The sequence below is a fragment of the Talpa europaea genome, assembly GCF_964194135.1.
Source record: "Talpa europaea genome assembly, chromosome: 15".
Lineage (NCBI taxonomy): Eukaryota > Metazoa > Chordata > Mammalia > Eulipotyphla > Talpidae > Talpa > Talpa europaea.
This window is the reverse complement of record NC_140083.1, coordinates 18078761-18367118: the sequence shown is the minus strand read 5'-3', so window position 1 is coordinate 18367118 and position 288358 is coordinate 18078761. Positions and strand designations below refer to the sequence as shown.

The following is a 288358-nucleotide window of genomic DNA, read 5'->3' as shown; positions in this document are numbered from 1 at the left end:
CACGCTGGGTAGAGATAGCAATGACCAGGCGTGGTGGAGGGTGAGGTGGCAAGTGCTTCTATTCTGAGTTTATCCTGAAGTCAGACTCAAAAGGATTGGCCAGCAGGTGGAATGTAGGGCATATGAGAAAAAGCAGGCAAGCATGGGCTAGGGCTTTTGACTTGAGTAACTGAAGACTGGAATTGACATTTTTAGAGATCGGATAGAATACAGAGGAATGACTTGGGGGGGGGGGGGCGGTAGTGGTGGCAGTGGCTATTGAGGACCCAGCTGGGACTTATTAAATTGGAGATGCCTACTAGACATCTGAAGGGTAATACTGTGGCACAAGTCTGGTGTTCAGGAGGGCTATTAGGATTGGAGTTACACCCTCTATTTTTAGAGTAATTGGAACACACTGCACCACATGCAGTTTTGAGGAAATGATTGTCTCAAACATACTGGAACTGTATTAAGGAAAGTGAAAATAGGACATACTCCTACTCTGTCTTCCATCCTAAAAACAGCTGCTCTGGTCACCACACTCCTTTGTTTGGGTTTTTTTTTTTTAAAGATTTATTTATTTATTTTTAAATTTTCTTTTATTGTTTTAAAAGATTGATTTTTATACAAGAGCTGGGGTACAGTCAGAGGCACGGGAGGGTGAGAGGATTCACCATAGACAGAGCGGGGAACAGAACAGGCAGACTGATGAAATACACTGCTGAGGGGAGCAGTGGGCGAGACAGGAGAGGTCTGCCGTGCCATGTGGGTATCTCCCTGGCCAGCCAGGAATCGAACTTGCCCTGCAGAGACGGCAGACAGCTTACCAGCACTGTGCTCAACCTGCTGCACACCGGGGAGGCCCAGCCCATAATGTCTTTAAGTGGTTCCCATGTGTGTTTCTTGGAAATTAAAAGGCCAACAAAATGCTGGGAATTGCTAAGAAACACTTCAAAAAAGAAGTTGAAAAAAAAATCCTAGTTTGGTACAAAGCTTGGTGTCCCTATAGTTGACGATGTGCTGATTGCAATCTTTGTGGGCAGTGATGCTCTTGAGAAAGTGACTTTGAGCAGGGACCTGAATGGTATCAGCTGTCCAGGCACCCAATCTGGGAAGGGACATTTAAGGAAGAAGCAAGGGCAGGTGACTGGAGAGCACCTTAAGAAGGCCACAGGCAGATTCATTTTAGCTGGCAACAGAAATGGTCTTTGTAAAATTTTAAACTTTAAGCTACAGAAGAGTGGGCACACCTTTCCCCTGGGATTGTCTACCAAGGAAGGCGCAGTCAGGTGGAGCAGTTTAATAGCTGTAGTGGTTCCTTAAATGTTCCGGGCGCATACTACACACAAGCTTTTTACAGAATCTGATTTATTCACCCCAGTTCTTCACCCGACACTGCAATCTAGGCCCTTAATACACAGAAAAGGTGAGGTTCCAGGAATAGTAAATGACTTGTGCAAAATGATTCAGCTACTTTATAGAGGTTTTAAACTAGGGTTCAATTAGCTCTGCCCTCCACATTAAAGACTAAAAGACACAACAGGATTCCGTGCACACGACCTCACCACCTACATGCCCTTTGTTAGCTGGGAACCTCACCTACTTCCAGCTCACTAACCTTTATCATTTGCATAGTTATTTACTCAAAAGCAGGACAATTATTCTCTCCCCCCCCACCCCCCCCCACCGCTGGCCGGGAGCTGGTTTACTCTTCTCCACAGAGCCAGCAGGGGGGGATACCAGGCCAGGTTTGTGAGCGTCACCTCCCCAGCTTAGCCTCGCCCAAATTCCCCATAGCCACCTCTTCAACTAAAAGTGGCCATTGACCTTTCAAGATTGAGCAGTGATGCAATAAAATAGGATTTCAAAGAAAAATGGCTATCGAAAATTCGGATCCGGTCTTCCCGTGTTGTTTTTAAGAAGTAGGTCACATTTAAAGTGGGTAATATTTCCGGGGCGGGCTTGCAGGCAATGACAAGTTTCCACGGAGGCCAGGTGGCCTCCAAGTAGGGGGGAGGAGGTGAGGGCCCCCGGGTAGGGAAGAGCGCCGGCTTCTTCCCAAATTCCCCGGGCCCGGGTGCCAGCCCCATGGGAAATCGCGGCGGGAGCGTGCTGCGGGCACGGAGGCCGGCAGTGCAGCGTCTCCCCGGCGCGCAGGTAAGGGCGTCCCTGCACAGTGGGCGCAGGTGAGGCGGGCTGGCCGCCCGGCAGCCGGAAGGAGACTGGCGCGGGGAGCGGGAGGAGCCGGGCCGAGCTGGTGCAGCCCGCGGGCCTGCCAGGGGGAGGAGACTGAGGGCGGCTCCGCTGCTTAAGGAGGCGCCGTTCTGCGCGCCCCCCACCCCCGCCGGGCTGGCTGCCTCCAAGGACCCGGGCTGGGGGGGGTGGGGGCGCGCCTCCCCCCGCTGCTTCCAGCTCCCGGGCGGGGGGCTCAGGGGCTGGGATGGGGCCTCCCCACCCCCATGAGAGGCTTAGAGAGGGGTCGTGTACGAGCACCTCCAGTCCGTCCTGCAGCTCCCCAAATGTGCGGCCTGAACGGTCGCGTGAGAGGGCGCAGAGGGCACGGGAAAGACAAACCCCAGCGGCCGGCCGGGGATATCAGTTCTCGCCCGGCCCTGGCGCGGCGGGCACCGGCAGCTGCAAACCTCCGGCCGCCGACATGGCGGGGCCCGGAGCTTCTCCAGCCAGCGTCCGGGCGCGCGGGGCGCGCGGGGCTCCCGGGGCTCGGCGGCGCCCAGGTCTGCACCCGCGCGCTCGGAGCCCGCCTCCCCGCAGCCGGCGCCGCGCGCCGGAGCCTCTTTAAAGCGGGAGCGGGGGCCGCGGTCACGTGAGGCGGATTCCTGGAAAGTTCCTGGAAAGCGGCCTCCGCCGCAGCCGGGCGGGGCGCGCGAGCCGCGCGCAGGAGGAGGGAGGCGGGGAGCGAGGGAGGCGCGTCGGGCTGGGAAGTCGCGCGCAGCACACACGGCTCCGGGGACAGACGTTTAACTCTTGCCAAGTCTCGCCGCCGCCGCCGCGGCTCGGGGCTCTGGGCTTCCCGTGAAGCATGATCCTCCTCGCCCGCCGCCTCCGGCGCTGCGCGGGCCGCGGACACTGCACGCCGGGGCCCCGGGCGCGCAGCCTCGCCGTCCCCTGCGCCCGCAGCCCGGGTGCGGGAGGGACCCCGGCCGCGGCGGGCGGCAGGTACCGGTCCCGGAGCCCGCAGGCTCCGCCCCGAGGAGGGTCGCCTGGGGGGGCGCGGGGCGCGGCCGCGGGCGGCCTGGGCTTCCGCTGCTGGGAGCCGCGGGGGGGCGAGTCCGAGCCGGGGTTCTGCCCCGCGCCCGGGCGCTGCTGCTGCTGCTGCTGCTGCTGCTTTCCCTGATTCCCCCTCGGCGTCGGGAAGTCTCCGGAGTTTTCCCCCCTAAACTGCCACTCCAATTAATAAGCCTAATAACCTGATCGCCTGCTCCTCCCCACCCACCGCCTCCCGCCCTGGCTTTTTTCCTGTCTTCCTCTCCCCTTCCCACCTTCCCGGCCACAACGGGAGACGCAGCCCAGCCACAGCCTGGGTGGGGGCGTCTGAGCCTGCAGGGGCTGTCGGGGCCCGGAGGGGCGGGGAGGAGGGCTTCAGGCGCTGATCCCTGGGGCTTTTGTTTGCCTGCGGAGCCGAGAACTCCTGCGCCCCCGCCGCGGAGCGCAGAACTGGTAGCATCCCCTGGCATCTCGTTCCCAAATTAAAAGTGAGCTGGGGCAACTCGCGCAGACACCCCAGCTCCCCCGGGCCGCTCCCGCGCCCCTGCCCCATGTGGGCTCGGGAGGCAGCTTGGTGCGGAGGCGGCAGCAGCCGCCCAGGCCGAGGTAAGGGCTCGGCGTTCCTCGTCCTGCAGGTCCCATGGCGCTCGCCGCCGCCTGCTGGGACCCGGCCGCCGCCTGGAGCCCCGGCGCGGGCCGCGCGCTCCGGCTGATTCCTCGACAGCGCCCGCGGTCGCCACGGAGGCGGCAGCCTCGGGACTCCGGGAGAGGCCGGCGCCTCGGTGTGCCGGGCCCCCACCCCACCCCACCGCCCCAAAGGGGCTCGGCGAGCTGGGGGAGGGGAGCGAGGCGGCTGCAGGGCGGGGATGCGGCAGATGGCTCACCTCGGCGCGGGGAGCTGCGGGCTCCGTGGCCTCGCGAACCCCGCGGCGCTATAGAGCGGGGAGCCTCGTTGGTGTGGCTGGTTTCCTCCTAGGGCTCCCCAGGACTGTGGGGAATGTGAGGCTGGAGTGCTGGTTTGGGGGGGTCTCGCCTGTTCTTGTCTGTCCATTTTTTCCCTACTTGCTCTTCACTAGGGCCTGTTTACCACCGAACCCGCAGGTGACTCTGCTCGTCCAGGCTGCGCTTTAAGAGCGTAGCCCTGGGCGGGTGGACACCGAGTTCCCCACCCTCACCCTGCCCTTCCCTCTCCCCGCTCCCGTCCCCTCCAACTCTTGCGTCTTGGATCCACGCGCTCTGCGCGCTCTTTATTCTCCTTTCTCCAGAGTTGGGTCAGGGCAGCCACTGGATGCTGAGGGTTAAATGGAGCAAGAGCAGAGGCGCAGAGAAGTCCCCGGGATTTTCCACGTTTCTGTCTCTCCACCCACACCCCAGCTGCAGGGGTCCAGTTCCGACTGACCCACCCCGCCCCCACTTCTTGTTTTCAGGCAAACTGTGGGTGACCGCGCCTGCGGGGGACTTTGCCATCTGTCCACCGCGACCTGGGGAGGGAGAACCAGCAACTCTCTGTCCCTTCCCCCTCCGCTCCCGTTTCGGAGACCCTGCAGGGACTCGTTTTGGGGTTGCCACTGATTTCCAGGAAGGACGCGTGTCCCTCTCCGCCCCGACTCGGGCGGCCACCTGTCTCGGCCGCGGTGACCCTTCTCCCATGACCCTGCGGTGCCTCGAGCCCTCCGGGAATGGCGGGGAAGGGGCGCGGAGCCAGTGGGGGACCGCGGGGTCCGCGGAGGAGCCGGCCCCGGAGGCGGCGCGTCTGGCGAAGGCCCTGCAGGAGCTCAGTCAAACAGGTAGGGAGCGGGCTGGCTGCGGCGCGCGCCGGGTGGGGTCGCCTCCCGCAGGGACGCGGCTGGGGGCTACACTGGCGGGGAGTGTAGTAAGTAGAGCTGACGTGGGAAGCAGAAAAAACGCATGGAAATATGTTCCCTCATCTCCTGTCCCTGCCTCAGGGCTGGGGACCCCGGGGAAAGATGCCCGCGCGGCCCAGGATCGATCCTGGGGAATAAATACGAAAGGAAAGTAGTTCTCCAGGGACTCCGAGGCCCAAGGCGAGGACGGAGCTCGAGAAGTACTCCTTGGAATTTGCTTCTTGGGGAGCTTCTTGGGGACCTTGACTATTTTACGGGGCTGCTCAGGGGTGTGCGCTTGGACTCAAGCCCTAGCCGAGAAAGTACCTGGCGCCTCCCTTTTTGCGGGGTGCGAGAGCGGCGAGCGGGCGCTGCACTGCGTCCCCCGCAGTTTCGGGGGGGATCGGGCTGCAGCGCCCAGCAGTCGCTGCAGCCCGGGATCTGGACTGCCAAGTTCAGGGACAGACAGATTGCCACGCAGGCGGCTGCCGCGAAACCCGGAGGCGCGCGGACAGCCCAGTGCCCGCCGAGCTCGGCCTTCAGGGGCGGCGCGCCGGGCTCATCATGCTGGTTTCCAGCGCAGTCCTGCGCGCCGCGCGCCTCGCTGTTGTCGCTGGCCATCCGAAAGACGAAAAGATAAAAGAATTCCGGCAGACCGTGCAGACTTTCAAAATTTGGATTCTATAAGCTTCCGTTTGGGGCAAAGTCGAAGTTTGGGTAGCGGCAGGGCGAGCGAAAAGTTCCTTAACGTGCGGTTCGGGTCTTACCTCTGGGTTCGGGTCTTACCTCTGGGCCTCCACCCAGCTGGAGGGACAGACTCCGGGTATCCGAGCAATTTTGGGGGGGGGTGGAGGTAGGGGTGCATTGTTCAGATTTCTTAAATGCAGAATATCTCAAAGTCATTTTTATAAACGGGATGGGCCGGGGGAGATCGTGCAGGCAGATCAAGTGGAGAATGTTGGTTGTGATTGGATTTATATTAGATCAAAGTCCAAAGGAGTTTAGGGAAGATCTTAAACACAATGTACTGATTTATCCATTGGGGTTTCCCTCCTTTTTTCAGTGACTGATAAGGTATAAGGTTTCTGTAATCAAAGCAGCAAACAGAAGCTATTGTCCTAGAACTGTACTTTTTAAAACAGGCATATAGTAGTGCTTTCTGGGGCTTTGAACGAGGAGATGCAGCCTCTCACAGGCTGGGGAGAAGGAGCACCAACCATCCCAAAAGTTGCCTCTGTTTTTACGCTAATGCATGGAATTCCTGGAGTTGGGTTTTCCGCTTTCTTAAGGGCATGGACTTTATTCTTAACTTTTAATTTATTTTTAATTTACTTTAAATCTTCTATTTCATTTGAAACCTGCTAGAAGCATCAGGCTCTGTCAGCCAGTGTGTGATATGGTGACTTTTCCTTTGTTCCTTTAGGAGAAAATCTAAAGATAGTTTAAAGAACAGTTACAGAAAGTTACTTTAGAGAGAGAGGGCACGAAAACTGGCTGATGGTTTGTGTTGATAAAATAAAATGGACCCACAATTTTATGAAATTTCTGTCAACGGTATTGTGGTAGGCTCTGCTCAGATTTCACTCATACACTTCTTTTTAGAATTAGAAAAACTGTTGCCAAGTACTTACCCTATTTTTAAAAATTCTTTATAATAACTATTTTACCCTCTTTTCTTTTTCCCTTTGAATAAAAACCCCAGGTTGGTACTGGGGGAGTATGACTGTTAATGAAGCCAAAGAGAAATTAAAAGAGGCACCAGAAGGAACTTTCTTGATTAGAGATAGTTCGCATTCAGACTACCTACTAACAATATCTGTTAAAACATCAGCTGGACCAACTAATCTGCGAATCGAATACCAAGATGGGAAATTCAGATTGGACTCTATCATATGTGTCAAGTCCAAGCTGAAACAATTTGACAGTGTGGTTCATCTGATTGACTACTATGTTCAGATGTGCAAGGATAAGCGGACGGGCCCAGAAGCCCCCCGGAATGGCACTGTTCACCTTTATCTGACCAAACCGCTCTACACGGCCGCTCCACCTCTGCAGCACCTCTGTAGACTCGCCATTAACAAATGTACCGGTACCGTCTGGGGACTGCCTTTGCCAACAAGACTAAAAGATTACTTGGAAGAATATAAATTCCAGGTATAAGTGTTTCTCTTTTTCTAAACTTGCCTCATGTAGAGCATCTCCGAATGCAGCTATGTAAAAGAGAACCAAAACTTGAGTGACTGCTCTGGATAACCACGCGGAAAGATCAGAACAGCCGAAGCCAATCTAATTTAAATGTGTGACAAGGTAGCTAGGTATTTAAAGTTCTCCCTCATATTTTCACCTGAGTATTGCATCCCTTCCTAACCTTCCTAAGCTGACCAAGACCAGTTGATCCTTTTAAATAAAATGTCCCAAGTAAAGGCTGAAGGAACATTTGATCAGAATGCCTGGCCTTTCTGAGGTGGAAGGGCCAGCTCTGCTAGTAGAGAGAGAGAGAGAGAGAGCTCCACACAGGAGTGCAAAGAAGTGGAAGCCACCAAACTGACCCAGGCTCGACTTCAAGTTTACATGCCTGGTGATCAGAGTCTATTTTAGGACAGTTTCTATTTTGCATTCTGATGTACCTCGGAGTTTTGTTAAACAGATATGCTTGTGAGTATTTATCCTTCATTTTATGCAATTAACCAAATCAACCAAAAAAAAAAGTGACCATAAAATCCTGTATTTGTCTTTTTACTACATGATGAACTCTTGTGTGAATGAGTACTGTAGTAATCCATTTTAAGGGAGCCTTATTTCAGAAATATTTCAAACTGGTGCAAACAGAAAAGACTCTGTCTTTTCCTTTAAGGCTAAAGACAAGAATGTCATGCTATACAGGTGCAATTCAATCCCTGTTAACAAAACCATGTAGATATAGATATTTTATTCTGTGTCCCAACCTGTTGCCATTGACTTTGGAAATGGCTTTAGAAATTTCCAAGTTGCCCTTGACTTGTCTAACCATGGACATCAGCAGTTATCTCCCTTCTACCATGTAGAACACTTGGACTTAATTTTCTTCCAGCTATGGGGGGATACCTGCCTGTTTTCCAAAGTGTTTATTTACTGCTGTTACTATTTGATTAGAGTGTATTAAATAAAAAGAAAACCCTTTTACAAGTTGCACTTATTCCTTCAAATCATAGAGAACATACACATTCTTGGTAATTAAGGGTTGTCATAAGCTTGTCATGATAAATAAGCCAAATATTCAGTAAGGGGTAGGACATTTCTCGCCCTTCTCTAAAGTTATGGGCTGCATTTGCCCTCTCTGTTTCGGAAAGCGTGGTTTAGACACTACATGGACCCTAGTCTTTTACAGGTTGCATAGGCATAATACCAAATAAACATTTTAAGTTTGACAACCATTTATTTTTTGCCACACAGTCTCATGACTGTTACAAATGCATCTTTTCTTTTCTGGACTCCAGACATCATTCATTTTGCCACCTATTACAAAAAACCTTCCTGCATAGCTACATAAAACAGTTTTGTACCTGGAAGAAAACATAACTCTGTGTGTCCAAACAATGGAACAACAGAACCGAATGCAAAAGATTGCTAGGTGTGCCTTAAGAAGAATTCATTGGTAGCTTAAAACTTAAAGAAGAACTATACTTTTAGGAGATGGTTTATGATGGGGAGATAGCCTCTTTGTTAGGGTTGAGTTCAGATTTCATGCTTTATTTACTTTCGCCCCCACTGATAACAGTTATCAAGTGTGGAGTATTTCGCTTTCCTAGCAAAACTTGCCCAGGGACTTTGTGGAATATATTTTTTTAAAAATTTATTTATTTATGCATACAAAAACTGGGGTACAGGCCAGAGGTGTGGGGGGTGAGAGGATTCACCAGAGACAGAGTGGGGAACAGAACAGGCAGACTGACTGAAATACACTGCTGAGGGGAGCAGCAGACGAGACAGGCGAGGTCTGCTGTGCCATGTGGGTAGCTCCCTTGCCGGGGATCAAACTCATACTGCAGTGGCTGCGGATAGCTTTATAGGTTGTGTCTTAACCCCTTGCACCACCCGGGAGGCCCTGTTTGTGGAATTTTTTTTTTAAGGTCTTTTGCATTTCTAGTTCCATTGTTTCAAATGCTCTGCTACTTCTCAATTATTGGGAATTGGGTACACTAATGAGGCATGAGTGCCTGCGGGTTGTGACAAGTCTGCAGTTATTGCTAGTAAGTGACCAAATATGAGAAAGGTAGAGGACAGCAGAGACATCTCAGGTGTGCTGTAGGACTGTTGCCTTCTATTTATATTTCCCTATTCCCAGTAAGCCTCAGGAGACAGTCGCTCTCTCGCTCTCTCTTCCTCCCTACCTTCTCTCTTGGTTTGTTTGCTTTTTGTTTTTGCTTTGTTTTGTCTTTCAATGACTCATATCATTTATTTGCTGGGTTTGTTAGGTGCCAGATTCTTGCTCAGCACCTTACATGCGCTATCTCATTTAATCTCACGACAACCAAGTGAGCAAGGTGCAATAATTGCAAGCAGTGCACCTTCTGATATGTGAGTGAAGAGGCATTCCAGGAATATCTAGCCCTTTTTATTCCTGGAGAGGAGTTATGAGGAGCAAATTGCTGCTATTTCTACATTGATCCAGACAAACAAGTCAGAGCAGGCTATAAAAGGATCCCTTAGCCTTTTTACTGCTGCCTCAGCCAGAAAAGTATAGGTAGCTTAATTAGTGTTGTGTGCTGTGGGATTTGAGGGCGCTTGGCCCAATGGCCTTTACCCTGGTGGTGGGCAGGGGGAGTAGATGAGGAGAGGGTTAACTGTTTTATTTGGTGGCTGGTAAGTGATGCCAGTTAAGAACTATTTGTAGACCCAATGGATAGACAGTTGGAAAAAAATTAAGACGTATTCTTGTCTAAATAATCCTCAACAGAGCCAGGAAAAATATTGCGTGTTTTCTTCCTACTTAGGTCAGTTTGGGGTCCAGCGAGGGCTCACACCATTGTTACCTTGGAAGAGAGCAGTATACAGACCTTACCTCTCCCCACAGACTTAAAACATTTCCATCCTGAGCAGAGTTGAGGCAGCTTTTCATCCCATCCCAGTGCACCCTGTAGTTTGCTTTTTAGGGAGTTGGGGTATTTTTTCGGGCTTTGGATAGTGGAGAAAAGGCATTTCGGCTTAAGGGCTGAGAGTTCTTTTTTCAGTGTGTCAGTAAGAAAGTCTCGACTTCCTAGCAATTATATAATCCAAATAGGTAACAGAATGGGACAGTTGTCTGGGAGTGTTTATTTTCTTGGGAAGGATTTTCTCTGCTTTTAGAAAATTGTACCCTGGTAAGAGGGTAGGAGACAGAGACGTCATCTAATAATCATGGAATGGAATGTCCTGAGATCAGGCTGTGCCCTTCTCGGCTGTGGGTTTAGACACAGGGTCGGTGGGGGTGAGTGGGCCTGGCTGCCTCTAACAGCCACACTCAGGTCTCTCTTGTCTTGGACACGTCATTTCTATACTTTGGAGCAAAAAAAAAAAAAAAAACCTGTTATCATTCATTCCAGGTTTTTTATTTACCTCAAGGCCTGTATTCCCGTCTCCCAATCTGTAACTATCTAGAGTTTTGAGACTTGAAGCCACCTTTGAGTTCATATTTTAGTTCTGTTATTTTACTGATGATTTTCAGACTTTTTGGAGATTGGCAGGGGTGTGTGGACTGCATGTGCGACAGACACACAGAGTTAGCCCTCTGCAAATCAATGGCAGGGTTGGTATCTGAACACAGGTATTTGAACCTCTGGTTTCATATTCACAAAAGCTATACATCCTTCTACCCTTTTAGTGGCCAAACTCTTCTTTGCTACCCTATAAAACCTACAGTCCCCTTACCATCACACTTCTCTTCCTCAGAAATCAGACAGCAGGCATGAGGAAAAATACTACGTAGGATCACTTCAGTTTGGGGGACCCTCTTCACCCTACCCTGAAGAATTAGCTTCTGCTGCGCTTTGTGATACCTTGACCCACATTTAGAGTTTTCTGTTAACTTTAACTCTTCAGTGTTTCTAATCTGTTTGCTGTTCTAAAATCTGCCATCCATGCTGTTTTATGATCTCATTTCTGGGCCTGCCAACTATGACTCACCAGCAGCCATCCATGCTTGTCCTCACCGGTGGAACCCATTCTTTCTTTGCCCACTGGTGGGCATAACCGGACAGCTTGTTCCTGCCTTACTTTCTCCTTTTTGTATCACAATGTTGCCCTTTTAGCTCATCTGACACAGTCCTGCTGGCCATGTTACAGGCCAGTGAAAGGGTAATTATATTCTGCTTGAGTTGGATAAGTGAGCAATTTAAAATATTTTCAGATTAAATTTGTGTCTTTGTGTCTCTTCGATTTATTTCAGATTTTGAAACCAGTAGCCAGCCCCAAATGCCAAATGCCATACTTGGTTTATGTCCCTGTTTTAATTTCTCTCTCTCTTTTTTTAAGTATCCATGGCCCTTGCTCCACTCTTAAATTTCTCTTCATTTGAATAGAACGGAGACGCCCTCCAATTCCCTCCCTTCTGCTTGTCTATATGTAAGAAACATTCTGTGATCGTTTGGTTTCTTTTTCTTGTGTTTTGTTCTTCACATATTTTTGATTTTTCTCATTTTTTCCTTTCTGTGGCTTGAGTTCAGGTTACTTAACTTTATTACTAAAGTAAAGTAACAGCTGTGGCTGCAGCCACTTCTAAAAGTCCCGCGTCCCCAGTGTCTACAGAGTGAGGAAGCTGAGATCATGGGCAGAGCTGGCTGTTCCTTCCTCCCCCATCAGGAGCCTTGTCAACAAGAGAGGCTGGATCTGACACATGTCATCACAAAGAATGTGGTTCCTTCAATAAACATTTACCAAGCCGTAAAAATAAAACTGCTTTTATAGATGACTCTCGCTCTGAACTGTGTCCTTAACTTAAAGGAACTCTACCCTGCCCCCTGGGAGCAGGGACACATTTTGTGAAGTTTTATTGTGGGGTGCTGCCTCTGTCAGAAGCAGCGGGGAGAAGGGAAAGAGAGGAAGGCAGAGTCCCAGTAAGAGGGGAGGAAATAGTGCTGCTGCCTTCTTCTTCTCACTAGGCTGAAATGCCACCCCAGGCACAGGGAGGGAGACTTCAGCACAGAACTTTTAAAACGTGGTCATCTCTTGCCACCGTTTCCAATGACTTTAAGAGAAAAATTCTTGTTGCAAGCAGTGTTCCCTTCTGTTAGTTTGGAATGTGTTTTCCTGTTTAGATTTTGTTTCAGAGAGCTCGGTGATCTTTCACATTTAGAAAACTATTTGCTATGTTATTTCTACCTAGAAAAGTTATTTGATTTCCCATTATAACATCTGCTCTCCGGTCTTAATGAACTTGCCCTTCTTAGGTTTCGAATGACTAGTGTTTATAACAGCTCTTAGCTCTAACGGCTCAGGGTCACCCCCTCCCTTTCTTTTTCTTTTTCTTTTTTTTTTTTTTTTTTGCTTCTAGCTTCATTCATTTCATTATTTAATTTCCTTCCTCCTTCCTTTCTCACCTGTGCACCTTCCTCCCTCTTTCCTTGTTTTCTGCTAGCATTTATTGAGTGTCTACAGTATTAGTCACTCCTTTTCATTAGGAATCAAAAGGAGTAAAAAAAATGTCCTTGCACTAAGTCCCAGGGGTGGGATGGAGAGGAGAAGAACTAACATTTATTAAACAATTTACTGCGTTCTGTGCCTTGCATCGTCATTCCATTTAATCCTTGAAACAAACAGGTAAGGTCTGTATGTCCCAGTTTATTGAAAATGAAACTTGAGTCTTGGAGAGAGAAAATGTCCTGCCCAGGAAGTGGTGGAGTCATGGCTCCAAACCAGGTTTTTGAAGGTCTCTGAAGCCCTGTTTGCATCCCAGGAAAGCACATTACACAGGAACATGAACTCTAAGAGCTGCCTGTGTTTTGTAAAACTCAGTGACAGGGTGGGCAATCGTGGGCTATGGATTAGCGGCCATCAGATTGCCTCGAGGGCTTAGAGAAGACCTCAGAGGAAGGTTCCTGGTGTCTCAGTATTAAAGAGGAGGAAGAAATGTGTCTTTGGACCCCTCTGCCAGGAAGGTCTTTCTACAGAAAGGTTGAAGAGCAGGAAAGAAGTGTGTTGGGCAGCTCTAGCAGCCCTGTTGAAGAGCTTGCAATTTATTTGGAGGACAGTGGAGGAAACTTTTTAAATAGGAGAGTGACCAAAAGAGGTTTGTGTTTCATATCCCTTTGCAGGCCCTTTGGAGAGTAGAGTTAAGGGGACTGGTTGGGTATGCCTACAAGGTCCAAGAGAATGATAAGGGGACAAGGGCAAGGGAGAACATTGAGGGCTGTGCAGATGCTGACTTCCCTTTCTTATCTGCTCACATTTGTTGTGGAGTTTGGGAATTTGGATCCCACAGCTACCAGATATCCCTCTTTGAAGGTCTGCTTCCACACTGGGCAAGTTGGGGTAACTGGCAGATTCCATGCCCACCAAAGGAGGCTGAGGGGGTACAGATGGTAGAAACTTGAAGCAGGCATTGGAAAACTTGGGGTCCACTTCTTAGGTCTCAGTTATCTGAAATGAGAAGCTTGGCAACTTCATGCTGTTTATTTTTTATTTTTTGTAGAAAAATGAGGTGTAGGCCAGAGGTATGGGGGTGTGTGTGAAAGGATTCAGCAGAGACAGAGTGGGGAGCAGAACAGGTGGATTTACTAAAATACACTGCTGAGGGGTGCAGCGGGTGAGACAGGCGAGGTCTGCTGTGCCCTATGTGGGTTAGCTCCCTGGCCGGGGGTAGCAGTGATAGTGCTGCCACTTAACCCTTAGGCCACCAGGGAAGCCCAACTTCATGTAGTTTGATCCTTTCTGGTGAAGTAGCCCATATGCCCAGGGGTGAGAGTGAGCTCTCTAATTGGGGTGGGTCAGGCCAGAGGAAGGGTGAGCTCTACACCTCTGAAACCTCAGTTTTGACTTAAATTGGAGTGCAGATTTTGCCTCTGTGACATAATGTATCCTTTATTTTGAAAAACAAAAATAATAATTTCTTAATTCTGGGCTTTTTCACAGCTAGAGTCAGTTGACTTCATTTTTATTCTGGTAAGAATTTTATGGGTTTTTTTTGGCTATGGATCCTTGAGTCCTGCCCTGTAATCAAACAGTTTGGACTTGGGCTTTCAGATCTTGGTTCTGAGGGGAAAACTGGAATCTGCTGTGTGCTGCCATTATCACAATAATTCTTTGGATGAGTTTTTATTATCAAGGGGTTGGGGGGCTGTCTTTGCTCTGTTTCCTGGCTGGTATAATAGATGTACTCCTAGGAACTGTGAGCAAAAGCTATACTCTTGCAAGTCCTTTTTTTTCTATTTACATAGCTTATTGTCATTTTTGATGGTAATGATGGAACCTCAATGGATAGCAATGCCATTGAGCTTTAGTTTCCTTTTCTTTGTCAAATAGTTAATAACAAAAAAGAAAAAGAAAAAGAAAAAAAACAAAGAAAGGGAAAAAACCTCCCAAATCTGGAAAGAAGTGAGGAATTCTTGGATTCTTGATAAGATGAAATAATAAGATGAAAAGAATCTTGGGGGCCTCCCCTGGTGGTGCAGGCGGTTGAGCGCCGCGCTGTGAAGCTGTCCACAGCCTTTGCAGCGTCGGTTCCATCCTGGCCTGCTGGCGAGGGTCCCACATGGCGCGGCAGATCTCTCCTGTCTTGCCCGCTGCTCCCCTCAGTAGTGTATTTCGTCAGTCTGCCTGTTCTGTTCCCTGCTCTGTCTCTGTTGGATCCTCTCACCCTCCCACGCATCTGGCCTGTACCCCAGTTCTTGTATAAATAAATAAATAAATCTTAAAAAAAAGAAAAAGAAAAGAATCTTGGAACGTGAATGATCCTTCCCCAATCTAACCATCTCACATATTTGGATTTTCCTGGATTTGTCTTAAAATGGGGCACACATCTAATCTTGATCTCCCCAATGGGCAGGGATTGCAGATATGGGCTTGAGCACATCACTGGTTGGAAGATCCAGTATGAGGCTGCATTGAGTGGGCCATGGAACTTGTTATGTTCAAGGCATGACAGTCAGGTAGCTTTTTTGTAACGAAACAACTCTTGGGCACCCAGCGGGCTGGAAAAGTCAAGAACATTGGTAATGCCAGGTATTATACTGGACACCTTACAAATATCCCCTCATTTAGTCATATTTAGTGCTCCCCACAAACCTTTGAAATGAGTTCTGTTTTTATCTCCACTTTCTAGAAATGAGATTGACAGAGATTCAGTGACTTAAAAAGAATAATAGATTTGAACTCAGGCCATTCCATCTCCAAAATCCATGTTTTTGGTCACGTTTCTATCCTTTTTCTCAATAAGCTCACAAAAGCTTTTAAGCTCTGAGGTTTGCAGCCTGCAAGGAAGTAATGGATACCAGGTCCCGTGCTTTTTCATCACATGTAGTTAATAGTAGAGGGTTTTGAGCCTGCCTGCCCAAATTGTAGTTATGGTAGTGTTAGAACTTCGATTTCAGAAGAAATATAAGATTTCCGCAATACCATATTATGATACCAAATATAAGATTTCCCTGGATACCCAGCTTGGAAGGACCCCATTTGTCTGAATATACACCTGTCCTCCCTTATTACAATTTCCTTTTGGTCTCTATCCAGTGCAACCATAAGCCACCATCTCTTCCCTATAACCCCTTTCCTGGAGGCTATGCCACAAAGCAAACAACCCCAAGCTCTCGGTGACTTAAAACAGCAAAAGTTTTTATTTTATCTTAATGAGATTTCTCTACTCATTCATTTCTTTCTTTTTTTTTAACGATTTTTTTGTTTATTTATTTATACAAGCACTGGGTACAGTCAGAAGCGTGGGAGAGTGAGAGAATTCACCAGAGCCAGAGCGGGGTGCAGAACAGACAGACTGATGAAGTACACTGCTGAGGGGAGCAGCGGGCGGCAGGAGAGGTCTGCACGCCATGTAGGACCCTCGCCGGTGGCCGTGGATCGAACGGGCACTGCAGAGGCTGCGGGCAGCTTAGCAGCCCAGCGCTCAACTGCTGCGCCACCGGGGAGGCATACTCATTCATTTCTGACATGTGTCACCAGTCTTGTAGTTATTCCAGAACCCAGGCTGACAAAGCGGCCACCCCTCCCAATGCGGCTGGAATGCTAAGCTCTTATGAAAGAAGTGGCTGAATCTCTTGTTGGCATTTAAATGCCCTGTCCACTTCTACGTCCAAGTCCTTGTCCAGAACTCTGTTAAATGGTACCACCCAACTATGAAGGGATCAGGCAGTTTGGCCCTCCCATGCCCAAGAGGAGGGAGGAAAAACAACTATTTGATGAGCAGCAGTAGAAAAGACAGATACGAGGCCTCATAGCCCTTGCTTCCTTTTTTGTTTTCTTTCTAGTTTAGCTAATTGCATCTCAGGTAAACCTGTGTGTGTAGGACACATGCAGACTCTTTAATTCCATTGCTCCTTCTCCTTTGTCTTCCAAGTCTTTTTCCAGCACTGTAAAAGAATTCTTCTCTTTCTTTTATGTGAGCCATCTGTGGGCCTATGCAAAGGCTTAAGTCATGAGATGAAATTACGTATGTTAAAGGGCAAGCCCTATTAATCTCAAAAGCTTCTGAAATAACCAGAAGTTCCTTGTGATCTTTACAAATAGCTCTCTGGCCTTCCTCACCCTGCTAAAAGTCTTTCTTTGATGTCACTATTCAAGATAAATAATGGTTACATTCACTTCTGCTTAAGACTTTCTTTGACTATATTGCAATAATGTTGACTAGTATTGTTTTCTGCCAATTTGCAACTAAACATGGAACCATTCAGGCACATTATAATCAAATGGATTTTTTTGTGTGATAAATTGGACAGCTTATCAGCAATTTAAATTTGCTTCTGAGCAAAATTATATACTAAATTTCAGTTATAGGTTTGCAAGCCTTGTTCTAGGAGGCAACCCATTTCTAGGCTGGAGTATTTATAGAACCAGAATTCCAGAATAAATATGTTTTATCGGCCAATTATCCTCTACTAAATTCATGGGTTATTATCTAAAAAAATAGTAAATATAAAATGTGCTTAATTTAAAAATTTGAACATAAATATTTTCTTCATTCTCCACTTCACTTTTACTACATTAACACAGATTAGTGTTATCTCTGACTTCTCCCTCTTCATATTTATCACTTTATTTAGTCATTCATTCACTCAATTCTGCAACAAAAATTTTTTTTAAGATTTATTTTATTTATACAAGAGCTGGGGTAAAGGCCAGAGGTGTGGGAGGGTGAGAGAATTCACCAGAGACAGAGTGGGGAACAGAACAGGCAGACAGACTAAAGACGCCGCGGAGGGGAGCAGCGGGTGAGACAGGAGAGGTCTGCCACGCTGTGGAATCAAACTGGCGCTGCAGAGGCTGCGGACAGCTTCATGGCGCTGCGCTCAACCCGCTGTGCCACCGGGGAGGCCCTCTGCAACAAATATTTACTGAACATCTGGTGGGAAGGATGAGGCAAGGTCCTGGAGAAAGTTAAAAAATACGTTCTCGGCCTCACTGAGATTTTGAGTAGTGGGGAGACACATATGCTCGCAGTTACTGTACAATGAGATCATTGCTAAAATGAGGTCTGTGCAAAGAGCAGTGGAAAGTAGAGAAGAAACCCCTGGGTCTACCTAACTGGGTCTTCCTTCAGAGGAAGGCATCCGAGAGGAGATGGCTTTGATTTGGCACTTAGAAAATGAGTTGGCCTGACCAACGTGCTGGGTAAGGGAGTTTCAATGGAGAGGATATCATGGAGGTGTGAGGGAACAAAGTTCTACCATGTGAATAGAACGTCACATGCATGAGAGGCATGATTCTAGATCACGGCTTCTTAACTCAGTTCTTCTGGATCCATCAACTTGGACAGGTAAAAAAATACATTCTTACTGTCACTAATCTCTAACTGAAATTTAGCATTTCCTTCAAACATGAGTCTAAGTAACAGATCATAACAGTATTAGCAGAAGATGTAACCTTATCACCAATAGAAAACAGGTATTTTGATATCATATTACAGTTGTTACAGATACCTCAAAATACCCCTTTTTAAAAAAAGATTTATTTATTTATGCATACAAGAAGTAGGGTACAGGCCAGATGTGTGTGTGTGGGGGGGGGGGGTTGAGAGGACTCACCAGAGACAGAGTGGGGAACAGAACAGGCAGACTGACTGAAATACACTGCCTGAGGGGAACAGAGTGCGAGTTAGGAGAGGTCTGCCTTGCCATGAGGGCAGTTCCCTGGCCGGGAATCTAACTTGTGCTACAGTAGCTGTGGACAGCTTCATAGGTTGCATTTTTTTTTTAAGATTTATTTATTTATGCATACAAGAGCTGGGGTACAGGCCAGAAGTGTGGGGGTTGAGAGGATTCACCAGAGACAGAGTGGGGAACAGAACAGGCAGATTGACGGAAGTACACTGCAGGAGAGGAGCAGCAGGTGAATCAGGAGAGGTCTGCTGCGCCATGTGGGTAGCTCCCTGGCCGGGGATCGAATGTGCCTCAGTGGCTGCGGGTAGCTTCATAGGTTGTGTCTTAACTCCTTGCGCCACCAAGGAGGCCCATGGGTTGCATCTTAACCTCTTCCGCCACAGGGAGGCTCTCAAAATACCCTTTACCCTGTTCACTAAACCAAAATTACAGTAGTGATTACACCCACATTAATGAATTAATCATCATATAATGAGTGAATAAAGCAGTACACATATTAGAATAACAACTTAAAAATAAGTTGAGATGTGCGTTTGAATAGAATTCATTTTTTGCAATCAGTGAATTTAGTTTTATGATTTCTTTTTCTTTTTTTTAAAGATCTATTTATCTATTTATTTATTTATACAAGCACTGGGTACAGTCAGAAGCATGGGAGGGTGAGAGAATTCACCAGAGCCAGAGTGGGGAGCAGAGCAGGCAGAAAGACCGAAGTACACTGCTGAGGGGAGCAGCGGGCGGCAGGAGAGGTCTGCGGGCCATGTGGGACCCTCCTCTGGTGGCCGGGGAGAGCCGGGGATTGAACCGGTGCTGCAGAGGCTGCGGGTAGCTTCGCAACCCAGTGCTCAACCGCTGAGCCACCAGGGAGGCCCTATGATTTAAATACATTATTTATCCTGAGAAGGGGTCCATTGTCTTGGCTTCACTGCTAAGGGGTCAGGAAAGGTCAGAGTTCAAGCACCAGGAAAAGTTAATTGGTGGGGAAGGGTCATTGCAGCCTAAGGCAGTGGTGGGGAGGAGGGTGAATAGGGAGCATTTGTGGGATATTGTGGAGACAAGTGAACTTATTGATAGATCTAGGACAAAAAGCAAAAGGAGGGGTCCACACGTACCCTTCCCCCCATGTGTTATGGCGAACAGAATTCTTCTATTGCTTGTTACCTCTTTCTCTACCTTCCTATTGCTCTTGTTATTTAATGCAAACCCCGCCCCCCCCACCCCCTTACTCCTTTTTCTTCCCTTCCCTCTTCACCTCAGAGCCCTCAGGATATTTATTGATGTCCACTCTTTTTTAAAAGTGCTTTCCATTATGGAATGATCTGCCCTGTAAATGCCTATATTTGCTTTTATTGTTCTGACTTACTTTGCTGCACATAATTCTCTCAAATTTCCACCATTTTGTTGAAAATGGCTGCATTTCAGCCTTTCTTATGGCCTTATACTCTTCCGTGATGTGGAGATACCACATCTTCTTGAGCCATCTCTCCACTGAAGGAGCTGTAGGCTGCTTCTATGACCTAGCTATTGTAAGTAATGCTGCTGTGAATATTGTGGAACATATGGGATAGTTTTGTTGATGGTCTCTTATTCTTTGGATATATGTCCAAGACTGGAATTGCTGGGTTGTATGGTATTTCCATTTTTAATTTTTTAAAGATTTACTTATGCATACAAGAACTGGGGTACAGGCCAGAGGTATGGGGGATGAGAGGATTCACCAGAGACAGAGTGGGGAACAGAGCAGTCGCATTGACTGAAGTATACTGCTGAGGGGGGCAGCGGGCGAGTCAGGAGAGGTCTGCTCTGCCATGTGGGTAGCTTCCTGGCTGGGGATCAAACACGTGCTGCAGTGGCTGCGGATAACTTCAAAGGCTGTGTCTTCTTAACCCCTTGTGCCACCAGGGAGGCCCCTCCACTTTAATTTTTTTTTTAAGATAAAACCAGATTACACACCTTAATAATTTGCCAGTTCACATTCCCAGCGACAGTTTAACTCAAACTTTTATCAAAGTCAGCCATGTAGTGTGGTTTGAAAATTCAAGTGGTATGGAGGAAAGACATCTTGAGAAACAGCTCTCTGTTATTTCCCTCCTCTCCACCTGCCAGTCCGACATGTTTTGAACCCTTAGAGTGTTGTCCTCTTTAGCCAGATTACAAATTCTGTGCAGGAAGAACTGTATAGTCCCCACTGAGTTTTTCATGGTAGATATTGAATAAATGACTCATAGACCCCAAAGAAGGCACTTTCTCTTTCAAGGTTACTCTGTATATCAATCTACTGGACTCTACTCATAGAAGTTACACCACTGAGACGTTCCAGGAAATTGTTCTTTATTATCTAAACTCCCATGTTTTCTGCCATGTGCCTTTACAAAAAATAATGCAGAATGTGCAAATAAAAATTCCCCTTACTTGGGCTTCTTGTTGTCTTGTGAAAGTGATGGTGTGTTGAATAATCCCTTGCACTCTTAAGCTAGAAATTGAGAGGAGTGGATTTGAATTTTCTGATTATTATTGTTATTATCAGTGGTGGTTCTTGGTAGCAGTAGTTAACTTCATCATGGTTGCCCATGTTGTAAACTGCATGTGGAGTTGCAGCTGAGCATTTGGGTTGGCTGGCTAAAAGTCTTTGCCTTGCTTCTTGTGAGGTCCAGGAATGTATAGATTTATGATCTGATGTATTTTGATGGTTGCCAGAAAAAAATGATGTTTGGCCCTTTTTCGAGGAAAAACACATTTAAATGTTTTCAAATTGATTTATGGGAACTTAGTGTTATTAGAATTTTGTGGTAGAACTTTTTCTCAAGTGGCAGAAGAAATAAAGGAACCTCAGTTTTGAGGCCAGTTAAGAGTACCTTCCATTAGTACCAAAGCTGAGAAGGCTGACAGAGTGCTGCATTGTTGATAATGGATTTATTGCAGCAATAAGCAAGTATTGGACTTTTTAAGAGTTTCTGAAACAGTTAAATACAATTTTAGCTATGGACACTAAACTCCCAAATTTTAGAAGAAGTTATCTTTCCTCCTTGTTTTCTAATCACATTTCTCAGCTGGGTAACCCGATATTGCTCTGGGGTTAACCTTGAGATTTGATTGCTGTTTACAGTTCTTGCTGTTTTTTGGAAAGTGGGAGAGGGCAGAGTTTGGAAGAAAGGGACTATGGAAAAGTTCGTTTCCCAATGTACACATGAAAAATCACATCCCTTTTCTTCATTTGCATGATAAATATTTGAAGCGCATGCTTAGTGAAGAAATGACAGGTATTACCTGGTAATACAAGGAGTTAACTTCTCTTTAAACGTGCTGGTTTCTCTCTTAACACTAACTGGCTGAATAACAAGTTTTTTTCTTATTGGCATTGCATCAGGATACTCTTGGAGTAAAATAACTTTTAAAATATGCTTTATTGAAATATAATTTTAGGGGAAGAAAATTTAAACTACAGCCTTCAAACCCAACTTTTTCAAAAGACATTTAATGAGCAAGTTCATAAAGTGCCAGAAGAGATCACGCTTATGCTTCATAAAAGAGGTAAAAGCCAAGACTTCACTGGAGAGAGGGGAGAGGAGTTGACTTTGATTTCCATATACAAGATCAACTAGGGAACAGCCTGCAGATGTTTCTAGGAACTAGTTAAGGGAGAATGAAAAAGATGTCAGGAAAAGAAAGTGTGCATGTCTCTGTGGGAGAAGGAATCTCACTTATAAGTTTCTTCTTTCCACTTGAGAATTTTCAGATGGTGTTCCTGCAGGGACTGGCTCTCAGTGTCCACGGCACGGAGGCTGTCCTGGGTGGTGTGGAAAATTGGTTGTGCTGAGCCCTGCTTGAGGCCGAGGCCTCGCTGCTCTTCCCAGATGAGACCCGGGCGCCGCGCTGGCTTCCTGGACCTTCTTGTAATCTAGTGTCCGAAGAAACCCATTTAGAAACTGACGCCATGTCAACGTGTTTAATACTGGAAACAGATCAGATGAGTGTGAGACTGAGAGCAACAGCTGTGTCTGACGTTTTGCTGCGCATCTAATGAGTTAACATCTGTTCAGGTAACCTCGCTTGCCCTGATATAGAAGGGAAGGTAGCTGGGCAAAGTGGCTTCCGTGGATTGTCTCATCGGAGAGTATCTGTTCTGTTTTGTTTTCACTTTTTTTATTAACTGTTTTTTCAATTATTCTAAAAGTAATAGCATGATGATCCCTATGGTTAGAAATAGAATCAGTTCAGAAGAGTATGAAGTGAAAAATAAAATACCCAGTGCTCTCGGTTCCGCTATCAGAGATAACTATTGTTAAAAGTTTTTTGTTGTTATTATTCTTACAGAAAATTTTAATGCAAGATTAGCATTTATTTAACTCTCTTTAAAAATAAAAACATGCAAATAGTATACATTCTGCTTTGCAGTTTGGTTTTTGTAATTTATAGGGACCACTCTCTATATAACTTTGTATCTATTTATAGTAACAAAAAACTCAACCACTTTCTTTTCAACACTTGTACATTATTTTGTCATTATCAGTGCACCATCATTGATCAAATCAACCCCCTACCAATGGACATAAGTAGTTTCTAGTTTTCTGCTGCTACAAAAAAATGATACAGTAAAAGCTCTGTGCTAATGTTGCTGTATGCTTCTGGGGATTTATATGTTGAGTACTTCCCTAGCAGTGGAACGCTAAGGTCAGAAGACATGTGCATTAACATTTTAATGGACAATTCATATTCCAAAAAGGTTGCACCAATTAATATTTCAGGCTTAAATAAGTCACTGTCTTCTAAGTTGTCAATATAATTGAGAATATTTCTTAAAATATTGTGAACTTTTAAATAGCATATTTAGTATGGAGATCAAATATACTTGTTCACTTGTTATTTAAATGACCAGGAAGTTAAGTCTCCACTCCAGAAAGGTGTCTCTAGAGTATTAAGTGTTCTGACCCTGGCTTCTAGACCAGCAAGAGTCTAGGGCATGATCAGAGACATCCAGAGCTGTGGGGCCGAGGGGCGGCTTCATTCTGGGACTGTACATCCGATTAAAACAGATGTCTTTAGAAGCTATAGGATAGAGCAGAGAATATTTTTTTAAAAATGTGTATGAATAGCATCCTCAGTTTTGTTCAAAAGATGTTGATTAAGCACAATGGCAAACAGTTCCTGCTTTAACAATTCTTTTTATTCCTCGTCTGTCTTCTTATCCTTTCTCTCTTCTCTCTTTTTCTGTGTGTTTCTTTTCCTATCAGCCATACAGCCTTTGCACCCACTCATGATACTAGAGAGGGCCCAGTTCTAGGAAAGCAAGATTTCTTTCCTGCAATTGGAAGGTGGTTCCAGAAAGGGAAGTAACATTGCCTGTGGTTATTACCACAATGATGAGTGTCTATATCTAGATTCTGTCCCCGACAGGATGTTTGATCTGCTGTGACTGTTAGCACTCAGAGCCTTCTACTTATCCAAGAATTCTTCATCTCTGACTTTTAAATGTGTGTGTGTGTGTAGTTAAAACTTATTATAGATGAAACTAAAGACCCAGATATAAATCAAGCTTCAAAAACCGTGTGGTTCAGAGTGTGATGAAATTGCTTTATAAATGATCATAGTGGCACCCCACATACCTTTTAGACCATAGCCAAGTCTTTGAGAATTACAGGATGTGGACGTGTATTTTATCTCACAAATTGTCTGCTTGTCTGGAAAATGGTTCTTTCAAACCCAGCTCTCTCACCCTCAAAACTCGTCCTAAAGACACAGTCGCATCAGAATAGATGTCAGCATAAAAGAAAAAAAAAAATCTAAGCTTTCCATTTAACTGCTGAATCTCTGCAACTTTGTTTGCTACTACATTAACATACAGAGACTTATGCCTTAAAATAAAGGAAATAAGTCGACACAGCATAGAAAAAAATCTGGTTAATCAAAATTCTTCATTTCCCAGTAACACATTAATAGCCAGCAGGAAAAGAGAGGAGGTGAAATGTGTTGTTCTATGTTTTCCCTAAATAGAATATTCTTTACAAGTGGCAGGAAGCACCTGGGAGATTATTTGCTTTAGGGATTTGGAAATAAATTGTTTTTGAAATAAGAATGGAAAAAAAATCGGTTTCTAAGTTCAGGTGGTTTTAACATTCTCACACATATACATTTTAATCTGAATTCTGATGATATTGAATTCAAGTTAATAATGTATTTAAACTTAAAGAAAGATAAAGATAATATTGACAGGAAATTGAGATCGAAAATTTTCCTAACTCTGAATCTCCTTTGCTTCCTTTGACTAAAATTGACCTTGAATATTACAGTACTTTCATTTTTACATCTTCTTACATATTCTGTAAAAAAGCTTAAAAGTGAAACAAAGATATTTCTTAGCTATTATAATCTCTACTGCCTAACTCTACTAACTTCTTAAGTCCATAAATTTTGGAGATATTCTTTCCAAAATCTATCCTTTAACCATTAACTAATGGAATTGATAGATTTTTCTGTTTTTAGCTTTCCTAAGAATAATCTGATTCTTTTTACTACTCGTCTCTTATTTCTTTAGATGTAACTCTTTTTTCCTTTTGTAGTTAATGTGAAATTAATTTATTATGGAGAACACTTGTTCTGACAGCTGATGATATGAATACATTTTTAACCCACATTGCTAAAAAGAATGATATATAATATGGGAGTTAATAGGGAACACAACTCTCAAACACTGAAAGTTAAGGGGGGAAATTTATACTTGTAGGTTATTAATCTTTGTGTTGTAAATAAAAATGAAAAGAATGTCACCATTATGTAACCAGAACTTTAAGCAATTTTTTACTACATTCTATTAATATGTCAAATCGAATATTCCAGCCACAAACACAGGATAGCGATTCTTCTTGTCAGCAATACTTTAAAAGTAGGGATTTATTGAGAGTTCTTTTACTACCTCGACTTCATTACTTTTGCAAAATATGTGATGAGTATTAAAATTAGATTTACTAGTTTACTTAAAATCTTGTCAAAATGAAACAAGCACTTTTCGTCAGGAGAACTACTGATTTAAGAGCATTTGCGAGGGTGGGATACTGAAGCCATCCCACTCAATACTGAAAATAAAATATGCTCAAGGTTTTTTTCTTTTGATAACCACATATTTTACTAATTCCAAGCCAAAACTTAATTTTAAAGTTAAACTTAGTTCTAAAATAATTTATTTCACAAACTTAGCTAGTTTTTATGATTGACTTTTAAAAAGGAATTGTATTTTAGATTGTTCTTCCCTTTAGATACCTGATTTATGTATTTCCAAAGACATGTGACGGATTCTGTCACTGCAAATTCAGTTGAAAGACCAGTTCTTCCTACCATTCTTTGTTGTTCTGTTCTCAGAATTTCAAGCGGGTTTGTTGTCAACCCTAATGTACCTTTTGAGAATAAATTGAATCTCAAATTTCTTGCGTGTGTGTGTGTGTGCATGTGTGTGTGTGTGTACACGCGTGCATGCTTCTGGAGCTGGGATGATTTTCTTTGGCCACCTGAAAGTGGAGCCTGGTCCTTCCCTCTTAGATTAAATCTATTTTCAGTAGTTTTAAATTGAGTTGGTCCCTGATCAAAAGAAAAGACGTTCTCTCACTTCTTTTTCATTTTAAGCAACTGTAATATGTAGTCTTGCTATAATCTCTGGGAGCCTCAAGTCTCCAGTTATTTTCAGCTTTGTGTCTGGTTAATGGAATAATGTATATTCTTTGGGCATTGACTTTGAAATTACACCTTATTGTAGTTTACAGGGTTACATGAATAATGAGTCATTTTATTTTATATTCTTTTCTTCTCTTTTTCTGGGGAAGGTATGTTTTCCCCAGCTACTTTCTGATAGCAAATAGAGGGCACCAGCAATTGTAATTTTCTTGAGTTTGGCTCATTGCTGTCTTCTGTATCCTTGTCTTCTCCTACTTCCCCCCAACCCCCGCACCTCGACTTACCCACAGTTTAATACTTCTCAGTAAGAACATTTACACTTTACCCATCTCGGAAACCTGGTTATATGATTGAATAGTCTCATGCAAGGAGGGTTGTTGGGACCCGTAGTAGAGTATTTGGATTTATTTCACAGGTAATAGGCTATATTTCTCGACTTTTAATGACATGCATATGTGCAAGGTTTTATGGTGGGCACTTTAAATGTATTATTTGTTTTAAATACCGTGTGTGACATATACTCACATTCTTCTGTGGTCTTCATCACAATTTAAAATCATCACAATTGAAAACCACCGCCTCCCCTGGTGGTGCAGCGGTTGAGTGCTGGGTTTCGAAGCTGCCTGCAGCCTCTGCAGCTCTGGTTCAATCCCTGGCCACCAGCGAGGGTCCCACATGGCGCGTAGGCTGCACCCGCCACTCCCCTCAGCAGTATTTTTCATCAGTTTGCCTGTTCTGTTCCCTGCTTTGGCTCTGGTGAATTCTCTCATGCTCCCGTGCTTCTGACTGTACCCAGTGCTTGTATGAATAAATAAATAAATCTTAAAAAAAAATTATTTAGTTAGTATTTTCTTTTTTTTTTTTTTGCCCTTTAAATTTCCTTTCTGATGATTCCTTTTTCCTATCCTATGTCCATTTTCCTGTTGGGTTGTTTTTCTCTTAGTGATTTTCTCTTAGTGATCTTATTTATACTTTCTAGATAATAATCTTTTGTTGAGTTTTATGCACTGAAATATGCATTGAAAATACATAAAATACACGAACATTCATTAAAATATTTTCTTTCAATTTTTACCTTGTCTTTTCACTTTTTTTAAAAGATTTATTTATTTATACAAGAACCAGGTACAGGCCAGATGTGCGGTAGGATGAGAGGATTCACCAGAGACAGAGCGGGGAACAGAACAGGCAGACTGACAAAATACACTGCTGAGGGGAGCAGCAGGCGAGACAGGAGAGGTCTGCTGCGCCATGTGGGACCCTCGCCAGCTGGCTGGGATCTAACCCGTGCTGTAGAGGCTGCGAACAGCTTCACAGCGCTGGGCTCAACCGCCTGCGCTACCAGGGGAGGCCCCTGTCTTTTCACTTTTTAAAATGATGGTTTACATTTAAAATATCACCAAAGTCAGATTTACCTTTTTTTTTTTTTTATGTTTTGTGATTTCCAACGCTGAGGACATACAAATATTAAAGGTTTGCTTTCCACTTTAGTTATTGAATTGACCTGGTAGTTCATTTTGTGAATGAAGTGAAACATGGATTTAAATTTCTTTTTTTCAAAATTGGGCCTCCCTAGTGGCATAGGGGTTAAGACTCAGGACTGTCACACTATTATGGCTGTGGCCTGAGTTCAATTCCCGGCCAGGGAGCTAACACACATGGCGTAGCAGACCTCTCCTGTCTGGCCTGCTGCTCCCCTCAGCAATGTATTTCAGTCAGTCTGCTGGTTCTGTTCCCCACTCTGTCTTTGATGATTCCTCTCACTGCCCCCCCCCCCATACACACACCTCTGGCTTACACACCACTTCTTCTGTGCATAAACAAATACATAAATCTTTTTAAAAATAAATAATTTTGGGTCTCCCCTGGTGGCGCAGCAGTTGAGTGCTGTGCTGCAAAGCTGCCCGCAGCCTCTGCAGCACTGGTTCTATCCCTGTCCGCTGGCGACGGTCCCACATGGTGTGGCAGGCATCTGCCGTACCCACTGCTCCCCTCAGCAGTGTATTTCATCAGTCTGCCTGTTCTGTTCCCTTCTCTCACCCTCCCATGCTTCTGACTGTACCCAGTGCTTGTATAAATAAATCAATCTTTTTAAAAAAATAATAATTTTTCAAAATGGAAAACTGACTCACTGTGATTAATACTTTATCCTTTTCCTATGGTTTGTAACATCATTGCTGCCATATAGTAAGTTTTTCCATAAGTAAGGGTCTATTTATGGGCTATCTGTTCTGTTTTGCCATCCTGTTTGTCTGTCTCCACACCAGGGCCATTCTTTTGAAATTATTATAGCTTCATAATAAACCTTGCTATTTAGTGTGATGAATTGCCTTTGTTCTTTTTAAGTTCTTTATTCTTCCAAGTTATCTTGGGCATTTCCAGTCCTTTGCCCTGATACTAACTAAAGGAATCAACTTTTTGGATGCTTTGGGATAAGATACGGATTTTAATTATAATTGCATTGAATTTATAAATTAATTTGGCTAGAACTGCCATCTTTGAGTCGTTCCATCCCTTATATGAATATGGCATAACCTTTCATTTATTTAAATATTTTATGTGCCTCAAGCAAGCTTAACTCCATAATAATTTGATATTTCCTTTGTTAGAGTTATGCTTTCTAAATTTTTGTTGCTTTTGCTAATGGACGCTTGTTTTTTTAATAGTATAATTTCTGTTAGTTTCCTGGTGGTATATGGGATCACTGTTGATTTTAGAATATTCATTTGTATTCAGCAACCTTGCTTTTTAAATTATTTATTTATTTATTTTCTTACATCATTGTTCATTTTTGTACAATATTTGATTTCTCCTCTCAGATGTAGTTCCCATAGTTCTCCCACCACCATAGCACGCATGAAGCATTACCATAATCCCTTGTGCTCTTCCCCCCCTTGCTGTTTTGGCCCCTCTCACACCCCCTCCCCTGTATTCAGCAACCTTTCTAATTCTAATCATTTGTCTGAAGAGCTTTGGATTTTTTTTTTTTTATGTAGGCAGCCATAGTAAATGAAAATAATTATTTCATTAATTTTTCCAATTAACCAACATGTCGATCTCCTTAAGTCTCTTCCAAATTCTAAGATCTGTGATTCTAGTCAATGCTTCTACATCTTTGTATGGGTAAAAATGAAGCTTGGGTACTCATTCTTGATATACGACATAGTAGCTTCATACTTTTGTACAGCCCTCTTTCTCTATATCTGCTTCTATTTTCTTCTCTATTGAATTTACTAGGATTTTTTCAGCAAAGTTTTGATAACTATATATATATAAATCTTTAAGATTTATATAAAAATTTTTTAAGATTTTACGCATCTTTCATCATTTGCTCATGACCATGATACTACTGTAGACTCAGGCAGATGCTACACAAATTACAGGTTGCAAGATGCAGGTCAAGAAAGAGAAAGAGGGCCTCCCCCGTGGTGCAGCGGTTGAGCGCTGGGCTGCGAAGCTGCCTGCAGCCTCTGCAGTGCCATTTCGATCCCCGGCTGCTCCCAGGCCACCAGAGGAGGGTCCCACATGGTGCGCGGACCTCTCCTGCCGCCCGCTGCTCCCCCCAGCAGTGTACTTCAGTCCTTCTGCCTGCTCTGCTCCCCGCTCTGGCTCTGGTGAATTCTCTCACCCTCCCGCGCTTCTGACTGTACCCCCCAGTGCTTGTATAAATAAATAAAAAATCTTTAAAAAAAAAAAAAGAAAGAGAAAGAAAACCAGGTCAACCCTCAGTATTCTAGAATACACACACACATATATATGCATACTGTAGGGAAGAATAAATTTCCTTGTACCCTCCTGTGTTCTTGGCTGAGATAGTCCTTGAAATAATATCTAGATCAACAAGCGAAAAAACAAATTTATGGTCAGCCAACAGAGACCTATATGCCATCTGAGCCAGGGGGAATGGAGTAGGGATCTGGGACTTCAAGGGCAAGGAAGGACAATTCATAGAAAATGGGGAAGAACAAATGTTTGATAAACAGTGTTTGCCATGCCTGGCAGACACAGAGGAACACAAAGAGGACTTTAAACAAATAGGCCTTGCTAAGTGCTCCCCACTCTACCACATGTAGCTAATATTCTTTGTAATTAACACTGATGATAGTTCTCCTTCTTGTGTACAAGTGGCTAACTTCTTTTTTTCTGGCAGTCAGGGACTGGTAAAGAAAACCAACTTGACTTCTACTACTATTATTATTTTATTATTATTTTTTTAATAAAATAATCCTTATGCTGAAGAGACATACTTTGTCATATGGGGTGACAAATTTTGCTCCCCTGCAATATCATATGCTTGTGTGTGTGTGTGTGTGTGTGTGCGCGCGCATGTGTAATCATTGAGCATATTGGGATGAGAAGATTTTCTACATTTGGAAAAAATCAAACCTAGACAGTGTATCCAGTTTCCAGGTAAGCTTCAGAGTCATTTCTGGAGATGACTCCCTAATCTTTGATGGGTCCCTCAGAGGCTAGGCCACAGCGTGGGTCATACCAAAATTCCCCTTCACTGCTCAGCTCTGATCAAAGACCAGGGCTCTTTTCTGATTAAGGGCCCCACACCCTGTAATTCATGAAGACACCAACACTGGCACCATAGGGGGTGGATGGTGATGAGACAAGGAGCACAGAAAGGCAGGGGGCTGGTACACAGACAGCCGGGGTCCTCTGCCATCCTCTCAGTGTCTGAGGTGAAAGAGGCACGTCAAGAGGCTGCTCCTCTTGGACAGGCTTCCAGGCACCCGGCCTTTAGGAATTTGCTGGGGCTGCTTTTCTGGGTTGTCCAGACCTCCCTCAGTGAGGTCCAGTCAGGATGTGGTCTGAACAGGGAGGCAGTTACCGGGCCGTTTTGCTCTACCACTGAATCTACTTGGTAAGAGACCAAGGCATAGCTGTTCCCCGAAGCTCTGAGAGTAAACACTGCCTCCTATTTTTAGTAGCTCATTGCTTGCAAAAATAGCTTGAAATCCAGACCTTTGAGTCGCAGCAGCTTTCAGCTTAGCAGGTCATCTGTAGTAACAACCATCTCAACAACAACATAACAGTCAACATTAGCATTTCCTGGGCTTTCTGTGAGCAGGTGTCCCTCTAAGGGCACTATATGCCTTTTCTTATTTCATCCCTGCACAGGGGAGTCATTGTTACTTAAATTTTTAGATAGGAAAACCAAGACTCAGGAGGGTTAGGCCACCTGTCCCAGGTCACACAGGCCTTTAGAAGCACAACTTAGTTCAGATGACAAGTCATTCCAGCCTGACAACACACTCCAAGTTTTTGATCACTCATTCTTGTCTTTCCACATTCCTCAAGGATGTCTGTGCTGGGATGTTTACTACCTGGGATCTGGCTCAGGTTCCTCAAAGAACTTTAGTGGCTAAATTGGATTCAAGTTAAATAGTCAAGAGATTATGGTCCTTCTAGATGGGAGATATTAAGTATCATTTTTTTTGTATTGTTTTATTATTATTTTTTAAAGCCATTGGATTTATGTTACCTTGTTCTTCTCATCGTGTTCTCTCTTTACAGAGAAACCCAAGCTATTTTTCCAACACAATGTTATTTGGGGTAATTGCTTGACAATTTAAAGGGCATCCAGCAGTTGTGCAGAACATAGTCTTTAAATGGCCAATAAAACCATCAGGGCATGAGCAAGCTCCAGGGGTGGAACCAGAAATGTGGCTGCCTGTTCCTGTTGATTGCTTTAGCAGAAAAATCAAGTTCAGGATCTTGGATCTTGTGTTTACTGAGATGACTGGCATGCATCATCAGAGGAGCTGCACCTGGGAAACTTCTAACTTAAATCTATTGATCTCATGTAAATGACATATGGAAAACAACCAATGAAGGTGTGGTTGCCAAATTGAGGTCCAGGGAACACCCACATGGAGGCAGTATTCTTGTTACTAATTTGACAGCTCTCTGAGGGAAAACACCATGGTGCAAGCTGTTTCCTAGCAAGTGTATAAAATCTTCAGTAATTCTGTGCAAGGGAGAAAAGGGTGGTGCCCTCCTAGGATGCCTGTGCTGGAAATTCTAAGAGCGAAGATTCCTAAGGAAGGAAAAAAAAAAAAGAGTCTGGCTTGTAAGTAATAGAGACCTCCTTCAAACAGCTTCAGCAAACATACATGAATAATAATGCTGACATACATACACACATACATGAGATAACATAGTGGCATAAGGGATTTTCTTCTAAGAATACAAAGTTATTTCATGGAATACAATACAAGGTGGGAAGCTTTGGGAGAGACTAGAATGCCTTTGGTCCAGGGTTAAAAGCCCTCTTTGCCCTCTTCTCTGGGATCCAAATTCTGGGTTAGGGAATTTGTCTAACTCAGCCCCATTCTGGTAAGCAGCCCCAGTTGTCAGCTGTGGCTAACATAACGATTCTAGTGCAAGAAGGGCTGTGTGACTCTGGGTAAGTGGCCTTATCTTTCTGAGTCTTGGTTTTTCCATTTGGATAAGAATGGGAAATAAGAATAAGAATGACTGCCCCATGTGAGAATGAGACAAGGAAATGTATTCCTTCCTTTTACTCTACTGAACATAATTCTCAAAAATAGTTGAATTTTTTTCATGATAGTCCTCTAAAAGTGTGGGGGGTGGGAAATGGTGAGAAGTAGCTGCTGTCCTGGCATCGGACATATCTAATTGAAGTATGAGGGAATGCCTATTTTTAAAAAAATGATAGCCCAATAATCTGCACTCTTAGACCGAGAAGAAGTGATTCATTTTACTCTAATCTAATCTTTTTATGTTTGAAAGAGTTTTAGTGATCACTTATCAAAATTAACTACACTAAAATTAAGATTTGTCAGATGTTAGTTTATAGCTAAAATTATGTCTCTCAAATATACCTGAATTGAATGTTTTAAAAAAAAACCGTGGTGATTATTTCAGAAAGTTTGACTTACATTTGTGAAGTCACCTATTCATATGTGTGCTGGGTTAAGTGCAGAATTTTGCATATTGGATTTTTTTAAAATTATTTTATTTTTAAAATTTTTTTAAAGATTTATTTTAATTATACAAGAACAGGGGTACAGGCCAGATGCATGGGAGGGTGAGAGGATTCACCAGAGACAGAGCAGGGAACAGAACAGGCAGACCACAGAAATACACTGCTGAGGGTAGCGGTGGGCGAGACATGAGAGGTCTACTCACCATGTGGATTGCTCCGAGGCTGGCGGGGATCGAACCGGCACTGCAGAGGCTGTGGACAGTTTCACAGCACTGCGCTCAACTGCCTGTGCCACCAGATATTTTTTTAATTGATTGCTCCCACCTATTTAATAAAATGTTTGGATACAATCAGCCATACTCTCCTGATGTGCTCCTTTACAAGACTATTAAAAACAACACCACAATAATTATCTTTCTTGACACTTGTCATATTGAACATCATTTTGTTCACTGTTGTTTTGTTATATTATTGATGAGAAAAACAGAACCCACCAATGTTGAGAGAAATGAAGTTGTTTGAGGAACTGATTTCCTTACGTTTCACATAAAATTAGTTTCCAAAAATCTATCAACCATAACTTTAAGTGAGGACTTACTATACTCTATGGAGCTAAGTGTGACTTTATTCTTGTTCCTTTTTGCATTTCCATCTAGTTTGCTGAGAAGTTCAAGTATTAGGATGTAGACTGGGAGTCCTCAGCCTCCTTGGGACTGCCACACCTGATCAGTGTTTTCTTGACTTCATTACACTATTTAAAACAGTCATCCAGGAAGGTGCTGTTTTCCCTGTCTTTTAGCATTGAAATCAAACATCTAATTTTGGTCAGTGAATTCTGTGACATTTATTGAGCAATGGGTAGTACATTTGGTGTTGTCCAATCAGCACGAGGAACCTCAACCTGGAAATGTCATCTTTAATTTGGTTCAAATTATACCTGGCTTCTGGTTAGACTAGAAAGTACACCTCTAAAATCCTTTTAATATGAAAGAAGTGCTTTAATAAAATATATGTTTAACATCTTCTGCAGCCAATATTAATACTATTGGCTATCTCCTAAATATTAAATTAAAAGTGGCAGATTTTTTAGAAATGATTTTATTTTAAGGACAAAAAAAGTTGTATTGAAACCAGATGTCGCTTTTTTACATCATCCAACCACCAGCATCTTCCATGCAAGTTTGGCAGGGGAGTGACCCCTCTCTCCCATCCAGATCACAATTTCCAGGAGTTGGCACTTGTTGAAAACAAGATTTTGAAAGGGAAATCTGGTTCCTGAAAGTTCACGTCTGATATTATTCATACTCATGCTGGATCCAAAGGCTCCTCTGCAGGAGAAAGCATGCAGCTACACCTATTGTAGAAGCTGCATCTAGAAATACTGAAAGTTGAAGTCTTTGCCTGGTTCAGGACCAGGTCAGGATGACCTCACCTTTAGGTGAGGCACCCAGTCTGGCAAAATCCATGGGGAAGCCAAAAAGCCTAGCAATGAAGAGAAATCAAGTTTGAACGCAATATTTTAAAAATAAATGCAAATTCACGAAGAACAATTATCGAAATTTTAAATACAGACAGACTGTTGTTGTTTCAACAACAATGTGACACTGTTGCATGTTGGAAAAATTTCTAATCAGCCTGAGGTCCTCAAATCCCCCACCGGGCAGATTTTAGGAGGGTTGATGGTGTGTGTAAACAGATTGGCAATATGGAGCTTTACATATAGCAATGTCTTTTGACTGCAGAACTTTTATTCATTTCTCTTGCTTGGTTCAGAACACAGAAGGTTATTCTGATGAGCATACAGGACTGCAGTTTTCTTTTGGGCCCCAGTATGGTCCCACAGGGCCTGCTCTTCATGCTATGGCCATGGCTTCAGCAGCTCCAAACTCTTGGGAGTCTTAGTAGCAATGATTGCTTCTCAGAGACCATTTGGCTGAATATATGACTGCTGCTCACTGTCCAATCAGACCCTTCATGCACTCATTCTTATTTACACCGGATAGAGGCCTTTGCTTAGTTTGTCTGTCTAGAGATATAATATACCCTTTCACCTAGACTGGGAGACCTTCTGACCCCTACCCCCAACCCTGCCCTTCATAAATCAGGTCTCTCATCTTTTCTTCTCCCTTTTATTTTAATCCTAATTCCTGTTTATAATTGTGCATGCATGTGTTTCTTTCACATCTGTTGCCCCTGTGAGGCTGCAGGCTCCGTCACGACAGGGAACGTGTCTGCTGGCTCATCATTCCTCAGGACTCAGCATAGTAGCTGTGTATTGCAGGGCGTTCCTACAGACTTTTAAACATTTTAAACATACAAGTGCTGCATCCACATTAGCCAATGCTGAGTAAGGGTTGAGGCTACATGTTGTTGGTTATTAAGTGACATTTTTTTCCAAAATCAAGAATGTCTTCAAGTGTCCATGCATTAAATTTCTTTTTCTTTTCTGAGTTAAGTCTTGATTAAGCAATATTTCTCCTGCCTGACAACTACTGTGACATTTTAAGCAATATTTTGCAATATCTGGAAGGGTAGCTGAACAAAGACATTTTGACTTAGTGGAGGCATTGAGTTGCAAGTCAGGAGGCCTGAGTGTGAAGTTTAACTCTAACACAGCATGGGATCTTTGGCAGATAGGCTGGGTTTTCCTTGAACAGTCAAATGGGCCTCATTCTCATTTTCTTATAGGTCCTTGATTATGGGCAAGTCCCTGAAGTCCAAAGTCTCCCTGTTTTCTTTAGATCTGCTCTACCCACCAGCTAACCTGATTGTGAACCCTGAAAACAGAGGCCTCCTCATACCAGAACCCACCTCCTTGTATTGTGCCGTTCTGCATTCAGCAAAGTTTCCGTGTTCCAGTTCATTATCTTGTCTGAGTGCCTTTTTTTTGACCTTCTGGACAATGTCATGTGATCCTAAAGCTACCTATTTGAAGAGGCCAGTTGTTCAAATTGTTTCATAACTCAAGTCAAATTCTACAAAAAGGCACCAGACCAGGCAAAGAGTCCTTATTTTCTAGGGTTTTTTTGGGAGAGACTTACCAGATCCCTAGATTTTGCGTTTGACAGTCTGAGCTCTAGTCCCAGGATGACATTCACTAACAGGGCGGTGTCAGCTTGAAACAGAAAATGGAAAGAGACTAATATCAATACTCCACCTCCCAGAACTCTTTGGTTGCACATGACAGACACTCAGATTAACTTTAGTGGGTACAAATAACTTAACCGGCATATATGTGAGTTGATCAGGGAGGCTTATCTCGTTCTTTTGAATAACAAAAGAATAACAGACTCCTGTGTAGCCCCTCATAAAAAATGAAGAAATTAAAACCTAAAAAGAATATGTGACTTGCTCTAGGATATAGTAAAGCTAGTTAGTGGTCCAGCAAGGCCTAGACTTAACTTTAAGGCTTCTCAGCTACTTTTGTTATACAATGTGGTAATTAAGAAGACCTGACTTACTGTGTGACATTTGGTAAGTTTCCTAACTTCTCTGAGCCTCACAATACCTTTACAGGGCTGTTATTAGCTATTACTATGACTCCATCCTCAGGTACTTCTACCTGAGATGCTTGCCCTAGAAGCAGTTCCCTCCTGCAAGTCTATCTGGGGCACTGCAGTGCATAAACTGTTTGGTTTCACTGGGCGCTGGGATTGGAGTGGGAGTTGCCTTTCAAATCACCTTGGTCACTGAGTAATACATAAAGTCATCATCTATCTCCATGCTTCTCTATTTTGCTTATAACTTGTCTGTGCTCAGAGAATTGGCTAGTGAGTTGGTTAGCTAGCTCCCAACAACTCATTATACTTTTGACTCAGTACCCTGTTAGCCTGTCATTTCTGGCTTCACATGGCTTTAGGGAGGATTGTTATTTGATTTTAAGACATGCTCTAGAAGGGCCTTGGGAGTAACCCCTACCTCAAGGGGTTGTGCCAAAATTAGAGGATGTATCTAAAATGCTGACCATAGCTCCTGGCATGTGGGAGTGCTCAGCCATAACTTGTCCATTGTATATTCAGAGAATTTCTAACAGATTCCCTTCCCATCTCCTTCCAACACAGGGTTTTGCAAGTATGGTTTCCAACCCCACCTCCTAATCTAGGTTGTACTTAGGGTACCATGTGCTTCTCCTTTGTAGCACCAATCACAATGCCATTACATACTTTTTTCTGTGATTACTTTATGATTGTCTGTCCTCTATCAGATTACATGTGCTATAAGCTCTGATGAACTGATCAGATCAACCTTCTGTGTTGAAAGCTGTTATTACCCCAGCAGCTAGAAGAGGGGTCCTTAGCAATCAGCCCTGGCTTTGACTCAGCTGAGGAAAAGTGTACCGCCATGGCCATGCTCCCATCCGTAGTGATTGATCTACATGGGGGATGTAAAGGCCTGTCCTTCTCACTCACCTAAGGATAGCCCTGAAAGGTCACCCCAGCTTTAGAACCCCATATAGGACTGGCCCCAGCTTCCCTTGAGACTGTTTCATATTTTGACTTCATCTTCTGTTCAATTCTGCTTCTTTCCTTCCTCCCATGGGTATTAACCCTGAAAGCATTTCCTAAAACAATTTATACAACTTGTAGCACAGTCCCCTCAGTAAAAGGAGATATTGTATTGGGTTTTGGCAATTGTGTGGCTTCTCAGAGCCTGTCATAGTCCCTGGTACCAGTAGGAGCTCAGTGAATGTTTAAGGAATGAATGAATGGTGGTACTATCCCTGGTAATTTCTGTTTTATGCTCCTCCCTCTCTTTTTTCTTGAAAGGAAATGTAATTTTACACAAGAATTTTTTGGTTTGCTCTCCAGGTCTTCTTTTCTTCCTTCTCCTCCCCCTTTCCTTTTGTTTTGTCACCTTTCCCTTTCCAAAGTCTCTGCCTGGCAATGGCTTTTAGAAGCAGTGGAGGAGGAAGGAGAAAGCCCAGGGAAAGCAGCTGGGAGGTGGTGATGGGAAACAGCTAAATTAGTTTAGAGGCCCATTCAGTAATGCCGCTTTCCTTTCTCGCAGAAGCCTGTGTGGAGCTTTGTGGAAAAGGTCATGCCAAGGCACAGAGGACAGCAATATCTGAAGGCACTGCTAATTGCATGGCTGTCCGAAGTATTTTCTGATTTTGAATGAGAATAAAGGGCCTTTTAAAACAACAGAGCACTTATATAAATAGAAAAAAAGAGAAAGAACTCGCATTTTGAGTCCATGTGAAAAATGGCCTCTTGTTATTAACTTCTCATTCACGAGTGAAGCCTAGGCAGTCGAGGCTTTCTTTTCTGCAACCCAGTTTTTGTTGCTGTTGTTGTTTTGTTTTGTTTTGGACTCCTTTTGTGCCTCTTAGAAAAAATTCCTGGATTCAAGTCAGAAGACTGGGTGTGAGATCTAGCTATGCCACGTCAGTAGCTGAGCAGTATTGCCGAGCCTCGGCCCCTCATCTGGAAGATGGATATTTGCTAATCAGCTCACAGAGCTGAGTTATTGAGAAGCCCTGAGATGATGGATATGAATGAACTCTGAAAATTGCAACAGACTCTAAAGAGAAATTGTCATTGTCACTGTCATTGCCACTTAATCTTCAGTGAAGCAGAGCTTTTAAAATTACCAAAAATTTAAAAAATAGAATGCACTCTAAAGCCAAATATAAAAGTTTAAAAAAAAAAATCCTCATTTTGCATTGTGTTTGGCAAAGGTCCTTGTTATCCACATGATTAAAAATGGACAGTTCTTGTAGTGGACTAAGAATGTGAACCAGCTTTTTTATTATTTATTCATCAATTCATGTCAGACTTTGGAAGCCATTAGTTTTCTAGGCTGGGGTTTTTAGGTGGATGCTATCTTCACAGCTTAGTCAGTACTTTTTTTTTTTTTTCTTTTTTGTCTAAGACAGCCCTGGTGTTCAGATGCATCTCTGCTTTTCCTCCAGGTGCATGATGCTCTGAGGATTTATGCAAAGAGGAATAATCTCCTTGCGTGTGCAGAGATCCAAGATCTCCTTTGTGGAGACCAATTTCTGTAGGAAATAGGACTTTCTTCCTTCTGTAGAGGGTAGATCGATGTGGTTCTTGAGCAGCCAGCAAAGGTCTCAGGTCTGTCCCTTCAATTATATGGATTGGATTGCTAAATCCTTCTAGAAATCCAGGGACTGCAAAATTTTGAGTTGTTTTATGATCGGATGTGAGGATTTAGGAACAAGGTGTCATCAAATTTTAGAAGGGATTTATACATCACCTATAAGCATATTCAGAACAAGGATGGGTTTTTAAAAAGTCTTTGGCATTTTTCTGAGGCTTTATTCTTATTATTTTTTTTAAAGATTTATTTATTTATTTATAAAAGAACAGGGGTACGGGCCAGATGCACGGGAGGGTGAGAGGATTCACCAGAGCCAGAGCGGGGAACAGAACAGGCAGACTGATGAAGTACACTGCTGAGGGGAGCAGCAGGCGAGGCAGGAGAGGTCTGCCTCACTATGTGGGACCCTTGCTGGCCAGCTGGGATCGAACTGATGCTGCAGAGGCCACAGACAGCTCCACAGTGCAGAGCTCAACCGCCTGTGCCACCAGGGGAGGCCCTGAGGCTTTATTCTTGATGTGGATCTAGGTAAAGTATGAATACAGACACAACACAAAATATTACTTCAAAAGCGGTCAGATACTTGCATAGAAAGTGCCTCTTCCATGAAGTTGGCATGATTATAGACTTCTTGAAGATAGCAGCCCAGGCTTATGTCTTTCTAACCCCACATAATATTGATAGAGCCTTTGTAAATGTGACATTGTGTTACTCTCTTCCTAGGAAGCCTCCAGTGGCACACTAGTGTCTCTATGACAAAGCTGAGTCTTCTCAGTTGGGACCCAGGTCCCTGGTCGTGCCTCCTGCTTTTGCCCCATTTAAACTGCACATTGCAGGGACTCAGAAACAAATTGCAATGTCCTGAGCATCACCCAAGCATGTGCATTGTGAATGCGCCTTCTCTGCCTTTCTTCCTGGGATAGAGTCATCTCTTTCTCTTTCCATGCCCTGTTCAGAATTTCCTTTGGGATGACTCTTGCCTCACCTCCTCCTGCTCTAAACCCTTTTCCCCACTGCGTTCAGTGCGTCTCATCTGAGCCATCTTATCAACCTGCCACAGAGCTTGACATTCTGAATCGTTAATTAGAGGTTTACTTGTCTGCATCTACCTCAAGACTGTGTCTTAGAGAATCAGGTCTGTGCCTTCTTACCCTGCATTCTCAGAGCCTAGTATCACTAGTGCTCAAGATAACAGAAATAAGCAACATAATAATGGTTGATTGATTGAATTAAACACTGAGTGGCTGGTTCAGATTCCATCCTTCCATCTCCACTGGCACCAGCCTTTCTGGCTTACTTTTTTATGTGGTCACTGGCAGGGATCCTGCTGGGTGGATGGAGAAAGGTTGCTTCCATTGTGGAACTTACCCCTCCCAACAGGTTTATCAAATAGTGGTTTCAATACTGTTCCCTATTGTAATAGACTAAGGTATTATCCTCTGAGAGGTGAAACATGACATAGCATTCTCATGAAAACTAGATAGACTTATAGAATGTCATAGTAGAAGGGATCTTAGCAGTTAAAAAAGGGTCACTCCATCACTCCCATTTTGCAGGTGAGAAACCAGGCCCAGAGGTGTAAAGGTTTGTTGGGCTCTCATGATTTATTTATGGCAGAAGTGAACATCTCTTGCTTTTCCCTGCCTCAGTGCCTTTGAGGAACCAGCCCTTCCCTCAAACTCAGTCCTAGTGTTTTGGCTGATGCTGACTTCGTTCCCAAAGCCTGAATGAGCATGGGAACTGGATGAGCACGGGAACTCCACCAGTTAGAGCACTGGGGCATATGTTCCCAGGAAATCAGTCAAAATGAGTGAGACTTGATTTTATGAGTTGGAATAGAGAATATGTTCCATTGGGGTTGCAGAGAAAGATAGGCCTGTTGGCAGCCATCTTGACACCATGGACAGAGCCAAGAGATGGGGTGTGTCTGCTCTAATGACAATGTTAGCGATCCTGTGTCTGATGCCTGATCCCTATCGGAACTCATTAATTACTGGGTTATTCTTATTTGGTTTTTGCTTATGTTGAGTTCTGTCACTTTTAACTAATTATCCTAACCAATAAAATGTTAGATCTAGAGCCAGGCCTCTTAACTCCCAAATGCAGCACTCTTTCCACTAAGCCACAATGGCATTCCTCTGATAAGCCCAACACCACCCGTTGTCACATAATAGAAAACAAAATTGAGAGAGAATGGAGCCAAGAGGGCTATTTTTGATGGACAAGAATGTATGTACTTCCAGTGAAAGATTCTGGGGGGCCAGTGGGATGCATGAGGTCAGGGGTGGTCACAGGAGAGGTCAGAATTGGGTAAATGACAAGAAAGCACATCGAAAAAATTTTGCCTGCTTCCCTGTTTTCACCCTGTCTGGTCGAATGAATAAGGATGGCGGGGTTGGGGAAGGGGCTACAAGTGACTAGAAGCAGATTCAGCTGGACTTCTCTTCTGGATTGATGAGACTACCTTTTGGTCTGACCAAAAGGAAAAGCTGCTGGAGAGTAGACCGGAAAAACCAAGGCAAGTGTCCAGATGTCATCATTTTACCTTTAACGCCTCATGACTCATCTGTGGTATGGGAAAAAGCACTGCAGATCAGCCACAGCATAAAGCATACCTAGCGCTGGGGACGAACTGTGCTAGGCCATGTCCCTTGATGGGGATCCAGGCTAATAGATTGCTTCATGCTTTGGGGCTAATTTGGTTTGTAGTCTCTGAGATCAAATCTTGATACTCAGGAAGCATGAACTGAAACTGAGGGCCTATCCCTGGTGGGAATCCCATTCTGCCCACATGCAAGGACTGGATTTCTAGAGGTCAGCTTCATCCCACGTATGCAACACACTTCTCTGCATTCCTATAAAGTTCCAAAACAAACAAAACTAAAACATGGTGCTAGAAGTCAGGATGATGGGGGGCTGTTGGGGGGGGTGACTTGGAGAGCACACAAGAGGGGCTCCTAGAGTATTGGAATCTTGAATTGTGTTAGATGGAAATATCAGATGTGTTAGATGGAAATGTATGAGCTGAACACTTAGGAGAGATGTACTTTTCTATATGTGTGTTATATTTCAATAAAATCACGCAATGTTAGTGTTGTCATTGTTGGCAATCATTTGGCACCATGGATGTCTTAGAAACAGGGGAATGGGGATCAATGAAAAGTGATAAGACTCTTCTGTTATAAGGTGGGTATACTGGTGGTTCAGAGTATGTGCAAATTAATTTTAAAATATCATCAAAATGAAAATGCAAATTAAAACATGTGTGGTAGAGTGCTCACCATCCTCCAGGGGCCTGGGACATTGGTTAGAAAACACTGAAGTATTGTGATGCCTCAGGATCACAGCATCAGTTGATTTCATATCTATCTTTTCACCTTCATCACCACAGTCTAGTTCAAGGCAGCAGCAACACTATCCTGGATCGCCCACTCTTACCTGCTGTGTAATCCATAGTAGAAAACTTGGCTAAAAACATGACTCAAATATGAGGGGGTGGGGGGAAACAAATATTGTCAAAAAATTTATATAAATTTTTATATAAACCAGAGACACACTATGGCGGGGGTGGGGAGAGGAGGGATTGGGGTCAAAATAAGGGGGGGGGGGTGGAATTGTATGGGGAATATAAAAAAAAATCTTTAAAAAAAAACATGACTCAGCCACCCAAAGATCTTCAGACTAGACTTCCTAGTACCCTTCATCTTAAAGACCAGCTCCCTTTTCAAGGGGATGCTGCCCAGCATTGATTGGTTCTCTGTTTCTCTGACCATCTTCCCACAACCATCCCCCTAATTTCCAGTCCCAATGGCCTCTTCTCATTCCTCCAGTACCCGATGCTTGTCCTCACCTTAAAGCATTTAATACAGGGTCTCCAGATTTAGGGACTGCCGGTTCCCCACTCTCCCCAGCCTTCAGATCTTAGCTCAAAATTTCCTTATCTTATTACTTCGTTTTCTTCATAGCACCCACAGCTATTTTGTTTATGTAATTATTTGCCAGGAGGAAAGCTGCACAAGAAAGACTTATCTGCCTTCATTCATTGTCCCAGCCAGCGGTAGATGATGTATTCAAAATAGTGAAACTGAAGGGACTTTAACAGAAACCATGTGCAGAAATGTGGGCAGGGTTAAGGGATGTGGTGAGGCTCCCAGGGTGTAGCAGCCATGGAAACCATCTGTACTCCTAGGCCTTAAAGGACATAAAGAGGAACTGTGTCCCCTCCATGGGGAACCTGAGTGGTGGAGAAGGGGCTGCCCACCACCACCATGGCCAGGCAAAGAGGAAGTGGAGAGGGAGTGAACTGCCTGACTCCTCTCTCCTACCTTCAGGTTGCCTGCCAGTGTTTTCTGGCCAAACCCAACTGGAGGTCAGAGGGCAAGAAAGCCAAATTCAACTTCCTGGGGCATGGAACAGGACAAGGAAAAGTGTAGGGTGGAGATGGGTGGGGCCAAGTAGACAATGACCATCCAAGACATGGGTCCATGGTAGGTGCTCAACACATGCTGATTGAATGAATGAATGAATGGATGACTGGCTGAATGAATGAATGAGAGAAAGCTGAAGAAAAAGAGAAAGGGATATTAAAGGAATCAACAATTAGCAAGCTCCTAATATATGTTAGGCATTTATAGAAATGATCCTGTTTAATCCACCAGAATCCTTATGAGATTTATTATTGTCCTGAAATACAGTTGAAGAACCTGAAACCTCAGAGGTTAATATACATCACTCAGGAGGAATCATGGAGCTGAGATGCCAACTCGGGTGCAATTTTTTTTCCACTGTGTCACATTATATACCCTGCACATTTCCAATCCTGCACCAGCCCAGACTCCGCATCCCTCTCCCCTGGGAGGCTCTTTGGTCTTTTGGAAATCCCTGGAAATCTGAGGTTCAGTCCCCCTCCTGCTCTTCGCAGCCTGCTCTGGATTACTGCAACCAGAAATCACCTTTCTCTCCTTTGAATATTATAGCAACTGTTAGATATTATATGTATTTCAAGTGCCATCTAACTTCTTTGTAATGTCATCATTTCAGAGCTTCTTATCTCTGAAATATTGAAAGTTCTTACAACAGGCTTCTGTTTCTTCTCATCACTTTCTATCTTAGCACTTAGTAGGTAATCAGTAATTATTTGTAGGTTTGTCTATTTGCTTTTATTAAATGACTTATTTTCAGTGTTTTTGATGTTTAAGAAAAATTACTTCAACGATGTAATTTTTACGTACACTTCATAAATAACTTGTAGCCATTTCCTATTCAATGTTGGATCATCAGTGTTTTTCTATTATACTTCCTTTGTAAGTAATAATAGTCAATCCTATGAATGTGCCAAAATTTACTTTTCTATTGCTGTATATTGGGGTGTATGACTTTCTCTCCCACCCGCAGATGAATGTTGTTATGAACATTTTTGGAGTTGCATTTCCCTCGATGGAATAATTTCTATAAGAGTGTGTTTCAAGGAATGTTTAGATAAGGCTAATTAAACTACAGTTAATTACACCAATTAGCTGTGAGACTTGATTTCCTAATCCAACCTGGGATTGACTCTAAGGGAAGAATCCAAATAACAATGTTTCCTCACTTTGAGAAGTCAGTCCATCAAATATCCACCCATCCATCCATCTATCCATCCATCCATCCATGCACCCACGCCATCCACACTACCTACTGGAGAATCAGGCAGTCACCATGGCAGGTTGGTGGCTTTCTCTGAAGATGTAACATTTCACCGTTTTCAGTGGAGCCCTGTTGTTTGGCTTCAAGAAGCTGAGCACAGATGTTGTCACAGCTGTGCCACCTCACAGCCAAGAGCATCAAGGTTTCATTTGTTATGACTCTATCACCTGTCTGGATATCACAGCAGCTTTTGAGATATCACACTGAAATGACAACTTTCATTAGTATTTAAAATATCAAACTGGGCCACCCCGGTGGTGCAGCATGTTAAGCACTGTGCTGTGAAGCTGTCTGCAGCCTCTGCAGTGCAGGTTAGATTCCTGGCTGGCCAGGGAGAAACCTACATGGTGAGGCAGACCTCTCCTGCCTCGCCCACTGCTCCTTTCAGCAGTATCTTTGGTCCATCTGCCTGTTCTTCTCCCCACTCTGTCTCTGGTGAATTCTCTCACCCTCCTGCGCCTCTGACCTGTACCCTAGTTCTTGTATAAATAAATAAATCTTTAAAAAAAATAGAATATCAAACTGCCCTCCTTAGCATCAGTAAATTCCAGTTCTATCTGAAATTACCTCAAAGTACAGGAAGGGATGTGTGAAGGGAACTTAGGTTGACTGAGTGTCTATTATGGGCCAGAAACTTGTATAGTATGTTTTATAAGCATCATACATTGATTAAGAGTAGTGAAATCTGGAGCCAGATTACCTGACTCTGGATTCAAACCCTTACTCCATTTTGTCATGACTATGCAACAAAGCAAAGTACTTAACTTCTCTGTTCCTTGCTGTCTTTATTTGTGAAGGAGAAAAAGTAATTACATCTCCCTATAAGGTTTTGGAAGGCCTGGTTACATATGAGAATAGATTGGTATAGCAAGCAGAATAGTGCCTGACGTATAGTAGGTGCTATGTGAGTGCTTGCTGTTATTATTCCTGATTGTAAACTCACTTAATTTTGTTCTCATAATAACTTTATGAGGGAGAGCAGGTTGAAAATTGTGAACCTATGGATTGAACTTGACCTCTAGATGTGTTTTGTTTAGCCTACACATGTTTTTTAAAATTTGACTCAATATTTTGGAATGTGGAGTCTTATATAAAAATCTGGATTCCAGCCTCTTCTCAATAAAATCCTCATCTGGCACCAAGCAGCAGAAGCTGAGGGCTGCCAACTTTTTAAGATGAGGAATGTACTTGGTGGTGTGCGTGATACAGTGGGGATGATTTCATAATGGGCGAGGGAAAACTCAAGTAATAGTTGCTTCAAGTAAGGATTCGTGATCTCAGTTAAGAAGTCCAAGGCAGGGTAGTTCCAGGGGTAATACAGTGGCACAAACATGTTGTCAAAGACTGCCACTCCCTCATCGTAGATCTTTTCTCACACTTTTTCTTCTGACATCTTCAACCTGTCAGCTGTGATGTTCCCCCTGCATTTCTACCAGTGTCTCCAACCAAGCAAAATACTTAACTTCTCTGTTCCTTGCTGTCTTTATCTGTGAAGGAGAAAAAATAATTACATCTCCCTATAAGGTTTTGGAAGGTCTGGTTACATGTATGTCACATACAGACATACACACATACACACACACACACACATACACACACCCCTAGAAGAAGAAAGCATACCCACCCCAGTTCTCTTTTTCTTACAGAGGATAACCTTTCTCCAAACCCCTAGCTATCTTCCCCCTGAGTTTATAAGTGGCCAAGGCAGGCTTACATGCCAATACTGTCGGGGTAAAGGGGGTATGTCTTGAACATTCTACTACTATAAGTGGAAAGACAGGTTCTGCCTATGGGACAGAAGAGATGTGGTTAGTGGTGGCCACCAAGATTGCCAGGTACATCTTACCCAGTAATTATCATCAGTAATTGTAATCAAACACATATGCCCAGCCCCCTCTACTTGTTCAGCTACCTGAGGGCAACTGAATTGGTGATTCCTGAGGAAGACAGTGTTTTCCTCATTTTACAGATAAACTAAATCTCATAGGGAATAGATAACATCCAAAGTGATAGAACTAATAAAAGGCTAGGAGAAAACCTGCTATGTAGTAAGCGTTCAACAAGTGGCAACTACTAAACATTTGTCCTGAGGGAGGCTTGATGCGTGACTAGTTGAGGCCAATTTTTTAAAAATCAACTGGAGTTCTTTAAAATGGAATCTTACAGGGCCTCCCCGGTGGCGCAGCAGTTGAGCGCTGGGTTGCAAAGTTGCCCGCAGCCTCTGCAGCTCCGGTTCGATCCCCGGCTGCTCCCCGGCCACCAGAGGAGGGTCCCACATGGTGCGCAGACCTCTCCTGCCGCCCGCTGCTCCCCTCGGCAGTGTACTTCGGTCCTTCTGCCTGCTCTGCTCCCCGCTCTGGCTCTGGTGAATTCTCTCACCCTCCCGCGCTTCTGACTGTACCCAGTGCTTGTATAAATAAATAAATACATCTTTAAAAAAATAATAAAATGGAATCTTAGATATGGTCAGAGTGACACAATGACTGCTATTCAGAGTGTGAAATTCAATTGGGAGCTTTACTTCTGCTTGGAGAGTCAACAGCACCAAACAATGTTTATGGTGTCTCCAGGTGCACCTGTAAGATGCCATTTAGGGACATGGACATGTCCTTCTGGGTACCCAAACCACTCTGGAGGGTGATGTATTTATAATAAAATGGAATGGAGTATGGAAATGCAGCAGGCATTGAAGATTGTTGAGACTCCCTAATAGGGCCCGCTAAGGGGGCAGGGGAGCCGTAGTAAGAAGATATGTGGGTAAACTTTCTTATTCCATGCTAAAGACAGGTCCCCAAAACAAGACCCAGCAAGAGGTTTCTTGATGGAATGAATCTTGGGTTAGCAATTATCGTAACTGCTGCTTCTTACAGTTCTTTTCTATTTTATTTTGTGAACAACCTTTAGAACAGTTTGGAGCCCTTGCCTGCACTAGTGCCCCTGAGACAAACTTAAAATTCTCAGCAGCAAGTGAAGGTCCCACTTTTCTCCACCTCGGACATCTTTCCAATCCCTTCCCCGCTTGTGTTTGCTCTTACTGGGTATTTCCCATGCTGAGTCATCCACGGGCTAGCTGGCCAAGTAGTTTTAAACACTCTCAGTGACTCATGTATCCTTACCAGTTCTTTTGCTTATTTGTTGTTGTTGCTGATGCCTCCCCCTGCCACCACCACCCCCCCACCCCCAGACAATTGGATGCTAACAGTTTCTGTTTAGTCATCCTGAATCTCTGCTTTCCTGGTGCTTGTCTTCACTTATATTCTAGTTGTCTAGTTCATTCAACTGCGATAAAAGTTTGGTTATTTAATATTTAACCAAGTCCCAGATTTAGCCAACATGGTCCAATTCAGGACTCAAGCTACAAAGTTTAAGAATCCTTGATGAAAAAAATAATGCCATATCTTTACTATCTTGCTCATTGCTACCTTCAACTGTTTGGGCGTCAAAGCCCTGTGTCTGAAATAATTCAGTAATGAGACTAGCAGTGGTGCCTGCTAAATCATTGTTATTTTTTTTTAATATTTATTTATTTGTGCCTCCCTGGTGGTGCAGCAGTTGAGCGCTGGGCTGAGAAGCTGCCCGCAGCCTCTGCAGTGCCAGTTCGATCCCCAGCCGCTGGGCAAGGGTCCCACATGGCTCGACAGACCTCTCCTGCCGCCTGCTGCTCCCCTCAGCAGTGTACGTCATCAGTCTGCCTGTTCTGTTCCCCGCTCTGGCTCTGGTGAATTCTCTCACCCTCCCGCACTTCTGACTGTACCCAGTGCTTGTATAAATAAATAAAATAAATGAGAGAGAGAGAGAGAGAGAGAGAGAGAGAGAGAGAGAGAGAGAAATCCACCTGCTATTCTTAAAAAAAAAAAAGATTTATTTATATATTTATACAAGCACTGGGCATAGTCAGAAGCACGGGAGGGTGGGAGAATTCACCAGAGCCAGAGCGGGGAACAGAACAGGCAGAGTGACAAATACACTGCTGAGGGGAGCAGCAGGTGTGGCAGGAGAGGTCTGCACGCCATATGGGACCCTCGCTGGTGGCCGGGGATTGAAATGGCACTGCAGAGGCTGCGGGCAGCTTTGCAGCCCAGCGCTCAACCGCTGAGCCACCAGGGGAGGCCTTAATTCATTATTTTTAAAACACTCATAATGCACGGTGTTTCAATGACCAAGAGGAGAAAGCCTGAGGAAAGCGACTGTAGAAGTGAGGGGGAGTCCGGTTGGACGCCACAGTGGATGCATAGCCAGTTTTTTAGTCTGTTCTTCCAGATTCTTGGCTTGATATCATTGTTTAGGTCTTCCTAGGGAGTATTTAAAATAAAACAAGGCTCTTTTTGTTTTTCCCACAGCTGCCATTTTGTCTTAGCAGTGTACTGCTTGAAGGTTTCTTAAGATAATATTGATCTCTGCTGAATGCAGACACACCTTTGCAGAAACCAAACTAAGTTCTGACTCCTTAGCATGGCAAACCTCTCTAACCTATCTTGTTGACCTTCCTCCACCCCAACAGAAACCTCCCAACACACCTTATAATCCATGCATACCTAACCAACCATACAATTATCAAGCAGGCCTGATGCTTTACACACCAGAGCTTTTGAACATTCCGTTCCCTTTCTAGCATGGTCTTCTCTGCCTCTCTACCTAGAGAACTCCTATTTATCCTTCAACAGCCAACTGAAGCTCTTGCTTATCCCCTATAGCCTTCCCACCTATTTAAATAGCACCAGATTTTTGTCCCTAAGGGGGTAAAAGTTGGTGTGTCTCTGTGCACCTCTTGCCTACCTTCAGGACCCTTGCCTGAGCCCCTGTGGAATGCAGGGATGAACACTAGGTCTTGTGATACACAGCTTTACCTTTCACTCACCTCTATTATAGAACTCACTCTTCTGACCTTAATGTCACTTTCTCTTGTATTTTGAGCTGTCTCTAGGCCAACACTTACCTATACTCCGTCTTTTTTTTTTAAGATTTATTTATTTATGCACGTAAGAACTGGGGTACAGGCCAGAGGTATGGGGGGTGAGAGGACTCACCAGAGACAAAGTGGGGAACAGAACAGGCAGACTGACTGAAATGCACTGTTGAAGGGAGCAGCGGGTGAGTCAGGAGAGGTCTGCTGTGCCATGTGGGTATCTCCCTGGCCAGAGATTGAACTCGTGCTGCAGTGGCTGCGGATAGCTTCATAGGTTGTGTCTTAACCCCTTGCGCCACCAAGGAGACCCCTATACTCTGTCTTTATGGGTTTACCTATTTCTAGACATTTTATATAAGTGGAATCATACAAAATGTAGCTCTGCATTCCTTTGTGTCTTGCTTCTTTTACTTACAATGTTTTCAAAATTCATCCATGTTATATATCAGTACTTTGTTCCTTTTCATAGCCAAATAGTATTCAGTTACATGAATACAACACATTTTATCTCTCTGTCATCAGTTGATGGACATTTGGGTTGTTTCTACCTTTTCACTGGTGTGTATAATGCTCCTATGAATATCTATGTACACCTTCTTGTGTGTGCATATACACTGGCTTTTCTCTTGTGTATATACCTTGGAGCAGAATTGTCTGGTCACTCAATAACTCTGTGTTTAATCTTTTCATGAACTTCTAGACTTATTTCCCAAAGAAGCTGCACCATTTTGCATTCCCACCAGCCATACATAAGATTCCAAATTCTTTTACCCTCACCCACACTTCTGCCTTTTTGGTTACAAATGTCTTAGTGTGTTAGAAGTGGTAACTCACTGTAGTTAAGTAGAACATCTTTTCATGTGTTTATTGACCATTTAAATATTTAATTTGGAGAAACACCTGTGCAAATTCTTGGTCTATTTTTTGTTTGGTTTGTCTTTTTTTATTATTGAGTTATGTAAAATTTCTTTATACTTCTCATATATAATTCCTTTATCAGATATATGACTTACAAATATTTTCTCCCATTTTGTGGCTTCTCTTCCTACTTTTTGATAATGTCCTTTAAAGCACAAAAGTTTTTAATTTTATTGGATTCCAATTTATGGTTTCCTTGGGAAGGAACAGTAAAGCATTGTAAGTAGGTATAGAATTGGCTAATTTGAATAACTTCTGCAGGTTCTAGAGCACAGGTACAAGCTGCCTGATACCTGACCTGGGGTGATAAGTTTCAGGGAGTGGTGGCTCAGAGTATAAAAACCCAAAATTTGGGGTATATGTCTGGAATTATTAGTTTCCATATTAAAAAGTTGCCCTCACTGGTGACCAGTTTAATGGCCAGCCCCGGAAAGGGCTGCCTCTCCAGGATTTGCAAGGCTCCAGATGCCAAACCTTTAGAAATATAGAAAATAAAAAGGCATGATTAATACACAAATTCCATTTCTTTACTTCTTTAAAACTACTCAGATTTTTTGTTTCTTCTTGAGTTACTTTCAGTAGTTTGTATCTGTAGGAATTTGTCCATTTCATCTAAGTTATCTAATTTATTGACATCCAGTTGTTCATAGTATTTCCTTGTAGAACTTTTTATTTTTCTAAAGTTGGTAGTAGTAATGTCCCTCTTTTCCCTTTTTTTTTATAATTTCTTAAATTTAATAATTTAATAATTCTCTTTTATTGGTCAGTCAGTCCAGCTAATGTTAGTATTGTTGGTCTTTTCAAAGAACGAATTTCTGGTTTTATTAATTTTTTTCTATTCTCAGTTTCATTAATTTCAACTCTAATCTCAATTATTTTCCTCCATCTGCTTGATTTGGGTTTAGTTTGCTTTCCTATTTCCTGTTTCTTAAGAGGAAGATTGTATTACAACTTGAGAATTTTTTTTCCCCTTCTCAGTGTAGGTGTTTACATAAGCATTGTTTTAGCTGCATTCCATAAATGTTGGTGTGTTTGGCAATCATTTTCATTCACCTCAAAGTATTTTTTCATTTCTATTGTGATCCAGTATTCAGAAATGTGTTATTTCATCTCCATATACTTGTGAATTTTCCTGAAATTCTTTCTGTATTTGAATCTTGTTTTCCTAAAATTCTTTCATAAATTTGATCTTGCTTTTGTAATCCTGTCTGACAATCTCTTCCTTTTAATTAGATTTCCTTACTTATTATTCTTACTGAAATAGATGGGTTCCTGTCTGTTGATTTACTTCTTTTTTCTGTTCATGTTTTCTTCGTTCCTTGATTCTCCTTTACTGCTTCTTTTGCATGAAGTGATTATTTTCTAGTGAAATTTTGTATTGCTTTGATGATTGTTTTCATAGCACTTTTTGAGATTTTTTCTTTGTTACTAAGGTAGGTTTTACCATGTTTAAATATTACACACACACATGCATATATAAGTTTATGTCTTTTTAAAAGTTTAGAGAAGGAAGGAAAACACAGGAGAGGTTTAGAGAAGAAAGGAGAATGGAGGAGCATTATAGTTATATTAATTGCATAGATCTTTCTTTTTTTTATGTGGTTGGCTTTGCTTGAATTGTGTTAGTTTTGTTCTTCTTTTCAAAAAATGTGTTGTTGGTTTTTCAGTCTTCTCTATTTTATTTCTGTCCCTACCTTTATTATTTCTTTCCCTTATATTTCACCGGTTTATTCTATTTTCCCCCAATTTCACACACTAAGCGTTTTATTAATTTTTTTTATTTCTTGATTTCTAATAAGTGTCTTTAAAACTATGAACCAACTCTCCTCTTGGTATTACTTTGTGCTTCAGTTTCATGTAGCATTTCCACTGTTTTCAACTTTAAGTATTTGCTAATGTTCCTTATAATTTATGCTTAGAGTTTCATTAACCCAAAAGTTACTTTAGTAGAAATATATTTTAGTTTTCAGATACAAAGAATAATTTTTAATGCCATTTTGCTATTGATTTCTAATTTTATTAGATGATTGGCAAGATGTTAACTCTCTAGTTTATGAAGATTGCTGTTGTGATAAATTTTTGTATCTGTTTCCTTGGAAGGAATATGTATTCTTGCTTGTTCCATTTTAAAATTTTATTCATTATTTTTTTTTCAAATAATGTGTGTGTGTGTGTGTGTGTGTGTGTGTGTGATCTAACCAGTTCTGATGAGGATATATGAAATGTCAACTAATTGTTTCTCTCCATAGTTCTGCCAATTGTTGCTTTATTTAGTGGAGAGATATTCACAGTCATTTTTTTTTACATTTTAATTTTATTCCTGAAAAACTATTCTTTCCCACCACAAGATTTTAAACAATTCAGACTTAATTTTCTTCACTTGCAAAGAACCTTTTCAAGTAGCAAACAACTGTAATATTCAGTCCTTTAAAGACACAGATTTTTTTAACTTATTTAATGTATTTGCACATGTTAAAAGGTTTAATTGATGACTCAGTTCCTCAAGCACATGCTACTTTCTGCAAGGCTGGAGAATTTCTGAAGTGCTGAGAAATTTAAAGCATTAGCCATCTGGGGCTGACTTTTAAAACATCATTTCTTGGGCATTAATAAAAAATCACATTTTTGATTTTGGAGGAAGTACTGGTTTGCAATACTGTGTATGGTTAGAGATGTGTAGGATCATACACTTCAGGTATTCACAGTCATTTTGTTTCCTTGAACTTGGTCTCCCTTTCTAATGCATAATTTCTCTATCCCTTATGCTTTTTGGTCTTGAATTCCATTTTGAATGACATCACATATTTCTAAGTAAATTGCTTTCCTTTATTTTGTAGCACCTTTTTAAACTTATGTTTCTTCTTTCAAAAGTATTTTTTCAAAAGGGTCTTCATATGATAAACTCTCTGAATCTTTTTTCTTACATACTCACATAGCTAATACTTCAGCTGGTTATATATTTCAACATAATTCATCTAGGGGTTTCCCTCCCCAGTCTTGTTTGACATTCTATAAAGACTTCAAGGTGAAAAAATTTCCTTAATCTGATATATTTGATTATCCCTGCAAACATTTCCTCCCTTCTGTTTGTTCTTTTTTCTCCTTCTGGGACTTCTATTACATGCGTGTTGACATTTCTGGTCTACCTTCCTTATCACTTAACTTTTCCTATGAATTTTCCATTGCTTTATCGTTTCTGGGTATGATATGGCAGAATTCTTCAAACTTGATCTTGCAGCTTAGCAAATTGTTCTCCAGGTGTATTTACTGAGTTATTAATCTCATTTATTGAATTATTTTGTTTCAACTATTGTGTTGTTCATAGCCAAGTTTTCCACTTGGTTCTTTATTCTTATTTTGCATTATATCGGTATTATCTTACTTATTTGAAGATTTATATGCTTATTTAGCATTAGTTATTTATCCACTTCATTAAATCTCTTCCTCTACTTTTTGTTGTCTTTCTTTTGTGGTGATGTCCTTCTCTCTGATTTTCTGTTTCCCTGAGAATATCCTTGAGCTTCAGTACAAGGAAACATGTTCTGGGGAACTGTCAGCGCTTGGGTTATGGTGGGGTCAGGTCCTGGGAGGGAGGATGGAGGTTGCTCCCTTGCTCCCCCAGTCCCACAGGATGGACGTGAGCAATCCTAGATGTGTCATACTCCCCAGACAGCGCTGATCACCTGTCCCTTAGCTAACCTTCATTAATTTTGCCCTATACTTTAGCCATTTCTCTCCTGGGGGTGGACAGGAGAGCAGGAAGAGTACCTGGTGGCTGGCCAGTCCACCTGCACCTGTTGTTTGTTTTCTCCTTTTCACCCGACCAACTCCAGGGCCACTTGCCAGTGTGTCACCCAGCCAACCCTGGCATTACGGAGCTGGTGCTACTGATCTTCTGTTTCTTTAGAGACATCAGGCAGGCAAAATCCACCCAGGATATTTTGAGAGGCAGAAAGAAAACAACTCTCAAACAATCTCTGACCAGGAGACCAGATTGTTCTCTTACCCCTAATTTGCGGTATTTCCCAGGAGCTTCCCACGGTGTCTGTGGGTTCACAGTATCGCCCCTCTCCCCCCTTGTGATCTGGCCCTTGACTGCTCTGAGCTCATTCTCTATTATTCACCTGCTCCAGCTGGATCACTTTCCTCCAAGCTCCAGACATGCCCCTCCCACCCCCCAGTGTCTTTGTACTTTTGACTTTGGCTGCTCTGCAGGCAAGACTCTTCCTTGCCTCCTGGAATGCCCACTCAGTGAGACCTTCCTCGGAAAATATGTCCTATCATTTTGTTGAATTGCCCCCTCTGCCAACGCCTTTGGGATTTTGATTAGGATGTGGGAGGAGTTAAGGATTTGATTAGAGTTGCATTAAACACGAATTTGGACAGAATCATTCATTTTGCGGTAATTAGGACTGTCTCACTGAAGGAATGTGCTAAGCATGCTAGTTTCCCAGGGAGGCAGTAACAAAGCACCCAAAATAGGGTCACTTAAAATAGAAATGTATTCTCTCATGGTTCTGGAGGCTAGACATCTAAAATTAAGGTGTGGGCAGAGCTGTCCTCCCTTGAGAACTCTGGAAAAGAATTCTTCCTGATCTCTTTCTAGTTTTTGCAGGTTGCCTGTCATCCTCGGTGTTCCTTGAATTGTAGCTGAATCACTGCAATCTGTCTTTGTAATCATAGCTATCTTCCCCTCTGTGTGTCTGTGTGCAGACGTCCTTCTAATAAGGACACAAGTCATTGTATTAGGGCCCATCTAATCCAGTATAATTTCATTTTAGTAGAGACCCTATTTCCAAATAAGATTACAGTCACAGGATTCAGGCAGACATGAATTTTGGGGAGAAGGGAACAGTATTCAGTGTATTTCTTGTTATGCATTGTGGCTGTTGGGAAGGAATATATAGAGATATATATTTTTTAATTTGTTTTTTTAAACCACCATATTTTTGAACTGATAATTACTAAGAAAGGAATCTAGGGCCTCCCCTGGTGGCGCAGGCGGTTGAGCGCCACACTATGAAGCTGTCCGCAGACTCTGCAGTGCTGGTTGGATCCCGGTCGGCCGGCGAGGGTCCCACATGGCAAACAGACCTCTTCTGTCTCGCCCACTGCTCCCCTCAGCAGTGTATTTTGTCATTCTGCCTGTTCTGTTCCCCGCTCTGTCTCTGGTGAATCCTTTCACCCTCCCGCGCATCTGGCCTGTACCCCGGTTCTTGTATAAATAAAATAAAATAAATTAAATTAAATAAATCTTTAAAAAAAAAAAAAGAAGAAAGGAATCTATATGCAGAGTAGAAATGGAATGCTCCAGCAGATTTCTGCTGAGTTCTGTTAGTGAGCTTGAAATTCCCACCAGTAGAATCAGTAATAGGTTGTTAATAAAGTCAGGGCCATTATCTCTATCAGGCAGGGGAATTGTTCTTTTGTCCTCTTCCATTTAGTCCTCTTCCTTTTGTGCGCCTCCATTAGTAGATAACTATATATTATTTGAGCAGAAAAATTCTCTTCTAGCTTGGCACACAGGAGTGGCTTTCTGGGTTAACAAAAAAAAAAAAAAAAAAAGAAAGACAAGTAAATTAATTTTAATGTGAGCTAAAAAAAGAGTTAGTGCTAGTGAGTGCATACCCAGCAGATGGAGTTGACATCTCAGGTGATGAAGGGGGCAGCAGTGGGAAGAGAGAGCTGGGAGAAGGGGTGGTCTTTCGGTAAGTTCTGTAGCCATTCCTTCTGCTTCCAGGCAGACAGAGTGACTGGACATTGAGAGTAATGGTGAAAGCTCATGCTTGGTGTTGACGCTTAGCTATCACATCGACCTCTGGGGTAGACATCTTAGCCATATTGAACCTCAGTGCTTTCTTCTGGAAAGGGGGCCATAATACTTCAGAATGTTGTTAGGAGAATATGAGATAATATAGAGTTTCAAGCACTGTACTTAGTCCATAATAGGTTTATTAGATATTTGTTCCTTTCTCCAAACACTGTGGATCATCTCCCTTTCCATTAAAACCTGGGGCAAGAGAATGAATGCACTCATTTTCATGAATATCTTTACATTTCATTGACATACTTACATGGCACTTATGCTTCTTTAAGTTATTTCAAGTCAGGAACACAGTTTGCAATGAAATTATTGCATTGGGGTCTCTGAAATTCAAGGAAGATCAGTCTCCAAACATGCCTCCATCTTTCCCTCGTTGCTCTACACGTTAGCCTGCCTGACCCTCCTCCCACTGTCTCATTCTGTTCTGTGCCCTCGTCTCAGAGTGTAAGCAGGTCTCCGCCAGAGGTGGCTGATGTGTGTAGAATGTTTATAGCCTTGATTCCAAGGTTACATTATTTATTCCTTTTGTTCTTTCTCTCTTCTTTTGCACTTTTGCAAAACAGCTGCTATTGTTAGCTTCTCTCAATAGCCTTTGTAAGCATTGGATTCTGTTGTCACGTTTTTTTGCAGCTGACTCCTGGCTAGTATTTTGTAATCCATGATGAAAAAAAAAATCAACAACCCCTTTCATGTTGGTTATTTCCCTGTCTTGGGGGTAATTGTGAGTGATGGCCAGGGTTTGGCTGGGCTATGTACCCCCTTCCTCACATGTCAGTAAGAGGTGGCGAATTCAGACTCCTGAGATTAGTGGGCACCTACTATCTATGTAATTCTTCTCTGATTAGTGTGATGACTCTCCTCAAAGATGGTATTATTTATTCCATTTCTAAGCATTGATTTGTCCTTGAAATTGTGTGATATAGTTTTTTGATACAAGTAGATGTTTTCTTCCTTTTTTATTTCTTTGTGAATGAGTCTCAAAGAATTTTGGACTTTTGTCTGAATTTTCCAGACTTTTCAATGTCTTGAGCCAATAAAAAAAGAATGAAAAAGTTGAGGACTGATGTCATGTTGCCGACATTTTATTTTGCCAGGAGCATAGATATCAAACACCATTTTCTGTCATTATCATTTTATAAAAGGATATTTTGACATCAAAGCAAGCAAAGAAGTAATCCTTCTATCAAGGATACACCTTTAAGTGGAAGCTATTTAAAAATAAAAACATTGTCTTTTTCTCCTTTTTTTTTTTTTTTGCCTGGCACCAGTGAAAAGCTTCACATAGACATGTGGGAGCCACTGCATTAAGAGCTCTATCCACACCCTCTTACCAGTTTGCTCTGAGTACTTCCTGTTATCTTTGTTTTGTCAAGGTTGTTCCTTACTGGCACTCTCCCCTCTCACTCCAGCAGCTCTCAAAGGGTTCACTGCCACACTGGAGAGCCTTGATCATCAATTCTGTTCGGCTGGTTATCAAAGGAGTTGGTAGTAAAGAAAGCCCAGCAGAAGCAGCAGCTGTTAGCTCTGAGGAAACCACGCAGCTGTTCACTGTCGTTCCAGAGTTATCTCATCATTTATTGTGCACAAAGGTGGCTTCACAGCTCTCCTCCAGACCTGCTCTTCTCACCCAGGCTGAGAGAACCCAATCAGTGCCTTTCATCTTGGTGCCAGGACCCAAGGTCTTTGCCATTTGTGTTGTTTTTCTTCAGGGCTCTCGCTAAGTTTTTTGTGTGTCATTATCTGTGTGTTTCAATGTCAAACACAAACTGCAGGCTCCATGGAACATGAATTCCTAATCTTGTGGCTTTCACCAGTTTTTCTTTCTGAATTCCAAGCAGAGCCTGGAATCGGGAAGGAGATGCAATACCTGGCATGCCTGGACTTTCCCCTCCACACTCTCATTTCATTTCTATTTCCCTTTCTTCCCAAGAGCTTGTGCCTTCGTGCTGGTGCCTGCTTTTCCTCCACGGTGCACATAATCTGATAAAGCCTCTCACAGTCAGGGTCTAGGAGTGTAACTTCCTTCCTCCCAGAAGTTCTGATGCACAATGAAATGGAAAGGGCTCAGCTTTGGCATCTGAAAGATTTTATTCCAACCCTGTCTCTACATATTGTTCCACTCTTGGGCAATTAATGAGATTCTGTGTTTTCATAAACAAAAGGAGAATGATAACAAGGTGTACCCTATAGGCTTGATGTAAAATTTAAATGAGAGGATGGGTGGTCAAAATGCTTATTAATCTGAAAAGTTTTGCTTATTCGTTGGTCCTTTCTTTAGGTTGTAAATAGTACAAACCAACCTGAGCTAATTTGAATTAGGATATTGCATTTGACCAACTAAGTCTCATCTAGGGCAAGATTGAAGGACTGTTGAAAATCAAGATGTTCTCTTTCCCCATGATAGCAGATCCTTCTAGAGTCTGCCAATATCTGGTTCTTCTCTCCTTCATAGGAACAAAACAAATTTATATTTCCTCACCTTCCCTGCATGTAGGAGGAACTGTGTGATTGGGTTCTGGTCAATGGATTATGAAAGAAGTGATAGATTCCCCTTCTAATCTTGGTTATAAAATGTCCCGTGTGATTTTTCATGTTCTCTCTCCCTTCCTCTTGTCTACTGACTGAGATGATGTCTGCAGGGGATCTTGAAACCACAACATTGTGGAGACATGAGATCAGATGATGAAACTTGGGTCCCTGAGTCACCACTTGGAGAAAGCTTTCTAGAGAGTCACCCAACCAAAAACCTTAGCATTGAACTTTGTGTGGGCAAGAAATGAAGTTGTTAAACTGTGGAATTTGGGATTGTTTCTGATAGTAGTTAGTGTGCTCTAATATACCCTGTCTTGACTCTGCTTTTCCTTGTTGCCTTTATCCATCATTATCTCTCTTGCTGCACACCAACTCTCTTTGCCATATCACTCATCACGGTGGAAAATGGTCACCACCAGCAGCAACCAAATTGACTTCTTTTCCATTCAAGAGACTAGCTTGATTGCAACTGAAAATACTTGTTTCATAGTTTTAATTCCTTAAGAGAGAACTGGCTTAAGTTCAGCTGACAGGGTGCCAATTCCTGAACCAATTAACATACGATATTCATGAAGAAAAGGAGGAGGGGGTGATTTCCAGAAAAGCCATGCTTAGCACACAACTCAAAACATCTTTGCCACAATGCCTCATCCTTAATGTCAACATTTTAAATCAGGAACATGGACAGAGTGAGACATACTTTTCTTCTTACAGACCCCAAAAAAATGACTCTTTAAGGATGGCTTGGCTCTTAGTCATCAGGTAATGATTTACTCTTGGGGCTGGGTAGCTTTTCCCAATGGCCCTCAAACTGTTTAAGTTTGATGCAGCAATATTGTATATTTAGTGCTGTGAGCTGTGGGCTAGGAGTTGCATGCTGTGTCCTGTGGGCGGTACCAGGCATGGTGTGTACTCTCATATCTGCGGTAAATCAGGGGTGGGTTCATTATCTAGTGCTTGGTGTGTGATGCAGGATCATCCATAAAGCGACCTTGGGATGGTGCTTCAATAGCTAATAAGCAACAATAGGAGTCTAATTCTCCTCCAAGCACAGAGTGGATATCACACAACAAAAAAGTAGCCACAGAAAGGTCTGTTTTGCCACGTAAACAATCTTCCATATCATTGCCGAATTCTGCCATCTACAAGATAAAGTCAAGATGCTGAGTGCAGAGGCCTGGACCTTGGCAAGCAGCTCTCTCTGGCCTGATCTCCCAGAGGGGCTCTTGAGGTCTTCATCCACTAGCTTCTAACCAGATAAAACTGCACTTCCCTGAAAGCACCACACTCTCTACACCCTCTGTTCTCAGTGCATGCTTTCCCATCTGCCTGAAAGAGCCCCTTCCTCTAACCAGCACATGCCAGCTGATATCAGGCCCAGCCCAGCATGCCTTCCATAACTAGAGCAGTCACTCCTCTCATCGTGTTCTGCTATAACACCTCAATATGCATTGCTTTTTTTTTTTTTAAAAGAACATTTCCCCCTCTGATCACAAAGGTCAAAAAATGTTAATGCTACAAACTTTGGAAAGTACAAATAAGCACAAAAGAAAACAAAAAATTTCCCAAATGTACAGATAATTTCCCCCAATTTTTTAATTTTGTACTTGCATTTCTCACTTAAGAATGTCATGAAGAGGGCCTCCCTGGTGGTGCAGGCGGTTGAGCGCCGCACTGTGAAGCTGTCCACAGACTCTGCAGCACGGGTTCGATCTGGCCGACCAGCAGGCTAGAATCCCACTTGGTGAGGCAGACCACTCCTGTCTCGCCCGCTGTTCCCCTCAGCAGTGTATTTCGTCAGTCTGCCTGTTCTGCTCCCTGGCTCTGGCTCTGGTGAATTCTCTCACCCTCCTGTGCATCAGGGCTGTACCCCGGTTCTTGTATGAATAAATAAATCTTTAAAACAAAAATAAAGAATGCCATGAAGAACTTCCTACTCGTCTGCAATGTGACTCGTAGTGAATATGTAGTCATTTATCTATGTCCCACAATTTATTTCACCAAAATCTGTTGTTGGGTATTTATGATTCTTATTTTTCATTGTAGCAAACAATTCTTGGGTAAATGATTTTGGTTGTTAATCTTTGCATATTTCTCTGATTATTTCTGTAGGACAAAGACCTAGGGATAGAATTGTTGGGTCAAAGGGTGTGCAAGTAAGATTCAAAGGCAAGAAAGCAGAGAGAGTTACTGGCTCTGGTCCTTTTCTCAGGAAAAGGAAATTTTTTTTTTTTAAAGGTATCTGGGGCTAACGCAATATTTTTTATTTAAAGATTTATTTTATTTTTCTTTATAAAAGCACTGGGTACAGTCAGAAGCGCAGGAGGGTGAGAGGATTCACCAGAGCCAGAGGGGAGAGCAGAGCAGGCAGACTGACGAAGTACACTGCTGAGGGGAGCAGCGGGCGGCAGGAGAGGTCTGCGTGCAACCCAGAGCTCAACCGCTGTGCCACCGGGGAGGCCCAGGAAAAGGAAATCTTTTCCAGGATCCCTGTCCCCAACAGATTTTTCCTTTTGCCTCAAGGACAGAATTGCATCATGCACAAGTCTGGGTGATCCCCATAGGCCATCCAGATATACCCTATCACATCCAATACCCCCCCCCCCCCGCCCATTTTGGCTTTTTTGTTATTAAGAAAGATTTGAGAGTCACTGTTTTATAGGAACCAAGTTCTACCATACTGTCTTCAGGATATAAAAATGTTCAAAAGCCCTTACTAATTTGATCAATGACAAGTATTGAATAGTTCCTTTGATTACTGTTAGGCATGAACATTTTACCAAATAGTTACTCATTTTTCCCTATACCAGTCATTGTATTTCATTTGTGATTTGCTGAATCCTACTGTTTCACAAAATTTGTGTTTCACGCACATATGCACATCCTTTCAAAAGTGGCTGTGTTTATTTTTTGCATCCTACAAACCCCAGACAGTGTCTTCCATATATTTTGCCCCAAATAAAGTCTTGTCAGGTGCATGAATGAATGAAGGTTTCTGTGTGTGTCCACACATGGTGGGGTTTGTGTTTTGTAGTAATAAGTAAGAATAGGTGGCAGAGTGGCTGGCAGTATAGTTGTGACTCTGGAGACTAGAAAGTTATTGGAAACAGACTTAAGGCAGCATGGGAGAAGATTAAGATTCTTCGAGGAGAATTCAGACCTTCATGCCCAAAACTCGGCTTTGTTTTAGATTATTTTAGCATATTTTCCACTGGTTCACCTTTGAATGTTTTACCATGGCCACTATAATGCCATCCTTATTTAAGCTGAAGGAACTTTGACAGGTTATGGAGGAAAAAAAAAAATTATCGCCTGGGGAAAAAAAAGTAGCCCATATATTAATTAATGAACTGTTCACCTTAACAATGATCCTTGTGTTAATAAGTCTTATGTAATTATCACTGATTTTATGAGAGTGAATATGAAGTTAGGAGAAATTGTGAGGGTCTTCTAAGGCTAAAGTTATAGAAGTCTAGCAGCAATGGCAAGAGAGATCATCCTATTTATAAAGAACTAATATGGTGAGTCACTGATTTAAATCCTGAGATTTAGGGGGACTGAAGAGGTGGGATTTAGAGGAGGGACTCCTGAAGGCTTATTTTGATAATAGGGGACTTGGAACTTTGTCTTACAAACTCAGGAATTTGAAGTTCTGAATGAGGAAAGTGCCAATTTTTTATTCCATATTTATAAACACGGAAAATGTTTTTTCTCTAGGGACTGAAAAATTAAGAACTGCTTTCTGTGGAGCCTTAAATAAATGAGCCAGATTTCTTTTTATTTTCATGTAGTTAATGATGTCCATAAGCACAGTGATGAATCAGCACCATCTCCAAGATAATGAATAATTATGCACTCTTTGGCCCATCAATAATCAGCTACCTGGTTATGTTAACATAACCAACCTTCATGTAGAAGCAGTTATTTAGATTTGTAATTATTGATAATGCCATTAAATTGATTTTTACAATAATTTATCTAAATCTAACAAACATTATGGTTGAATTTCTTTTTTTGAATGTAAAGAATGAATGCATCAAATCACTCCTTGCTTTACTAGGGTTTTTTCAATAATTAAACATTGAAATGATTTTTGCGTAGAGGAGATGTGGACCATTCAAGGACTGTGTAATTGATTATGAAATCCTATAATTGGTTGCAAAATTCTATAATCCTTTATCATCTAGACATGAGAGCAATCAATGACAAGCTAATGAGAATTACAAAGTGAATTACAAAGTGCTAAAACTCATTTATTTTCCCCAGCTCTTAGTTGTGTGAAGAGATTATTGAAATATCCTGGTGAGTAAAATACCATAGGATTTTGCCATATTGTTCTCTCCCTGCCTCACCACACATGAGTCTCTAAGCATGGGTAGAAAACCCAGAACCCACTCTGTTTGCTCACCGTGTGATAATGATAATGTTCACAGGTGCAGTATTAAGTTTGGACTGAATTTTGTGTGCACTCAAAGGTTGAAACCCTAGCCCCCAATGTGTTGGTATTTGGAGAAGGGGTTTTTGGAGGTAATTAGGGTTAGATGAGGTCATGGGGGTAGGACCCTTGTGATGGGGTTAGTCCCTTATAAGAAGAGGACAAGACACCAGAACTCTCTGCCAAGACACTATGAGAAGGCAACCAGGAAGAAGACTTGGCTAGCGCCTTGGTCTTGGATTCCCCAGCCTTCAGAACTGTGAGAAACAAATGTCTGTTGTTTCAGACACCCAATCTATGGTATTTCACTATGGTATCCTGAACAGACTAAGACAGACTAAGATCTAGATTTCCAAAGATTTGATAAACAGATTGGATTTCTAAGGCGTATTGTCCCCTGACTATACCTTTCTTCATATTAATTTCTTTCTTCATTTTGATTAGCAACCACATTATACTTCAATCAGCTATTATGGGGCATGCAATTTGGGCTTTATGAAGTTATTGAATAAGTATTTATTAAGCATACCCTAACATAACCATTCTGTCCATAAGCTTTGAATAGGATATGAGTATGTAGAAGTGCCAGTTATTGCAACTGAGAATCTAACAGTTAACACATGAATTGTAAATAAATAGCTGACAAATTGGGAATTGAAGTAACCAGGGTGTGAGATCTTTGGAGGATTCCAAGAAGACCTTTAAGACAGCTAATATTGAAGTTTTACTAAATAATAAAAGCCCGTATGAAAATTAATATTAGCATTCCATTACAGATATAAACTATGGCACATATTAGACATGCACAAAACACAGAAAATGCTGTAACATGTATCTGTATATCTACTATGTAAATATAATATCAGTGGCCTTTGTTTTATTTTGAAATTTTTTAAAAGATTTATTTATTTATACAAGAACTGGGGTACAGGCCAGAGGCATGGGAGGGTGAGAGAATTCACAGAGACAGAGCCGGGGGCAGAACAGACAGACGGACCGAAAACACTGCTGAGGGGAGCAGCCGGTGAGACAGGAGAAGTCTGCCATACCATGTTGGTATATCCCTGGCCAGCCAGAAATCAAATCCGTGAGGCAGAGGCTGTGGATAGCTCCATAGCACTGTGCTTATGCCACTGCACCACCAGGGAGGCCTGGCCTTTGTTTTAGATATCTCTCATTTTAAAAAAACACTTTAGAAATAAAATGCGGCTGTTCAAGCAAAAACAGACAATTATAAATCAGAGACATCCTGCAGTGGAGGAGGAGGGAGAGGGATTAGAAGGAGAAAGGGAGGAGCACAGGGGACTGAGGTGATGGTGCATGGGTGCCTTGGTAAAGGAAATTTTGTGGGACTACACCTGAGGGGGTGGGGGGAAGCAAATATTGTTTAAAAATGAACAATGATATAAAATATAAAAAATTAAAATAAATAAAAATAAAATAAAATGCAGTTGTTAAAGCTTGAGTTATCCATCTTCTCCTTATCCAGGAGTAATAGTCTCCTATAATTAATGAGTATCATCATACTTCTTGGGGGATGCTTACTGCATGGGTAAGTATGTACATGTTATTATATATATTTTAAAATGTACATAGTAGCATTCTTCTAAAACTTTCCATCTTCAAGTAACATTTATCCACATGGAGATATGTTGCTCCCCTACTTTTTTTTGGAGGGGCTGTGAATCAGTAATGTAATAAACTTCCTTATACATAATCTCATGTGCACTGGAAAGTATCCCCTAGTGTAGATGCCTAGGAATGCAGCTTTTAAATGCCATTTTCAAGAAACTCTTAGGCCACATTTTAATCATTTTGAGAAAGTGTTGTTTCAACGTAGGAAATTGCTTCATCACTTGAACACAAAAATAAAACAACACAATCATTATTTATTGGGGCTTCCTATGTGATAGGCACTGTTAGATATAGTTTACATAAATTACTTCATTCACCATAGGTTGTTTCCCCTGTTCTCTTTCTCTTCTGTATTTTTAATTTCAGTTTTATTCTGATAATGAAAAACTTTGTCCCCAGTTAAAAAATTTTTTTTAATTATAACAAAGTTCAATTTATCAATTCTGGATAGTGCTTTTAAAATTATTATTGTTTGGTAAAAAGTACATAGCATTTAATTTACCATCTCAATCACTTTTAAGCATACAGCATAGCAGTGTTAGCTACATGCACTTTGTTAGACAGAGCACTAGAACTTTTTCATCTTGCAAAACTGAAACTCTACCCCATTAAACAATAGCTCCCATTTCCTTCTTGCTTCTAGTCCCTGGAAACTGCATTCTACTCTTTGTTTCTCTGCATTGACTGCTTTAGACACTTCCTATAAGTGGAACCACACAATACTTGTCCTTCTGTGGCTGTGACTGTCCTTCTGTGACATTTCACTTAGCATAATGTCCTCAAAATTCATCCATGTTGTAGTATATAACAGGATCTCCTTCATTTTAGAGACTGAATAATACTACACTGTAGGTAAATAGCACATGTTAATTCGTTCATCTGTCTCTGGATATTTGGGCTGCTTCCCACTATGGAAAGCTGTGTGGAGATTTCTTGACCTACTAAAGGTAGAGCTTCCATATGATCCAGCAATTACACTCCTAGGTATTTACCCAAAGGACACAGAAACATCAATTCCAAAGAGCACCTGCACCCCTATGTTTATAGCAGCACTATTTACAATAGCTAAGCTTTGGAAACAACCCAAATGCCCAAAAATAGATGACTGGATCAAGAAGATGTGGTCCATATACACAATGGAATATTACTCAGCAATCAAAAAAAAGATAAACACATGCAGTTTGCAGCAACATGGATGGAGCTGGAAGGGTTCATGCTCAGCAAAATAAGCCAGAGAGAAAAAGAAAAATACCGATGGTCTCACTCATAGCAGGAATCTAGAAAACCTAAATAAGGGACCAGGAAAAAGTATAACTATAAGAAAGAAAAAATCAAAATCAACAAACAACTATGAACCAGAGACACACTATGGGGGGGCAGGGAAAGGAGGGATAGGGGTCAAAATAAGGGGGGTGCAATTGTGTGGGGAATATAAAAAAAATTTGGGTTGCTTCCACCTGTTGGTTGTGAATAGCGCTGCAATGAATATGGAGACGCGCCTATCTCTTTGGGATCTTGTTCTCAATTCTTTTGGATATATACTCAGAAGTAATTGATGGATCATATGGTGATTCTATTTTTTTTTAAACATTTTTATTTATTTATGCATACGAGAGCTGGGGTACAGGCCAGAGGTGCAGAGGGTGAGCAGATTCACCAGAGACAGAGTGGGAACAGAATAGGCAGATTGACAGAAGTACACTGCTGATGGGAGAAGCGGGCGAGTCAGGATAGGTCTTCTGCGCTATGTGGCTGCTCCCTGGCTGGTGGGGGATCAAACTCGTGCTGAAGAGGCTGCGGACAGCTTCATAGGTTGTGTCTTAAACACTTGCGCCACCAGGGAGGCTCTATTTTTAATTTTTGGACAAACCTCTATACTATTTTTTATAACTTGAACCATTTTTTCATTCCTACTAGCATTGCACAATGGTTCCAAATGTCCCACAACCTTGCCAGCACTTGTTATTTTCTGGTTTTGGCATAGTTTCCCTTCTCATGGGTGGTGACATCTCATTGTGGTTTTGATTTGCATTTTTCTCAAGATTAGGGACCTTGAGCATCTCTTCACATACTTGGGGACCATTTGTTTATCCTCTTTTTAAAAAAGATTTATTTGTTTATTTTTTTATTTATGGGGTACAGGCCAGAGATGGGGGGGGAGGTGAGAGGATCCACCAGAGACAGAGTGGGGAACAGAACAGGCAGACTGACTGAAACACACTGCTGAGGGGAGCAGCAGGCGAATCAGGAGAGGTCTGCTGCGCCAAGTGGGTTGCTCCCTGGCCATCGGGGGATCAAATTGGTGCTGCAGAGGCTGCAGATTGCTTCATAGTGCAGTGTTTAACCCCTTGTGCCACCAAGGAGGCCCCATTTGTTTATCTTTTTCAGAGAAATGTTCGAGTCTCCAGGCATTTTTAATTTTTTTTTTTTAAGATTTATTTATTTTATTTATACAAGCACTGGGTATAGCCAGAAGTGCGGGAGGGTGAGAGAATTCACCAGAGCCAGAGCAGGGAACAGAACAGGCAGACAGTCGAAATACACTGCTGAGGGGAGCAGTGGGCGCGGCAGGAGAGGTCTGCACGCCATGTGGGACCCTCGCTGGTGACCGGGGATCAAACCGGCGCTGCAGAGGCTGTGGGCAGCTTCGCAGCCCAGCGCACAACCGCTGCGCCACCAGCGGAGGCCCTCCAGGCATTTTAAATTGGATTATCTGTTTATTTTGTTGTTGAGCTTTTAGGGTTTCTTTACATATTCTGGATATTAAACCCTGTTCAGATGGTTTGCAAGTATTTTTCCCCATTTCATAGGTTGCCTTTTCACTCTTATATGTATGTTGGTCTGATTGTCCACTATGTAAATGTCCAATATTTGTCTTTGGTATTCTGACTTATTTCACTGTACATACTGCCCTTGAACTCCCTCCATTTTACTGTAAATGGCAGCATTTTATCTTTCCTTAGGGCTGAATAATATTCCATAAGAGGATTTTTTTTACTATGGGGAAGTTCCTAGCTCTAATCTCTAACCCCTGTACTCCTCCAACACCATCATCCCTACCCCCATTCAAGGGTCAACTGAATAGAAAAAGACATAGAATGATTAAATAAGCATCAATTCAATTCCAAATCAATCCTTGTTGGATTTTGCGTTTTCTTTTCAAACTCTTTGCTTTTTTAAGTACAGAACTGAAACACTTTATTTTCAGTGAAGTGTCCTTTATTTTTCCCCAAATTCTATACTCATGTCATTAGAGTCTGATTTATTGTGAATTTCATGTATATCCCTCCACACCATCCAAAAAACAAATCAAAACAAACTTTTACATGATATATAGTGTTCAGAAGACAGATGTGTTTGTCTGTGTTCTTTACATCAGCTTGATAATGTAGTACTAGCCCTCTTATGTGCCATAGAACATTTTATGAGAATACCATGTTTTATTTACTCATTGTTCTGGTTCACACATAGTTGTGTGGACAGCTTATAAAATTTTCTGGAGAACCCTGACCCTGGCCTAGCAGGCAAGAGGAAATAGACTCTTGAAGTCAGAACAGACTTCATTCTGTAGCCTATAAAGGAGTTCTGCTACCTGAAGGTAAAATCAGTCTTTTAATACCCACTGATGACCAAGTTGTCAGATAAAGAAAATTTCACAATGGGTACCCAGCCTTGGCAATGTATTCATTAAAAAGGAAGAGATTAAATGTTGCATTGCCTTCGTCTAGAATCATCTTATCTCTGGGTCGGGACAACTTAGAACTACAAGTCCCTCTTATCAAGAATAATTACATTATTAATGTCAATAACTCACTGTTCCTAGCTACATACATGAAATTCAAACTTGTATTTATTAGAACAGTTTTTACAGAGTAAAATCTGTTGGACTGCTTTCCAGGTTCCATTCCTCACATTGATGATCTAAAAAAACTTTTTGTCTGACTAGCATTGAGACTTTATTTCCAGTTAGCAGTTGTTTCCACCTGTTCACTATTATAAACAACCTGCAACTTAAATGCCCAGTGTGAGTAAGAAAGTTGTTGGAGGGTGGAATGTGCTCAATTGCTCTCCAAAGGGGCTGTACCCATTACTCTCCCGCTGACTACCTGAGAGGGTTCTCATTTTCCTGCATCCTAGACAGTGCTGGATAATCTCAGAGTTTTCAGTCTTGTCCCTTCCATTTTATAGACTCTGAAAGCCTTAAGACTTGGGTAAAAAGAGTTCTAGAATCTAGAAATCCTCACTTCCAAACCAGGGCTCAGTAGTTGGTTTAAGTATTAACCAAGTATGCTGTTTAATCTCTACTTTTCATAGAATTTTCAGACATTTTAAAGTAATTGGCAAGGTTATGGACTTGGAATTCAGGTTTTGCCCAACAATTCCCCCCTCCTTTCAAGTCTGGTAGTGAGGGGATACAGCCAGTCTCATCTTTGATGGAAAAAAGCATCCTGGAAAACATAACTACTTATCTCGTGTTTTCCTAAGTGTGTATGGGACATGGGGGCAGGGTGTATGGACGAAATTATATACAGTTTTTGGAGAGTCTGGGGTACTTTAAGACAGGGCTGAAGAAAATACTTAAAAAATAGCTTAAGGGGTAGGGGGAAGCCAACATTGTTTAAAAATGAACAATGATGTAAAAATATGTTAAAAAATTTAAAAAATAGTTTAATCAAAGAGGTTCATCAGATAGGCCCAGAGTGCTATTAATGCAATCAAGGAGAAAGGTCATATGGACAGAGAGATATTGAACAATTCAAATCTGGAAGGTTGATGTGATTTTGTTTTTATGAAAACACAGGGAATGCTTTTTGAGATCAGCTTTCTTTCTTATTGCTAAGCAAATCATACATCACTCCACAGAACTCACTCATTGTTCAAAAATAATATAAAAAGAAATCCTCCTTCCTTTGTCCCAGAGGACTTCCTGTTGACTGAAAGGGCTGAGAGGATAGGTATTCACAGAGGTTGGCAGGCCGGAATTAAAGCTGAGGGCTTTTCTCTGTGGAATGTGGAGCCTGGAATTAGACCTTGCTTTTATGAATAAAATGCAGAGACCAGGAGGAAATGGGCAGTGTGATGGTGGGTCTATGTAGCCACACCCCATAGAGCTTTCCTTTATTTAGCACAGACCTGGGTTTGTTTACTTGCAAGTTCATTAACCTTTAAGGTAAAGTGTCCTCCTCTGAAAATGAGGATTATAACAATTCTGACTTCACAGGACTTGTTATGACAATGAAAAAAGATAATACATCTGAAGTGCCTGATGAATACCAGCTCTCATTATTAGCTTCTACCCTCTCTGAGTTCTTAATTTTTAGTGGAGTGCCTCATAATTTAATTGCATACTGTCTTGCATAGTTTGCTACTGTTTCTTCTGAGTTGATCATGCTTTTTTTTTTTATACATTATACCTTTATGGAAGAGACACTATCTTAATAATATGTAAATGGGGCCTCCCTGGTGGTGCAAGGGGTTAAGACGCAATTTATGAAGCTAACCACAGCCTCTGCAGCACGAGTTCGATTCCAGGCTGGCCAGGGAGGAACACACATGGTGCAGCAGACCTCTCCTGACTCGCCTGCTGCTTCCCTCAGCAGTGTACTTCAGTCCATCTGCCTGTTCTGTTCCCCACTCTGTTTCTGGTGAATCCTCTCACCCCCTGCACCTCTGGCTTGTACCCCAGCTCTTGTATGCATAAATAAATAAATCTTAAAAAAATATGTAAATGTTTACAGTGAACATCATGTATCCACAGGTATTCTTTTATATGACTTTTGAACACCTCCTTGCCCAGCCCACAGCTGAACAAAGAGGAGGTGCTGTAGGTATTAACTGATTGATGATGCCTCTGTCGGAAAGAAAAATCCCTGCAAAAGCTGCTACACTGATTGTGAACCATAGAGCTTCACTTTGGGGAATGCACAGTGCATTGTAAAACATACTAAAAGAAAACTCACTTTGAGAATTTTTAGTCTGCTGAATTAAATCCAAAATAATTTATTAATTCTTTTTCAGAGAGCCCCCTGGTAAAGTTAAAAAGTACCGGAGGCACACCGTCCCTTTTTGAAAACGAAAACACAATAGCATAATCGTGTGTGTAACCCATTGCTAAGCAACAGAACCAAGTCTGTACTGCACAGGAGTAAAATTTGTCTTTGTTCAGTATGATGAAGAATTATTAAATGGAAAATACTTAATAGACTCTTACCTGCAACAATAACATTCATTATTTTTCAAAGTGCTAATCAGCAGTTGATAACTAGTTTTCATGGATGTCTCTGACAGCAGTTCAGTTCTGTTCTCTGAATGAAATAGCTTAAAAAGGTCTTGGTTTTTATTTTTATGGAAGGCATGGATCTGACATCTGGATTTAAAATCACCAATCCCTCTGTTCTGTGTTTAATTGAGGATTATAAAATCCCATATCAAGTAATTTCAATACCAGGTACTCTTGATGGAAATGTGTTTACCAGTATAACTTAAAACAATGGTCTCCAGACAGCATCACCTGGGAACCTGCTAGAAATGCAAATTTTTAAGCCCATTGTAGGTCTGCAGAGTCAGAAACTAAACCTCCTGGTGATGCTGAGCCTCTTTATAGTTTGAGGACTTAGAGAAGCATGATTATGGCTTGAGACACATGAAAGTGGACAGTGAAGAGTTAACTTTGGTATGGCACTGTGGATTATTTTTAACCCTGATGAACTATTGTACCATTTTGAACTGGGGGAGAAAATTATAGCAGTAACTCAGAACGATATTGTAGAGAAAAAAGCCTCTTAAATGGAGGAGATTCTTCAAGGCAGCCTTTACTTACTTCCTGCTGAAATTGTAGCCCTTTACTCAATAATAGATGCCTTGCACTTGCTTCCATACAATGAAAGGCCCTACTTAACATGGTCGCTTGTCCAGCAGGTATTTATTGGGTAACTGCTAGCACTAGGCAGCATAGTGGGTGCAAATCTCCAGTTTTTCAAAAGTTCAAACGATGTTCCTTCACTTCTACAAACACCTAGATTAGTACCTGTTTTGCTATCCAAAAGAAACCCAAGGAGGGGTCTCCCTGGTGGCGCAGCGGGTTGAGTGCAACACTGGGAAGCTGTCTGCAGGCTCTGCAGTGCATGTTCAATCCCCACCGGCTTGTGAGAATCCCACATGGTGTGGCAGACCTCTCCTCTTGCTCCTGCTGCTCCCCTCAGCAGTGTGTTTCTGTCTGCTTGCTCTGCTCCCTGCTCTCTGGTGAATCCTCTCACACTCCCGCGCCTCTGGCCTGTACCCCAGCTCTTGTACAAAAATAAATAAATCTTTAAAAAAAGAAAAGAAAAGAAACCCAAGGAGGATGTTCAGTTTAATGATGAAAGGTAAAAAGTGAAAATAGCATTTTTTTTTTTGGTAGCAGCCCTTAGAGAGGCAATACAGAGCCTGAGCAGGAAGAGGGGCACAGCCTAGTTCCTTCCCTGGCAACTACTTGAAACTGCATTATACAGGCTTACAGTTATCCTATCATCCCTGCTTTTATTTTTTTAAAAGATTTATTTGTTCATAGAAGAACTGGGGTTTAGGCCAGAGGTGTGGGGAGGAGAGGATTCACCAGAGACAGAGTGGGAAGCAAAACAGGCGGATCTACTGAAATACATTGCTGAGGGGAGCAGCGGGTGAAACAGGAGAAATCTGCTGTGCCATTTGTGGGTCAGCTCCCTGGCCAGGGATCGAACTCAGGTCCTAGCAGTGATAGCGCTGAGACTTAATGCCTATGCTACCGGGGAGGCCCCATTTCTCCCATTAATTATATATCAATGTTCTTTTAGGTTTTGTGTGTTATTGGGTATGATTTGTTTTTTGGGGGGGATCTGGGAATGTTTATACTTTTTTTTTCTATATGAATTAATGGTGATTGTTTCTTCACTTTACTCCATTTCATCTTAGGCAAGATTTCATAGGAACATTCTAATTTCACATAGTGGGGATATCTTGTTAAAGCAAGGTTTTAAATAAATATATAGATTTTACACAGTCAATGGTAATAGACTTGTGCAGAATTGGATTAAATCAAAAGAACATCCATAGTTTCTGGCGTATAGTAAATGTTTGATAATTGTTAACTTCAAAAAAATTAAGGTTAAAGCTATTGAGGGAAATTGGATAATTTAAATTGGGTGTCAATAAATATGTTATTTTACATAAAGTCATGTTCTGCATTCTGCTCATGCTTCATGTTCAAATGTGCCTTAGGCTTATTCAATGGTTCCTTAACTTCTTATTTCAAAATATTTTATTGGGCCTCCCTGGTGGCACAAGGGGCTAAGCACAGTACTATGAAGCTATTCGCAGCCTCTGCAGCATAAATTTGATACCGGCCAGCCAGGGAGCAACCCACATGGCACAGCAGACCTCTCCTGACTTGCTCTCAGCTCCCCTCAACAGTGTACTTCAGTCAATCTGTCTGTTCTGTTCCCCACTCTGTCTCTGGTGAATCCTCTCACCCCCCATACCGCTGGCCTGTACCCCAGTTCTTGTATGCATAAATAAATAAATCTTTAAAAAATATATTATTGAGCATCTGTTGTGTATCAGATTGGTTTGCAGACATTGAAAGCCTAGCAGCAAACGTGACAGCAAAAGTCTCTGCTCTAATGCACACACATAACAAACATAAATAAATAATTAGCTCATGGTGATAAATGCTAAGGAGAATAATGAAACAAGATGATCTGATAGGCTCTGGTATATAATTTTTAAACAGCTATTCAGGGAAGGCCTCTCTATGGGAGTGACATTTAAGATGTCACCTGGTGAACAATATCAAACAGTGGCCTGGAGTCTGAGAAAGACGTTATAGTAATTAAGATGAAGGTAGTATTTACCCAAAGGACACAGAAATATTAATTCCAAAGAGCACCTGCACCCCTATGTTTATAGAAGCACTATTTACAATAGCTAAGCTTTGGAAACAACCCAAATGCCCCAAAATAGATGACTGGATCAAGAAGATGTGGTACATATACACCATGGAATATTACTCAGCAATCAAATATTACTCATCCATGTTGTTGCAGCAATATGGATGGAGCTAGAAGGGATCATGCTCAGCGAAATAAGCCAGAAAGAAAAAGAAAAATACCGGATGGTCTCACTCATAGCAGAAATCTAGAAAACCTAAATAAGGGACCAGCAAAAGAATAACTATAAGAAAGAGAAAATCAAAATTGACAAACAACTATGAACCAGAGACACACCATGAGGAGGGGAAGGAGGGATTGGGGTCAAAATAAGGGGGGTGCAATTGTATGGGGAATATAAAAATAAAATTTTTTTAAAAAGATGAAGGTGGTGATGATTAGATTAGAAGCTATTACACAATAGAAAGAGAATCAATAGGACTTATTGATGGACTGGATGGAAGGTGTAAAGGAAAGAAAGAGAGGGATAGAGCATGACTCTTGCAGCCTTTGGCTTGATTGGGTTGCAGTACCATTTACAGAAGTAGAGCAGGATGGGAGGAGTAAGGTGGGGAAAGAAGAATCAGGAGTCCAGATTTGGAAAGATTAAGTTTGAGTTGCCTATGGAACGCAAGTGGAGATGTCAAGTAGATAGTTGTATGCATGAGGGCAAAACTCAATATTTGGGGGAACTTTTTTGGCCTTTAGATAATATTTAAGAGTATGGGCTTGGTGAAAGTATTTAGGGAAAAGATTACTATTAGAAAAGAGAAAAGGTTCTAAGAGTATTTAAAAAATTTTAGCTACTTATCACTCATAACAAAACCTTATGATAATAACATATAACCCTTGTAGAATTAATGACATTAAAATGAATTGATAGGAAATTTTTACAAAGTACTATGCACACAAAACGTACTCAGCAAATACATTGATGTTTTCATTTTACACACAGAGCCTAATAGGATGCTTTGTGATAGGCACTAAAAAACATGGTTCAAATGAATGCACAAAAGATCAGATATTAACTTTGAAGCACTGGAACTCTTCTTTGGGGAGACTTTCATTTCATACAGAAAATAAACTAGCCATTAAAAGTGCTGATGGATATATAAGAACCATGCATTACACAGGAGACTAGCGTATTATAGTCAGACTTCTTTTTGGTCCCCATTTATGTATATACCAAAGAACATGAGAAAGTAAAAATTTCCTAGTCAAAAGTCCTAGGGTTAGTGTGTTTCTTTTCCTTGTGCTAATCTGATATTCTTGGACCTTAGAAGAAATCTTTGTGGGCCAAATGAATTTGATGATAAGTCACGGTCCATTAATCATTCTCTCTCTCTCCATCTATCTACTTCTGATCAAAGACAGGGCTTCCCTGGTGGAGAGTTTATTTCAGCTCATCTCCTATTTCCAGTTGACTAGTACTCTCAGCATTTGTATGCTCATTGTCTGGAGAGAAGAGATCTAAAGAATCCATCAGCACTTTTAATGGCTAGTTTCTTTTCTCCATTAAATCAAATAGTCTCCCTGAAGAACGGTTCTAATGCTTCAATATTAATATCCACTATTTGTTCAAAATTCTATACTTCCTGTAGAGCCAGCAGACAGATTGGATGCATGCCCACTTAGTAGTACAAATGGGAAGGAAGGGAAGAACTTCTGGGCTAATGGTTATATTTGCTTTATTAAGATACAGCTGAACCTTTGGGTGGATTGTTGTCAGAAAGAACAACCTGGCATCAATTACACAGAAGCAAAAATCATTATATTAAGTAGTCATTGTCTAATTTTTAAATGGACTCTATTAAATAAGCCCAGATAAAAGCTTGGTTCATTCAGCTACTTGGTACATTATGGATAAATCATCCAGGCAGACCCAAGATAATGTAGTTTTGCTTGCAAAGAATTGCTAGTAAGAGCTATGTGAAGGTTTTTTTTTTTTTTTTTTTTTTTTTTTTTTTGTGGTTAATGTTACCTATTGGTAAAGTATTAACTCAGGGGTTTTATTGTGGGGAAGGGTCAAAATAATTCCTTTATGTTTTAGGGTGTCAAATTATGTAGTTTCAGTCAAATACTTGGCCATATGCTCAAACGGTTTCAAACTTCTTTGTTACTCATTGAGAAACATCTTGGCCTATTTCCCCCTGCTAGCAGGGCAGCTTGCTTTTATGCCATTTCATTTGAACAAGAATGGAGGGTTAGCCATTACATTTTTCATCATACAATGTTAAGTCAATCCTCTTTATGTCTCCGCTCTAAAGTGTTTGGATTTCTCTCCAATCAATGATACAAGATGTTCGCCTCATAGATAGTCAGCAAAGATTTTAGCTATTAAATTTTGCCATTCAGAATATAGTACTTGTTTTGGTTGTTAGCTAGCACATGAAAGAATCTAAATGGTATCCATTTCCTACTTACTTTCAGGCATTGCAATTAGTTATATCAACAGTCAGTAGCTAGATTGTATTAACTTTGCTTTATATTGGTTAATACCAGAAATGTACATTTAAAAACCTTCTCATATCTTATGCAAAGTAACAGGAAAGTCAGTTTATTAATTGATAACCATATAATAAATTCCTGCTTGAAATTAGTGTCAGAGAAATACTAGTCTCTTTGGATGACTCAGTGTGTTTTCTTTCTTGGAGAGAGAACTGTAAATCCAAATGGTTTTCTCTTTTTATCATGAATACTAGGAAACTAAGAATTTATTTGAGCAAGTTCTAATAGCTTAGATATCTTAAGATTTAAAAGTTTAAATTGGTTTCTTATCCATTTTCTAAGTATGTATAATACCATTTTATAGCTACAGTAGTCTTTAAAAGAAAAATAGTAGAAGTCACTGCCTCAAAGAGGCTTTACAAATCAGACCTGATTGATACAATGACAGGAGTAGTTGCCTATATTTCCTTTGACAAATTCTATTTTTATCTTTTTTGGTAGGGAGGAGGTATAAGGAAGGAGTTACATGTTTTTGCTTGTCAAAAAAATAGTTAAGTTGAAATGGAGAATAAAAATTTAGGTTCAGAAGTCCTCAGATCTTCTGACAATAGGCAAGTCTTTCACCATCTTCTGTTTCTACTTCTTTCCTCTGATCCACCCAACCCCATCTCTAGTCATTTCTTCGTAGTCTTCTCCAATCTGTGATAGTTTCTCCATCTTTTCTTGTTTTTCATGACCTTGACACTTTTGAAAAGTATTTGTCAGATACTTTATAGAATGTCTCTCAAATTGGTTTGACATGTTTCCTTATGAAAAGACTAAGGTCAAAATGAAGGCCAAGGGTTGTGAATTTTGGGGACTAGTGCCACAGAAGTGATACATCCTTCTTGTCACATCATATTGGCACAGAGTGTCAACAAGACTTATTACTGGTGTTGTTAACCTTGACCACTTGGGGAAGCTAGTGTCTGCCAGGTTTCTCAGCTACACAATTTTTTTTCTTTCTGTGCTCTATTGGATAGAAAATAGTGACTTTTTAAATCTACAAATAAAAGTTTTGAATACTCTGTGTATGTAATTGTATGTATTTGTTTGCACATAATTGTGTTTGATTAAGCTAATGAACATATCCATCATCTCATGAACTTATTGTGTGCATATAGGGTAAGAACATTAAAGATCTATGTATGGTCTGTACAAATTTCATGTATTCAATGCATAGAGGGGGAGCAAGGAAAAATATTCGTCCTTCCTGAAAATGGATTTATTACCACTGGGTAGCAGGTGTTTAATCCTTTGTGGGAGCACAAATGCAGCCTACAGAGAGGAGTTGGGTGGAGTGGAAGAGTAATAGATCAATTCTGATCTATGTTTGGTTTGCCTACTGGCAAAAGTGAAGCTGAACTTTTTGATGTGCTTCTCAGGAATGTCACTGCATTCTAGCGCAGGCTCGTAGTCCTTCCACAGGGTGATTGATGATAGAGAGTCAGCCAGCTCACTTAGGAGACCACATGGGATGCTTTTCTATATTTGCCACAAGAGGAATTTGATGGACCAGAGCTTCACCTTGTGGATTTAAGTTTGATTCTTACCATAAGGAGAAGACTCTCCTTAGGCTCACTTTAAGGACTCAATACCCCTCAGTTCCTGTACTAACTGTTCTCACACTGTCTCTTGATCTCTTTTCTTTTTTCTTTTGTGAACTTTCAGCCATCTCACTGCTGGTTCCTCATGTCCTCCTAGATGTTATTATTTATGCTCTCCTAGTAGCTCCAGGAGATTCCAAGTCTTTCCAAACAGGAACTGTAAAGAAGTGTTTTCAACTGGATAGTCTTATGTGTTTTTTATGCTGTTTTTTTCAACTTTTCCATATGTTTGAAAATTACCAAAATTTACTATTCAAAAAAATACACTTGTTGTTCTTTATCCTACAGTCAGAAACTTCAGCTATTGGCGATATTGCAAGGTCTACACTTGATCTGGATGAAAACAGAAAATATTGCAAACACTTTCTATACACAAAAAGGAAAATTTGCCCAGAAAAAAACTGTAGTTCAGGAGCAAAAGAGGAAGAGGGAGAGAGTAAAGGAGTTTCTGGAACTCAGGAATATCAAGATGGGAGGCAACACCAGATGATTTGCCAGTAATATATTAACTGCTCTTAAAATAAAGGACTCTTCACTATACAGGGCTATGTGGATTTACTGAAAAGAGCATGAAATCAGATCAGAAACCTGATTAAAATTCAGGTTTTGTTATACACTAAGCATGAGATTTTGGCTAAGACACTTGACCACTCTGATCTGTAGTCTCTTCATGTGTGAAATGCCAATCATCACCTTGTTATTTATGTAAAAATGCTGTCACTTGTAGTATAGCAAAATTGTGTACTGATAGGAAAATGCTCTAAATTGGTTACAATTATTAGAAGGTTTTGAGCAGTGGGGTTTAGAATAGCTTTCCATTGATTTGCAGAGTTATTTTCAACTTTCACTAGAGGCATTGGTTTTGAAACCTCTACAGGAGGTTTGAGGAAAATTTCCCTCTTACTGTCAATCAAGTTTTTAAAAGGCGTACTGTACATATTATCCAGTTGATTTAAAAAATAATCAATGAATATATTCATTATCTTTATTATCTTTTTCACGAAGGATTTTGTTGGAGGACATTCAATTTTACATTCTTGTATCTCTATATTTGGATAATGCATTTGTCTTGCCTTCCACGTTAAAAATGTGGTGAACTCATCAAATTGGCCCTTAGTATCAGACCCTCCCTATTTTTAGCATGTCTTTTTATTTCAGAAACTGGAAAGCTCCAAATTACATGCCCAAACACCTTTGCTGTTAATGTTCTGCATGTGAATTAGGTGTTAGCCACCCTTTAGAGTAAGATTTGCAGGTGTTGTTTTGGTGCTGCTGGCAAATACAGCTGTGGAAACTTTGTTTGTTTGTTTTTGTTTTTGTAGCAGTGTTCCAGTTTCCAATCCCTTGCTTTGTCAATGTTGTGAAGAGATTGGGACAGTGAAGTGGTGGTTTTGCAACTCCATCTGCCTAGTTGTGGCCACAAATGAGTTTGGCAATGTTATTTAGGGAGTCATCCTTGGATTCCCAACCCTTCTCCAGTTTATCCAAAGATGGAGAATGTCCCTAATTCCCCAGGCCAAATCCTTTTTTATCTAGAGTAGCTAGGTGATTGCAGCAATGGAAGCTTGATTGTTTTGTACACACCTTGTGGGCAGAAACCTTGTGATATAAAGAAAAGAACTTGTATGTTAGTAGAGGAAACAGACAATGAACAAATGATTATAAGATGGTGATTTAAAAAAAATGAAGCTGGAAAAGGGTCTGAGGAGTGCTGGAAGTGAATGTAGCTGTATTGCAATTTTATATACAGTGGCTATGGAAGGTGTGGCAGTGTAATAGGGTGAGGATAGAGGCGTGGGGTGGAGGGTGGAGGGTGATGGGGGTGTGTGTGTGTTGAAGAATTCACCAAAGACAGAGCGGAGAATATGAAAGGTGGATTTATTGAAGCACCTTCCAAGAGAGAGCAGGGGGTGAGAATGAAGAGATCTGCGCCATGGAAAGAAGGATTTGGGGCTCCCTTTTTATAGCCTGTTTTCCAGGGCTTTTCATGACTGGGGGGAGTGGGTCTCAGCCAGTTATCTGCTGGGACATCAGGTTTTGGTGGGACTTCCACACAGGGGGTGTCTTGCCTGATTCTATTTGCCCTGTTTTTCCATAATCCTGAGACTTCTCCATAGCCCCCTATTGGTCATGTGGACCCTTGGCCAGGTTCCCATGGCAACTCTATCAGTTTCTCTGTCTTATCTGTTTTGTGTCTCCCTGTACTGTTTAGCCGAGCAAAGTGCAGACTTAAGTTTTAACTCTATTAAATGATACCCCTGATACAGAAGTGAAGGACTTGTTTCTTTTTCTGTCCCAACAGATAAGCTCTCCCATTTCCTTTATTTACCCTCCAGACTTAACAAATTTTGTTTTCTTTCTTTCTCACACACTCTATCTCTCTATTTATTTATGCACACAAGAACTGGGGTACAACTGAGATGTTTGGGGGGGATGGTGAGAGGACTCACCAGAGACAGAGTGGGGAACAGAACAGGCAGATTGACCAAAGTACACTGCTGAGGGGAGCAGTGGGCAAGTTAGGAGAGGTCTGCTGCACCATGTGGGTAGCTCCCTGCCCGGGGATTGAACTTGTGCTGCAGAGGCTGTGGACAGCTTCATAGGTTGTGTTGTAACCCCTTGCGCCACCAGGGAGGGCCAACAAATTTTGTTTTCTTACATTTGGAGGGAAAAGAGCATCACTGGGAAGATAACATCTGAATTGCTGACCACTAGCTTACACTAAAGCAAGCTGGAGTCAACCAAAAACCTCCAGACACCCTTGTTACAAGGATGGACATGCTGACCCTTACCCACTCCCCCTTTTTACTCCCTTATAACACTGGGTAAATACCCCTGCCCTCTGCCGAAAAAAGCAGGACGGTGGTCTTTCAAACATGAATCTGCTGCCCTCTTAATTTTCGACAAATTAAACTATTTTCATTCTCCTCAAACTGTTTCCTTTTATTGGCTAAGAGAAACCAAGAGCTGCATTTGGTATCACCCTGACAGAAGGTCTTGCTGATAAGGCGACTTTGAGATCTGACTATTACGTCAATTGTGTGCAAGGCCCTGCCAGAGTTACTGTGTTAAAATGCAATTATCCAATTACTCCTTTACTAAGATAACTCCTTAAAGGCACGCTACCGTTTCCCAGCTCTGGGCAGTTATATTGTTTGCCCACAGCAAACATGGCGGAAGAAGCTTCAACACAACACATGGCCCCCAATAAAGATGGCTACAGCACTTCCTGTGCTTGCCCTCAACAAAGATGGCGACAACACTTCCTGTTCGGGGGTTTCGCCTTCAACAAAGATGGTGCTTATAGTACAGGTTTCCTAACAGCTGGAGTCTGGTTACATTTTTTTTTTTTTTTTTTTTTTTTTTTTAAAGATACGTGGGCAGACGTAAGTAAAAGGAAACTAGAAACTCTGTATCCATCTTTCTTTGAAGGCCCCGCGCCGTCCTGTCTGCAGCCTAGGCTTTGCGCGGCGCCCCCTGGCTCCCTAACTTGCTGTGGCGTTCGGGACTGGGCGGAGGTGGCGGTGGGGTGCTTGGTCCGCTCTCCCCTCAGGGCGCTCAGATTATTCCCACTACTCCTTTTTGGGCCGGTCAGGTTGCCTTATAGTCGCTTGTAATTTTTCCCTGAAAATTTTTTCCCGTTCCTGAAACGGCCGGGCTTCAGACGGCGAGGCGGGGAATAAAAAGTGCCAGGGGGGCTTTGTGCACACCCTCCTCACCTCCCAACTCTGTGAGCTTCCCAAACGGCCACAAGGAGGGATCGGGGTTGCCCGCCCGTGTTTATACTTTCTGTGGGTGTCTGGAAACCCCACCAGTCGTCCCTGCCATCCCTCCTCACCATTTATTTACCTTCATAGCCCACCACACAGCCGCTCTTCACATCCCTGGTGTACTTCTCTTGGAAATGTGCCTTCAAATCTGGTGTGGCTACTGACCAGGTCTGGTGCGGGGACATATTTTCTTTCACAGGAAACAAAACAAAACAAAACAAAAAAACCCCTAAACCCAGCAAATGTCCTGTGTCTTCCTGGCCACGACAGTGCTGTGGTTGAGATTCGGAATTCCTAAAGGGAAGGCATAGAGACGGTGACCATTTGCAAAGTTTATTGTAGACTGTGCTCCAACACTTAGGTTTTCCTGGAAGGTGTTGGTGTATACATCTTTTCTTTTAGAAAAAAAGTGCCTTTAATGTATGGTACCTGGTGGTTTCTGGCGCCCACCCCCACTCCTGACCAGGTTCTGCAAATGCTCCCAGTCAAAAGGGCACCTGCATGGCAGTGTTGGTGCTGGCATCTCTGATGAAGGCAAAGTTAACCTAACGCCATTATTTCTTCTCAAGTGCGGTAAAAGGAGAAGCAGTTCTGTAATCCTCCAATAAAAATTGCAGGGTCTCTGAAACTACTTTTTTCATACCTCTTTACCCCACAAAGAATTGAGTGCAAAACACAAGAAGAAGTGATTCATGTTCAATATTGTTTGTTATGTTCAGAAACATTCGAAGTTAATTGGCTTGCTTGCCAGCCATGTGTTAAACACCCTGGCCTGACAATCTGCTGAGGTTCAAAGATGTGCCTGACCTCAAGCAACTTACGTTGCAGGGATACTGTCTTTAGGGGCTCATTAGTCCTCCTGTAATAGAAACTCTCATTTTGTGTCTTCCCAGGGGGAAATGGAGGCTAGAGACAAACAAGTGCTTCGCTCCCTTCGCCTGGAGCTAGGTGCAGAGGTCCTGGTGGAGGGACTGGTTCTTCAGTATCTTTATCAGGAAGGGATCTTGACAGAAAACCATGTTCAAGAAATTAAAGCTCAAGCCACAGGCCTCCGGAAAACAATGCTGCTACTGGATATCCTACCTTCCAGGGGCCCTAAAGCATTTGACACATTCCTAGACTCCCTGCAGGAATTTCCCTGGGTCAGGGAGAAGCTGGAGAAAGCAAGGGAAGAAACTGTGACTGAGCTGCCTGCAGGTAGGCCTCAAAATGATCCTTTCAAATTGGCTCTAAAATTGTTGGAACTTTACTCTTTGGATTTGAAATTGGAGTTTTAAGCTGGGAGGGAATTGGAGGTGCCTGAAGGGAGTTTGAAGTGAAGGTATAATGGTGTTGGAGGGACGATTTGAGGAGGTAAAAGCAGGAAGTGCAGCAAAGAAGGAAGCATGGACCACTTATGATTGAGAGGTGAGGAGGAGCATAGAGAATACATTTAGAAAAGTTTCCAGGGAAAGCTGGCAAGTCACTTGGGAGCCAGGTCATATCTCTGCCCTTGGCATCAGGATGTATTTGGAAAGTGGATATGGGAAAGCAGGCATTGGGCCTACTGGCAAGTGATTCCTGCAGTGCCAGAGCTGCTGGCTGGGAAGGTCAGATTCATGAAGGAGGAGACCGCCTCTAGGAAGGCAGGCCTTGCACTGTTCCCCGGGGCTGTCCTACATGGCCAAGGAAATTATTTGGGGGGCTCATTTAATTTGTTCTTAAAAGTGATTCATTTAAAGTCTTCTTTTTAGTTTGGTTTTGTTCAGAGTGTTTACTTTTGTAAGGGCCTTAGTTTGGGAGAGGGTCTTTCTTTGATTTTAAGGAGAGTTGGAGGCTATGGAAAGATAAACATTCCTAGTGCTATTAGCCTGGCTTGCAGCAGGAAGAAGTGTGATACGAAGCACTTGTTCCCTCTTAACACCTCTCAGGGCTTTTAATTTTTACAAAGATAAAGGAGCAGAGAATTGAACTGGCAAAAAAAAAAAAAAAAAAAAAAAGGAAAAGTTGATTTGCAAAGTTTTTAACATTAGGAAATCAACATGCAAAATTTTTAACAGGAAATCAACATGACCTGAGGTTTTACAAAAGCAGTGATAGAACTACTCTAAGTCATGATTCCCAGGTTTTGTTGTTGTATGATTTATATATATATATATAAAAGATTTATTTACTTATGCTTACAAGAACTGGAATACAGGCCAGAGGTGTGTGTTTTGGGGGTGGAGGGGTTGAGAGGATTCATCAGAGACAGAGCGGGGAACAGAATAGGCACACTGACGGAAATACACTTTTGAGGGGAGCAGCAGGTGAGACAGGAGAGGTCTGCCACGCCATGTGGGTAACTCCTTGGCCAGGGATCGAACTCATGCTGCAGTGGCTGCAGATCGTTTCATAGGTTGCGTCTTAACCCCTTGCACCACCAGGGAGACCCCTGTAGTTGATTTATAAATGCCAGTATTTGCTAGTATTTATACTGATTAAAAAAACCCAAGTACCAGTAATGAAAGACCACTTTTGTTATTTTTGCCCCAATGAAAATCAGGAACCTTAGGACCTGATTTTTCCTAAACCACATCTGTTAAGTGGTTTAGGTCAATTCTTCCATGACCATTCTTCCATTAATTAATGCTATGTGTCTGACTATGTGATCATGATGAGAATCAGCTAACTTAGGGAGACTTGGTGAATTCCCAGGGGGAAAAAAGCAAAGCTATTTTTATTTCTTAGCATGGCCAAATTACAGGTAAATGTAGGCTTTAGACTTTTTGAAATACTGAAAACAGCTGGTATTTGAGACCATAGGGATTCTCAGGTTGGCTTGTCCTTACAAAATTAAATATCCCAGGTGTATGAGCAAAGCCAAACTAAAGTATTTAACACATTTCCACCGTTATTGAAAGCAAAACAGATAATATAGAATTGGGAAGATGTTGAAAGAAATATTAAGGTGTCCAGTGTCTTTTCCTGGTATTTGACTTAGAGGTTCCTCTTGGCAACACATAGTTGAATATAAAACAGGCCAACTGAAAGTCTGTTATTACTGAAATATTTAATTTCATTGTGGGTAATGTAAATCATACTGCTGTACGTTGTTCATAGAGGTGTGACCTCCTTTTTCATTTCTTCAGATTCAGAGAACAAGAAAAAATAAAGTGGTGAAAGTTACAGAAAAGTTGAGGGGAAAAAAAACATTTTTTAAATCGGCAGTTTAGTTAAGGTCACTCTATGACATTCAGTCCCCAGTGAACCCATCTATGATGATGGGCCCAGTATCATATGTGCGAGAGTATAGCTGTGTAATCAGCGATCTAGGTTTGTGTAATCACAGCAAAATTGCCTGATGACGTGTTTCTCAGAATATTTCCCATTCATGAGAGACACATGGATGTTGAGTGGGGGAAAAAAGGCCTATCTGTGTTGAACTTAGAAAAACAGCATTTTCCCCAAGATTTGCTGATTCTGTGGAAGTGGTCAAATGGAAAGATAGGTTGGCTGCTAAAAAATTAAGCTTTCTTAATTGTTTTACATTTTGAGGAGTAACATTGCTGCTGAAAAGAATATTCTATAGAAGGAATTTGACTTACATGTGTCCGTAATACTTTCCACTGTGTCAATTACATAAACTGGCTTTAAAATAGTTTTTGTAGATAATTGGACATGTTAAGATTACAAAATTGAAATTAGGTATAGAGAGTCGTGGTTTAGTACATACCTGCCTGCCCATCACTCAGTTAAAAAATAGTACCATTGTTCTTGAGGACCCCTGGATGCTCCTCCCCAATCCTAGTTTTTTTCAGTACCACTCACTGATAAATTTTGAATTTGGAGTTTATTATTCTCTTTTTCTCCTTGTAGTTTTCAGTCTCATAAAAATCACTTTTAAAATCCACATGTTTTAGAAAGTCCACTCGACTTTCAATTTTGTTAAGATTTATATGTGTGTGTGTATATGTGTGTGAGTGTGTGTGTGGGAGGTGGGGGAGAGGAATACAGGAAATAATATATTTTAAAGGAGTTGTTAATAGTCTTCTCTTGAGGCTGTAAAATTATATGAATTAATTTATTTGAGATCAGTATTTTAATTCTAAAACTAAACTGGGACTTAATTAATTGAAACCTAATTTCTTTTACCAAAATCCTGGAGAGAATATCAGAGTTGAAATGCCTTCCATTTAATGTTCCTGTAAAAAACACGATTGGATGCCAGGACCCCAGTGCTTCTCCAGTGTTGTAATAGAGTAATTTTAATAAGCTTTAAAACAGTCCATTTAAATTTTTATAAAGGCCTTTTGAATTTTGATATACTGAACATAGGAAAATGTGGTGCTTTATTTATGTATGTATATACATTAGCCTCTTCTGACGTTTAACTCATTTTGGTTATCATTATTTATTAATTTGTGTAGATTTGGTGGTCTCCTCTTAGGAGGCCTTGAGAATAAATAGAGAGGCATGGCCTTCTTTTTAGCCAAGAAGTCAGTCCTTCCTCCAAGAATGAATTGATTTTATTTTATTAAAAAGTTTTCTTGTTTTGATCTTCTCAGAAATTCTTGATTTTTTTCCTTTATTTTTGTTTTAAATTTTTGTGCTTTACTTGTAAATTCTGAGCTGCCTCAAAGGTTTTATTTAGTGAGTGATTGATCCTATTTTGTTGCTCTTTATATCCTGGGTGTAATTTTTTAGAGGTTTTTTTAGAGAAGTTATATCTTGACTTTCTTTACTGTTCCCTCAGAATCTGCTTGGATGACTGGTCTCCCTCTCTCTTTTTGAAAAAGCCCAAAGTGATAATGAACAATTGGTTTTGTGTTTTTCTCACCCATGTAGGACTCTTATGTTTTAAGACGAATAACTGGCAATAAAATGACTTAATCCAGCTCTGCACCATGGGAGGACTCTTCACAGTGTGTGCCTTACTGGCCAAGGTCACATAGTAGATTTTAATCACCTGGAAGTCTTCTCTGGGCTTCTGTCAGGTCATTTAAAAGATGAGAGTAGTGCTGAATCTGGGGGAAGAGACATGTGCCTGCCTGCCTGGCTTCCCGCTACTTGTGGGTCCTGCCTGCACTGACATACTCATTCCAATGCCTTAGCTAATCTGCATTAAGAAAGGTCTCACTCATAGCAGGAATCTAGAAAACTTAAATAAGGGACCAGGAAAAATAATAACTATAAGCAAGAAAATATCAAAATCAACAAATAACTATGAAGAAGAGACACTCTATGGGGGGTGGGGGGCGGGGAAAGGAGGGCTTAGGGTAAAAATAAGGGGGTTGTAATTGTATGGGGAATATAAAAATAAAATTTAAATTAACAAAAAAAAAAAAAGGAGGCTTGGGCCTCCCCTGGTGGTGCAGAGGCTGAGCGCTGGGCTGAGAGGCTGCCCGCAGCCTCTGCAGCGCCAGTTCGTTCTCTGGCCACTGGTGAGGGTCCCACCAAAAAAAAAAAAAAAGGAGGCTTATTGGCAACCCCATTCTCATCAGACAGTGGGACTTAGCATAAGTCAAGATGGGAACAACTCTTGGGGCTGCAGGACACCCTATTCCATCTTCCATGTTGGCTCTCCCTATAGGTCCAGTCTTTAAATCTTAAAAAAAAAAAAAAAAAGATTTTAGATGATATGTGGATGTGGGATTGAATCATGTGATATGAAACCTATTTCCTTTTCTTTTCTGTTTGAATCCTGATACTATCCAAATGAAAGCCTCTATTTGGTACCGTTATTTCTGTAACATCTATCCTGATGCTTGCCAAATCTTTTCATAGTGGGAAGAAACATTCCTCATGTTTAAAGAATTCTGTGGACATTAGTATTTTGCTAGAATTTAGTGATATTGCTTTTTTTTCCTCCTATCGTTTTAATGGTTTCCTTCCACTTATGGAGTGTAGCAAACTTCCTGTTTATGAAGGTCTTTTAAAAATGCAGTAAAATTGACTCAGTAAAAATGAGTCAACATAAAGAAAAATACTAGGAAAATAATAATGGTATGAAAATATGGCAAAAAGCTTTTATACTCAGGAAGAAGCTTTTTATATATTTTCTCATTTAAATAGAACTGTAGGAGTTTGGGGCAGGAGCCATTTCCTGGGTGACAGAGCCGAGAAGGCAGGTTCCAGCTGTAATTTAGACAGAAGATAGTGCCACGTTCAGGGTACTTTTCTGTTTTTCTCATTCCGTTTGTCCACAATGGCTGCGGACTGGTTACATTTATTAGCAGGATCGCCAGAATGACCTAGTTTTAAGTTTTCTAAATTATAAACACATTGATTTGCTGTTGTACCAAAGTCAGCATGATGGAGACTTATCCTGATCCTGTGTTTCCAGAATTTTAGATGGGAGGGTCTCATGGGTCATCTGATTTTTCTCTGAAAACAAAACAAAACAAAACAAAACAAAACAAAACAAAACAACCAAGATTTAGGGAAATTAAGCCGGCTAGTCCATGATTGCACAGCTGGTTGATGGGACTGGAATCCAGGCCTCCCGACTCTTGATTTAGAACTATTTCTGCTGTGCAGTCTTCTTGAAATGGCGTTATACTATGCTTCAGTGTTACTAATGGAAATAGATTTTTAAAAAGTTGTGCTAATGCTTTTTTTTTTCAAGGGCTGTGGAGGTATGCTGGGATGAGATTTTACTAAAATTTTTTATTTTAATTAATGGTAATTTTAATCATTTAAGAGCAAATTTTGATAGTTGAGTACTGTATCTTGTCAGAAGATTTTCTCCCCCTGCTTCTGCAAGACTGACATAAAGGAAGAGCAGAAGACTTTTATCAAGTATTTATGGGACTGATGAAATAATGCATCTGTTGGCAGCTAATTGCAGCTCTTTCTAGGAATGGCAAACCATGTGACATGGCTCTCCCCATAGGGGTGCCTCCATTTCACTGGAAAAAGTGGATTTAAAGTTTCTGCTCATAGAAATTGTCACTGTAACTTTTTTGCTCCCTTCTGTGGCTATTTGGGCCACTTGGCTATATCAGTCACACTTTGACCATCACAGTTGAGTTAGCTCAGATCCTGACTATAAAAAAATAAAACTACAGATACCCAGGCTTCATCCCAGGCCAATTCACAATTCATGCCAAAATCTGTGGAGGTGGTTTCTGGGCAGTGCTATTAAAGACACACGCAGTGTGTGAGGCATGTGCACACATGTAAGCATGGGCACTTGGCACTAGCACCTCACTAGTTATTTTCAAGTAGAACCATGGTTGAGAACCTTGAGATCTGACTGGCTGATTAGACGCATGACTCCTTTCTCACTTTTTGCTCCCTAAGTATGGGCCTTCTAAAGCTGTGTTCTTGCTTACCAGGTTGTTCTTGGTGCTGGGTGAGGGGAGACGGAAGAGTGTCAGCAATGGAGATGTAGAAGGATGTGTAGATTTGTTTTAAATTTGTAATTCACAAATGGTTTCAATTCTTTGAATTTCTTGAACATTGTTACTTATAAACATTCCAGAATCTCAGATCCCGTATAGGTGTGATACTGCTCTCAGCATTAAAGTCCATTAAGGGCCTCCCCAGTGGCGCAGTGGTTGAGCGCTGGGTTGCAAAGCTGCCTGCAGCCTCTGCAGCGCTGGTTCGATCCCCGGCTGCTCCCGGGCCACCAGAGGAGGGTCCCACATGGCGCGCAGACCTCTCCTGCCACCCGCTGCTCCCCTCAGCAGTGTACTTCGGTCCTTCTGCCTGCTCTGCTCCCCGCTCTGGCTCTGATGAATTCTCTCACCCTCCCGTGCTTCTGACTGTACCCAGTGCTTGTATAAATAAATAAATAAATAAATAAATAAATAAATAAATAAATAAATAAATGTTTAAAAAAAAAAGAAAGAAAAATCTTTAAAAAAAAATAAAGTCCATTAAAAGTCTTTAGGGATTTACAGACTAGATGTATATAGAACAGAATGGACTGGTGGGTTCTGAATTAGCTGATAGATTTGAATGTGTGGAGGAATTATCTTCATTGCCTGCCCACGTTGAGATGAATGAGAGACTGGAAGTGGTTTAGCCTATCTAACTGTGGGTTAGTCAGGACAGTTTGTCTATCTGCCCATAATTTTCGTTTGTAATTAAAATTAAATTTAGTCTTTTCTGTGTCTCACAAAGAACTTCAAATAACACCACTAAAATAATAGTCATAATATTTGTTGGGGGTTACCATATGCCAGGCACTGTTCTAGGTCCTTTACACTTATTAATTCATTTAATCCTGACAATAACTTGATGAGACAGGTTGATATTATTGTCCTTGTTGTGCAGACGAGAAAATGAAGTACAGAATCGTTGATTCACTTGCTTAAGATAGTAGAGCCAAATTTGAAGTCTAGGCACTTTGGCTTCAAAGCCTGTAAAAACTTTCTCAAAATGTGCTTTTTTCTCTTCTCTAATTCTGATAACCTCTGGCTGCCCCAAGCCCATCAAGGGGTTTTTCTGTCATTCCCTTTCCTGCCTATTATCAGAAGACTGATTTCCAGTTGGTTTCTTTCTGTCCCTCATCTCTCATTTTATCCTTTTTTTTTCCCCCCTAAAGGACGGGAAGGTTCTAGTGTAAGGCCATATGAGGTCAAGGAACAGAGGACCTTGATTGCTCCCGTCCAAACTTGCTACCTTGAGAGTAAAAAAGATTAAATATTCTTGGCTGTGATCAGGAGATGATTGGCGCGTTGGCTCCCTTGATATTGGAACCAGGTCCCAATTTGGCAGCTCTTAAATCAAGCCAGCTCAAGCCATCAGCTTCAATAACCAGCTTTTCTGGGAACATGGTTTCAGAGTTTAACCAAATGCTTAGCAAGGTAGCTTTTTTCTTTTTATGGGTATAGTTCAAACTTGTAGGCTGCTGTTGTAGCTAGCTGCAGGAATGTTTGCCTTTACTTAATTTTAATAGGCGGCTGTGTTTATACTTGTTCCTCAGTTTAAGCTGTAAGGAGTGTATGTATATGATTCTTTGGGGGACATTTTCCTGGGGAGGGGATAAAGAGGGAGGAGCAAAGAGTATAATGTACCTTTCCAAATTTTAATTAGGAAGGAAATGTAACTTCTAGAAGAAGTTTGGGCAGATTTTTGTCCTAGGCTTTGTTTTTATTAAACTTACAAGAGAAATCTTAACTTCTTGCAAGAAGTGCCAAGTTGACAATTCCTGGAAATGTTCATGTTCTATTTATGCTCAGCACCATAGCAGAGAGGGTGGTGACGCTGTTACCAAAATAATATTGCTGAGATGTAGTAAGTGGTAAACGAAGGCTTGTGGTTTTATAGCCTAAATATAAGACATTTCAAGCATCTCTCAGTTCTACCATTTGTCCACAAGGTATACAGGTGCTGATTGGTAATGGTGAAGTTCCTATGGAGAATTACAGAGTGGATTGAACACATCTGCTGGGACTCGTCCTGTTATTAGAACTAAAGAAGGTTAGGTAGAGCCAGATGGGACTTTAGAGACCCCCACTTTTCAGAGACTCCTCTACTTCCATCCAGAAATTAAGGATTGGATGGAAGTTTAACAGCATGTATGTGGGCACTTTGGTTCAAGCATTAGACTTCATGCCAACATAAGGAAAAATAGGGAATTTGCTAATATATACTGGCAGTTCACAGCTTTGAAGAGATTGTTAAATTTTCAGGACCCATTAAGGATAGGAATGAGGCAAACTGGGCATCTCTAGCCTTTGATAACTATCTTCAGTTGAATTTCTACATTTTACCTTCTCTCAAGGTTCAGTCTAAATTGGCCCAGTTTGACTCATCAACCCTTCCCTTAGGATATCAGTGTCACCTGAAGTGGGAAGCAATAGTTCCAAAATGAAGAGGTGAGAAGCTGGTAAAAATAAGACATGTCTGTGATGCTCTATCACTCCCAGTCTTTTTGTATGGAATAGGCTTCACTTCTATAGGCCTGGAAAGAAATGATAGCCCCTTAAGAAAGGAGCATATTTTGTGTCTTCTTAAACCAGCCAGGCACAAGTTGAAGGCCAGAGGTCCTAGGAAAAGAGAGCAGTTTTTGTAGCAAAATAGGTCTTCTCAAACTATTTCAAAGTCAGAAGATATTATGGTGGTGTGGGAAGGCAGAAAATGGATGGAAAATGTTGAAGTAGGGACCTCTCTGGTAGACTAGGGGTTAAGTCTCAGCACTGTCACCACCAAGGCCTGAGTTGATCCTCACCTGGGAGCTAACTCACATGGCACAGCAGACCTCTCCTGCTGCTCCCCTCAGCGGTGTATTCAGTAGATTGGCCACACCTCTGGCCTGCATCCCAGTTCTTGTATGCATAAATAAATAAAAAAAATTAAAAAAAAAAATGTTGAAGCAGAGAGGAGGTAAGAAAGAGAATTTGAATTGGGTTCTAACCTAAGGGCTTTATATATATATCGTCATAGATTTTGGGGGTAGGTACTATTTTTTATTTGCATTTTATGGATGAGGAGATATAGGTGGTAGATGGATTGCCCAAGGTCGCATAACTCAGTTAGTAGCAGAGCTGAGATTTGAACACTGACAGTCTAATTTTCCAGTCCATGCTATTAATTATTAGACTCTCCTGTCTCTAAGTCAACATTTCTTATCTATCATTGCTGGCTACTCTGCTAAGGCTCTGAGGTTATTGTTGTCATTGTTTATTGGTTGTTGTTGTTTGTTTATTTCTGCAGCTAGAGTGTAGTCTCTAGGTCAGAGGCTGGTTTTTTAAATCTCTGTATCTGCAGAACCTATCTTGCATTGTGTTATAGACACATTGGTCCTCACATGTTTATTGAATGAAAGAAGAAATGGCCACAAAGATGAAGGTAAAGACAAAGTCATACTTTTAGAGTTTAAATTGTAATTGGGGAAAGGTAGGGGCAATGAAATAGAATATAATATGGAATTCTGCTTATCTTTCGTTGTATAACAAGCTACCCCAAAATTTAGTGGCTTAAAATAACTGTCATTTATTTTACCCTTAAGTGTGCAATTTGGGCAAAGCTTGAGAGAGCTCATTTCTGCGTCGCCTGGTATCACTTAGGAAGGCTTCACTGAGGCTGGATGTAGGGTCCATTTTGAGATAGGTCACTAACATCTCTGGTAAGTTGGTGCTGCTTGTTGGCTGTTCTCTATAGAGGCCTCTCTGCAGGTGACTGGGGTTTCTTCATAGTATGGTGTTTGAGTTTCAAGAGGCAATTTCTTAAGGATTGGACCAGGATACTCTGTAGTGGTAATTTTTGTTGTATTCTTTTGCTTAAGCTGTCCCAAAGTCCAGATTCAGAGAGAGGCAATAGAGACCTCACATTTCCTTGGGGGTATATCAAATCATTTTGGGACCTCACAGCACTTACCAGATGTAGTATATTAAAAAACATGTATGTATACACATATAGATAATTGTATGTATACTTAGATTTGTTACAATAAGTGGGAAGTTAGCTGCCACACATGAAAGTGACTTCATAACCAGTGTTTATTAGTTTGATAAAAAGGACATTTTAAAAAAGTGAGCATAGCTCTATCTTTTGTCTGACTATGAAAGCACACCATATTTATTGCTTTTTAACAAAGGATCTAGAAAGGTATTGAGAAAATGGAAGTCATCCATATTCTTATTATCCCACGACAATAGTGGTTAAGGATAAATGAATAATAAAATGTAGTATATGGGTTTTTACCACAGGAATTCTGCTTAAGCGCTTTCTTTTTTGAACTCCAAAGTCCAGGAAGTTATTATTGACACTAACACTTAAATCCAGAATTTCTTATGTGATGCCAAATAAAGAAGAAACTTCAGATTATGTGTATGAATATATATATATATATATATATATATATATATATATATGCCTGTTTCTTTTTCCTTCAGAGAGTAAAACTTCCTGAGGTAACTTGAAGTAGTCTTTTCAAGTTATTACCCTTGACTAGTTGCTATTTCAATTAGCAGAGGGTGGTGGTGGGGAGCATTGGACTTAAATGACCTTCTCCAAATGACTCTTAAGGAACTATGAGGAGTATTTTTTGCTCTGCAGTTTAAAGTATTTTTTCTGTTTATCTTTCCATGAATATTCTATTTCAAAGAGTTTCACTGGATTGTTATGTAACCTGATTTTTTTCAATGTCTCCTGTTTTAAAGCTTTTAAATATTGTGATTCTAAATCATTTCTCTTCATTGTTTTCCCCAGACTGTTAGACTACAGGTGATTAAGCCTTTATCTGTCCATTTTCAAATATATTTATATCCTTCCAATAGTAGATTTGCAAATATGTGAGTGTTCTTGATAGTGAATTTGATTTTATTCCCCTTATCCTTGGAAAGACATTTTGAATGACGTTTCCCCCCACTAAATCAGAGCGTGTTTCAAAGGAGCTGTTAAAATCTCTGGCAAAATAATCATATCCCACCCACCCTCCACCCCTTATTACCAAGGTAAACACCATAAACCATAAACCTCCCAAGCAGGAGGGGCTGTATAAATCAGTGGAAAAATGAGAGGCTCCAAACCTTTGCTTCTTGCATCATTTCAGCATGTTTATTGAATGTCTGCTGTGTGCTGGAGATTGTTGAACAGGTACGGATAAGGTAGAGAACAGGTAAGGTGTGACCCTGCCCTCAAGGTCCTCCCATTAAATGAGATGACACATGTAAAGAGCTTCCAACAGAGCTTGACATGTATGAACCATTCAGTGAATGTTAGATGCTGTTGCTGTTTTTATTGTAAGACGTAGCTGATGAGTTATGACTCAGAGAGATAAGGGAAAGTGACAGCAATGGTTCTGCTTGGTCGTGGAAAGGTGGAACTGGGGAGGGCTCTAATAATCGTGTGTTTGCTGTCATTGAGTGCTGTGCTAAGAAACAGTTCACTGGGAAGACAAAATGGGAAGGGTGTTGTAGGCAGAAGTAACAGAAAGTGCAAAGGCCTGGAGGCGATGGTTATATATTATGTGTGCCTGCTGCTTGATTGGCTGGCATGGAGGGGTGAAGGCCAGGGGCTGGGATGGGATTGGGTGGGATGGGAATTGGTTGTACAGGCCCAGGACTGATCAACAGGGTCTTTGAGTGCCATGGAAAAGTCCAACAGGTGATGTAGCCCAACTGCTACATTTTGAGAAAGGGCTTGATGGGAATAGACTTGCCTATGGAAGGCTCAGTCTAGTGGTATCTGTATGAGAGACTGGCATTACCTTTATCAAAAGTTTGAGCTAGATACTAATATTGTTTGTTCAGATGAGGAATCTGAGTCGTTATGCATTTCCTTCTGTGAAAATGCTCTGTAGGCCTCTAGAGAAATGAACCTAGGCTCAGGATAAAGTCCTGCCTCTACCTTTATCTATGGTGTGACCTCAGGTGGGTGATGTGGGGCTTTTTCCTTTAAATTTTAATCTCCTCTTGTGTAAAACAGAACTGCCTCTTATGCCTCTCCGAGAGTAGCTTTTAAGATAAACTGAATCTATGTGAACAAAATTTTTAAAACATGAAATACTGCATAAGTGTAGGAAGTATTTTATACGTAGTCAATAAATGCTATGTTTCCCCCTTGCCTCATCTCTTAACTTTCCTCTAGGTTCATGCCCAGAGGTTTGGAAGGTCAAAATGAGAGCCTCCCCTATACCCCCACCCCAAGCTTCTGCCATTTTTGTTGCTGTGCCTCATGTTGTCTAACACTCCCCCTCTCTTCAGTCCCAGAAGACGACTCAGGCAGCTTCTATTTCCTTGGATCTTTGTGAATATCCTGCTTCGCTTTATAACTTGTGGTCATTTGACTTCTGCCCTTTGCAGCTGTTTTTTTAGACCCTTGGTGAAGTCATCACTTGCAATCTTGCCAGCATCTGCCATTGGCCACTCTCTCTTTCACTCTGGATGTTGCCTTCTTCCCTGGTCATATTTTTACTCCATTGCTCCATCTGCTGTTTTTCAGCTTCTTACATCGCTTGCCTTTTAAATGCTTATCTTCTCATGAGTTATGCTAAATCCTTCTTGTCCTCTCATTGGCACATTCTCCTTGCTGGTTCCATCTACACTCCTCGCTGAATGACCATCTCAGTGCTAACTGCTTCTAGTCTCTATCTCCAACCCAAGTAGATCGCTCCACTCTGGTCCTCTGTCCCTTTACTCAGCATGACCAAAATAGAAACCCTCGTCTCTAACATCAGACCTCCTCCAATTCAATGATATATTTGTTTTTTTCCAGGTCAAATTGTAGATTCTTATATATTCTTCTACCTATATATTCAGAAGAAACTTCTTTTTTTTAAGTCTTCAACCTAGATATCACCTCTTTCTTGAAGCTTTGTGTGATTTCTTTATGGCTGACTGAGAAAGACTTCTGTGTTCCCAAAGCACCAAGGACAGATTTCTTTATGGTGCATCCATACTAAATTAGAATTTTGTCCTCAAGTACACTATGAGTTCACTGAGGGTAAGAACTTAGTTGTTGATCCTTATGTATTCAGAACCTTATGTATGCAGCACATTGCCAGATAAAATTGCTTGAATGAATGAATCTGTGGTAGCTTTATTTGCTCCCCTCACCTTCCTCTTAATCTCCAAAAACTTTCACTATTTGTAGGAGTTAGCTAGAGTTGCCATAATAAAGTACAACAGACCAGGAGGCTTAAACAACAAAGATATATTTTTTCATAGTTCTGGAGGTTGGAAGTCTCCATGATCAAGAAGGTGTTAACAGATTAGGTTTCTTCTAAGGCTCCTTGGCTTATGGATGTCCCCCCTCCTGCTGCTTTTTCTTATGGTTGTCCCTTTTGGGGTGCATATTCCTGGTGCCTTTTCATGGGTTTTAATCTCCTCTTTGAGGGGCTAGGGCTACCTTAAAGCCTTGTTTTAATTTAATTACTTCTTTAAAGGCCATTTGTCCAAATAAGTCACTTTCCAAGGAACTGGGATTAGGGCTTTGACAAGGGAATTTTGGGTAGGCGCAATTCAGCCTCTAATGCTACTATCACTATTCTTTAAACTTCATCTTGATTTTCAGCTTTTTCTGGCTAGCCAGCAGTTAATAATAACTCTTAGTTCTTGGCTCTCCATGAAAGTGATTCTTTGACATTTCTTTGTGATTACTATTTAGTGTTTGCTGAATGCCAGCTTCTAGCTATTTATTTTTAACCAACTTTAAAAGAGTTTGTTCTGGTTCCTGTGCAAAGCAATTTCTAACCTGTCTGTCTGTTTTGTTATTAATTCAGTTTATCAACATTTTTGGTAGCTGTTGTAATAGACTCCCACATGGAAAGGTGTTCCTTACCTTCCTCATTGTTGAAGATTTCAGTCATGGAGGTACATGTTAGGTGTAGGAGCAGATATAACAGTCAGAACATGTGAAGCTCAGCTCTGTGCACGGTCAAGTCATTTTAAAGTTGAGGGAACTTCTAAGACTGAAGATTTGAGACTTTTCAGGTTGGCCCCTTTGAATTGATATTCCTAGGAACACAGCATAAAACAAAGCAAAATGAAAACCACTCCTTCCAACACACGTCTAACTCGAGAACTGTCAATGCCCGCTAACAAAATAATTTTGTGCACATAGTAGCTTTGATTCTTAAATTCTGCCTCTTCTATTAATCTGCATTTTTATGATTGCAGCTTTCTTACAGTTTAATCTACACTTCATCCCCTGGGCTTGTCTTTAGCTGATCTCCCTTCTGGCCCTGCATTTCCCGCAAATGCCCTTAAGGCTTGACCTCCAACTTCTCTTTTTAATACTCTCTCCAGCTTTCACCTTTTTGCTTGGGTTTCTCTTCTTTCTTCACTCCTTCCTCCCCAGACTTTTTCTTTTAGAAATAAGCTGAACAGTTTCTAAGCTAATTTTGATTTTCTGTTGCCTTTGGTGTACAGCAGGGGTTGGTAGACTAGATAGCATGGGACCAAAACCTTGGGTCAAACTGGGTCTACTGCCTGTTTTTGTGTTGTCCGTGAAGTAAGAATGGTATTTACATTTTTAGTGGGTTGAAACAAAAATAAAACAAAAGGAGAATAATATTTCATGATGTGAAAATTACATGAAATTCAAATTCAGTGTATATAAATAAAGTTTTTTGGGATCCCAGCCATATTAATTTGTTCACATGTCTCTGACTGCTCTCACAACCCTGGCAGAATCTAGTAGCTGCAATAAAGACCTTATGAGCCACAGAACCTAAAAAATATTTGCTATCTGGGCCTTTACAGAGAATGTCTGCCCCCTTTTCACAAAAAGAGTAAAAGAGAGAAAGGACAGAAAATAACTTTCAGGGCAGGCATCAGCTGTTTATCTTTCTTTTCTCAGTACTTAACAGAGTGCTGGATTAAAGCTAAAATTGTTTTGAGAGTCAAAACTGGAGAGGCCTTTCCTTAGGGCAGACTTTTCCTATGAAAGTATGTCATTATCTTTGCCATTTCTTTTGAATTAAACTTTGCCAGAAGAGATTTACCATACCAGGGCCATTGAACCTTTTCTTTCGTTTCTAAAATTGTACATATGAGAAAAAGAATTAAGTAAACCAAACAGATAAAAATCCTTTGTACTGTGCACATTCACACGAGGATTTAATTTCAGCTTATCCTGTATACTTACTCATGGTTTAGTCTCAAGATTTTTAAGTATTGGGGCGATGAGATGTTAGCATTTGAGTACTAACCGCAAAAAAAGTTAAGCAAGGTTTGCTGTCATGAAGCATTTGTCTTTGGTTTCCCATCCATTAGGTATTTTGTGTGCTCTTTACAACCCCACATCTTGTCTTTGTTTTCATTCCTTTGAAGAAAATTTTTTATCATTGAGACTCAAACCTCCTGACAAGAAGTGCCAAGCAAAGGTAAGGATTGCTTCCCATTCCCCCAGATAGCCATTGTGCTGTTTATGTCTATTATTCAGAATTGCGGCTGTATTAGGTTTCTCAATCCCCCAAGGCACTTGTTAACAGTACATTCCAAGTGCTCACAGAGTGCTGTGGGCTCTAAAAAGCATCCAAAGGATTAGATCGGAAATGGAAGTTAGAAGCCCTTGTTCATCAAGGAGCTTGTAGTTTATATGGCAAGAAAGGACTGACATGCATGTGCATTTCTAAACATTTAACAGCAGCCTACAAAGAAATACCACTGAATGGTGTTCCACCGGAGCACTCAACATGAAGGAATAATAGTGGAGATAAAGCTTGGGAGCCCTTTTAGATTGACTGTGGGTTTTCAGGAATGTAGTTATTATTTACTTGGGAAGAAGTTGGTTTAGTCAGAGTAGACTCTGAGTCCTTTCTCCTAGACATCTTCTAGGGAACAGTAAATCCATCATGTTACAAGTGGAATGAGTTTCCCCCACTAAATCAAGCTTCTCCTCTTGCTTTCTGTGTTCTTATCGATGTTGTATTGTTTTTTGAGTTATGCACTTTTGCAAAGTAGGTACTGCTATGGGAAGGACAGCAAGTAAATTATTTGGCTTAAATGAAGAATGATGAAAGAGAGAGAGAGAGAGAGAGAGAGAGCGCTATACCTGTAAAAGAGCAGGGATGAGTTGATGAGTTGATAGAAGCTCTTAATGTCTAGGTATGGAATTTGGGCTTGATAGGGGAGGAAGAGACATCAGTCCAACTACCATCTTCTAGGTGGGTACTGAGTTCATTAACTGTCTCAGGTCTGCTGGGTTTCCCAAGATCCTAGTTGACATTTAATTTCCATCTTTTTTTTTAATTTTTTTTTTTTTTAAGATTTACTTATTTATACAAGCACTGGGGTACAGGCCAGAGGTGCAAGAGGGTGAGAGGATTCACCAGAGACAGAGCAGGGAGCAGAACAGGCAGATGGACCAAAAGCACTGCTGAGGGGAGCAGCGGGCGAGACAAGAGAGGTCTGCCACATCATGTGGGTATCTCCCTGGCTGGCTGTGACTCGAACCCACGCTGTAGAGGCTGCGGACAGCTTCACAGCACTGAGCTCAACCCGCTGCGCCACCGGGGAGGCCCTGCTTTTGAATTTTAATGCACACTGATTTTGAAATTATTTTGAGCCTGACAAAACTGGAAATTATTTAATCTGGAAACTTAACTTTGAAATTTAAAAGCCTTCTGGATTTGGAAGTAAAAGATCAGGTTATAATTCCAGCTCTCCAACTGGAGAAGAAAATGAGGGAGCTGACCCAAACAGAAATCTCTATTATCCTTTGTTCCAGCCCCAAACCTGGGAATCATTCTTGCTTTCATTGTTTGCCACAGCTTCCCTCCTTCCCAACATCTGTACCATTAGCACATCATCTAAAACCATCCCCAGATCCATCTATTGCCCTTGCCAGGTTAACTGTAAGAACAGTACTCCCTCCACAACCCACACCTCCTCCCTCTACCACCCACTTTCCACACAGTAGCCAAACCATGGTTTCAAAATACAATGCGGGTGTAGGAGGATGTACAGTGAGCAGGCTACTTTCCCAGAGCAGCTCACTTGCAGGCTCTGAACTGTTTGAATCCCCTCGTCAGGGTAAAATGGCCTGCCCATTTCTAGAAGCTTGTGTTTCCATAATGGGACTTCTTTGTACAAATGAAAGGATGTTCTTCGGGAGAGAACTATCCGCAACTGTTTTCTATTCTGGTAACATCTCACTGAGTGTAATTTCAGAAATTCCTATTTCATGCAATTATTGCTTAGCAATTGGATCTTTTATCCTTATGATAGAATTGTATATCTCATTTCCATTTTAAGCCCCACCCATGTTTTTTAAAGTAGTATAATAAATTGTCTTCTTGCCTGCAGGATGACTGAGTGAAAATACGTATAATTTGCCTAATAGCATAATTCTGTGGCCTGCAGTTTCTAAATGGGTGCTCTAGCTTTTGCACTGGATAAATTTCAAGTGACTTTTGTTGGCCTGCAATTTTATTAGTAAGAGTGATTCAGGATACTCCTTCAAAGTCCCCTAGTCTGGCTTCCTCATGTACTATGAGTCAAATCTCTGGGCAGAGCAGTTACTGGACATAGGACAAAGGTTGCGTTGTATGTAATGGTCATTTTTATAATTAACTGGCAGAGACACCCTTCTGTGAATTGTGATGTTATGTGATGATTCTTTTTTTAAATGAAAAAATCTATTTCTGAATAACAAACCACTTCAAAGCTTGGCAGATTAAAACAACTTTTATTTTTGGCTAAGGAACTCAGGAAGCACTCCGCTGAGTATTTTGTCTCTGATCCACGTCCTATCAGTCGAGGCAGTCAGGGCTGGAAGATCCTTTTCTAAGATGGCTTCCTCACTTGCATGTCTGGTACCTGGGCTGGAACAGTTTATTCTGGCTCTTGGCAGGGTGCTCAGCAGGACGCTCAGACTGTTGGTCTGAGCACTGACACATGTTCTCTCCATGTGCTTGGGTGCCTCACAGCACGGCAGCAAGGTTTCCAGAAGGAGCATACCTGAAAGATCTACGTAAAACTTTAACATTCAGAGCTTCATATGACAGATCTTGTCAGCCCCAGAACAGCAATACTCAAGTAAGTTGTTAAGACCAACCCAGATTCTAGGCAAGGGGCATTGTCCTCCATCTTTCATCAGAGAGGAAGCAAAGAATTTGAGGTCATCTGTACTGGCTGGGGATAGGATCACCAGTGTAGCATTTATCTCATAGCAATTGATGCCTCTCTTGAGGTTCCAGTGGCTTAAAATACAATTACTAGTAAGTAGTTCCTTGTAAGAGGATGCCTTTTCAACTGCTACATTTTTCATTTAAACAAAAACTCTGATGTACTTCATCCCAGTCATTTGATAGATGGAAATCCTAAAAGTAGCATTTATATGACATCAAAATCTATACATATAATCTCAAAATATCTCCAATCTCAAAATAGCTCCAAAGCTATCAGTCGTCTGAGTCATTGTGCGAACTAGTTTGTTGAAAGAGTTTGAAAGAATTATAGATCTTACAGCTGGAAAGGACTCTTAAGGGATTATGTCATCATCTCCTTCTAAGAGGATTTACTAAACACCTTAGGTGCCAGACCCTTGGAATGTAGAGGAGAATATGGCAGAATTCTTGCCCTTGAGATGTAGTTACGAAAATAGGATGGATGTATAAGGTGAGTAGAAATCCATGCATATAGAGTGAGAGGCAAATAAAAGTACAGGTGATGTGTGCACAAGAATAGGTGATCTTAGCAGAGGCTGTTGGGCCCGTGGCTTGCTTCCTCATTTTAGTCCTATCTCTTGTCCAGTGTGCTCTCCTCAAGCCTTCTCTGGCCACCTGCCCTATCTACTTTCTACCTCTCATCACTGTTTATCATCACAAAGGCAAGACCATTGTCTGCCTTGCTCATTACTGTATGCTCAGTACATAGAATAGTGCCAGGCAAATAACCAGTGTTAAATTAAAAAATAGTTTAATGAGGGCCTCCCCGGTGGCGCAGTGGTTGAGCGCTGGGTTGCGAAGCTCCTCGCAGCCTCTGCGGCGACAGTTCGATCCCCGGCTGCTCCCCGGCCACCAGAGGAGGGTCCCACATGGCGTGCAGACCTCTCCTGCCACCCGCTGCTCCCCTCAGCAGTGTACTTCGGTCCTTCTGCCTGCTCTGCTCCCAGCTCTGGCTCTGGTGAATTCTCTCACCCTCCCGCGCTTCTGACTGTACCCAGTGCATGTGTAAACAAAACGAAACAAACAAATAAATAAACAAAATAAATAAATAAATAAATGCCTCTTTGAATAAAAAGATTTAAAAAAATAGTTTAATGAATAGATGAGTAAGTGAATGTAGAATCTTGAAACAGGAAGGATTTAGCGGAGGGAAGATATTGCTGGCTGGCTGTAGAGTAAAAGAGAAGCACATGTGTACATGACATAATCATACATCATCTGTTTCAACACCTGACTTATGTTACGACACTGGGTCCTTCAAACCACCCTTTTTGTAGCTTCGTGCGATAAGCACTGTAATAGCTTGTGCAAGGAATGATTTATTTGGACTAGAAAGACTGAGTCATGCATGCTTTCAGTTGGAGAACTTGCCACTCCTGAGATATACTCTGTACTATACCACATCTTTGTCTTTGCTCCTCTTTTATATTTCTATCCAGAATATCCTTTTTGTCTTGACTGAAATTCCACATGAGTGACCTCTTTCTTCTATGACAACCACATTAGCATATTCTGCTTCTACTGGAAGTACATGTGTGCATGTATTTTTTTCACCTGATTATTAGCTTTTAGAGAGCAGAGCACAGGTATAATTCATCTTTTATTTAGATATATAGTATAAAAGATATTCTTAATAAAATATGTTAAATTTAAGTGACAGTGAAAATCAGAATACTTCAGCTTCTCATGTAAAATGAAAACAAATGCCTAGAAATCAGAACAGGCAATGCTAAAGTCCCGAGGATGCAAAACACTAATGAAGTATTTTCATCAATGGGTTTTTCTGGTTGGTTTGATCTCTTTAGCTTCCTTAGACTGCATTTATAATTTACAAAGGGACTATAGAATTATCCATTTTTATTTCTGTTACCTGTTGCTGCATATTATACTGCCCCAAAACTCAGTGGCTTAAAACAAAAACAATTTATTACTTCTTACAATTTTGTGGGTTGGCTAGACTCAGCTGAGTGGTTCTGCTCCATGTGGTATTGACTAGTGTGGCTAACATAGCAGATGCTTTCCATTTCAGACCTCCGCTGGGACTGGAATGTCCAAGAAAGCTTCACTCACATGTCTCATGTTGGCCACAGTAGAGTGGAGCACCTTCGCTCTCCATTGTAAGACTTCATTTCCGCCAGCGTCTAGAGCAGTTTCTTTATGAAATAGTGGCTGGATTACAAGTGTGTGAATGTGGAAGCTGCCACTTCTCAAGAGGCCTAGATCTGGAACAGGCTTAGCATGATTTCTACCATACTATACTGTTGGTCAAAGGGAGTCACCACGTGAGCCCAAACTCAAAAGGAGGGGAAATAAGTTCCACCTCTTGCAGGGATGGCTGGCGGACACATATAGGGTTGGTGGGAATTAGTGATGTTTGTAAGCAGTCCACCTTGGCATACCTTGATTTTCATTAGTATTACCTTTTCAAGGAGAGGTAAAACATAATTAGTAGAGTCCCAGGCCTTTGAGTATTGTTTGAATGTTTTGGTTTTGAGTTGTGAATTATAAGTAGAGAGAAGCACTATGAACATTATGAGTTTAGGGCAGTGCTAAAGATGATCACAAACTGTGTTGTCATTGTTTTCTGCTTAACTTGCCATTTATACCATGTTGTGCATGTTCCCCTGGTTTGACTGGAGGTTGGAGTAAGTCTAGAGTGGACCTAGACTTTTCTCTGGATTTCAGTGTAACCTAGAACAAATGAGTCCATCAGCAGGACAGGTAAGCTCAGGCCAAGAAAGCAAGAGGAAACAAGTCCATTGACTGCAGAGGGAAGCTAGAACATTCAGGTTTTATTAGGCTCCCCTCTTTATCCTAGCTGGCTTACTCTGATTCCATTCTTACCTCCTACAATTCTTTTCCCATATAGCACCCATTGGGATCTCTAGAAAATCAGATCATGTCTATCCCCAACTAAAAATACCCCAATAAGTTTCCATTGCACAAGTAATAATATACAAACCATTTATCATAAATTGGCTCCTATTCACACCTCTTCAATTTCACTTCCTATCAGTATTTTATATATTCCTGTTCCTGTAGCTCCTGAGGTTCATCCTTCTAGGTTCATCCTGTCTGCAGGTCTTTCCCTCTCTCTGGGGCACTCTGCCCTCAAATCTTTATGTGACTGTTTCTTCATTCAAGATCCAGCCCAGATTACTTCAGAGAGACTTTTTTGTGCCCTCCCAGATGACAGGAGTGTACCAGGCACTCTCGTTATTTCTCTGTTCTGTTCATTCTAGCACACCTCCCAATTTTCTCACATATAAAATGGTAATGATAATGACAGTGCATATATCATAAAGTTATTATGAGGATTAAATTAGTTGATATTTATAGTGGAATCTGGCATATGATATGCTCTCAAGTATTAGGTGTATTATTAATTACTTTTTACTACCTGAAATTGCCTGCAAATTTATTTCATTGTTTTTCATCGATCTCTAGAGTGTCAGCTCTTTGCAAGCAGAAACTGCCTTTACCTGTCTTGTTCATGTCTTACTGCATTCCTGTTGTGATGGCACATATTGTAGATCCTCATCAAGTATTTATAAAATAAATATATGAAAGGCAGGAATGGTTATACTAAATAGGCCCTAAAAGCCTTAGTAACATGAAATTAAAGCTTTTGAAAGTTGACTGGATTGTATGAAATTGTTTAGTTGCTCAAAATGAGTGTAAGATTTTTAATCCAGAAGAATTCTCTTCCAGGACACTGAAAGAATTTGGGGATAATTTATTGGTTATTTTTATGAAGTGTTGAAGAGTGGTAAAATGTTGGAATTAAAAGATAGGTAAATACAATTCTGATTTTCAGTGCTGAGGAATATGGGCTAAAAGCTATAAACTGGGATGGAACTTTATACTACATGTGGTAGAATTCTAGAATGGATTATTAAAAGGATGATTTGTGAATTCTTGTTTAGTGGAAAAGTAGGATGCTTTTCTAGAGAAAAGAGGTCTGGAAAATGTGTTTGTTTGTTTTTTTTTCCCCCAAGTCACCACTTAGTTTGATGGCAGAATCAAGATGAAAATAAAGACTTCCCAAGACATATCACCCAAAGCAGTGATAGTGAAGGCAAAGATAAACAGCTGGGACTACATCAAATTAAAGAGCTTCTGTACAGCAAAAGACAGTAACCAAAACAAAGAGACACCAATTGGGAGAAAAATTTTGCACACAACACTAATGATAAAGGACTGATCACAAAAATCTACAAAGAACTGATGAGACTCATCAAAAACAAAATAAATAACCCAGTCAAAAAATGGGCAGAATGGATGGCGCTGGAAGGGATCATTCTCAGTGAAATAAGCCAAAAAGAAAAAGAAAAATACCGATGGTCTCACTCATAGCAGGAATCTAGAAAACTTAAATAAGGGACCAGGAAAATGAATAACCTTAAGAAAGTGAAAATCAAAATCAACAAAAAACTATGAACCAGAGACACTTTTTGAGGGGTGGGGGGCGGGAGGGGAGGGATTGGGGTCAGAATGGGGGGGTTGCAATTGTATGGGGAATATAAAAATAAAATTTATTATTAAAAAAAAATAAATAAAAATAAAAGCTTTCCAAGGGGGGGGGGGATGGGTAGAAGAGCTAAAAAGAAACTTCTCTGAAGAGGAAATGCAAATGGCCAACAGGCATATGAAAAAATGTTCAACATCACTTGTAATCAGGGAAATGCAAATCAAAACTACCATGAGATACCATCTAACACCAGTGAGAATGGCACATATTAAAAAAACTAGCAACAACAAATGTTGGCGAGGATGTGGAGAAAAAGGAACTCTTCTGCACTGTTGGTGGGAGTGCAAACTGGTCCAACCACCGTGGAGAGCTGTGTGGAGATTCTTCATCCTGCCAAAGATGGAGCTTCCATATGATCCAGCAATTCCACTCCTAGGTATTTACCCAAAGGACACAGAAACATTAATTCCAAAGGGCACCTGCACCCCTATGTTTATAGCAGCACTATTTAAAATAGCTAATCTATGGAAACAACCCAAATGCCCAAAAATAAATGACTGGATCAAGAAGATGTAGAATATACACAATGGAATATTACTCAGCAATCAAAAAAGATAAACTCATGCAATTTTCAGCAACATGGATGGAGCTGGGAGGGATTGTACTCAGCGAAATAAGCCAGAAAGAAAAAGAAAAATACCAGATGGTCTCACTCATGGCAGGAATTTAGAAAACCTAAATGAGGGACCAGAAAAAAGACTAATTATAATAAAGTAAAAATCAAAATCAACAAACAGCTATAAACCAGAGACACACTGTGGGGAGGAGGAGGGAGTAGGATCAAAACAAGGTTGGGGGGGTGGCAATTATATGGGGATTATAACCAAGATGAAAATGCATACATTGCGTAAAAATGAAAATGATGTAAAAAATATATAAAATTAAAAAAATAAACAAAAAGAAAAGAAAGACTTCCTGACTCTGACCCATCAGTGTTTTAAAATTAGGATCTTAAAACTCCTTACATTTCATGTGAAATGGAAGCTTTTGCTTCTTTTTTTTTTTTTTTTTTTTTGCACTATGTTTTCACTTTGAGGATAAGTTAAAAAAACAAAAAGACTACATTTGAAGAGTTTTTTCATTGGGGGACATTGACCCCTGGAAGTTCTAGAACATATTCTCAGAAGTCCAGGGGATTTAATTCCTCTCCTAGTCCCTTTCAACTAAGTCTAGGCAGTACTCTATGTTGAGAAAGTTGGCACTATGCTATTTTGCCGATTTTTCTGATTAACCAAACACTACCTGTGTCCATCTACCAAAAACTATATGTTCTCCCATTAGATAGATCTGTGCCATCCCACATGGTAACCTCTACCTGTTCCATTGAGCAGTGAAAGTGTAATGACTCCAGGCTGATATGTTCTGAAGTGGAACATGCATACCTGAATTCATAGACTTAGTACAGAAAATAATATGAAATATCTCATTATTTCATTTTGAGTATTGTTTGAAGCAATAGTATTTTTTTTAACATACTGAGTTACATAAAATATTAAAATTAATTTCACCTAGGTTTTGCTTTAATTTAAAATTACACCTGTGGTTTGCAATATTGGATGATAGTGCATGAGAACCTGTTACCTCTCTCAAGAGAAATGTGGAAGGAATTGGTGATTTTCAGTGTACAGATGAAGGGATATAACAGCTGCTTTCAACCCTTTTGATGGTTCTCATTCATAGAAGAGATTCTCTTTATTCTCTATTTCTCAGAAAGTAGAAAGAATAAATATGGATAGAAATGTCAGATTAATAAAAGAAAGACCTTTCTAAAATATTTGTCCAAAATGAGGTAGTGATTTCTGCATCAGTTCATATAATTCAACCAGAAGCTAGATAGCTGCTTAGTGGGGTCATTTAGAGAGAATTCAGGTGATTAAAATGAATTCCCCATGTAATCCTTAGATTCTGATTCTGAAATGAAATAAACCAAAGGGTTGATTTTATAGAAATATGATACACATGGATTCTGTGGACAGGGGAAGAAAACAAACTTTACTTCACATTTTTTGTTCTTTTCCTTTAAACTTTCATGTGAATATTTTTTAGTTGTGCTTTGCACTCTTGGTTACAGAAAGATGTTTTGTTCTCTAAACCTAGTGAATCTGGTTGTTGGTTAGGAATGTGCTTGGCAACGAGTTAAAAAAAAATCAAAACAGAAAGGCAAAAAACCAAATTGACGATGGCAAAATGAACAGAGAATTATTTTAGTCATATAACTCGAAGTCCAGAGGTCGGTTGCTTCTGGCTTTGGCTTGGAAGCATCCAGCTCAGTGATTGCTATTTTTTTTTTAGCTTTTTTTTTTTTTTTTTTTGGTAGCAAGATGACTGCAGCCATCATCAGTGCCTCGGTAGACTGAGAGATCAGTGGAAGGGTAGCTCCTGATGTGTCCATTTTATCAGGAAAAGCAATAACCTTCCAGAAGTCTCCAGCATATCTCCTATTCATTTCATTGGCTGAAACTGTCACATGACCACTACTTTCTGCAAAGTGCTCTGCTAGCCTCTGTAGAATGGAGATAGTACAGAAGACAGGGATTAAGAGGGGAGTGGCTTTAACCCAAAGAACAGAGTCAGCCACAGGTAGTCTCAGGTGTAATTGAGGGCACTAATCAAGTCAAATTCAAGTGCTTTGGAATCCACACAGTACATCATCCCATCCCCTCTTTATTTAAAAAAGTTATCTCAATAGGTGGTTTAATTGCCACTGATGATTGTTACCTGGTTTGTGTTTTATTAAGCGACTTCTTTTTAAAGATGAAAAAACTGAGGACCAAAGAAATTCATGATTTTGATTCTTACATAAATTAATGGTAGGGTAGGAATAAGAGTTTTTACTTCGTCCCCTCCAGCTTTTCTAACTTTCTAACTTCTAACTTCGTTAGCAAGGATAGCATAATTCCCCAAATGATAAGTCACATAGGTAATAGTTGTCACTGTCATGTATCTTTTTTTAACATAGACTTAGGTATTTAGTTTTACTATAAACAAATTTTGAGTAGACAAATGTAATGTAACATGTATCTTTTAAGGATCAAATACTGTTTTTATGTTCTTGTCCCCATTAACTTGTATCTCCCTATCACTGTTCTCTCCACTTTTTTTTTTTACCAGTGACCCATTATGGGTATTAGTGGAACAATTTATGTCCAAGAATAAAGCAATTTTAAACCACCATGATTACCGGCAGCATTCAGCTGAGTTTCTGATTGTCACCAGCTGCTGCAATACTCCTTAGATATGTAGTTGCATGTTCTCAAATAGTTGTTTTGAAGAAAAATATTATTGTTTAAAAAATAGAAGTTGGATCAGATCCAGATGCCACTATTGCTTTTAAAGACTCATTGTACCCCACCCCACTGCATCCTGCTTGACACTTTAAGCCCCTGTCAACTACTCTGGGAAATGATGGTGGCGGCAGTGGTGTGATAGTATTTGAAGGAGCATGAAAGTGAAAGTTTGAAAGTACATAAGAAATTTAAATTTTGCTGGAAAATTGACTTTCGGAGTATTGTATGCAAAATGAGATTGGTATATTTGTAAAGGAAAGAATTTGATATACTTAATAGTAAGGGTCTATTGTGGGTTGAGAAGCTGGGGCATTTATTTCAACCATTACTTGTGCGGGGAATATGAACAGGAAGTTAGCTGGGTGTGGAGCGCCTCCTCTGTCCTGCCCATTGTTGGGCGTTATATATACTTATCTCTCTTAATCCACAAGAACCTCTCTGTATGAGGTAGGTATTTTCCCATGTTACAGAGAAGGAAGCGCATGGCGATGGACTTTTGTAAGTTCTCAAAGTTAATACCTCATGGGGCTGTTACTCTCAGGACTGACTCCAAGACCCATGATTCTTCTGTTGAGTTAACCTGAATGTTTTCAAAGTCTTCAGCTCTAATTGTTCTTGGAGTTGATGTTCTTTGAACTGGCAACAGGTAAATAGTTTAGCTATTTAATGGCTCTTTCAACTTTGTATGGTTTATTTATTTAAGGCAACAAATCTATTTTTACATTTTACTACGTTTTTAATTTTTTTCTTAGGTCTTGCTTTTTGTACTAGAGAACAAAACTAACAAAATTGTACTTTTTTTTTTTTTTTTGGGAAGGGCACATCTTTTATCAGACCTCAATCTTATTTAGATAAATAAACACATGCCATGACAGTTGAAGCATGAAGAACTACAAGTTATCGTTTTTTCCATGTTCTTTTTTTCTGTGAATATTAGTAGGTAGAAGTTAGACAGTATGAAAGAACAAGTACGAACTTTGTGAATTATGGCTTTTAAGATTAGACTGATAAACACGACAGTGTACTATAGCACACTAACAGGAGGGATTAGAGCTGTTGCTGAAGACATGGTAAGATCTGTTGTAACTGAAAGAATAACTTTTGGCATTTGGCCATCTCAGTTTCATGATAACATGAAGAAGCAGGAACCTTGGAATTGCTCTTCTTTATTTTCCATTTCTGGATAATTACCAACTATACTCAGATTTTGAAAGGTCCTTTATTGTGTGATTGCATCTTTCAGCAACAACTCTTATTATCCTATTATGCAATTTGTCTCATTTATGAAGCTCAGGTGGGAAAACTTTCAGCCTTGGCAATTGAAAAGATCACTATGATTGAGCATTTTGTGGTGCTTTCATTTGTTTTGCTGTTGAGTACACAGAGTTCAAGACAGGTGAATTCTTTCCAGATGTGTTTGAATAACTGGACAGATCCCTGGGATCTCTTTAGGAATAACACAAATGACTACATTCTCACCCCCTTCCTCCATGCATGGCTCATTCTGTGGTCAATTGGCAAAGGGCCCTGTAGTTGTGGGATGATTCCACAGTTAATACTGAGGCAAGATTAAGGGTAAATAGTTCAATCCAAGCAGCCAATCTCTGAACGTTGCTAGGTTTGCTTATTTGGGTACCAGAACCTGTCACTGTAGGGAGACACACAGCATTTTTGGATTCATTTGCTTCGTTACCATTTTAAGCTTGAAATGGAACCATTTTCTCCTGGAACATAATGTTTTTTTTTTTTGTAGAAATGAGTGATAGTACTTTATGGGCTTTAAGGATTCTCCAGCTAGGCCCATTAGTAACTGAAGTTGTAATGGCTCAACTTGACACTGATAGCCTTTTCCTGAGGTTATTGATAAGAGGCGGGTATGGGAAGTGTGCCCATACTACCCAGTGCCCAGCTTAGTGACAGGTGGTCAAAGGTAGCAGAGCCTACAGGAAGAGCCAGCACATGGAAGGGATTTACAGGCACATTCTATTATGGAGGGCAGGGCACACTTGGCTCTGTATTAATGGTATTCATTAGGGTTGGAGGAATTAATGCAGTTTGTAGATTTGTCTACCCCTCAGCAGGCATATTCCAGGGAGAAATTGGGACCTACTCAGGGTCCAGGGGTCAGCTCTTCAGGTGAATTTTTTCCTGATAATAGTCTCTTCTGCTGTTGGACAATTTTGTGTTGTTCTCCTGATTTCTGTCCTAACATAGAACTTACATTTTTATTGTGCTTATCCATTTCCTTGATATTGTCCCCTCTAGACTGTGAACCTTGAGGACATGAATAGTGTCCCCTCTAGACTGTGAACCTTGAGAACTTGAATATAGTATGGTATATAGAATGTGGGGAATAAATGTTTGTTAATAACTGAAATGAGTATCAGCTCATTTCTTCCCCAAGACACGCCATCTTTTCTAAGGCAAAAATGATACTGGGAATTATACCTGTTATCCACAATTGGTAATCCAAGCGAATGAAACATTACTAATATAGATATGAATAGAGTTGAAAAATAAAGGTGATTATAGTACCCAGGAATAAACTTAATGAGAATTGGGCAGGATCTATATGAAGAATACTTCCAAACTGTGGCACATAAAAGAACCCTTGACTAAATAGAGAAACATATCATGTTCATTGGTAGAAAGAGTCAATAGAGTATATCAATATTACTTTTGTCCACATTAATCTAAAATTTAATGCAACTCCCACAAAATTGCCATGGGATTATTATTCTATGGCATTTGATCTAATAATTTTAAAGTTCAGAAAAATATTGTTTGTGACTAGTTAAGAATGAAAAATGAGAGATTTTATCTCATCAAATATCAAAACATTATAAAATATAGTTAATAAAAATAAAATAGCATACAAACTCAGAAAATGGACAGCAGTATAATGTGGATATCAAAACTTGACAAAGACATAATAAGAGAAAATTAGGACTTTATGAACAGAGATGCAAAAATCCTTAACAAAACATTAACAAGTTGAAGCTAGCAGAAAAAAGAGAAATTACTACTATATCATTATCAAATGGGCTTTATTCAAGAAATAGAATATTGGGTTAGCATCCAAAAGTCCATGTAATTTATCATATTAACAGAATAAAAGAGAAAAGAGGATGGCATAGCTACATAGCCAGTCTAAAAGCAGGCTGGAGATGCGTACTCGATACTCAGTCTAAGTTCCTCAATATATGACTTTTTTCTTTTCTTAAATTTTTTTTAAATGAAGTAACATTGCATTATAACATTACATATGTTTAAGGTGTGCATCATTGAAAATCAATGTGTATATACTACAGTAAGTTCACGCTTCAAGTCCAAGTCTATCCTTCACCATACAATTGTCCTCTTTGTCCCACTTTACCCACCCCCTTCCCCCTTGTCTTCTGGTAACCACTAATTGTTCTTAGGATACAAAAGTTTTTTTATTTAGTTTATCTGTTTTCTCTGTATAGTACATATAAGTGAAATCCTGTGGCTTGCTTTTTTCCATTTTGCTTATTTCCACTAAGCATAATACTCTAGATTCATTCAGGTTGTTGCAAGTAGCAGGATTTCAAATTTTTTTTATAACTGAGTACTATCATTGTACATATGTACCATATCTATCCATTTGTCAGTTGATGGGCACTAAGTTGTTTCCCATTCTTGGCTGTTGCACATAATGCTGTTAAACATTGGGGTGCATGTATCTCTTCAAATTAGTGTTTTTGTATTTTTCAGGTTAATACCCAGAAATGGGATAACTGCACATTTCCTTATTGGAAATGTTTGGGACCAACCCTGTTCCAGAATTCAGGGTTTTTAAACATTTCACATCCAAATTCATGTTTACTTCCATGGTAAAACAGATTAATAGAATAATAATTAATAGAATAAATAAAGACCAGAAATAGCCTCACACTAACTGCTACTTTATAGCAAAATTAACGAGGATTAAAGATTTTACTGTTAAAAAGTTAAAGAATCTAGTAAAGTAACAAAATAGAATTTATACTCAGCCTTTATTTATAGTCTTGTGATCATGAAGATCTTTGTAGGTATGACATCAAAGACAGAAACTAAAGAACTCTAAAAAAAGAAGAAAAGAGGGATTAGATGTAACTATGGATAACATTAGATTTAATTTCTGGATAACAAATGTAAAATTGAAAACTGTTGCCAACATGGGAAAAGAGTTGGCAACATATATAGTGGCTAAAAAGTTGGTGTCCATAATTTTTTTTCAAAGATGTATTATTTTTATTTTATTATTTATGCATACAAGAACTGGGGTACAGGCCAGAGTACGGGGAGTGAGAGGCTTCACCAGAGATAGAGTGGGGAGCAGAACAAGTGGATCCACTGAAATACACCGCTGAGGGGAGCAGCAGGTGAGACATGAGAGGTCTGCTGCGCCATAAGTGGGTTAGCTCCCTGGCTGGGGATCGAACTCTTGCTGCAGTGGCTGGTGATAGTTTGATAGCAATGAGACTTTAACCCCTGTTTCACCAGGGAGGCCCCTGTATTCATAATTTATAATGAAATCTTACAGATTAGTAAACAAAAGAATTCTCCAGTACAAAAATGGATCAGGATTGTAAAAAGACAGTTTGCTAGAAAACTAATACATATGGTTGAGTTGACATTATTGCTACTTTGATGATGTCTATGACTACTCCAACCAGCAGGCTACCATTTACTGAGTGTTTCTTCTGTGCCAGGCACTGGCTTTACATGTAATGCTTAAGAAAATAGTTAGGTGCCATTATTTATACTTTGAAATGAGGAGAATTGAATTTAGGGCGATGAGGCAGCTAGATCACACAATGAGCAGAGCTTTTGCAACCCATGACTGGTTCCAAAACTCTTGATCTTCCATAGACATCAACTTATTGCCTCTATAGATCAACATACTTATAAAAGAAAATGCAAATGAATGTAACCCAAAATTACCATTTGTTTTGTTTATCAGATTGGCAACAATTTAAAAAGAATATTCATTGCCAGGGAAGGTCAGGGTGTGGACAAGCCCACACTCTTCTATATTGCTGGTGGGAGTGTCAATTGGCATGATTTTTTTGGAAAGCAATTTGGCAATATGCATTAAAAGCCACCTCCTTTAACATAGTATTTCTACTTCTAGGAATTTGTCTGAAAGGACTTATTTGCCAAGTATTCAAATACAAGGATATAAAACTGAGTATTGTTTATAAATAAATGGACAAAGTTGAAGGAAATTCACATGTCCATCAATGAAAGAAGATTGGTTAAATCAGTCATGGGAGAATTGAAGATAAAGAGCTGTGTCTGTTAATTTTTGAGTTTTGGCCCTGATTTACCATTGGATAGAAAAATAAAGCGAGTTGAAAAGCAGTATATGTGTCGCAACTCTGTATTTGAAAAACTAAGTGTTAATATACATGTATATGTCAAGAATATACTCTGGAATACAGTGTTCACAGTAGTATAATTATAGTTTGTTTTGTATATTTTTTGCAGTATTTATTTACATATTTTTGCTGTACATATATATTCTGATTCTAAAAAAGTATTTGAAAATATATTTTACGGCCCTCTCCTGGTGGCATAGGAGGTTGAGCGCCACGCAGTGAAGCTGTCTGCAGCCTCCACAGCACCGGTTTGGTCCTGGCCAGCCAGTGCGGGTCCCACATGGCGAGCAGACCTCTCCTGTCATGCCCCCTGCTCCCCTCAGCAGTGTATTTCTTCAGTCTGGCTGTTCTGCTCCCGCTCTGTCTCTGGTAAATCCCCTCACCCTCCCGCAAATCTGGCCTGTACCCCAGTTCTTATATAAATAAATAAATAAATCTTTAAAACAAAAAGAAAATATATTTTATGATTTTTTCCATACTGCTGGAACATCCCAACTTGAAGAGTAAGCATATAAATTGGGGTTTTTATCTAGGTCTGTGTATTCCCTTTGCTTTTGTTAGGGAATATACAGATACCTCATATACTTATGGTTTGCTCTTTGAGAATTGACATAGGCATGAGTTCACAAATGCACATAATTTTCCATGTGTTTTTCCAACAATTGCCAGATTTCTATTTCATTGATTGTTTAAAGTAATAGTTTGCCAGCTATTTGGTTTACAGAACCAGTCAGTATGAAATTGACATGAGTAAACTTCTCAATGAATATAAGGAAGTCCTGTTCATGTTTGCCCAGTCAGTAAGTAGATCAGCAATATCAGGTTTCCATATTGGGCTGATACCTTCTTAATAACAGTGGAATTTCTTAAAGTAGTCTTTACAAATGTAAGCTGAGGAGTCCTACTCAAGGAATTCCTTGGTTTAGAAAAGTCTTATTTCTGATAGGGAGACGGTCACTTTTAAATATTTCAAAAGTTGATAAAACCTAGAATTCATTATGAAATTGTGAAAACTAGTGTTTTATATGGCATGAGCAATTTGCACAGTGACTCTGAATATCATCCTAACCTCTTAATATTGCTTAATGATGAGAACTGTGAACAAAGTAACTTGGTACATTTTGGTGGTGTTTTTGAAGATTTGGATGTAGGAATATGCATTTCATTCGATTGAACTGATAATATTAGAAATAGACTCTTAAAATTGCTTGTCTGATGAAAAAGGAAAACACTCGCAGTGAAAATTCGGGTTGTAGATTTTCCTGAAGGCCATTTGGGCAACAGAGCAAGGCAACAGTTTCAAAGAAAATGGTTAATTTTCAAAGAAAATGGCTTTTAGAGGCAGTCTTAATGCAGTAGTTTTGAATTATCTTAAAAACGGTTTATTGACTATGTTCTTCTGCTTTGACATTCTCTTTCCAAGATGTACAAGTTATATAGTGGAATGCTTATGTAGCAGTTAAGAGGGTGCTTTTGGAGTCAAGTAAACGTGGGTTGAAGTGCAGACTCTATGATATAATAATTTTTTTTAACCTTTGATAAGTTATTCTGTCTTTTTAAGCTTCAGTTTCTTCCTCTCATCTTATTATCAGTGCTATAAAAGAAGTCATATAAAATTTACAATATTATTACATTTCTGGAACAGAAAGATTAAGAATCTGAAGTTCCATTGGTAGAGAGGATGTAAACATAGGGCCTGGCTTGGGGGAGCTGGGCAGGGACCAGTTTCTCAGGAAGAAGTGTGAAGGACTCTGGTTTCATTCTTCACAGTCATCCCCTCTCACTGTCTAGACTGAAGAAGTAGATGTCACAGACTTCTGAGTTTGGGCTGACTGGCCTGCTGGCCCATGCCCTAGACTAGCTGCTGGAGGTGCCGAGGACAGGCTGAGGGAAGTCCCGATTGACTAAGTCTGATTTTGTGCTGTTGTGCTATTGAGTTCCCCTGTGGGGACAGGCTTCCCAAATGGGCTTCGTCCACACACTGTGTATCTTGCTTCATATTCACACAGTATCATGCTTGCTATGGTCCACTCGTATGCTGGGTCTCCTCCCACCTTTTCTGTCCCCCCCGCCCAGCCTTTTCTTCCTTCTGTCCATTTTCAAGAGGCTAGAGATAGCACAAAACAGACAAAATTCCTGCTCTCAAAGAGCTTACATTTTAGATATCCCAAGAATTTTGAAATGTAGTCTCTCATTTGCTTTTTATAAGTATTTGAATATTGAATATTTTAGTACTTTCATTTGCGAGATTAGGAAATGGAGATTTTTTTTAGATTAAATGACCTACCTAGGGTAATAGTGCTATGCTATTATTTTTTATTAGCACCCTTTCTTCTGTGACATTCTACCTTCTATTTTAAATGTTTTCCATCATTGAAACACTTTGTTTTGTTCTTAGAGATCAATCACAGATAGCCAAGGGAATTTAAAAGAACATTAAATGAGTTCAGTTGACCTGGTTTAACCTTTCAGTGTACTCTCAATTGATCTTAGGATAAGTTTTGAAATTTTAAAGATGGCCTGTATACCCTGCATCATCTGGCTGTGCCACCTTTCCAGTTCCATCCTGGGATACTCTGATTCTTAGAGTCTGTCTTCTAGACACCTTGGCTTTCTTTCCTCACCTCAGAAGCATTGTGTGTGTTTTCACATTCAGGTCTTTCCAGCTGCTGTTCACTCTGCTTGGAATGCTCCTCTTGGCTCCCCTTCCTGCTCCTCCTACCCCATCTTCATCAAACTAATCCCCCTCAACTGAAAGATGTCATTTTGATGCCACTTCTCAGGGGAGACCTTCCTTGTCCCCCAGCCACAGTCAGGCTGTGGGGCTGTACATGGTTTCTCACAGCACCCTGTGTTTTTCCTTACTAGTCTACCTGTTATCATCTGTGGGTGTGTTTACGATCTGTCTCTCTCCCTGGAAGAGTTAAAAGATAAGCTTCATGAAGGCAGGAGCCCTCATTATATCATTCCCACTGTTTCTGCCGGTAGCACTGGGCCTTCTATAAGGTGCTCCAAAAATATGTGAATGATAGGAGCAGCATGAACAAATTCAAATGCTTATGATTTGTTCAGTTTCATTTCCCTCCAGAATGTGATGCTAGCAATGAAGGCAGTTTATGAAATGGTATAGATTTCTCATTGTTTTCCTACTTTGAATAAGGAGCGAAATCTTCAGATTTGGAAAGTTAGTAAAATGGTAGCAGAAGTGACATAGGGGGAACAAAACCCAACACAGCGCCTGGAGAAAAAGAGAATAAACCAAGTTAGTTGTTTGATGTCTCTTTCCCTTTAAACTCTGAGCAATTTGAAGTCAAATACAAGAATTTGTTTGTGTTTATACCCTTAAAGAGAATTTAGTGCCTGACTAGTAGTAGCTGTTGTATAAATGTTGGATATGAATGAATGGATGAATAAATGATACAACTTCTACTTTTGAAGCTAGTTTCTTGTGTTTTTAATCGTGATATCAGAAATAGGAATAGTATCAAGTCTCAACCCTATCACCCTTGTGGCCTGAGTTTGATCCCCAGCCAGGATGCTGACCCACATGGCACAGTAGACCTCTCCTGTCTCGCCTGCTGCTCCCCTCAGCAGTGTGTTTCAGTGGATCCATCTGTTTTGCTCCCCATGCTGTCTCTGGTGAATCCTCTCACACCCCACACCTCTGTCCTTCACCCCAGTTCTTTTACGCACGCAAAAAAGAAATGAGAATAGTATGATTTATGGAAAGAACTGGATTTGGGGCCAGAGAGATAGGAGTAAAGCTGTATTTAAAAGGAGAATAATTATACCTTGCAAATGGGCTTTTGTGGGGGGTGGTATGTGGATGGTGTATCTATCATGTCGGCCCATGTAATGGCCCTCAAGAGATTACAGCTCCCTCTTCCAGCCTTTCTCCTTTTTGTCTAATTCCAGAAAGACGTTTGAGGACTATGGTACATAAATTGTTAAAACAGAGAAAGAGAACCTCAAAGCAGAATCATGGCAACAGAGCTATGAGGTGAATCAATAGATACACTTATATTTATCAAAGCAAGCATGACACTGAAAGAGAGCCGCAGTCCATTGTGTAGGAACTGGGGAATCCTCTTTGGATTAGTCTTGCCTATTGTCAGCCTATTAGCAGAAAAGAGCGACCAAACAGATGTCTTAAGTCCTTAAGTTCAAAACTTTCCATTTGGGCCACTATCATTTATATCTTTCCCATCTCTTACTTAATAATATCACTTAATTCCAGCACTTCCTCAAATTATGTCTTCTACTAGCTTTATTCTGTTCTCCACAGCAAATTCTCTTTTCTCCTTCCAACAGTGACAATTCAAACACTTATGATGTGTTGGTGGATGGTGTGTTAAATTTTGGTAGAGCCACTGATTTTCTTGAGATCCATACTGATACTGATTTCTCTTAGGATGTAATTGACTGGATAGGCCAATATCTTTCTAGTCCCCTGGCTGTCACCCCCAATCTATGATTCAGAGGACAGAAAAGTAGGACCAGTTTTTCTTTTTCCTCTGAGGGTAGAGCAAGAGAAAATGGTTAGACTATAAAGCTGGAATTCATTTACAGCCACATCGGTTTAGTTCCCTTTTATTTCATCTAGTTTTTGGTGAAAAATATGTAACGTATTAGAGATACAGAAAAAAAAAAAGTCCTTAAGGAATGTTGAGTCACGAGGGAAGATGAACATGTGAACAGGCAGTGTCATCTGATAGGGCCAGTATGTGGACATGACAAGGGCCAAAGGTGGCAATGATGCCTTGGGTCTGGGACAGCTAGATGGCCACCTAGTAGAGAATAAATTGAAGTTTGCTGCATAGATAGGGTCAGAGATCATGTTCTAAATGGAGGAAACAGCAAATGTAGAGACAGGGAGATGTGCACTAGTAGCTTGGTGTGTGCAGGGACTTCTAAGTAATTAGATATGGCTAGATTGTTAAGTGTGAAGTCTGGCATTGCCAGGTTCGGTTATGGAATCCCTTTCTTTGGAGTCTTAAAAATAAAAATAAAGCATTCACATCTGCCTAAGATTGTTTGGGTAGTATTTTTTTTTAATATTTAGTTTTTTTTTTTTAATTTATGCATACAAGAACTGAGGTGTAGTCCAGGGGTACGGGGTGAGAGGATTCACCAGAGACAGAGTGGGGAGCAAAACAGGCTGATTTGCACGTTAAGACTTTAATCCCTGTGCTATCACAGAGGCCCTGTTTGGGTAGTATTTTTGCCAAAGGGAAAGGCATATACTATATGTGTCAGAGAAAAGCCAATGACTTATAGAAACGTTGAAATCGTATTAGTTAATTTAAAAGAAAGGACTCAAACTTGGCATTTTGCTATATTAGCTTCTCTGGTATGTATAATTTTTAAGTTACCTAACTAAGGCAGTTTGCTTCCTCTGTGAAACAGATGCATTCATAAAAAGCAGTATAAATACAGTGTCATCATCAGAAGGGTGGTTTTCTTTTAGGGCAGAGGTATTTCCTAGGGGATCAATGAAGAAATCAAGAAAAATGGCAGGTAGCCCCTCTTTGTCCACCCCTGGCTGGCTAGGAGTGGAATGGAACCCGGGATATTGTATGCCTTTAAATCGTCCATGTGGCCTGTTTCATGGACTTCCCACGCCAAGGAACTGGGTAGTCGGTTTATAGTTCTAAGAACTGGAGCAGGACTGCTGTGCTTGCAGTTGTATGCTTTTTATGGAACAGGGAATGTTGTTTAGGGAATTTAGGCAGCTGGAACCTGCCACATTAGCAGTTTGGACTAAGAAAGAATTTTAGAGTGAGAAAATAAAGCACATTATGTTATTTCATTTGGGTATTTAGGAGGCCGAAAAGGGAGTGACTGAGAGTATTATGAAGGCCGACAGGCGAGTTTCATAAACAGCTTCCTCTCTATTCATTTTTACTGTAAGAGCTGGATTTAAATAGGGTGATCACATGGCCCATTTTGAAAAGGGCAGTCATGTTCTGCTGTTTCTTAGTTGTTTTGTCAGTTGGAGCAAAACAACAGCGCTGCTCATTTTTGCAGGGTTAGAGGAAAAAGGAAGGGCTGGCAGAAGAATGGGGTGGGAAGCTGGAGAGAGGAGAGGCCAAAAGTGTCAGACTGTGGAGACAAGGACCTGAAGGGGAGGCCCTCTTGGCCTCAGGGATAGAGCCAGGAACTCTGCCTTTTTGAAGCCTTTTGACAATCTCATCCTAATTTAGCCTTTTGTGGAATCTTCCATGAGATGCCATTGCCAACTTCAGTCTTCTAGAGAACAGAGCCTGACGGTCTGTTATGAAGTCTACCCGGAAGAGCTGGCAGAGCCTGTGCCTGCTGGAGACCCTTGAAGTGAAAACCTCTCTTCCTTTAAGAAAACTCTCTGTTCACACCTGCCTCGCCCGCCCCCACTCCCTACCATCCGGACCCCCACTACTAGCAGGAGAGAGTAAACCCACAAAGCCAAACTTCAGCAAAAACTAAAATGACATCATTGTAACCTTTGGTTTTTGTTTTTTGTGCATGAAGAATCACCCTCTCATTTTATTTTCATAAAAAGGGGAAATCTTTCTTTCAGAAAAATCACAGAAGATAACAGGGACCAGATTCACACAAAATAAAAATCATTAGTAATTCATGGAGTCTGACTTTAAAAAAAAAATAAAAGGGAAGAAAAAAGAATGCTTCCTTTCTTTGGCCTTAAAATGTGTCCTAAGGGGGAATCATTTAGGTTTCTGGTGGTTTCTTTCTTCCTCATACTAATTTCCCTTAGTGAAGTGTAATATTGGAAGGATATAGAGGGGTTGGGAATAGATAAGCTTATGTTATCGTGTTTCCATTCTCATAATACAATACACAGATATCTGAGTTTAGAGACAGTTAAACTGAGCTCTTCTGTTTGACCTTGGTATGGTCAGGACTTAGCAGAAAGTGTGGTGTGACAGATGGGCAGCTGTGGTGACAAAGACCACGCTGGCAGTACCTTCTTCACAGCTCTCTCCTCCTCCTGGATGTGGAGATTTTGAGCAGTGATTAATTTAACACCTTCTTTTTAAAAATATTATATACCCTGCTTATTTTCAATTATAGATTTGAGGTTGGTACCCACTAACTTTAGCAGGACATGCAAATTGAAAGTATAAAACATGTATTATGTAAAATCTAATATAATGTGTTATTTAGGTTTTATTAAAATTTCCTGCTTTTAGGGTTTACAGAGACTAAATTTGCTTGACTTACTGAGATTTTCAGATGATCTAATTTTCTTGGCATTGGAGAATTTCTTGCCGGGCGGGGGGGTGGGGGTGGGGTGGGGGAGCTAGTAAGATTAAATATCATGTCACATATATCTTTCTAAGAAAATATAATCAGAAGTATCAAGGCTGTTTTCTACAGTTAGTGGTTTCTGTTATCTTGGTTCTCAGATCTATGACCATGTCATTTAAAGGATTCCAAAAGATAAATAAATACAAAACTCTAAAACTCTTAGTTTTCAATTGGGGAAGCCGAAAGATCCTGGAAAGTTGTCTTCTGTTTTTAAAATAGTCATTCTCATCTTAAAAACAGAAAAAAAGCCCAGAAAGTTAATTTTCATTTATTAAGGAAAAAAAAAATCCGAGATTATACTTGAATTAATGCAAAGGCCAGTATTTTATAGATAAACATTAATAATCATTGTGAAGACTAATAATTATAATTCTGCTTTTGATTACTATAAACTTGCCTTTGATTTTCTTCCTCACTACCAGTCACCGTCTTTAATTTTAAGAGGGCATCCTTTGAAACATTTAAATCATTTATTTTGCAGCATGTAACTTTAGAAGCAGTTTACTGATTTTTATAACAAAGATACAAATGTTTTTATTTTCGGATACAACTCATAAACTAAAACTTTGCTGGGGGAGTCTGGCTAAGGATGCAAAAATATATAGAAGGAAAGTATACTTAACTAATACTGTGCACATTCTTTTCCAGTTGTATTGAGAAATGATTGACATATAAGACTGCACATTTTTACAACAGAGTGAGTGACATTTGAAGTCAGAGTTTTAACTAATGGTAGCCTCATCTGGTTAGTAATGACTTTTAAAATAAAGAAAGAAAAATCTGCTTTACAGACCCAGCACTATACTAGATAGATATAACTTTGATGAGCTGAAATTAGATAGTATAGCAGTATAAATAGAATAACTAAAAAAAATCAACATCTAAATATTTCTCCTTTTCTTTAGCATGTCACTTATGTGTGAAAAAATCTCAGAAATGAGATACCCATTAGCTATGTGAATGGAATCCTGAGGATTATGAACTACCCACATTTTTTTATAGCGTGAAAATTAGTTCTTTTCAAAAAGTAATTTTGGAGGGGGATATTTAAATTTGTTAATCTTTCCTAATGCTGTGGTTTGCCAAAGGTTTTAATTTTAATAAAAAAAAAATTCTTAAGCTATCTGAGTCGATTCATTTTTTGTTTGTAGTCAGTCCTTTTTGCTATTTACTGTGATTAATATTAGAAAAGATAAATCAGAATATATTTCTGTGAAGGCCATATTCTTATCAATACCTATCTAGAAACTTGAAGGCACTCACACTTGATCATTCATAATCATTTTGAAATTTTCTGGTCATTTTATTTTTAAAGTCCGTGTTGACTAATAATATTGTGTGTAGCTATTTATCTTGTTATAGGAGTTTAGTTATTTTGTCTAACTTTAGTTTTTTCCTTGGTAGTTAGAAATAAGTTTGTGATATCAAGAGAAGTATATACTCTTGATAATTTTATTGCATAAATGCTTAATACCTTTTAAAAGCTGTTTGACTTTCGGTTTTAATACAGCTCTGTAGTTTGGTGAGTCCTGCAAAGATTCCAGTTTTCTCCGTGGCCTGCCAGCCAAACAATTTTTGCAGCATTTTCCTTTGCTTTCTTATAAACATTAAAAGTTTCGCTTGCTTTTCTGTAAGTCCAAACATTAAGTCAGAAAGCAGCAAAATTGATATGAAATGGCATCTTATTTTTCATACATCATGAAGGAATGACAAATTCTGTGTATCCCTTGTGAATTGTTAAAACAGAAATACTTAGGGCTGATGTTCTCACGGAGCTGTGTATTTGTCTTATTCCAGATGAAATGATTTTGTCTGACTGTACTGCTTTAAAGTGAGTTTGGTTGCTTTCATGCTTAGACAAATATATTTCAACTTTTATTCAGTGTATGTTGTAATTAATATACTTCCCTCCATCTTGTACTCTCAAGTTTGGGATAAGCGTACAATCTTTTTAGGACTCCAGGTTTATTAGAAAGCATGACACGTGTGAAATAGTGACTCAGAACACCACCTTAAAGGTTATCAAGAACAAAAGTTAAAATATCAAGGAAGGTGCTACTACTGTAAAAACTTTGTTTTCTCTCTAAAACCCTGATATCTCATAGGAAGAGATCTTGTTCTCAGCTACTAATAATTTTTTTTTTCATTTTTTTTTCTTTTCTCCTTAAGACCTATTCATTTATACGAGAACTAGGGTACAGGTCAGAGGTGTGGGAGGGTGAGAGGATCCACCAGAGACAGAGCGGAGAACAGAACAGTCAGACTGACCGAAACACACTGCTGAGGGGAGCAGTGGGTGAGACAGGAGAGGTCTGCCATGCTATGTGGGTTTCACCCTGGCTGTCCAGGAATCGAACCCGTGCTGCAGAGACTGCGGACAGCCCCACAGTGCGGCGCTCAACCTGCTGCACCACCGGGGAGGCTTACTAAAAAATTTTAAACGTGAAAATAAAGATGACGCGAGATGTAATACTTCTATACTTCAGGCCCATTGTTTTCAAAGTGTGTGATCATTAATCTTGGTTTGCATTTACAACATATACTCAGATTAATTTGCAGATAGGGTAAATGGAGGTTAGTAGAGGGGTTTAGAATGAGATCTGTAAGATTTACTCATAAGCCTTTCTGCTTTGGTTTTTGACTCTTTGGGAATGCTTTAGATAGTTTTACTCTTTAAGTTCTTATAGCTACGGTCAGAGTAAATAGGCTTAGAAATAAGAAATATTATTTTCTTCTTTAGGAAATAAGGAATATGGACCGTGCTGCTTCGAGGCTATTTCCAGAGACATGAATCTCTATTGTGAACTCTTCTTATTCATTCAACACTCCACCTTTCTACTTTCCCAGCCTTGCTTTTTGTTATCTGATTTGCAAGTCAATGTTATGGAAAGTGCTCTATTGTAATGCAAACACCTCAGCTTCAGGTCCTGGCTGATATCAACAACCCAAAGGCGCTTTCTTACCACCTCTGAAAGAAAAATTCCTTTATAAGATGGCAAACTTTGCCTTCTTGTTAGTTCAAAATGAAATTCTGGAGCAGCATCTGGCTGTGCAGGGTAATCCAATCTATTTTAATGCAAAGATTTTCCAAGAAGGCAGGAAACAGTCAAGGGGAAGGCTTTCTGGCATCTGCTGTTTCGTTTCCAGATCCCTTGTGTTAATTTAATGTTTCTAGGGAACTGGTCTCTTTCTTTTTTCTCAGAATCCCTTCTCTAGGAACTGGTGAGTGAGGTGGCGCTGTGTGAACAGCAGATAAGCTGAGAGCTTGGCTGGGGCACTCAGCGCTCTGCGCAGGCTTGTCTGGGAGACAGCAAGTCAACCAGCCACTCCAGGGGCACCCTGGGTGTGATCTGTGGGTGACCGGGCAGTTTCCCTTTGTTCCCTGCATATTATGCAAAGGCAATGCCTGAGTGACAGAGGTATACTTGAAAGACATGTTTATTTGCATTTGTCCAATTTGGCCTTAGTGAAAGGTAAATATGACATGATTGGCTTATCCACACTCCACCAAAAACACGGAAAGTCAGCCAATCTCAAGGAAACAAACCAAACCAAACCAAACCAAACACGAACCTGAGTGAAATGTGAATCTTGCATAAACACTTGAATTTGTGTTTGGGAAAGAAAATACCAGGAAAATCACCCTTTACACTAGCCCAATGCCCATCTCCGGTAAATTAGTAATCACAGGTTGCCTGGAAATTTCTTGTCATTGTGTGATGAGCAGGTTCCACTGATTTTGTTTTAAAGGGGCAAGCTGTCCTTACTGGTAGAGCCAGGTGTTTGTGTGGCTAGGGAACACCAGTATGTTCTGCTCAGGGACCTTTCTTCTCAGGGCAGGCTAGCCAGGTCTCGCTCCCTCTCCCCTTCACCTCAGAACCATGCAGGTACATCCAAACTGCACTTTTGAAAAGAAATTCTGCAGAATTAAAAAAAGAAAAACAACAAAAAATACCCGCTCTTTAAAATAATTTTTGTTTTGTATATTTGTGTCTGTTATTTCTGTTTATAAACTTGGAATGCTAACAATTTATGTTGCTGTGAGAATTGCTCCTCGCACCTAATGTTAAAGTTTAACGAGGTCACACGACCTGTAGAATAATAGTAATTTAACTAGTATTTTTATGATGTCAAGTTCTTGCATTACTAAGTTCATGGAATCACAGAATTTTGAAGTTAGAATAGAGGTCATTTAGGTCATCTTTTTCTATAGAATTATAAGAATCTCTTTTATAACTTTTCTGATTTTTGAGGAGGTTTATTCCATTGTGGGAGAACTCTGTTAGAATTTGATTTCTTCTGCTAAGTTGAATTCTCTGTATTTGGTTCTTGTTCTTCCTTAAATAGTAAAAGCTCCACATTATTCTTTTTTTTTTAAAGATTTATTTTATTTTATTTATACAAGCACTGGGTACAGTCAGAAGTGCGGGAGGGTGAGAGGATTCACCAGAGCCAGAGCAGGGAGCAGAACAGGCAGACTGACGAAGTACACTGCTGAGGGGAGCAGCGGGCGGCAGGAGAGGTCTGCGCACCAGGTGGGACCCTCGCCTGGTGGCCGGGGATCAAACCAGCGCTGCAGAGGCTGCAGGCAGTTTCGCAACTCAGTGCTCAACCGCTGTGCCACCGGAGAGGCTGCCTACATTATTCTTGTTCATTTATCTTGGTGACTTAGTATATATTTAAAGTCTATAAGAAATTAAATTCATAGCAATGATAACTACATTTTGGGCTCCAAATTCTTGCTTTATGCTTAATGAATCTTCTTTTGAACTGCTAAGAAACGATGGTAAAATTTCCCATTTCACAGTAGTGCTGGAGCAGTAAGATGTTATATTAGCAATAGTTTTTATTTAAAAAATCTCATTGGTGATTTCACACATATCCTAAAACTAAGTGTGGTAGTTTTTAAAGTTTCTGTGTAATGTTTTGTGCTTTAGCTAAAGTTGCTAAATAAAGATTAACAAGTTTAAACAGATTCTGAAGTGCTCATCTTATGGTTCATTTTTGCTTTACTTCTGTATTAGTTTCTATTGCTGCTGTAACAAATTACCACAAACTTAGTGACTTATAAGAACAGCCATTTATCATCTCACCATTTCTGTGGGTTTGGAAACCCACAGTTTGGAAACACTGTAGTCTTTTATTTATTTATTTAGTTTTATTTATTTGTTTATTTATTTATACATACATACATACATACATACATACATACATACAAGCACTGGGTACAGTCAGAAGCATGGGAGGGTGAGAGAATTCATCAGAGCCAGAGCGGGGAGCAGAACAGGCAGAAGGACCGAAGTACACTGCTGAGGGGAGCAGCGGGCGGCAGGAGAGGTCTGCGCGCCATGTGGGACCCTCCTCTGGTGGCCGGGGAGCAGCGGGATCAAACCGGTGCTGCAGAGGCTGCGGGCAGCTTCGCAACCCAGCGCTCAACCGCTGCGCCACCGGGGAGGCCAACACTGTAGTCTTTATGATTCTGTCTTCAGGCCCTCACAAGGCTGATATGAAGTTATCAATAGGCCTAAACTTTTACGTGGAAGGCTTGAGGGAGAACTCACTTCCGGGCTCATTGGCAGAAATTTAGTTCCATGTGATTGTGATTGTAGGACTAAGGTACCATTTCCTGGCTAGCTATAGCCAGGGGTCTTCTTCAGCTTGCAGAGGCTGCCCCCCTTCTATACCAGCAGTGGCGTGTGGAATTCTGTGCTTTCAATATCCCTGCCTTCCCCTTCTGTTTATGAGTTTGATTCCCCAGCCAAGGGGCTGACCCACATGGCGCAGCAGACTTCTCCTGTCTCACCTGCTGCTCCCCTCAGCAGATCCACCTGCTGTGCTCTCCACTCTGTCTCTGGTGAATCCTCTAACTCCTTCCCTCCCTCCTTTCCCTGGCCTAGACCCCAGTTCTTGTGTACATAAATAAAGCACATCTTTAATAAAATTGCTTATAAATATTTTTTAGTTTTAATTGAAAAAATAAACATTCACCTGTCTTTTTTTTTAAACAATAAACATTCACCTGTAACTCTTTTTTAACTCTAACTTACATGTTGCAACATCTTTTCCAATTTTCTTTTTGCTTTGTTTTTGTCATCATAGTAGAATAGCATCAGAAGTCAATATGTATCATTATATATAATAATGCATTTTTTAAAGAATGGTTTTCTTCTGAAATCTGATTTCAATCTTGTGGAGTTACAATATATTCAAATAGAATTCTATTAGAATTTTATTAGAATCCAGTTGTGGATAAGACCTAGCTGTCACTCAAAATGTCCCTGAATGTGCAGCTTCCTAGTTGTAGGGCACTTGTGAACTCCCTTATTCATCCTTTGTGTAACTGCATGATTCTTACAGCTTGGGGCAGTGGAAGGGCAGGTTTGTATTATGTATCCTAATTTATTATTTATGAGTTTTGATTACCATTTGTTGTTACTTAAATCCTAATTTTTTCCTTCAGAAATTTTGACCAAACAGCTCATCAGAAGTATGGATTGTGCATGGGAAAAAACTATATAGACACTAAAGCTAGGCTATAAATTTAGCTCTAGTTTTCCTCGCAAACACAATAGGAGAAAAATAAACATCTATAGGATTTATCACATTCATAAAATGATTGATTGTAAGAAAATTGGGATTTTCCTTTGAACTCATCTGTGATGAAAGGGACATTTTATGTTTTCTTTCTGCTAGAGAAAAAGTTAGCTTTGAATTATAGTAAAAGTCATAAAAACATAATTTTGACAGAAATATAAGTTAACATGATGACAGAATGGAAACAGCAGGATTTCTAATATACCACTCTTTTCCTTGGTCCATGTACTAATATTCCAACAAGCTTCTCAGTGCACAGAGAAGTCCAGGAAAATTGACCTTTCTGGAAGCCGAAGACGTCCCTGAAGAGTCTGTGGGCCTATGGAGTGAAAACCAGATCTTTTAAATTTTTTTTCAGAATGAAAGCCTTTTATTATAATTTTTCCATTTTATGATTTTTATTTTTAACCTATGAATTAGTGATGTTCTAAAAGTTTGTTTTTAAGTTGATTGTTTGAAATTAAGGGTACATTTTACCAAAGAAATGATGTTGTCTGTGACCTAATTCAGACTTGAAATGAAACCAAGTTTCAAACAGGTAAATCTGAACAAATACAGGTCTACAATTATGTGTTCAAAACCTTTGGGCAAGATTTTTTTTTTTTTTAAAGAAGGATAATTTTGTGTATATACGAGTTAGTGCATAGCATCTGAGTGTGGGCTGGGGCAGGCTCCTATAATCAAACACATTAGTACTTCCACAGTGAAACTGATGAATATTCACTGAGTCGGATAAATAAAAACTATAAATAGCTTCATGTCAGTTCAGGTCAAGTTTTGTCGCCAAATGAATTCAGGCTAAGTGAGTTCAGGTCAGGTCAGGCTTTGCTGCCAAATGAGTTTTAAAAATACTTCTGGTTTTCAGAGCTTTTTGGATCAGATTAATGGATTTCTATTTTGTCATACACACACACACACACTCATATATATATATATATATATATATATATATATATATATATATATGTTTTGACATGAAAAAGCCAAGGGCATTATAAGCCCTAACTATAATGCAATAGTATTTTATGTAAAAATGTGTTGAATTGGGCCTCCCCGGTGGTGCAGCAGGTTGAGTGCCGCACTGTGAAGCTGTCCGCAGCCTCTGCAGTACAAGTTCGATTCCCGGCTGGCCAGGAAGATACCCACATGGCATGGCAGACCTCTCCTGTCTCGCCCGCTGCTACCCTCATTAGTGTCTTTGGTCTGTCTGCCTGTTCTGCTCCCCACTCTGTCTCTGGTGAATCCTCTCACCTTCGCACGCCTCTGGCCTGAACCCCAGTTCTTGTATAAATAAAAATAAATGTTAAAAAAAAAATGTGTTGAATTCCATTTAAGGAAGCCAGTAGGCCCTCACTCTTCTGTGGCCCTGCAGCTTCAGAGCTGAAATGCCTCCCATGTCACTGGGAGTGGCTCTTGTCAGCAGCTACTGGTTCAGCTACCTGTTCAGGTACCAGGAAGAAGGATGAGTCGGTAGCTGAAAAGCAGGGATGGGACTTTTTTCTTTTCTCCCATCAGTCATTTCTCTATTATCCCATTCCCCTTTTAACTTTTCCTTTTAACGTCAGGGCAGTGGTATCAGGGTGATATTCCCCTCCCCTTTCCTCTCACCCTTTCCTCAAAATTGCCTGCCAATATAACAGATGGTGCGAGCAACAACACAGCTTTCAAAGATAGTTAAACCCAGGCCTAGATCTTGCCTCTGCTCTGTTTATATGTCATCCTAAGATGGATTGCTCAACTTGTAAAATGGGAAAAAAATCTGATTTGCTTCCGAAGGTGGTTGAGAAGACTTTAGGTTCTGAACACTATGTGGCATTATGTGAAAGTGCCTCACTGGGAATAGGTGTACAATAAATGGTAATATTTTTCAGCATTGTTGTCACCTCTCATACCTTCCAGTAAATCTTTCCTTCGCCCTGAACACTGGCCGAGGAGCAGGAAACCAGATTGGAGTAAAGACACAGTGTACCTGTAAGGGGGGCAGAGGAGGGGCTTCTCAGGTGACAAGAATGGCAGCTGTGATGTAGAAATGGTCTTTAAAGGCTTGCAGGCTCCAAAAGTGTGGCCCTCACTAAGGTATCCAATCCCCCTTTGGGCCTGATCTTGACTTTGTACACCCAAGGATTTGTAATTTTCTGGAAGAAAGAACAATCTTTAGGTTCTTCTTAGAGCTAGCCTGGAAACCAGATCTCTTTGGGACACACCTGAAGCTGTTTGCAGCCATCTGGGCTAATACTGCCTCATGAGCCAGCATCTTACAGGAGTAGCAATAAGACTTCCAAGAAGCCACTCAAAAGTTGCACACCTGTTCAAGGGCTTTGACATTGGCCCTGTTTGGTGGTACCTTAGTTTTTCACGTTAACTACACACATTCTTTTTATGATATTGGGTGCTTAATATATAGCAGGCACTGTAGGGGTATGGTGCTCAGTGACATAGACATATTTCCTGCTCTCATGGGATGACAGATACTCTGAGGTACTATGTTAGAAAATAGTAGAGTCCAGGTGCTTGGGTTGGTGAGGTCTCCTTGTGTTTGCATGATTGGGGGAGAACTATCCAAGGAGGTGACAATGAAGCCAAGACCTGAGGGAGGAGTTGGAGCATACTAGTTAGAGGGGTCTGCAAGTCCAAAGAGCTTAAGATGGGAGGAACTTTGTGTCTGTCAGAACTCACATTGTTGGAGCTTCTTGAACAAAAGGGAGAGGATCTGGGTGGAGCGCAAGGCAGGCGGGGGCCAGACCTTGCTGAGCCTTCTAAGCCCTGGACTGGAGAATAGATTTTATTCAAAGAACAAGAAACCCCTGAAGGTTTTTAAGCAGGGAAGGAAGATGGCTTGCATAAGAGTCCTCTGCCTGCTGAGTATCATGCAATATTAAAACCTGGCAGGGTGCTAGTCTCTGGTGGTAATAGTCCCTTGTTTCCCTTGTTTTTAACTCTAATGTAAATAATTCGAAGCCACTCATCCTCCTATTTTTAAAATCTTCTTGTTAAATCCTATTAACAGTCTTCATTCATTTAGCTTTATGGTAAAAGAATGCATGAGCAGTCACCTCTATAATATTGAGCAATTGTATTATCTAGTTTTTGCTTCCTACTATGGAGTTTGTCTGTTTATCTTCCAACACTCATTCTTTGCTGCCAGCATTGTATGCTTTCTCTTTTAATTCATTCTCTTCTCCCTTGGTTTTGCAGTTGTGACAGATTTTTTTTTGTGTGTGTGTGTTCATCCTTTTATTTCATGATCTTTGTACATTCTCTTTTGGCTCTGCTACACTATATAACTTGGTTCAGTATAAAAAACCCAACACAGTTCCTTGCACTTAGTGGGTACTCAGTGAAATTATGTTCCATGAATAAATAAACCTTTAGGAGCAGAAGCTGCTGGACTTTTGTGGTGAACATGAAGATAAATATATAATGTGCTGAAGCAGTCAGCTGTCTAAGCAGGGCCACCTTAAAGCCAGTGCTTAATACAGTACCCTACTAAAGGGGCGTGAGTGCAGCGTGGAAAGGAGCTTTGGGAGAATACACTTGTCACCTGAACCGCAGATCCAGCCTTTGTTCTGGCTTTTTAATTTAGGTGGATTTTTAGGGAGAGAGAAGTATAGTTTTTATCATTACAGAAGATGCAATCAGAATTTTATTCATGTTAAGAAAAATGATCTGAAATTTGGCAATAAGATAACAAAATGAAGGTATAGTCTTTTGAAATAATAATATAGCATTGTCTGACAAGCCTTAAAAGTCATCTGATTCTCTAGAAAATGCACCTTTTTTATTTACTGTTTGCTGTAATTTAGTAGTCAGGTATTGCTGAAGTTAGAAGTGAATTTATAGAAAATCTTTAGGATGCAAATAATTTCTGGTAGATAAAAAACGTAACCCAAAAGGTTATGTTTTATTGTCCTATGTAATATCACTAGTTTTTTTTTTTTTTTTTTATAGAGGCATGTTTTATTTATTTATTTATTTTGTTTGTTTATTTTGTTTATACATGCACTGGGTACAGTCAGAAGTGCGGTAGGGTGAGAGAATTCACCAGAGCCAGAGCGGGGAGCAGAGCAGGCAGAAGGACCGAAGTACACTGCTGAGGGGAGCAGCGGGCGGCAGGAGAGGTCTGCGAGCCATATGGGACCCTCCTCCGGTGGCTGGGGAGCAGCCGGGGATCGAACCGGCGCCGCAGTGGCTGAGGGCAGCTTCGCAACCCAGCGCTCAACCGCTGCGCCACCGGGGAGGCCCAATATCACTAGTTTTGATGTAATTTAGCAATCTTATTCCAGTATTCTTTTTTCTTTTTTTAAAAGATTTTATTTATACAAGAACTGGGGTACAGGCCAGATGTGCAGGAAGGTGAGAGGATTCACCAGAGACAGAGTGGGGAACAGAACAGGCAGACTGGCTGAAATACACTGCTAAGGGGAGCAGCGGGCGAAACAGGAGATGTGTGCCACGACATATGGGTTTCTCCCTGGCCGGCCAGGATCAAACCCGCACTGCAGAGGCTGCGGACAGCTTCACAGTGCGGCGCTCAACTGCCTGCACCACCAGGGAGGCCCCAGTATTCTTTTTTTAAACTTACTTATCAATTTCTTTGCCATTTTGCTATTTTCCTCATTAATGAGTTACATAAGTACTTGACATTTACTTACTGTATATTTGTTTATGAATTATATTTCTAACCTTTTGAGATTTTGACATCCATACTCAGTAAGGCAATAAGATAAAAAATATGAATGTGAATGTACATGTCACTGTTCAAATGACCTACTTTAATTCTACCATTAATTTCTGAATGGAAACATCATAGATATCACAATAAGGGGAATGACAGTATGTGCAGTCTTACAGGAAACCTATACTTTAAGAGGTTTTCTGAGGACATCTGTTCCTGTTCAAATTCAGTATAAACAGTCTTAATGAATTATAGGCCAATCTCAGGGACAGCTTTCATTGAACTTGTATGGGAATGGGCCTGTATTTACTCTTTCTTGTATGATGGCAAAAATAGTAAGTTGCTTTTTTTTTTTTGCTTAAAAAAAAATGAACATAATTATAGGAAAAAGTAGATTCTGAAATGTGTGACCACTAGACCAATAACATAAGAAGTCAGTAAGTGCAGCTTACAAAAATCTCACTAATTGCATTTGAAAGTTCAGCACAAATGATGTTTATTTCCTCAAAATACTTTACTTACTTCTCACCAGCTGATGCTGTGTTTATAACCACTTGGTCTCATCTGAAAGATCAGTTTAAAAACACTACTAACTAAAAGCTACATTAGTATAGGTTTACCTTAAAAACTGTTAAGGAAAGGAAGGTTAATACTGTATTTGAACAGATGACACATTAAAGAGAAATGAAGGCTGAAAAACATTCATTTAAAACCTTTTGCTAAATTGTTAACTTTTGGATGACTGCTCAAGGAATCCTAGTTCTGATGTCAATCATGGCTTTAGTATATAATTCTTGACATACTTAATTCAAAATCCTTATCTTTGATCCTCTTAGGACACCTAAGAATTTGAATACATTCTTTTCAGAGTTTTATTCTTTAACAAGGTTTTTTTTTCATACTGTAGTACTCTGGTTTGCTAGGGGTGGTTTCTGTTTTATGCAACTGTTTTCTTAACACTGTACTTATTGTTCCTTTTTACTGTCACAAATATCCCTATTTGTATGAGAAATTATATGGTCATCCTACTGTACCCTAGTTGGATGTGGTTAAGGCTCATTAACACAAATCTTGACTGCCTTCTTTGGCATCTGTATGGCCCTCTTTTTTTCTTTGCTGAGAGAGAGAGAGAGAGAGAGAGAGAGAGAGGAGAGAGGAGAAAACAGAGGTTTTTTACAAAAACCAGAATCATTTCTTTTTCATACATTATAATAACCCGTTTGGGTTTTTACATGGGTTACTGAGTGTTCTCATAACATGGAGGTTAGACTCCTCTAGAGCAAACAACCCTATAGAGCAAGGTGGAAATCACAAATGTCTTTTGTGACTCAGTCATGGGATTAGGTTCCATATTCAGTAATACCCTTACTGGTTGCACAGGTCACCCTGGTGGGTGGGAGGGCTAACAAGGGTATGCAAGAACCCTTGCGTCATTTTGCAAAGTGGCTATCACCGAAGAACTAATGTAATTTAAAGCAAACACCTTTTTTAAGGCTTACCATTTTAAAACCCAAAACTGAGATTCTTTTGCCCAGAACTTTTAAAAAGAATATTCATGTCTAGTTGCTTTTCCATGATAAGAAAATATCTTTGTGTTTGCACAAAAACTACAGTTACTGTTAATTGCAGACTGAACTCAGATTTCTGTCCAAAATGTGTGGCAAAAAAGCAGCAGCTTCTGAATATGTGACACGACACATGTAAACTGAGTGCATATTGGCTTCTGACTCTGACGAACATAGTGAGGAGATGGAAAATAGGAAATATCAGGGCCTTATGAGGGTTGAAATAGAGGGCAGGCAAGCCACTCCCAGTGGTGTACTTGAGGAACCCTCAAAAGCATCTTTACTTGCTAAGTGTAAGCCATGACCATTGTGCTGGGTCCTCATTCCCATTGAACTCTGGGGAGATGGTAAAGCAGGGCCTTTTGGAGGTTTCCAGGCAGTAAACTGCCAAAGGACAGCTTAAACATGGGCTGGTGATCATCCAGCTAACTCATAATATGGAGCCCTTTGGATCCACTTAAAAGGTTAGTAGTAGCTGTAGTTTTTATGCAAATACAAAAATAGTCTATCTTTCTATTTAGTCCTGGTATGGATGTTAATATCAAAGGCAGGTGTTACTTATTAAAGGAATAATTAATAATGTTCATGCTTTTTCAGGTTGTGGTAGTGATATTTTTGAAGAATTTTGATATCTTGTTTTGCCAATGACTGAGAACACAACCCTAGTTAAATTTTCAGGAGAAATGGATGAGTCAAATTTTTTTTTTTATGATTTAATTTGATTTATGAATGCAAGAGCTGGGGTATAAGCCAGAGATGCAGGGCAGGGAGTGGGATGGTGGTGAGAGAATTCATCAGAGGCAGACTGGGGAGCATAACAGGTACATTTACTGAAATACACTGCTGAGGGGAGCAGCGGGCGATACAGGAGAGGTCTGCTGCACCATGTGGGTTAGCTCCCTGGCCAGGGATCAGACTCCAGCCACAGTGACTGCCATACTGCTGACACTTAACCCTCTGCCCCACCAGGGAGGCTCCTTGATGTGTGTTTAGTCTTTGAGAGCCCTGTGGTTTTGCAGATGTGAGACACTTAGATACAGACTTTCGTTTATCTTGATCAAAGGATATTTCTAGTCAATTAGAACAAAGGGTGTTTCTCACTGTAAAATGCATACAGCTCCTGAATATTGCCTTATCCCTCACAATGGAGTGGTGGGCTTTGAGCCACACGTCAGAGGAGTAGGGCATCGCTGGCAGGCTTGTGTTCCCTTCTGATGTGCAGATTCCCTCATTTGTGTCTAAGCGTTGTTCTGTACCCTATGCAACGATGAAACTTCTTGGTGATGGTCCCCTCAGTCAGACCTAGTCTCCAGGTCAAGATGCCGGTTATCTAACAGTAACACAAAGCCTAGGGCTCCCAATTTAACACACAGGCTTATAAAGAAGACAGGAATTTTCAGCACAGAATGCCTGATCTTGGTGTTCTGCTTCCTTGAGCTTTAATTCATTGTAACCCTCGTCAGACAGTTCAGGAGCCCAAATGTGTTAGGTTCATGGCCAGTGCTTTACCATCGTCATACTGTTTCTTGAGTGGCATTTATCAACCTTTTAGTTTGCTCTGCAGGGCCTCTTTTTCTGCTCTTAACAACCCATTTTCTGATGATGATCTTTTGATACATAGTGAATAATCTTGTTTTTGAAAAAGACAGACCAGCATGTGATTATGTTAAGAATCAAGGTACAGATTGATGCTAGTGGAAAATTTGCTGCTTTTTAGGTAGATATGGGTCATGTTCTAAGCCCAGTTAAATCTATCACTAGAATAAAAGAAGCAGTGAAGTTAAAGAAATCACACATAATAAGATTATATTGTATATTGAGCATAATTTAAAATTGTGAGTCTTTCTCACCCCCAGCATTCTTGATTCCCATTACCTTGTGCTTTTTAAAACACTAATCACTGTCTAAAACACTATTTGTGTTCTTGAAGTTATATAAGGTCAAATATTTTTCTTTTGTTTGCTGATAGATTTCAAGTGCCTATTTCAGTACACATAATAAGTGCTCAATAAATACTTGTTAATGAATTTTGGGAATGAATCTCCACATGTCCCCTGCTATTAAGAGTAATCAAACCATTATCCAATTAGTATTACTGTTTCGGGGAAAGCATCCTCACTGAAAGGAGTATAACTACTATTACAAGGCATATGCGCTTTTCCCTGGCCCTGAGGAATTGGGCCAGACCACATGGAAACCATGTGGGCCCCTCTGGATTAAAACCTGTCTTACACACACCAGTCTTGCTCCTCGAGGACTCCCATGGTGAGAGAAGGCAGATGAGAGCCTGTATCCCAAAGGACTAGAGCAGACCTTGTGTAAGTTTCTTATTCCAGGACTTTCCTTGTTCACTGCTGTATCTTCAGCATCTGAAACATAGCCTGTCATGCAATATAAGTTCAATAAATATGTTTATTTTATTATTGTTTTTTTAATTGTATAGTTTTTAATGGAGGTGACATTGGCTTCCTACACTGTATATGATTCAGAGGTGTAGGATCATAGCTCTTCAGATACGTATTTTTACACCACAACCACCACTAAGGCACCCATAAATATGGTTTGAATGAAGAAGGGCAAAGTTCTTCCAAGCAGTGGTCAGCCTCTGTGTTCAGGAGTAGGAAAAGAAGGAGCAATCCGAAGAGGAAATGGGTCCAGTAGGAAAAAGCTGATGAAAACATGCCTTGTGGGCCCAAAACTGTAAGCTGCTTGTCAGTTATCCAGGGAACTTCCCGGTAAAGAGGACACAGAGCCTCCCAGCCTTCAGCCTCACTCTGCCGCCCACCTCCTGGCACATCTGCAGGTGGGAAGCCTTGAGCACCCTCTTGAGGCTGAATATGCCACGACAGATGATTCAATTTAAAAAGCAGATTTATTTCTCTGCCAGTCAATGTATTTTCTGACTTTATTATTGTCAAGGAGGAATGAATTTTTCATCTAAGGGGTGAAAGAACTGTCACCTTTTAAGCAACAACACTTAAAAATTTCCAACCTTTTTGTTGGAACATTGACTAAAACATATTGTATACTTCCATGTCTTCCTAACAAAGTGGTTGGAATCTCATCTAATGCTTTCCTGTTATTTCAGAATTATTTTGAAGACATGCCATGCCCAGTAATACACATAGGGTCTATCCAAGGTGGAATTTTTCCATTACACTGATCACCATGTACTGTTGCATTTTTTTGAACTCTCATACCTGTTTTTCATAGTTTTGCTGTCTCCTCTATGGTAGGCTATTAGTGTTCACTTTCTGTTGCTGCCACATGCCTACCCTAAGAACACCCACCAATTCTCTCTAGGTAGATGTAGGAAATTAGACTAAGTTTAGTAGATTTGTCTAAAAGACGAAGGCACTGTAATGTATGGACTCGGGAATATCTATGAGTCCCCTTCCCATTTCTCCCATCGCTGGTTCTTCTCAGCAGAGCTCTTTTTGGCCTCATCAGACATGTAGCTTCTGGATAAATGAGGTGCTCTTGACTCTTAAAATTTATCTATTCCAAGTTTTGAAAGAGTAGGATATCCCTACTAAAGATGTAGTAATTCGGGGAGCCACTTTCTTTGTCCCTTTTCATGAGAGCTTATGAAGGATAAAGCAATAGATGCTGTTCATTTAGTCTCTCTGTTTCTGTCGGGAGAAGGATAAGACAGAGAAGAAAGATAAGGGGGAACTGTGCAGGGAAATGTCATGTTCTGGTAGGTAGGTTTGAAAGACTGGCTTTGGAGTGGAAAAATAGACTGGAGAGAAGCCAGTCAAGAGGCCGTGGCAGTTATCCAAGTGAGGAGTGACAGTGATTTGCATGAGTGTGGAAGTGGTGCCATGTAAAGGGTGGTCAGACTCAAGTGCATATTCGAGGTGCAGTCCCTGAGGCCGGGTGTTGGGCCGCCGTAGATAATATGGTGCATCGCTTTTATTATTAGAGTTTAGTAATGCTTGTTCACACCCTAAGCATAGTTTTGCTAAGGAATTTAAATGTATCAGTTCATCCGCACTGCTTTTATTACATGGTTGGATTTGTTTCTAAAGTTACATTACCAAATATAGGATGAAAGTCATTCTCTACCGTGTGGACAGGCAACCCACATATTTGAGATTAGAATCTGAAGATTTATCAAAATGTGTTTAGCGATGAAGAGGAGATATTTTCCCCCCTTGCTATTCTTGTTGTATAATTTATCAACCAATGATAATTGGGGATTCTTTAGAAACTCTACCCTTATTAAGGAAATAAATAACAGTTCTCCAAATCAATAACTAAATCATTCTCACAGCAAAAAAGAAATATAATTTACAATTTGAACTTATTTCTTGCAGTTAAATTTTTTTCTGGCTCTTTATATTTCAGACAGCTTTGAATAAAATAAGATCATCTCAGTTTTTCAGTTTTTGGTGCAAGAAGAAAATTTTATATTTATTTGGCATTCTTCAAATTATTTTGCTTTTAGTATGATTTACATAAAAATTTTATCCTTAGTTTTAGATTTAATAGATTTTCATCTGATGCCACTTTGTGTCAATTTATGTTTGAAGACTTCATTAAGATCCTAGGAGTATACAGTTTAACCTTATTATATTATTTTCCTGTAAGAAAGAATAATATGGAATCTTGAAGCTAGGACTATTCACAGCTAAATCTTATGCAATCAAATAAGTTCTCATAATCATTTTGCAGCCATTATTTGTTATGCTTTTGTGGTACCTTGTTTCTTCTGAACTATTCTTAACAGGTTTCCAGGAATTCAAGGGCTAAGAAGCATTTTACTAAGAATGTGAAATACCAAAGCATTTAATTTTGTGGGAGTATAGTGTTTATTGCTTTTTAAGTTTTGAGGAAAAGCAAAATGGAGAAGCATATTGTTACACAACAACATGCTATGTTATAAATATGTTTACTTTTATTGCACATGATGTAACCAGAATGGAAAAAACCCACAGAGCTAATCATTGTTGATAAAATCTTGCCTCAGAGGTGGAAGGGGGGCGCGTGCTGCATGGGGAACGAGTATGGCACAAGAAGAGGAAAGATCTGTTACCAATTATAGTAAAATTATTATACTTGAAAAGAGTTACACAGATGAATAAAAATCTTTCACCTCTCTTTCCTGAAAGCTTACAAATTTTTCCATCTTTCTTTGCTTTCATCTTGATGGGATTGGGGGATCCTCTTGGGTCCTTTGGATGAAAAACTAACTATTATTTTGCTCTCTGCAGCACTTCATCTTTCATTTTAATCACCAGAGAATACTATTTGGCTATTTTGAAATCATCTCTGTTTTCAACTTAGCTGCACTTTGCCCACTGAGATCCTTGCCCCATTTCATTGTTTCTTTTCCTTTGCCCCACTGCTCCCTTTCTACCCCCATCTTTTTTCCTGTAGTCAAGGAAGGATCTTGTTAACCATAACTGTTCTCTTTTAGGAACTGAAAAAAAAGCTCTTTGGTTCAGTACTTCTACAGACACCCTGCCTCAGCCCTATCCCAGAAAAACAAGCAACAGGAAATACAAGAAAACACATTGCTCAATTCAACAGATAGACATAAAGTGGCCAAAGGAAAAAGCGAGAACAACAAAGACTGTTCATTTGATTTCCAGGAATGGAAAGTATTGGTAGTCTGCTGTTTTCAACATAAACTTTGATCTGTAGCTGACCACTGACCACCTTTCCAGTTATTCCATCAGATGAAGAATCGTGGCAGCTCCCCTTGTTGGGTTTTCGAGGTCAGTCTGCTAAATGTAGATTAATGGGCTAACTCAGCCTCTAGAGAAATGGAGGATAGCAGTCACTTGTCAGTCTGAGCCCAAGGTAAAAACCACACGAGGGTATGGCATGGATGTTCACTTGAAATGGAAAGAAGCAGGGAAAACAAAGAAATGTTGGCCAAAGCGATTGCAGTAATCTGTGTTATTGATCAGTTATAAAGGAAGTTTTTTTAATATTCATGGTCCCTATAGAGTCACTCCTTTCTCCCTGCCTTCCTTCTTTTTTTCTAAATTTTTTAAAATAAATTTTATCTTTATATTCCCCATACAATTGCAACCCCCTTATTCTGACCCCAATCCCTCCCCTCCCTGCCCCCCACTCCCATAGAGTGTCTATGGTTCATAGTTTTTTGTTGATTTTGATTTTCACTTTCTTATAGTTATTCATTTTCCTGGTCCCTTATTTAAGTTTTCTAGATTCCTGCTATGAGTGAGACCATCCGGTATTTTTCTTTTTCTTTCTGGCTTATTTCGCTGGGCATGATCCCTTCCAGCGCCATCCATGTTGCTGCAAATTGCATGTGTTTATCTTTTTTGAATGCTGAGTAATATTCCATGGTGTATATGTACCACATCTTCTTGATCCAGTCATCTACTTTTGGGCATTTGGGTTGTTTCCAAAGCTTAGCTATTGTAAACAGTGCTGCTATAAACATAGGGGTGCAGGTGCTCTTTGGAATTGATGTTTCTGTGTCCTTTGGGTAAATAAATACCTAGGAGTGGAATTGCTGGATCCTATGGAAGCTCTATGTTTAGTAGGTTCAGAAATCTCCACACAGCTCTCCATAGTGGTTGGAGCAGTTTGCACTCCCACCAACAGTGCAGCAGAGTTCCTTTTCTCCACACCCTCGCCAACATTTGTTGTTGCTAGTTTTTTTAATATGTGCCATTCTCACTGGTGTCAGATGGTGTCTCATGGTAGTTTTGATTTGCATTTCCCTGATTACAAGTGATGTTGAACATTTTTTCATATGCCTGTTGGCCATTTACATTTCCTCTTCAGAGAAGTTTCTTTTTAGCTCTTTGCCCAATTTTTGACAGGATTATTTTCTTTGTTGTTGTTGAGTCTCATCAGCTCTTTGCAGATTTTTGTGATCAGTCCTTTATCATCAGTGTTGTGTGCAAAAATTTTCTCCCAGTCGGTGGGGTTTCTCTTTGTTTTTGTTATTGTCTCTTTTGCTGTGCAGAAGCTCTTTAATTTGATGTAGTCCCAGCTGTTTATTTTTGCCTTCACTATCACTGCTTTGGGTGATGTGTCTGTAAAGATGTCTTTGATGTGCATATCACGTAGTGTTTCGCCTATATTTCCTTCTATGTATTTTATGTTTTCAGTTCTTATGTCTAGTTCTTTAATCCATTTTGAGTTGATTTTTGTGTATGGTGTGAGGTAGTGGTCAAGCTTCATTCTTTTGCATGTAGTGACCCAGTTTTCCCAGCACTATTTATTGAACAAATTTTCTTTGCTCCAATGCATATTCTTTGCTCCTTTGTCAAAGATTAGTTGACCATAAATCTGTGGGTTTATTTCTGGATTTTCTATTCGATTCCATTGGTCTTTGTGTCTGTTCTTGTTCCAATACCATGCAGTTTTGATGATTATGGCTTTGTAGTATAGTTTGAAGTCTGGGAGTGTGATGCCTCCATTCCCTTCTTTTTTTTTCAGGAGAGCTTTGGCTATTTGGGGTTTTTGGTGATTCCATATGAATTTCATCAATAATTGTTCTATTTCTTTGAAGAATGATATTGAAATTTTTATTGGAATAGCATTGAATCTGTATATTGCTTTTGGTAGGATGGCCATTTTAATAATGTTTATTTTTCCAATCCATGAGCAGGGGATGTCTTTCCATTTCTTTGTGTCTTCTTCTATTTCTTTTAACAGTGTTTTATAGTTTTCTTTGTATAGGTCCTTTACCTCTTTTGTTAGATTTATTCCCAAGTATTTGATTTTTTTTGTTTTGATAATAAAAGGGATGGTTTTTTTGATTTCTTCTTCTTCAGATTTATTGTTTGTGTATAGGAAGGCTACTGACTTGCTTGTTGATTTTGTATCCTGCCACTTTACTGAGCTGATTGATGAGTTGAATTAGTTTTTCTGTGGAGTTTTTGGGGTTCTCTATGTATATTATCATATCATCTGCAAATAGTGATAGTTTGACTTCTTCTTTGCCTATTTGGATTCCTTGTATGTCTTTCTCTTGTCTTATTGCTCTGGCTAGGACTTCCAGTATTATAATAAAAAGCAGTGGTGAGAGTGGACATCCTTGTCTTGTTCCAGATCTTAATGGAAATGCTTTCAGCTTTTCACCATTGAGAATGATACTGGCTGTTGGTTTGTCATATATGGCCTTTATGATGTTTAGGTATGTTTCTTGTATCCCAAGAATTTCAAGGGCTTTTATCATGAATGGGTGTTGCACTTTTTTGAAAGCTTTCTCAGCATCTATTGATATTATCATATGGTTTTTATATTTCTTGTTGTTGATGTGTTGGATAACGTTGATTGATTTTCGGATGTTGAACCATCCTTGTGTCCCTGGAATGAATCCTACTTGGTCGTGGTGAATTACCTTATGGATACACTGTTGGATTCTGATAGCTAAAATTTTATTGAGGATTTTTGCATCAGTGTTCATTAGGGAGATTGGCCTATAGTTTTCTTTTTTTGTGTTGTCCTTGTTCGGTTTTGGTATTAGTGTAATGTTGGCTTCATAGAACGTGTTTGGTATTGTCCCTTCCTTCTCAATTTTTTGGAAGAGTTTGTGAAGGATAGGTACTAATTCGTCTCTGAATGTTTGGTAGAACTCATTTGTAAATCCATCAGGTCCTGGGCTTTTGTTTTTGGGGAGGTTTTTGATTATCATTTCAATTTCACTGCTTGTAATTTGTCTGTTTAGGTGTTCTATTTCTTCTTTATCTAGTTTTGGGTGATTGTAGAGTTGTAGGAATTTGTCCATCTCCTCTAGATTGTTGAACTTGTTTCCATATAACTGTTCATAGTAGTTACTGATTATTCTTTTGATTTCTGCTGTGTCCGCTGTGATTTCTCCTCTTTCATTTGTGATCCTGTTTATTTGTGCTTTCTCCCTTTTTTCCCTTGTGAGCCTGGCTAGCGGTTTGTCTATTTTATTGATTTTTTTCAAAGAACCAGCTCTTGGTTTCATTGATTTTTTGGATTTTTTTTTTAGTTTCAATTTCATTTATTTCTGCTTTGGTTTTTATTATTTCTTTTCTTCTACTGGTTTTGGGGTTTTTTGTTGTTGTTTTTCTAGATCTTTGAGCTTAGAGATTAGGTTGTTTCTTTGAGTTCTTTCTTGTTTCTTGATGTGAGCCTCTATTGCTATATATTTTACTCTTATTACTGCTTTTGCTGCATCCCATACATTTAGGAAATTAGTGTCCTCTGTGTCATTCAATTCAAAGAATTTTTTAATTTCTTCTTTGATCTCCTCATTAGTCCAGTGGTCTTCCAGTAGTGTGGTTTTCAATCTCCATGAGGTAGGAGAGTTCCTTGCCTTCTTTTTATGGTTTATTTCTAGTTTGATGCCTTCATGGTCAGAAAAGATGGTTGGTATGATTTCGATCTTGGTGTATCTGTTGATGTTTGTCTTGTGTCCCAGTATGTGATTGATCCTGGAGAGATCTGTGTGCGCTTGAGAAAAATGTGTACTCCTTTTTTTTTTGGGTTTAGTGCTCTATAGATGTCTGTTAAGCCCAAGCACTCTAGATCCTTATTTAGAGCTTTAGTGACTTTACTCATTTTTTTGTCTCGGTGATCTATCCATTGTTGATAGTGGTGTGTTGAAATCTCCTGCTACATATTTGTTTTCTTTGATGTCTGTTTTCAGAGATGACAATAGTTGTCTGATATATTTTGGTGCTCCTTCGTTTGGTGAATATATGTTAATGAGTGTTATTTCGTCTTGAAGTGTTGTCCCCTTGATCATAATGTAGTGACCGTTGGGGTCTCTTTTTATCTTTTTGAGTTTGAAATCTGTTTTATCTGATATAAGTATAGCTGTTCCTGCTTTCTTTTTTAGTCCATTTGCTTGTAGGATTGTTTTCCATCCTTTAACTTTGAGTCTATTTTTATCTTTTGTAGCTAAATTTATTTCCTGGAGACAACAAAAGGTTGGGTTTTGTTTCTTAATCCAGCCTGTGACTCTGTGTCTTTTTATTGAAGAGTTTAGTCCATTTGCATTTAGAGTTAATATTGATATGTTAGCATCTGTATTTGCCATTGTGTTTGTCTTTCCTTTGATTTTATTTATTTATTCTTTTAATAACTTTTTTTTTTTTTGCCTTCTTTTGTTGTTATTCGTCCCTCTGAGGTTCTGGCTTTAGGACTCTTTGTAGTATTTTTTGTAGTGGGGGTTTAGTCGTAATGAAATTCCAGAGTTTCTGTTTGTCTGGGAAGGTCCTTATTCTTTCTTCATAGAGGAAGGAGATCTTTGCAGGATAGAGTATTCTTGGTTGGCATCTGTTTTCTTGGAGTCTGTTGACTGTGTCCCTCCACCCTCTCCTTGCCCGTAGTGTTTCTTCGGAGAAGTCTGATGTCAGCCTGATTGGTTTTCCTTTGAATGTTATCTGTTTCTTCCCTCTTGTCAGCTTCATTATTTTTTCCTTGTCCTGGATTCTTGGGAGCTTTACTATTTTGTGTCTTGCTGTATTTTTCCTTTCGTTGTGGAAGTTTGGTGTTCTCCTTGCTTCTTGTATATCAATTTTCAGCTCCTTCTTCACGTTTGGGAAGTTCTCTTCATTTATATCCTTGAATATTTTCTCTGTTCCTACATCTTTCTCCTCTCCTTCTGGTATTCCTATAACTCTTATATTTCCTTTCCTCATGGAGTCAGATAGTTCCCAAAGTCTTTCTTCTGCCTTTTTCCTTCATACTTCTCTTTCCTTTTCTGTTTTGGTTCCTTCTGTTTCTGTGTCTTCAAGAGTGCTTATTCTTTCTTCCATTTCATCTATTTTGCTTTCATTGATTTTCCCAGAGCTCTTTGGTGCCTCCATTAATTCTTTGATCTCCTGCATTTCTTTTACTTCCCTCTTTAGGGACTCAATTTCATTCTTCTGATCGTTGATTATTTTTCCCTTATCATTGTTTTCCTTTATGACTTCTGTCAGTTTTTTAATCATGGCAATTTTAAATTCTCTTTCTGGAAGGCTCAGAAGTTCTTCCAAGTTACTGTTGTTGCAATCTGGGGGGTGTGCTTGTGGTGTGCTTTTTTCCTGAGGAGTTGCTAGGTTGCGTGTGGTTCTTCTACTCCCTACTGTCTGTTTTCTAATTTGCTGTATGCATTGGGACACTGTGATGCAGGACTGGCCGGCATCTTGGGTGAACTTCTCCGCTCCCCTCTGGCTCCTCCGGGAGCCATCTGTCGGTTTCAAGCAATCTTTACTGAAGAAAGTTCCCTGTTCTAAAATGCCGAGGCAGGGACACACTCCCCTGCACACCTGGTATGCCCCGGCGGTGGGTTCTTGCTCCCCCTCTGGGCTGGGCCTACAGGCCAGAAGGGGCCTGGCGTGGGCGAACTTCCCAGCTCACCTCTGGCTCCTCCAGGGGCCTTCTGCTGGTTTCAGGCAGTCTTTACTGAAGATATGTCCCTGTTCTAAAATCTGCCTTCCTTCTTTATTTCTTTCTTATGATTTCCTTCCTCCATCCTCTCTCCTTTGTTTTCTCTTTCCCATCCTTGTTTCCTCTCTCCTGATCTTCCTGACTCTTGTTCTCTTTGAGATTATTATGTTGCGGTGGTGAAAACAAAGATCATTAAGAATAAATCTGAAAAAAAAAAAAAAGAATAAATCTGACTTAGTTAACAAATCCACATACAAATAACTACAATTCAAAGTACTCTATAGAGAAGCAGAATGCAAATTCCATGGGGTTCTGAGAAAAATGACATTATCTACTTGTGGAGGCTAAGAATTAGACGTGACTTTTTGTATTCATTTGTTCATTCATTCTCATTGGCCTCCACGTGCCAGGAGCTAAGAAGACAGGGGAACACTGGTGACAGTGGAGGTATGGTCACCACCTCCCAGGAGCTTAGAGGCTAATAGAGAAACAAGAAACAAGCAACAAGCATACAAGTAGAAAATAATTGCAGGTCATGAAAAGGGCTATGAAGGAGGCAAACTGTTCCTTTTTTCAGTGGCAGAGTAAGCAGGCTACCTTCCCTGTATAGTCTGGCAAGGTTCCTTGAGGGGGGCTGATTCAGGGGGCATCTGAAGAATGAGAGGAAACCAGTCTTGGGGAGAATCAAGAGGAGAATGTCCTGGTTAGAAGGCACAGTGAGTGAAAGGCCTGGTGGGGAGGAGTGGGCCTCTCTGCCGCCCTGGCAGGGCTGGGGGTGGGGGGTTGGGGGTATAGGGAGAACTGGTGTGAACAAGGTAGGAGTGTCCAATTCAAGATCCAAGAGAGAGGTGAACCTGGAATGTGAGGAGTTGGTATTGTATTCTAGGAGCAGTGGGGACTCACTGAAAGGGAGTGCTTGCTGGGATTTTATTTTCTCAAGTACAATCTATGTGATGTATGGAGAATACATCTCAGGGGGCCAGAAGGGAAGCTGGGGACATGACAGAATCTTATAGTACAGGGGAAGATGGAGCGTCAGGAAGTTAGGGATTAGGAAGTATGTTATAAATATGTGGCATGTGGGCTTTTAGGACTGATTGGAATTTTGACAGATACTTGGAGAGAAGGGAATTTCTAGAGCAAGAAACAGGACTATCATGGTAGGGTGGGTGAGAGGCATGAGGCAAGTTTGGAAAGGAGCAAACTCGCTCGTTGTATCTGGAGGGGAGAGTGTGTGTAGGGAGGAGGATATATCTTTCTGATTGATAATATAAGATCTTGAAAGCTAGGCCACATTTTTAAGAGTTTGGTTAATATATGTAGAAGTTAATATTTATTTTAGTTAAGTGTGTTTTCTTTGCTTTGAGAGAACTTAGTTCTTAGGGTTTTTTGTTTTTGTTTTTGGGGTTTTTTTTTTTTTGTAGAAAAGCAGACTATAATGGGTTGTTTAAGAAAGCAAAAAGTATGAGGTATTAGGCTCTTTCTGGTTTCTGGTGTTTGATATTTGCTATCCACAATATGCCAGACCAGAGCCTGGATCTGTAACGGTGGCTTCTTGGTAGGAACTTTCATTGAAAGGGTCATGTCTTCGTTGGTTCTTTTATTCATTTACTCCTTCGACAGGCATCCATGTAGCAGGTACTGTTTATCCTGGAGCTTGTGAGGGGGCTCCCTGCTCTCCACGTGCCCCTGCTGTTTTCAGCCATTTTCTTCAAGTGACAATTTAGGGACAGTATGCTCAGTGATAGGCAGCTCTCCCCAAGGTCAGAAAGGTGTCCCTGGTGAAGCAGCATTTAAGCTAAAACCTAAGCTTTGTTTAAGGGGAAGATTGGTCAGGCAGATGTACCTGCAATTTGAGGACTGTAAGGCAGGCAGGAGCCTGGGCCTGTAGGAAAGGGAGAGAAGGCTGTTGTGGTGAATGAGGCGAGAGGTTGTGGGAGAATAAACTGGACAGGTCAGCAGTGTACTTACTCTTGGCTGCACACTGCAGCCCTCTGGCCAGCCCAGGCCACTCCCCAGAGCAATTAAATCAGACTCTCTGTGGTGGGACCTGGACCTCACATGCTTATAGAAGCTCTAATGTAAGTTTGGATGTATGCCAGTGGCACTGGGAAGCTCTTGGAGGGGAGTGCTCTATCAGATCGTCATTCTTAAAAAGATGACTTTGGAGCTGTGTATAGCATAAAAGCTAAGCAGGAGAGAGATAAGGGGTGTCATCAGAAAAACCAGTCCGAAGTTCTTGTGGAAGTCTGGGCCAAAAATGCTGGGTGCTTCAACTAAGGTCACAGTGGTTACTTGTAGGAAGTGGAGAAGAGAAATTGAGGATGATTCCTAAAAGTTGAGTGGGCTAAATGACCTTTAATTGAGCGAGGGACAACAGAAGGAAAGGCACTTTTGGAGCAGGGCTAGGAGAAGGGGACTCACTGACCTGGATTGTCATCCACTTCCCATTGTCCTCTGGCAAACTCAAGCCACTCCTATAAGACACGGCCCATATGACACCCTTGACTTCCTGTAAATCTTTGCCTCTGTTAGCGTGCTCTTAGGTTGTAGTGTCTAGCATGGAGTTCTTATTTTTAGCAAAATTCACTGTGTGACCAAATCGGTCTTATAAACACTAGTTTCGTTTTGTGATAAACAAGAATGGAGGAAGAATTCTCAGTAACTTTTTCAATTTTAATTTAATGCTTAACATGCTTTGGGCCCTCCTGAATTTTTTCCTGCTTTTCAGAAAAACATTAACCTCACTTTACACTTTAGTATAAAGGAGGGGCCGATGAATACTCTGAAATCAGAAAATCGAAGCGTCCTTTTTCCTCCCTTTTTCTGTGCCTTTGTTTCTTCCCAGCATTGAAGAAAGCCCTACCCTCCTCAAGAAAAACCAAAAAAAAAAAAAAAAAAGATCCAACTCAGCAGAAAATAGAAACACAATAAGTTTAAAATAAATTTGAAAGGTTAATAACTTGAAATATTTTTTTAAGCTCAAGAAAGAATTCATTGTCTTTAGTGTGACAGTCTGCCTTCTCCAGATTCTATCATGATCTAGTCTGAACAAAAATAACCTGCAGATGTTGTGATCAGTTGCAGCCACTACTTTCTAGATTATGTCAGGCAAGTGATTAATCAGTTGCCTCTATTTCTGGGGTAGGGCTGCAAGCAATAAAGGATCAGAAGGCTTGTTCCTTGCCTTTAAGGGACAAGATGTCTGATTTTCTTGAACCATTACATTCGCCACTCCTGTTATATTGGTAGATAAATTATGGAGATGAGAGCAGTGGACATTCAGAGAAAGGGGAGCTCAGATAGGAAGAGCCAGGAGCTCAGTAAGGGTGTTGGGCTCTTCTTGGCTCTCAATTATTTGGTGAGTCAAGGTGGACGTTGAGCTGGACATAAATGATATAATAGCACCCATCACTATTGGAATAAGCATCTTTATTTAATGTTATGTGTTACTATTTAAATTTTTACTTATTTTGAACTGCTGACATATGCCAAGATAAAAATGCTGACCATCTCCTTTCTACCCCTGATTGCTCTCCTTAGCTTCCTCTTCAGAGGCAGCTCTGTGATTCATTTCTTATAGTGCCTTCCAGATACAACAATATGTTCCCACATATAGAGCTTTTATTATTTTAATTGATTAAATAATTCACTTTTAAAATGGATCTCTTTCCAAGTGCTAAAATAGCAAAGAGTATATAAGTTGAAAAAAATAAACAAACCCAGCACTCTAACAAATTGCTTCCTGTTGGGAGAACACAATTGTGCTGGTCTAGTTTTTTGGTAATAAGCAACACACGAGTAAGATTTACTTTCCCTGAGAGGTTTGCATCCATACCTTTTAGAATATCAATAGCTACAGAGCAGGCAACCATGACCCCTCATCTGCCTAGAAAATAATAATATTATCTAGAATGATGTGCTGGAACCTCAGGATTATTTCCTGTATTTCCGTAACAACTCTAGAAGGTCTACTTCTTCCTCCTTTTATAGATGAGAAAGCAGAGACTTAAACTAAGTACACTTGTCTTAGGCCACCCGGCACATGGAAAGTGCAATCCAACTTTGAGCTGATTTCTAAACTTGACCTCTTTCTATGCTATCACACTGCCTCTCTGGATTGGAAGGGCTTGGCACTCTAATTTTGGAATCACTGCTGCCATGTTTTCTTCTGTGGCTTTAAGTTCTAAGACATTGATGTGAACTTGTGGTGACTCAAGAGAAAAAATGAGCAGAAGCTTTCTTCTCTGAAAAAAAAATCTGCTGACAGGAAAAGAACAAATTCACAGCTCAGTTACAGGGGCCTGTAAGTCAAAGTCGTGTGTTTTTTTTAAATATGGATAAATTGCCTCTCTCATTTTGAGTTTTTGAACCTGGAATGATGAGCATCTCATGAATAACAAATAATGTACTTCTAATCCTAATTAGCATTTTTCTAGTTTAGCAATTTCAAGTTTAGAAAATCTTTTATTTTTGTCCAGCATCTCCTCTGAATAAATTATTGCCCACTTTTAAGGCAAAAAAAAAAAAATTAGGAAGACATCATCTTCGCCTTGCTTTTGCACAGGGAGAATTTTTATTAGTACGCCTATATGTAACTCTGCTCCCACAATGCTCAGACCCATGCTCCCCACCAGCATCTCAGTGAGGACACATGTGTCACTGTGATGTCAGGGTGAGGAATTACAGTCTGAGGCTGGGGAGAGAGCTCCCATTTAGCAGATACGCAAAAAGCCGTGTAACATATATATCTGGTCAATGACTTGTAGTGTGAATCCTTTCACTGACTGGTCACAAGACCTTGGGAATGGAACGGAATGTCTACCTCAAAGCTTTAAACTAATTGAATATAAAACAGTTAGGACAGTGTTTAGTCTGAAGCAAATACACTCTTGGCTGTTTTTTATTATTTTTCTTAGCCCCACCCCATTGTCGAGTTCCCCCTTCCTACCTTCTTGGTGTCACTGGAATATGGAGTCACTGTGGCATCCATCTGGGAAGCTGACTCTAAGCCATTAAGGTATTCACCAATGTCAGCTGTCATTTACTTGTCACCTTCTTGTTAAGCCATAGAAATAAACCACATTTCTTTAGATTGTTCTGTGATTCCTATAGCACAGAGGGAGAGAGAAAGTATGACCAGTTCAGGGAATTTTAAGTGCAGTATGCTCAGTAGGCAGAGTGTGAAGGACCAGTCAAGTTGAGAGATAATCACTGGAGCCATTTGCATGACTCAGATATTGAAAGGTCTTATAAATCACAGTGTGGAGTCAAGACTCTTTCCCTGGGAGTTATTTTAATCAGGACATCAGGCAGGATCAGGGTTCTGGCTTAAGGAAGATCACTCTGGCTACTCTATGAACAGTGGATTAGAAGTGACAGGTCTGGAGCAGGGAGATTATTTGGAAGCTCTGATGGTAATTCCAGCAAATGGCAATCATGGCAGGGAGAGCAGGGAAGTGAGAGAATTCTAGAAATCTTTAGGGAAGGAAGGGAATGGGGCTCGATGTGGAGGAAGAGGGAGTCACTGGCTTTTTGTTTTTCTTTTGATGAAGACTTTAACAAATAATGATAGCAATAATGATGATGCCTTATATTTGTTTTTGTTTTCTTTTTTTTTTTTTTGGAGGTGGGGACCCTCGCCAGTGGCCAGGGAACGAACTGGCGCTGCAGAGGCTGCGGGCAGCCTCGCAGCCCAGCGCTCAACGGCTGCGCCACCAGGGGAGGCCTGATGCCTTGTATTTGTATAGCACTGTCTAGTTTACACTGTTCTTTAAAGTGCATAGTTCATTTGACCCCCTGTGATGTAGGCAGGGTAAATATTACTATTTCCATTTTGTAGATGAGGAAACTGAGATCCAAGAAGTTTATCTCAGGTCATCTGATTCCTAAAGCAGTGTTTTTTTCCAGTAAACACCAATCATTATTCCCTGTGCCTTGAATGTGTCCACCGCACAGCAGTGTGGCAGAGACGGGAAGCCTCTTTTTTTCCAGGGTGAGGGAGTGAGCATCATCTATGTGTGTTCTACTGAGAGGTTTGCAATAGAAAAAGCAGAACTCCAATCCATATGCAACTGGAAACATTAAAATGCATTTGTTCTTTCTTCTCTTACCTAGTGATGCAGGTTTAAGAAAAAAAAAACGGGAAAAATTCTTTACATTGAGAATGTTTTGTTTATCAACTTCTTTTCTGTAAATTTATAAAATCTTAGCAGAATACCATGGTCCAAATTGAGGAACTTCAGACAGGAATCCTTGGAGGCATGGTTTGCGAACCATGAATAGAGCATTTTGAAAGTAATTGAAAAGGGTATTCCTTGAAAAGGTAGTTTATTATCATGGTCCTAGAAGGTATTGTGGTTAGTAAAATGAGTCAGTTGGAAAAAGACAAACGCAATTTCACTCATGTGGTTCATCAACAAAACAAGTAAACTTAAAAACAATTTTTTAGACTGTATGGCCATATTTGTGGTTTTTAGAGGGGGGAGAGCAAGAGGGTGGGTAAATTAGGGGAAGGGACCAATTGTATGATGAAGGACTGGGCTTTCATTGGCAAACTTAATGTCATATATACAGGTGTTGATTTGTAATGATGCATGCCTGAATCTTACATATTACCGTAATGCAGTGTTACTTCAGTGACTTTTAAAATGTAGTTCATTGCTGTTTGAGGAACATTTATAGAGATTTTTAAATTATTCTCATTATATGAGAAACCTTATTTTTGAGACAGAGCTGGCAAAACTCAAAACGTCTGCCTCTTTCGCTTGTCATCTTTCATCTTTTGACAGTTTCAACAGCCAAGTTTCTCAGTCTTTAGTTATTTTTGAGATCTTTTTACCCTAAGTCCTCCTTGGTAAATGTTAAGGCTCTAGGGCCAAGCTTAGTAGATAGACTGAGCCATGTTGTGCCTCCTCCTTTGCCGTGGGTTTTTTTTTTTTTTTTTTTTTTTTTTTTTTGTTACACATGATTTAGCCAAAAATGTGCAGGCTTTTAATGAAGGGAATGTAATAAGAGAATACTCAATATAATTAAAGATACTGCTTTTTCTGATTAAAATGAAAGCTAAAAGGCCCCCCGTTGTCACCTCTAACAATATACATTTTTTTTTTTTTTGAGCTGCCCACTGGGCCGTATGGTCAGATTTGAACTGTCAGCTGCCTCTGGCCATTCTGTGGCTTTTTTCTGTCTACCGTACTGTCGGTTCTTTATTGAGCTGGCAAAGTTCCTAATGGTTCTTTCTAGTTCTCATTCTACCTTTGGTCAAGGTTAATATGAACTTCAAGGTGTAGCTGGTCCCAGTGAAGGTGGGCATGTCTCACTGTTTTTTAAGTATCCGTTCTTTTCTAGCAGGGGAGATATTTTAAGTGTTAAGTCTTTGGTGGGGGCATAGAGAGTCAAACCTTATAGAGTATATGCCTCATGATTGGAGAGAGTGAACTTGTGGGCTTGTTTTATTCACACCCTCTCTTCTTAGCACCCAGAACAGTGTCTGGGACAGAGTAGAGGGAGCTTTGTTGAGTAAAGGAATGACACGTTGTGACAGTTTAGAGTATATTTGTGGTATATTGGCTTCTTGGGCTCTGGGCTTCTGTTGCCACTGATGGTGGTTTTTGTGAGCTGATTAGCCGCCATTCTGGTAAAAGCCATTTTGACCTGTCACGAGGGCATTGCATTGAAAGGGTGTTGATGTTGGAAATCTGTATTTTGGTGCTTTTCATTAAAATGAACTCTTCACAAAAGAAGCAATATGAATTTAAATTGCAAAGATAGCTTATTTCTTTTTAAAACTCTTGAAACCAGGTAATTTAATTATGTTTCTGCCATTACCTTTTATCTTCCTCTGCAAAGGAATTCTTTCTCAATTTGACACCTCATATTGGAAGCTAGTCTTCTTATCCTCAGAATTAATTAACATGCAAATACTTGTCTAGAGACAAGGGAACACTGCTTTTTCGATTAGCATTTAAATGTCATTCTTAATGATGTCAGATTGACTTTCTTAAGGGAAAATTAGAATTATATAGTTATCTTCTGGTTATTTCTTAGAGTGTGTTATTGGTGTTTCTGAATATCCGGTGTTAGTGGGAGCTTTAATCTTTTAATGTTCACAGGCTAATTGTGTAATATCTGAAACCATACTTGATTGCAGCAAGGCCTGGTTCTCACCTCCTTGCCTGTGGTTTCTACATAGGCCTACTTGCCATACCTTGCACTGCTTCTCAGTAACAAGTTTATTTTCTCAGGAACAACACTTGCAGGAACTGTTAACAAGTAAAGGTGTCCAGGGCAAAGGAGGGAGGTGTAGATCAGCTTTCATAGTGACCATGTAGTAAAGAATAAAAGATGAACTGTGGAGTTAGAGATTCATAGGTTCAAGTCTTGCTCATGTCGCTTTGAAACTGTGTCACCTTAGGCAAATTACTTCCTTTCTCTGAAATGTAATTTCCTCACTATAAAAATATAGAGTAATACCGATACTGAAGTTGGGGGGATGGTTAAAGGTGCATAAGGTACTTTATAGTCAGAAAAGATTATCCACTATAACAAAGAACCCCCAAATCTCAATCATTTAACTTTGGTTATTTCCTATTTGAGGAGTGGGGGGTTCTGCACCTTGCAAATACACAGAGGTTCAGACTTCTTTTATCCCATGGCTTTGCCATTCCACAAGGCCTTGAAACTCTTTAGCAGATCATTTTTATGGCGGCAGGTGAGGGATAGTGGTGAGCATGTGGATTATATAGGAGATTTTACAGGCCAGACTGGAGCTGGTACAAATCATTTCCACTTGTATTCTACCCACCAGAACTTAATTGCATAGACTTAGCTGCTTTCAAGTAAACCTGGGAACTGTGTGTCTCTGGAGGAAAACAAAACGGGCTTGTCTGATGAAAACATAGTCCTTTACTCTTAGCAGCTAGTAATATTAATCAGCTAGGGATATTTATTGAGTAAATAAAAGAAAGAAAAGATTCTCTGTTCATTTTCTTTTCCATAGACTCCTAGGATATTAGAACTGATAGGTGGACAGTCTTAGAAATAATCAAGTTCTCTCCCCCCAGCCCCCCACCGCACACACACCTTTTTTTTTTTTTTTTAAACAGATAAGAGCTTGAAGCCCTGGGGAATTTAGTGGACCGTAGGAGATCTTCCAGCTACTAGTGGAAGGATCAGAACCTGAACTTGCTTCTCCCAAATGCTGCTATTTATTGTATATTTAATTATTTGAAACATTATTCTTAGCTCTCTGCCATAAATTTGCCCTCGTCTTTTGGCATGTGAAGCTGAGTTCTTTTAAAATAAGTTATTCTGGTTATTTTTGGTAGACTTCAGTTTATTCTGGTAGGAGAAATTTGGTATTTTGAGTTAGTGGGGTAGATACCCTCCAGGGCTAGAGGCTCTGCAACCTCTCAGTATTTTGTCCTGAGAGTGAGAATCTGCTGTCATCTACTGATGTTTAATCAAGCAACCTTCCTTCAATTATGCAATGAGATGTGGCTGTAACAGTGATTGAGACAGACGCAATCACAGCATAGGAAGTGTGCCAAATACTTAAACAATATTTACTACATAAAATGAGGGTACAGTGGAAGTAATAAAATGGATGTGGCCAGCTACTGGGATACAAAGGAAGAGGGAATAAGAAAAGCTTCATGGAAGAAGTGGGTATTTGAACTGAATCTTAAGGAATAGGGCAGGCATACTGGGAATTTGACAGGAAACATAAGCACTTGCATGTGTAATTAGTGCAGGTAATTTGGGTTCCCTGTGGCTGTGCCCTGAGAAAAATCAGGGGTGGGAGAGAATTCCAGATAGACAAACCCAAATAGATTAAAATCATGGTCAAGTATCCTGTGTTAAGTTAGCATTTAACACTCATATCATTCATCTATTATTTTGTTGTTTGTACAAGTAAATAATTACATACAATAACCTTTTGGATATGGGTCAGTCACAAGCAGCAGATATCTTATTGTGAGCCAGCAAATTCTTGACACTCTCCTTGTAGGCCCAATGCACGTTGTGTAAACTTTGTAGATTTTATGGTATGTGAATTATGTCAAAACTTGAAAAAAATGAGTGGTGACCAAATGCATGGAAAAGATGAGGCTGTGGCCATTATCATGGACTGGAGTATAGATGGGAAGAGAATGTTATAGTGGCGTCCGGGGATTTGGATGGGCAAGCATTTCCCTGCATGATGCCGAGCTGTGTTTAGGTGGCTGATAATACAGTGGTGCATCGTGGGTTTTTCCTTCCTAGCAGAATGGAGGTGAAAGGATGTTAATGCCATGACCAAGTCAGGGTGAGAATTGGTGGTTTCTACACTGAGTTACTGAGTCATATCCTTGTTCAGTCCTTCAAGTGCACGGAAGACTCTGTTCTCCTGGAAGGCGGTAGTAGTTTCCTTTGCTGACCTAGAAATGCCTGCTGTGCTCCAGCATTTGTAAAAGGAAGGTCAGAGAGTGGAAGCTGAGCTCAGCTGCTGAGTCAAGGAGAAATGGAGGAAGGGGTCACAAAGAACAATGAGGGCCTCCTTTATGAATAAGAGCAAGTAGTTTTTCAAATTCAGCAATTAAGTTTTTCTACATAGTGGAAGTGACTGTTCTTTTGGAATGCGTTTGCTAGTAAATATCATGATAAGAATGTTTAAAAGGAAATTATGATTTTAAGTGGCCTCCTAGCTGTTCTCATTGATAAAATTTCACTCCAGGGAAAGAGGGTTAATCTTCAGTAACACTGAAAGTTAAGGAAATCACACCTATGTTCAGAAGCAGAGATTTTCTTGTGATTATGACTTTGAGAGCTTGTTTTTTTTACCTCTCATTCTCCATCGCTGTGTCTCCATAGCATAAGTTAGATCAAATGGTAACATCCAAAACCTTCTTAATTACTTTCAGGTCTGAGGTTTTTTTCAGTTTCAGAAAGGGTCTGAGGGAGATTCTATGGCTCCATTTGGAAGATTGCTCATTTTTAGGCGGCTACCACTGGTTTGTCAACAGTTTACTTTAGAAGCCCAGCACGGCACACGTGTGACCAGTACGGACCTAATAACACATTATTTTTTTTCAGGCGGAAGTCTTTTTCTTTGTTGTATTTGATTCATTACCTGAATATGTTTTACTCTCCACAAACTTCATTTAAGGATGTACTGTGGATGTAAAACTATTAATCTTTGTGCTTGATTAGGATGTAAACAAGGAATCTCACTCAGTTTTAAACCTTTACAAGATGTAATTTTCCCCCTGATTGTATTTCGACTTGCTAGAGAACCTTTAGCACTGCAAGAAAATGTGTTGGATGATTCAGAGTGTGAGGGACAGGAAGAGAGGGATGCTGACACATGCGCACCAGTTAAATAACAACTGGTGGATATTTTTACATTTATTGCTATTCTTAGTGTGAGCCATGTAGTTAACAAGTGAGTAGACTCAGTTATACTTACCAGACTTAGACGTTTTACTTTCAATATGTCAATATCTACAATGAGGTTAAGATGTCGGGGTTCACGGGGTGAGGTCCTTGGGTCCCCTCTGAGGAAGTTTTTGGCAGAGTTTCCCATTCAGCGGCACACAGCAAGTTTACTAAGAAAAAGATGTTTCCATAGACACAAAAAGAGAAAGGAAAAAAAGAGACACTGGCATAGACAGGAGCAGGTAACCTTCAGACAAAATCTGTACTTTTGCCAGAGTGTTCTTTGGAGGGGTTTATTTCTTTGTGGAATTTTATCTCTTGTGAAATCTATCACTTCTAAGCTCCAGTTGAGTTAATCTGTAAGGACTGGTGTTTCTTTGCAATGACCAATAATTCTCCACATACCTACCTCCAGTCTGTGTCTACAGATCTTCCATAGCAGGTTTAACTGGCTAATCATTTCTACCAGCACCTCTGATTTCTGGCCTTGTGAAGCTTACATGCTAAATTTTCCACTTGAAGCTTCCATCACCTAGGCCTTTGAGAAAACCCTGAGAGCATTATTTTGTAATTCCAAAAGAAAGTTGAGTGTGATAGTGACTTTAGGAAAATATAATTTAGAGAAAGGATGGGTATTTTTCAGCATCCATACACTTAAAAGAGAAGACAGTACATAAAGAGAGGAAGGGAGAAAGAGAAAGAAAACAAGAGGAAAATTCTGAGAACAAAATCACTGTTTTTTTGGATAAGGAATGAAAAGGGAGGGACCATATTAAGAACAAGGATATTTTGATGAACTTGGGTGTTAAGAGAACATGTACACAAGAATGAAAGAAGCAGCACATGCTCAAGGAAAAATTCAGGAGAGTGACACAAAACCGGTAAGAAAATATCTGCAAAGCTCAAGTTCAGGCTGAGCTGATGCGGGAAGCATACCACAGACAAGAGAAAAGGACTCTTTAAAGCTATGTTCAAAACAAGATGAACAAGTAAAGGCCAACCTCATTGCTTGGGGCAGAAGGAATAATGTTAACATGATGAAAAGCAGACCTACTCAAACATCTCTGTCTCTAGCGAAGAGAGGGATCTTCAAACTGGAATGTGTAACATAAACACCGTTAAGAATAAATTGAAGTACCCAAGTTTTGGTGATAATAAAAGTTACAATTGCAATTGTAGTTTCTAATGGGGACTGAATTCTAAAAAAAAGAGAATTTAATTATGTTTTTGTCCTAATACTTATGGCACTTGTTCATGCTATATATTATTGTTGTCAACTTTATTTTACTGATGAGGAAACTGGGACTCAGAAAGATTTACTAACAGACCTAAAGTTACTCATCCAGTAAGTGATGGGCTAGGAGTCAGATCCAAGTTTAACTAGCTGCAAAGGCTAATTTTTGGGGTTTTGGTGTGTGGTTTTTTTTTTTTTTTTCTTCGTATATTTGACATGTAGCGTTATATTAGTTTTAAGTGTACAATGTAATGGTTCACAATTTGTTTCTATTGGGAAATAGTCACAATAAGTCTAGCTAAAGATCTGTCACCATAGATTATCACAAAACATTTTTTTTTCTTGTGGTGAGAACTTTCAGTTATTTTCTTAACAATTTTCATATATGTAATACAGAATTATTAGCTAATAGCTACCTTGCTGTCCAGTACACCCCCATGACTTGTTTATTTTATTACTGAAGAGTTATACCTTTTGAATACTTTCACCAACTTCTCCATCTCACACTTTGGGAACCATTAATCTAAGTCTCTGTATCTGTGAGTCTAGGTTTTTGTAAATACACTGCTGAGGGGAGCAGCAGGCGAGACAGGAGAGGTCTGCTCTGCCAAGTGGGTCAGCTCTCTGGGGGAGTGGGATGGGGTGCTGCAGTGACTGCAGATAGCTTCATAGTGCTGAGACTTAACCCCTTGATCCACCAGGGAGGCCCATATTTTTTTATTTTGTTGCTGATTTCCTTTGTTGTACAGAAGCTTTTTAGTTTGATGTAGTCCCATTTATTTTTACTTAAAAGTTTGTTCTTTTGACTGGACACCCTGACTCCCATGACTATCAGAACTGAGTCGTTTTACACAGGATTGTGCCTTTCAGCTTAAACTATGCTGTAAAATACATAAACAAATAAAAACTCACTAGATATTATTCACCAGCCACATTGTGGCATTGCAGGAGAAGCAGGAAGATAGACTAACAAGAATGATAAAGACAAAAAACCTGACAAAGGCTGTCTTAATTTTTTTTTTTTTAAGAATTCATCTTGGACTCTAAAGCAAAGAGCTTGATATTGTTTCTTGGCACAGTAGAGATTGTGTTATGCAAATGAACAGTTGTAAAGGAAAGTGAGGGTAGCCATCTAAGTCCGCAAAGCATTCCAAATTAGGCTCTCCCGCCTCTTCTTTCCTAGTTATTTCACCATGACCTTATCATTGCACAGATGATCCCATACCACTTATACACAACTTGAATTAATCTAGGCTCGGTTGGGTAGATTCATATTTGGTTGAACTACCTTAAGCAGACTGACTTTAAACAGACGGGCTTTATTGAGATTAAAATACTGTGCTATGGCATCTCCCTGTCATGTAAACGCTCTATCCAAAACAGAAATGAAGGTTTTTTAGCCTGAGTTGTTTTTGGTAAACCCTCGTGGTTCCTGGCTTTTATTACCTTCTAAATAATCTATGTCAGCATTCCTCAGGGTGCTTTCTGAAGAACTTCTAAAGAAGCTGGAAAAACTAATAGGTGTCATCTTATGAGAACATAATTTAAGAAATGTTCATCTGTTAGTAATTTTTTCTTAAACTGCCAGGAATAAACAGCAAGTCCATTGCCGCCTCCCAGAACAGCAGCATGGGACGAGGGTAAGATTACTCAAGGTCCAAGTGGGTTGGAGCAGGGAGAAGCCTAGAGGGGCACGCTGGGAAGTAGTGTGCAGCCCCGATCCAAAGGCCGTCTCTTATTTATTTGAATCCAGTGCAAAGGTGGGATAAGTACTAGGGAGGAGGGAGTATCCATGTAAACTGTGGTAGAGTGACCAGGGTCTGTTGCTGGGGGGCTCCATTGTTCTGCTACTCAGTCTCTATTCTAGTTTTACCTAACTTTCTGCTAATCTCTTCAAGTAGGGTATTTTAGCTGATGTTGCTAATCTGGTCATAATATCTACCTGTTGTTTTCAGCAGATACTAGTTTCCCAGTATGTTGCTCATACCAGGATTTGCTGAGAGGCCTCCTGTCTGTCTGTATGCCCAGCTGACCAGCAAGAACTCTGGGTACCAAGACAACTTCCCCAGAGAACAAGGATCCCACAGTCCATTGATCTGTGATTTAGGGAACCATATTTCTTCACCCTCTTCAAAATCTGCACTGGATTTTTTTGCCTTCTCTTTGGGTCCTCAGAGTTTTCCACATCTTTTCATCTCTGTCTGTTCCTCAGCATTCTGGAATATAATTCACATTGGCTTGGCAATGTGAACTCCTTTAAAGGGGTCAGGCATATTCTTACTTGTTTTGGCCTTTAATTTCTATTTATACTTTACCCCTGAAGTTTGAAGAGGAATTAGGCATGGATATGTGCAGTGTCTGATAGTTTCAGGAATGGGTAGTTATTTGAACTTAAATATAGGAAAGAGATTTCACATCAAAGTATTAAATGCTTCCTAATAATTTGGAAGGTTCTAGCAGAGATTGTTTTATATCTGTTAGATATGAAAAAGGGGAGAACCATATTTTGGATGAGATGTAGAGAAGATGAGCGTCTGACTCTAGAATTCTAGGATTACAGATATGTCTGCTTCATACCTAGTCACAAATAGGATGGATCTTGGGTACTGTCAAAATCTTGGAAATAAAAGGTATTTTGTTATGGCACTGTTATTAGCCAGGAAGAGCATGTGCAATCTCAAGTCCTGAAGAGAAGTTACTGCCATGGTTATTTGAAGGGGATGGGTAGTTGGGCAATGGATCTATTTTGGGGACCCTTCAGTTTATTTTTTTTTAATTTTAATTTTTTAAAGATTTATTTATTTATTTATACAAGCACTGGGTACAGTCAGAAGTGTGGGAGGGTGAGAGGATTCACCAGAGCCAGAGTGGAGAGCAGAGCAGGCAGACTGACTAAAGTACACTGCTGAGGGGAGCAGCGGGCGAGACAGGAGAGGTCTGCTGCGCCATGTGGGTTGCTCTGAGGCTGGCCGGGATCGAACTGGCACTGCAGAGGCTGTGGGCAGCTTCACAACCCAGCGCTCAACTGCTGCGCCACCTGGGAGGCCCACCCTTCAGTTTAATACAGTGACATAATTACCTGTCTCCACTGCCTGCTCTCCCAATAGCACTATGCTAAGTGTTTTTTTTTTTTTTTTTAACAACCTGGCTCTATTGAGGTAAAAACTTCACAAAAGTTTGTAATAAAGTCAATCTTGCCCTATAGGTAGGTTGGAAGCAATGCTGTGTGTTTTTTTGTTTTGTTTTGTTGTCCAGGACAAAGAACTGCAGTCAGTACTCACCTTTTTGAAACAAGTAGTGGTTCTTTGACAATATCTCATTTCTCCAGAGAAAAGAATAAATTATACAGAGTAATAGGAATTAACAGGATTTTATTTTATTGTTGAAACCAAACATTGCTGAGAGATATAGCTGGTATTCAGGACTAGACTTTGGGTGGATTCCATAGCAACATTAACATTTGAAAATGATAGGAGGGTATAGTTTTATGATGTTTGGTGCATACCTATTGCTAACAACACCAAATGATCAAAGACCTCATAAAATATGAATGTTGTTATTCAATAAATTGCATAAGTGTTGATGTTGGAGCAGTCGTCATTTGGCCTTGCTTTTGAGAGTTGTGAGATATTGATTATGATGACGTATAGAGTTATGAAATCTTGCACAAAAAAAATCTACACTTTTTTTTTAAAAGATTTATTTATTTATTTATACAAGCACTGGGTACAGACAGAAGGGAGGGAGGGTGACAGAATTCACCAGAGCCAGAGCGGGGAACAGAGCAGGCAGACAGATGAAGTACACTGCTGAGAAGAGCAGCGGGCGGCAGGAGAGAGGTCTGCGCACCATGTGGGACCCTCTCCGGGTGGCCGGGGATCAAACCAGTGCTGCAGAGGCTGCGGGCAGCTTCTCAGCCCAGTGCTCAACTGCTGCGCCACCAGGGGAGGCCCAGGATTTTGTCACTTTTGCTTCCCTGTTCCAAAGTACTTCACTGCAGTGATCATACTGTTTTGTAAAATGTATCCATAAGACTCTTTCCTTGTAGATTGTAAGCTCATTGAGGGCAAGTATGGACTGTGCTGTGGTCATCATGGTACTGTACTTAGATCCCAACTGCTGCATGTTGTGACTGTAACAAGTGTTTCTTGAATGAACAAAGGAAATGGACAGGAAGACTGTTTTTGCCATGTATTGGCAGCCCTTCTGCAATAGGACTGAGCAGTACATGCATTGGTGAGGGTGGCATGCAGGGACTTAAGATATTGCTGCAGTCTTGTCTCCCTTTCCTGCCATTTTTGTCCTCCCCTCCTGCCAGTCTCCCCATCCTAGAGAAATAGGAAGTAATGTGTTTCCCTCTTTCCTTTTTAAAATTTTCTTCTTTATTTTTTTAAAATCACAATATTTTTATAGTATCTAGCACATATTAAGCACTGATCTAGTGTTTTCATGTATGCTTTTGTATTTAATCATATATAGTGCTCTCACTTTTTAGCAAATCTTATCTTATATCTTACTGCTGTGGGAACCAAGACACGGAGCGCTGCCTTGCACGTGGTCACAAGGAAATAAACCAAAAGTGCCAAGCTTCAACCCAAATGTCCCTGGTCCCAAGTCTTGTGTTCCTTCCATTCCCCGAGGCAGCCTCCCTGGATTATGTCTTGTGTTTACTCTTCTTTCTTTGTCTGTGTTCCCCATCTTCCCTGGCCTGCTGCTCTCTCACCCAAAACACAGACTGGGGTGGATCTCTGGCTCACCCCTTTTCAGGGGATACTGACATTGTGCTCCTACAGTGTTCCCAGGGTTCAGCCCTGTTCAGTCCTCTGGTCCACATCTGGCCATTTCCCACTCTGCTTATTATATCTTAGTCTTTGTGTCTCCTCTTTCCTCCCAGAACAGGTTTGAAGAAGAATTCATCCTTCTGCTTGGCCAGCTGTGCCATTCTCCTCCTACACAGTCTCTGTAACTCTCTCCTTTCTTCCAGAGAGGCAGCGTGGAATGGCCGGTGGTTGAGGTCATGAACTTTGGAGGCAGAACACCAGGGTTTAAGCCCTGACTTGTGCTGCTTCCTAACTGTGTTTGTCTCTGTGTCTTGGTTTCCTCCTCTGAAAAATGAAGAAGAAACTTTGACCTACATCATAGGATGGTTGATTTAATGTACATAAAAGTCCTTTAAGTAAAAAGCCCAGAGTAAAACACTCAATAACTCTTTTTTTAAAAAGATTTATTTATTTATACAAGAACCGGGGTGCAGGCCAGAGGCACAGGAGGGTGAGAGGATTCACCAGAGACAGAGTGGGGAGAAGAACAGGCAGACTGACGAAATACACTGCTGAGGGGAGCAGCAGGCAAGACAGGAGAGGTCTGCCGTGCCATGTGGGTATCTCCGCCGCTGGCAGGGATCAAACCAGCACTGCAGATGCTGAGGACAGCTTCGCAGCACTGCGCTCAATCTCCTGTGCCACCAGGGAGCCCCACTCTTAAGTATTTTTATTATTTTTTAAAAGATCTATTTACTTATGCATACAAGAAATGGGGCACAGGCCAGAGGTGTGGGAGGTTAGAGGACTTGCCAGAGACAAGAGTGGGGAACAGAACAGGCAGACTGACTGAAGTACACTGCTGAGGGGAGCAGCAGACGAGACAAGAGAGATCTGCTGCGCCATGTGGGTTGCTCCCTGGCTGGCCGGGGATCAAACTCGTGCTGCAGAGGCTGCCTATTCCTTCATAGTGTGGTGCTTAACCCCTTGCACCACCAGGGAGGCCCTCTTAAGTATTATTCTGAATAAAGGCCAAGCGCGTCACTCATAGTTTAAGATTCTTCATTGAATTGTTTGGGTTTTCCCCATCTTTTGATTCACATTCATTTCTCCTTCCCCCTTCGCCTCCTGCCTTCTTATCTTCTTCCTGTTCCTCCAGCCTGTCAATAAAGCCACTGTCCACCCCCAGGACTGAATGTCATCTTCCACCTCCATTCTACTTGGGACTGGGTTGATCCTCCCTGCCCGTGTCTATCAGCTGGCTTCTTTCACAGACCTTTAAGAGTCTTCAAAAATCACTTTTTCTTTGTGAAATCTTCTTACTAAGAGGGGAAAAATGTAATTTCTCTGCATGTACCTTTTCTGAGCATACAGCTTAACCTCATCAAAACACAGTAGTATGTGGAATGAATTATTTCACTGTTTATTTTGTACCTGAATGTATGTTTAGAAGATCACCATTTATAGAGAAAAGGGTACTCTTTTCTCTTGTCACCTGTTCTGAGTCCATGGTCCTTAGAGAATATGTACACTGACTTTACAGTACCCTATCCCAGTGCTACTATACTGTCTGTGAGTAATTAATTCTTGTTTCAGAGAAGAGGTATTTAAATTCAACTATCCACCTAAACCCTAGTTCCTAACATGCATCCTGAAAAATGGTTATTTAGTGCTTTATTCATATCTAATAGTTGAAAGATCATCTAAAGCATTATCATCTTGCATCAGGAGTATTTAATTTCTCTAAATTCTCAATAAATGTTGACTAAGAGATATTTTCACCAGGGTAGATATGGAAGACGTCCATGCTTCTTTCCACCCACCCAGAATCCCTCCTCCCCTTCTGAAAGCTTTCATATTTACCCTGCACATTATTTGACAATATCTTGTACTTCCAGCCCTGTATTGGAGAAACAACTTTCACAACCAGATGGTAGGAACTGTTCTGGATCCTTAAGAAAAGACTGCCGCTGAATAGTACATACTCTTTTACTTTGGAAAGATGACACAAATTATAGTGGTTTTGCCTATCATTTAAAAAATAAACACACTGAATCTGTCTGGATTTATTGACTTTACTGAACCAAACTAAAAGTACACCATGTATCAAATTATGGCAGAACAAATTCTTCTTTAGGACATTTATAGTGGGTTGAGCTTTTCTTTGTGTGTCTCATTCCAGGCAATGAGTTCTGAAGCATCAAACATTTTCCACCTTAACTAAAAGTTAATCAGAGACAGACTTTTAGTGGCCTTGATATTTTTCCTCTCTGTTGAGCAAATTCTTATCATGACTGCCTTATGGTATCCTAGACAGAGGTAGGATTCCTGAAGAGCAGTATGTGTGTGTTCTATAAATAATTTCTTTTGACTACCTTTCACCAAAACACTGTAGTATATGAAATGAAATCCTATGAATTTACTATTCACGCTGCAGCTGAATGTGTGCTTAGATTGACATCTTTTGGAAAAAAGATATACTTTTTTGTTGATGCTGTTCTGGAGCCACAATTCACATTCTTTTAAATGACCCTTCAACAATGAATCAGTGAAGGGAATTCAGGCACTTGGGGGAAAAGGATAAAAACCCTTAATTTTGTCTTTGATACAGAATGTGGGGAGTAGGATATTTGTTAATAGAGAAAGTGGAGCTGTTGCTTGAACAGATACCCTTTCTGTTGCTAGATGTCAACATTTTATTTTTAACTTTAGTTTTCAAACTGCTTACTTACAAATAATTGAATTTGAACTTTGTAGCAATCCTGTGAGGTTCGTATAGTAGGTTCTTAATACTCCCAACATATAAAGAATCATTCCTAAGTCAACCAGGGCTGATCATTTTAGCTTGGATCTTGTATCTGAATCCAGATGTCTAAGTATAGTACTTTCCCCTCTAGATCAGGGAATTTCACACTTGACTATTCAAAAACCCTGGAATTGGGCTTAGAAATTCACGTTTTTGGTGGATACCTCAGGAAATGGGTTGTAATACAGGTGTGTGTTAGACTACACTTTAAAAAAAATGCCACTGTCCCATATTGTACTTTGGGTTTAACTTCTTTTGAATTAAGTGTAATGTACTGAAAATTACCGTTTTTAAGATGGCATGCTTAAGAGAGGACTGAAAAGTTCATTTAAATGTTGTGCCAAAACCCAAAATGTTACAGAGACAAGTTTATTTATTACAACACTGCTTGCAATAACTGAAATCTGGAAATCTCCCCAATACCCATCAACAACAGAATGGTTGAGTAACCAAATGGTACATTCATAGTGAGGAATAATATGAAAAAGGAAAATTTTAAGAAAATTATAAGAATGAGCAAAATTTCTATATATTGCCATGAAGTGATCTGCAAAGTCTGTTGTTAACAATGAAAGTGGAAGAAAGTGTTTATATGGTATGCTACTTGTACATAAGAAAGGAAAAAACAAATATATTTATGTATAAACACACACACACACACAGAGACTGTACTTCAGGGTAAGTTCTACAGAAATTACAGCTAATAAATGCAGAAGGATGCTAGAAATAGAAAACCATTATTTTGCAATATCTAATGAAATTATGGAACTAGGCAGCAATCTTTCATGGATATAATATTCATTAGGTGAAATTGGAACTTTTTAACAGAGAATCAGCCTGACAGTACTTGAACATCTTGAACAACACTTGATCAATCTCAATATCACTAAAAATGGGCCAGCTGAACATTCTAGTCCTTCTGATGTGAGCTAATTGAAAAAAAAAAAAAAAAAGCACCCTGTTTGTGAAATAATCTTGCTTCTATCTCTCCCTGCAACTTTAACTAGAATCTCAGCAAGTTTCTGTAACCAGGTGCCAGTTTACAGAAAATATAGGAGACAGATGAACATTTTAAATATTACCACAAGGGTACAAATCAGCCAAATCCCAAATGTGGGAATTTCTATAAAACAAATGACTCATTTCTCCAACAAAGAAATGTTATAAGTTAGAGAAGACATAGGAGATCTCTATGCCAAATAGAGTGTAGGAATTTTGTTTGAACAAACTATAAAAATATCTTTATTTTTAAACAATTGGAGTAAATGAAATATACTCCTTACTATAAGATTTTAAAAGTATTGATTTTTTGTTGATTCTGATAGTGGTGTTCTGATTTTTTTTTTAAAGTTCTCACCTATTAGAAGATTTGCTATTGAAAGGATGACTGATATTTTCATTAAAAAGATATCTCATTAAAGGGGGGAAAAGGTGTGTGTAGCACCTAATAATTGTTAAAGCTTGGTTCTTGGGGGTTCTTTATACTTTTTTCCACTGTGTTATATGCAGAAATTTACATAGTAAAAAGGATCAAGTTGTGCTATTTTGGAACCAGAACCCTACGTAAAAAATGGTCTGGATTATAGCCACTATTTGTGTAACTCAGGAAGAGTCGCTGCTACTCGCTCCTTTTTTTTTTTTTTTTTAGTTTTAAAAAATATTTATTTTACATTGTATCTTAAAGCCAGAATGTTGGAATTTTATTAAACCAGTGATCATTTAATAAGGATTGCCATGAACTTAGTATGATTTTTATTTTATTTATTTTTTAATTAATAATAAATTTTATTTTTATATTCCCCATACAATTTCAACCCCCCCATTCTGACCCCAGTCCCTCCCCAACTGCCCCCCACCCCCCAAAAAGTGTCTCTGGTTCATAGTTTTTTGTTGATTTTGATTTTCACTTTCTTACAGTTATTCATTTTCCTGGTCCCTTATTTAAGTTTTCTAGATTCCTGCTGTGAGTGAGACCATCCGGTATTTTTCTTTTTCTTTCTGGCTTATTTCGCTGAGCATGATCCCTTCCAGCGCCATCCATGTTGCTGCAATTTGCATGTGTTTATCTTTTTTGAATGCTGAGTAATATTCCATGGTATATATGTACCACATCTTCTTGATCCAGTCATCTATTTTTGGGCATCAGGGCTGTTTCCAAAGCTTAGCTATTGTAAATAGTGCTGCTGTAAACATAGGGGTGCAGGTGCTCTTTGGAATTGATGTTTCTGTGTCCTTTGGGTAAATACTTAGGAGTGGAATTGCTGGATCCTATGGAAGTTCTATGTTTAGTAGGTTCAGAAATCTCCACACAGCTCTCCATAGTGGTTGGACCAGTTTGCACTCCCACCAACAGTGCAGAAGAGTTCCTTTTTCTCCACACCCTTGCCAACATTTGTTGTTACTAGTTATTTTAATATGTGCCATTCTCACTGGTGTGAGATGGTATCTCATGGTAGTTTTGATTTGCATTTCCCTGATTACAAGTGATGTTGAACATTTTTTCATATGCCTGTTGGCCATTTGCATTTCCTCTTCAGAGAAGTTTCTTTTTAGCTCTTCTGCCCATTTTTTAACTGGTTTATTTTCTTTGTTGTTGTTGAGTCTCATCAGCTCTTTGCAGATTTTTGTGATCAGTCCTTTATCATTAGTGTTGGGTGCAAAAATGTTCTCCCAGTTGGTGGGGTTTCTCTTTGTTTTTGTTATTGTCTCTTTTGCTGTGCAGAAGCTCTTTAATTTGATGTAGTCCCAGCTGTTTATCTTTGCCTTCACTATCACTGCTTTGGGTGATGTGTCTGTAAAGATGTCTTTGATGTGCAAATCACGTAGTGTTTCGCCTATATTTCCTTCTATGTATTTTATGGTTTCAGGTCTTATGTCTAGTTCTTTAATCCATTTTGAGTTGATTTTTGTGTATGGTGTGAGGTAGTGGTCAAGCTTCATTCTTTTGCATGTAGAAAATCCAGAAATAAACCCACAGATTTATGATCAACTAATCTTTGACAAAGGAGCAAAGACTATGCATTGGAACAAAGAAAGTTTGTTCAATAAATGGTGCTGGGAAAACTGGGTCGCTACATCCTTTTTTTTTTTTAAAGCCTCTCTCCCTTCATTTTTACATTCCTTCTATTCCTTCCAGAATTACTCACTGAGCCACATCTTCATTAGGCACTTTTCTAGTGCCACCAGCCTTACAAGATAAAGAGACTATTGTGATGAGGAAATTGTACATATACAGATGAAGAATTTGAAGTTTAGCCTCATAAAGTTTCTTGCCCACCACCTAATTTGCCTGTCACCAAAATTTGAGCTTTTATGCATTATTTTATATTGTTTCCCAGGAGAGAAATCGTTTGATTTTTATATTTAAAATGTTTTATTTTTAATTTTCTGTATGGGTACATTTTTAAACAATGAGCAAATAAGGATAAATCAAACAGTAGCACCTATGTATTCCATGTGTGTGAAAGATACACTATATCTTTTTATGATCATAAAGACTTAATAAAGGCGAGATGGTAATTAAAGTGAACTGTGTAGCAACTTTCTTCATAGTCATAAAAAAGTAAAACCATATATTTAACTTTAAACCACATAAGATTTATTTATGCTTGGTCTTCATTGGTAAAGATGAAAAGATTTGACTACAAATGAAGGACTAAGAAAAACGACTGATTTTATTTCTTACATGTTTGTAAAATACTTCTATGACTATCACACACACACACAAATCCTCTATCAAACTATCAAAGCAAACAAATAAAATCCTGAACTTCCCCAAGCCACTATTTGCTTAACTTTCTTGCAAAATTATTTTGGCATTTGCGAAACCTGGGTGTGCCCATGGGCATGTGCAGCCATATCGCTGTCATCTGTCATGTGTGATGTTTTAGATGGAAGAAACAGCAGGCATCCATCAGGGACGCTAGCGAGTCACATTGCTGAGTTCCTGCCGCAGGGTGTGCGTGAGTCATCCACTCTGCTTTACAAGATTTAGTGTGACCTTCCAGAACACCTGAAGTGCAGTACTTCATGGCTAGTCCCACAGAATGATTTATGCCCTAGAAATGTGTGACCAGAGTCTTAGAAAATTATACTAATGGATCTGACGTTGTTTCCTTCAAGATTCAAGGCACTAAACATAGCTAAGCTGAATGTCAAGCTTTTACTCATACCCAGGGTATGTCAGAGAGGGCATCACAAGTGGATGAATAGTAAAAATTCATAACTGTTAATATTTATTGAGACTTACTATATTCCAGAAGTTGTGCTAAGTCCTTTCAATACCTAATTATGTTCAATGCTCTCAACTTTCTCTTTTTATAGCTGAGGTGACTGAACCACAGAGAGGTTAAATGACTTGCTCAAGGTCACACTGTATAAGAGGCAGGCTTGGCCTCTAAACTGAGGCAATGTGAGTCCAGAGCCTTTGCTCTTCTAACCACTGTCCAGTCTCAAGTGCTGCCAGAGTGAACACCAGTAATCCCCACTGCTGTGCTTGTCCTTCTGCAGACTTTCAACGTGCTTGAAAAACCTTTGTTATATACTAGGCCTCCATTTTACACATGTCCAGAGCAAACAGAATGAGATGAAGAGATTGATAAAACCCATATGGCAAATCTCTAGTATTTGATATTAGATACCCAGAGTTGATACTAGAACACAGAGTCCCAGAATGATTAACGGTCTGCTGGGAAAGCCAATTGGCATGGCTACCTTGCAAGACAGTTAAAGGACAAAAGTATGGATATTCATTCAAGGTTATCAGCAAGAAATTAGGTTAGAAAAGAAATGAAAATAGATGGCAAGGAATAATAGTTTTGATACAAACTTTATACCTGCTTACTAAAGGGGGTGCCTGCTCTAGCAATTTATTAGAAAAGGAGGGAATTTGCTTGCTTTAAATCCTAAGCCTCCCTCCCTCAGTCACAATTTATTATTAATGTGGTGTAATTCCCTTAAAAGAATGATATTTTCACAAATGCTATTTCTGCTTTGGCACATATGGAAACATTGAATTGAGTACAACATGGTGTTTTGCTTATTTTTTTAATAGACACTACATTTGATAATGCATACGCTACAAGCACCTCTAAAAATAGTTTGCAGTTGGCCAGCTGTTTAATGTCTTTTCCTGATCAGGGGAGGAAGTTTTAAAATTTAAATTTGATAAACTTAATACCTTTAGGATAAGGAGGAGAAATTTGCTAGCTTATATGATTTCAATATTCTTTAGCATTTAGTTATTAATTGAGAATGACTCAAAACTATTTTCCCTGACTAATATCACAAGGAGAAATAAAAATTATGTCCCCTCCAGAGGGTAGTAGGTTTGAGTCCCATTGGAATTCATGACCTATGAGTCACCCTCTGGTATCTTCCTCATGCTCTCCCCACCCCTGAGCTGTGGGTAGAAGTCAAGGATTCTTCATTGGGATTTCATTTGTAGGTTCTTTTATCCCTCAGTATTCAACCACAATTGCTGCCTGCAATTTCTGGCAGAACAGAAAAGGGAGACCGAGGAGTAGATCTATAAAAGCGGAGTGATCTGTTCAGAGGAGACCTTTGGTGAATGAAAGAAAATAGATTTGAAATCTTGGCAATGGTAGCAGAGAGTGTTATAAATGAATGCAAACTCATGATAATTTCAAATCAAAATCTGGAGAACAGTGATGCTCATCGTAACAGGTCATTAACTCAGACATGTGTTTGACTACTGCCAAGAAGCTGGGCAGGAGAGCAGACAAGAGTATTTTGAGAACTAGTCCTATAGCTTGTGACCATGAACAAATCACTTAACTCTTTACCCTTTGATTCTGTATAAAGGGCTTGTACTTGATCTCAGTGATTGTTTTACTTCATCAAAATGGTATGTTTCTGTGTTCCCATGGGATATCCAGATGGGACAGATGGAATACTTGCTTTGATTTTTGCCTTAAAGAACGTATTGGGAAAGGCAGCAGGGAATAATTGGGGCCACAGGCTCAAATGCATTATCTGCCTGGTCTGTGTAAGCAAATGAATGAAGTGAGTTTGATATAAGGGATATATAAAACTGTATTTTATGTGAGACTCCATATTTTTAAACTTTGACAAATCATCTTGGTTTTGTGAAATGACTAATAAGCTATGTGTGTGGTGAGTAGGCCCTTTGCTTTAGACTGCTGGTGTACACTTCACATTTTAGAGGTATGTAGCTAGGTTTTAGATTCTGACAAACCTGAGTTTGAACCTTAACTTTGCCCTCTAATAAATGTGTGAGCTGGTACATCTGTATTTAGCTGCTCAAAGTCTCAAGCTTCTTTATCTATAGAAATGAGAATGATAATACTCTTTTCATTGGATTTCATGGTACTTAAGACATATTTGTCACATTTTAAATATTAGTTCCACCACCTTTGCTATGATGGTAGATCTATATTCTTTTTCATTTTTACCTTGATCAGTTGCTCAAAATTTTAAAAAGAATGGCAGATGCCTGTGCATTTTGAGATTCTGAAATTTCTTCAACTTACATTTCAGTTCTTTAAAAATAAAGATTTCATCTTTATGAGACACCATTTGGAGATACATTTTCTATTTGCCAGTGGATATAGGTGGCAGTGGGTTAGAACTGTGGGTTACTCTCTTAAGGTAGAGCCTTAAAGCAACAACACCATCTTTGACAATGAAAAAACATGAGACTGTGTTTCCTCCTTAGAAAAAAATGGATAAAGGTCCTACTGTGGCTAGTGGTAATTTTGTTGTTTGATTATCCTCAAGGAAAATTGTTTTGCAAAGCGTTTGCCACATAACGTGCTACTACATATAACTCTGTGCCAGGGGAATAATATAAAGGTGACTAAGACATACTAGAATTGCTACCTACAAGACTGTCTCTGCTCTTTAGAGAAGTATTTACAGCTTTTGCAGAATAGCATAGGAATTCACCTTACAGGCTGTACACATCTATCTTCCAGTAATGTTCCCATTGTTGAAATCTCTCTTTGGGTTTGCCTTTATAGAGTCTTTGGCCTGTTTTGCTGAAGATTTTTAATACTTGGTGATATTCATTCTTAGATGGTGGTTTTGATATTTAGGAATGGCTAAGAACCATTCTCCACCATGTCTGCCACTTAAATAATGGTATATAAATAATGTGATATAAACTGATTATATAAACACTTAAATAATGTGATATAAACTGATTATAGAGATAGAGACAGTTCCAAAGCAATAATGTTAAGTACAGATTTTAGTAGAAAACATAAAGCTTTAAAAATCAAAAGATCAGTAGTTGCACACCATGAGGGAATGGGACACAGTGGGAAGGAAGGATGACAAAAGAATAGGGGAATGATGCTACTATATGACTTTGATTATGATGAATGTTTCGTGTGTGTGTGTGTGTGTGTGTGTGTATATAAAACTTTCCACCAACGTGCATATTAAAATAAGTGCAGTTTATTGTATAGCAAGAATACCTCAAAAAAGTTTTTAAATGTTGTATAGTTTCATTATTCTGGAAGGTGGGAAATTTTGGAAGAAATGGTTGTTGTAGGTAGAATATTCTAGAAACATAAAACTAACAAACGTCTAAGTTATTCTGTAGTTTTTCTTCTCCTTCCACAAGTTCTGTTTTAGGCACTCTAACTGGAGAACTTATAATATGTACAAGTAGCTTGAACTCTAAATGCTCTTTGAAAGTTGTAAGCTAGGTGGTAGATGTGGTTTGAGAAAATTGTGTGCATATGCTGCTTCCGTAAGTTGAACACAAGCCTCTTCCACCCGTTATGGGATCTTGTCACTTAATGATATTTTTCGGGAACTCCTAAATAGAGTGCATTCTGGCCCAAGGCCCCAAAATTGTGGATGTTGTCAGCTTTATTACTCAAGGCTACAAATTATAACCCATTTTAAAAATATGTGGAACCCAGCAGCAGAAGAGCTTTGCTTTTGTGGATGAAAGCAGTTTGTGTTATCCTTCCTGATAACTGTAACAAATGCTACTACTTTCTTCTTTTTGGCCCCCAAGAAACTAAGAGAAGACTTGAATCTTGACTGTAAAAATCATAGTTTACATACTGGTTTATATTTTCCTTGGTGTTGAACGTCTACTTCATACTTTTCTGGCTTCAAGTCTATATTTTTTGGTTAAGTTTTATATGTTCTTAATGGAAATCCCCTAAAATCCTTTTTGTAATGAATCAGAGAATGAAATCTGTGGTTTAATACACTGACTTTTCTCTGGACAAGGAAAATTTGTGCTAGAAAAAGCAAAGTTTATGGTAAATTTGAAAAACCAATATAGTTACTCAGGGTAAATACAACCAGCCCTCAAGTATATCCCTAAGAATCGACTCTGTAGAGTCAATTTTAGCTAGTTGTGAATTTTTTAATGAATAATGATCGTATTTTATACCCCCTCCAAATAAAAAAATCACTTCATAAGCAGTGAATTTTTACTATCAGCGTCTCCAGAGATATGTTGATACAGGTATATTCCCTTCTCTGTCTCTCTGTGGTGGCTCAGATTGCTTGAAACTTTTCATTAACTTTGTTACTCACCCTCAATTTCCAGTAATTAGAAATTTTCACAAGAACTTTCTTTCTTTCAAAAATAGAAATTCTTGTAAGACTTTTTAAGATGTTAGTAGCCATATAGAAATAATTATAAAATTTTTAAAAAGCTTATTCTCTCCACACATAGCCTGGAGTAGAAACTCCTAGAGAAATACTTAATTTTGGAAGAACAAAGTACTTGAGGGGAGAATTGGCCTGATAACTAAAGGATTAGAACAAAATTAAGGATACTTTGGACTTAGAAAGCATGGAGTTAGAAAGTAGGAGAGGTTTACAGAAAGGTGGTGAGAGGATGCTGAAGATCCTGCTCCACCTAATTTTTTTTTTTCAGTTTTTCCAATAGCTTTTAACCATAGCAACATGTCTAAGGTTATACTCTGAATACAAAGTAAAAATAAATGAACCAAAATTAATTATATGTAGCTAGATGTTCTTGGCACATCCCTCCCGCTCAGAGCCATGTTAGGGTGGGCTCCCATCCCACAGCTGTGCAGTGCTTTCCTCACAGCTTACTCATATAACACTCTGAGGGGAGAATTGCTCTTGGTCTGTGGGCACTGACTTCTTCCCCTCAAGAGGGGCCAGTCAACAGCTGACTGATATGTCAGAGGTAAAAAGTCCAGCTTTCTCAAGGTGAGCCAACTCTGGGCTGTGATTCAGGCTCTCGGCCCCATGTGCATCAGGTCAAGGCAAAGCTGCACATGAGGTTTCCTTGCTCGGCCCATCTCCCTTCTCTTTGCTGCTCCCCTTACTCTTTCACAGGTTTCTGTGCCCTTAATCCAATGCACCTAAATCCCCCTTTCAGGCTGTGCTTCTGTGGAGCCCAACCTAAGACAACACTCCAGTTTTTCCATCATTTTAGCAGTGACATTGAAATGCTGTGCTCAGGTAAGCCATGAAATTTACAAGTGCAGAAGATGCTACTTGCAAGGAGCCAAAAGTGATTATTCTTCATGGTGACTGGCAGACATTCCTAGGTATTCATCCTTTATCCACTCCGCTTTATGTTTACGAATAGGACGACAGTTTTATTCAGGCTGGAAATATGCCCATTTGAAAATGTTCACTCCCCCAGGCTCTTTAAAGGTGGGGCCATGTGACTCACTACTGTCCAGTGAGATATGTGTTCATGTTTCTTGGGTAGGACGCCTGGAAAGTTATTTTTGTAATTAAGAATGAAACCCAGCAGGCAGGTTTTTTTCTTGACTTTTACTGTGCCTTTGTTTTCCTGCCTGGAACTTGTGAAACTATACAAACCTGGGGAATGTCATGTTTCTTCGGTCCTCACTTAGGAACTTACAACTGCAAGACGTGATCCAAACTGAGTGTAACAACAGGATTTATTCACAAGGGGGGAATTGGGAACTGTGTCTCTAAAGCCACAGATGGCCATCTGTCCTACCCCAGATAGTGTCCACATCGTCCAGTAGTCTGACCAAAGATGCTCTTGAGTGATGGTGTTGTCCCTCTGATGAGAGCCGGGGGCTGGTAGCGCCTTGATAAGCAGTGCACCAGGACCCAGCTCACAGTGGCAGCTAGAGGTAATCACCCACAGCATTGCTGAGGCAGCACTGGAGGCAACAGCACCTGGAGACAATTCTAGAGGGAGCATGGGCACAGGCCAGCGGTAGCAGTCAGTCGTTGATGTTCCGGATCAGGCATCAGCAGACAGCTCTTAGAGGCACCAGGCACAGGCCAACGACAATGGTCAGGATGTGGGGCCGATTATCCCAGAGGCAGGAGCAGCAAAGGTGCCAGGGGATCAAAAGAGAAGGTTTTCCCAGGCAAGTGTCCGACAAGAGTCAAATGTCTGAAGCAAGGTCTTTCCAGGTGAGAGTCCTAGGCAACAGTGTTTTGAATCCATCTGCTGCTCTGCCTTTTTATGGCTTTCAGGGTCTGTGTGTTTCAAACCTGATTGGCATGTTTTCAAAACCCAAACCTCCACTGGTGCGTGAAACCCAACCTGTGCTGAGGTCAGCGGCCAGGCACGCTCAGCTGGGTCCCTGAACCAGGAGCTGGGGAGCTCCTCTTACACAGGACAGAATCCCCTGGGGGCATAGCAGCCATCTTCTAAGTGCATCAGAGATACACTCAGGAAACCTAGGGCCCTGGTGGCATCTTGGGGCTACCTTTTCAGGCCTGGCTGTCCCTTTCTCTGCTCCCACACCTATTTTATAATGTTCTCTAGATCTGGTTCAGGATTCATGAAAGCCCGCATGTCTTCTTAATCCTTTCTGCACCAAATCGTTTCAGAATTCTACAATTAAGGCTTGTGCTTTTAGTAAACAGTTATATCTACACTTAAATAGATTTCAAGTTATACTTTATTGACTTTGAAAATGTCCTCCCTTGCATGGTGGTGGTTGTGATGTGTGTATCACAGGTGTGTAGGTCACCCACATAAACAGTGTTGCAAACCCATGTTACCTCAATAAAAAAACTTAAAAATCATCTAAAACCATTTTAATAAGTGGAGTAATATTTTCTATGGAAAAATATAGAACTTACTATGTGCCAGGTACTGTGCTAGATATAGAAATTCACTCATTTAAATATATGAGACAAGTATATATAATTATCCACATTTTATTTTTTTTTATTTTTTTTAAATAGAGGCATGTTTTATTTATTTATTTATTTGTTTGTTTGTTTTGTTTATACATGCACTGGGTACAGTCAGAAGCACGGGAGGGTGAGAGAATTCACCAGAGCCAGAGCAGGGAGCAGAGCAGGCAGAAGGACTGAAGTACACTGCTGAGGGGAGCAGCGGGCGGCAGGAGAGGTCTGCGCGCCATGTGGGACCCTCCTCAGGTGGCCGGGGAGCAGCCGGGGATCGAACCAGCGCCGCAGAGGCCGCCGGCAGCTTCGCAACCCAGCGCTCAACCGCTGTGCCACCGGGGAGGCCCTAATTATCCACATTTTATAGCTGAAAAACTGAGGAACAGAAAAGTTAAGTAACTTAACTTCCAAGGCCACACAGCTGCTATACAGCAAATCTTTGATTTGAGCCTAGAGTCAGGAGACCCAGCTTATGCTCTTAACAGCTCTATTGCCTCAACAGGATTAACGTTTTCACATCTAAAATAAATCTATATAGCTCCCCTAAATCTACAGAAGAAGTTAACAATATGTAGAATATTCTAGGTTTTAAGTTTTGCTATCTCAAATCCTTGGGTTTGAGGACACAGGATCACGGATAACCAAGGATGAAGAAGTGGCAAATTAACATTAATGTATAAATATGCATCACCATATACAGAGGGCCTAGCCAAACAACCCACCATAAACTAAATTGTAGCAAAAAGCAAGAGTAGGAGAGTTGCAAGCCGTAAAGTACTCAAGACATACACTGGTGATGAGGCGTCCCTTCCCCAATTTATAGAAATTTCAACCATTGTGAAATTGTGTTTTGCAATAGTGCCAGGCATTGTGTAGCAGTCAGGCTTCTTAGCATAATTTTGAATGAGAGTCATCTGGGAACTCTAGGAATGTACTAATTTTAGTAATCCTAAATAACTTAATAAGCCATGCTATTTATTCATGCACAAAAACCAAACCAAAAAAAAAAAAAAAAAGCAAACAAAATACCAGGAACTTCCTCCATCCATTTGCATCAATGGAAGGATGGTTTTTTCCACCAGTTTGCTGCTCACCTGGAAGCTGGTCAGGACCATTCAGTGGGCTGTGGCCATAGTTTGAGGAGCCACATATTCAAGGAAAAATAAAATTTATACTTTTTTTTTTATGTCAGTCTGTTAAAGCAGCAAATGCATTGTTTAACAAAATTTTCTGTTTTCCTTTTTCATAGTAAACAATATTTCTCATTTAAAAATAAAAAAAACCAAAATCAATCTTTTCTTGAAATAATATGTGGGGTTTGCTTCAAAGTAACCCTGCGGATGGGGAGTTGGGAATGAGCGGGGGGACAGGTGGACAAAGTGTAATGAGGAGTTGATAATTCAAAGTTGTGGGATGTGGGGTTTGATACTATTATTCTCTCCATTTTTCTGTATCTTTGATGATGAAGAGTTAACAACAAAAAGCCTTCCTTGACTCCTTCCCACTTCATTTCTCTTGTTCTTCTTCATGGCAGAGCTTCTAGAAAGAACTCTGTATATCTCATTTCTGCGTCTTCATCCTCCATTATCTGTTCAACCTACTTCATTTGACTTTCACCTCCCACCAGTTCCCTCCTAATCTCTCTGGTTCATGCTTATCCCCTGCGCTCTACTTGAGATGACAGGAAGAGTGATCTTTTTAAACAAACATTCCACTCCCCTACTTAAAATCCTCCACTGACTGCCCATTACACTTAGAAGAAAATCCAAATTCCTTTATCATGTGACTCCTGCCTCTGTCCCTTATCCCTTACCACTCTCCATGTCTCACTATTGTAATGACCTCCTTCCCTTTTCTGTTCTTCAAATATGCCCTAGTGTCATTGGTATACCTAGAGCAATTTCTGGAACATATAGGAGATTCATGCTCCTTGAAGGAATGAATGAGCCGATGACCTTTGTTCCTGACTCGGGGTGAAAGAACTTTTCTCCTAAGGGCTAACCTATGCATCTTCCCTCAAACTTCTCCCATCCTCCATCTCCTGCTCATTTGGCCTCTATGATTATATACTATGTAAAAACTGGTTCAATATCCTAACTAGGTCAAAGAAATACTGTACTATGGGTTCTTTATAATTTCAGCTTCTCTCTGGAATACTGTCCGGATAGGTCTTGTCCAGTTTCATAGTTTCTCAGAAGGCCAGTGATATTTTAGGTCCACTTGCATCTCTTCTTCTCCAGCAGCATGTGAATGTCACATAAGTCCTCTTGCAGAGCTAGGTAGGATCTTTCCCCCTTGGGGCTACAATGAACAGAGATCTACCAGCTCCACTGGCTCTATGATCAAAGACAGTTGTTTCTTCTTTCATTTCTCTGCTTATTTTCAGTTGTCAATTTGCTGCTTTCCTTCCCTTCTATTTTTCTTTTCCTATAGCAAACAACTCACGCATTTCTGTATTAATGAGGTCAATTGTTTGAAAGATCCTTTCTCAGGCTTATTTATATAACTAAAAACTATCCTCAAATCCTAATTTTATTGTAATAATTGAGCAGCCTTTTGTAAAATAGCTAGGGTAGGGCCACAGATCTCAGTTTGACTGTTAGACTGAGACAAGCTAGCACTGACTTAGGATTTGAATATATTCTAGCCTTCTTTGAGAAGGGCCTAGGGAAATTCCTGACCAAAATGAAATCCTTTGTCATCTTCCAAAGTTAGGTCATTATTTCAAGAATCTTCAAGATTGGAGATTAGTTGGATTCATCAAGTTTTATCTACTAATCTAATGGTGAGATAATAGTTCTCTATGTCTATTTGGTAGAGTGGTTGGGAGAACAATTTTTTTTTTTTTTTTCCTCTGGGGCTTTTGGACTCTTTCTCAGAAAGGAAAATGTTACCAAAAACTAGGCCAATGGGACTTTTTTTCTGCCACAGCAAACAGTTTTGTAATTGATATTCTTTTGCACACTATAAATAGAAGTCTCTTTTTTCAGTATCATTCGCTATGAACTGTTGTCTAAAAATCTTCTCATATATAAATAGTAGGAACTGGGTAAATGGAAATGCTATTATCTGAATATCTGGCATCAAAAATAATTCATGAATAATCTTGGGGAAAGCACCTGATAAATGTCTAAGGAAGAATGTGAGGTCCCAAAGGCCTGAATGTTGGCTGAGCTACTATATGTGAATCAAGGTAAAACATTCCCTGGTTGTTAGGAGAGCTAGGGGGTCAAGTTCAAGAACAAAAGAGAGAGGAGGGTCGAGGAGAGACAAGGCATCAACTAAGTGCAGAAGACTATGAGGAGAACCATGATGCCAGTGTTCCTTGTGGTCCCTCGACTTTTCTGTGAAATCTGTTCAAATTGGATATTCCTGGCACAGGTGAACTTGGAAATGCAGACTTCATGTCACAGGCAGTGCAGTGTAGTGTGGAGACAACATTCACGCCATCAGGAGCCTAAGAAGTAAATGAGGCCCTGGAAACTTAATCTCATTAAAATGTTGGGAAGGGCTTCGTATTTCTAGAGGCTTTAGAGTTTGTGGAAAGTCAAGCCAATTTCTCCCTACATCATGAAGGACAGTGAGAGTCCCAGATAACATCTGGGCTACATCTAGGTAGTACCTGGCATCATTTTATCCAAAGACTTTTAACACCACTGCAATAGTAAATATACAATTAACTCACCAGCTAATTGTATTTTATGGCTGCATGGCGTGTTTATGTCTGTGATTCCACTGAAATTTCTTTGTTGTGCAATGATCACTGTAACCACACATAACCATGTACCAAGAGCAACATTAAAAATCTCTTTAGCACCTGGGAAAACTTGCCCAAGCCAGCTACCAGCCCACCCAGCTCTTATAACCTCGCTCTCTAGCCAAAGGAGCCCTGTTCTCTCACAGTCCGATGGGAGAAAAAGGGCCTCCTGGAACAGAACTCTGAGAGACCAGGTGAGAGAGGACAGAGAGAGAGGATAGGAGGGAAAGAGAGTTTCCTTATCTTAAAATGAGGGGCTTGAACTATATTGTTTCTTCTCAAATTGGGGTCAAAGGACCCAGGAATCCAAAAGTTCTATAAGAACTAGGTGTTTTTTAACTAAAAAATTAATAGAACCTCACCTGCTGTCATTTTCTGATGGACTCCTGCCTCTTGATTTCAATTTCCAAAGCTGTATTTGGGATTGTGACAGTGACAGTCACCTAAAGCAGCCACGAGCAGATTTTTAAAAATAACTTTTATATTATGACCCAGCACACACATTTATGTGAATGCAGGCATAACAAAACAATGCCTAAAGTTTCATTTACCTTTTTGACATAGAAAATATCTGTTGGTCCTCTCTCTGGTCCTCAGTTAGAAAGAGCATAATATTTAACAATGAATGTGTCCATCTGCTATCTCTTTGGCTGTAGAAATTTCCTGTTGACATTTTATAGCACAAATCTTTAGTTTTTTTTAATTTCTATATATATGTATATATTTTACATCATTATTCATTTTTTTGTACAGTTTACTTTAGGTTTCTTAGATGACATTTAATTTACTTATTTTTATTTTTCAAAGATTAGTAAAAGAGAAATTTATTGCAGAAGCTTCAGAGCCAAACTGAGGGTCTGGACCCAGAGACCAATATCAGATTTCTCTGAGTTACTGATCCCTGCCCTTGGATTTTTTTTTTTTTTTTTTGCCTTTGCTTATATAGGTAATTTACAGGCACAGAAAAAATACATAATTATTTTCCTTTCTTTTTTTTTTTTTTAATATTCCACTTGCTTTTAGTTTGAGAATAGGCCATTCAGGGACAGGAGATCAATTATAATAAATCTTTAGTTTCTTATGGTACTTAATAAATTATGTCTTTGACTTGAGATCATGAGAACAAAATAAATACATGAAATAACATTTTGTTCTGATTACCAAGAAAAATACCCAGGTGGTTTTATTGTTTAAGTCTGTTGTTTAAGTCTGAATTGAAATTACACGCCAATAAAAGGCCAAATCTCTTTGCTCTGCTGTAGGAACAGAGCTTTAGCAGCGGGTCAATAACCAGTCGCCTCAAAACTACCTGTGCTGCTGGTGTTATATTTACTATTCTGTGAGCAGAGGTAGTGCATGGATCTCACCTTTGGATATACCAGCGAACAGCAATTCATTAATAGAAAATGTAGTAATAAACGCATGATTCTTCTTTCATTAAGCTTAAACTTTTTATTTTATTTATTTTGAAATACACTATTTAAGTGAGTGGATTGTTTATCTTATACAATTTCACACATTCTGGGTTTGGGCAGTTTTTTTCCTGTGCTATTGTTTCATGTTTTTCTGTCCCTGTATTTCCTGTATGCTAGTAGTTGGAACTAGAGAACTGATTATATTCAGGTTAAATATTTCAGGCAAAAATACTTCATAGGTGGTGCCTGTACTCTCAAGTCTGTCACAACAGGTGGTGTATAATGCTTGGCAGTCCTGTCTGTTGCACAGAGGAGGCCCACCTCCCAACCCATTCACCAGCCCAGTACTATTTGTGAGCAAGAAAAGAAGTATCTTTGGTATTTAAGTGTACCTTTGCAAATACAGTTTGTTTCCTAAAGCCATTCTACATCTATGTTTTGGCACTGAGCATGTAAAGTCATCCAAAAAAATTCTAAGTGCCTTGTCTTTCCAATAAGCTGTTAGCAAGTCTTAACTCAGGAGATCTGTCTCTCCTGGCATTCTGAGAAGCAGAAGTCTCAAATTACTTCCAGCTGAAATGGAAAATAAACAAAACAAAACAGAATCTCATATGTGGTAGGCAGAATAATGGCCTGTCCAAAGTTGTACATGTCTTAATCTCCAGGACCTAAGAGTATGTTACCTAAAATGGCAAAAGGGACTTTGCAGGCATGATTAAGAGTACTGGTTTTGAGATGAGGGGATTATCCTGCATTAGCTAGATGGAACCAGTCTAATCACATGAAACAAGTGGAAAAGGGAAGCTGAAGTGTGGATCAGAAGAATGTGACATGAGGATTTTACCCACTGTTGCTGTCTGAGATGGACACAGGGTCAATAGCCTAGGAATGCACGAAGTCTCTCAAATCTGGGAAAGGCAAGGAAATGGCATCCCTCACAGAACTTCTGAAAAGGAACATGGCCCTTACTGATGCCTTGATTTTAGTTCTTGAGACCCATGTGGACATCTAACCTATATAACTGAAAGGTAATAAACTTACAAGATAGATATAAATGTTGTAAGTCATTAAGTTTGCAGTCACTTGCTATGGTAGCAATAGAAAACTAATATTTCATCCCCCAGAAAGCACTTACATTTTATATATCTGTACAGTCGGCACATTTAAAGGTCTTTAATGCTTTGAGCCTATCTCTGGAGATTTGGGTGCTTAACTGATGCATTTTGACAAGAGTGATGCCAATAATGTCCCTCAATAACAGAAATGACATCATTATCGAAATGATGTCAGACATTCAAGAGGAAATGCAAACATTTAGTTAGTCGTATGTTTGATTCCAAATATCTGGATTTGGCATTGTGTACCTAGTCATAGACTAGCTACATCTGAGGGGAACTTTTGAATTTTGTCTGGTAAACATTTATCTGGTACCATATCTGGTAAACATTTGCGTATCTAGATTACATGAGATCTGGTAAGAACTAAAGAAGTCCCCAGTGTCTCAGAAGAACAATGAATTGTGGCCCTGTGTGTCTGCTGGAGTCACGATGCTTTCATGAGGACGAGCTGCTAAATGCTGTGGTCAGGCCCTTGGGCAAGCAACACAATTGTGATTTTGTTCCCTTCTTAAATCACTGCTCTTCCTCTACTGTTGAAATGTGATTAGCTGCTTCATCTCTCAATTAGGGTGTCACCCTTCTAATTCACACCAAGCAAAACTGTTGGAAAATAAACCTCATGGCCAAACAGAGGGGCGTAGGGAAAGGGAGGAGGAGAAGAAGAAACCCATAACAAGGAATGCAAAACCAGACGAAAGACATAGATTCAGATCCATCTCCTCTTAGTTTGGCTGTGGATTCAGTGTTTAACCTTGTATTAATCTCTCTAATCCTTAACTTCCTAGAACTCTGAAAGGGAATGAATAATACCTGCCTCACAAAGTGCTGAGAACTAGTAATTGATAGTTAAGGACTATGAGTAAGCCGTGTACAATAGCTACTGCTCTCAAGATTTCTCATAAAACATTCAAGTTGCTTTTTTTAAAAAAAGAGTTCAATAAGTCACTTCTGAACTGAGTACCATTTATCTTTGCATGCTAAATGTGCTTAATGCTTCGTGATTTCCTTGCTGAAGCTGTAATGCAATTCTGAAGATCAAGTCATGTCATAACCATTTGAAGTTTCTTTCTTACCATACATGGAATCCTGTAATACAGATATTAGCCTTACACTGAAATCAAACTGGTATTCAAAATTCTAAGTTATTTTTTTCTTGACATTTGTGTTGTATAAAGTAACAAGAAATGGGAAGTCATTATAGAAATTACTTTGAAAGATTGTATACATTCTAAATCATTTACCTTATTCAAACATTTTTGCTTATTCAATTCAGATTTTTGAGCCTAAAGATGAGTTTTATTGTTTGCATAACCCAGATTTGGAAATAAGTGACTCTAAAGTTTGGTAATTCAGTTGTACAGTTGATGTGTGGGTCCTGGGTCAGCCTCTTTATGATTCTTCTGAGTTTCATCTCATGGTCACAGAATGGCTGCCAGAGCACTTAAGCATCATATCCTCACACCACTGAATTAAAACAGGAAGAAGCCTGCTTCTCCTATGCTTCTTTTTTATTTTAATTATGGCACAACATCATTCTGAGAAGGCCCTAATAAGTTCCTGGTGACACCCCTCCCCTGATACATATTGTCAAACATCAACAGGTGTTTATCTTTGTTTTTATTTCATTTCCCTGCTGTTGGGGTTGAGTCTTTGAGGACATCTCTATTATATGTTCATATCACCTGTTTTCTTCTATGTATTTTATGGTTTCAGGACATGTCCAAGTCTTTAATCCATTGTGAATTTATTTTTGTGTATGGAGTTAGAGAATGATACATCTTCATTCTTTCACATGTGGCTGTCCAGTTTTCCCAGCGCCATCTGTTGATGAGATTTTTCTTACTCCACTGTATGATTGTGGTTTCTTTGTCATAATTGGGTGTCACTATATGCATGGATTTATTTCTGGGCTCTTGATTCAATTCTGTTTCAATGATCTATGTGTCTACTTTTATTCTTGTACTTTAGTGTTTTCATTCCTGCTGTTTTATAATATTAAGTTTGAAAAAGAGCAACATGATGTCTCCATTTTTCTTCTTTTTCTCAAAATTACTTTAGCTATTCAGTGATGTTTATAGCAGCTTCTTTCATAATTGTTAAAAATTGGAAATAATCAAGTTGCCGTATGGTAATTGAATGGATAAACAAACTGTGGTGCAGCCATGTGATGGAATTGATGGAATGTTATTCAGCAATAAAAAGAAAAAAACTAGGGCCTCCCCGGTGGCGCAGCGGTTGAGCGCTGGGTTGCAAAGCTGCCTGCAGCCTCTGCAGCATCGGTTTGATCCCCGGCTGCTCCCCGGCCACTCCCCGGCCACCGGAGGAGGGTCCCACGTGGCGCGTGGACCTCTCCTGCCGCCCGCTGCTCCCCTCAGCAGTGTACTTCGGTCCTTCTGCCTGCTCTGCTCCCCGCTCTGGCTCTGGTGAATTCTCTCACCCTCCCGCGCTTCTGACTGTACCCAGTGCTTGTATAAATAAAAATAAATAAATCTTAAAAAAAAAAAAACTATTGAGTCTTAGGAAGATGTGGAGGAACCTTAAATGTGTATTGCTAAGTGAAAAAAGCCAGTCTGAAAAGAATACAGACTGTATAGCATTCCAACTCTATGACATTGAAATAGGCAAAATTATGGAAACAGTAAAAGATTAGTGGTTGCCAGGGGTTTGGAGTGAGGAATTGAGGGATGAATAGATGAAGCACAGGATATTTTTGGGGCAGTGAAACTATTCTATATGGACCCTGTAGGGGTGGACACATGACATTATGCTTTTATCAAAACCTATAGAATGTATAATACGGAATGAACCTTAATATTAACTGTGAACTTTAATGAACAAGCAAACAAATATGTAATATTTTCTGAAAAGATCAAAGGATGTTGTATGGAAACCTACCTCACCTGCTAACTAGCACATGCTAGGCCTAAAATATAACAACAGATCTTTAAAATTTTTACTCCATAGTTCCAGTAATGTCATTCAGGTTTTATTTGGTTTCGATGCACTAATATTAAGAATGATATCTAAAAATCTAGCTGGTTACCAAATGAGAATTATTTTTGATAACCATGAATTGATTCAAAGACGTAATATTTTCTCACCTGCTACCTATCCTATGCAGAGTTAATAGTAGTTTGTTGCCACATCCAAGGAAAACAAACTCTGGCTCAACCATGAAACACTGAGTTTTACTTCAGTCCCTGATTTACGTTGGGTCTGGACTTGGTTAGTTGTAATGTAACTACAATATACAGAGTCTTGAACTGATTTTTTGCTGTATTCTGTATTGTTATGTAAAATGCTAACTTTTATCAAAAATTGCCCCAATGCAGTATCCTTATTTGTCCTGCATGAAGTTTCTCCTCTTTTGTATAAGATTTTTTTTTTTGGGGGGGGTATGGTTCAGATTAGTGTGGGAAGAACAGGCAGGAAATGTAAAATTAAGTAACATGTTAAATCATAAGAAAATTACATCACAAAACATTAATATGGTGCACAGAAAACTTTGTCAACATCTGATGGAATAGAGGATCATGCAATTAAGTAAGATCTAGCACCTTTTCTATAACTGGATCCAATTCCAGTGTGTCAGAGTTCCTTCACTTTTTCATTAGATGCTAAGAATCCAGTCATGCAAAGTGACTAATCTGCTTATTTCTAAAGTGGTCAAATCCCACACAACTTGAAGGCAAGAGTTGTTGAGAACATGTAATAAATAGTGTTTGGGCTTTTACAAATCATTGAAAATTAAATGCTACATTTATGTCCTTATCATCCACCTTCTTGCTTGGTAGCTTTTCTTTGCTCATTTCAGAAACATGGAATTACAAACAATCAGAAGAAGTTGGGATAGAAACTTCCCTTCTCTTTTCTTTGTCCTTCACATATTTTTGCTTACATACCTTCTCTCATTTTCTTTACCATTTACGCGTTTCATTTACTGTTTACTTTACATTATCTTTACCAGTTGGAGAAATCTTAACTACCAGTTTAACTTGTTTCTTTTGCGCCATCTCTGTAACTATTTTAGGCTGTGGTCTCTACTTCATTTACTGGAGCCTGCATGATTGATTAGCCCTTGGGGATGCCCTTGGCTTTGAGCTAATCAACAAAGGGTACTTGCTGGCATGGCATAGATGTGCCCTAGGTTCTGGGACACTGGGAACCTGACCTGAGCAAGGATTTGTTTCTGAGTGGTAGAAAGGTTAGGGCAAACTTAGATCCATCCAGGAAAGGGGGAAATGTATGTTTGAAAAAAAAGATATTTCTGAGGAATCTGAGAGCAGAGTAGAGTCCAGGATGAGCCAGAAAGAACCACCATTTCCCCCAGCTGCTGAGGGTGTCATAGAAAAGAGGTTGACTTAGAGCCAGAGAGTATTCCCTGCAGAACAAATGCTCAAAATGAAGGGTGTAGCAGCTAAAGGAAAAGCAAAGGACAGTGCTGGAGCTGGTGGCCATGAGATCTCGCTCAGCTGCCTGCCAATTCTCTGCTGGGGCAATGCCAATCACAAAGTACAAACCATACTTTGGTGCTGGCTGTAGATGTATTGTTTACCCATAACTACTGTCATTCAAACAGGATCCAGTTTTCTGGCATGAGCAGATTGTTCCCGCTGAGTACACATACTCTGCTCTGAGCAAGGCAGGAGGGTGTTCTGAGGAACTGGATGGATTCCCCATTCTGAGATAAGCAGTTTGGAAATGGGGAGAGATGGAGCGGAGCTGACTTCACCTTCAGTTTACACACGTTTTGAATGAAATTATTAGAGTGTACCCCCTTGCCCCTCCCCCAAGTAAAGCAGGTTCAAGTGGGATTGCCCAGTAGGAATCTAGCCTGATAGTAATTTAATTTCTTTGAGAGTTCTAAATATTTAATCTGCTCCATCATGAATCCTAGAATCATATGCAAGCAGTAATGACAGAGGCTCTGGAAGTAAACAATGCAGTTGGAGTCAGAAGTGTTGCAACTAGAACAACTTCTGCTGTGACGTCCTAGAGACTTCTGAGTATGCCAGGGGCAGCAAGCCTAAAACATGAAGCTGGCAGCCAGCAGGCCTCTGTTCTCCAACTTAGCCTACCACTAACTCTGAGCCTCCAGCCCTCTTTTGTCAAGTAAGGACACAGACAAAGCATCTCAGAAGACAAATCATTTTTATGACTTAAAATGTGACGGGGGACACATGGGAAGTGAGCCATATGAATTGTGAAACCTAAGTTCATGGTTCTATTTATTCCATGATAGCAAATGCACATAACTTTTCATTCGACATAGAAAATCAGGCAGCTCGCCTGCCCCCCTGTGACCATGCAGGTACCTCTCTTTTCCTTTCTCCCTTTTCTAATTAACTTGTCCTTTTAAAATGTAAAAAACAAAAACAGACTAGAAAATCAAAACTTACATTACTATATCTATTGTGCTCCCTGTATTTTATTCAAATTATGCCAGTAATTAAAAGATTTGGCTTAGCAAGGGCTTTCTAAGGGGCTTGGAATCATCCCCTTGGGTACTTTTAGCAATCTGTAGACATGTTTTTCAGATGTCACCATGATTGGGATGAGGTGCTAATGATTTAGATGGGTAGGGACAGAGCTGCAAAGTAAAACTCTGGACCCTCCTGCAAAGCCAAGAATGCTCTCATAACCTTCCTGGCTTTCTTGTGTCCTGCCAGATAGTCAAAGAACTCAACTTTGTGCTATATAATAAACATACAACATTTTTCACATGTTTGAAAATACACACTGAATTTTCCAGGAATGCATATAAATAGCAGATTGTACTTTGATTTGTTCCGAACCATACTGAGAGTTACTCATTGTTTCTGAAAACCAATGGCAAACAGGGATGATGCTTGAGTCACTAAAACAACTCATGGCACAGTCTGTGTTGTCGCTGTCACATGCATGCTCACCCAGGGAGTGTGAGGCTGTGACTCCATGGCCCTTTAGAGCCGTTGTGCGGAGTATTTATCTATTGAAAAGCATCTGCTTTATAGAAGTCATATTCTTTTCATTTGTTCTTTGTATACTCTGCACATTATGTTAGTTTTAAAAATATTACTATAGAAAGGTTAAATTATTTTATATCTATTCTTATATTAGTAAATATAATAGTATGCAATGTTAAAAGATACTGTGTATCTGGATTGGAAACCACCGGCCTTTACCTCCCTTTTGACTTAGAATTCTGTAAGCTTGTAAGGTTATTTAGTCTAATTCCTCATTTTTATTTCTGAGTAAACTGAAACAATGCATTTTTTCATGTATTGCATTCAACAGCTACTTACCGACTGTCTCCTAGGAGTGTGAGTACATAACTGGGTGTAATGGACAAAGATAGGATCCCTTACTCAAGGAATGTTCAAGCTGGACCCATTTGAGTTCTGTAGATCTAGTTATCTACTTGACATTTCCACTTGAGTATCTCCAGGCATCTCACATTTAATATCTTCAAAACTCATCTCTGGATCCTGCTTCTATTAGTATCTGCTTCTCTTTCAGCCTTCTTCATCTCACTACCAGCGATGGCAATCCAGCCATCTGGTCACTCTAGATAGGACTTGAGTCATCCTTGATGCCTCCGTCTACCTTGTCTTATATTGAATCAATGCCAACAGATACCCATTCTACCTCTTCAATATTTCTCCATAGCCACTCCCTACATTCCTGTTCAAGGAATCATCATCTCTCCCCTGTAGTAACTTTCTAACTAACCATCCTATTTTACCAGAAAGCCTACAGGACATCTTGGTGTAAAAAAATAAAATATGGCACCCCTATGAGAAAGTGCAACCCTGGCCCAGGGTCTCCATGAACAGACTGGAGCCAGATTTTACCCCTCCCTTGCCCAGTTGACTGGCACCCTTGTGCTTTAGTACTCGTTCAACCATGTACAGTGGCTCTTCTTTCTAGTTCATTCTTCCAGTAGCTGTGGGAGTGATTTTATTAAAATGGAAGTTGGGTTATGCCACTCTTCTTTCTAATAGCATCCCAGTGCTGGTTTTTCATGTCTTCCTTGAGCTCTGAATCAAATCTGGGTTCCATCTACATTATTAATATTAATATCCATCATATCAATATGTTAATTCTATTAATAACCATGAATCGGGTAGGAAATTTTGCTATAAAACTAGCTCTGGGGTAGGTGATAGAATATTAGTCTTTAGAGAGTTGAGAGACACTCCACCAGGTGCAGAGACCACAGTCTGAACACTGGGGCGGTAGCCAGCCTGCAGACACATTTTGTTTGGCTCACACAGCATTTAATTTTTTTTAATTAGTTGTCACTATTTAAAATAGAGATTCCTCTTCAAATATAGATTCTTGGCTCGTTTTCAAAGATTAGAAGATGTGGAGGTATTGGACCATCCTCCTCCATGGCGACAGTTGGCTGGTGCTGAGCAGCAGCTGCTCCTCTTAGCTGGAACATGCACATTCCAGTTCTCCCTACCCTTGTTGATCCCTGCCAGGCCAGGGAGATGTTTACAGAATTCTTTTATTTTACAGGTTAGGAAGTTGAGGCTAGAAAGGTGGCATGACAGTTTCTAGGACTTGTACTGGATCTGCACCCATCTCCCCATTCCTGCTGTCTCTACTGACACACAGCGGCCCCGCAGTGAAGACGGGAAGGAAGCACACTCTGAAACTTGGTTAATTATTCTTCCTGCTACCATTGCTAGCCAATGTGTTTATTAGTTGTTTTACTGATAGCTATGGCCACGTGAAAATGAGAACATACAGTCTTGAAGGCTGAGATGATGTTCCATGAATATCACCTATTGTGCATGAGACTCTTGCCCAAATAAGAAAAGTGGAGAAATGGGGTAATTGAAAATGACAGGGAAAATAGAATCTGGACAGCTGTTGAAAAAGGGGCAGCCTCTTCCTTAAGGTGTCTCAGCTAGGTGGAGTTGCCACATCTTCAGAAATGTGGAAATGGAGATGCAGACAGCAGTGAGTCAGTCACCAGAAATGGACTGGAGAGCAAATCTTTGGGCTCACTCGGTGCCCCATACCACCCTGTCATGGTCTGAGAATTTCTGTAGACAGATCGATCAGTACTAAGAGGGAAATTTGCAGTTTGCCTTGGCAAACAACGACTTTGAGCAATCAAGAGGAACTGAAATGAAACACAGACCTTGAGTCAGATGGAAAGTCTTCATGTGTTCCTCAGAGGAGGTCATATCGTGCCATAAGGACATTAGTCTTGACAACTACCAGGTCCTTGTGGGGCCTGCACCCTCTTTGTACCACAGCCTTGAAGCTGACAGGCCAGACTGCTCCAAGTCATGAGTGACTCTCGGCCTCATCCTCACCACCGCTCTGGCTCCTTTCTCCTAAGCTATAGAAAGGCGAGTTGTTTATTTTTTAAACTTTTTTTTTTAAGATTTGTTTTATTTATACAAGAGCTGGGGTACAGGCCAGATGTGCGGGAGGGTGAGAGGATTCACCAGAGACAGAGCAGGGAACAGAACAGGCAGACTGACTGAAATACACTGCTGAGGGGAGCAGCGGGCGAGACAGGAGAGGTCTTCTGCGCCATGTGGGTTGCTCCACAGCGGGTATGGAACCGGCACTGCAGAGGCTGCAGACAGCTGCACAGTGCTGCGCTCAACCACCTGTGCCACCAGGGAGGCCCAAGGTAGGCTGTTTATAAGGAGAAAATAGGAGTGACAGGACAGCTTCCCAAAGGCAAGTCTTGGAAGGGAGGTAGGATTTTCATGCTTTCACCCTTTCGGCTTTGTCCCTGTTGTATTATTCTTTTTTGTTTGTTTCCCCTTGGAGTCTAAAAATGCATAATGATATCTATTACTACGCCGTCTAGCTCTATTCAAGTGTAGCTACAAACTTCTGCATACATGAACACTCTCATCATTAAGTCAGTGTAAACAGTATATTGTATCATTAAGAGAAATTCTTTGCACATAGATGTAGAAATCAAATTCTCTCTTTCAAATCTCTAGTCATTGCTCAAGAATGGCAATCAGTTTATGATTTCATAGGTTGTCATCTCCTAATGCCGACAGACTAATGAACATGATGATTTATGTAAACGAAATGTCCTCACTTAAGAATAGGTTCACATTGTTGATTTCATTTCTAGAATCCCTGGGGCCTTTTTCTATTTTCCCCTTAAAGAATACATCAAAAAGTGAGTAACAGATTGATAACTAGCACTATCCCGTATGCTCCCTACCCTTATGAGGTACAACAGGAATTTAGCACAAAGGCTGCAAACCTTCCAGAATTTCTGAAAACAGCTGTGCACATTCCAGAACAAAGCAATTCAAATCCTATTAGTTTATCTCACACTGGGTGCCACTAGTTGTAAAACTCATATCTTATCTAAACCCCTGCCCCCTCAACTAAATATATGTATATATAACACCATATATATAATATCTATCTATCTATCTATCTATCTATCTATCTATCTATCTATCTATCTATCTATCTCAGCAGCTTCAAAAGTCAAATTTCTCACTTGAAATTTCCCTGCATTCTCTTTCTTGTGTACTATCACTTACAATAAAGCTTCAGTTCTATCTCACTTATACTGACTCCCACTCAAATTCTTTCCTGCGAAGAAGTCAAGAACCTCAGGGCCCCTCAGCAGCCCTGGGTCACTTAGACCAAAGTAATTTTTTTAAATTTAGACTGAAATTACTTCCACAAATGATGTGTTTTCATTAACTGGTTGGGTCAACAAGAAAAAGGGCTTCTTTTTCTGTTGGTTTTAAGAATTCTCTGCCACCAAGTTCTTACTTGTTCATTATAATACTTCTTCCATTTACTTAATTCAATTGAAGTGTGGATCCACTGCTATTCTTATCTTTATCTGACTTCATCTTTTTAAAAATGAGGTCTTTTTCTTCGCCTGAGCCTCATGAAGTAGAGATAATAATTGTGTTGAGAGTGCAGGGAGAGTTTAGAACTGGATGCGGGATGGAGTGGGGATTTGTCAGGAGAAGGGTGGTTGGAGAGGACTGGTCCAAAGAGATGTTGCTGCCACGGGTTCCCGTCCTAAAAACCCAGCTGCACGAATCTGGGAAACTATCAAATAGCAGGGTCCACAGTTGAAGTGACTTGGGACCAACTGCTGTCCCTCTGCAGTGAAAAATGTGGAGTCATGGAGAACACAGTGATCCAACTGACAAAATAATGAAATAGATGGCATTTCCCCAGTGAATGGAAATTTGCTTTTCACCGTGTTCCAAAAACACTGGCTCCAGTTTGGTGTATGTTGGGTTATTTGTAATAGCTGCGCCGATGGTTCCTGGAAATTCTTCTGTGAGTCCCGCTTTGGTGCAGGCTCTCTGGCCTGCTCTCACCTCCAGGTCACTGTCATGACCCACCCCAGGTCTCATTTTCAGCGTCTCAGCATACTTTCCTGTGCTTCCAGTAATTGATTGTGCAAAACATAAAACCAAAAGCAGATGGAACATATGTAGATAAGCTGTTTTGTTTTTCATCCCTATAATTTCGTAGGTTTGATAGTGCTTCAAATTTCTAACCATAAAAGCTGCTGCTTTGCTCTTTGGGTAAAAGAATATTACATGAGGTTTTCTGTTGTTGTTTTGTCTGGGTTTTTTTTTTTTTTTTCTTCTTCCCCTCCTTTTTTAAAAATAAGTGTTTTGCTGTTGGAGAAGCAAATTAAAAAAACAAACAAACACTTTTTGTGTATTTCACAGATTCCAGAAGACTTAGGAAACTATTACATTGATAATGAAGAATATTTTAGAATGACATCTTAAAGTGAAGCTCAACCCTGGCCTTCTGTTGAGTGGTTTTCCTGAAGGCGCGTACTCTGGGTAGTCATAGCATTCACTGAATAAAATTTTAGATGCTGGTTGTAGCGTTTGCTTCTCCTCCACAAGACATGACTGGCCAGCAGGAGCTAGAAGCTGCCACTGGACAGTGGAGCATGTCTGTGAGAGGTGGGAGCACATTTCAGGAGGTGCCCTTAGGAACCTCTGTCTTTTGTCAATTAAATGCTCATATTATCTTTTCAGTCAAATAGGTGTTACAGCCTGGACTTGCAAGGGGTTTGTTTACGATCAATCATGAGATAAGTTTTATTATTTGTATTTATTAAAGTGTACCTAACCCCAAAACTGATCAGAGCTGTTTCCCTCCAAGAGCCTCAGAACATAAAATGAGTAAATTCTTCGCTGCCAAAATCGTTCTGTTTCCAAGTTGACTCCGGGCTCGACCTTTAGTGGGTGTCTGTCTCTGGGGATCATAGTGCTTGAGAGCTATGTTTGAATCAGCGTGAAATACTCCCCAGTGTCATATTTCTCTCTCAAGGGATTTGTAGACATTCATCTAACCGGACAGAGACAGCAGAGCATAAAGACGCTCATGAGAAGAGCACAGACTCTAGAACCAGGCAGATCTGGGCTTGAAACTGCGCTCTATCAGTGATTAGGTACAAGTCCATTCAGCTTTTCTTAATTTTTTTTTATTGTTTAACTTTCATTGTGCAGCTTTTTTTCAACATCTGTGTATGCCACTTCTTGACCACCACTCATGGTCTAGTTCCCACCCATCACCACTCAATAGGTGCCCTTTATATCCACTCATCTTACCCACCCTGTGTCTTTCCTCCCCTCCCCTGGCAACCACCTTCTGTTGTCAGATTCCAAGAGTTTGTGTTTTGTTTGTTCATTCGCTTTGTTTCTTTATCTTGTATATATAAATGATCTCATACAGTATTTGTCTTTCTCTGACTATTTCACTTAGCATAATCCCCTCAAGGTCCATCCATGTTGCAAATGGCAAGATATCAATTGATGCAGCCATAAGGAAAACGGTATGGTGATTTCTCAGAAAATTAAGAATAGAAATACTATATGACTCCAGCTATGCCATTAGTGGGTGTTTATCTAAAGAATATGAAAAGAAATTCAAAAAGATACATGCAGCATTATATTTATTGCTATATTATTCACAATATATTTATTGCTGCATTATTCACAATAACAAGATATGGAAATAATCTAAGTGTCCATCAGCAGGTGAATGTGTGAAGAAGATACGGTGTAGACACACAATGGAATACTGCTCAGCTCTGTATACCTCCTAATACAAATATGTATGGCTTTACAATGTCCTGGCCAGTGATGTCCCACACCCATGATGGTCCCCATAGGCTCTGCCATGTAGTGCGGGTATGTAGGTAGCTCTGCTGTCAAGCTTTGTGTGAGTACATTCTAGGGCATTTGCACAGTAACAATCACCTAGCAACATCTTTCCCAGAATGTATCTCCATGTTAACCAATGCATGGGTATATTATTGTCCTTTGTATAAACGAGTGTGATGCTAATACCTACTGCACAGTGATGATTTTAAGAGTCAATACATTTGTTCTTTCCTGGCGCTTGTTTTAAAACAATACGAGGAAGGAACACACTTATATGAGCACACTTTGCAACCAAACAAAACTATGCTTGAAACTATAGGCTTGGAGCAGGGCATTTGTCTTATTAGTCCTGTGGGGAAAGGAAACAACTTACTTTGCATCTCTTCTCTTTTTTCTACCCCGTAGCTAGGAGAAGAATCTAGTGCCTGACTAAGATGAGGATAACAGTAGACCAAGAGAACCTCTCTGTAGCCTTTTCTCAGCCCTCTGGTAAAGAAAGAGACACCACACCAAGAAGGGGAAAACAGGAAGTCCCTACCAATCTTACCCCTCACTGCCCTGGGCCCTCCCACCGAGGAGGGCAGGCATACCAGCAATACAGCACTCACTAGACCCTCCTCACGTCAACCTGATGGGATAGTTTTTTCCATTAAAAGTACAGTTCCTTTTAAGTGGACCAAAAATGAAATGAAGACATCCTCAGAATCTGACAGGTACTTCTGGGGCTCTGCACATTTATTTTCTGCTCTACCTACAAAGTGTATAAGTGGAAGGGCAAAACTGTCTTCAGGAACATCTGAAAGCCAGGAACTTATTAACAGGCTTGACACCTGCCTCTGTGAGAAATTTCAGAGGCCAGAGATATTCTCTGTAACTCGAGGTCCATCTGTTGCACAGATTTTTAATTCAGATACTCTTCCTTCTCAAGCCAAGGCTGAGAGAGCAGCCAATTTTGTGGAAAGATCACTTTAATAAGAAACGAATAAAACTATCAATGTTAAATAAAATAGACCACTGTAAAACTTGGGTTAGATCCCATAGGGAAGAGTATGTGAGATTAACTGCATTATATAACAAGACTGCCTTTAATAGCTGGCATGGCTCTTTTTGTTGTTGCAAGGGAGAAGCCTCCAAGGCTGGGGTCAGAGCACATGATATTATTTTAAAGTACTGCAGCCTCTGGAATTTTTCCTTGGAGAAATGTCCAGAATCAGAGTTTTACTTTGATTTATGGTTGCTTTAGATCTTTAACACCATATATTTTCAAAGCTTACAGCCTCTGCTTCCAGCAGCCCAGGGGTGAGTTTCTCGTACTTTGAAAGATCATTTTCAAATGGGAAGTTTCAAAATTATGCAAAAAGGAAGTTTTACAGAACAGGGTATTCAAGTGATTTTAAAGGAGCAGAAAGGATAAGGCTATAAAGGCAAGTTATGAGCCTTTTTCTCAGCATCACAAACGTGTGATGACTTGACGGAGAGGGGATGGCTGGGGAGAAAAGTGGGCAGTTTTCAAAGGGGCACTGCATGCACTCAGCAGATATCGCTGGGCCAGACCCTCATCGGTCAGACCTTAAAGATTCACCATCAGGGACAGTTGACAAACAAGCATTAGGTTGAGCCATGTGAAGCTGCCATCTTTTAGGTCTAAAATTGTAGTGCACTGGCAGTTTCATATGGCTCACTTTAATAATTACATGAAAACTACACAGTAAGGAAGGTTGCAGTAGGACCAGCATGCAGGGCTTATGCATGCTAACACTATGACACTAGGCTTATGCTAACACTATGACACTAGGACAAATCTTGAATAAGGGACAAGAAGAGGACAGCACAACCAAATATTGTATTTTTATCTGTTTAAAATGATTTATTCAGGTATAGCCATGCAATAAACGGCACATATTCTTTATATACAATTTTTAATGAAAAAGAACTTTAATACAATTAGTGTATGATAGAGAAGAAGAGAAAGACTATAGTTAAAATAGTTTCTAATTACACACCCAGAGTTACCCATCCTCTCGCAGGTAAATGCCTAGTCAAACAGGGTTGAACCAAAGCAGGGCCACTGAAGAGCAAAATTTTGCTACAAGTCTAAGGCATCTTTTGGTGGGCACCCATTGGAAAGGGGCAGAAGGGGCCAGGCAAGTCCAGGGCTCTTACAGGGGTCTCTTTCTAGTGTCTCCGTCCATGTTTCCCAAGTCTCTGGTGCAAGTCCAAAGCCAAGAAGCAAGTGCAGCTTCTTCACATGTCTCTCTGCTCCATGTGCCTCCTCCAGGTCTTCTTCATATATAATTTGATAAGTTTTGACACATGTATATACCCATGAAACCATTACTGCAGTCAAAATAATGAGCATATCTCTTGCACCCAAAAGTCTCACATCCTTTTCTCATTCCTTCTTCCCACTGTTCCATGCTCAGACAGTGACCTGCTCTCTATCATTGTCTATTAGTTTCTTTTCTAGAATTTCATGTAAATGGAATTACATTTTTTGTAAATGGTCTGGCTTCTTTATGCATAATTTTTAGATTCATTCATGTTGAAGTATGTATCAGTATTTCATTCTAATTACAGAACAATGAAGTACTCTTCATTGTACAAACAGACCGTTCACCTGTTGATGGACACTGGTTTTGTTGGCTATTACAAATAAAGCTGCTACACATATTCACATGCAAGTCTTTGTATGGACATGAGTTTTGTTTTCTTTCTAATACACCTAGGAGAGGAATGACTGGATTGTGTGGTTGGGTATGTGTCATTTTTAAGAGACCACCAAACTGTTTTCTATAGTGGTTGTCCCATTTTATGTTCCTCCCACCAGTATGAGAGAGTTTCAATACCTTATGTCCTTGCCAGTCTCCTTAACATGTACCATTCCATTAGGCGTATGGTGGAATCTCATTGTGATTTTAACGAACATTTCTCTAATGACATGTTGGGGGTGTTTTCATACGTTCATTTGCCATCATATATCCTCTTAGCCGAAGTGTCTGTTCAAATCTTTGCCCATTTCAAAATCGGGTTGTTGGTTTTCTTCTTAGGCTTTGAGAATTCTTGTTATATGCTGTAGGGAGTCCCTTATAAGATGTATAATTTGCAAATATTTTCTTCCTATCTGTCGTTTATCTTTTCATTCTCTTAACAGTGTCTTTCAAAGAGCAGAAGTTTTACATTTTGGTGACATCCAATTTGTCAGTTTGCTCTTTTAGGAATTATGTTTTTTGCTGTTATTTCTTTTTTTTTTTTTTTTTTTTTTTTTTTTTTTATAGAGGCATGCTTTATTTGTTTGCTGGTTTGTTTGCTGGTTTGTTTGTTTGTTTTGTTTATACATGCACTGGGTACAGTCAGAAGTGCGGGAGGGTGAGAGAATTCACCAGAGCCAGAGCGGGGAGCAGAGCAGGCAGAAGGACCGAAGTACACTGCTGAGGGGAGCAGCGGGCGGCAGGAGAGGTCTGCGCGCCATGTGGGACCCTCCTCTGGTGGCCGGGGAGCAGCCGGGGATCGAACCGGCGCCGCAAAGGCCGCGCGCAGTTTCGCAACCCAGCGCTCAACCACTGCGCCACCGGGGAGGCCCTTTTGCTGTTATTTCTTAAGAATCATTGCCTAAACTAAAGTTGCAAGCGTTTTTTTGGTAACTTCTTTTTTGTTTTCTCCTAGAAGTTATATAGCTTTAGATCTTTTATTTGAGTCTGTGATTCATTGAGCTAATTTTTATAAATGGTGTGAGGTGTGGATTGAAGTTCTATCTTTTTTGTGGGTGTGATATACATAGCCAGTTATTTCAGCATCATTTGTTAGAATGACCAGCCTTTCTCTACTGACTTGTCTGTGTGTCAGTGGAGACACACTGTACATAGAGGTGGACTATTTCTGGGCTATCGTCTCTTCCATTCTTATGTTTGCACCTCTTTTCACTAACATCACAGTTTTCATTTTTTTTGGCTTTAGACCAAGTCTTGAAGTCAGGTAGTGTAATTTCTCCAACTTTGTTCTTTTCCAAAATTACTTTGGCTATTCTAGTTCCTTCAGCTCTCCCCATAAGTTTTTGAATCAGCTTGTCAACTTAAAATGTGGTGGGATTTTGATTGAGAGTGATTGGATTGAGAGTGTCTGGGCTTTCATGGATATGTGTCTATGGGAGGAAGGTATTCAAACATCACTTTTATATTTTAAAAACTGGAATTTTGAGATCAATGCAGCATTTAAAAAATTTTCCACAGGCTTGCTTCCAACTTTATTGAAAACCCACCTGTGCAAAATGGCATTATTCAGTGCCAGTGGGTACAACGAAAAATAAAATTTTCTAATTTTGCTCTTTATTTCCTATGATTCCACTCTTTTTTTCTCTGTCTCCTCTGAAACAGAAAGAGAATAAAGACTTTATCTCAGGCACCTTTTACCCCTGAGAAGAGATCATAGATACTTGGGAGCATCTGTGCTTTCTTGAGTGAGAAGGATCTTTTTTTGCTCCCTTCCCCCAGATGGTTGGAGGCTCTTTCATCATGCATTAGACTACCTCCCTGTACTCATTTCCTCCTTTTGCTTGCTGTATGGCTCACACAAATCAGGCCTGAGTGATCTTGAACGTTGGAAAGTAGCCTGCCCTCTGGGTTGTCACATGCAGTGTGAGCACGTAGATATCTGGATATAGGGAGGAGGGGGAGCCAGCACGAGGATGACTCTGGGAACAGACAAGCAGACCCACAAATCTGGAGTTTTGTAAAACCTCCGAATTTCCAAATATTCTCTGTGGGTTTTTTTTTTTTTTTTTTTGAATGGTGCAGGGCGGATGAAACTCATCTGAGGCCCAACTTCAGTGCATCAGCTGCCAGTTTGCAGTCTCTGTGCTTTGCTTTCAGGGTCAGCTTTTTCATAAGCTCCTAAGGGATTCATTTCAGCCATTGCTTTTTGAGCATTCATGATGTGCCAAGAAGTGGCTGGTTCCCAGGAAATTGTTTTGGGGAATAGGAAAGATCCTTCCCTCCCTCACCCCAATGCTCAAGGAGCTTCTGTGCTAATGTGGGCCTTAGGTGTGGCACAGAGGGGCATTCCATTGCCACCTCCCATTCTCTCCTATTTGGTTCTTTCCTGACTCCTACATGTCACTTATTTCAGAACTCAGTGAAAGGCATGATTGATTATGCTTGGAGGACTTCTCCAGGGAGGTGGCATGTAAGCTATTATGAAATATAGAGTATAAATCTGAATGGACACTAGAATATTGTCCAACTTCCAGTTGAGGTAGAACATAAAGTCAGTGTAGTGGTTGCTAATCAAGACTGAAATAAAGTAGCATAGCATCCAGCAAAGTATTTCTTGTCTTGTTAAACTTTCAGTTTCACACACACATACATGCGTATGCTTCTGATACATATATAACCAAGGAGATTCTTGGTTAAAAAAACATGGTTTGGAAAAATTTTTATTTTTGAGACTGTTAACAAAAAAAATTAAAAGCATATTTACTAAAGACACCCCTGTGTTGTTGGTGAGATACTTTTATAAATGTGCCCCTCAACTTGTTAATTCTAACTACTTACTTACAACTATTGATATAAAGAGGTACCTGCTGGGATAGGCGTCCATAGATCCGCTGCCTTCCCAAACTCCATGCTAATTAAGTGAGCAAGTGACTTAAATTTCCTTGATTTTATTTCCTTGGCTGGTAAAATAATTGATTTAGATAGTTCTCAAGCCCTTAGTTGCACAGAGGTGCTTCAGACAAACTGCAAACAACTCATATCATAGCTGAATTTGCCCACTACTCCATCATGAGCACAAAAAAGTGCATGATAACATAGCAGATCTCTGTTAATAATTGCTGGATTAATGTATTTATCCTCAGAGAGCTATTGCATTTTATATGACATTAACCTGTTTGAATTAGTTGAAAAATTATTACTGAAGTCTCATGATAGGCACAAAATTTGAAATAATGCAAACCCTAGAAAATTAAAATTTTGTTAAAAATCATAAAATTCAAAAGCCAAATGGAAAACTCTGCTGTGCTTGGCTCTTGCTACATGGCAATGTTCCTGTGCTTTGCCAGGCCAATCTCTCATTATGTGAGATCTTTGGAATGTCTCCCCTTCATAAAATGCAACTGCTTTATGTGGTTGGTTGGTTGTTTTTATTTAAAGTCTTAAAAGATATTTCTTGGGTGCTGCTATGTCTAAGACATTTTCTAGATTCTTGATATGAACAAGATTGATTCACTTCCATTCTTACTAGAGCTCACAGCTCACTAGGGCTGATGCCAAATGCTTTCACACTGAGTTCAAATGTTCTTGCAGGTTGATATCTTTGGGCAGAGCCAGTATTCAGTCTTGACCTGTACCTCTGTCCAATTAATATGCAATCAGGTCATTGATTTGGAAGTGGTTGATCTGATTAATCCTAATTCTGTGAGACTGTCATCTCCCTGTTGCTGATTCCAAATTTAAGGGCTCAGAAGTAGAATTGCACTCACTCGTTACTGTTGTTTTTTATGTTTGTTTTTGCTAAGATCATGTTGCATTTAAAACATCTGAACCTTTCCTCTTATACTGTATTGAGGTAGGCTGAAAACATTCTATACTTTTATGATTGATTTTTTATAGCTTTATAGGATGTCACATTTTCCCCAAAACAAATTAAATCTTGGTAGTATCATTCCATCAGTCCATCCAGATTTTTTTTTTATTTTGTCAATCACCATACTTTTGGTCCCAAATTTAAAATCCTGCTTTCTAACTCTCTCCCTTAGGTTGCTTAGATAAGAGAACCGAGTCTCATTTCTAACATTACTATTGTGTCATGGCCTTGAAATTTGCTTGGCAAATTTACATACCTTTTTTTGTTTCTTTGGTCTTATCACCACACCAGTCAACCCAACTAACTTCATCAAAGGAAAGTACTTTTGATGCCTGAAGCCAATTGCATGTAATCACTGATTAATGATGATCTTATCCTCCTTCCAGGCAGATTTAGGGCTGATTAGGAAAGCTTACATCTCTGAGAGTTGTTATTTTATAATTTATAATATGCAACTGAAGCTCTTAAACTGACCCTCTCTCTACTCTTTCCTGCACCGGAACCGGTAACAAAGATCATATCAGCAGACAGCAGGCCAGCATGTTTTCTTGGGTATTAGCTTAAATATTCACGTGTTTGATCTTGAAGACGGAAATAAAATCACAAATATTTTTAAACAGTTTGGGGAATAATCATATGTAGAAAATAATATGATTAAGGAGTTTATTTTCCCTATTTTAAAAAGGAAAAACTCAAAACTTTCTATCCCTATAATGTAAATTCCATATGAAGGAATCTTTAATGCTGTTTGCTAGTAGCCTGTGAGAAAGCAGTGTGATCACCAGTGTTGAGAATTTACATTAGTCATTTGTGCATTCTGAGTAACTGACAAGACATTTTGGAATTCAGTCCCAACAAACTATGATTTTAATTTCCTTTTTTTTTTCCAAAGATTTATTTATGTATTTATACAAGCACTGGGTACAGTCAGAAGCGCTGGAGGGGGAGAGAATTCACCAGAGCCAGAGAGGGGAACAGAACAGGCAGACTGACGAAATACACTGCTGAGGGGAGCAGCGGGCGTGGCAAGAGAGGTCTGCCACACCATTTGGGACCCTCGCCTGTGGCCGGGGATCGAACTGGCACTGCAGAGGCTGCGGGCAGCTTTGCAGCCCAGCCCTCAACCACTGTGCCACCAGGGGCGGCCCTATGATTTTAATTTCAAAGGTAGTTTTTAAAGTTCATTTTTCAATAATCCAAGTAATTTTTGCCATCTGCCAATGAATTTGTGACTTGGAAATATTAGAAACAGAGCCCCATTATGTGTTCATGGATGGGAGGCACTGTGGCCATTGTGGGGGCCCGTCCTCCATTAAAAACTAGTAGGAACTACATTTTGTTGGTTAAAAGTTGAGTGTGTTGCTCTTACATATTACAACATTTTCTTTGACTTAAGTTTATTTTTTTCTCCTGATTTTAAGAAATTAAAACATGTTCATGTACCCTGGAATGGATTGCAGGCTCAAGACACATTGGCTTCAGGCATCAATGAATAAGTTGGCTCTGATTTGAAGTTAGTTATTATCTTTCTCTTCCACTTATTCATTTTACTTTTATGTTTAATGTGTATAATTTTTTTAAATCTTTTTTTTTAAATAGAGGCATGTTTATTTATTTGTTTGTTTGTTTGTTTGTTTTGTTTATACATGCACTGGGTACAGTCAGAAGCGCAGGAGGGTGAGAGAATTCACCAGAGTCAGAGCAGGGAGCAGGACAGACAGACTGACGAAATACACTGCTGGGGGGAGCAGTGGGCAGCAGGAGAGGTCTGCGCGCCATGTGGGACCCTCCTCTGGTGGCCGGGGAGCAGCTGGGGATCAAACCGGTGCTGCAGAGGCCGCGGGCAGCTTCGCAACCCAGTGCTCAACCGCTGTACCACCGGGGAGGCCTTAATGTGTATAATTTTTGATGAGAAAAGCCAACTCCATTTCCATAGACCTCAATAAGCAACTGAATATTTGGTAGTAGGGACCTATATTGACACTGACTATGTCAACAACCATTTTAAACCTGATGCAAAACGCCTTTTAAAAATTGGTAAAGTGAAAATGCATGTCCTTTGCATAACTGATTCAAGCCATTTACATGATCTAAAGCTATCAGCTCTTTCCCATTTTGTAATTTCAAAGAGTGTATAATGATCACGCAATAGCACCTTCTCCTCTAATCCCCCTTCCTTTCCTATAATAATGAAAAAACTTGTTTTTCTCTTTTATACCATCTGGTGTTTTTAAGGCTTAATAATAGAAGGTCAAATGTTATTTCTCACTCATTCATATTATAATAGTGGCTGCTGTTACAGAATGATACTTGCTCATTATGATAAATTCAAGGAATGCAAAAAAAGTTTTAAAAAATCACAAATCCTGTCTCTCAGAAATAAGCCTCATTAACAATAAGTGAATATCCTGTTCGACATCTCTGTAAGCATGTTTGTAGATGGGAAAATGAATGGATGGATAAGAGAGAGAGAAAGAAAGAAAGAATTTCATAATAGTGTGAAGATACACACACACACGACAAGTTCCTCAGCCTTTGAGGAGCTTCTTTTCTAGCAGAGATGGAATGCGTGTGTGTGTAGGGCAGGTAACAACAACCAATATAGCTCACCCATAAAATATATTAGAAGGTGGCATGTGGATAAGGGGGAATCACAGAGAGGAAGGGCAGTGTGATTGACAATAAGGCAGTAGGGGGTGGGGAAGGCTCCAGTGAGAAGTCACATTTGATAGAGGGAGTCAGCAGAAGAACGTTCCAGGGAGAGAGGTCAGCCAGGGCAAGACTCTAGGTTCCAGGCTGGCTGGTGTGTCCAAGAGGTAGGTGAATGCCAGATTGATGGAATTGGGTCAGGCCTCTGCAAATATGTGGAAAAAATGAATAACCCAGCAAGTTGTGAGCTAAACCTTTAAACTTTTTATGCTTTTCCAAAAAGATTACTGATATTCAATTCACTGTTGTAGTTTTTTTATACTATAGAATGGTAAGTTTCCATGGGTGATGCTTAAAAATCAAAAGAAAAAAGCAAAACCCATTACTGACCTCTCCCACACTCAATTAATGGTTCTGTCTTAAAAGACATGTAGGGAAACGTGATTCAACAGTAAATGGATAATGATTGTTTAATGAAAAATGAAAAAAATAAGATTGGTTAAAAATAACAAAATTGTTTTAAATGATAGTGTAAATGTTACATCTAAAAAAGACCCTAGAAGTTAACTGGTCTTACCTTTTACAAGTGAGAAATCGCCACACCAACTCACTTTCCCATAAAATGAGTAAGGTGTACAAACTTATAAAGGGAATAAAATTATGTAAATTGTTTAAAGTCATATTCATAATTTAAGTGTAATATTAAATTAATATAATGTGATACAAAGTTGTTTTGTAAATAGTATTCAACAGTGAAGGCAATGAGCAATCTCAGTGAAAGAAATCAAAGAATACAGTTACCATGAGCATTTCTTGAAATAAACAACACCCTATGATGAAATTGACCCAAATGGCTCAAATCCAACTAACAGACTCATGGCTAAAAAGAGTATCAATAGGGCCTCCCCGGTGGTGCAGCAGTTGAGCGCTGGACTGAGAAGCTGCCCGCGGGCGAGGGTCCCACATGGCGCGCAGACCTCTCCTGCACCGTCCACTGCTCCCCTCAGCAGTGTGCTTCGTCGGTCTGCCTGTTCTGTTCGCCGCTCTGGCGCTGGTGAATTCTCTCACCCTCCCGCGCTTCTGACTGTACCCAGGTCTTGTATAAATAAATAAATGAATAAATGAATAAATAAATAAATAAATCTTAAAAAAAAAAGAGTATCAATAGAAAATGCCCAATAAAGTATTCAAACCATTATAATGTAGGCTTAAGACTGAACAACTCATGTAGATTGTTGTTACAGAAGCATATAAATATTATACAGTGGATATTAAAGCAACAAAAATCAAGAGGTGTGATGGAAAGGGAGAGGAAATGCAAAATGTTAACTAAAGAGCATTAATATGAAAATATAGTTAACCTCTTAAGTTTTCATAAATTTTTTTGTCAGCATTAAATTGTATGTATGGTATATTGTTTTTAAAATATCTGCAGGTCAGAAAGCTGTGTTGTTTCACTTCTGCTTTTTTGCTAAATTCAAGCAAAATAAAACAAACTCTTCTTCGAAAATAGCTATTATCCTTTTAACAGTATGTCCCAAATGATGTTCACCAGCTGTAAAATCAACGGTGGAATATTGGATAATGTAGTTTCTTCTTTGTGTTTTTTTAATGTTGTTTGAATTTTTAATAAGTCCATATTTTTATAAACATGCTCATATTTTTATAAAACCCATAAAATCATTGTAAACATATAGTATTGGTGAGTAGTGTCATGATTTTTTTTTTTTTGGTTCTAGTCGTTTTTTTAAAACTGGAATCTTGGGTCTCCCCAGTGGCACAGAAGGTTGAGCGCAGCACTGTGAAGCTGTCCACAGCCTCTGCAGTGTTGGTTCGATTCCTGGCCAGCCAGGGAGATACCCACATGGCGTGGCAGACCTCTCCTGTCTTGCCCACTGCTTCCCTCGGCAGTGTTTTCGATTGTCTGCCTGTTCTGCTCCCTGCTCTGTCTCTGGTGAATTCTCTCACCCTCCCATGCCTCTGGCCAGTACCCCAGTGCTTGTATAAATAAATCTTTAAAAAAAATAAAAACTGTAATCTTGACAAATGATAGAAAGTATCCTTAGCAATAATTCTTATAAGTCATGCCCAAGATATTGGCAGCTGCCTAGCAGCCTGAGGCATGTACACTGAAAAACATAAGTTCTCCTAATAGAATGCCTTCTGATTGAATTCATAAATCAAGACAATGAGCTGGTGAGTGTGAAGTGAGATGACCCAAATCACTCTGATGCTGATGATTAGAAAGTGTACAATGTACTACTTTGCAGACGGCTAAACCAGGAATGTGAAAACCTCGATTCTATCACCCTCTAAACTAGCACCATAATTTTGAATATCTAGAGTTCTTCTCAATCTCTGCACTTTGCTACAGTGAACTTCTTTCATGTCCTTGAATGTGCCTCAGGACCTTTGCACATGCAGTTCCCTCAGCACAGGACACCCTTCCTTAACTTTCCCTTCACTGAGTTCCTCTTTCTCATGGTCAGGGTTTAACTTTAACCTTCCTCTGGAAGGCACTTCTCATGGGATGTGCTCAGCACATCAGTAGTTATTCACTTAATGTCCAGTTTTCTTAGCACACAGGCCTCTGGGAGGATGGAATCCAGCTTAGGAAGTGCAAGGTCAGGTTCTCTCATTGCCCTTCCACAGCACATGCTTTCTCTTCCCCCTCTGGGATCTGCCGGGAAGGTGACCCTACTCTGGCCTCTGCTGGAACAGTGAACTTGGTTCTCCTCTCTTCCTGCTACCTCATGACCTCGAAGTTTTATTTATTTTTTCTCAGCAGGCCTCTTGGCTCCTGCTTCTGTTAGGAATTGCAGAGAGTATAGCTATTCTGTTTAGCCTTTCACCATTCGGTACTAGCTGTTCCTTCCGGAGGGAGCATCAGTCCTGTGCCCACAGGTCAGTGCCCACAGGTCAGTGTGGGAGAGAACTGGCACCCATGTAGGCATCTGGAATTACCACAGAACCGCCTGCTCAGCCTCTGTGGTAAAGAGATGAAAGTGGAAAAAAGCATGTTACAAAGCAATATGTAATTCTAAATGTCTGTTTTATATACAACAAGTGAAAGCAAACGGATCAAATTATTCTCTGTGGGCTTCTCTGATGAGATTTCTGGTTATTTTTATTTTTTGTTTTCAAATTTTTTGTAATGAACATTTTCATAGGTGCTGCATGATATTTCATAATCCCTTTTATAAGGCTTTGTACTGAACAGACCCCAGAAAGACTCGGAAAACCTGGCCACCCCGCTGTGGGAAGTGTATCATTCCCTCCCCATGCTTTTCATTTCTTCTTCCACTTAATATATTCATTTACTCTGTTCATCTTTATGTCTTTCTCCTCCTCAGGTGACCCGGTGACTGGAATTCCCCCCAACATTCTCCACAGCTCCCCATCGGACCGGCAGATTAACCAGCTGGCTCAGAGGCTGGGCCCAGAGTGGGAAGCCGTGGCGCTGTCTCTGGGGCTGTCCCAGGCGGACATCTACCGCTGCAAGGCCGACCACCCCCACAGCGTGCACGCGCAGATGGTAGAGGCCTTTGTGCGCTGGAGGCAGCGCTTTGGGAAGCAGGCCACCTTCCAGAGCTTGCACAGAGGCCTCCAGGCCATGGAGGTGGACCCCTCAGTGCTTCAGCACATGCTGGAATGACGTGCCTGCATTAACTGGGTGCTCGGGAGCACGTCCCCAAGTCACATGTGCCGAATCCTGACTTTCACCTGGTGGGTAGTTTTTTTGGAGGGTTTTTGTTTGTTTGTTTGAGCTTTGATTTTTCATGATCCTTAAATGAAAGGAGAAAACAGGATTTCCATTTGAAATTACCTACAGCTAGATTATTCAGTAGATCTCTCATAGTGGCTTCAGAGTTTATTGTTTTTAATTGCTTGGAGATTGCATTGTTTGGTTATCTTTTGATAGACTCTAGATCTAGTGGCTCTAAAAAAATAATATTGTGTTACCAGCAATTGTCTTATATGTAAAATATCCATTTTTATGTTGCCTGGGAACTGAACTGTGGCCTTTGCTATTAATAATAATGATGGGAATAAAAAGTGAATTACTGCATTATATATAATGTAGCCCTTTCAGGAGAAAGCATTATTTGTTTTTTCCCTCATTCTTGAATTGCATAGATTAAGGATGTAAAACTCCTGTAGTCGTTTCTCTGGAACATAATTGATAGTAACACAGGGAAATGGTTGCTTCCTCCAGTCAAGATAAATAGCACAGGCATGGTGTCTACATTAAATTTAAAACATTAAAGCTCCCTGCAAAGAGCAGTTCAGGTACCAGCATGCATACCTGAGCCCTTCGTCTTTAAAGGATTGCTTAAGAAAACCCTGTGCCTTTTATTTAAAGGTTTACTTGGGGGACTAAAGGGTTGTGGTCTTTCCATTAAGGCCTTGATGATTGAGGTGTTGTTCTAAGGAGTATGATTGAGTCTTCTCTTATTACTAACATATCATATTTGTCAAATGTTTTACTGCTTCAAGACTTCATATATGGAACCTTACAAAAATCCTATGAAGTAGCTGGTAAGACAGGTGACCTTCTGTAGCAAACGTAAATGGTTGACCTGAGGTCAGTGAACTACAACTTGTGTCCTTGGCACAACACTCTGTGAGCCTCCCAAATGTTCTGTGCTTCTCCTCCTCGTCTTTGGAAGAGGCTTGTGTCCTGCTCGCCACCTGACAGAAGTATCTCCTCAGACAGGTGACTTCACCTGTAAGCCTCTGTTTTCTCACTTGTTGAATGGTAAATGCTTGTCCTTACATCTAAAGTTTTCATGATGATTAAAGGAATAATGTCTGCCCAGAGCTCCTCTAGTGCCTGGCCATCATCTGCTCTCCGGAAACAGTAGCTGTAATTTGCTGCTGTGGCTGAGCAATGGCTGCAGTTCACAGACAAAACTCAACAGTGACTAAAGCCGAGGGCACTGTCAGAGGAAATGTGATTACCACGTTTCTAAGTTTTAAAATGTGATTTGATTTTATTAACTCCACAATGGGTCCAGTCAAGAGAGGGACTTGTGAACAACCCCAGGCTGTGATCTGTCCTTCCGAATAATTGGAGAATCTATTTCCAAACCTGAACCTGACTCAGGCTTTATCAAATGGAAAAAAATGATAATTTTTACTTCTCTCTTCCAAGGGTTGAAATGAAGGGGTCCTCGAAAAGGTGCTGGTGGTGTTGGCTACATCCTTCCAGATGTTGGACAGCCTATTCCCCTGACTAAAACAGACCCATTATTTCACAGTTCAACAAACTGAGAAGGATGGTCTATGACCTTATGAGCTCTAATTTTCCATTTCATTGCCCACCCCTTAACCCTTTATCTTGTACAATTCTCCTACTTTTGGTCCCATATCCATGCCCAGTGATGAACTGTACTTTTACTGCATCTTTAATAAATTGATTGTCATTTGGAACCTTAGACTTGTTATGTATTGCTGTTTGTACGCCCTGGGTTTGCTAAAAGACAGTGGTGTTGGCTTCTGTTCTCCCCACATTTATGGATGAGTGACTCTAGCTGGACTCTGCTGTGCCTGGCTAGCTGTAGATCTGATGATTAGCTGGGTCATCCTTCCACCATTTGTAAGGATTCTGCCTTTCACTTCTGTGCTTTGTCAGCAGTTGAAAGACAGTTACTAACAGTCAAGTCCATGATGGGCTGAGAGGGTCATCAGGACATGTGCCCTAAGGAGCAGGACATCTCCACTCTCAAATGACAGCTGCACATCCTCCGCCCTCTGCACATTCAGGCAGAAGACTTGCCGAGTGGCACAACAGGGTGTCTAAATCACTGCCTCGTTTCTACCTCTGGAGACAAAGAGTGATGCTATTCTGCATCTGCTACCTCTTGAGAATCAAGTTGGTCATGTGACTGCAAGAAATCCACATGTTTTCACATGGGAGGAGATGCTGGGTTCCACAGATTGCCTGCCCCTGAGAAAATTCTGAATGAGTGCAGTGAGGTGGTAGAGTACTCGCAGGTGTGACCAAAAAACAAAAGATTTTTTTTTTTTAAAGATTTATTTATACAGGGCCTCCCCGGTGGCGCAGCGGTTGAGCGCTGGGTTGCGAAGCTGCCCGCGGCCTCTGCGGCGCCAGTTCGATCCCCGGCTGCTCCCCGGCCACCAGAGGAGGGTCCCACATGGCGTGCAGACCTCTCCTGCCGCCCGCTGCTCCCCTCAGCAGTGTACTTCAGTCCTTCTGCCTGCTCTGCTCCCCGCTCTGGCTCTGGTGAATTCTCTCACCCTCCCGCGCTTCTGACTGTACCCAGTGCATGTATAAACAAAACAAACAAACCAGCAAACAAATAAATAAAGCATGCCTCTATAAAAAAAAAAATTAAAAAAAAATTTAAAAAAAAAAAAGATTTATTTATACAAGCACTGGGTACAGAAGTGTGGGAGGGTGAGAGAATTATTCACAAGAGCCAGAGGGGAGAGCAGAACAGGCAGAAGGACTGAAGTACACTGCTGAGGGGAGCAGCGGGCGGCAGGAGAGGTCTGCGCGCCATGTGGGACCCTCACCCGGCAGCCGGGGATTGAACTGGCACTGCAGAGGCTGCGGGCAGCTTCGCAACCCAGCACTCAACCACTGCGCCACCGAGGAGGCCCCTGGTAGAGTACTCGCAGGTGTGACCAAAAAACAAAGGATCTTGCTTCACTTTGATTTAGTGTGTGTGTACACACAAGCACATGCATAAGTATGCCCCTTAGCGCTCTTGAAACTATCACTTTTATTAAATTTCCCCAGTGCAAAAATAGTACATGCTTATTATGGTCATTTGAAAAAATACCAAGAAGCAGGAAAAAGAAAAAAAAAACAAACCAATTTACTCCTACTGCCATCCTGCAAAGGTAACCACTGTCACACCGCAGATCTGGTCTGCCTTCCAGCTACTTTCCTTATGCCTGCTTTTATATATATAAAACGGGATTGTAGTATATCTGCTGCTTTACATTTGGCTTCTTTGGTTTAACATGTAGCTGTTTTTCCAGGTCATTAAAGATTTTTCTATACCAGTGATTTTTCTACGCCCTTTGTGTTTGGAGCACACTTTCAAGTCTACGTTTTGGCAACATGCTTGAGGAAATGAAAAGACAGGAGCTACTAAGTATAACAATGACTTTCACTGACAAAGCATACATGGCTCCCCCGCTGTTTGTTTGATCCCCCTTTAGAGTCATGGGGTTGTAACAGGGTGGTCCCCAGGAAAGGGGGAGGTTCCCTGCCCCACCCAAGGGAGGGTAGAGCTGAGCAGGAAGAGGAGAAGTTGCAGAAGAGACTGAGGAAGGAAGCAAGATGGAGCCAGGAGACCTGGAGGAGGCGCATGGAGCCTAGAGACACGTGAAGAAACTGCGCTTGTCTTTTGGTTATGGACTGGGTGACACAGATGTGGGTGAGACCCATGGAGAGGTGACAATGGCAGCTTTTATCTTGATGTTGATTTTGCTCTTTTCCTTCCGGGCTTGTCTGGTTGTTTCTGGCCCTTTTCAGTGGGTCCCCACTCTGCCAGGTCTTCAGTAAGACCTGATCTCCAGGTTTCAAGGGATGCAGTGGTTGATCAGGAGGCATAGAGATCCTTGAGTTTGCAAAGTTATGAATCACTGCCAGAACCTCCTGGATGTGTTTCACATATTGTGTGATCCGGCAATCTTGAGCTATTTCCGGACTGGCTTTCAGAACTGAGGCCTGGAAGGGTCTTCCGAACACAATTTCAAAGGGGCTTAATTGTAGCCCACTTCTAGGTGCCACTCTTATGCGGAGGAGGGCAAGGGATAGTACCTGGTCCCAACGAAGCTGTGTTTCTTGGCACAGTTTTGCCAAGGTTTTCTTTAAGGTGTGGTTCATTTTCTCCGTTTGTCCAGAAGACTGCGGTCTCCATGCAGCATGCAATTTCCAGTTGATCTGTAACGCACTGCTTACTGCATGAGTAACATCAGAGACAAATGCTGGCCCATTATCACTCTGGATAGAATCCGGCAACCCAAAGCGAGGAATTATCTCCTTCAGCAGCTGTTTTGCAGCCTCGGAAGCTTTTTCCGTCTTTGTGGGAAATGCTTCCACCCATCCCGAGAACGTGTCCACAAAAACCAACAGGTATTTGAAGTTGCCTGTTGTTCTAGGCATTTGTGTAAAGTCCACCTGCCAGTCCTCAAAAGGGCGCTTGCCTCGATATTGAACCCCAATGGCTTTAGGGTGGAAGTAAGTCTTGGGGTTATTCCTGGCACATAGTTGACAACCTCGGGTGATCCGTTGTGCTATTCTATACAAATATGGTCCCTACAAATATGGTCCCTTCAAATATGGGCGCACAGTTTCTAATAAGGCATCTCTCCCACAGTGGGATCCTTCGTGAAGATGTTTTAGCACCGGATAAACCAGGGCCTCCGGGAGGAGGATCATCCCATGGGAGTTTACTCTCCAAGTAGAGCTGGGGTCAAACTCAGTAAATCCCCATGCACGAGCTCTCTCCTTATCCCGCTCGGTGTATTCAGGAGCATACTGAGTCAGGTCCACAAGAGGGATGAGTGCACCCTGGAGGGCAGCTGCCCTGTTGCCCTTTGCCAAGTCAGACCCACCCTTTTGGTGGCCAGGACAGTGCATCACAGTGACAGCTGATGGTAAAGCTACTGCCTTTAACAAGGCCAGGATTTCTAATGGGTGTTTGACATCCTTGTTACTAGCCGTAAGAAGTCCCCGCTCCTTCCAAATGGCCCCATGCATGTGGAGAATCATAAAAGAGTATTTTGAGTCAGTAAATATATTAACTCTTTTACCTTTTGAGAGTTCCAAGGCACGGGTCAAGGCTATTAATTCGGCTTTCTGTGCTGATGTACCTGCCGGAAGAGCCTTGGCTTCCACAGTATTCTGGACGTCACCACTGTGTTTTACATCAGTTGAACCATTTTAAGATTTTTTTTTCTGTGATTTTTACATATCTGCTGTCTTGTTTTGGCTAATGCCTCCAGATGTTTTGGGTTTTTTTTTTGGCTTAAACTGATGAACTATTTTTCCTGGAGTAGAGGACTTTTGCTTTCCACAATGGACAAATACCTGGAGAGACCGGTTTTCTTTCACACTGGAACCTGAAAAAATGTTCATCTGAGACTGCATCCCAACCTCCATATATTCGATCTTCATCACCATGGAAATGGTGGCAAAAAGTGGAAGGGGGGAATTGTTAGGGGGAAAAGGATGTCCCAAAGCAAATTCCATATAGGCTTTGTGGACTCCACCCCCACCCCAGGTCAAAGCCAAAGACACTGGGAACTCCAAATCCCATCACCACCAAAGGGAAGGTGGCTGGGACCTGAGGGTGGGGTTAAGCAGCCAGGTGGATACAAAAGGCAGACACATGGGCTTTGGGGGACCCCATTTTTGGCTCTCCGCCAGCTCGCAGCGTCCGGCCAGCTCTGAGAGTGACTTTGGGTTTCCAGGTCGTCGGATCGGGTAGGACGCATTAAAGACTTTATTTCCCTATTTTCTCCCTGAGTTGTACATTTTCCTTATTTCCTTTTCTCTTGTAAATAACCCTTTTATTAACCCTTTTGTGTGTGCCTGTAGTAGAGTATTCATAAGTCCCTTTAAAGCGCGCGGGTGAGGACCCACAGCCAGGAACCCGTTTAATATCGGGGTTGCTCTATAACAGCGTGACTTGAGTAGAGCTGTTTACTGCCCCCACTGGGCACTCCTCTGTCCTCAAAGGTGGAATTGAACATGTTCCCATAGACATTTGGAACTTTACTCAGACTTTTTATCCTGTCCTTAGGCAAGATGCCCTCCCCACTGTATTGTGTGATCCACTCAGTTCAGCGTTCCATTTCTACTGTGAATTTGGGCTGGTGAAGTAAGTTGCACTTTTTGATCCATGTTTGGCAACACCAAATATCAGATCGGTGTGTAGCAGCTATTGTACACTAGCATTTCTGCTGGTGCACTGTTCCAGTATATACATGTGTGATCTCAAATAACCACTTCCCTTCTCCGGCCATACCACCCTGAACACACCCGATCTCATCAATAACCACTTCCCTAGTTGGTTAGATAAATCTTGAGGTGGTTTTGCTCTTCTACTATTCTAAACTGTGAGAAGTCCTTGTTAAATCTTTACATTCCCTAGATATTACCAGAACTGGATCCTTCTTTTGTTTAGTTCCAACATATTTAAATTTGGTTATCAATTAGCTTTTACTCTATGGCATACCACCCCCAACATGAGTTGGCATAAAACTTAGTTCAGAATTCTGGGAGCTGGCTGGCCTGTTCTGGTCTGGGCTCACTCAGCTGAACTTTACTGGGCTTTCATGCATCTGTGGTCGGGGCAGGCTCGCTGAGGCTACGTGATCCAGGATCGCCACACTCATATGGGTTGCAAGTGCTGTACTGTTGCCTGGAGCAACCAAGGTGTCCAAGGCACACATGTCTACCCATCAAACCTGCCCCATCTTCCTTCCTCATTGGTAGTGGTGGCAGGAGTCTCCTAGGCAGCCAGAAGGCAGGTCCTGATGGGCAAACACTTTCCTTGCCTCTGTTCTTACTCTGTTTTTATATTCCTTTTGCTTATGTCCTGTTAGCCAAATGGAGTCCCAAGGCCAGTTTAGTGTGGGAGATCTCTACAAAACGGCTTGGAGAGAGGGAGGGAGAGAATTTGAGTCCATTTTTTAAACTATCGCAGTCAGTATTTTAAAATAGACGTTTCTGGGCTCTACTATAAAACAATGTTGGATTACTCCAGATTCCCTTTGTCACATTACAGTAGGACAGGCAGGCCCATTCTAGTCTAACTCATCCCCACTATATGCAGAACGACACCCCTACCCGGGCTGCATGACCTGCTCAGCCACCACAGAGATGTACTGTTATAACTACCATGGCTGGTAGCCACGAAGATTGTTTGGATGAGCTCCTAGAAGTGGAATTGACTGGTTAGAATTTACACATATGTTTTAAAAACCTCTTTGACTTTCTAAATTTTTTTTAACATCTAGAAATTATTTAAAACATGACTTTTTCTTGATATAAGGGTTTAGTTTTAAATGCCAGTTCATTCCTCTAGGGCTCAGTTGCCTTCTGTGGAAATAGCTGCTGGCTTGTGCCCATATGTGCATGTGTGTGTGCATGCACACACACACACAAATGCAACTGAGACCGTCATACCCTTCTCTGAGGAGGCACCCAGGAGTGGAGCCATTTTGGATAGAAATTCTCTGACAGCTACTGTAAAGCAGTCACTCTGCTAAGTGGGGAGACAAAAAAGATCACCAATAAATGTAAGGATTCCTGCTTTTTTGAGTTTGTTTTATGCCCCTTCACTTTTACAGAAGACCTGTTTTCACTAACCGAAAAAAAATCTGAAAAGGATTTTCACTCTTACAATAAAAGGTGAAAAGTAGCACCATGTCAGCAGTTGTTTGGCAGCAGCTGCTCCAGAGCCAGTGTGTTCCCTGAGAAGCAAGTGTGGCACCTCCAAGCTCTGTCCCAAGCCAGACTGTGCACAGGTTGTGTATTTATCAGGGTATTCCTGCTTTTACTATATGTTAGTGTTATTTTAGGTTTTGCATGTTGTGTCACATGACTTGGCAGGTTCTTTTCTTGGGCCTGGGAAGGCTCAAATTTTTTAACACAGAAATTAATGCTAATTGATGCTTTATTTTATGCCAGAAAAGATTATATAGGAACAATTTCAGATAGCAAGGGAAACCTGTTCAGTCAGGAACTCACCGTTGGGGCAACAAGACTGACTATGGTGTCTAATCACATGGCACAGTAAGGTCCATGCCTGAGTACTGAGTCTATGAGAGAACACAGGAGAAAGGATTCACTCTGCTTAGCTCCTTGGGAGGTATGCGGCATGGGGAATACTCATGAGCGTCCCTCACTTGGCCAAGTTACTTGATCTTTCTGTGCCAGTTTTCCCATATATAAAGTGTGAACAAAAGTAATACCCACCTGTGGTTATAGTGAGGATTCCATAAGATAAAAGGCATAACCTGCTTAGAACAGTGCCTAGTACAGAAAAATACTTGCCTCTATCATTGACCTGAATTACTGTAGTTGATTTTTCTAATATTCTTCCCCTACCAGGACCATGAGAAGTAAGGAGGGTTAGAATCACCTTCTCCTGCTATGATTTACGGCATGAAAATAGAAAGTGCTTGATCCTATTTTGAACACATGTAAGTTGTTTGTTATGGTGTGTAGCTCTTCAGTAAAACTAAAGGATTTTAACAAACTTCTCACTATTTAAAAAATGTACATATTACTGTACATTTGATAATTGTACAAATTTCCCTTTACTAGTATATTTGTAAATAAACCAGTAATTTCTCTTATTATTAAAAAAAGTGCATGGTCTTCAGTACTTTTACCAGAGCTTAAAAGGTAAGGGAGATGAATGGATAAGCACACTTCCCAGAATATTCAGAATGGAACAGGATTCTGACCTAACATTTGGCGATTGCTAAATGAATTCCTAGGGCAATTGAACACATTCTTGTTGATTGCAAACAGTCAGCAAGCTACCGATTTGTATCAGCTACTGGAGAGACAAAGATAAGTAAGACATAGTCTCTGTTCCATTCGATGTCAGCCTGTTGGAGAGACAGACAGAACAGCCAGCAATTAAGATACTGAGAGAGCAATTAAGTTGGCCACAGAGGAGGTAACACTACAACTTAGCTTTTAAGTTCTGCCCAAGTTAGTGCCTTAGGGAACATAAATGTATATGGATACAATTCTATTTAATTTATTTTATATCCAATTTGACAAATGGAACCCCTTGCCACAAGTCTGAGATGCCTCCAAAATGCTTTCTCAAAGCAATTTAGAAACCAAGAATATCTTGTTGATAGCCTAAGTGGCCTATGTCGTCCCTATACAGCAAGAGTAGAATGACATTGAGAAGCATTATTCTATTTACCGACAGTGGAGTCAGATCAGATTTCAGCTTTTAGCTGTCAGGCACATTTTGAGGTTCTTGGTGCTATCCCTAGCTCTTAGTTCTCTAAAAGCCCCGTGGATTAAAATTAGAGGGAAGGTTTTTAATGTAATAACTGACTGTTTACTTCTTAGAACTGTAAACAGAGCTTAGTACAGAAGAGATGTCTGTCTTGTTGGCATTTACTGCTTTCATAGGAAAATTAAGGTCTCAAGAAAACAGTTCAGTGAGCCAATTAAGCCTTGTCTATTAAAATTATGCAAAATATAGACCACAAAATCCAGGTTTGAGTACTTAAACAGAAAACAACAGCTCCAGAATCTTGGTGTTACTTGTATGTTTCCATTTCATATTCATATTCTATCTCTAGCCAGTTCTATTTGTGGTTTCAGACTGCATTCTTTTTTTTTAAATAAATTTTATTTTTATATTCCCCATACAATTGCAATCCCCTTATTTTGACCCCAATCCCTCCCCTCCCCACCCCCCACCCCTCAGAGAGTATCTCTTGTTCATAGTTGTTTGTTGATTTTGATATTTTCTTTCTTATATTTATTCTTTTTCCTGGTCCCTTATTTAAGTTTTCTAGATTCCTGCTATGAGTGAGACCATCCGGTATTTTTTCTTTTTCTTTCTGGCTTATTTCGTTGAGCATGATCCCTTCCAGCGCCATCCATGTTGCTGCAAATTGCATGTGTTTATCTTTTTTGAATGCTGAGTAATATTCCACGGTGCATATGTACCACATCTTCTTGATCCAGTCATCTATTTTTGGTCATTTGGGTTGTTTCCAAAGCTTAGCTATTGTAAATAGTGCTGCTATAAACATAGGGGTGCAGGTGCTCTTTGGAATTGATGTTTCTGTGTCCTTTGGGTAAATACCTCGGAGTGGAATTGCTGGATCCTATGGAAGCTCTATATTTAGTAGGTCCAGAAATCTCCACACAGCTCTCCATAGTGATTGGACCAGTTTGCACTCCCACCAACAGTGCAGCAGAGTTCCTTTTTCTCCACACCCTCGCCAACATTTGTTGTTGCTAGTTTTTTTAATATGTGCCATTCTCACTGGTGTGAGATGGTATCTCATGGTAGTTTTGATTTGCATTTCCCTGATTACAAGTGATGTTGAACATTTTTTCATATGCCTGTTGGCCATTTGCATTTCCTCTTCAGAGAAGTTTCTTTTTAGCTCTTCTGCCCATTTTTTGACTGGATTATTTTCTTTGTGCTGAGTCTCATCAGCTCTTTGCAGATTTTTGTGATCAGTCCTTTATCATTAGTGTTGTGTGCAAAAATGTTCTCCCAGTGGGTGGGGTTTCTCTTTGTTTTTGTTATTGTCTCTTTTGCTGTGCAGAAGCTCTTTGATTTGATGTAGTCCCAGCTGTTTATCTTTGCCTTCACTATCACTGCTTTGGGTGATGTGTCTGTAAAGATGTCAGACTGCATTCTTAATGAAGAGTATTTGTGGAAAATATCTTCTAATGGTTTGAACATTTGTGTCCCACCAAAATTCATATATTGAAATCCTATCCCCAAAAGTGACAGCATTAGGAGATGGAACTCTCTTTGGGAAACTCTTAGGAGGAGACCCTACAGAACTCTGGCCCTTCCTACATGTAAGGATGCAGTGAGAAGGTGCCAATTAGGAAGCAGGAGGAGGAGGGCCTTTCCAGAATGTAGCCACACCTGTGCCTTGATCTTTAACTTGCCAGTCTCCCAAATAGTGAGCAAAAAGTTTTTGTTCATTATAAGTGACCTGTTCTTGGCATCTTTTTATAGCCATCTGAATAGATTTAGCCAGTATTAAATACGTCAGGATTGATCAGATAATGTCTAGTTTTTCTCTTGGTGACTTCCAAGCTTTTAGGAGATGGACTAATTTAATCAGCACTTTGCTGATACCAAAGACTTTGGCATTACTTACCAGCTCAGAAGACTGAGCTGATTACAGAACACTGAGCACCTACAGATGAAGCAGGCCCATTCAGACTTGATGATCTTGGACATACCATGGCCAATGATGAGGGGACTCCGTCTAGGGGATATTTCTTTGAAGCCCCAGAACATCTGTAAAAAGTAGTGATTCTTGATTATTCAGAAGTTATAGGTCCTTTTAAAATGCTAAAAAGCTGTGGAACCATTCTTTATAAAAATGAACACACACAGATATGCATGACCCTTGACAAATAAGTTTTAGGAGATTTCCACTTTTTAGGAGATTCCCAATTCACTCACTAAGAATCTGAAGTCTGTATGTTATAACTGGGCTCCTGGCACCAGACTTCATCAGCATCTGGACTGACTAGCTTTTTTTTTTTCCATTTTATATAACATTTGGATACTTTATATAGCATTTGGATACGTCAATAAAATGGAGCTAAATTTTTCTGTTCGGTTGCCGTAGCATATAAATCCTGGCATGAAGGGCTGACCATGGCATTAGAATAAAGGTGAAACCATTTGTCTAAATCCGGCTCTTTATACATTCGGTCAAAATCTTCTCCCCTGTGGGAGGACAGGCTGGTGGTCCTGTGGACACATCTCTTGGAAATACAGATAAGCAATGTATGACAATCTCTTGTTCCTAGCATCTACCTATCTCTACCCCTTCTCCTTAAAACCAGGAATCCTAGAGAGGAAAGACTGAGACTTTAATGCTCTGGATATAGGGGTAGTTGATATTAGGGGGATAGTAGTATATATCTACACAACATAATGGGAAATTCTCCCAGTATATCTTTTTGTCCTACCATCTGCTGGAATCAAGTTTGTGTTAGCCTTTGGAAATAGTAATTATTCCCAGCTTTGCAGCTGAGCTCCATGCTAGCTTTCTCCGAGGGAGTGGACCCTTTGACTGTCTATTGTCTATTGTCAAGAGATCTTTTGTCACTTACTATTGTCAGCTACTGATTTTCCATTGGACACTATCTCTGAAACTAAAAATAAACCTTCCCAAAACAAGTTCCTTCTTTATGAAAGTGAGAAAGACAAAATATACCAATTGTGGGTATAATTTTATTCAGGCTGTTGCAAGAGGGAGAATATTCATTATGAGGCATGTCTCAAAGGACAGAGGCCTGTGTTTTATTGAGGCAAGTAAACAAGGGAGTCATCCATAAATCTATGAAAATCATAAAGGACAAAGTGGGCCTTATGTCAGGTTGCCCTTTGTGGTGGTTAGATGTTTCTTAGATACAAAAGGATGGGAGGATTTATTAACCATCACTGCTTTCAGGGGGCACAGGGTTCAGGTAAAACTCAACATTGTCAAAAACCATATTTTCCTTGACCTTTAAGTGCCTAAATCCAGGGGGCCTCCCTGATGGTGCAGGGGTTGTTTCAGTGTTATCATGAGTTCAATCCCCAGCCAGGGAGCTAGCCCACATGGCACAGCAGGCCTCTCCTGTCTCTCCCCTCAGCAGTGTATTTCAATATATCCACCTGTTCTGCTCCCTACTCTGTCTCTGGTGAATCCTCTCACCTCCCCACACCTCTGGCCTATACCCCAGTTCTTGTATGTATAAATAAATAAAATAAATTTTAAAAAAGGAGCCTAAATCAAACTTGAAATAAAAAAATAGTTTTTGTAAAGTTTGGTCATGAGATAATCAGAATCCTGACATCTTGATTACTCATTCTATAAAAGCCATGTAAACTAGCACCTCATATAATTTTGTTAAAGAAAAATGAATGGCTTCTGCGACCAAAGTCAGAAGGGAAGGGCTCTTCCTAGAGACCCCAGGGGACAATTTTCTCTTTGAGACAATACTGGAACTTTTTGTATAACTTACAGAAATTCATCCAACATGTATTTTTTGAAGCACCATCTATGTCCCAGGCATAGACACAAGAGATACAGGTGCTGAGGATACAGAAGTCAATGAACAGTCCAAAATGTCAATTCCAAAGAGCACCTGCACTCCTATGCTTATAGCAGCACTATTTACTATAGCTAAGTTTTGGAAACAACCCAAATGCCCAAAAGTAGATGACTGGATCAAGAAGATGTGGTACATATATACCATGGAATATTACTCAGCATTTAAAAAAGATAAACACATGCAATTTGCAGCAACATGGATGGCACTGGAAGGGATCATGCTCAGCGAAATAAGCCAGAAAGAAAAAGAAAAATACCGGATGGTCTCACTCATAGCAAGAATCTAGAAAACTTAAATAAGGGACCAGGAAATTGAATAACTATAAGAAAGTGAAAATCAACAAAAATTATGAACCAGAGACACTTTTTGTGGGGTGGGGGGAGGGAGGGGAGGGATTGGGGTCAGAATGGAGGGCTTGAAATTGTATGGGGAATATAAAAATAAAATTTATAAAAACAAAACAAAACAAAAAACTAGCAACAACAAATGTTGGCGAGGGTGTGGAGAAAAAGGAACTCTTCTGCACTGTTGGTGGGAGTGCAAACTGGTCCAACCACTATGGAGAGCTGTGTGGAGATTTCTGGACCTACTAAACATAGAGCTTCCATAGGATCCAGCAATTCCACTCCGAGGTATTTACCCAAAGGACACAGAAACATCAATTCCAAAGAGCACCTGCACCCCTATGTTTATAGCAACACTATTTACTATAGCTAAGCTTTGGAAACAACCCAAATGCCCAAAAATAGATGACTGGATCAAGAAGATGTGGTACATATATACCATGGAATATTACTCAGCATTCAAAAAAGATAAACACATGCAATTTGCAGCAACATGGATGGCGCTGGAAGGGATCATGCTCAGCGAAATAAGCCAGAAAGAAAAAGAAAAATACCGGATGATCTCACTCATAGCAGGAATCTAGAAAACTTAAATAAGGGACCAGGAAAATGAGTAACTATAAGAAAGTGAAAATCAAAATCAACAAAAAACTATGAACCAGAGACACTTTTTGAGGGGTGGGGGGCGGGAGGGGAGGGATTGGGGTCAGAATGGGGGGGTTGCAATTGTATGGGGAATATAAAAATAAAATTTATTATAAAAAAAGTGAAAGACAGATATTGGAAGGGTTCACTCACCTGTGAAATACAATAAACAAACAAAAAAAAATCATACACAGGGAAGGTGGAACAGGGAAGTTAATAGAGCATTGGCACAGGTGGTTTGGTGGAGGGTGATTGAAACATGTCCACATATGGAAGAACAAAAATGTAACCCCAAAGATTAAAATAAAAATTTGAAACAAACAAATGAAATAAAAAAAAAAAAGATAAACACATGCAATTTGCAGCAACATGGATGGAGCTGGAAGGGATCATGCTCAGCGAAATAAGCCAGAAAGAAAAAGAAAAATACCAGATGGTCTCACTCATAGTAGGAATCTAGAAAGCTTAAATAAGGGACCAGGAAAAAGAATAACTATAAGAAAGAAAATATCAAAATCAACAAACAACTATGAACTAGAGACACTCTATGGGGGTTGGGAGGCGGGAAAAGGTGGGATAGGGGTCAAAATAAGGGGGTTGTAATTGTATGGGGAATGTAAAAATAAAATTTAAATTAAAAAAAGAAAAAAAAAGAAGTAAAAACCATAGCTGGATTTACATTCCCAAAAGTATAAAATTGAATCCCAAATTCCAAATATGTTTTCTTGATCTAAAACTTTATGAAAATCATCTATCATTGTTAAGTTCATCTTTCTTAACAAGTGTTGACTGTGTGAACTGGAAACACCAAATAGAAGTTATTGAACTACAGTACTGAGAGTGAAATAATGACATTTATTTATCCTAAAAATAAAAACATTGTGCAACTATTCAAAAAAAAAAAAATGTCTTCCCTGTGGAGAAAAGCATGTAACAAAGGGACAGGGAAAGCTAGAGGGAAGAGCAGTGCAACTCGAAGCAGGCCGTCAGAGAAGACTTTAATACGGTGAGGTGAGTGGAGACCTGAGGGAGGTGAATCAGGGACCTGTGCTGAGCCTGAGACAACATTTGTGGGGGGAGGGCCATAGCAAAATGCGAAGGCCTGAAATGAGAACTTGCCAGGCATTTCAAGGTCTAGTGAGAATATCAGAGTGATGCAGGGCGGGGGTAAGAGGGCAAGTAATGGGTGCTGAGATTTGAGAGCCAAGAGAGCAGAGGGTATAGGGTCTAATGGGCCACTGTGCTGATTTTGTGGCTTTTATCTGGGATGAGATGGGAGCCTCTGGATGGTTTTCAGCAGAGGCATGGCAGCATCTAACCTATATGTCCAAAGGATCATTCTAACTTATGTTTTAAGAGGTTGAGCAGGGAGCCAGTCAAGAGGCTGTTGCATTAATCTCAAGAAAATGAGGGGTTCAGATCAAGATGGTCATGATGAAGTGTAGTGGATGTGTGAGGTGCTGCTCAATTTCCCTTCAGCTGGATGGTCTCCAACTAATGGCCTTGGGCTGTCAGCCTCTTCAAGAATTACCTGTTGAAGAGAGGCATGTCTTCCATGGTATTCTACCTTCCCAGGGGCAACCTGAACCCACTGATGTGTTGGTGGGGAGTAGAAAGGCCTAACCCCCAACCTCAACTCAGGAAACTCTTAATGACTATCCCAGATCAGAGCTCCTCGTGAGATCATCTCAGGCCTTGTTTATGACCACATCAAACTTCTCCCTCTGCCTAAGTCTGTTTTCTTCTTTTGGCAATGTCCATCTCAGGAGCATTCCCTAAAAACCTTCCAGCCACTTAACTCCACTCCAGTATCAGCTTCCAGGGGAACACAACCTGTGTCATGGAGCAGTGAGCAGTGGTCAGGTTCTGAATACATTTCGAAGGTAGAAACAAGTGGATTCACCAATGGCTTGGCTATGATGTTAAGCAGGAAAAAAATCAATTATGAGGGCCTCCCCGGTGGCGCAGCGGTTGAGCGCTGGGTTGCGAAGCTGCCCGCAGCCTCTGCGATGCCGGTTCGATCCCCGGCTGCTCCCCGGCCACCGGAGGAGGGTTCCACATGGCGCGCAGACCTCTCCTGCCGCCCGCTGCTCCCCTCAGCAGTGTACTTCGGTCCTTCTGCCTGCTCTGCTCCCTGCTCTGGCTCTGGTGAATTCTCTCACCCTCCCGCGCTTCTGACTGTACCCAGTGCATGTATAAAAACAAAAACAAACAAACAAATAAAATAAAGAAATAAATAAACATGCCTCTCTAAAAAAAAAAAAAAAAAATCAATTATGAAACACCAAGATTCTTGTCCTAAACAAAAAGAATGATGGAATCACTATTAACTGAGAAGAAAGACCATGGGAAACACGTTTTTTGGTAGTTGAGAGGGAACCAATTGGCACATTCACCAGGATATATAGCAGTATTTTTTTTTTTTAACAAAGCCCTTATAATTCGTAGTATAGTAATGGACTGCCACAAGAAGTTGAAAAGAACTAAATTTGCTTACAGCGTGTATATCTCACACACTGAGATGATAACTTCAAGGCAACATGAAAATATTCACAATGATGTGGCAACACCTTCTACAGATAAAGTTCGGAGAAAATTCTCAGGGAAGAGAAAGTTCATTCCAGGGAACAGTAGTTAGCAGATGACACTGGAGCTCAACAGAAATACACAGTAAGAAGAAGACTGGAAATGGGTGTTCTAGAGGAAAGGAATATGGTAGGAGGTAGGAGGTACAGAATTGAGGATGGATAAGATAGATACTAGGAACAGTTGTGATGATTCTGCCTCTCAAGAAAATTACATTGATTGGATAGAGTGGAGCAAGTCAGTTGCCTTAAAACCAGGTGAGGAGTTTGAAATTCAACTTTTATATTATTAAGAGAAGACAAGAAATCTTCTTTCAGCCTTTAATGTGTCAGTGTGCACTGTAAATCTCCCAGACATGAGCATTGCTCCCCAAATTTATTTGACATTGGAAGTTTTTTCCATGACACCACCTATTAACATCTTGGGAAAGATTTGTTCTTCTGACACATTGAGGCAGAGGACACGCAACCTTGGTGAGTGCTGGAAAGTAGTGATTCAAAGATAACAAAAATAGCCAAGATTTTTTTAAAGGGTATGACAATGTCCTGAGTGGTGCACAATAGCATGTATTCTCATCGCCTCCCAGTTCATCCTCACTGCGGCAGCTCTTGATGGGTCATTTGGAAAGACTCTTCAGTTTCTGAAACCCTTCCTCCTTTAATGATTGATAAATACATCACATTTTTCATCATGAGATTCTTGTGTCCTTGCAAAATATCTTCCTGGCTTGGTGTCATACTGCATTTAGCTCAAGCAGCAGATTGCCTTGCCTGTTCAGCACACAGTGGGCAATCTCTCTGGTCATTTTCAGATGGCAGGTGGCACCTATAAGACAAGCAGGAAGGATCTGGCCTTGCCCTATAACAGCAGCCCCAAACCAGGAAGGATCTGTCTATAGCCCCAGGCCTTTTCTGTCTGTCCCCACTCTTGCCAGAACTTTCTGTGTCTCTGCTGTCTTCCCATTTGCTTACTCTGGTGCCTCCCCAACTAAGCCACTTGATAATTGAACTTGACTTTTATCTTCCCTTCATTCTATTTTAAAAATAACTTGTTTGTTTTTCTAGTCAGGCCTCTAGCAAGCCTTTAACTTTAGTTTAGCAATAGTTCCCAACCAGGGTGGAACCACATCCCCCTGGCTTCCGAACCCTACCATGTGGCATTTGGAAATATTTGGAGGCATTTTTTGTGGGAAGTTGTCACCATGCATTTGGGGAGGGGAGGTGGCACTACTGTCATGTAATGGGCAGGGCCTGAGAATATTTGGCATCCTGCGGTGTAAGGGATAGTCCCACACAATAAAGCGCTGCCTCACCCAAAATGCTGGTAATGTTCCCAGCGAAAACCACAGTGTGCTTCTTAAGTTTGTCATTTGAATACCACTTTGTTGATTTTCAATGTCCAGTGTACCACCTGCACCATTAGTGAATATATTTTCTTTGAATTAACTCACTTTTTATGAACATTTTTCTTTAAGCAATTGTATGTTTGAAATAAGGAGGCAGTGTGATTTATATATTCTAGAGTACACATAAAAGTAAATAACCTAATACCTCATACAAGATATTCTTCATTAGTGATTCACATATGAAGTTTGGGAACACATACCCAGTTGGGTTTTTGTTGGGGAATTAGTCTTTTTTTTTTCTCTTTTTAAAATTTTATTTTATATATATTTTACGTCATTCTTCCTTTTTGTACATTGCATGCTTTCTCCTCTCGGGTGTAGTTCCCATAAACTCCCCCTCACCAATTCACCCATGCACCATCACCGTAGTCCCTTGTGTAAGAACATATCTCCTCCCCTGTTTGAGCCCTCTTCCTGACCCGCCCCCAACAGAGTGTCTCTGATTAATAGTTGCCTGTTAATTTTGCTTTTTAATTTATTATGATTATTTTTTTCCTGGTCTCTTATTTGGTTCCCCTACATTCCTCCTGTAAGTGAAACCATCTGATATTTTTCTTTTTCTTTCTGGCTTATTTCACCGAACATAATCCCTTCATCTCCATCCATGTTGCTGTGAATGGGCATGAGTTTATCTTTTTGGATTGCTGAATAGTATTCCATTGTGTATATATACCACATCTTCTTGATCCAGTCATCTATTTTGGGCATTTGGGTTGTTTCTATACTTTACCTATTGTAAATAGTGCAATAAACATAGAGGTGTAGGTATCCTTTTGAACTAATGTTTTTATGTCCTTTGGGTAGATTCCTAGGAGTGGAATTGCTGGGTCATATGGAAGCTCCATTTTTAGTAGTTTGAGGAGTCTCCACACAGCTTTCCATAGTGGCTGAACCAGTTTGCATTCCCACCAGCAGTGCAGGAGAGTTTCTTTTTCTCCACATCCTCACCAACATTTGTTTTTTTCCTGTTTTTTTTTTTTTTTTTAATGTGCCATTCTTGCTGGTGTAAGGTGGTATATAATTGTGGTTTTGATTTGCATTTTCCTGATTACAGTGTTCCCTGATGTTGAACATTTTTTCATATACCTATTGGCCATTTGCATTTCCTCTTTGGAGAAATGTCTTTTTAGGTCTTCTGCCCATTTTTTGACTGGATTGTTTACTTTGTTTTTGTTGAGTTGCTCAGCAGTTTGTTGATCTTTGTGATTGGTTCCTTATTAGTAGTGTTGTGTGCAAAAATTTTTCCCAATCAGTAGGGTGACTCTTTGTTTTGGTTAAGGTCTCTTTTGCTGTACAGAAACATTTTAATTTGATGTACAGATGGAATTGTAGTCCCAACTGTTCATCTTTTCCTTCACTTTCTTTGCTTTGGGGGATATGTCTCTAAAGATGTTACTGATGCATTTTGTCATGTACTGTTTCGCCTTTATTTTCTTCTATATATTTTATGGTTTCAGGTCTTATGTCCAAGTCTTTTATCTATTTTGATTTGTTTTTTGTGCATAGTGTGAGGTAGTAGTCTAGCTTCATTTTTTTGCATGTAGCAGTCCAGTTTTCCCAGCACCATTTATTGAACAAACTGTCCTTGTTCCATTGCATATTCTTTGCACCCTTGTCAAAGGCTAGTTGTCCAAAAATATGTGGGTTTATTTCTGGGTTTTCTATTTGATTCCATTAGTCTGTGTGTCTATTTTTGTTCCAGTGCCATACAGTTTTAATTATTATGGCTTTGTAGTATAGTTTGAAATCTGGGAGTGTGATGCCTCCATTCGCCTTCTTTTTGGTCAGGAGAGCTTTTTCTCTTTGAGGTTTTTGTGGTTCCATATGAATTTCATCAATATTTGTTCTATCTCTTTGAAGAATGTCATTGACATTTTTATTGGGATAGCATTGAATCTGGAAATTGTTTTTGGTAGCATGGCCATTTTGACAATGTTGATTCTTCCAATCCATGAGCAGGGGATGTCTTTCCATTTCTTTGTGTCATCTATTTATTTTAACAAAGTTTCATAGTTTTCTTTGTATAGGTGCTTCACCATTTTTGTTAGGTTTATTCTCAGGTATTTGGTTTTTTTGTTTGTTTCAGTTATGAAAGGGAAGGTTTTCTTGATTTATTCTTCTTCATATTGATTGTTTGCATATAGTAAGGCTGCTGATTTTTGTGTGTTGATTTAGTATCCTGCTAATTTACTAAACTGGTTGATTGTTTTGATTAGTTTTTCTGTGGAGTTTTTAGGGTTCTCTATGTATATTATCATGCCATCTGTGAACATTGATAGTTTTACTTCTTCTTTCCCTATTTGGATTTGTTGTATTTGGATTTCTCTTGTCTTATTAGCTCTGGCTAGGATTTCCAGTATTACATTAAAAAGCAGGGGTGAGAGTGGACATCTTTGTCGTGTTCCAGATCTTAAGGGAATGGCTTTCAGCTTTTCACCATTGAGAATGATTTTGGGTATGGGTTTGTTGTATATGGTGTTTATTATGTTAAGGTGTGTTACTTCTATACTGAGAATTTCAAGGGCCTTCATCATAAATTGATGTTGAACTCTGTGGAATGCTTTCTCAGCATCTATTGATATGATCATATTTTTATTTTTATTTTTCTTCATGTGTTGGATTACATTAATTGATTTTCAGATGTTGAACAATCCTTGTGTCCCTGGAATAAATCCCACTTGGTCATAGTGTATTACCTTTTTGATGCATTGTTGGATTCTGTTGACTAGGGTTTTATTGAGTATTTTTGCATCAGTGTTCATTAGAAAGATTGGCCTATAGTTTTCCTTTTTTGTGTTGTCCTTGTTCAGTTTTGGCTTAATAAATTTTGGCTTAATAAAACATATTTGGTACTATTCCTTCCTTCTCAATTTTTTGACAGGGTTTGTGTAGGATAGGCACTAGTTCATTTCTGAATGAATTAGTTCACTAATTCATTTGTGAAGCCATCTGATCCTGGGCTTTTTTTGGGGGGGAGGTTTTTATTACTGTTTCAATTTCCCTGCTTGCAATGGGTCTGTTTAGATGTTCTATTTCTTCATTATTTAGCTTTGGATGATTGTATAGTTCTAGGAATTTGTCCATCTCTTTTAGATTTTTGAACTTTTTTACATATAACTGTTCATAGTAATCTCTGATTATTCTTTTGATTTCTTCTGTGTCTATTATAATTTCTCCTCTTTCATTTATGATCCTATTTATTTGTGCTTTCTCCCATTTTTAATTCATGTGCCTGGCTAGAGGTTTGTTTATTTTGTTTCTTTTTTCAAAGAACCAACTTTCGGTTTCATTGATCTTTTGGATTGTTTCTTTAACTTATATTGCATTAATTTCTGCTATGATTTTTATTATTTCATTTTTTCTAATGTCTTTTGCATTTTTTTTTGTTTTTCCAGTTCTTTAAGGTGAGAGATTAGGTTGTTTCTTTGAGTTCTCTCTTGTTTCTTGATGTAAGCCTGTATTGCTCTTGCTGTGTGGGGATATTAGTCTTACACACATTTTCTCTCCTGAACTAAGAATTTCTAGGCAAGTACATATGATAGACTCTTTTGTGTGGGTCTCCTAAGGGCAAAGGCCATGTGTTTAGTGTCCCATAATGGTAATTTATTTTATATAAAAAAGGAATCTGTTCTACTACAATGATAGCAACCTTGACCAAAACCAGCTATAGTTTACTGTTTGCCAAATCAAGGGATAAAGTGAGGCTTACTTGGAATTTGCTTCCTTGGGTTGTAGACCCCATGAGGTCAGACCAGCACCTTGAGTCCTTACTCTTCCTACCACAAAGTCTGGCAGACACTATGATTAATGAAAAGCTCAGTGAATGAATGGACCATAGACAAATGGTTATCATGTGCTTACCCCTCACCAATAGACAAGCAATGAAGGACTATAAGTACTACTGTCACTGAGTCAAAAAGGTCTTGTGCACATTTCTCAGGCAATGCTTCAGTTTTATCATTTCTCATGTAAGGATATTAATATCAACTTCACAGGAGGAATTAGTGAGATATTTGTGAAGTGCTTGAAAGAGTGTCAGGCACAGAACAAATGCTAAAGAAATATTGAATGGATGGAGTCTCTTGTACTCAGCTTTTCAGTATTTATGGAGTCTATCAACAAACACTGGTCTCCAGTGTCCTTACACTGTTCCACATCCTTAAAGCTCAGCTGCATGCTGAGGATAGCAGCACAAGCTGACGCAGAATATTCTAGGCTCCAGTTAGGAGTTCTTACTAGAGGTGTCAGCACAGAAAGAGTTCTTTCAGAACAGGTAACCTAGGGTGATGCCCCCACCCAACCCTGGTTATAGACTGCACAGAAACTGCATCCTGGTATCATCACTGCTAGAACATATCTAAATTCCTGCCCCATTTTCAAGGACTCATTCTGCAGGCATGCCATATTCTTGTAGGATAAGCATAGCAAGGAGGGGAGACAGGGAGAGGGCACAGCACAGATAGAGCATTGATTATGGGCCAGGATATGGAAGGTGATTTCAAGTGTGTTGTGTTATTTCATTGTCTGACAACCTTAGGATTATAGCCTTATTTCCCTTACTTTTCAGTTCAGAAAATTAATACCAGGAAGTTAACTGACCCAAAGAGGGTCATTCACCAAAATACATAGCAATGCCAAAATTAGAATGCAAGCCTATCTGAGTTGGTTTTTATGAAGCCCCAAGGTAGTGCTGAGGGCTTCCAAATAGTTGTGCTGGCTTCACAACAAAATGCCTTGAGCCCATCTTGTAGATGTTTGGTGTCAGCACCTCTCTCCCCTCTTTATTACAGAGAATGAGTGAGTGGTGAATAGATGATCTGTAATAGCTCCTGCCTGCTACCAGCCTTAAAGTCATGTGAAATAGCCCAGCAGCGTAAGGTCACAGTTAGTGCCCCATGGGTTTTATCAAAAGCCCAGATAATCCCCAGCTGAGACAGACTGTGGACGGGCCTGGCATGGGTTTTTGAATAAGCTATTTGTCTTGTTGGCTGAAGGATAAGCGTTCTATTCTTGACATCACCAAATAATCTTCAGTGCTCTCTCTCCTAGTCCCAAAGCCTATCTTCTGTCCCCATAGTAGACTCCAGAACTATTTTCAAAGTGAAATGTGATTAGCCTACTCTGCCCTCTGAGGCTAATCCTGCCCTTTATAGATGACTGCATCTGCACCTGCTTTCCAGGCAGCTAATCTCCTTAAATCATCTGCAGGATTGGGAAATGACCTATGATCTGAATTAGTTTATTTCCGTAAACATTATATGAGGTTACCATTGGTCAACCTGAAATTTGGGCTCCAAATGACTTCTCTTCCCAGCCATATAGTCTGGGAACTAAGCAAATCTCTAACCATGGCAGCCTCCTGGACACGCATGTCTTGTTCAGCACGAAGAGCCCGCTACTTAAGATTCACTGTGAGTGCTTCACTGCAGGGGGCCTCCAGGCACAGCTGGCACCTCTTCCCTCCATGTCCCACAACAAGACACCATGATTTCCTTTTCTTTTTAATCAGGAAAAATCTCCAAGCTCTACATCTCACTTGCTCTTCCCTGCTCTTGCCTGATTGATTCATTCATTCACTTAGCAGTTTTTTTGTAGCAACTCCTTGTGTGCCAAGCACTGGTGAGGGATAACATCATGAGCAAAACAAGCATAGATCCCTTCCTCATGGAACTTACAACCCAATGATGAGAAGGAAAAGTTGTGCAAGCTATGTGAGCACACGAAAGGAAGCCCAATCTCACCAGGTGGTTTCTGTGAGCACACTTAGTTCCCCAGTCTGCCTCCCTCCCTCAGGCCTGATCCTGACTTTCCTCATCTGCAAGCCTTCCATTTTGGTGGCTTAATCTATTTGGCTCTGGGATATTTCTCTTCCAGATGCCAACCTCTCAGGAATGTGCCTTGGTTCTGTGAACTGCAGCCAAAGATGTCAAGGTAGAGGCTATCAAGATTATCTCATTTTGTAGGTGTTAGCCATTACTAGAGGGGGAGGTAGGGCAGGGGTGGGAACAGAGAGAAAGTGTGTGGGCCCAGTGGCCTAGGGTAGAAACTATGGATGCTTTGGTGGTGGGTGTTGTGTGGTGACATGAATGTGAGAAGGTATGAGCCTATTCACCTAAATCATATACAGCATTGTAAACCAATGTTACCTCAATAAAAATAACAATAAAAAAACCAAAAATTTTTAAAAATATATATATTGAGCAACTACTTTAGAATTGCAAAGAAAGTAGTTGGCATGATGCGCAATGCCTTGTGACCTGAAAATATTCTGTAAATTTGATGGGGCTTTTCTTGTGCCCTGGCTCTTTACCCTACTCAGGCAATATACTCTGTGCTGGGCCCTGAATCCCAGGACATCAATATTTTAAGAGGAAATGTCTTATAATATTAAATTTTCCTATAAGATTTAGCTTTTAAGTCTGTTTCATTTACTCATTACTTCAAAAAATTCTATATTTGAAGGGCCAAGCAAAGCAACAAGGCGACCATGCTGACAACACACAAACAGCATCTTGCCCAGCGCAGCTTGTGTCCTTTGTTTTGAGTACAGTGAATGTGCCAGAACATGGATGGAGAAACTGCCACATCAAAGAAACAACCACCATGGCCCAGACTTTACTAAAATCAGTCAATGCTGCCAGCTTAGAGCATTAATACAAACTTCCAGATCTTTTTACCTGGCCTTCATTTATGACAGTTATATTAAGATATAATTTATGTACAGTAAGATTCATCCTTTTAAATAATTGTGCAATTCAGTAATTTTTTTAAAAATTGTATTCATAAAGCTATACAGCCATCAGCACTATCAAATTTTAGAATACGTCTCTCCAAAGAAGCCTGATACACATTAAATTCCTGCTCTCTCAGTCCCCAGCTCTGGAAACCACTAATCTACTTACTGTTGCTATGGATTTGCTTACTATGGACATTTCAAAAAATGAAATCATACAATACATGAAATTTTATGTCTGTTTCTTTCACTTAGATTAATGTTTCAGAATTTATCCATGTTGTAGCATACATCAGTACTTTATTCCTTTTTATATTTGACTGATTCCTTCATATGGATATTCTATGTTTTGTCCATCCATTGATGGACATTTGGGTTGTACATGCATTTTAGTTATTGTGAATGAAGCTGGCACTGACTTTTGTGTATATATTTTTTTTGTGGATATTTGTTTTCAATTCTCTTGGGTACATGCATAGGTATGGAATTGCTGAGTCATTGATTTTTCAAGTTTTGCTTATTATTTATAGCATTCTCACTGTGGAGACAGTTTGGAGTCATCTCACTTTCCTGTACTACTACCCTAACCCCAAATACACACACACACACTTCCTATTTTTCATTCTTTCAATATTTGTACCATAATTTTGGTTGGTTCAATATTAATGTGATAATATAAATTTGGACTATGATAACTTTTACTTACAGAGCTTTTGGTTTTATCTAGAGTTATAATTCATTTTGTTTATTTCTTTATTTTCTTTATATTTATCACAAGTTTACCCTTAAACTATCCCTTAGGAGTAATGTTCTTTCAAACATGTTCATACACAGTAGATATGCTATAAGTTTCAATTTGATCATTTTATATCCATCCCCAAGTCTTCTGACTTGTTCCAAAAAGACTAGACCTTTAGAAATTTGCATGACTATTATCCTGAGATTTCCTTCAACAATCTGCTGGGAGTTTCTTTCATCTCTCTCTCTCTCTCATACTGAGTCCCTTAGTCCTGGGTCACATGTCTTTCTCTTTCTTATTTCACTTCTTTGTTTTGGTGGAGTGGCTACTCCAGTTGCATCCTGAGAACAATGCATAATGGGTTTATTTTTTAAGAATTTGCATGTCTGTGGAAAAGGATTTACACTATTTAAATTTATGAATTTTATTTTTACTAATTTGAATTTTTGATAGTTTTACTAGGTATAAAATTCATTTTCCTACAGATTATTTTCTAGTTTCCAAGGTTACTATTGAGATGATTGATGCTGTTTGGATTTTCTGGCAAAATCTAACTAGTTTTTTTACTCTCTAGAAACTTTTAGAATTTTCTGTCTTCAACACCAGTATTTTAAATTTAAAACAATGATGTGTTTTGGCTAATATATTTTATTCATTTGGTTAGACACTTGATGGGCCCTTTATATCTAAAAGTGGTCTTCAGTTCTAAGAATTTTTCTTGACTTTTTTCTGTGGTGATTTCATCTCCATTTTCTTTGATTACCATCCCCCTACCCCTTCTCTGTAGTTTAAATACTGGATTTCCTGACTTCATTCTAAATTTTCTTACCTGCTCTCTCCTATTTTCTGTCATATTGTTGTCCTTTGAAGATTTTATCACATTTTTTTCCAATCTTTTGGGGAGGGGTTTAATTTATGCTACATTTAAAAATTTCCAAAACCTTTATTTTATGATGGCTCCTTTTCAAATAACATCCTGTTGCTTCATGTTTACAATATATTCTCTTAGCTCTCTTGATAGATTTCATTTTCTTATCCAATTTTTGTTTTCTCCAAATTACTTTAACCTTTGTTTTTAATTTCTTTCATGTTTGAGATTTTCTTCAAATATCTGGTGATCCTTGACTGTTCATTCCTATTTAAAATTGGAGCACTAGAAAGCCTAGTGGTAATTCTGCATTGTGGATAGGCCTTGAAGACCACCAGATCTCTTGTAGGGTGGTTGAATTGGGATGTTAAATTGGATAAGTCAAATGACAGTACCTTTAGGTATCTCCTTTTTGCATGTTAGATGTTTCTCAGAGAAAAATGTTTTAATATCCTGCACAGTATTTTGTGAACCAAATGATGGAAGAGGACCAGATGCTATTGGAGTAGGTCTCAATATTCAGTATTTAATGCTCTTAATTTCAAAATGGTTACTACCCTCAACTATACCATGTGTTGCCACCTCAGAGACTTGATTTTATTCTCTCCAGAGTATAAATCTCTATTTTCTGTTGAGGTAGGAGAGAGAGTCACCAAGTAACACATAATAAGGAGAAGAATTTGGAGGGTTTGGGTGTTCCTTAGATATCTGTCTGCCTCTTCATCCCTAAGTCATTGCCCCTGATGTTTCTAATTCTTGAGACATTAGGGTTCTATTGGGAAATACACTACTACTTAGCTTGTTCATGTAGGGCTTAGCTTTCCTAAGCCTGCAAGCTCAGTTGTCTTTCCTTTTTCTGCTTTATAATTTGTAGCATTTTGTAGTTATTTCCTCTCCAATTCTTTTTTTTCTTCTTGGGTTTATGTCTTTTTAAAAATCCTTTTATATCAGTTAGTGAGAATTCAGAATAAGTGGGTTGGTTAATCTTCTACCTTTAAGGTGCACTTGATTTTCTTTCATGTATACTAAAAAAACTGTTTCAACTTTTAATTTGCTCTCTTTTTAAAAGTAAGGAAAGTAAGGAAGCTACAGCAGTAATTTTGGAAGCGCATTAAATATTTGTTGCTGATAAAATATTTTTGAACCAATTATTACAGATATATGGTTCATGTGAAATTGTAGTGACCTTAATCTGTAAAGACAAACTGTCTATTTTAGTTTTGTGAGATTGAGGTAATTTGTGAAGTAAATGAAGCAATATCAAAGGACTAGGGTAAACTGTAAATAGTCATGAGAAGCAACACTAAGGATTAAAGCCCTGGTCTAGGTTGAGCAAGAAATGATGTTTTACCAGTACAATCAAAAAAAGCACACTTGGAAGTAGAATCAAAATTGCTTTATGAGCCCAGAAGAGAGCAATGATTGTCCTATTCAAAGGACATTTCTGAGACACAATGTTGGTAAATTGGAAGGGATAATAATAGCTTAGAAACAAGACTGAAAACAGCAAAAGATGACTGATTAGTTTCATGAGATCCCATGAGCATGGCTAGTGCTTAAAGGAAAAATTTATAAGATAGAAGATATACAATGTTTTTAAAATTGTGCAGATATAGGCTCTCTCAGATACTGTTGGAGAGTATATTTATATACCCTTTATTGTAGAGTAATTAATCATTATATATTAAAATTTTAGATGTGGATTGACTTTGAGTCAGCAGTCTGACTCCTAGGTTAATAATTCTATAGGAAAAACCAAAAATTAAAGTACAAGGGTGTTTGTTACATCACTGCTTGAGTTAAGGAAAAGTGGAAACAACCAAAATGCACATTAATAGAAGATTATTTAAATTTGTGATACTGCAGACTCAAATGTAATTCATCTCCTCTCATTTATTTTTCAAAATACAGTAGTTTAATATCTTCCAAGAGAGTATCGAAAGAGTTCTGATTCATAACCTTTGTCCCATTTAACAGTTTACCCTTATTATACAGTGTTATAGTTGAATATTTGGAGCACTGGATGTCAGGCAAAAGAAATTTAGGTTAATTAATATATACTGACATAGAATATTATCTAAAATATATTGTTCAATTAAATGTGTTATAAAATACACTGTATTTGCATAACCTCATTTATGTTTAAAAAATATAAAGTCTTGAAGAAATGGCAGAGTAGTTTGTATCAGACCAGATCTCTTACTGAAAATAATTACAAACTCTGTTTATGTATCTGCTTCAAGGCACTGAAGAAGAACAAAAGGCAGGTACAAATCACATTCCTCTGATTACAATCCACAATTAACTGACTTCCCACCTGTAGATATTCACCGGTCTGCAGAACACAAAATTACTGGACTAAAGATTTAGAGGCTAAGAATAGGATTGTCAGTGCCACTGGAAATGGAAGGGGACAGGGAAATCCCAGAAGATTAGGAGTAATGAGTGGAGGAGGGGGGTGTGGAGCCCTAAAATTATGTACAAAATCTTCTCAAAACCTTGGCTGACTCTTCAACTGCAAATGCGCAGGGCAAATCTCCAAGGAACATAGCAGAAAACAACAGCTGGATGGATGAAAGAGCTGAGCAGAGACTTCAGCAATTTCCTGGTGCTGGTGAGATAAAATTTGAAGTTAAAACATCTTTTGCATTCCTTTGATATTCCAGAAGCATCATGCCTTAAATAATGACCACATTCCAGGGCTGTATATTTAAGAGTCCATTATGAGACCAGGACTAAGGACAAAAATAAAATATAATTTGCCCAACAAATGTGAGAAACAAGTTTGCAAAGTGTTAAGATTACCCACAAGAAAGTTATCGCTTCCTAAAATAAAACCCAATACTCATCAGGGGAAGATAACAGAATTTAGAATTTTCACAATACAGCATTTATAATGTGCAATATAAAATAAAAATAACCAGATACGCAAAGAAGCAGAAAAGTGTGACTCATAAAAAGAGAAAAAAAAAATATCCGGAAATAAAAGGAAACCAACAGACAAAGCAAATATTGGAATTAGCATACAAGGATTTTAAATTACTATCATAAATAGGCTAAAGAATTTATAGGAAAAAATGGACATACTATATGAAAACACAGGAATTTCAAGAAAGTTATGAAAATACCAAAAAAAAAATCACAGTGATCTTAAGACTTACAAATATAATATCTAAAATAAAAAATACAATACCTGAAACAATAATGGATGAGATTAACATCAGTTTGGAGATGGCAGAAGAAAAGATCAGGAAACTTTAAGAAACACTAACAAAAATTGCCAAACTGGAGAGAGAAAATGGACAAACTCTTAATTACCTATAAGAAAATAGGCAATCTTGGGCTTCCCTGGTGGCGCAAAGGGTTAAGTTGCAACACTGTGAACCTATCTGCAGCCACTGCAGCATGAGTTCAATCCCTGGCCAATGAACTAAACTACATGGCGCAGCAGACCTCTCTTGTCTCATCCCCTGCTCCCCTCAGCAGTGTATTTCAGTAGATCTGCCTGTTCTGTTCCCCACTCTCTCTCTGGTGAATCTTTTCACCCCGCATCTCTGGCCTGCTCCCCAGCTCTTGTATGCATAAATAAATAAATCTTTTTTAAAAATACAATGAATCTAAAATGCAGGGAAAAAAGAAAATCTAAATTGGCAAGAACAGTGAGCATCTGTGGCAGATGAGCTGAGATGTGCCCATGCCCCTACCTCTCCTAGTTCTATGCTGGACAGGCACAAACAGGAAAATGGGAGGGCTTTGTCTGCCCCAGGCTCCAAGTCTGGGGTTAGAGTTTCACCCTTGGAGGGACAGACTATCACATTTTATTTTTATCCTCCTTAGTCCTGTGGCACAGGAGCTCTGTTCCATGGATTGGTGATGGTCTTCTTTTCCTCACTTAGACCTCCACTGGCTTGGTGGAGCCAGGTGCACATGATCTTAACAGGCATGTTATTTTTACTGCTGCATACTTTTGTCAAAACTCATAAGCTATAATAATTAAGATCTGTGTATTTCACTATATCAAATTTTAGCTCAATTTAATTAGAAAGGGGAAAAGTTATAGGTATTGTATGGAGTTTGTAGATTAACCTCAAGAACTTTGAGTCTTTACAATGCAGAATCTTTCTAACTGGGAAACTGGTATTCTGTGCAGAGACTTCTGGTGGTCTCCCAGTATCCAGTCTCCTCTACCTCTTTTGAACTGTAGCTCTGATTTTCAGTTCAGCATACATTGCTGCACAGAATAAAAGGCTCAATCTCTAGCCTCTCTTGCCCTAAGTGACACAGTTCTAGCCAATGAGATGTAAATGGGGCTATAGGGTTCTATTTAAAAAAAGCTATCTTACTTGTGAATACTCATTTGTCCTTCTACAGCTGGAATTTGGGTGTGATGGGTGGAATTGTAGCAGCTCTTTTGGATCATCAGAAGACTTGGACAGGTTGCCCAGGCCTGAAGATGCAGAACAGAAATTTAGGGGTCTAGGTTCCTGATGACACTGTTCTTGTTTTACCATCCCTGACCTCCATATTAGGCTTATTTTATGTGAGAAAAAATTTTTTTAAATCACTGTTATTTTGATTTTTTTCTGTTACATACAAGCAAGTTCATGCATGGCCTTTTTATGTGAAATATTCATTTTTCTGAAAATCATTTTTGTTCATGAAATATATGCTTGTTATTCTTCATTTAAGCTACACTATTAACCTTTTACTTCCTTTCTTGTTCTTCTAATCACATATGTGCAAAAAACATTTCTGAGTAAATGGAAAACAATTCTACATATCTACCAGTTAGTAGTTTTGGAATGAAGAAATGATTTTTAACTTAGTGCTAATGAAAATACTTCACAAAATTTTTTTCTTCTACCATGGTATACCTTCTGAATCCTTGCACATAAAAAATGTCTTCATTTTCCCCACTTGCTTAAAAATTAGTGTAGCTGGGTATAGAATTATAGGTTCAAAATCCTATTTCTTCAAAGTGGGCAGATGTTTCATAGTTGCCTAACATTTAGTATAAAAATGAAATGTTCTTTGCCAGTCCAAGCCCAGTTCTTTATAGGAAACTGTTTCCACCCTACCGAACTCCTGAGATGCTTGGAATCTACTCTAATTTTTGAACTCAGAAATATCAATAGAACATATCAGTGTACCTTTCCTTTCTATATCCTCGCTGGTACTTAGCAGGTTCAGCCTTGTTGGGTTTTGAATTTTAACCTTAATACTTAGGTGCTTTTTTAACCTGGGGGACTGCATTTGTCTATTAATGCCTTTCTATCATCTTATCCATGGTGTCCTTTAATTCTTACCAAACTTTTTTCTTCTGAATCTTCTGTGTTTCTTTTTTCTCATAATTGCTTTCTTTGACTTTTTACTTTATCTTCAGGGAAAAATACTTTGATTTGTTTTTCCAGGTCACCAGTTCTTTTTATCTATTCTGAAATTCTTCCCTAGCATTAAGTTTTATAATTCACTAATCGCATTTTTAATTTTTAAGGTGTCCTTTTTCTTTGATTACTGCTTTTTCTTGAGCAGTTTACTCTTGTTTTATGGATGTAATAGTCACTGTATCTTAATTACTAAATAAAATATTTTCTAAGTTCTCATAGTCTTCCTACATTTGCTCTTTCAGATTCTAATGTTAGGAAACAAGTCTAGGGGTGAGACTATGCAGTACCTAGTCTTGCTTTTATATTCTGCTTTTTCTAACATCCTTTATGATCACATTAACAATGTGTCTTTTAAAAACATAGTGGACAATGTGCTGTTTTGATGCATAAAAACAAAAGAGCATCTGATCCCCTCATGGTCTCCCACAGGTCTCCCACATGGTCTCTTTTGCTGCTGCTTCATATAAAATTTGCTTTACTCCCTGATCTCTGAAGACCAACCAAACAAATGCAGTCTTCAAGTCTTCTTCGGAACCCAAAAGATCTCTTTATGCCTTTCTGTGGCTCCCAGAGCTTTGAATGATTCTATTTTAAGAATCGTTCCTTGTTACAGACAACTTTTGTTGATAATCCTCTCCGTCACTGGTTTCAGTAGACTTTTTGTTGTCGTTAGAACCAAAGTAAGCAATAGGCTGCCTTCTCAGAAATAAGGACAAATACCTCCCTCGGTGACTTCTCTACCCTTAGGCAAACACTAAATTAAATATTTAGCAATTCCTTTTATGAAACTGAGGTGTGGGAAGAGAGTCACCAAGGAAGCCAACCCCCAGTTCTAAGAAAGTATAGATACTATTCATGTACTTTTCTTTAGATGAGTATCATTTTTAACAGCTACATGGTCAGTCCTGATACCTCTGTGGCCACATCTAGGTGACAAAGTCAATCACAACTTAATTGGCCTGCCTGTCCCGAATCAAGAGATCTTGTCTTCTGGTGCTAATTTAACAAACCTCAAGTCATCCTTGCTAGGAGGAAGTGAAAAGGGATTCAGACAGCATTTTTTCTTTGGCAGTAATGATATTTCTGTGGCTGGTCCTTTTTTTAACACACAAAAAAAATGTTAGATATATCAGAGTTTTTCAGAGATATGTCCTGTTTTATGTGTGCTTTGCAGCACTCAAAAAAAAAAAAAAGGGAAATTGGTCTTTTGTGACTTCCAAGAAAAAGCATTTTTCTCCTCTTCTTTTTGCTTGTCACACATCTAAATCTCAGACTCATCTAGGAAAAAGGACGGGATGAAGAATTTCTAGAGAATTGGCTCCCTCGCTACCAAAGTAATATTCTACCCCACATATGCAGACACTGGCATGTGCAGAAGAGAAGTTGCTGTTTATCTTACTGAATCACAATTTGGATGTTGGACATAAGTAGAGAAGCTGAGTATTGTAGCCAGTAGGCATTACATAAAGTTGTCCCCGATACTAATCGGGGACAATAAATGGAATAAATGGAACTGTGTGCTCTGAATTAAAGGGCTCCCTGGGAGATTATCCCAGGAGCATATGAGAAAACTCTACTGTATACCAAAGAGGTGGGTTTTAAAAATAAATGCATATATAATATTTATATCTTTGCATATATCACTGTGTATACCTGCACCAAAATTTGTATATAGAAGTTTGACTGCCTTCAGACCCTTGTTAGATACAGCATGAATATGTCTCATTTAAACCTCTTCCTTATGGTAATTCTCCATTTTTGTTCTTAATCATCTTTGAGGTGATTTTGGCCTCTTACTCATTTAAAGATTTTGAACTATTCAGTACCTGCATGTAAGTCAACTGATCAACTTCTGAAGACTGTTTTGTCTTGGAGGGAAGGAGAGGGACAGAAAGATGGAGCCTTTTCCCCAGGGCATTTGACTCAATGTTCACTCAATTCTGAGAATCCAGATTTAGAAGACACTAATCCTTCCTCTCCCTGCCCCCCCCGCCCCCGTAGTGTGTCTCTGGTTTATAGTTGCTTGTTGCTTTTTATTTTCACTTTGTGTTAATTAGTCTTTTTCCTGGTCTCTAATTTAGGTTTTCTAAACTCCTGCTATGAGTGAGACCATCCGGTATTTTTCTTTTCCTTTCTGGCTTATTTCACTGAGCATGATCCCTTCTAGCTCCATCCATGTTGCTGCAAATTGCATGTGTTTATCTTTTTTGATTGCTGAGTAATATTCCATTGTGTATATGTACCACATCTTCTTGATCCAGTCATCTATTTTTGGGCATTTGGGTTGTTTCCAAAGCTTAGCTATTGTAAATAGTGCTGCTATAAACTTAGAGGTGCAGGTGCCCTTTGGAATTAGGGTCAAAATAAAGGGGGGTGCAATTGTATGGGGAATATAACCAAAATGAAAATGCATACATTGTGCAAAAATGAAAAATGATGTAAGAATTATATAAAATAAAATATTTTTTTAAATAAATTTAAAAAATTTACATATCTGATTGAAGAGAAGCAGGAAGATTGAAGAGTACTAAGTATTCCGAGGTTCAAGTTTTGTGCAAGAGGAAGGCAGAAAGAATGAGAACAGACTTAGTTAATTCAAGTACAAAGTTGAAAAAACCTTCAACTGAAAAAATTGAGAAGTAGCCACTAAAAGAATAGAAATAGAATATAAAATTTCCAGGGCCTCCCCTGGTGGCTCAGTGGTTGAGCACTGGGCTGTGAGGCTGCCCACGGCATCTCAGTGCCAGTTCGATCCCCGGCCACCGGCAAGGGTCCCACATGGCGCGCAGACCTCTCCTGCCGCGCCCGCTGCTCCCCTCAGCAGTGTACTTCGTCAGTCGGCCTGTTCTGTTCTCCACTCTGACTCTGGTGAATTCTCTCACCCTCCCGTGCTTCTGACTGTACCCAGTGCTTGCATAAATAAATTTTTTAAAAAATTGCTTAAAAAAAATATATATATATATAATTTCCAAAGCAGCAAAATAAGAAAAGAAAGTTAAGAAAATGCAGTCATTTCAGCCGAAAGCAGAAAAAGGGAAGAAATCTGCATATATACCTATAAACAGAAAACAAAATATGGTAGAAATGAAGTTTTTAAATCACAAAAGGGATATATAAAATATGTATTAAAATATAGTAAGTATAATATAAATGGATCATATTAACCATTAGATTTAAGTAATGGAAAAGGATGCAAACCACAAAAGATCTAATACAATTGACCATAAACATATGGAAAGAATTTTCAGTCTCACTAGTAACTAAAGAAACAATGTATTCACATAACGGATTTTAATTCACATATGGAATTCACATATGGATGACAACACTTAGTGTTGAAGAGGATGGATAAATAGGCATTCCTTTAAAATGGTGACTGTAAAATGAACTGGAATAAATTTTTTTAAAAAAGAAGAAAAAACAGATTTAGAAGACAAACAAAATATCAGTCCAGCCTCTCTGGTTTCCCCTCATCCTCCTGCTTCTTGAAGGTGCACTCAGTCTTTCTAATTAACATGTGTCTATCCCAAGGGACCGTATAATTGAGCAAAAACAGACCCAAAGAGGCATTGGTAATAGAATAAGAATTAGTACATCTTTGGTGCCAAAATATTCAGTGCAATTAAATATAACTTGATAAACACTGGATGTAATTTGGGCATATGGACAAAGAAGGGAAAAAATAATGTTCTGCATTATGAAGGGGAGGATTCACTCAATGTCATATGTTTGCACTAAAAGCAAGAGGATGAATTTGGAGACAGACTAGAAACCCCTATTAAGTTGTAGCGATTTCTTAGACTTGTCTTTTATTTTTACACACAGGCTTACTCAGTATTCATAAATGTGTGTAGAATCTAGTGTAGTTGGCCACATTTGGCTTCTGAAATAAATTTCAAATCTTAGACTTTTGACATTTAAAATATGAATATTATTCAGCCTTAATGAAGAAGGAAGTCCTGCCATATGTGACAAGATGTGCAGACCTGGAGAGCGTTATGCAAAGTGCAATAAGCCATAAGGGATAATTCTACAAAGGAATAGGAGAGAAGCCCTCTCCACAAGACTTCCCAAGACATGCAGCTGGCTTTCCCCGGAATGGATGATTCAAGAAAAAGAGCAACCAGGACAGCAGCTACAGAGTTGATTTTTTGTGTTTTTTTTTTCTCATGATTAGTTCATAAGTTACATACCATCACTTAATATCCATTGGTACACTGTGGGAGGGGACTAAAACAGGTGTGACTACTAGGAGTGGGAGATCACTGGGGACTGGCTTAGAGAGCTGTCTACACAGTTCTCTAGAAAGAAATAGAAGACATGAGTCAAATAAGAAAGTACTTCCATGTATTAACTGAGTCACCATCCAATAACCCATTCATCACAGGTTTTGATTAAAATTGACTAGAAACACATGACATAGGCCTTGAGGCATAAGCACAACCTTCTACTCCTTCCTGAATCTAAATCTTTGGATCTTTGTACCCTCTATAAGGATGCATGGAAAGAAGATGACAAAATGATGGAGAAAATAAGATGACTAATAATTTGACTTATCTCCCTAGGCAATTGCATAGAGGAGGAGAAGAGTAAGAGAGATCTGAGTTCATTTGTTCCCCTCCTCTACAACCAAGTGCACATAGTAGGACAGAAAGATTTTCATTCCTAGGGACAGCAGCCCTGCCCACTAATTACAAAGTTCTATCTCTAGCCCAACTCTACAACCAATTAAATTAACAACTCTTTCTTTGGGATAGGGGCAGGAAGACTACAAGAGACAAGGTGGCAAGGGGAAAGAGTTAAAATTTTCTTTTTCTTGTATAGAAGATTTTGTTATCCCTGTTTTTCAGGAAACTAATGTGGAAAGGTTAACTGAAGTTTAATAGAAATACCTATTTCCAAGAAACCATGAATGAAAATCTCAACTTTTAAATCTGGCCATAATGGTTCCAGACGGGCAAAGACACCATAATTGCTGTTGAACTCATGGTGAACTCCGATTTGTGGTTTTTGGCATTTCTTCCATGTCACAGCCTTTTGGATTATATGTAAAAATAACTAAAGATACACATTCACAATACAGAAATATGAGAAGGAACTTGGAATCATTTATTGCTACCTGTTCTTTGTAGCAGTAAGGAGACTGATATCCCCAAAGTTAATGATTAGGAATGGGGTTAAGGTCTTTTTAACCCCAGTCTGGTGCTTTATCTTCTATGGTGCTATAAAAGGGTTCTGAAAATATTTAATCCCTCTGAGATTAGTTGGAACTTCCTCTTCCCCAACTGTGTGGAAAGCAGGAAAATAGGAAGAGCACTGGTTTTACAACCAGAGGCCCTAGGTTACTCCCAGCTCCATCCTGTGTAAACTTGTACAATTTTTGTATACTCTCCTCAGTTTCTTCTTCTGTAAAATGAGTATAGTAATACTTGCCCTAGGTCTCAGGATGAAAGGAGATATTAGCTGAGAAGGATTTCTGTGAGGTTCAAGATGCTGGGCAAAAGTAAGCAATCAGTGTTTGGTAGTCTAAATTTGTAAGATGTCCAACTGCTAAGCAAAGATAGCTATGCCCCCAGCTTCTCATATTTCACTACCACTAGAGCCTTTGTATCTCCACCCTTGGGATTGTGTGCCCCACCTCCCATGATTTCTTTTACAACTGAATTCTGGACTTCAAGTACTGAGAGTTCAGTGACTCTGTTTTCTATGTAGGCTGAGATTTCCCCTCCCCATAATCACAGGAATGAGCAGAGGGTTGGAGTACTACTTTGGAAGGAAGAAAGCAAAATTTGTATCATTTAATAGATGTCTTGAAAATCCTTAGTTATTTGGGTGAGTAAGGACATTGAAACTGCCTGGAAGTTATTTCAACTAACACTTATTTCCCTCGAGATTTCATAGAGATTTCATAGATTATCATAGAAAATCATTTCAGTCCACAAAGATTGCTTAGGGACTATTGCATGATCATGGGTAGGATTGACAACAGAACTGATTGGGAAGGACATGAGCATTTATGTGGTGCCACCCACTCAGGCTGAAATAAAGTGTGAGGTTGGTGTCATTTTTACTTTGTAGAGGAGAAATTTGAAGTTTAGGGACATTGGGTAGTTGGTCCAAGGTCACAGTTTATAAAGGATAAATTTAAGACTTAAATCCAGATCTTAGCACTTCTGTAGGATCACATTAGGGGAGGCTCAGTGCATTTTGAATCATTTGTGTTTGAAAATGAAAGAAAATATGGTAAAATACAAAAATTAAAATAACACAACCAGCTCTTCAGTTTCAATTAGAAATTCTGGACAAAAGAGAGGTCAAAACATGGATTAAAAATAAAAGCCTCATCCTTCTTACCATTTGTCACCAGTCATAGATACACTTTTAGTGACAAATTTTTTTTCAAACGTGGTCATCAGGGCAGGACCAATAATGAATGGAGGGTACAAAAAGTCACGACAGAATACAGAGACCCTAAAAGAGGGAGTTAATGCCATGTCAGTTTGACCAGAAGAACTTCAGTGAAACTCAGGAAGTTCTAGATACATAGAAAGAGATTTTGTTTCACAACATCTACCAACAAATTCCAAAATATTTGGACTTCTAGGAAACAGAGAAGTTAGCAAATTGCCAAGGCGTTAACAGTTCTTGGTTCTTGGTATTATTAGAGCACAGTTTGAATTGCACATCTGACTGAAATATTTTCCTTAACAAGTATACTCTTTCCTTTGATGATTCTTAATGTTTCTGCTAAAAAATGACTCATACTTTTGGTAGTCACTTCAGTAAAAAACATAGTTTATTGAGCATATACTATGTGCCTAGCTATGACCTATATACAGGGTGTGCAGATGTAAACAGAACATATGGCAACTTTCACTGAGTTTGCAGCCTAGTAGGAAAAGCAGTTAAGTCAACAAAGATTATAATATGTACATTAGATAGAGTCAGAGCTACAATGAAGTTAGAACAAGGTGCCATGGAAATGCAATGAAGGGTTTTCTGCCTCAGTCTTGTAAAGTCAGCTTAAGTTTCCTTGATTGAGTACCATTTAAGATGATGCCCTAAGGATGAGTAGAAGTAAATGGGAATGTATTAGTCAGGGTTCTCCAGAAAAACAAGTCAATGGGATAGATATATATTTATTGTAGGAACTGACTTTTGTAGTTAGGGATGCTGAGAAGTTCCAATATTTGCTGTCTGCAAGTGAGAGAAACAAGAAAGCTTGTAGTGTAATTCAGTCTGGTTCTGAAAGGCCAGGAACTAGGGGGGCCAATGATGTAAGTCAGGTTCAAAGTACCATGTCCTAACTCAAGCAGGTGGCAAATTCTCACTCCTCTACATTTTTGTTCTATTCAGACCTTCAGTGGATTAGAAGACACCCACATGCATTGATGAAGGAGATTCTCTTTCCTCAGTCTACTGATTCAAATGGAAATGTCTTCTGGAAACATTCTCACAACACCACCAGAAATAGTGTTGTATCAGGTATCTGGGCATCCCTTAGTCCAAGTTTATGTATAAGATTAGCACTCACAAGGGGTATGTTCTCAGCAGATAGAGGAATATGTGTAAATGGGTAGAGATAAGAGAATGGAGTGATTGGGGAACTGGAAGGGATGCAATTTTGCTGGAATACTGAGAATAGAGAAGGCTGGAGAGGTGGTAGATGCCAGGCTTGTATGTCATCTTAAAGATTTCAGACTTTATCCTTAGAAAATGGAAATCCAATGTGACAATTTAGGCATGAGGGTAAGATAATCATACATGTGTTCTAGAAAGATCATGATTCTGCATGTATGTGTTTCAGAGTGATTTGCTTGATGGCTTGGAGCATGAGATTCAGGATGGGAGCAAGACCGGAAACAGGGTAATCAATAGGTGGCAATTGTAGTCAGTCAGGTCAGAGATGAGGTGGTCCAGTCCAGGGTCACACCATTAGGGCTAGAGAGATGTAAAAAGATTCAAGAATTCCTTAAGGGGTCGATCAAAGCAACAGAAACTTGCCACTGATTAAACATGTGGAATTAGGTAGGGAAGCAGTCAAAGGTGGTGCCCATGTTTCTGGGATATATGGTCATTGGATACAACTTCTGAACTATGGACAGTACTGAAGGGGTAAGTTTCAGAGAGCTGTTGCCAGTAGAACCATGGTTGTAATCTCAGGAAAGACTGAATGAGTTGTGGACTTGGGGGTTATTGGTAAGTGGATGGGAGTTGAAGCCAAGGCTGAAATCACTTTGGCAAGGCCGACTACAGAAGTCCTGTTTTCAAAGATCTGAAAACTCCCAATTTTTTTCTTGGTCAGCATTTATCAGACCATATGCATATAATTAGAACAGGACATCCATCCTTACACCACTTTATGCTTTTTAAATTTAGTCACCCTGTGTTCCTAGGGTTGTTGGGTGAGGTACATAGAGAGACATAAGGCACATTTTATATACATCCAAGACCGTGAAGTGTCAAGTAGTGGCAGAGCTCAGGATCCTGCCTGGTGCTCATTAAATGGCACCAATTTCTTTTTGAGGCCATCCTTCCTGACCCTCACTCAAGAATGCACTCCATGCACAGACGGCCATCATGGAAATAAAGTCCATGAAATAAAGTCCATGATAACCCATAGAGATTTCCCCTAAGCAAAGCAAGGGGTCGTCCTTCTTACCAGGCTCAGCAGCATTTAACTTCTGCCATGCTCACCCTTGTCCTCATAGCACCACTTCTCACCATGTTGGCCTCAGCACAGTGTCATCTGCCTCTGTCTGCCCTTGGCAGGTCTAGGCTGAGGGTCTGTGGCTCCCTGGCTCCTAAATCTCTGATCATGTCATTTACCGGCTGTAAGAGGTGGCCCAGTAACACCCAAATGCTCAAGGGTGGAACCATAAGTAATGGAGTAAGATGGGGAGATATCTGGCAAGCTAGGAATGGGAGAGGGAGGGAAAATCACAGCATGTGGACAGGAGATTGAAAAAGATGATTTGGGGTTGGGACTTGGATTTTTTTTTTCTCCTAACAGTGTAATTTCTTTTTCCAGAGGAAATCTTAAACAGGACTCCAATATATAAAAGGGTTAAAAAAATGGAATTCATCTGATACAAGTCTGAGCCCTGAGGACTGAGCCAGGGGTAGTCCCGACCCCATACATATTCACCTAAGGTCTTCGACTGTCTTCTTAGAGCACTTTCAAAAAATTAGTCATTTAATCCATGCCCCAGGATGTAGAAGAGATGGAAATATGAAAACATATGCTTTAGAGTCAAGCTCGCCTGGATTTGAACCTGGTCAGATGGCTTATTAACTGTGTGGGGTTTTTTTGTTTGTTTGTTTTGTTTTGTTTTGTGGGACCCTCGCCTGCAGCTAGGGAATGAACCGGCGTTGGGGAGGCTGCGGGCAGCCTCACAGCCCAGCGCTCAACCGCTACACCACCAGGGGAGGCCGTTAACTGTGTGTTTTTGCACAATTTTTTTAAGTTTTCCGAGCCTCAGGTGAGTCATCTGTAAAGTGGGGTGGTGAGTAAAGAATTGCTGTGAAGGTTAAAATAGAAAATATATTTAGAGTACTGAGCACTTAATATTCTCAGCATTAATCTACTGAACAGTATCCTCAATAAATGAGAATTAGTGTTGTATCAATCACTCAACATTTACATTTTTCCAATTAAGCTGAAAATTTACATTTTTAGAAAGGCTAGAAATTTGGATTTTTGTGAGAATGTCCCAATTTTTAAATGTTGGTAATTAATTGAAAACAACAACAACAAACAAACAATTTTGCATGAGCTAATAAATAAGATGCCCTCCGGAAGTCAGTTTGGTACCCCTGGAAGAGACCCATGGAGTTGTGAGGCTGGAATGTCCTCCAGTGGGAGGGGCAGGTGGGCGAGTAGCTTAGAGAGGGGAAGAATCCTGATTGGGCCTGGGTCCATGGACTGGGGCTTATATAAAGTTGCTGGTTCTTGGTGGAGACTGGACCTTGCCATCCTGCTGTGAAGTAGATGCATTTTTCTAGAATGTTTTCCTTCTCTGACCTGCTGAGATGGTACAGAGATTTACGTGAAAGGCTTCTGATCTTAGCACTTCCCAGTTGCAGTTAACCTGAGGGCTTCTGCATAGACCCTAAGCAGAAATACTGATATTTTATTCATCATAGATCTTTTTTGCATTATTCTTGACATTTTAAAATATTGCATTAAAACCTTACTTACCTCCATTACCGAGTTTTTGGATGTCCTTTTAAATTGTGTGCCCAAGGCAAGTGCCTCACTGGCCTCACCCCACTCCCCACTCTAAGTCCCTGGTCCTGAGCCTTGGATTAATGAATAGTCAAAACATTGGGTGTCTGTGGGAGGCCAATGCTCAGCCCTCACTTCAGCTGCCTGATGGAAGGCAATCACCCTAGAGGTGGTTTAGGGAATGCAGACTGATTTTAATTGCAGCTGAAGTAAACAATCTCTAAGAAACAAATCTATTTGAAGACAGACGGCAGGGGAGGAAAGATACATTCCAAACAGGAACCATCTCCAGAAGTCTTATTCTTTTTTTTTTTAAAGATTTATTTTTATTTATTTATGCATACAAGAACTGGGGTGTAGGCCAGAGGTGTGGGGGGCAGGGGGGATGAGAGGATTCACCAGAGACAGAGTGGGGAGCAGAACAGGTGGATTGCCTAAAATGCAATCCTGAGGGGAGCAGCAGGTGAGACAAGAGAGGTCTGCTGCGCCATGTGGGTCAGCTCCCTGGCCAGGAATCGAATTCATGCTGCTGTGTCTGGCCATGGCTTGACAACTCTGGACCTTAACCCCTGTGCCATCAGGGAGGTTCAGAAGCCTTATTCTTTTGGCACTTCTTTCTCCTGTTCCTCAGTAAGGAAATGCACACACTGATTTCCAGGGGATCAACTGACTCATAGTTCCCCAGGCTTACAAACAGCTTTCTCCCTTTGTTCTATTATGAAAAGTACAGAGATTCAGCTGAAAGGGACTCAGTCATTTGAGGAGAAAACTATTTCCCCTGTAGCGTCTTTCATCTGAGGCTTCTGTGAAATCTCAGGACTGGGCCTGAAACTCTGCTTCCAGGTCAGGGCACGAGGTCAGGCAGCCAGGTGTATCTGGGAGGGCAGAGACCTGTGAGCCAGGCAGTGTCCGGACCTCTACTCGCCCAGAGCAGGCGGACTAGCAGGGGCACTGCTCCCCCTGTGGGGCAAGGTGCTGCTGGGCTGACACCTGCAGCCTGCCCGCTCTGCTCTGGTCTTTCATGTGGATCTTCTTCATCCACTTTTGTAAATCCCACCTGCCCTTGAACAAGAACAAGGTCTGGAAGCTTGGCAAATTCAGTGGGTATTCTAGATCAACTCAACTGTTTTAGACAGAAAAATCTTGACTTCTAAATTGAACTTCTCTTTGTCCTTAACCCAACTTAAGAGATAAAATATTATTGATACAATCAAAGCTCCCTAAAATATCTTAAATGTCGGGGCCTCCCTGGTGGCGCAAGGAGTTAAGCAACACACTATGAAGCAATCCGCAGCCTTTGCAGAATGAGTTCAATCCCCGGCCGGCTAGGGAGCAACCCACATGGTGCAGCAGACCTCTCCTCTCGCCTGCTGCTCCCCTCAGCAGTGTATTTCAGTCAATCTGCCTGTTCTGTTCCCTGCTGTCTCTGGTGAATCCTCTCACCCTCCGCACCTCTGGTCTGTACCCCAGCTCTTGTATGTATAAATAAATAAACCTTTAAAAAAAAATCTTAAATGTCCACCCTCAGGAGAATGGATATATTGAAGAAGGCATGTTCTAGAACCCTGTACGGCAGGTATCATATGGCAGTGTATCACTCTGAATGAATCAGTGTGTCATCACAGATAACTATCAATGCATTGTTGAGCTTGATTCTTACCAAAGATGTTACCAGGGAAACTGGAACTGACTTGCTGTTTGAGCTCTCAACTTAGGATGGGACCTGAGTGTCCCTACTTTCTTCTCTTCCCTTTCTTCCTCTTTCACACCCCCATCCTCTTATCTCCTCCGAATTTGCTTTGTGGTCTTCCTCTCCCTCCTCTTTTCATCTCCCTTCTTTATTTTTTTTCCATGAAGAGTTTTTGGGTTGGAATCTGAGTATGCAGGGAGGGGGTGTGCATGTAGGGGTGAGAGTGGTGGTGAAGGGGTAACAACCAGCTCTAACCAGACTGTACCAGGTGCTGGGCACACATTACTTTAAGGCTGATCCGTTATTATCCCATTTGAGGATGGAGAAAGCTGAGGCTCAGAAAGGTAGGAAAATGGGCCAAGACTCTATAGGTTGTAGATGGCTGAGCTGAGCCATCAGGTCAGAATCTGGAGTCTGGGCTCCTCCCATTTCTACCTTTCTCTCTCCTGCCTTTTCTAGCCTCCCTTCTCCAGGAATGCCCCATTTTACCAACTATTTAAGTTATCAGTATTAGTACTCTACCATGGGTTATACATTTCAAGAGTGCCCTAGGTTATGGCTTATCAGATACTTCCATGAGCAAGATCTTATTTGGTCTTAACAACCTCTGTGCATTAACTATTAAGCCCACTTTACAAATGAGAACCAGGACTCCGAGAGGCTGGGGTCGCTCTGAAGGCCCCAGAAGCGTGAACTCTGAACTCTGGCTCCTTCGGTTCCTTCCAAGAAACTACTAGAAGTCAAGTACTGGTCATGGATGGGTGGGAGAGGGAGGCACACAATGTTTATGAAAGCACATCCTGTCTTTAAATTTTGCTTTTTTATTAGCCATGAATTTTTTGGACATTAATTTTGACCTTTAGAAATACTGCATTAAAGTATTCTTATTACTTATTTGGTTGCTGGGTTTATTTGGTGCCCTGCAATTATGCACCAGAGGCAGGGCCTCACTTCCCTCCCTCTTGACCCACTCTTGTCAGCCCTGCCTGTCTTTACCTAGCAGCAACATGAATCTTGGAGATCACCAAGTGCACGTTCGTCTTACAACAGTGCCGTCTGGCTGCTTTTTCTGACTCTTCTTCATTAGTTCTGCTCCAGAGAGTCTCCCTCCCCCACAACCCCTTTTGGGAACCCTGTCCTATCAGAACAATCCCTAGGGTAGGAGTGCTTGAGAACCTCGGGTCAGTGCATGGCCCAGGATGTCTTAGAAAGAGAAAGCTTGCTTTCCTCCACAGGGCCCTTGACATTAGTGAATGCTTGGGTGCATTGAGCGAGTTTGTATAATGAAGCCCTTTTCTGGGAAGGGACTATTCGGGAATAAACTTCCATGGATACCTCTCACTTACCCCCTCAACCCCGCCCCTGGCTGTTAGCCTGTAGGGAAATAGAAGGAACAGCTTGATCAGGGTTTTTCCTAGAAAAGCTCTTTGATGGGCCCATTATGGAAAATGAAGCTGTTTTTGTTTTCTTTGATTAATCACAGTGTCCTGTTTCACAAAGCAAATGTGGCCTTGGAGCTGTCAATGAACACAGCCAAGAAGGAGGGGCCCCAGCTACCTGGAGCTTGACAAGGACCCCAAGTTTAGTGGGGGTGAGGGTATGGGTGGTGGGGGGGGCTGCAGAAACAAGCAGCTTTTTCCTCAAGGACTCAGCATGTCATTTTTTACCTTCAAGGGAGCTCAGATTATGCATTTTCTTTGTGTTTTTCTGCCAATGTGAACAGGAGAAATATTAGCCTTTAAAGATTTCTTTACAGTTCCTTGAAAGCTGATGGGGGTGAAGTCAGCCAGGGAATTATATAACAGCAAACTCATTTAAAGCAACAGTGTCTTTCTATAGAGCTGTGGCATTTCATGCTTCAGTTTTTGTTACTAATTATAAAAATCTAATTTTGTGAAGCAGAGGCCTTGCCCCCCACCTTCCTAATTTTCTGCTCTTTCGCTACAGGAATTCCTAAGGTATTGATTAAAAAAAAAAAATACAAAGCCTTTTTCAGGAAAGACAAGAGGAAACCATGTCCATTAACTTCAGGCAGTCATAGCATACTTACTCTTATTTGAATTCAGAGTTTAAAAAAATACAGAGAAAAGCTTTCTAAAGCACTTGTTTGTTTTAATTTAAGAGTCTTGGGGAATTTTGTTAGTATTCTCTTACCCTTTTGTTTCCAAGGCAGCCATGCCCTCCAGGAGGGAAGACTCCAAGCATGAGCTCATCTACTGCTATGTGTTTACGTGGCATTTTAGTACCTCTCAAAACGCAGATCGTGCATTACTGAAAGTAATCTGCATACTCTCTTGACTTGCTCTTCTCTCCATTTTAGAGAAGAGGAAACTGAGACTGAAGGAATCTATGACTTGGCATCCAAGGATAATGTGCCTGGCATCGTGCAGCTCCACTTGAGACCAAACTCTGAGGCTCTTGTCTTTTTCTGTGGCATCGCCATTGTGTCCATGCCTCTCCTCACCTTTCCTCTAAACCAGCGGCTCACAATCAAAGGCAACTCATCCTTCGGCGGCGTGGGGGTCAGGGCAGTGAGAGGAGGCAGTTTTGGCTCATCTCATGTGGAGGACCCCGTGGAGACCTACAGTGCTGCTAAACAGCCCACAAGGCACCAGTGGCCCCAAACATCCTCAGTGCTGAGGCCTAGCAGTCCAGGTGCTCCTCTGCCCAGCAATAGGCTTAGGATCTCTCCATGGCTGCCACAAAAGTTAAAGCCACCATCTAGAATGCTCTTTGGCATGGCCAAGTGTCCCCTGCAGAGTTTACTGCTGGCCATGCAGTGCATTGGTCGGAGCTGATGTGTTTTGTAATTTATAGTCACAGGGCTCCTGTCTTCATTTAGCAGCAAGCCCGCTGGCAGCTGCCCTACCAGGAAGGAAGCAAGTTCCACAGAGGCCTGCAGCCCCCGCCAGCTGACAGCCCGTGGTATTTGGGGATGGCTGTTGTTCAGAGGCACCTGGGAATTGGCTCGGGCAGAGATGGCGCTGAGCAAGCGGTCTCCCCTTCCGACCCATCCGTCAGCCGCGGCCCCTGCCAGAAGATGGCCTATTGAACATTTCCAGGAATAGCACTGCCAAGCCTGTCAACTGCTTTCTTGGAAATACACTCAATAAGGATGGCGGGCCTCCAGCAGGGAGAGCAGAAAGCCCGGCCTGGACCAGGCCCCTGAGAAACGGCAGTGCATGGCTGTGGGCTGTGTCGTGCCTTGGGGCAGCTGTTCTCCGTAGGCCTTGGAGCTTAGCAGCTCCTGGAGTCATTTTTGAATGTTCTCAGTGTGGAGGGGAGATGGGCATGCCTTCAGAAGGCCCCAGGCCCTGCCGACTTCATGCAGCTGTGACCTTCACATGCTTGCTGTGTTTGTTCAGACACCAGCAGGCAGGAAAGCCTCAGCCTGGGAGGGGAGGTGCTAACAGTTGCTGGTGATCAACTTCAAGTCATTGAACCATTGGCCTGGTGAAGGCCTCACTCCCAAATAGAGGCAGAGGCGCATCAGAAAGAGCCCTGCACCATGACCTATCTCTCTGAACATGTAGCAAGAGGCAAAGATGTGATAGTGAAAGAAAAATCTTGCGATTCACCCTCCCCCTCCTACAAACCTCGACCCTCCCACAGAGGTCTGACATTCCAATTTGGCCACCTACTGTGGGTGCTTTGGTGGTGGATCAGTACAGTGACAGCACCGGAAGGGGAGGATCCTATGCTTCCAAAATATAAACAATAAAACCAGTGTTACCTAGAAAAAATTAAAAAAAAGTAGAAATTTGGCCATCCTGGCATCTCCTACTTCCTCTCCACACCCTTCTTTAACATCTGGGTGGTGGCCAGGCTTGGGGATACTAAGAAGGCCAGCTGCCTTCTTAGGAGATGCTCCGTGGGCATCATAATGTGGAAATGTGGGCATCATAAGAACAGGAACAAGAGACCAAAACCTCTCTACTGTTTGGAGTATTTCAGGGAATACTAATGAGTCAGCTTTTTAAAATGATAACTCTAGAATAAACTAGGTTAGATACAGCACTTCTCTTGTTCTGACTGACAGAACACACATTCAAGGCCAAATACAGTATCAGATGCCCAACTAAATGTAAATTTCAGATAAACAGCAAGTTAACTTTTTCAGTATAAATATGTCCCAAGTATCTTTCAATGTTTATCTGAAATTCAAACTTTTCTGGGTATCGTATGTTTTATTTGTTAAATCTGGCTCCTCAATTTGGGGAGGGGGAGTAAAATGACCTAGGAGTTATATTAAAAAAGAACAGAAAAACTAAAGCTGTGAAGAAGAGCCTAGCATTTTTGGAAATAATTTCTTTTATCTAAAAGGAAATCAGGCACATTTGCTTGGCTTCATTTTTCTTGGTTTTCATATAAAAATGCCATTTAAAGTGACTTACCACACCATGAAATGGGCTCTTTGGTGGAAATGTAGGGTGTTTGTGTTGTTGCTTGTCATAGCCCCTGACACAGCTCTATCTAAAGACACAGAGGGTTGACTATGTATCAGGCATCATTCAATATGTATTGAGTGGCATTGTGACAGAAATGACAATTATCCACTTGTGTCATACCCAATGGAATTATAGAGCCAATAGACCAAAGGAGTAAAGATTTGCGGTATATATTATATGCAAATTAGATGTTTAGCTCTGTGATAAAAGTGTTAGGTACAAAAGAAAACTTCTGGATCAAATGCTGTGGACTTTCAGAGTTAGGACAGATTCCTTTTGGCTGGAAAATCAAGAGAGGCTTCTCTCTAGTCATTCTGTTTGGTTTCAGATCCAATCCCTGTCCTACTTTGTTGTGCATCACAAGGAGCTGATGCCGGCAAACTGAATTTCCCTGGCTGCCTTGCCAATTGGCCCTGTCTGTGGGAGAAAGATTGGAAGGCTGGAGCCAGGATATTTCTGCCCTCTCTCTGTGAGCCTTTGTTTTTTTTACCTGTATGATGGAAAAACCAATAGTGTATATTTCACAGCGTTTTATGGGAATTAAATGAGATAAGGCATGCAAGATGCCCACCACAATACCTGGCATATGTAAGAAACATTAAAGAATAGAGTTGTTATTGCTTTTAGCCTTGCTCAGGTAATTGGGAAAGAATGGAGTGATGATAACCTCTAAGAGGGAGGGGTGAGAATAGTTCAAAGTGAGAGGAATGTTACCAACACTGATATCTTGAAGTATATTGTGGAGATAGAATTGATAGGACCTGGCAAGTGGATGGAAAGTCTCCAGCAAGGCATTGGGAGAACGCCAAGAACTGAGATGGTGGTACCAGAAGCAGACAGAGGCCGCATGTGAGAAAGCAAAGTTTCTGGAGAGAAGACAATGAATGCATTTTGGAACAATGGTGTCAAGTTCTTTCTAGTTGCGAAAATGATACAACTGATGATACCTTAAAAGATGGAGGTTTTGATAGAGATCCACAGGCGGCAAAGAAAACCATCTCAGCCTCTACATATTCATGCCTCAGGGAGAACTGGAAAACAGCCACTTTGGTTGGTAGAGACTAGTCTCCGAGGAGAGAAACCATTGTTCTTTTCTCAACAATTCCTCCCTGCTCACAACTCCTTCTATTTCTCTTTTTCTCTCTTTCCATGGGCCCTTCCCTGCCTCTGTAGTTCTTTTCCTGTGATTATATTCTGTGTCTTGCTTTCAAGATCACTGGACTGTTTTTTTCCATTCAGAATGAAGCTTTCCAACTGGGCTGTGTTGTCAACTCAGGCCACCTCACAGTCTTCTCAGGTCTGGCCAGGCTGGGATCCCTGAGTCTGACCACAGCAGCTGTGGTCATTACAGCCATCACCTGACGCAACGTGTCAAGGCCCACCTGTCCTAGCAGGAGCTGTGTAACCAACTCGAAAGCCGGCGGCTTCCTGGCCAGTCTGGTGTAGACCTGGTGAGTTGGAGACGTCAATGAAATCTTCATGAAGCTGAAAAAGTAAGATTGGGTCAGGGCTGAGAGAATATTGAGGATATTTAATTCTATTATACCTTTCATGTGAATTTGATCATACAGGATCAAAATCTGTCCAAGGTTTAGGGCAAAGAAGCCAGAAATTATTTTTGAAAAAAGACAGTTCTTTCCATGAGATCCAGAAAGTTAGATGGTTTGCAGAGGGGGAGATTTTCCTATTGTGTTTTCTGGGGCTTTACTAATTTCTTAGAGGAACCACTTTGAAATTGGCATAGAAGGGTGGGTGTGGTGAGGTTAAGGTTTTCTTCTTGCTTTGAAAGTAAAATATTCTACAGCTCAGGGAAACAAAACAACCCTACCCTCTATGATTTTTCCCAGAACTCTTCACATCCAAGACATCCATCATACCCCTTGGAACTTGAGGGACCCAGAGCTTGCACAACACATATTTCAAGGATAAGTTGATAGAAGATCACTTATATAAATTTCTTCATCAACAAAGAAATGAGGGAGGGGGAAAGAGAAGAAATAGAAAAGGCAAAAAAATAAAAGAAAAATCTGTTATTTTTTGAAATCTATGATTGGTGGAGACAGCGTTAAAAGGGGACAGGTCGATGTTGCTTTTAAAACCTCAGGGAAAATCCAGGATAACTCTCTTACACAGTCATACTTGGGAGGCGATAAATGTGTTTTGTTTTGTTTTTCTCTTAAGAGAGAAGCACCCAGCACATAGTATTTTTCTAGAATAATATACATTTTTATTTTTATTTTTTTAAAGATTTATTTATTTATGCATACAAGAGCTGGGGTACAGGCCAGAGATGCGGGGGGTGAGAGGATTCACCAGAAACAAAGTGGGGAACAACAGTCAGGAAGACTGACTGAAATACACTGCTGATGGGAGCAGCGGGCGAGAGGAGAGGTCTGCTGCACCATGTGTGTTGCTCCCTGGTCGGCCGGGGATTGAACTCATTCTGCAGAGGCTGTGGATTGCTTCATAGTGTGGTGCTTAACTCCTTGCGCCACCAGGGAGGCCCCATAGAATAATAAACATTTTTAAAAATAAATTTTACAGACACTGTTGGAAAAGCTGAAATTTGAAATGAAATTAGAAGAGCTGATATCTTATCTTGGAATCATGCCCCCTTCCTATATAAAAACTTTTATAATTCTTACCTGCCTGTGTAATTTTTATGTTATTGTCATCAAATGTTGCTGGGCTTGGGGTCTGAACACTGCCTCCAGTCAATTGGCAAATTATCAAAACTCTCCAGGCCTCAGTTTTCTCATTTGAGCAGTAGGGATAGTAGTAGCATCTGCTTGAGGATTATAGAGTGCCCGTTTCAATGCTTGGCACATGCTGTCAATTGAAACTCGGGATGTCTGGGGCAAGGTTATTTATCTCTTGTGTTTGCCTCCACCTTCCCTTTCCCACAGTGATGTGATTCGAAGTCTCTTTTCTCTAACTGCCTCCACTCAACCAAGAAGAAAGAAGTAACACATGTTAACATCTGACATTGGCTGCTTACTGACTAAACAACTAAGGTTTCCAGCAGGGAGGGGGTACGTAGCAGTTAGGAGGAGGGGCTCAGGGGACGTTGATGGAGGACTATGGCTGCCTTGTGGTGGGTGTGGTGTGGTATATACATCTGAAGCAGGGGATCCTATATTCCTGAATCACATACACTGTTGTAAATCAATGTTCCCTTAATTAAATAATTATAAGGTGGCGAAACCTAAGAATTGAATGCTTGAAATAAAGTGTTTTTAATTTACCATAATTTGTCTATTACTAGTCTCCCAGAAGTGAAGATCACATCTGAACATATATGCTGTCATCCATTAAAAATTTTCCATTTATGAATTGTGCTTTCTAATGAACTTTATTCAATAAACCACATCCTGTAGAATTTCTTAAAAAAACAAAAATAAGCTTAGGAGGGCTCCCACAATTTATGAAGTTCAGTCTCACTGAAATCTTGACTAATTGCATTTGGAGAGATGAAGGAAGTGAGTTTGAGGAGAAGAAAGGAATTGAAAAGGGGAGGCAGGACTCAGGGATATGGAAGGCCTGTTTCCTTGTCCTGACCTGACATTTGCAGCATGTCCAAATGAAAATTGTCCAGCCCCACCTGCTTTGGAATGCCACAATCGCAGCCGATGCACAAGAATCCTTGCTTGGTCCCTGATGATGATGGAGAATATGGTTTCCAAATGTGAGCCTGAATTCCTTGAGATTTCTTTTCTTTTAATGACTTTTTCCACTCATTGTGGAAAAACCTCTCCTGGGCCTGCTCTTTATCACACACAGAAAGAAAACATTTCTTTCATAGTGGTCAAAGCACTTTTCAGACTTTTTCCATAGCAAATACAAGTCAGAACAGCCTCTCCTCACTGCCCCATAGATTTATTGACAATTTTCTATCAGGTCCTCGCCAAATCCAAGATCTAAGGAGTTTGGATCCTGGGCATCCAGCCTTTCACATGGAGGAATTCTGGAGTCCTTCATGTCAGGCCTTCTCACCTGCTGCAGAACTCCCCAGGCTGCCTTCGGGGACAGGGATGTCCCAAGCAGAGAAAGAGCTGGGCCCCACTACCTGGGTGTGCCCTCAGAGAGATAAACATCTGGTTGGAGAAAAGCAAGATAGTTGCTGATTACAAACAATGTCACTGTAGAAAGGACTCGAAGGGTCTTCAATTGGAAAAATTTCAGCATAAAAAAAATAAGAACAACAATAGAAGCACATTGTAACCAACTGGATGCACTAGAAAACGGTGAGTACATATAGCTATGTGAATAAATGACGAGTTTAGTGAAGAATGGAATATCTACTCACTTTTTAACTGTCCCCCACCTCCACAAAATACTGACGAGTTGCAAGGAGCAGGTTGATTTGGAAGGTCTGGTAGACACCTCCTTTCACAAGAGATCGAAGGAAAACATTGTCAGTAATGGAAGAAGTGCCACCTGAGAGGCTGCAGTGAGGGCCCTATTGGTGACTTTCCTGGCAAAGATGCACAGCCTGAATCTGTCTACTCACAGGGAAACACAGTGTGGAGGGTTTTGCCAAGTTACCCTGGTATTGCTGCCTAGGCCTCTATTCTGTAGATGGATGTAGCCTAAGGAAACCTTCAGCTGACACTAGGCTTTCCTATAAACACATGCCCTGGTAGTAGCCACAGTCACAAATGTAAACCCCTGATATGATTTCTCTGACAGTCCTTATGATTAATAGTCACCTCTGCCTCCCAGCACCTGTGTGCCTTATGTGCCCCTTAGGTGAGATCCACGTTGAAATTACCAAACCTCACTCTTTTGGTTTCAGTTGACCAATATGGCCCTGCTGGGCACCCCAAAATTCCGCCCATGCACCCTAGAAGGATAAGTGCCCCAGGCTCTGTCTCTCTCTGCCTGCACTCTGCCTTTGCCTGCCTATGGGCCCCTCTGCCATGGCTCTCCTCTGGGAACTGCGAGTCATAAATCTCTATTCCAATTTCTTATTTGGTCTGTTGTTGAACTGTAGCTCATCTAACACCCTGCGCTGGACTTAACAAAGTTGTAACTCACAGATAAACCCAAACCAGTGACACTCGACCATGTAGCTGGCCTGAAAGTGTCGTCATGAAAGGCAAGGACAGGTTGAAGGAGACAGAGACAGACAACTGACTCTAACTGGCTGCAGGACTATGTGATTTTGCTGTAAAGGATGTTATTGGGGCAACTGGCATAATTCAAATGGGGACTGAGAATGAGACCCCTCGTGGTATATCAATGTTGATTTCCTGATTTTGATTTGAACTGTGGTGTTTGGTACAGGACACTATCCTCGATGCAGGAATTTTACGTACTAAAGTACTCAGGATCGATGGGCCATCAGATTAGGACTAATTTTTTTAAAAAGTTTTATTTATTTATACATACAAGAACTGGGGTGTAGGCCAGAGGTGCAGAGGGTAAGAGGATTAATCAGAGACAGAGTGGGGAAGAGAACAGGTGGACCTACTGAGATACACTGCTGAGGGGAGCAGTGGGTGAGACAGGAGAGACCTGCTGTGCCATGTGGGTCAACTTCCTGGCCTGGGATTGAACTCAGGCCACAGCGACTTGCAGGCAACCTTGATAGAGCTGAGACTTAACCCCGGTGCCACCAGGAGGCCCAGATCAGGACTACTACTAACTGGTTTAGGAAAACCCATTTTTCTGGTCTGTCCTTCAATTCTTCTGTAAGTTTCTTTCAAAGGAAAAAAGAAAAAAGCAGCAGTGCCTTGTGTGGTTGGAGGGGAGCCCATGGTCCCTGAGCCTTTTTTCAGGTGGTTTTAGGCAAAAGCCTGAGAAATTCAAGTGCGAGAAGCTTGCATTTGAATCACCTTTTAGAGGACTTCCATAGGAACCTGGGTGGAAATGAAGGAAAATGGGATATGCTATGGACCAGTTTGTCCATGATCTGGTTACTCAGGTAGGACTGATAGTGATTTGACATATAAGCTGGGATGTGTGTGTGTATGTGTGTGTGTGTGTAAATGTTTTTCAAGTGGAATTCACAATATACGTATGGTTTGTGAACTCACCTAGTTAACCATATCCTCTAACACCTTAAAATTTGTTTTTGACCCCCGACATTTCATAAGTGAGGAGCCTTGATCGGGGGATGGACAAGGTGAGTTCCCATCTAGATTTCTCTAGACACCAGTGCTTCCTCTATGCAGACAACGCTTGTGACTGCCAAGCTGCGTGGGTAGGAGGGATGTTCTAGGCACAGCTGGGTCCCTAGGAGGACAGGGCTTCCTCCTGGGGGGGTTCCACATCCATGGTCAGTGTAGGGTAAGTGAAAAGGCATCAGGCTTTTCTGCCCTCCTGCCATTAGGATTGATGATGGATCCTTGCGGTCCTGAATGTATGCCTGATGGCGGGCACCTAGAGTAGGGTGTGGGCATAGGTAGATGGGATTCACCTGGGCTAAGATTGGGCTTATAAGGGCGGCGTCACAGAGACGCCAGAAGAACCACAAGAGCAGCAGAGAACAAGACCACCAGGGAAGGCCGGAGAGCCCAGACAGAGTGAAGACTTGCTGGGGGCTGGGAGGCCTGCCAGCCTTCCGGCCCCCTAGCACCCCTGTCTGCCATGTACCTTGTAAATCCCAATAAAAGCCTGAAAAGCCACTGAGGGCGCCAGGACTTCTTATCCTGTCTGCTCGGGTCATAGAGATCCTGCTCTGTGTCTTCCCGCCACTACAGTCAGAAAGCAGGAGCTCAGCTTTCTGGGCCAGCCCGAACTTCCAGATTCGGTCCTTGAGAACAGCAGACCTTGACAAACCTGGAGTGAGTCAGGAGCTGACCTTGATGAACCCAGAGTGAGGCTGGAGCACAGCGGCGGGGTCATTGGGCACCTGCCTAGATAGGGTGGCCTAGTGCGCTGTTCACCTCGCACTTCTGGACCTCCAGGCCTGATGGGACCTACTAGTGGCGGTTCAGGAACTCTTCCTCGGGATTCCTTGGTTGCCTCAACTAGTTATACAGGAAGCCGAGCACTACCAGGCCGGCCGAGGCTCAGCTCCGGCTCGTGATCTGGCTGTAGCCCCAAGCCTCTCACCTTAGCTTCTCCAGAAGCAGCACCTTGCCTTGCAGGGAGCCCAGGCTCCCCGGCCCCCCTCCGGCCAGCAGGGTGCAGAGAAGGACAAAAGGAGTAAGCTGAGCCTGTCCTGGGCGTGCCTGCCTGGAAGAGGGGAGCACTTCAGAGAGGATCTACAAGCACTTTCAAAGGTTAGCTGGTGAATAACCATTTGGGTCTGCTTCTTAATTGCATTTACTAACCCCAGCTGGGATTCGAGCTGACATTCCTTGGTCCACCCTCCGTGCCTCAGATGCTTGGCTCAGATCGTGTTTCAATGTGAAAGCAAAAAGGGAAGACTTGCTAAGTTCTTTCTGGGAAAAAAACAACTTGTATTGTTTCCTGCTTTCCTATGAACAGAATTGAATTCTGATGAGGAAGTTTTGGGGTTTTTTTAGTTGAGTTAATATTGGTTTCCATAGTCGTTTGTGTTTTAAAGGCAGAGGATACCCCCCCCCCTTTCAGGTGTTGCCATTACACCACCCCCAGAGTCTATCCCCACAGCCTTCCCCACTTTGTTCTAGTCTCTTCCTCCCTTCTCCACCTCCCCAGTCCTATAATCAGCTTTTGGGATGTGTTGTTAGCTTGGCTTTATCTGACCATGTGTTTGGTTTCTCTCTTTTTCACATATAAATGACACCAACCGGTGTTTGTCTTTTTCCTTCTGACTGACTTCGTTTAGTATAATCCTGAGGAGGAAGTTAGGAGGACAAGGAACTGGGCTCACATCCTGAGTCTCCTCTTACCAGTTGTGTGAGGTTGGGCATTTTTACTTAGCTATGCCTCAGTTTCTTATCTGAAATGAATAATATCCATCTCACAGAGTTACTGAGGGAATGACAAACGAAGTTGTTGGTAGGTGGCAAGTGCCCCTTAGAGCTGGCCATAGTTAAGAGGTGATTTTGAGGTCTGCAGAAGGCTAGAAAGACATTAAGTAGGGCAGACTCCTCCCCAGAAAGGGAAATAGCCCTCTGTGTTGGTGGAAGGAGTAATTATGATGGAAAAAAACATTTTCCAAGGTCTGGAGCTGACGTGTACTCTGTCTGACATTTTAATCTCTGAGTAATAGATTCCATTGCCTGCAGAGCTGTGATTTTTCAGTTTATTGCTTTTTCCTCTTCTCTCTCAAACCTGGATTCCTCCTCTGGGCTCCAGCCTGTCTCCAGCAACCATGAACTGTTTCTGGACAGTTTACACTGGGGAGCCAGGTTTCATACTCAACTCGGGCAAGAAAGCCTGAAGCCCCAGCCAGGTTCACTGGGTAAAGTGGGGAGAACCTACTATGTGCTCCATCTCTCAAACCACCTTTCACGCTCACGACAATCCCACAATGCAGATGCTGAGGTGCTCTCCATTCTGGGGTGGAGCAGAGGGGTTTCATGCGCAAGCCTTAGGGTTAGCAAGTCCATGTCTCATTTTGTCCCTGACCCACTCACTGGGAAGTCTTGGGCATGTTATTTAACTTTTCTGAGGCTTAGTTTTCTCATCTCTAAAATAAAAGGGATAATAATAATGCCAGACTTAGAGGGTTGGTGGGAAAATTGAATTAAACTATATGTGTAAAGTGTAGGGTAAGTGAAAATTGTCAGGATTTTCTGCCCTCCTGTCATTAGGCTTGCATGTGCGTGCACCTGATGGCGGGCACCTGGAGTAGGGTGTGGGCATGCATAGGTGGGTGAACCTGAGCTGAGAGACTGAATTTAGAAGGGCAGCGTCATGGGGACGCTAGCAGCAGCAGGGTAGCAGAGACACAGAGATAGCAGAGAACAGAGACCACAAGAGAATGCCAGAGAACCCAGGAAGAGTGAAGATTCACAAGGGGCTGGGAGGCTGGCAGGCCTCCCAGCCTCCCAGCCCCCTGCCTGCTGTGTACCTGGGTGCCACACTACAAATGATGCAAAAAGCTCACAAAAGCCTGAAAAAGTCACCGAGGGCTCCAGGACTCTCCTTTACCCATCTGCCCGGATCATAGAGAACCTGCTCTGTGCCTTGCTGGCACTACAGTAAAGTCTATGGCATAACTGCTGGAGTGCAGTAGTACTAATAAATGCTAGTTACTTTGTTGTTTAGAGCTAAGAAAGTTGAGTCTCAGGGTAGTTATTATATATATTATTATATTTGTAGGTGAGGAAACCCTGCTGTGCCTTCTTTAAGCTTAGTCCTGTTTCCAGTTTACACCGAGCCTTACCTCTCTATCATTTCTCTTTCATGGTGAAGAAATTTTAGATGGGCGTGTGGTCACCAGTTAAGGTTACATCTCTCAGCATTCCTTTTGGCTAGCCGAGGCCATGGGACTGGTTACCTAGCAGAAAGTACCTGGAGGTGATGTCTGAAGCATGCTGGTTAGGTATTTATAAGGAAGGGGCTTTCTGTCCTTTGTTTGCTCTCATGTTGACTAGATGACCTTTTACATAGAAGTATATGAACGTCTATCTCATTTAAGTCATTATATTTAGAGTCCTTTGGATACAGCAGCCAAAGTATGGAGGGAGCTGTGGTGTCAGTAGTAATGAGAGTCTGGCCTAGACTCAGGAGAGAGGGTTTCATGGCTCTGCCCCTCTAGGGCAACATGACTAAAGTATTTCATTTTCTCCCTCATCACAACATCTACTTTGCCAGCAACTGTACTAGACATTAGCAATACAGAGGTAAATAAGACATAGCCCCAGAAATGACCTAATCAACCTGCAGTCTTGGTGATGTTATCCGTGTTAATCCTCAGGGAGCATGTACTCTCTTATAAAGAATACAGATTCAGTTCCAGATGCAGGGCAGGGCTCTTAAGTAATTTCCCTGCAGGTTCCAAACCTTTTATGGGTTATAAATCTGTTAACGTAGTTAGCGAGATGCTCAAAATGATTGTAGGTACGTAGGAACATACTAGTTGCAAGGCGTTGGTGAGATATTGAACCTTCACCCCAATGGTTCAGCGTCAAGTGGCAGAAATGGTGCGTAGAGGAATAAATGAGGAAGCGTGTAAATCACTTAGCACCGTTACTGACATTTGGGAGACACTCAGTAAACAATGGTGAAAGTGATAGGAACTGGCCCAAAACAGCAGCCCTCTGAAAGATGGGCTTCACCATCACTCTGTCCCTACCTCCCCTCCCCCATGCTGTGAGGCTGCTGCGCCATGTGGGTAGCTCCCTGGCCAAGGATAAAACTCAGGCTGCAGTGGCGGCAGACAGCTTCATAGTGCTGTCTTAACCCCTTGTGCCATCAGGCAGGCCCCAGGGAGCAAACATTTTAAGGAGAGAAGCAGAGTAGAGCATGAGAGAACTGGTGGTGCTCACATAGAGACACGGTTCTGGGAATCCCCAGATGTGACTCAGTGGTGTGTTCAGGATGCTGAGCAACTTGCCTTTACCTGACTCCCTGAGAAGTTCTTGCTGATCTCATTTCTTCCCTGTTGTCTTCGTCTCCAATTTCTTTATTCCTCTCTAAACATGCACCATCTTTGACTGGGCATCTTTGATGCCTATTGGGCATCTTTGATGCCTATGATTGGGCATGGCAGAGGAATGTGGGAAAGAGGAGATGGCCACTTTTATCCAAGGGCACAGGAATGTGAAGGGAGAAAAAGGAAGTTTATGATTTCCCCTAATTCAATCCTGGAAAGAATGCCATTTGCAGCCCTTTAGCATCAAGATCACTCCTTGTCTTATCAGTTAAATGCCATGAAAGAACAGTAAAAGCTATGACTCAACATTCAGACAAAAATTTGTGGTTTTAAAGATAGAGATGTTATTTTCTTTATTCCTTGAGAACAGAGATAATACCAGTCCTTGTGATTTTTCTAGGAAAGCAGGGTGAAGGTTAAGTAAGGAGACAGACATGGAACAAGCCAAAACTTCTGACTCCTGTGCCAGCCACTCTAAGGTTGGCAAGGGTATGTCAAGACAATGCAGAGGCCTGCATGAGGTGCTCCACCACTGGGGGTCCCTGGAAGAGTTCAGAGGAGGCAGCAGCCCCACTTAGTCCTTGGGTTCAGTGGGGACCCATCAGTGGAGAGAGTTTTGCTCCCTCTCTTTGAACCTGAGACAAGGGTGTTATGTAAAGTGTGTTTCCAGAACAACTTCCAGGGCTGACTTCCGACTATTAGAGAAGGCTTTAAAATTCTGAACCATCAAAGAAAGACCAACAGTCTTTTCCTCTGCCCTCACCTCTGTAAATTAAAAACACACAGGGAAAAAATTAAGAAGTCAAAATGAGTTTATAGCAAAAGAAATAGTCCTTTGCCCCACTTCTTCCTTGCTGGGTCCTTTTTACCCAGAGACCACTTCTTTTTCTTATACTTTAAAGTTTAAACTTTTCTAGTGGTTGCCTCCATATTGATAAATGATTTGCTATCCTGCCCCTTTGTGATTTATTAACTTTATACTTTTTACATTGACTTTCTGTTAAGATATGAGAGTTTTGCTCACTTCATCCCTCTGTAATCCCCTTAACTGAATTTCCATTTATCTTATCACTTGAAATGGATTCTTTCTAATTTGTGCAAAAATTGGATTCTTTTTTGGAAGGACAGACACTCATAGAATCAGCCAGACTCCTGTGTATAGGAAGTTACATATCCCAATGTCATTATTTAATGACATTTTATCTGGAAGAAAATTCAAGTCAAAGACCATTTTTCTTCAATTATAAGGATTTTTGTCCAGGTTCCTTCAGCACCTAGTGTTGCTATACCAGTCTGTTTATTTCTTATTCCTCTGTGGACGATGTTTTTTTCTCATTCTCTAAGTGTCTGAAATCTTTATCTTTGGTGTGGTGTTCTGAAATTTCAATTTAGTATTTCCAAATCATGCAGGTAGATTATATTAACCAATAACAACTTAGATATTGGGAACACAATAAAAAAGATTGACAAGTCCCTGTTTATATTAAGCACTCCTCTCTTAGGAGGTGAAGAAGCATATACTTTCTTACAAGGAAGTAATGGTGACAGAATCCTCAGAATATTGAGCAGATTTGATTCTATCCCAGTGGAAATAATTGTCCTTTTCTGTATAAGTAGGATTTCCTACTTGTCTACCCTGCTTCATCAATGTCCAAAGTGACACGGGCTGGTGCCATAGAGAATCTGGACTAGAGGAGGAAAGACATTGAAGAGAGAGAGACAAACATGCCAGTGCAAGGCCATTTCTTCATGTCACACCTGATGGTGGCAATAGTCCAATTGTGGAGCCTCAGAACCATCCCAGAGGCCAACTGTCCTTGCTGTCTCCAAGCTCTGTATCTTGGATTCCAAGTGGCTTAAGCCCAGCCATGGCACAACAAGCCCAGTAGGACAATATGTGATGATTGGGGTCGATGCTTCTGGACTCAAGGAAATTTGTTATCAGCCACTTTCTGTGTATAGGTGACCTCTTTACCTGGAAGGCTTGATGTCTTGGCTGGATTTTTGATTCATTAAAGACTTGAAAGGTAATGTCCCTTCCTGTTTCACAATGAGTTATTGTCTGTAATACCAAATACCATACTTAGTTTTCTTTGGCTTTCTCCCTTCTGGAACCAGGATATTCATATGTTCATTAATTAAATCTTGGAAAGTGGTAGGGAACCAATGGTATTGACAATCCATGAAGCAACTTTCAGATTCAAATGCTGATCTATAATAGTTAATATTTATAGAATACTTTTATGTGCCTGTGTGATAGCATTTATATACATTTTCAGCTCTCATTCTCATTACACACCATGACATACGTATTTTTTTTTAATTTTTTAAAAAGATTTATATTTTTATTTATACATACAAGAGCTGGGGTACAGGCCAGAGGTGTGGGAGGATTCACCAGAGACAGAGTGGGGAACAGGCAGATTGACCTAAACACACTGCTGTGGGGAGAAGCAGGCTAGTCAGTAGAGGTCTGCTGAGCCATATGAGTTGCTCCCTGGGCCGGCTGGGGGATCAAACTCAGGCTGCAGAGGCTGCGGATAGCTTCATAGGTTGTGTATTAACCCCTTGCACCACCAGGGAGGCCCAACATAAGTATTCTTGTCATTTTAAGATGATGAGGTTGGGGGTGGTTAAGTAATTTGTTTAAATTGAATCAGCTAAGATGTGGCAGAGCCAAAATGAGAACCCAGGGCATTGAAATCTAACACCTGAGCTCTGAATCACTCCACTCTATTGTCTTCTTTGGAGAGTTGGTACTTTTGTTCTGCTAATTAATCTCCATTTGATACCATTCCTCACCCTGGAATAGAGTTTGAACAAAATTAAGATTTACCGAAACCAAAACTTTCATCAAATTTTGAATTGAACATAGTCAAATAGTTTCATGCATAGGCGTAAACTAAAATGAAACTAGAAGTTCTTTATTTGCCTGTAAATAGTGAGATTTATATATTTAAAGTAGTTTGTCCTTAATGAAATAAAGAACTGGAGCTTTCTTGAAATTTAAGTTGTGAATATATCATCTCTGATATACCATCTTGTTACTAAGTGATGTTTTACAGTAATCAATTATAACTATTGGTGTTGTTGCTATTTTAAGTACATAAATTTGTTTCCAAGATGTTTAAATGGCGTATCACAGAAAGTCAGATGGAATTTGATCTTTAAAAATCTGGAAATGATGAAAATAGTTTTCTGGATTTGAGTGAGAACACCCTCCCTGCTAAAACAGCTCTTTGATTAGATTCTTTTCTAGAACTGCATTACTAACACATGGAGATGGTATAAATTTGTACTAAATCATCTGCAGATTTTTTTTTTCAGTAAGTACCCAGGGGTATGATAGTAGTGCTCTTTAGAACAAATGGCATTTAATTCTGTAGCCTCTTCAGATTTGCATAGCAACTGGCCTGCTGACTGAACTGAGTTCCTGATTCTAGAAAACAAAGACTGACATGAGTGACTGCTTCTTGAAAACTAAGAACTTGCTCTGTGGTGAAAAATGGACAGATTTCCATCCTGTCCTATTCTGTAAGATGGGATACCCTAAACTCTGTGGAAAAAACAAAGTGACTGCTAGAATCACAGCTTAGAGTTGGGAAGAGCAGTAAATATCATCCTAGCCAAACCTCTAAGGTATCTGAAAGGTGCTCATTTCCTGATCTCTGGTTATTTCCACTGATAAGATACTCACCCCTCTGCTAAGACAGGTCCAACAAGTGTGTATTGAACACCTGTTATATGCTAGGCTTTGTGCTCAATACTGGAGATTTAAAGGTGAAAAATACACCTGTTCCTGTCCTCCTGATCTTTGCCTTCATGGAGTTTATAGTCTAGTGGGAGATAAAGACCAATAAGCAAGCAGTTATGGCCATGAGGGGCTATGTTGGTTACTTCCTATTTTACCCCATTGTCAAAGGAGCAATTCCCAGGCTAAGGTTATAGGGATGGCTGGATGTGAGACACCCAACACTGGACAGATGAGGCCAGCAACTATATTAGTCACCTATGGTCACAGCCTGGGTGAGGAGGCCATAGCCTGCCATGCAGGGCCTCAGGGCACTGCACTCGAGAACAAAAGAGAACCAGCAGGGGCTGTGGATGCAGATCTTGTCATAGGGAAGGTGGGGTGCCCCCTGGTTCCTGCAGGAGGATGTGATGGGCTTGTTTAAATAATTCTGTGAGCTGACCTGAGGCTGAAACCCACTGCTCATGAGTAAGTAAGAACTGCACCTGTGCTGTTTGACCAGGAGGGGTGTTTGGCCAGGGACTTGATCTAGGGGAGCAGAGGCGGGGAGGGGAACTTGCAGTGAAGCCATTTGTCAGACAGCATGCAGTACTGAGCATCCGCCTTAGGCCTGACAGGCTCTTATGAGGGGATGGGTCTGGGCAGGTGAGGTTAGAGCATACATGCCTAAGAAGTGAACGTTTTAACTGAGAACTTAGGGGTGAATTGGAGTTTGGCATTCTTGAAGGTGCTGTGGAGTGTGCGGTGGAGAAGAAATAGCACAGGCACAGCATGGGGATGAGAGAGACCCCAGGCAAGGGGGAGACTGATAAAGTTTGCCTGCCTAGACCAGACATGCATGGGGGCAGGGAGAGGTGAAATGGGAAGGTGATCATGTAGCACCTACCTGTCGACAGGTGGGTCATCTCCACAAGCTAGAAGGGTCCGCTCAGGCATGGTGTGGTCTAGGGAGACTGGAGAATAAAGAGTCCATCCACACAGGAGGCTGTGCTCAGTTCCAGGCATTTATTTCCAGGTGGGAGCACTGGCATGACCAGATACTCAGGTCATTGAAGAGAAGCCATATGTTTTTGATTTGCATGCAGAGTTTCAAAAATTATGAACAGTGACTTTGCTTGAAATTTATGAAAGCACTGTGTGAGCCAGTCAAAACTTACCAACCCACAGCCTTCTGGTTTGCCGTCTCTAATGAAAGGCCTTGGAAATCATGAGAAATGGTCTTGATTTTCTCCTATATATCTTTTCAATGTTGTTTAATGGATTTGTATATTAATGTTTTTCCCATAGTGGAATTCTACCGTAAATAGGGTGTAAGAATATCATTCAGCTCAGGGAATTTAGATTGTAAGGCTCCCATTTTCTTAGGGGTTAGGCGGTGGGAATGAAATGAGGATCTCTATTGTAGACCATTAGAGGATAAGGCAGGGTCACACTTAATTTTTAGAAGCATGGCACTTACTGAAGACCATGTAGAAATGAGATGGGCAGCGTCCTTGTCTGGCCTGGGAAAGTGACTGTGAAGATGGAAGAGGTTTTAATTCAAGAAATATTTAGGAGGTAGTAGTGATAGGGAGAGGCGGTGAGGGTGGGGTAAAGACAGTAGAAATAGCAATTCTAGATGGCAATTCTAGATATTGAAGGTCATGATGGCCTTACCTGATCCATGTATGGTTGTAGGGGATGAGGTGGGTAGTAATTAATAGCATGTAAACTATGGAACCCTTTTAGCCTAGAATGAATGTGATTCAATTTTCTCTGGCAGTAAATTTCTTTACCCAGCTACCGGCCAAAATTTAAATGAATTTTTGTTTCCTGGGTTTTCACGAAGTGATGCAGGGACTAGGAGACCCCAGAAGACTGTTGGGTGTCTAGGGGAGCTCAGATCATTATTAGAAATGTGCACAGTAGATTGTTCACACTATGTGACTAATCTAATTTATTAGATGTTCATACCAAACAGCCTGAGGGTGGTAGGTTTTCTGATTGAAAATTAGAAAATAGTTCCATGTGAAAAACTAGAGAAAAAGATACGGAAGAAGAAGAAAAGAAAGGAAAAGAAAGTGGAAGGATCCAGTAATTCTATCACCCAGAGGTAACCATTATGATGATCTGGCTTATATCTTTCCAGTGTTGTTTAATGGATTTGTATATTAATGTTTTTCCCATCGTGGAATTCTACCATAAATAGGGTGTAAGAATATCATTCAGCTCAGGGAATTTAGATTGTAAGCCTCCCTTTTTTTGGGGGGTGGGAATGAAATGTAATCTCAGCTTAGAGTTGCCTTACCCCCTTGATTCCTGGAGACAGAACACCCTACGAAGGCTTTGAGATTCTCGGGGCTAGGTCCTCACTTCCCCCATAACCACATCCTCCTCATCATCTCTGATCTGCCTGGTGAGCAGCCAGTACACTCCCCTTGTTCTGACTGCCAACCCTCCACAGCTATCCCTTGCAGCTCTGTCTGTACCTGAGGGCCACACCCAGCTGTGAGCATGGTGAGCTTGTCTGAGTGCCCCTTGAGTTGCCCATCACGCTGGGACATGTCAGTCAGTTCATCAGGACCCAGACAGGGGGCCTGGTGCCCCAAAGTCCTTCCAGCATTCACGTTTCTCTGGACCACGTCTTTGTCCTGCTATTACCACTGCCCCAGACTCTGCCTGGGAAGAAAAATGTTGGCTTCCCTTTTCCAGGGTCCTGTAGATGGTGTTATACTCCCGAGGGTGTGTCCTACATTTAGTCCCTCCACCCAGCACCTGGAGAACATTTGGAAGTGTTCCTCTTTGGGATCTTCCAAATCTGTTATCCATGCTCTGAATTTTGGTTGCCTTTGTTGTTCCTCTCAAGGACTCAAAAGGACTGATCACAAAAATCTACAAATTGCTGATGAGACTCAACAACAACAAAGAAAATAATCCAGTCAAAAAATGGGCAGAAGAGCTAAAAAGAAACTTCTCTGAAGAGGAAATGCAAATGGCCAACAGGCATATGAAAAAATGTTCAACATCACTTGTCATCAGGGAAATGCAAATCAAAACTACCATGAGATACCATCTCACACCAGTGAGAATGGCACATATTAAAAAAAAAACTAGGAACAACAAATGTTGGCAAGGGTGTGGAGAAAAAGGAACTCTTCTGCACTGTTGGTGGGAGTGCAAACTGGTCCAACCACTATGGAGAGCTGTGTGGAGATTTCTGGACCTACTAAACATAGAGCTTCCATATGATCCAGCAATTCCACTCAATTTCTGAGAGCAGAAGTCAGGAGAGGCGCCCTTTTCTCTCTCCTGCTGTTCAAGTCCCATCGTGCAGAAAAACCAAACAGCCCCTTTCAAAGGGCAGAAGGGCCATGGGATGAAGGAAACAGCAGGAAGGGGAAAGGATGCCAACTCCAGCTGTGACGTGGGCTTTATTTACCCTGTGCTACAGGCTCCCGGTCCGGCTCCCTCCTGGCAGGTGGGCTCACCCATCAGGAGGAAACAACATGGAGAGGAACTTTCTGGAGGATGGAGGTGGGCTTCCACCTCCGCCTTACAGATGAGAAAAGCAAAACTCAAAGGGTCTAAGGGACTCATGAATCAGGGAGACGGGACTTGAACCTGGGTGTTCCGATACATAGTTAGGAATTCCCAAAACTAGGTGAGAGCAGAGAACACTTGGCAGAGATGTTAGGGAGAGTTTTGCTCTCTCATGAATCCTCCAGAAAGTTCCTCCAGAAAGTTTCATGAATCCCCCTTTCTCAGAGAAGGCCTAGGGACTGCCCCTTAGCTGGGCTTCCTGCCCTGGTCCTGCCCATCTGGATGCAGACATGCAGGGACTTTGTGGGTGCTGGCCCCCTGGAGCCCAGAATAAAAGGATCCCCTGAATGTGGAGATGAGGGTGGGGCAGTGGGGGTGAAAAGGGGGTCTTTGGAAGAATACAATCTGGGGAGAAATGTATTTTCTAAACTGATCTAAATACAATTCCTGCAACACTCTCAGCCAAGCTCCTCTTAATTCCCTGACTCAGAATCACAGACCAGAGGTTCCCACTTATCTCTGATCCCAGAAGGGGACCCTGATCAGGACTTGGTCTAGCTCCAGCATCTGAAGCAGAAACCACAGGCTTGAGATGACGCCAAGGCAACCAATTAGGAAGGTGTTGACGACACTTCCCAGGAACATTTTTCTAGATGTTTAACTTTGACTGGAAGTTTAAGCTTCTAATAAACCCCAGGAACCTCACATTTTCCAGGGAATAGTGCCTGGGTTCTTAAGAACTTCCAAGAAACTCCAATTCTCAGAACACTTTGTAGCCTTCTTGCTCACCCGCCCATTCAAGTGCTGTATGGAAAAAAAACAGAGGCAGTGAGAACTGTGCTTTCTCACAAGCCCTGAGAGATTTTAGCAACTGAAGTCAGATAAGAAGCTTGGTGCATTTATGCCACTGGTTGGCTTTGGAAAACGAGGCCCTCTCCAGTGCTTCCTGGCCTTTGCTACTGGGGGTGACCGCATTGGTGGGCAGCAAAGCCACTAACCCAAGGGACTCACGTTAGTGCTGGCCAGGCCCAGCAGGCCTACTGCAGCCCTGCAAGGTGGGCTTCCTCCTCCCTCTTACAGATTAGAAAAGCAAGACTCAAAGGGTCTAAGGGACTCATGAATCAGGGAGACAGGACTTGAACCTGGGTCTTCTGATGCATAGTTAGGAATTCCCAAAACTAGGTGAGAACAGAGAAGACTTGGCAGGGATGGTAGGGAAAGTTTTGCTCTCTCATGAATCCTCCAGTTACTGGATCCTGGGGTGGTCTGGAAAGTGCAAGGATCGGGAGAGGTGGGTGTTGGAAGCTGGAGAGGGAACAGGGGGATGGATATGTCTCTTAGGATGGCAACTTTTTATCACTTGTAAAGAAGTATCTCAGTAATTTTACAACTGGTTCAGCCAATCTGGTGTATAATGGCTGAATATTAGCCCTTGTCATAAATATCTTCGTTCAGTTACAGAGTAATGGATTGGGGGAGGATCAAGTCTCTTGGGGTGAAGTGGAAGCGGCAGCAATACTGGAGACATCAGAAAGGGGAGGCGGGGAGATGGCAAGGGTATTTCAGGGAGAAGGAAGAGCATGAGTAAAGCTGAAGGGCAACGGGCAACGACGTCTAGAGCCTGCCACAGCCAACTGGAAGGTGAAGAGAAGCCCTTTTACGAGAGACAAGACTGGAGGGACACAGAGATCTGGAATATGTTGTCTTCACTGAGGAATTCTGATAAACCATTTTTATGATTTGGACGTGTGAATATTCATGGGTTATTTCTTAAATCCAGGGCACAAATTTTTAGCTGCCAAATACAATTTTTTTTAAAAGATTTAGTTATTCATACAAGAACTGGGGTACAGGCCAGAAGCATGGGAGGGTGAGAGGATTCACCAGAGATAGAGTGGGGAGCAGAACAGGCAGATGGACCAAAAGCACTGCTGAGGGGAGCAGCGGGTGAGACAGGAGAGGTCTGCCGCGCCATGTGGGCATCTCCTTGGCTGGCCAGGAATCGAACCTGCACTACAGAGGCTGCAGACAGCTCCACAGTGCTGCACTCAACCTGCTGCACCACGAGGAGGCCCCCAAATACAAATTTTAACGAAGTATTGTGTGCAACTGATATTTTCATCCCATCAAGACCTCGTTGTGTTCTTGGTCCCCACTCCCCATTGATCTTGTCATTCAACTGCTTCTTGCCTCCTGACAATCTTAGGGTAACAGGATCCCTTTGCTAAATACCAGACTGTGGATGAGCACTGACTTCTGCCTACACACCCCAGGTCCTTCCCCGGTGACTGAATGCTACTTCCTTTCCTTAACTGTGGGTTGTGACTTTGCTGTGAATTCCCATCTGCCTTTATTACCCCCCACCGCTTTTGTGAGTTCCCTCTACCTTATTCCATCTGCAGAGTTTGCCCCTTTGTATCCCACAGAAACACACCTGAGGTCAGGATAGGGACTGTAAAATGTGCTTCCTGCCAGTTCCTTCTGGACCAGGTAAATTTCCTTCTTACCTGACCTTTATTCCTGTCCCACTCAACTCCAAATATCCCAAATATCCTACCTTTCTCCTACTCGTGTTAACTTTCTGAGCGTGCCTGGAAGTTATAATGCCAAGAGACTGAGTTGGAGTCATGCTCACCTGTGCAAAGCACCCAGCTCTCGACACAAATACTTAGGTGAGATCCCGATCGCTGTCTGATTCCTCTCGTGGGCCCACAGTGGCCCAGACAGTTTAAGAGCCAGGTGGACACACGTCCTCATTTCAGGGAGGTTTCTGGTTAGTCCTTGTCCATTTTGCCAGGTTTTTGTCCTACTTCTTTTAAATCCTGGTGACCTAGATTCAGAGAGAAAATAAAATGAATAGAAAAATTGCTTGATTGAGTGTCCCAAGGCCTGAATTTTAGTACTGGCTGTATGAACCTCTAAAGAAGCTGGGCTCTTCAACCTCAAACCCATTCTTCCTAAACCCCAATGTTTTTACTGGAGCCTGGGTTGGGCTACTCACTATTCATCAGCCAAAACTCCAGAGACAATAGCTGTTGGGAAAAAATCAGGTTTAAATAGCAGCCAGCAACCCCTAGGACGTGGTGGACTATTGTGTCAAAAGCTGTCTCTATTATTTTTAGCTTTTATTTTTATACTTTAATTAGAACTTTTAACCCTTAAAACCTAACTGAAAAAAATTTAAATTACAAGTAATTACAGGAACTGTCACATCCTATCCTTTTAGAATTAAAACTTAGAAATATTCTTTTTAAATTTGCTTTAAGAACATGTACTTCAGTTTTTCCAGGGAACAGAAAAACACACTTTATTCATAGAGCAGAGCTTTTTAATTCCCAAAGTAAACCCAAGTTCAGAAAATAATGTTTTGGATAGTCAATGAATTCCTATTGTAAAAAGTGGTAAAATCTGAACTTCCAAAAGAAATTTAGAAACTATTCAAGCAGGCTAAACAAGACAGCTTCAAAATAGAATTATCTATCAAGTCTCCATACCTAAAAGTATGTCGATGTAGCTTTTCCTAGATTGGAATTCCAATCCAGTTAATCTGACAGCAACAGGATCATCATACCTGAAATCTCTGGTTTCTTAACCTGATGCCACAGTCCTCCATCAGCTCCACAAAACTTTAAGGACTTCAGTTTTAGTCTAACATGGGACCTGGGGCTTGATACTCTTGCTAAGTTGGTGGTTCTCGTTCATTTTACGTTTGCAGCACACTTTAAATAGCAGAATGTGATGTAGCACAATTAAAGCCTTTAAAAGTCTCAGAACAGTACTAAAAATTTCAGCAATCACCAAGTGCAGTCTGCCTACAACACAGTATCTCCCAGTGACTGTAAAATCACCCACAGCTATGGTTCAGTGCTTGGTTGTACTTCATCGCTTTCTGGTTCTCTGAGTGGAACTATTTGCTGCCCTGACCTCAATTTATTATATAACCTAGTGTCAGAGTGCTCACATATTTCTGGGAGCTCTGTGACCTTTCATTACCGCTGACTTGACATCAGACTTGGGCCTCACAGAGCATATTTGCTCCAAGTCACATTATTCCTTATCTCCGTGTTCTATCTGATAACATGAACTAAAATGATACAAGAACTCAGATAAACCCAAACTGGTCTTACACATTGATCAACAGTAGGCTCAATATTGAGAAATGCTGCTCACACTGTTAGGGGGAAAAGGCGGTCCCAAAGCAAATTCCATATAGGCTTTGTGGACTCCACCCCCACCCCAGGTCAAAGCCAAAGACACTGGGAACTCCAAATCCCATCGCCACCAAAGGGAAGGTGGCTGGGACCTGAGGGTGGGGTTAAGCAGCCAGGTGGAGACAAAAGGCAGACACGTGGGCTTTGGGGCTCTCTCCATTTTTGGGCTCTCAGCCAGCTCGCAGCGTCCGGCCAGCTCTGAGAGTGACTTTGGGTTTCCAAGTCGTCGGATCGGGTAGGACGCATTAAAGACTTTATTTCCCTATTTTCTCCCTGAGTTGTACATTTTCCTTATTTCCTTTTCTCTTGTAAATAAACCTTTTATTAACCCTTTTGTGTGTGCCTGTAGTAGAGCATTCATAAGTCCCTTTAAAGCGCGCGGGTGAGGACCCACAGCCAGGAACCCGTTTAATATCGGGGTTGCTCTATAACAACACCAGCTGTAAAATTGTATGATTCCATGAATTAAACAAAAGCAAAAGTAGCATTTTAAGGAAAGAACTGATCAGGCGGAGAACTTAACAAAGGCAGGGAGTCTGTGTCAGTTGATAAAGAAAATCCTCACAGTGAGAGCGTGAGCTCAGAGAGCTTAAGTGTCCTAATGTGCTTACAGAGTTTGAGGCGATTATCAGAAAAATGAATGGGATACATCACACAGAGTGGGAAGAGCAGTGATATAGGATTGCAACTTCTCTTGGTTTCTAACAGGAATGTTTTTTTAAAAGTTGACATTTCAGGGGTTTTTTTTTTTTTGTTTTTTTTTGCAATTGTATAGACTGGACTGATAAGACAAGTACAGCTGTTTTCCTTTCCCTGTGGGTGCATAGTGTCATGTTAGCTTGGGGGAAAAGGCCTAAACAAAGTTCCATTCAGACTTTAACTATCAGCTTCCAATTTGGCCAACATCTGACCATGGAAGTACTTAAAAAAAAAATGCTTTCAAATATTTTGTCAGAATTCAGCTGGGATGATCATTGAGTAGTCCTGACAGTATTGAACATCCCTTTGGTTGCAAGAGGCATTCCCCAAAAGGCTTCAGAGTTATTACCCCCGAACTTAAGATCCAGAACACTCCCCAAAGATGACCAAGAGAAAGAGTCAATCACCCCGTGAGCTGGCAATATGTGGTAGGACCCTGGTTGCCAGTGGAGTGTGGCCTCGGTATTGTGCAATTGTTTCTTTGGTTCCTCCAATGTGACACTTGCCAAGTCAAGATCCCTGGACATAAGACCAACAAGGGGGCAGGAGCTGTCCCTGAAGAGAAGGATCAGCCACCAGTGGGTACCCAAAAGCAAGTTTGTAAGACTCTATTCAAAGATCGGTTTCTTACATGTGATTTTTGCCTGCCAATCTGAATTTGGAAAGGAAGGAAGAACATAAAATATACCCTTCTTCTCTTGACGGGGCACCACAGAGAAATTTCTGGGAGAGGTGAGTTTGGGAAGAATTGTCACCCTTTGCCAGCTTCTGTCAGTTTTCCCGGGATCCTTTCTGGAGGCTCTGAGCAAGTGGGGTCTTATCCTGGTCACCAGAAACTACAGAGAAAGAAAAATAACTTTCCTTCTGCCTGTGGTGGTGAGTGCTTGGCTGAAACCCCCTTCTCTCTAGGGCACCTCATAAATGGATAAGCTTATCTATTGGGTTGTCAGAAAAGTCATGACATGTTTTTCCAATGTTTTCTATGCATAAATGTGTCATGACTTTTCCAACAACCATTTCTGTTAAAAGCTCTCCCGGTGGCCACTTTGGTAAGGTTAGCCTGTGTGTTTAGCCTTACAATTTTATTCCCCTGCAGCGTCACACTACTCCCAGCTGAACCTCAGTCAGGCCTGATCCACCCTGCACTCAGTTTGGTTTTTCAAGTCAGATCTAGTCCAACTCTTATCCACTTCTGGGCCACATCCAGTTTTTAAATTGGTTCCAGTTGGACTCCAGCTAGTTAACAGACCCAGTTCAGAAAAAATAAATGTTCAAAGTCTGAAAACTCAGGATGGAAAAGCTTCACAGCTAGGGTCTGAGAGGGCCTTACCCGAGGCCTCCAGAGGCAGGCGGGGAGAAAGCCCAAAGTGCTCAGCAGGTAGCTGCGGGTGTTGCTTCTTGCTTCTGGGGACCAGCGGGGTCTCCTTTAGTTCCTCCTCATGACCCCAGAACTGTTAAAAGATAAACTTAGGCATATGAAAAAATTTAAGTTTATTCAAACAAAACCCTGTTGAATCAGGTAGTTTCTCCTACTGGCCAGATAGAGAACTCTGAGGAGCTATACAAAATGGAAGCCTTATAGGCAGAAGAGAGCAGATGTAGGGTAGTTGTGCTAGTAAAGCAGGTTGGTTGTTGCACGTTACCTTCCTTTAGGGGATGGCAGGGGGTCTGTTAGGTAGACTACCTAACTGGTGCTGGTCAGACGACTCCTGATTGACAGGTTTAACATTCCATTTCTGAGTAAGCTAAACCCAAAATTAAGTCTTGGTTTGATGACAGGGCTTAGCACAAGCAACCCCATTTGGAGTCTGTTGTCTTGGTTTTGACCCTTCTTAAAAATGATTGTTTTGGGGGCACTAAATTATTGGCTCCATTTCACTCCTATAAATCATTTTTCATTTCCTCAAATGTCCTTTCCAAACATCTGTTGGTTTATTGTTCTGGGCACAGAAAATTATGATCAGTTTAGTGACTGCTTAATACTGATTCAGATTCCTTTGTCAGAGAATGGAGAAAATCCAAGCTTTCAGAGCTAAGCTGCAAACAGATCAAAGGGAATCCTTATTTCACATCTCATAGGGTAGAACATCTTTAAATATCAGAAAATGGATATTTGGAATCATGTTTTTACCATAAAAAATGCTTCCTTGCTTCTGAGTGAGCAAGTTACCCAGCTACCAACCCAGATTAGTGCCAAGAAATGGGGCTGGGTGTGAGTAGCGAGGCCTGTGATCGTCTCTTGTCTAGTGAACCTCATTTATTGGTTCAGTCATTATGTTCCAGTGTCTTCTCTTGCCAGACATGTGCTAAGTGCTGGGGATACATTGTTGAGTGAAGATAGGCGAGTCCCTGCCTTCTTGCAAGCTAGGATGACAGGCAATTGTGTAAAAAATCACTCTGGACTGTGGGAAGTTTACAACCAGAGGTGCAGATGGAGTGGGGGACTTTGGAGGGGGGCATTTAAGCTGTTCTAGACATCCAAGAAGACATTCATAAACAAACACCCAGAGGACACACAGAGTGAACAGTGAGGCGTACGCAGTGGAACAGCCCATCATGAAGAAAAGGGGGTTGAGAGGGTAGTTCCTAGTAGGAAGTGAATGCGAGGCATGCAGTCTGGTGAAACAGAGTGGCTAAGATGAAGCCGCTATGAGGCAGTGACTGAGAAGAGCAGCAAGATCACACAGGGCCTTGTAAGCTGGGTTAGGGTTTGTCTGGCATGTAGGATCCCTGGGACCATTGGAGGATTTTAGGAAGGAGACTGATGTGCTTGGATATGTGGTTTGTCTGGCTTTTTATTATTAATTTATTTATTTATACAAGCACCGGGTACAGTCAGAAGAGTGGGAGGGTGAGAGAATTCACCAGAACCAGAGAGGGGAACAGAACAGGCAGAGTGACGAAGCACACTGCTGAGGGGAGCAACGGGCATGGCAGGAGAGGTCTGCGTGCCATGTGGGACCCTCACCGGCCGGGGATCGAACCAGCGCTGCAGAGGCTGCGGGCAACTTTGCAGCCCAGAGCTCAACTGCTGCGCCACCAGAGGAGGCTCTTGGATATGTGTTTTTAAAGAGTCCTATGAGCAGTGCATGCTGTGCTCACGCAGGTGCTTTGCCAAACCTATTCTAGTGCATCGTCAGTTGGCTGCCGCCCGCATGAGAAGTCCCTCAAAGGAGTCTTGCTCCTTCACTCTCTCTCCTCTTGTTCTGGGGAGCTCACCAGCTCTAGGCCAGAGGCAATGTGGACAGCACTGGTGAATGAACCCCCACCTCCTATCTTACCCTGTTTTCTTCCCACATTACAATGCTCCCATCTCTCCAGGCACACCGGCCAGGCTCCCATCTCTAAATATCATCAGGAGTGTAACAACCACTCAGAGTTCCTCATACTTGACCTTCTCCTCGCTCCTGCTAACCCCTGCGAGGGTTGGGCCCAAACTAACAATTACAGCATTTTTGTACCATGCAGCAGGGTGATGACTATGACAGTCAATTTTTGTGTCAGTTTGACTGGATCATGGGATCCCCAGATATTTGGTTAAATATTATTTGTGGATATGTTTATGAGAGCATTTCCAGAAGAGACTAGCATTGGAATCAGTAGAGGAGGTAAAGCAGGTTGCCCTCCCCAGTGTGGTGGATGTCATCCAGTCCCCACTGAGGGGCAAATAGAATAAACAATGGAGGAAGGGAGGATTCTCTCTCTCTTCCTCTCTGCCTGATGGTGTTGTTGGCCTTAGTGCTTCTGGTTCTTGGGCTTTCAGACTAGGACTAGAAGAGACTTATCTTTGGCTTTCCTGGGTTTCTAGCTTGCACATGGCAGATTGTGGGACTTTTCAGTTAATTCCTTATTAAATATCTCATGTCTAATGATTACATATATGAGTTATTTTATCTATATATGTGTACATAATAGATATATGTGAATATATTTATATATTATGCATACACATATTATGAAATTTACTATAAGGAATTGGCTAAAACACAGATATATGGGGTCTATATGTTTGTCTGGAGATCACTGATTAATGCAATATCACTAAGTGTGTTGGGTTAATTTGGGCTTAAGTTAATTGGCCAAGGTGCCATGCTGGCCACAGATGCTCTTGTTGCTTGTGTAGCCTGGCTATTTTTATACAACTTTGAATATAATGTAGGGCTAGGATCATCATCAGGTCATCAGTAGGGGCCAAACCATATCCCATCTTGAAAACCATGAGGTATTAAAGACATAACTATTCATGGGCCCCTGGAAGACATGCTATTGAGTGACTATGTCTACATATGAATGGGTGGGAATGTGGAACTGCAGTGTTAGGGTGAACTTGCATGAACGAGAGAGAAAGAGTGTCCCAAGTTCTATGAGCAGTGCCTTAGGTAAGTAAGGAAATCTCCCTAAGAAAGGAAAGAATCCAGGTACCTGCATACTACATTGGTATGTTGTAAATAATAAATTATGAATTTGTGCTAGTAACCAAAATAGAGGCTCCTGGCCATAATAAACATTAATTCTCAAATATTAATTCTCATATAGCAAATAACCTAAAACATCCTTTAGGGATTTGTGGTCTCCAAGAGTGTTAATTTTGCTGACCTTGTTCTGTTTGTTCATTCAAGAATTTATTGCCCCACCTGGTGCAGCTCAGTGATGGCAAATGGTTCACATATCTTGTGCCACTTATGGTGGTGGCTGCTCAGTGGGCTGTGTTGAAAAAGATTGTGGGCCTAAATCTGGATTCAGCAAGTATGGATCAATTAAAGGTGTCTTCTCTGGAAATGGAAGGAACACCATGGCATGTCATCCCTGAGAGTTGGAAGGGACTTTGTCTACAGTGGAAAGGAGTAGATTTGGGGAAGGCATTCCTAATTTTTATGCCTTCAGATCCTCAAATTTATAAAGTGGGGGAGTTGACCCAAATAATTTATAAGGTTCCTCCTCCCTTCCTTCATTTATCCATTCTTTCATTTTTTGACTTAGGTTTAGCAGCTGTGGTTAAAATTCATCCTTGTGTTTGGAGTGATTTTCCACCCTGTGGATGCAGTTCTCTAGTATAGAAACCAGAATCTTATTTCCCCAGGTTCCTTTGTCACCAAATGCAACCTCTGTTCTGAATTTCTTGGGAAGCTGGTGAGGCCAAGAGTGAAGCCCTTCACAGAATCCATCTGGCAAGAATAAAGGTAGAAGCATCCAGTGTGTTGAAGCTGTAGTCAGAGAGTCTGGTGGCAATATCCAGTATCTGGTTGAGATGGGAAACCCAGTGGGGGGCCTCTGATGCCCTCACTGGAACAGTTCTGCTGTACAGGTGGGGGCATTGTCACTGCTATCACCTTCCACTCCTTCATTTCTGGGCCTCCTTTTGTGACCTTTTGCTGTTTCATTCTTTTAAAAATAAAATCCTTTTATGGCCAACATGAGCCAGAATGGATTTCTTTGTTCTCAAGAACTCAAAAACTTAGGATCAGGACTGAATGCCTTCAAACAGAATTTTCTCTTCTTTGAAGATGAGCAAATTAATTCTCCTTCATTAAGTATAAGGAGTATGCATAGCTAAAGGGGTAAAAATGTATTGTGTAGTCAATATCAGCAAGATAATTGCTGCAGATGGATAAATATGCATCATAAATTGAAGTCAGTCTCACTATTATCTTCATTACTCTAAGTACACTAAAGAAAATGCAATTCCTTCACTGTTTATGATTCACAATTTTGCATCCAGACAAGAACCCCTCTTCTTAATCACTGCTAATAAGATTTTCAAGAGTTTACAGGCGTACTTTGGTTAAGTTACTGTGGTTCAAGTATTTCCTTTAATTTTCTAATGAGGAAGAAGTATCTCATGAGGGTCAGTGGCTGCAGCAAAGAAACTCATTTGACTTACTGTCTTTATGAGAGCTTCTTTAGAGGACTTGAAACTTACTCCCCAATCTCTGTGTATAAGGAAGATCAGATTGCTTCATTTTCTTTAATCAACTGAAGTTTCCTTCACCCTCCAGCCTATCAGACTGTTGAAAAACAAGTGTTTCATTGTCATGTCTCATAGTGGGCTAAAGGGGCTTTACCTCCTCCATATTATCCATCAACAGACCATCCTCCCATTCTTTGAAACAGTCAATAGATTTCTTTTTCTTGACTTTTTTTGTGTGTGCAAAAGTTATAGTCTTAAGTTCTTCCAGTATTGAAAATTTGGAGCCTAAACATTAGGGACTTCTCCCCTTGCTGGTCCTTCTAGCCCTCTTAGGGATTTACAAAATTTCTAGGATCTTATAGCAAAGCAAAAACTTACTGGTTGCAACTTCCAGTAGCTGTGATAGAAAAGTAACCCTCACATTGCCTTCCCAGTTTATCTAACTATAATGATGGACAGAATGAAGGCGTGGTATGTGGGCCTTGGACAATAGGCAATAAAGGGGTATACTCTTTAAGAGAAAGAAAATAAACAGGGTTAGCTTCCCATACATCTCTATGAAAAATTCATTATGTGGGGAAAGACAAACTGCCTCTGGCTGTGATTGCAAGAGGTATAAATTCCAGTTTTATACCCAACCCACAAAGAGTTGATGTTTCAGTCTGAGTCCAAAACTGGAGGAAACATATGTCCTACGTCAGGCGGTCTAGCAAGTGAGGTTACATCTTTCTGGAGAGAAGGTTAGCTAATTCTATGCTATTCAGGCCTTCAACTGATTGGACGAGGTCCACCACACTAGAGAGGGCAACCTGCTTTATTCACTCTACTAATTCAAATGTTATTCAGAGCACTCTCACAGATACAACCAGAATAATATTTGATCTTGCAATAGTCTCTGATGATGGTTGATAGGCTCTTAGCACAACTGATTTTTCAGAGAAAGATATTATCAGTTAGTGTCTTCCTATTTTTTGGAGGGACTTGTGTTTGCTCACTCTCCTCCCTAAAAGTGAGTTAATCTGGTCTCAGCTTTAATTGCTGCATTCAAGAAATCTTGCCATAATCACTTGTGAGTCCCTTCTGAATCTTCTATTCTGAAACTCCTGGTTCCCCTTTCTGTTCTTCTGCAAGAATTGACTTGACAAAACACTATGGTCTTTTTCAAGGACTTTTTGTTGTTGTTGTTTCTTTGTAAGTTCCCTTTTAACCTGTTATTCAGTCAGTTTCATTGCTTTTCTTTATCTGAAAATTACTATATTTTTAAAACTTCTTACTTATTAGAAGCTTGCTATCCCAGGGACAGAGGTCACATTTGAAGTTGAAATCAAATTATGGCCTGTTGCTCTTGTATATTTCCCATAAATTCTCTGGTTCTATTTCTCCTTCCCTTAATGACCTCCTCGGCTGATGACATATTTGAGTACCCTCCCAGTTTGAAGATTCTGTCATCCTACAGTTCACCATGTCCTGGAGATGCTTGCCTAGTGTCATCATATCCAACCTCTCCCACTTCTTGGGGCAACCAGCCCAAATATGACATATGAAACTATCTTTATAGTGTATTAGTTTCCACTGCACGGAAAGCTTAGACCTTGCAGAGACATGAAGATACTCGCATTATTTCCCAAGTTACCAACTTTACTTTATTTATTACAGGCAAGTCACTGAGTCCAGCTCCCATTCAAGGGGCGGGGAATTAGACTCCACATCTTAATGGGAAGCGTATAAAAATTTTGTGGACATTTTTAACCCTCTATATTTCTTCTCTCTGTATATTTTACATACATACAAAATATACCCAGGCTCCTATCAACAGTCCCACTTCATTATTCATTATTCATCAGCTTAAATTACAGAACTATCATTAAATCAGGACCACATATAAATGAGGTTATCACTTGTAGCTCCCTAGCCACAGCTCTTCTTAATTTGAATATCTGTGATCTAAATTAAAAATCCACTTCTCCACACACCCAGCACAACTTGATGGGAGCAGGCACTGAATAACTAAAATAGGCACTTTGCTTCATAAAAAATGGAAAACAAGAAGGGCACCAGAGTTACTGGCCCATAGCAGTTTGGAAATCCCAAATCTGAGAACTGTTAGAAGTTCCTTGATTGGGATTCAGGGTGTGAAAATAATATTCCATAACACTTAGCCCTGTATTTTTGGTACTTAGTCATCCTTTCTTTTTCCGAAAGCATTTTCTCTGTTGAGGTGGCAAAATAACACTGCCCTTAAGGTTTTTAGAAATTCTGTTCTTTCATTGACATAATTTTTTAATTCTCATTGACAGGAATTGTGAGTCCACCCTTAAGCTGTTTACAGGAACTTTTGTGTGACTAAACAGTACTTAAGATAAACCTTTGAAACTTCTGAGGTCTTAGAAAGAAATTTTATAATCTTACCTTTGATTTCACCTCAGACTGTTTTTGTGGTAGTGTCCTAGATTTGGTTTTTGCTTGGAAGCCATTTCTTAATTTTGGCGTCATTTGCCTTCTTGAGAGACAGAGAATTCTCAAAACTATCTAGTACCAGCTCCTTCATGATTAAATGTTCTTTTAATTGTTCTTTCTACCATCATTTTTAAAAACCATAATTAGCAAAAGTAAGTTAGGTAGAATTTTCAACATTCTGACTGGACCTCCTTTGACTAATCATTGAGATCAGTGGTTCATTTTCTCTATTCCACATAAGTGCAGATGACAGTATTGCTACAAATCATTATTCTACAAATAATCATTTCAAGGCTCTTCAAACTCTACTGTTCACAACCTTTCACTTCTGCTCATTACTTGGCTTCAAAGCCACTCTCAGATTTTTAATTATTTGTTGTACAGCCACCATGTTTAGGTACAAAATATGTGTTACTTGTTTTTGCTACAAAGCAAATTTCTCTAAAACATAGTGGCTTAACACAACTAATATTT

At 40.6% G+C, this 288358-nt stretch overlaps 2 protein-coding genes across 3 annotated transcripts; both read left to right on the top strand.

Moving 5' to 3' along the window:
• Nucleotides 1-4855: 4855 nt before the first annotated feature.
• On the top strand, nucleotides 4856-7211 carry SOCS2 (suppressor of cytokine signaling 2; the record flags this gene model as incomplete). Its single annotated transcript, XM_084256200.1, has 2 exons — nucleotides 4856-4994; nucleotides 6754-7211. 2 exons carry the CDS (start codon nucleotides 4856-4858, stop codon nucleotides 7209-7211), a joined length of 597 nt encoding a protein of 198 aa, XP_084112326.1.
• A 75434-nt stretch (nucleotides 7212-82645) lies between these two features.
• On the top strand, nucleotides 82646-208610 carry CRADD (CARD and death domain containing adaptor protein; the record flags this gene model as incomplete). Of its 2 annotated transcripts, none has more annotated exons than XM_084256202.1 (2): nucleotides 82646-82946; nucleotides 208309-208610. In XM_084256202.1, the coding sequence occupies 2 exons, from the start codon at nucleotides 82649-82651 to the stop codon at nucleotides 208608-208610; spliced, it is 600 nt and encodes a 199-aa protein (XP_084112328.1). The 2 variants fall into 2 exon arrangements, with proteins under 2 accessions (XP_084112328.1, XP_084112327.1); XM_084256201.1 differs by lacking the exon at nucleotides 208309-208610 and adding an exon at nucleotides 120507-120601 and having other exon boundaries at nucleotides 82649-82946.
• Between the last annotated feature and the right edge of the window lie 79748 nt (nucleotides 208611-288358).